The sequence below is a fragment of the Elgaria multicarinata genome, chromosome 7 (genome assembly GCF_023053635.1).
Source record: "Elgaria multicarinata webbii isolate HBS135686 ecotype San Diego chromosome 7, rElgMul1.1.pri, whole genome shotgun sequence".
Taxonomy (NCBI): Eukaryota; Metazoa; Chordata; class Lepidosauria; order Squamata; family Anguidae; genus Elgaria; species Elgaria multicarinata.
The window spans coordinates 63,162,219-63,406,011 of record NC_086177.1 but is presented as its reverse complement, the minus strand read 5'-3'; the positions used below and the strand labels follow the sequence as shown (position 1 = coordinate 63,406,011).

Genomic DNA, 243,793 nt, shown 5'->3' with positions numbered 1-243,793 from the left:
AGCATGCTGTACTGGTTAGAGCAGAGGTAGGCAACCTAGTGTCCTCCAGATGTTTTGGACTGCAACTTCTATAATTCCTGGCCACTGGCCATGCTGCTTAAGGCTTACAAAACTTGTAGTCCAAAACATCTGGAGGGTGCCAGGTTGCTTACCCCTGGGTTAGAGTATTTGACCAGAGCTGGGGAAATCTAGGTTAAAATCCTCACTTGACCTTGGAACTCCCTGGGTTAACTTTGTGCCAGCTGCATTTTCTCAGCCTAACCTACCTCACAGGGTTATTGTGAAGATAAAAATGGGGAGGGCCGCAGGATACAAATGTAGTAAATAATAAATATAGGATTGTGCTCTTAAAGCCTTAGTTTGAACCTGAGCTCTCTCGGGCTTTGCTTGGAATCTTTTTCTACCAGGAACTAATGAAGTGTGTGTGTAAGAAACAAGTGTGCTGTTGAGTATGCATAGAGTGACCACAGTCAGCAAGAAGGCAACAAACTCCCAGTATACAGTCAGGATTGAAGGTTCAATTGCCAATTTCCCTACAAAATACACATATATAGGGAAATCGGTAGAGCTTTCAACATTTTTGAGAAACCAGGGAAGGAATTATAGGGTTGTTGATATATATTCCTGGTCTTAAAATCCAATACTCTTATTGTGGCAGAGATTAGATGCATGTTTCACAGATTAGATGCATGAAGCATGATTCCCAATCACTCTGCATGATCCCAAAGGGCATAAATTTTCTGCTCTCAGCTCCTCACTGCCCTTGGAGGCTGCCTTTATGGCCAACCAGATGTGATCTGCCCCCTCCAACCCCGCATGCTGCTACTGATGCTACCACAGAGGACAAAATAGCATCCATGCTGTTTTCTTAATGGTATAGTAGATCCCCACTGCGATGCCCAGATTGTGTAACTCCCGGATGCTAATCCAGCCACACCTGAAACTATTTTTGTTCTGGCAATAATGGAGTGTCATTACATTTGGCTACTTTGATGCTGGTAATCCTATCTGCTCTTCCTGTCTGGCCTTGATTGATGTTTTTATTGTTTAAAAATTTCGCATTTTTTTTTGTTCTCAACATTAGCTTTCTTGGGTGTTATTGTTAAAAGAGAAAATTTGGATAGAAATGCTTTTATAAATACACATTGGGGAGGTTCAGACAACACAGTAAGCCATGGTTAGGCCACTAACCCTTTTGCAGCAAATGGGTAATGAGCATGTTTCAACTGTGGATATGTAGCCACCATAATTAGGAATGGTTCACATGACACTAAGCCATAATGTTTATCTCAAAATGCTTAACCACCGTAGTTTAGCATGTCATCTGAACAGAGTCACTGAATTATCTATGAGGAAGAATTCTCCTAAACTGGGGTGGGTGGGGGAATGAAACCCTAAGCCAGAATACACAACAAAAACTGAGACATGGGGAATTACTTTTAAAAATTCTTTTTTTAATGAAGAAATAATTCCATTCCAAAATATAGACACACAATTAAATAGTTTAATCACTTCAAAATATAACATGTCCCCAGTAGGTTTGAACACACGCGCACACACACACACACACACAAAACAATACTTAACAGCAATACAAAAAACCCCATACAATAATAGTTGTTTACAATACCAATGGATAATGTAAAATTTGTAGTGTGTGTCTGTCTGGACTGGTGTGAAATAACAGTAGTTAAAAACATCAGACAGTTAGTAGCCTCAAGATGTAACTCTTCATACATTTTTGGTTCGCAAGTAAAAATGCCCTCTCTTCTCAGGACACAGCGGAGTGCTTGTTGTTCAAGGCTCCTTGCACTGAATTGAACCAACCTAACTGTTGCAACCTGACGTTGCAGTATTTACAATATATATCTACAGCAATTCCAAGAAACTAATAAAAATGGGAGAAGATGATTAAAGTAAAGGCAGACATCTGTGCTAAATAATGGTGCAACATTTTTGTTTCATGCATATAAGAAAATACATATTATCACAACAAAGGCCACACACCTTTTAATGCAGTTTTAATTAACATTACTACTTACAGAGTATCTATCCTCCATCTTTTCTTCCAACATTCAAGAATCCTATTCATCTTCACATTCTGATTCCTGCCTCCTAACTACCTTTCCATTGACAATCCATAATGAGTTTTTGGCTGCAGTAGTTGGCCATACATAAAAGGCCAGTTCAACCATTTCTGTAACTTTAAAGTTCACAATCCACAATCCAAACCAAGATTAACAAACAAACAAGGACTGAGTGGGCTAAAACATAGGTCCAGTTGGACAAAACTTTCACCTAACCACTCTTACATGTGTGTATGTGTCTCTGGGAAATTGTGCCTTTCTGCGCCACCCACCAGGCATACCTTTTCCACCAGACATCCACAACTGTGCATGTTTGAATAGGACGCACACATAAAATCCAACTCCTGAATGCCTCAGCAGCAGAATTGACATCCCAAATAAAATCTGGGAATTGGTCATGTGACCTGGCCTTATATGTGCGGGGTTTTACGCATGTACACTTTCATTCAAACGTTATGCCTGCACATTGGTGTCTGGTAGCCCCAGGGGTTGAATGGCGGTGCACTTCTGCTTCCCTACTACATGTTGAAGATAAATCGGGGGAAAGCATTGCCCTTGCTGGGTTATTGCCCGCTTAACAGCTGCATGACATAGTAAAATTAGGTTTTGGTTTTGGAGAGGCAAATAAAAAAGTGCTTCATCTTTGAGTTCCAGAGTACAAGAGGCCACCTAGAGCTCTGCTTGGGGATTCTGTGCTGAAACCAGTGCTGAGAGTATGGTGATGGGGCTGTGAAGACAATCATAGTGCTATACAGATCTTGCAATGGTTAGACTCATGCATGGATCTTACATGCAATGCCGGTGTGTAAATAACGGTTGGTGTTAAAGCAACAAGGTTATCACTCCAACTGTAGTTATGTGGCTGAATTTGGATCATTCAGATATAGCTATGTTCTAGTCCATTTTGCCTCTCTTCAGGAGATACCTGGCTGGAGTCCTGAGGTGTCAGCAAGATTTGCCAATGTACTGTAGTAGTTTTAACTACTAGTAGGGGGTAACCAGTTCCTGAGAAAAAGGTGTAGGAGAGGTAAGCTGTCACAGGTTATGTATAGTGCCCACCATGTCAGGTTGATAGATATTACAGGAGTAAAGATCTGTTATTGCAAAGGTGGGATGGGGTGTGTGTGTCTCTATGTAAACATATTTTATTTTCTGCAGTTGTCTGAATTCTGTGATTTGACTACTTAGAGACAATGCTAAAATAAACACAAGGAGGAAGATGGCCAGTGGAAGCAATGATTTTGCGCATATGTGAAAAGTAGTAGTTATCATTTAAACTAAATAAGCCTTGTGTAATGCTTATCCCCTATAGAATCGGCAGGTAGATTAAGCTTCTAATTTGGATAAAACTGTATGCAAGCTCTTTGGGAGAAACACTGTTAATAACAGTATGTTTTCTAAGAAAGGATTTATAGGATTGACCCAGTTCTAAACTGATGCCTGATATTAGCATTGTTGCACCACATATGAAATACCTTGATACCTTAGTCATTTCTAGATTGCATACTTCTTTATTCCTAGCTAAAAGATAATTGATGTGAGCTGTTACTAGCTAATTCACTGCATAGCAAAGCTGGGAAAAATCATTGTAACGTTTTCCTCCTTTTATCCTGACGGAAGCAAAGGCCCATGATCTTTCTCCTCACTGTTGCAGTTGAAATAGGATGTTAAGAATTAATCCGAGGGACACCATTGTAATAATATAGTTTTTGTTGTTGTTTTTAATAAGGACACTCTTCCCCCTGTGCTTTTCATAGATAGCCAATATCCTCATTCAGCCCTGAAAGAAAGTCTCACTACACATTTCCAAGAATGCATGCAGAACATCTGGTGACTGGCTAAGGCAATGCACATTCAGAAATAAAAGGAAATAGTTGCAAGCGCACTTTTAAAGCCTGAACATTTAAAGCTGAAGGCCTCAACAAACAGGATATGAAGGATGATGTGAAAGAACACATGCTTACTAAAGTTCTAAAATAGCAATAAAACAATACTATGAAAGATTATACGTAACGTTAGTTTAGGGATTTTATGGCACCTGTGGTTTATAAACAGCTTTATAACATAGTTCACAGTTTTAAGAAGATCTGTGCTGATTTTAAAAACTAGATTCTATATTATTTGAATGTTGCCTTTGTATATGATATCTATTTGGAAAGAAAATATTTACACTAACTTCTATGGCTGATTTGTTAGATTATTTTGAAAGAAAACATTCCTAAGTTATGTAGTAGCCCTAAATCATAGAGATACTTCTTAGTGCATTTTGTACAAGTCTGGTTTTTGTTTTTTTGTGGTTTTTTTCTTTTTGCAGAAAGACTGTAAAACAAATTGCTATCTAGGGCTGCAATCCTGCACCTGGTCATGTGCAATTAAGTCCCACTGATCTCTAAGACATTTCAGCACATGCAACTGGATTCAGAATTGCAACCGTAGTCTAATACTTAGCTTTTGGACTATAAATATGTACACTCAGGAGTATATTTATTCAGTGTTAAATGCATCATTGTAGCTTTTAAAATTTCCTCTGTGGAAAAAAAACAATGTACAGTGTGTAGGAAAGTGTTCTAAAATCTCAAACTATTCAGAAATCAAACTCCTAATATAAACAGTATTAATATTGTCATTGTAAACTGAACAGGTTCAACATTATGTGCAAAGGGCTTGTGTTTTGTTAGTACTGCTGTTAATGGTAACAACAACAGCGTTTTTCAGCTTGTGTTCTTCACCAGTAATGAGCCATGTTACATAAGATGTAGCTGATATAAGTTAGCTTTAAATAAAAAAATCTTTTCTTTTTCTTCTTCAAAACAAACACCTACAAACTACAACTTGTAGAACAAAAGTACTGTGCTACAGTCTTCAGATCTAGTTGGTTAACTTATGTCAGAGATGCTGCACATGTTGCTTCACTTCTTCTATACAGTTGGCAGCCAGGCTAGCTCTATCATCAGTGTGAGTGCAGCTCTCCTCCTCCTCCTCCTCAGTTCTTATATCACTTTCGTTGTCCATTTGACTGCAGCTTTCCTGTCAAGAAATATTTAACAGAAATGTGTTGGCAGCCGCTGTCATAATGTACAGGGAGATATAGTCAAAGTTGTAGATTGCATGATTCATCTTAGTGGGAAAACAAAAAGATATCAGATCTACAGGAATTCCCTGATCCAGAGCCCTGCATGAAAATCATGGTGTGCACAGAGATCCTGAGCATTAACTTGTTTGTAGGTTATCACCCCACTCTTTGCATTTAGACAAATGGAATGTTCCTTCCAGTCTGGATAGCTGTGGCCAGACTTTCTCTGCTCAGGAGGGGCTGCAGCTAATGTACCAGCTTAAACTGGTAAGAATGTAAGAAAAGTCATGCTAGTTCAGACTAAGGTCCATCTAGTCCAGCATTCTGTTCACACAGGGGCCAACTAGCTGCTCACAGGAAACTCCGAACAGGACGTGAGTGAAACATTTCCCTCACCCATGTTCCCCAGCAACTGGTTACATAGGAAGAGTATCAGTAGCCTCAGACTATCAGTAACCTCTGATACTGCAGGTAGCATATAGCCATCAGGACTAGGAGTCATTGATAAGCCTTCTCCAGGAATTTGTCCAATCCACATTTAAAGCCATCCAAATTGGTGGCCATCCCTACATCTTGTGGTAGTGAATTCCATAGTTTAACTATGTGCTGTGTGAAGAAGTACTTCCTTTTATCTGTCCTGAATCTCCTATAAATCAGCTTCATGGGATGTCTCCAGGTTCTAGCGTTATGAGATTGGGGGGTGGGGGATGTCTCCCTATCCACTTTCTCCACATCATGCATAATTTTGTACATTTCTATCATGTCTCTCATGGTGAAAGCTGCTCATGCCTTGAAGGCCACTTGGGACTCCAGGGTTAATATAATATCACTCCCAGACTGTGAACTTTCAGAGGGAATGCAACCCTTTTCAGAACAAGTAGAATATCCTACTTTCAGGCTAGACAAACTTCCCACTAACAGTACCTTCATCTTGTCTGGCTTGATCTTAAATTTACTGGTTCTCATCCATTCCAAGTTAGAGTCATGCCAAACCCCTGGAGGCCCGCACTCAGTGGTTTCATGCAGATGTTTAACAGCATGGGGTGCAAATAGAGCTCTGCAGCACACTACAGCACAACTGCCACGGGGCTGAGCAATAGCCCGCAGTGGCATCTTCTGGAAATGATTGTCCAGGAAATGGAACGTTTCTGATCCTCACCTCAGAAAGCTGCTTTAGAAGGTTACAATGATTGATGTCTATAAAAAATTAACAGGACAACCTACCCCTGCTTTCTTTTAGCAAAGGTCATATATCAGGGGAATCAACATAAGTGCCATGCTGGATCAGACCAAGGGTCCATCTAGTCCAGCACTGTGTTCACACAGTGGCCAACCAGCTGTTGACCAGGGACCAACAAAGCAGGACATGGTGCAACAGCCCGCCCCCCATATTCCCTAGCAACTGGTGCACACAGGCTTACTGCCTTGGATACTGGAGGTAGAACATTGATAGTAGCCATTGATAGCCTTCTCCTCCAGCTGATCCTATGCCAAATCAAAGCCTGAAACTACTGAAGTGAATTCAGATAATCAATGTCGTTGAAGAATGCCTGGAGCAGCCAAGCAACCACCCTCTTAAACAGCTTGCTGAGGGACTTCTCTGTTCACTTGAGTAGAGAAGGCAGCTCTAGAAGTATATCCCTTTGCATGTATGGCCCTGCCCTTTCAAATGAATGTGGAAGTTCTATGGATATATCAGAGCTCCATGAGCACATTGGATTGTTGGATCAGGGTTTATGTGCATAAAACACATCTTAGAGAGTAGGAGTAGAACTACCCACCATGTTGAAACAGTAGATGCAGATTGCACAATGATGTGTTAGTGCAAATAACTCATTTAGGATATGCACATGACTGAAATTGGGGCCTGTCCAGCAACCCCAACCATTCCTAGGTTGAAGAGACAAATGTTTCCTTTTTATTTCACCTGGCTGACATTATTTTTTCCTCTTCTTTCTAGATTTAGGTTAGCATGCAACTAGCCCCTCTCTTGCAGTAATATGCTGAGATGTGATGCTGGTTATTGTGACGGCCATCTAGATGTGTCTCTACACCAGCTATGTTGTTCCAGGAAGGCTGCTTACATGTGTACATTTTTCCAAGCTGCTTTTGTTTGTTTTGGGCCATTTGTCTTTCTTTGGTATAACTATGCACAAAAAAATCAGTTCTACAAATACATCCTGTCTTCATTCTGTCAATGATTAAAATAAAGTGGACAAAACATGGTCTATTTCTGAAGTGGGGAAATAGCCATGCATGATTAATGTAAATAGGGAAACCTCAAAAGCTTCTAAAGGGCTATCTTGCATATTGATGTGTTACTAGCCAGATGTTTATCTGAAGAAGAGTACAAGCAGCAGTTTCTACTTCTCTTATATGCAGAGAGAATTACATTTTGCAGAGGAATACAAATATTACCTAATGATACGATTCAAAATGGTGTTGATTCAGCAATTTCAATTGCAATAGTTTCAACTAACCTAATTCCTGTTGACTTTAACAAGTTTCATTGTGACTGATTTTCTCCCGGTTCGGCTGCTCAACTGAATGTTAGGTTTTTAAAGCTAATTTTAAATTTCTAGAAACATCCATAACTCTGTTACACACTATAAGTGATAAAGTGAAATTCAATAAAGCTTTTAGAATAATCCTATCCTGGCATTAACACAGGAGTTATTTAAAACCAAACAGAATTTTTTTAAAAAAGAATCTAGCTGGTAAAAATCTGGCAACACTGTTTGCAAAAGTTTGTTTTCAAAAGTATAGCAAGCTGTACCTGGCGTATAACTCACGAAAGCACTTTGAAACAAATCAGAGTAGGTGCCAATTAGCTTGCACCCAAACTACATGTTTATAAACTGAAATCAGTGGAACCTAAATAAGAACAATTATTTTAGGTAGGTTTCCATATCATTCCTCTTAAGAGTGTTATTTAGGACAAATATAAAATGTATAGGAAGTGTACGTTGGTATACTAGGGCTACAATTTTATGTTATCAAGCCCACAAAGACAAGCCACTTTGCAAATCATACACTCAACTCAAGGCTGGTAGCTTTCTCAGTGCAGGTCAGTATGAACAAGTTCTGCCTGAACAATTACTGTAGAACTACAAAAGATTTACAATATATTGGTAGAGAAAAATTTGAACTGCACATCTTTCTGGAGTTAGGTTAGGGCATCATAGAGAAACAAAAGGTTTTTTTTAAAAAAATCTGTAATATGCAAAACCACCACAAGGATATAGTCAGCATCATGGCCTTTGATTTCTCTTAACTAGTAGATGATAAGCCCAATTGGAGCTGAACAAACTGAGAATGGTGGTTCATTGTGAATAATATTCCCTAGGTTAGCTAAACATCTTGTGTTAGTTACTCGATCATTCTCAGACATATAGTGAAAGTTCACTTTCTTAAGAATGGAGGAAATGTTATTGATACAATACTCTTACAGAGAGGAACAGTGGGCAATTTCACTTGTGCTAAAATAGTATGAAATAGTCAGGTTGGTGGGATTGCTATGTGCATTCTCTGTAACTTGAACTTGAACGAAAAGCAAGTTATAAGGGCTTTAAAAATGCAATGTACATGAAAATGAAAAACAATTTAATCAGAGAGATAACAAACTGCTTCTCTTGTGAGAAATGTGGCCGAGTGCATGAACTGAGCAGTTAATGTATGCACAAACTTATAATGTTGCATGCACATTTTAGATGGTACTTAAAATTACAAGATGCCAAAGTTTAGCTCAAATCATACTACTAGAGTAGAGGTTGGCAACTCTAGGTTCAATCTGATGTTTGAGGGGTACCGTAGGGTCTACAACTGCAAAGTTCCTCTCTACCTGCCTCCCTTCTGGATTTCTTGAAATAGATGAAGGGAGAGTTGGGAATATAAACATGAGTGAGAAGAGGAATCCTAACAGTTTTGAGAAAGTGAAGTGCCCAACCTCCTCTCACTCAAGTCTCGATGCCTTGTCACTTGCCTTCCCCAGCAAGAACAAGAGGGCAGACAGAAATACCAATTAGAACGTGCTAGGATGGAAGGATCCTTCCTTTTGGCTATGCACTCTGGTATATCTACTGTATCTTAGGTAACATGAAAAGGAAGAGAAAGAGATAAAAGATGTCTGGATTTGCCAGCAGTCCACTTTGGGCCTTTGGCCACTTTCCCTCATTCACACATGCACACATTCAATGTGGCCTGCTGGTAAAAAATAGTTGCTGGCAAGAACCTTAGACTAACATAATACTTACTTTGAGGGGAGAGCGATACAAGGATAGTTACTCATCCTTGCAAGCTGACCTGTGAATAAGAGAAGAAAGTAAAAACTGAAGATGTGAGCAGCCAAACCAGTGTAGCATTCCATAGACAACAGTGCACAAAAGATGTGAGAGAGCATTGGCATGCAATAAGAGAATAAAGAGGTTTCCATGCAAGAAGAAACTGTAAGACGGGCTGCTACTGCCAAGAAAAGCGGGAGGCGATAAGCATTAGATTTGCTTTTCTGAATTCAAATGTTATTTGCTAAGAACTCCAGAACTAGAGCAACTTTCTTCTATTTCTTGCTCCTAGGCCTTCACGTATTGCAACTGATAGTATCAAAGAAATATGACTTCTTTGACCGACATATTTCATTCAAGATCTGTTATCTGTTGTTAAAGGCAGCTTTGGCTACTGGGAGGTATAGAAATGTTAATAAAATAAATAAATAATGAATAATTTCCTGCCAATCTATCGGTCAGTTACAACATCATTTTTAGGCATGTGTACCTGGAACAAAACAATTATGCACATAGTATTACCTTCTTGGCCTCAGTAAATCTGCCCTGTTCAATGAGTATCTTTTACATATTGTGAAACAGAAAGTGCATTTTCATATTGTTAAAATTTCAACAACAAAAAGGGGGGACCCTATATCTAGTAATAAGACCTATATGTGGCATAACCTAATCATTTTTCCCATGCCAAAGAAGGTCATGCAGCCTGATACTGTGAATGTGTATTTTTAATGGGGCTTCTTCTCAACTAACTGTGGCACGGATTCCAGCCTTATGGTGCAATCCTGTCCTTGACTTATGCTGGGTGGATGAGGACAGGGTTGCTGCTAAATCTCATGCCACGAGCTAGGGCAGGCATGAGTTGCTGTCCTCTGAGCTCCTGGAGGCACTGTGCACTCCTCAAAGCAGTATGCTTATGAAGCGGGTTGATTGATGCTCTCGAGACATTTGTGCTATCATGACTGGTATCTTTCATGCATAGTTATGCCCAGAGGCGGTTGGTGGCTCCAATTTAAGCGGGGCTGTGAATCCACTCTGGGTCCCAGCTAGAACTCTAAAGGAGCCATCCAAGGTGCTGAAACCTTGGGGAGGTTCAGCACTTTGGAAAGCCCCTATAGATTTCTGCCTGGTTATGACTGATTAACAGCCCCAGTGAAAACAGAGCCAACAGCCTCCACTGGCCGTTGTCAGACTGATGTTATTAATATGTGGTGACAGAGTTGATGGGGACTCTGTGGGAGTGGCCACTGCTATAGTACCCCCTTTGTGCTGTTATAATTGTGCCTTCAACCATGTTGGGAGAGCATATGATTCCAAATAATTATGCTTTGGCATAGCAGCAGCCAATTTAGCTGGGCCACAGGACTGGATTGACCTTCCTTGTTTTTTGGTTGCATGATGGGTACTTGGCTTTTGAAATCAGCTCTTTGCTCCACTGAAAAGCACTGTGTTTGAGATGACATCGGGCAATATCAAAGTTGTACCTTTAGAGATGAAATCTTGATGGCTCATTCACACATGCAAATCATCACTTTATTCTACAGTGCCAAACATGCATGTATGAGCCAACCTCTACACAGATTGTGACTCAGTAAAAATGGTTGACAAAACACCTTGTTGACAGAGAATGTTACTAGCATTTGTGATGCACCAAGAAACAGCTTGGGAAGGTTAATGTCAGACTTATTATTTTTAGTACACAACATACTTCCTGATTACTCAACAAAAATGAATGTGTGAATCTCAGTATTATTTGGAATCTAAAGCCTCTTTACAATATAAAGAATGCACTTCTGATCCAATAAAAATAAAATCTACCACATAGTAATTTATTGGTTCTAATTTAACCTAGATAATTTTGTTGAGCTCATTTCATTTTTACCTGATAAGCGTCATCCTGCAGCTTTTGCTTCAAATACTCCTCCATCTTGAGCTCATTCTCTAGCTGGCGCACAGAATCATTTTCATAGTTCTCATCATCTGCTCTAACGTAAGGGTCTCCATCTTCTGTAACCCTAAAGGCAATTATTAATAAATAGCTTCCTAAAATAAAAACAAATGCTAAAATTCCCAAAAGTGCTTGGGATTTTGAAATACATGAATTTTGAAATGTAAGGTCAGTTTTGTGCTTTCTCTTTTAACTGCATATATTTTCCTTCAAAACTGAGGGTTTATATCTTTGTACCTTCCCTTACACACTTCATCTTTCAAATGGCTTTGATTACTTACATGGAGAGGAGATTTCCACCTGCAGTGTATTCTAGGATAATTGCTAGATAAATTACTAGACAACAGAGCCTAACTACATGGTTCAGCAATATCAAATGGAGGAGCCCTCCTTGAATAGTACCATGTCAGGCTGAAAGTTGGGGTTTGCATTTGTAAATGCTTCCCCATGTAAAAATAGTAATAATAATAAAAATACTTGCGTGTTGTAAACTAGCACATCATGAAAACAGATTCTTGCCTTGCACTTTCCTGATATGCTAGTAGGGAGATTTCTTTAACCAGAGGAACATAGAAATGTGACCTCCACAATGCAGGAAAGGACAAGTAATGTGGAGAACAATTCTATACATTGTGTTCCCATTAGATGGAAACGTTTGAACTCTGAGACTTTTGAGTATTCAGTGCCCTCCATGCTGTCAGCAGGGCAGGAGGAGTGATGGGAGTGATTTTCACTTCTCTTTCCCCCATTTTTCTTCTTTCTCCAGATGGGTCCCATAGCACATCTAGAGGAGCCATGGTGGCAGGGGCACTAATGGGACGGGAAAGACAATGGGATTTCTTGTGTCCTTTCCTCTCCTCTTCTCTCCCCACCCACCAGAACATCTCTTTTCTGGGCTCTACTAAGTCCTCTGAGGCCACTTTTGCAACCTCAAAAAGCAGCTGGCGTGGTTCTTTCCTTGGAGCAAGGGGAGGGGGAGGGATCAGTTCTTAGAGTCCCCCTCCTGATGTCATAGCAGTGTCTTTGGCTTTGGGAGAAAGACTCCAAGAAAACCTTTGGTCCCTTGGATGCTCTCAAGAGGCCTAGGAATGCTCTCTTAGCTGAACATGTAGATCAGCCTTCAGTGTCATCTCAGTACTATATCTGGGCTTCTGATTTTGGCAGTGTCCTGAAGAAAGGCAAGTACTAGTTTACTTAAAGCACACTCAACAGTGAGTACAGAAAACTAGCCATGTGGACTATGCAGCTGAAACTGATTCCAGTCCATTGCACAAGCCAGTAGAGACCAGGGGGCTGTGTAGACATGGGGAATGCCCTGTGGTGGCTGTGGACGACGCAGTGGTTAGACGATACAAGTGCAGGTTTACAGCCATCGTGGGGCTTCCCCGTGATACTGCGTTTTGGAAAAGTCAGGATTTACCCTGACTTTTTCAAAGGGAGCGATGTCAACATGGGTTAACCTGGGGATGGAGCCTGGTGGAAGGTAACCAGTGATTGGTCACTTTCCACCAAGAAAAGGGGGGGAGGCTCCTGCCCGCCCCCCAGATGGCTGCCCAGGACCCCCATGCTCCCCAGGAGAGGGAAAGCACAGGGTTGAAGAGGGAGGAGGCACCAACCTGGCACCATGAAGATAGCTCCCAGCAGAGGGAGAAGCAAAGGGATTAGAAGTAAAGAAACAGCACTTCTGGTCCCCAGCAGCAGCGCCATCCCTTGGCGCTTTGGGCATTAATAATACCATACAGAGGTCAGGATCCAAAGCGCTTTTTTAGCCATGCTTAATTGCAATGCACAGGGCAGCTTTCAAGGGAGGTTGTAGCTGGACAGGGAAGGGTTGACTCTCCCCTTCCCACATGCTGCAACATCCCCCCCTCTCCCGCCCAAAACCCTTCCCTGTATGGCAATTAAACTTAGGGGGAAAGTTCAATTGGTTTGGAAGGATCTGGCTTTGGGTGCAAATTAATTGAAGAATGTATTTTATTTGTGATGGTTTGGGTAAGAAATGAATTTGCTTGCTTTGTCTCCCGTGAATTTCAAATAAATTCGAAATAAACAAATTCCTAAATTTGCACATATAGGTATAAATTATCAGATGCAGATTTGTGTCTTATGGGCCTGAGCCCTGAATCTTTTAACTGCCTACCAATAAGCTCAAACTTCCCATTGGCATGCATAACTAAAATGATGCATGGTTCTTTGGATCCTGACCAAAGGCTTTTGACATTATTCCAATTATTGATTGGACCCTAGATTCACATGTAAACTCACAGCAACACCCAGATCTTCAGCAGAAATCAGTCCGTCTTTTTCTCAACCCAAGGAAATGAGAAATGTGTGTACATTTCCAATGTATCTATGGGAAATACTGCATTTCCTTTGGCTAGGATTAGCTATTACTAAATTAATCTTCCCCTAAAAGGACTTTGCCCTGAACACAAACTCCATTTCACCTTTGGTTTTCATCAATGCTGATTTTTCAAGGTAAAATCACTGCAATTCTTCTAACAAAGCCTTGTGAGATTTTTTAAATTGGACTTAAAAACAACCTTCATTGCTCTTCTTGGCCTAATATTTGATTAAGAGATTAATTTGATTACATGTACATACCACAATGGCTTAGCTTGTCTTATTAAAAACAAAAGGGAATACATAATATGTAGCCAGAAAGAAAAAAAGGATGAGAGAGAGCAAGAGTGTGTGGGGGAGTACCCACATATCACTACGAATGGTCCCAGTGGCAGCTGAACTATGAAGGTACCCTGGCTTCCGGGCATGGATCTGTGCAAGGAAAGCCTTTTCGGAAGTTGGTGATGGAACAAGGTCATCAAAATGAGTCCGACCAAATTCAGAATCCACATTGCTCTCCGTTTCACTTCCAACTTCTGTGGGAAGAAAAGCAATGATGGTACTATGGTTACATGAATTCTAGCATGTTTTCTCTCCTATTGCTAGCATGTTTTCTTTCCTATTTCTAGCACAGACCGAGTTGCTTAAATTGCTAAAAATACACCCGTTTGTACACAGTTTCAACTACAGAGTTAACTACTTCACTCCTGTACTATTCACACTTGCCCTTTATTAGGCGTATGCAAAGAAACAATTCTTTGGGTGCTAGGCGTGATGATTGACTGCAGCTAAAATCCCTAAGCTAAACAGGGATTATGCCATACTGATTCTGACCAAGAAGCAGGGTGTCCTCGTGGTGCCGTTTTGCCACTGCTTACTGGTAAAACCCTGCGGCATCGCAGCTGCTGGGTAAGGGCAGGAAATCCCCATGGCAGGAGGGAGAGCGGGTTTTTCAGAAGCCATCCGGCTCATCGAGCCCACCACATGCCCTTTGCCCGGCCTCCCCGTGCTTTTGGTGACCAATCAGTGGCCACGATTAGCCCCCTGGCATGAACCCGAAGCGAGGTCATGACCGCCATATGGAAGGATGGTGCTGACCTTGCAACAAATGGAAATGTTGTAGTAAGTCTGCGCCTTTTTAATGTGCAGCTTCAGGGAAATGCCCCGTGACGGTTGTGAGTTCGCTGCTGCATTGTATAACTGACACAGTGCCACCACGCAGCCACGCCAGGGTAAATGGGGCATATAGACAAGCCCCAAGGGATCAGCTGGGCTAGCCACAGTTGAAGCAATCGATTAGCCCTAACTATTCTTGTCCAAACCCCTGCACAACTTTTGATCTCTTTCATACAGAACTGCATCTTGCATTACCAGTGTAGCTCTAAGTCATGCAGCCTTGCTAAATGCACAAAAGATTATTGTTGCTGCTGCTGTGTGTGGGAAGCCTGTCAACACTGAGACCATCAGTTAAACACGGGGAGATCCCTGAGCACAGCAACAAGTGAATAACCTCTTCCTGCAGTCCAGTTACCTTGAATTGGGGCAACTGTTCTCGATATAATTTCAGTCTATTCCTCCTTAGGGAAGGCACTCTAAAGCCAAGGTGCCACTGCAAAGAAAGTCCCTCTCCTCTTTAATTACACACCACACTTGAATGGAAGGCACTTGGAGTAGGGACTTAGTGGAAGATTTTAAGACACTGGCTGGCTGGTATGGGAAAGTGCTATCTTTACATCTTAGAAAATGTTTTACAGAACATATATACATGCCTTTTTCTAGGATGCATTTTTAAAAAATCATTTTAAACTACGACAGCCTAATTGTGCTTTAAATCATCTGACCTGAGTTTAGCTCTTTCACCAGAGAAGACATAGTGTTGGTGATTGAATCTGCTGCTACCAGCAAGTCATTTCTTAAATTTCTTCTTGTACCTGAGAAAGAAGAGAAGAACTAAACATTTTCAGCAAAGAACACTTTATGTTTAGAGTGTTTCTTAAGCCATGCAAGACTAACAACCTAGGATGTAATTAAACTGCAGCGTAGCAAATAAAAAGGGATCTCAAATGGAGCTTTCATATGGATGTGGTTTCTGCTTTTCTACACTGCACAGCAACCACAGCTCAAAGCTGTGCAGTGTAGGAAAAGTGAAACCAGTGGAGGAGAACTCTGAGGTGAGGTGGGGGGAGAAAATTGCACTGCCCAGGACAGGTGGTGGTGGTGATGTCAGATTTCTGCCTCCCTACTTCCTTTTAAAAATTCACTCCCACTGACACAAATGGGAGGGGAACTAAATATGCCAACTCCAGGGCTGGGCACTTTTTCACCATTGTGAGGATGCGTGTGTTAGTAGGACAGGAGTGCTTTGGATTCTAAGGCCTCCCTGGATTTGCCCCTGACTTATTTATTTATTACATTTATATCCCGCCTTTTTTCCTCCAAGGAACCCAAGGCAGCATACATAACCTTCCTCCCCTTCATGTTATCCTCATAACAACAACCCCCTGAGGTAGGTTGGGTTGAGAATCTGTGACTGGCCCAAAGCCACCCAGTGGGTTTCCATGGCCAAGTGGGGATTAGAACCCGGATCTCCTGACTCCCAGTCCAACACTTTAGCCACTACACCACACTGGCTCTCTAACCCCTTTTCCCGCTACTGCTGGAACATTGAAGTTGGAAGAGTGACAGCAGCAGAGTTTCTCTTTATGCAACAAGGAGGTTTCTGGTGACAGACCTCCTTCTACACTTGCAGATGGGTGGAAAGCGAGGTCTGCAGTATCTTATGGCCCTTGTGACACCCTCCCAGGGACCATAAGATAGCAACCTTAATAAAGGTGCCACTAACCTAGAATAGCATGCATGTGGATTAGAACAATATAGAACAGCTAAGAGTGTAAGGCTGGAGGAGGAATTGGAGAAAAAATTATAAGACGACTTGATTGTAGGGAAATATGAAATGTCTGAATTCAGTGTCTGTGAACCGCCCAGAGAGCTCCGGCTATTGGGCGGTATAGAAATGTAATAAATAAATAAATAATTAGTGTCTAGTTCAAGGGAAATGGAAGAAGAAAATCCACGTCAAATCAGATGGATTAAGCTTGGGTGGATGCATAAACCAAGTTCTTGTTTTTAACTTACTAAGACATGGTAGTCCTTTTTTAGCAATTCATACAGAACTAGGTCATAGGAATTTTCTAGAACTTTAGGATGATAGCACTAAGATCATACAGGGAACCAAATGCTCTTAACTAAAGAACTACTTTGCTATAGGGACTCTGAGCAGTCAAGCAGTTGGTATGAGAAACGATCACCACACAATGGAGCTCAAAATGGCACATTATGAATGAATATAATTGCAATAGTCAAGGAATACAATGCAATCTTTCTGTACACTTGATTAATAAAGGATGTTGCGTCTCTTGCAGATAATTTAGAAAGCCTTGTTTTGTTAAGTTAGGGTGAGACCAACTCTTTCTCATCTGTTTTTCATTACAAAACAGCAAGGATCAATTATAATTTTCCACAATTGTTTCATTCCATCAAGTATCAACTCACTCATTCTTCTTGGCCTAAATGCAATCTTTTAATTACTTGGTTAAATGATAGAAGTTCCTTTGCAGATAACATGGTACGTACGTACCTGGAGAGGGAAGATGTTGCGGAACTGCAGAGCAATCCCCCCCATTCCCCCCTGCAACCAGGGCTGGGCAGAGGGAGGGGGGCAGTGAGGCCAGTTGGCATGGGCCTACAATTTTGAGGGGGCCTACTACGAGTCCCCCTGGTAGAGGCAAAGAGGGACCCTTTGGTAAAGATTTGTTAATTTATTAACATTGACAAGGCAAAGTTGCTTGATTTTTCTGTTGTTGATGCATTTGCCCAAAGAAAAGCACGTAAAGCATGTCTGAATGTGAAGAAGGGATGTCTTATATACATCTTGGATAAAAGTGCTTGCATTACCTTTTTTATAAATCATTCTAGTTCATATGTATTTAGAACCGATTAAAAAATACTTAACGGGCAGTTTGAAATGGGGCCTACATTTCCCATCTGGCCCGGGCCTATTACCAGCTTTGCCCGGCCCTGCCTGCAACAATACTTTTCTTCATCAACAGGAATTTTATTGACTATTCCTGAATATGACCTTGTTATTAGAGAGGCTGGTTTTTGCAACTTACCTTGTGCAAAAGCTTCCTGCACATCTCCTCCTACACCTGTCAGGGAGTCCTGAGGTGTGTGGGCTGGAGTTGAGCAGGCAGATGCAGATCGGATGGGCATAGGAATAGGCCGACTGATCGTGTGGCTGGGAGATGAGCGAGGGGAGCCTGCCCCTTGGGTCTGGAAAAAAAGGCAGGAGTGGTTAAGAGTGACTTACAAGAGAAGGCCCTTGAGCCCTGCCATCTCCAGTTATAGCTTTGCTGCACAAATCATCAGAAAATGCCCACATCATGCTGAACAGCAGGATCATCCTGATAGAAAGCAAATGCATCAGCCTGCTTGTTAGTTAATAGAGCCTGCCTGTTAGTTCACACACTAGTAAAACAGAGGAGATGAATCACATAAGGAGGGATAGGTGAAATAGCCAAAGGTTCTGAGGTTTAAACAGACATACTGATTTTTTTAAAGAAGAAAAGAATAGAATAATCAATATAATAAATCTTTTTCTCAAGAAAAAAGTTTACTGTACATAGAAATACGTGGGCTCTTCTTGGCTCTGTGAAATGCAATGGTGGATGACTTTGTATTTAAAAAGTCTGGAAAAGGAGAATAGAAAGAGAGAGGGGGATGGGGCAAGGAGTGGGGCAGAGATGGTTAGAAAATAATTGTAATTATATATACAACTGTAGTAATTCAAAAAGTGTAAGTAGGAACTTGTTTGTTTGTTTGTTTGAAAGTGAATTTCCCTCCTGCCTTTCCTTTGGAAGATTCATCATCCAACATGGCTTAGATGTAGGAAGCCATTCTTGGAATAAATGTCCAGATTGCCATGCAAATCCCAACCACTATAGGTTGGTGAAGCAGCATCTTTTGCTTTTCAAAGCTATCCAGACTTTTTTCCCCTATTCGAGAGGGTGGAGAGAGAAGAAAATTTAACCCTTATATTTCCAAACAAACTATTCTCACTGCAGGATACATCTACATTCAGGTACTTGGAATAGTAACCACAGCTGCAACTTACTTTAATGGAATGTTCCTACATATTTAGGTGCTGGCATTTATTTATTTATTGCATTTTTATAGAATAAAAATGTGCTGCAAGGCCCGTCCTTCCTAAATCAGCCCTGACAGGCTGGCCACACAGCAAGCCACCTCTGTACCTGGGGAATCTTTCAAAGCCAGTTTCTAGTCTAAACAACAAGTTCCTTTATATGTGTGACACCATCCCACATCTCTTCCCCATAGAATCATAGAGTTGGGGGGGGAGGGCTATAGGCCATCAAGTGAGCCAGGGTAGTGCAGTGGTTAGAGTGTTGGACTGGGATTCAGGTGATCCAGGTTCTATTCCCCACTCTGCTATGAAGCTCACTTGGCAACTTTGGGCCACTCACTGACTCTCAGCCCAAACTATTCACAGGGCTATTATGTGGATAAAATGGAGAGGAGGAGGATTCTTGGATTCTTCGCAAGAGGGGGAAAATGCGGGTAATAAATAAAAATCCATCCATCTGGTCCATCCCCCACTCCTTGATGCAGATTAGCATTGGTAATGTGTTCAAGGGAATGTGCAGTTTGGCCCTAAAATGCAGCGCAAACTAGTATTGTGGTGGTGGTGAGACAAATCCAAGTGTGAGTGCATGTAAACTTTTGTGTGAACTTAAGGGGGCTCTCTGAATCATGCCAAAATGTTTTAACATCAGTGACAACAGATGGTGTTGTTCCCCGCCTCGATACACAGGGAGAGGTGGGGAATAAATAAATTTATTGTTGTTGTTGTTGTTGTTGTTGTCTGGGGATCTGAAGTGCATTGCTATCAATATGCTGATAACATACAGCTCTATTTCTTCTTTTCAGCTAATATCAAGGAAAACTCTTCATGTTTCAATCCAGGTCTGAATGCAGCAATGGGCTGGATTGCTGCTAATACACTGAACTTATTCCAGAGAAAGAGACAGCTTCTGGATCTGGGATTTAGCCTATAGTACTCTTCTGAAAGAATTAAGTTTGCAATCCAAGGATGCTTCAGGATCTCAAGACCTCTGAGGTGGGAAGGCAAAAATATCTCCTATCTCATATAAGAGATTTCCCCATATTTCTAGTGAAGGTCTGAATCCTGTTAGACAGCAGCAAAACTTGGATCCACTTCAGTATTGCCACTATTACTGCTGGCAGCATAGTTCCAATGTGGATACTGGTAGGAGCAGAACTCCACTCCGTTCCTAGATTTGTAATCCTACTGTTTATAGTGGCTAGAATTTTGATGCTCACATAAAAACAAACATACACCATTTGTGGGGAGAAACAGAGGAGCTGCTTTGGGTCCTTTGTCCTGGAAGGATCTATTTGGCATTTTGAAGTCTAAACTAAGGAACATTGGTTTGGCAGAGCAGTTTAGTCAAGCTTATACTCCCGTTATGTTCAGAATAGACCAGTTCTTTTCCTGTGGCAGTGACCATCATGAAGTCAATGACATTTTTAATGGAAATTATATTTGCACCTCCTTGTTGATTTTATACATATGAACAATATCTCATAAGAACAAATCTTAGATTTACCCTGCAAAGATCTCCCATCCTCACTCAATGTAACACTTGAAACAAAATCTGGTTAGTTAGTCTCGTATGTGGCTCCCTCTGCTGGAGCCTAGGGTATCTCACAAAGAATTAACTGGCTAGTCTTCTTCTATATAGAATACCACCTTTATGTTCTGAAAAAGATTTTATTCTTAGGACTTTAGAAATGGAAAAAAAACCATAGTCCGGGGAATGGAGAGTTGCCTAGCTCATTAACTACAAAATATCTATGATACATTTGTAGAATTTTGTGCTTCCTGCAATTGTGCCAAGCTGAAACAAAGATTCACAAATCTTTTCGTCCCACAAAAAGTACTTCCGCTTTAATAATTTTTCACACTTTTTTTTTAAAAAAGTGCAGCCTTTTGTGAAAAGAGGGCAAGAAGGGATGCATCTTGGCAGATGCTCCTTTGTCCCATCCAATTTTGTGTAAGTGAGTAGTTGTGGCAGGACGTGGATATGGATGTGCAAGTGAATGTGAATCGTGTGAAGAAAAATGCAATATGGATACACAACATTGGCATTCAGATGCACAACCAAAATGGATGTCATTTATCTATACTGCATCACTCCACTAATACTGGGCTAGATGGATCCGTCTGTCTAGGTATAAGGTAGCTTCCTAAGTTCCTAAAATGGCAAAGTAGCAGAAACATGACTGCTGTGATATGGAGGTTGGATCCTAAAAGTTAATTGCCATTATGGGCTTAAATACAACAGCAGGGAAAGCAAAAACAGTACTTTCAACCATCTTAATATTTTGTATGCTTTTTAAAACAAACTGATTCTGCTTTTCCTAGTTTTTACAACTTCCTCCCAAAAAACAAAAATATACTATTTTTTTACACTTCCTTTTGTCCTATCAAGCACAATCAGGGATTTCTTACTTCAAATCAGTGTCTTTCCAGAGTTTAATAAAGGCAACTATCCATATTGATTGGGCAGCAATGGCTTAACTACAACTTTTTTCTTTGTCAGTGTGCACCTGCATCTCACTATGGCACACTGACTAATTGAACTGAAAAGCAAAACTCTGTAAAAATCCCTCACAACACATCTTGAGCAACTGAGAATGCTTACACTTTAATTATTCAAGCTGCAGCATGACTTAATACCTTTAGAAATGGACATGCAAATGCAACCTTAGACAGTGCCTATTTTAGCACAAAAATATACTTTTTTAAAAAAATAAAAACCATTGAATCATTAACCTGGATACATTCCAGAGAAGTGATGTTTAACCAACTTTCCAGATGCTTGAGAACAATAGATGAAAGGGGTTTCAAGGTCATTACACTGGGGAAAAAATTCAGCTCAGCTGCCTTTCTCACCATCTATCACTGCACTTTCAGAATAGAAGGGAGCTGCTCAGGTTCACACACTTCTATAATTTGCATTGCAAGTGTTAAAAAGTTACTACTCTTGTACCCAAGGTGCCTGTATATCACTCGTGAGCCATGGAGATCTGTTATATTTATGCTGACTTCTCAAGGAAACCATAACTCTTAATTAGCTGACTGGGGGAAGTACTGTAACTGCCCAGATAAAAGGTTAAAGGCGTGCAAGGTAATGTTATTTATTGGTCCAGAGCATGTACACGCATTTCAAGCAGATTTCAAACAGCACACACTTGGATAACAGGAGCAGACCTTAAGAGTTAGTGTGACATCTACAGGATAAATAACTTACTCCCTGCTTCAATTCTTCTTCCTAAAGAAAGATTGGACTATTGTGAGTTAAATGAACTGGAGTTTAAAGCTGAACGTAGATAACTGAAGATACAGAGGCGGCAAAAAACTGGTTTCTGTTGTCATTTACACTCTGTAGAACGAATCCCTTGAACTTAGCACACGGTGCTTCTGACCACCAATTGCTAGGTAGGTGGGTGGGTGGGTGCGTGGGACAATGGGGAAAAGCTGTTGACTTTATGTCTTGTTTGCAAAGTTCTAAAGCAGGAGTGGGCAACATTTTTTCTGTCAAAGGCCATATTGTCCTGGGGATAATGTATTGAGGGTCACATGCTAGTGCTTGATGGGACCAGAGCCAAAAAATGGGAGGAGCCACCTCATTTTTTTCTATCTCTTTTGGCCACCCCTTCTCTCTCTCCCCCTCTTCTTCCCCACCCAGACAGCTGTAAATGAAGGGACAGATTGGTCTTGTAAGAGGGAAGCACTGATTGACTGCAAACAGCTTTAGAAATTAGGCTAAGGGCTGCAGGTTACCCATACCTGCTTTAGATGCACCTGGCTAGCAACTTTTGGAAACAGTCTGCTAGACTAGATGGTCAGAACCAGAAGAGTTCTTCCATTTTATGCTCTTACTGTACATACAGAGCAATAGGAGTGGCTATATAGCACCATAACCAAGTTAAATGGTGTATAAACTCAACTTACAAAGGAAGTCTGCCTTGAATTTCTTAAAGCTCCTCATGTTCAAAGATACTATGAATATAGAAACCAAGAATCATGCTTTATTAGCCATTTTGCTATGATCAGCTACAATCCTATGCAAAGTCTACATCAAAGAAGGCACCTTGTTAGATATTTACCAGGATAAGAAGATAATTTTCACCCTGCGGGCAGGCACATCTGCATTAAGTCCAATGAGACTATGCCAGGTTTATACTAGGACTGAATTTTACATATTATCAAAATTCCAAATAACTGATATTTTCCCTGCCTCCTCCTTGATTACTCTGTGATCAAGGGCATGAATTTTTACACACTATAAAATGGAATATGATAAATAGCTGCTTTCATGACAATACCACTCCTTAGCACCTGAAAGAATAAGGAAGTAATTCATTATCTAGAGAAAGGGCCATTTGGATCCAGTCTCCATTACTGCTGCTGTTGTGGAAAGAATGGTCAAGATGCAAAGATGGTAAGAGTAACAAAACTACATGGTATTAATCTGAGGGAACAGAAACAATTAATTATTGAAGTAAACGAGGGCACATTTCCCACAACTATTATTTCGCTTTTGCTTAATATGAAGTTGGCGTATTTTACCTTGAGCAGTTTCATCAGGCCTTCTAATTGAACCATAAGTTCTCTCCGGCTTTCCTGAAGTGCTGACATCCTCTGTTCCAGCTCATCCTTCCTCTGTCTAAGAAATAAACATTTAAGATCAGAGCAGCTATCTGGCCATTTCACACCTTCCCAGGGCATAAACATGTCCTGGAAAGCCTGCATTTGAAATCAATACAAAGAGTAATCTACACATGGGTTGCATGTGATTTCTTAGATGGAAACATTGTTCGTGCAGTATATTGCCACAGTCCAAGCATAACTGGGGCAATAAAAATGTTTAGTTTGTTTTCTGGTACAATCATTCAAAATGGTTACAGTACTTAGCACACACATAATATATCTATAGTTCCAAGATCACTTGGCCAGAACTTATTCCAATAATTGATAAATGGCATCCAAAGTTTTTGGAAAGTCTGGATATTCATCCAGTCTGGATATTCATTCTTTTCTCCTATTGCAACTTATAAGTTGTTATTTTATTCATTTCCCTCCATTTTATTCATTCACTTTTCTTCATTGTAGTAGAGACTTACATATGTTGAGAATCTTAATTTTCATGTTTGCCTTTGTTTTTGCTATTTTGCAAAATGTTGTGCAAGAAATTAAAAACAGCCCTTTTAACTGTTATTTAGTGATTATTATTCCAAACACACACAAAGCCAGACAGATACTGCTTTTTCTGACAATGCAAATTAAAACAGAGGAAAGCTCTCAATTGACAAGGCTCCCTAAGGACATTCAATGTCAATAAATTTGAACTAAATGATTGTAAAAACAAACAACCCCAACAACCCTTAATCAAGTAGAAGTGTCAGTGCTACATAATCAGTGGGCATTTTTATAAAAGTAAAATAATATTGGCCTGTCAATTAAAGCAGTCTTCTAAGCAAGATTATACTCATTTTAGGCATCATATCCAAAAGGGTGTGTGCAATAGTAGTTTGACTACAATCATTTTCATGTTCTATTGTGCTCATTTTGCATGTTACTGCTAGATGTTTCTACTTTAAATACTAGATAGCTCTATTAGCAAATCAATAATGAAAAAAGCAACCATCAAATAATATTATGTTGGGATCTCAAATAATTAATTAGATTTGTAACCCCATCTATCCTAGAATGCTTAGCACAAACACACATACTTAGATAAAGAATAATGAATCTAGAAATATTTTGTATATTTCTGTAGGCGTAATGGAAAGTTAAAAATGCATCAACCCAGAGTCCAACTACTCAATTCTTTTCTGTTAACTTCCTATCGGGTTCACACAACACACTAACCCACCCAGTGTGGGTTGCTGTTGGATCACATGTTATCGTGTTGTCTGAACAGTATGTTTTCTGCAGGAAGGATTATTGTATAGTTTCAATACAGCACATTTTCTGCAGGGTTGCTCATTAACCTTGCAGTGTGGCTTGTTGACCACCTGGAACAACCCAAGAACAAATCATGGGTTCTCAAGGCGGCTTACTTGAGAAAAATAAACCACACTGCATGGTTACCAAGCCACCTTGTGGAAAAATCATGCTGCATTCACACAACACAATAACCCAAGGTTGTGTTAGCATGTTGTGTGAACCCAGACTTCTAATGACGCAAGCCATAGGGAAGCTTTTATGGCTGAAATAGTGGGTAGGCTGCAGCCCATAAACTAATTTAATGCGGCCCTCAGCATCATCTGGCTCTACAGCTGTTGCTTTTCCTCTCTAAACTGTCCATCTGGGAACAGCTTCCTCTTCTGTTTTGTGTATGTTTGTGGTGAAAAAGCTGTAGGGGCTTAGAATTAAATGAAACATAAAAAAGATGTGTAATTCTAAAAAAAACCAAAAAAACACCAACACCAAACAAAAGACACTTTGGAACATTTATTAGCAAAACATTATACACACATGCTTACCTCAGGAGTCGAAGTTCTGCCAGGAGAGTAGGATTCTGTGCTGCCTTCTCGGGGGTGGGTTGAGACGCCTGTTCATGTTCAAGACGCAGCCTGTGAATCTCTTGTAAGATTTCTCTTACAGAGGAAGAGAAAAAGAGGTCAGTGGTCTGCATAACAAAACTTTACAAACAGAGCATGCAGCTGGCAGCAATAATGTCAACCCAATTCAAGGGGTTTAAGGAGAAGATCCTGGATTGCAGAGGCCCTGTAGGAGCTTTACAGATGAAGGGAGGCTTCTTAGGCTCCCCTGCCAAAAGGAGCCTCCTCTCCTTCTTGAAACTTCAGGGGGAACTCACAAGCGGTCTCTGATGCAGTGCAAGGAGATGCTTTCAGACAAAAAATATCCCCCCCCAAAGTAGGAAAATAGGCAATCCAAATATTACAACTAGAAGGCAATGTGTTCCTGGGCAAGACCATGTGGATCTGCTTAATTTATATCTCTTGTTGCATCAAGTAATAGGGGACCAAGAAGCTATGGGCTCTATCCTTTTGAGTCTATATTTGGCTACACATGTATTTGAATAATTGCTGGCATTTAAGAATCATTGTGCTATAGTGGTCAGAGCTAGGACCTCCATTTGTTCATGAAGTTTACTGAGGTGACCTTGGGCCAGTCACTGGTCTCAGTTCCAAAGCATACACTACTTTAAAGACATCGCTATCAACCAATTTGATGGTTTTTTTTTCTTTTACTGCAGAGTAAGCACATGGGGACCGATGATGCATGGCAAATAACATAAATAAACAGCAGCCTCAGGGTATTGTAATAATCTATACAGAATCTATGGGTTCCCTGGTAGGTTCAGCTCCATTTTTGTCACCTCTGCCTTGATACCATCTGTCTTTGCATCTTGTTTCATCTAAATATATCCATTAGCCTGAGAATGTAGGTTACAATAAATTTGATCAGAAAACTCTTACCTGTTTTTATTTTCAAGTTCTTGAATAAGCTGTCGTTGTTGCTTATTTGCATCAATAGAGAATGAGATATCTGGAGCACCTCTCTGCTGTGGTTGCTGTTGTGGCTGCTGGAAGACAGGTTATTAAAAATGATGAGTAAATGCATACTGTTTAAAGAAGAATATGCATCTTTTGTCCTTTCTATAATCACACACTGTGAGGTTAGAAATCCCTGGGTTCAAATTTCACCTTAGCTAAGACCTCACTACCTACATTAGACAAGCCTCTCTCTTTTTGCCCCCATCTTCAATACAGAGGATAATAATATTCAATCTACACTACATTATTGTTGTAAGGGGTTCGTGAGAAAATGTATGTGAACTACTTTCAACAATAAAACTGTGCTAAATATATATGAACGGGTAATAAATACTTGTACATATTATAGTCCAGGGTCTCTACAGCATTTTTTGGTGAAAATTGGGGAGGGGTACTGTGGCGTTACACCCCACAAGTCAATTCCAAATGTATGTCTGCAGTTTGTAAGTCTGTGGTTTTTAGAATGTTGGCCTGAGTGGGCGGAGTTAGAATGTCTTGGGAGGGGGAGGAGTGATATATAAGGGAATGACTGAGGGGATTGTGAGTTCTTGTTCTTTTCAGAGGTTCTTTTGGAGAGAACCTTTTCAGGGAGACTTGTTAGGTACTCTTAGAGTCTGTAGTGCTCTCTGTGTTTATGGTACTTAAGTTCTGGGAAATTTGAGAGTCAGTGTAGTGAGTGGTGTCTTTAGAGTGTGGTGTGTGTTGGATCCTGGAATGGATCCTGGTTATGTTTCCAGGGATTTACTAATTGCTGAGGAGCTGGAGGAATCAGAAGACTCAGCAGAAACTTAAAGGTCAACGTTGCACCTGGACATTGATGTCATGATTGAATAATTGGTGACTTGATTGTTTCAATTAAGGGATTGCAAGCAGTTGCGTAATTGTACAGTTAGCCTATAAAAGGATTGTATTCCCATGTACATGTATCAGAGATCATTGTATCACTCCATGTATCAGAGCTGTTTGTCTGACCGTATGTAAGTATTTGTATTTGTGATTGCCATAACTAAATTATATTTTATATGCCAGTAAAGATTTCTTTAAACCTACTGAAAGTCTCTGTCTTAATCTGTATCTGTGCTGACTGTGCTGGAAACCGCTGCAAAAACTCTGTTATAAGATTATTGGCCAGAAGCCCAGTCTGGCAATAACTAAAATAAGGTTGTGAATATTAGAGCAACATATCCCAATAGTGTGCACGTAGTGGAAGTATATTAATCAATACTGATAATAAAGAAAGTTCAAGAGTGATTGTGTGAGAAAAAGGAAAGCGCAAATGTGAGAGTGACCGGATTGTATGAAAGATTTCAAAAATGTTTTTAAATGTTGTTATTTGAAACAAAGCTTATGAACTTTTAAAAATAAATTTTGATTGTTTGTTTTAAAACTACCACAAAAATCCCACGTGTCTGTTTGGCGTTTATCATCTTAAGTTTACACATTCAGCACCCACTCTGACAATCATTCACCTAAGCAGATATAACTCACAGCGCATTATTATATATATTAAAAATCCTTCTCCATTATAAACCCCTTTCTCCACATAGTTTGGAGGAAGGTGGGCTTTATCCCTTGCCTCAGACGTACCAAGTGGTGGTGCTTGGCTTGAGCAGGGAGTAGCCTTGGCCGGGTCTGGTGTTCAGAGCCTGTGTCGCCCCATAAGAAGTGGTGGCAGACGTGAGGTCTGGTGTTCAGAGCCTGTGTTGTGGCAGGTACCCCTTGGGAGGGCATGGGGGCAAACATACCCTTGGGCCCTCAGGAGTTGCCCTATCCTTATGTATAGGATTGTAGCCTTGCCAGGGAGTAAGCTCCACTGAGATCAATAGACCTACTTTTGAGTAGGGATGTAGGAGAATTTTTTTTCAATTTGCAAATCACCAGAACTTTTGCCTTATTCGCAATGTGAACATGAATGGGAGGGAGTTTTTTTTTTTTTTTTTTACAAAATGCTTGCACATTCCTGAACTTTTGATAGCATTTGAAAAAATAGTATTTTTAAAAAATGCCTGCACTTTTAAAATGAACATTTTAAAAAAGATACACATTTTCACCCTTTAGTCAATGGGGGGAAAGTGCACACTTTTAAAAAATGTGCACAGAAATTAGCATTTTTCCTATTTGAAATGCACACTTTTCTTGTTTGGAAGAAAAGAAAAACAGGTCACCAATGAAAATGGGGGTGAGTCAAACCAAGCTTTGAAGTGGAGTTTGGAGAATTTTGGCAAGCTCAAGCATCCCTGACTCTCTGATCCTTACTTCTAAGTAGACATGCTTAAGGTTGCGTTGTTAACTCGATAAGGGCAATATAATGGGAAACTGAAGGTGGGGGATCAATCCACATATATTGGAGGTATAAATGTGGTCTCCATAAGGAAAGCCTACCTTTGGGTGTCCACCAATAATACTTTTGGATGGAAAACTTAAGAGGTGGTGGGAGAAGAACCCAGGGCTAACAACCCAAATGACACAGTCACAGGAACAATCAGAAGACAGACAGAAAGGGGATCTTTGTGATTTCTCAATGATCTACTATGGCCTGGCCATGATGTACCCCATTCCTTCCTCCCAGCTCCAACCATGGAAACCAGACTTCCCAGACCAGTAAGGAAGGAGCTCTATATGGAATTGTAGTCCTCTGGAATATCAAGAAGTCCTAGCCCTGAATATGGATTTCCAGGGGAAATAAGTGAAAAGAGCATACACAGCGCTATCAAACAGAGTTAGTAGCAATTAATTGTCAGATTCATGCATGGCCTACATAAACTTAACCCCCTTTCATTCCATCCAGCCATACCTCCATCATACTGATTTAGTCTATTGACAGTATCTGCTAGTTATTCCCCCAGAAGGCCTTGTTATCAATCCCCCCCAACACCATCATATCATGATGGAACATTGCTTGGTTTATGACACCACTGGTAACCAAGGAGAAGTCAGGAAAACATTTGGCTGGTGGGATCCACCTCATCATTGTAACAGGTGCTCAAGAGCCAAAGCAATGAGCAAGACACAGTCCTGATGAGGTGCCATGATAGTTAACCCACTATGTGCTACCATCATGAAGACATCTGAGGTGAGTAACAAGGGAAGGCTCCCTATTTTTACAAACCAACCACAGAAATATGGCTGAACAACAGACCCAGACTTAATTGAACAGGATCACTTGGGGATTCAGCTTAACAGCATCACAGAGGAATGGGATATACCCCATGTGTATATCCCAAGGCCTCAGCAACCTGAAACTCATCCAACAAAATCTGATTAGCCTATGCTTTGGATGCATCCACTGGCTATGCTGTAGATGGCTATGGATTCAATTGATTTTTAACCCTCAAATAAGTCAAATGAGCATTTGGGGATTCCTTGATATCACCTTCCTGTCCTAGCTGGAGAAAGTCCTGCATTACTTGAAAAAGCTCTGCTGGTTGGTACTTAAGAGGTCACCAATAGTGGCAGAGATGTACTGCTTCTTCATCACCACCAGAGCAGGCTCTAAAATGAACTCTCACATGTGCTCACCATTGTCCCATCTCCTTTATCATTCCCAGGAAAACCAGAGAACTGAGCAGTCCAACCAATGGGAGCAATCACTTTGACTGCTCGTTTCGTCTCCATCAGTCACAGAACAATCAAGGCATTGACATGAGCACCAACCATACCAACCTGAAACTCTCAGGAATTCAGACTGGAATTCACAAATTACACCATTATCAAGGGTAGGACTGACCTGAGCTAGCCTAAGATTGTAACTAAGCTGCTTTCCTGTCACACCTTCCACTCCATCTATTTTTGCCCCTTGGGTTGGTGGTGTTCTGCTGACCACAATATTGCTACACTAGTATAAATGCACTACGCTAGCCAATATTTTATTCCACCTTCATGATGGAATTTAGCATATCCCAAGGAGAAGACCACAATGTCTGGGCTGGGCCATGGGCAGCAGTCTGGAGTGAGCCAGGAGTCGGTTCAGAGGTCAATATGGGAGTCAAAACCAAAGAGCAATTGGGATCAGAGGGGAAAACCAGAAGACAAGCCAAGGGTCAGGAGGAACAAAGAGCAAGACTAGAAACACAAGACACACCAGAGCTCAGGTAGACCTTGTTGCTTAAGCAAGGCTCAGCTGCAACAGGAAACCCTTTATACTCCTTCCTGCCCAGAACAATTAAACAGCTGGCAGAGTCACTTCAGGTCTGGAAGGTTCTTTTCAAGGCAGCTCCATGTGGACCCTGACACATTTACTGAGAGGCTATAGTTATGCTCTTCACCATATGGGGCAGTGGTCAGCTGTTCTCGAGTCACAGCCTCTTTCTACAGCAGAGGTATCTCTCTCACAACTGGGGACGGGGGGGCTTCCAGATGAGGCCTGTATAGTGTCATCATTCTGCCTCCTTCACAGAATTTTAGGTTGGGACAGGGCAACATCATCTTCCTCTTATAACCCTCCCATGTTTTACCACCACTTCTGTTTTTATTCTTACCTTGGAACATCCATTAAGGGAAAAAAACAGTAGGAGCCCTCTGTCTAGAGGTACCCTAGATGAGTCTTTCAGAGTCTTGAGGAGCATGATAATGCCCTCTTACACCTAGAAATTCTGCTGCACATAGTGAGGGCAGGGGAATAATATGTTTCATTAATTGGAAATCATGGTCTATTATTAGAGATGAGTGAACTCTCTTGAATTAACTTAGAAATTTGTCCTTCAAAAAAACAAAAGACTGTACGATCATTTTTTCAGCCAAACGGAGGTGTAGAAAAATACCCCCCTTACTATTATTATTATTATTTATTTATATAGCACCATCAATGTACATGGTGCTGTACAGCGTAAAACAGTAAATAGCAAGACCCTGCCACATAGGCTTACAATCCAGCCTGCAATATTTGCTGGGGGAGATTTCAAAGGCTGCAAGAGCAAAAACTGAAAGACGGGGAAGCCTGCTAACTCCTGAGTATCCTCTTGTTCTAAGGGTGCTCTGTGGTGGTTGGACTCCTTCTTTCAGTCCTTGCCCCTCCAGTGCTACCAAAACTGTCAGTCCAGTCACAGAGGGATTTGAAAATTGCACATGCTTACAGAGCTGTCAGTGTGTTCAATCTCTGGCTGACAAAGGCTGTGCTTGGCCAGGAGAGAGATCTCTCTCTCCTAGAGGTGCAAGCTACATTTCAGTTAGGGATCCTAGAAATTATTCTCTGGCTTGGATTTTAATCCAAAACATACAAAAAATAGCAAAAGCAATAAAATAAAGCAACAATATAATGAATAGAAATGGAGCATAATTAAAACATTTTAAAAATGAGAGTCAGCATACACAAAAAAACTAATCAAAGGCATTCCTGAATAAATATAGAAACAGCTGTAAGACCTTGAAATCATGAGAAGAGAAACGGCTAATTTGAAACTTGCTGTTTTCCCAATATTTATCTAATATGCTAGCAATATTCATGATAGGCTTTCAAATTTACTACCCTCATGACAGATCCGTGTTGCTTTTTTTGTCTGGTTTTAATGTTTCTGCTGTTTTTTGCAATTGGTTGTTTTTTATTTGATTGATTATTGTATTTATGAGAGATGTGAGCCACTTTAGGGTTCTATTGCAGAACCAAAAGGTGGAGTATAAATATTTAAATAAATAATTTATAAAAATATTTTACAAAGTGAGAATCCATGTGTTCTGGTGGGGATAATATCAGGGAGATGCCTACATTACAAAGTGAAACTGATTGGAAACTGGCGGAATTAGCTTGTCTTATCCAAAGGAACATTGGGAATTGTAGATCTGCAATTATTCTAATGATCCTCTCAAAAATACACTATTCCAATGTTCCTTGGGGCATGTTATAATAGGAGGCAGTTTATAGTGAAGGTGTATTCTTACAGTATTCTCACATTTAAATTGGGTTGTGCTTAAATCCATCTACTGTGAACCTAAATTGGTTAGAATGTCTATTCAATTTTTCTTATGCACTTATTACATAGGGAAGAATGCTTTTATGAATTAAGAATAAAAGATTATTAACAAACACATATTGAAACTAGAGATACCATACATAAATCAAAGATAACAAGATTCAATTGCTAAAGCCAAGCCCATGGTTATAGAAAACCCTAGGCACAGCTAACCTTAGCATGCTGGTGCTTAATTTGAATGACGCCATGTGGAGGATAATTACTGTTCGTAGGTCTTAATTATATCCAAAAGAAATTGTGTCAGGTTGGTCAATGAACTCTGGTTATGTAGCAAAGCACATGATTTGCCTCCCAAAGATATGTTGCTTGTCTTTTGCTTCATGCAACTTGTGTATTGTATCTCAAAACGAAGAGGCTCTCCAAGTTTAGAAATATGGCTTTGACTTACATGTTTTTATATGAAAGAGAACTAACTCACTGAGAACTTAATGTCAGAACTAGCTCTCAGGGTGGGAAATCCGGTACCTGCCCAGCCGGTACAGCTTGGGTGGGAAAACAGCCATTGCCGTGGGGAGGAGTGGAAGCCTTGTGTGTCCTACTCACATGTGCCACGTGAGGCTAGGGTGGGGCTGAGCCTATAAAGGCCAGCCCCACCAAGCATCGGCCTCCTTTGCTCCTTCCAGAATTGGTGGGGGTAGAGCAACTAAGCCAAGGCTTGGCACCCTCCACTGGCAGGGTGTGCGGGAATTTGCTATAGAAGAATAGGGACGGTGACAACTCTGGCACCTTTTGCATATCCGGAAGTCCTGCTCCTCGCAAGTTTTATGGCTCCAGCGTGCCAGGATGCCTTTGGAGATCCTCCTGCCTCATCTACTCAAGAGTTTTATGGCTCTGAGTAGGGGTGACGTGGGGCGGTTTCCCCACACTTTCAAAGTGTCGAATAAGAGAGGGGGTGAGTTTACCTGTCTCCTGGCTTAGGAGAGTGGCTCTTCCATGAAGTCAGGCAAGTGGCCTGAGATAAGGACAAATAGATTCCTGCACTTTCACATGCAGATCCAGGGAGGGGTTGACTCTCCCTTATTGTTTAAATAAAGAAGCCCTAGTTTACCCCAAGCTCTGGTGTCTATGTGTTTATTTCATGCTTCCTTCTCCACTCACAATGAACATTGTAGTGTTTTATAGGGAGTTTTTGTTTAAATTTTGGTTATGCTTTCTTGTTCAGAATATGCTAAGGTAAAGGAAACCACACTGGACTTATTTATGCCTTCCCCACACTTTTATCTAGTTTCTGCTTCACTGCTTTTTGTTCAGGGTACAGTACATATATAATCTACTGTTCTTCTATGTTGAGATTTTCATAGAAAAATAATCATTGTTGAAGAATAAAAATGTCAGCAATAGGCTAATGTAAATTATTTTATTCATTGTCTCCAAGATCATTAAGTGAAAGGCTCAGCATTCAGGCTTATGGTACCTTCAGTATTTTAGCAAAAGCCTGCAATAGACGCTCACTTATTTTCCTCTCTAAAGATAGAAACCAATCAACTTTAATACAGTATTACACAACAAAATCTTCTTAAAATACCTTCTCTTCTGATTACAAAGATGGAAGCCACAGGAACATATGTCTACAGGTGCATGGGTCCACTAATATCTACAACTATCTTTTATGACAACAACGTTATTGGAACCTAATTAACAGTACAATCCTATTCTTATTTACCTAGAAGTAAATTCCATTGACCTGGTTCACACAATCAAAATAAGCCACTGTGGCACAGTGACTTATTTAAATCGCAGTGCATGTTGTGCATGTTCAAGGCACAATTTCCATAATCATTGCCCCAGCACAGCTTGTCAAGTTGTCTGAGCCCAGGTGGCATGGCTTATTGGAGGGAGAAACAACCCTCAAATAACTCTACAACAGCCCATGGGTTATTGGAGGGTTGCCTCCTCCTCCAACAAGCCATGATGTTCAGGTTTGGGTGACAAGACAAGCTGCGCATGGGAGTGGTTATGGAAATTGCACCAGGCACATACCACAATTTAAATAAGCCACAGTGGGTTATTTTGATCATGCAAACTTCCCCATTGAACTCAATGGGACTTACTCCTGGGGATGTACAGAATTGTACCCATTGAACTCAATGGGACTTATTTCTAAGTAAATGTGCATAGTTCATTCAACAATCGATTCAGATAAACAGAAACGTTGGGCAATAAAAAAAGATTAACTGTAAACCCCTGTATAAACGTTAAGCAGTGCATAGATTACATACTATCGAAAAACAAAAGGTACAATCCAGAAAAAGTAAATGTGCAAAAAATGCTAAGTCTTTATTTCAGCTAAAGTTATGAACATATGCTTAACTCACTTACTGAAAACAGAATTGCTCTACTCTGGCTAACTCACACCCAAAAATTAAAGGAAAAATGGAATATGCAAGCTACTAAGAGCTAAAGAACCAGCCATTATGATCTGATGTTTCTGGTGAACTGCTGTGGGGTTGTGTGCATGAAGCTTTACAGAAGGTAAAGCTTGATGGAATTCCCTGCCTCTGGAGGTTAGTCAGGCACCAACTTTGTATTCCTTCTGGTGCATCCTTAAACCATCTTGGTTCCAGGAAGCCTTCCCTTAATGACCAGCCATGGTTTATTGTGCACTTTGTTTGTTTTAAAAATGGACTTTTAATGTGTTTTATTCTATTTCATTTTGTCCACTGCTCTGAAATTGTGAATGGGATGTGGTATATAAATATTGCAAATAAATAAATAAATGTGGGCAGAGCACTTTATGCACAGTGGAAATTCTCCATTGCGTGTGCAGAACATCCTCCAGTACTGAAGAACCCAATGTAAACTTGCTTGGATATATTGGATCCCTGCAGAGTTTTGGGTTGTGACCATTATTATTTACCACCTTAGTTGCTATGTCAAGATGTAACTTCTGCAATTACCTCCAGATTGGCGCTAATCTATCTCGAAGCATGGTTAGAGGTAGCTCATTAAATGTAAACAAGCTTGTCTCAGGGGAAAGTGGTAGCCTCTCTTTAGTGTGATAACATGTAACAGATTGGAACTATCAGAATTAATTTCCCTGAACTTGGCAAATAGTTTCATTTCAGCAAGTTAAAAAAAAGCAAAGCAAAACACCATCCCCCTAATTAAAACCACTTACTGATGAAGTAGTCTCTGCTGCCAGTCTTGCTGCATATCTGGCGATCAGCCTGTGCTCTTCATCTAGACGATTTGGACTGTCAAGCAAACTGTTGTGGTGCGAGGGCAAGGAAAAATGGAAGAACCATTAATATATAGGTTAAGAGGACAATGTTCCTTAACCTATATAGAGAAAAGATGACCAAAGGTGAGGGATGGGGGATGACATGATAGGGGTTAATAAAATTATGAATGGTGTGGAGAAAGTGTATAGAGAGACATTGTTCTCCCTTGTAACTCTGGAATTCAGGGTTGCTCAATTAAATCGATTGACAGTAGATTCAGGACAAGCAACATAAAGTAAAAATTCATACAAGGCATATTTAAATTGTGGAATTCAGTGCTGAAAGATATGGCAATGACCTCTGAGACAGGCAGTTTCAAAAGGCTATTGGAAAGTTTCATGGAGATGAGGCCTACCATTAGCAATAAAGCCTGCCAGCTACATGTAACCTCCATGTTCAGAGGAATTAGCTGCTGGTAGCCAAACAGTGGGAATTAGCTGCTGGTTGTATACAGGCCCTGCTGTGGGGCTTTCCAAAAGCATCTGGCTGGCTAATGCTGGAAATAGGATACCAGAGCCAAATCTGATTCAGTAGGGATTTTTGTAGGTTCTTCATAGGACTATTTTGCCACAGTTCCTAGACAAAAGGCCACTCGATAGAGAGGGCTCCAGGATCTGAGCCCTCTGTCTATCCTCTGCATCGTTCCCAAAAGCCTGGCAGAGCTGGAGGAGGACAGAAGCAAAAATGCCTCCTATTCCTCATTTCTTTACATTTTCAGCTAGACAAGCCTCTCAGGAGACGGAGAGGCTTTAAAATCCTGTGGATTCTGGCCTCTCCTCTCTGCTCCTTGCCTACCCCATCCCACCAGGCCCACAGCCAGTCTAAATGTTCTGGGGAGAGCTGCCAACACATAGTTGGGGAGTTTCATCTGGTTTGCAGGCCTTTTAAAGACAAAATTGTAAACTTTTAAAATTATTTGTTTGTAAATAAATTTAGGGGAGCAGGGAAATTCAGGAGTACAGAATTTGTTTTTTTGGGGGGGGGCAGGCATTGCCTGCCCAACTCTGGCTATGGGCTGGCACGGCACCCTCTTTTCATTCTCCCCAGCTTTCCCGAGGACACTGTTGCAACCCTGGAAGAGCAGACACCATGCTACTTTCCACAATGGCTGAGAGGGGGTGGAGTGGGTATCCACCATATACAGCATCTACAACCTTTGGAATGGGAATCCACCACATCCTACACTTCATTGGAAGTTCTCCTAGTGACCATAGGATTGATCTGCCTAACACTGTAGAGTTTATGTCGTATATGCAGTCTTATTTCCCTGTTTCAGAAAGTATATTTTTTCCTGGAAACTCTCAAAGTTTCACAACACATTTTTTTCCTATTTTTTCCCACCCAACTATCTTCCAGAATGGAGCACAAGGCACATTTGTTTATTCTTTTAAGGCACAATTCTGTGAATGTTTAGAGAGAAAAATGGCCTACAACTCCTAGCATGCTGGGACTTGTAGAACGTTTTTCTGTCTAAACATGTGCCCTTAAGCTATTCCCATTCCATATCACTATAAGGAGGAGTGCAAAAGAAAAAGATAGCCTTCCCTTGTAATAATGAATAGAAAGTTTAGTGTATTAGGTTTTAAATTATCTCACAGTCTTCCAGATAAAAGGTACCTATAATAAACTTTTGTAATACAAAAAATAATACATTAAATGTCAATAAATGGATGAAAAGATAGTTTATCGACCAAAATTCTTGGACTAGTTGACAGCCTTATTATTAGAATTGTTTTATTTACTAAACTATATTTGACTGCTACCCATTGGAGTGGCTTGCACAACAGATAGCATACCATAGGTTATTTAACCCTTGGTGAGGCTGTGGCACTTGTGGTTGCCCTTTTTCATATCCAACCTCATGTCACAGGAATCTGACAAGTGTGGGTTTTGTGAGGGGAAAGCAATCTTGCATAACCCTAGAATAGACCATGGTTTACCTGAGACCTGTTTAACCCATGGTCGTTGGGTTTGCATGACTTGACAACCACCAAGTGGGGGTTGATACATGCAAAGGGTCACCAGTGGATACTGGGGCTCATTGTGGGTTAACCACATCTATATCTCAATGGGCCTCTGCCAATTAAATAACTAATAGCACAGTCCTAGGAATGTTTACTCAGAAGTAAGTCCCAGTGAGTATAGTGATGCTTACTCCAAGCTAAGCCTGTATAGGATTGCAGCTTAGAGTTACAATTCTATGCACATTTGCTTGTAAGAGATCCTGGCCCTCCTCTGTGTGACTTAAAAGGTTGTCACACAGAGGAGGGCCAGGATCTCTTCTCGATCCTCCGAGAGTGCAGGACACGGAATAACGGGCTCAAGTTACAGGAAGCCAGATTCCAGCTGGACATCAGGAAAAACTTTCTGACTGATAGAGCAGTACGACAATGGAACCAGTTACCTAGGGAGGTTGTGGGCTCTCCCACACTAGAGGCATTCAAGAGGCAGCTGGATATCTATCTGTCAGGTATGCTTTAGGGTGGATTCCTGCATTGAGCAGGGGGTTGGATTCGATGGCCTTATAGGTCCCTTCCAACTCTACTATTCTATGATTCTATGAAATAAGCCCCATTGAACACAGTGGGACTTACACCAAAGTAAACTTATATTAGGGTGACCATATTTTGGAAACCAAAAAGGAGGACAACATGGTCGCCCCCAAGGGGGCGTGTCCAGTACCAAGGGGGCGTGCCCACCTGAACATAGCCTTGGTCACATGTCTGATTTTACAGCACACATTTAAGACAAATCTGTTCTATGTAACATCTTAATGTTAAAATCACTGAAATAAAGAACGTGAGAGATTCAATGTATCTGAAATTAACTTCACTCACTCCTACTTTTGTAGGTTTTGCTGTACTTTGAAGCTTTTGCTATACTCTCTGTGTTACATTCTCTCCTTCCCTCAAATATCTTTTCTGACTGTATCTTCACTCATTGCAAGCTGCTGCTGTTGTTAACAGGGTTTGCTACTGGCCCTAGATCTGTTTCAAATTTGGTATGGCTAAAGCTCTACCTAAAAGCTATCATGGTGCCAACTTTCAGCTCTTTATCTTTAAAAATGACAGTTTAAAAAATAATAATTTTAAAACCTCATTTTTTAAAAAAAATCCTAAAAAATCAATGGATGAACGGATCTGTTTCAAATTTGGTGTGGCTAAAGCTCTACCTAAATCCTATCATGGTACAAAGTTTCATCTCTTTATCTTTTAAAATGATGATTTTAAAAATAATAATTTTAAAACCTCAATTTTTAAAAAATTCCTAAAAAAAACAATGGATGAACGGATCTGTTTCAAATTTGGTGTGGCTAAAGCTCTACCTAAATCCTATCACAGTACAAAGTTTCATCTCTTTAACTTTAAAAATGACGATTTAAAAAATAATAATTTTAAAACCTCAATTTTTAAAAAATTCCTAAAAAATCAATAGATGAACGAATCTGTTTCAAATTTGGTGTGGCTAAAGCTCTACCTAAATCCTATCATGGTACAAAGTTTCATCTCTTTAACTTTAAAAATGACGATTTCAAAAATAATAATTTTAAAACCTCAATTTTTAAAAAAATTCCTAAAAAATCAATGGATAAACGGATCTATTTCAAATTTGGTATGACTAAAGTCCTTCATAAGAGCTACCATTGTGCCAAGTTTCATGTCTTTATCTTAAAAACCGACGGAGTTATAAGCATTTTTGTTAATTCCCAGTAGTGCTGCTCTTTGAAAAAAAATCTGGATTTCCCATCCCCTCCCGGATTTGCCAACCAAAACCCGGGCAAATCCTGGCAAATCTGGTCATATGGTCACCCTACATAGGATTGTGCTGCATAGCATTTGTTGATTAAACTACTGATTAAGGGCACAATCCTATGCCCATTTAGACAGGAAAAAATCCCACAACCAACATAGGCTTACTCCCTGCATGAATTAAAGTATGCAGACTAAGGCCAGATCTATACCAAGCAGGATATGACACTTTGAAAACAGTTTGAAAACTATATATAGAGTGTGTCCTAGGCCCCAACAGTTGTCACTACTGTTATAAACCATTTTAAATAGTAGTGTAGATCCTGTCTAAAATCAGTTATTAGCACTGCAATTCAATGCATATCTACTTAGAAGTAAGTCCCACTGAATTCAATGAAACTTACTTCCAGGTAAGTGTGTACAGGATTGCAAGCCCAACCATTCTTTAACATAAACAACTCCCATTTAAAATTGAAAGAGGTTGTAAAACCTAAGCATATGTTGTTATGAGATTTTCCTTAATGTACCGTAAGAAATATTTTGATGATGTTTTTGATTGCTCCAATGAGGATGGGGTGGAAATAGCCCAAAAGCATACTGTAAAACATAATATTTATTTATTTTATTTATTTATTAAATTTATATACCGCCCCATAGCCAAAGCTCTCTGGGCCAGTTGAAGAGTCATAGGAGATCATGCACATGCCAGAGACATTTGGAAAGGGACACTGTGTATTGATGCTTCTGTGCTAATGTTAGAAGCCTCTGAGCCAACTTGGAAGAGTTGGAGTACTTGGTTTTAAAGGGAAATGGAGAGAATCAGTGGGATATGGCCATCTCTGGATACAAACTCTATAGGATGGGCAGGGAAGGGCAGTACTAGGGGTGGTATTGCTCTGTACATCAAAGAGGGCATAGCGTCAAACATACGTGAACCCTCAAAGGGGGCAGACACCTCCATCGGGTCACTGTGGGTGAGAATACCAAGCCCCAATAGTAATTTAGTACTTGGGGACATGCTATCATCCCATGACCACCATGGTCAGGGTGAGCTTGAGATGGAGAAGGAAATCAGGGAGGCAAACAAAGGAGAAAGTGTTCTAGTAATGGGTGACTTCAATTCGCCTCACATACACCGGATAAATGTATGTATCAGGTCTGTGTACTTGCTGTAAATGACCTAGTCTTTTGACTGCTTCTGCCAAGCTATAGCATCACATTTTGTAATGACAAAGAGGTTAAATTTCTATACACCCCAAGCAATTATGCCTTAGAACAGCTGGGCATAGAATTGACCAGAAGGGAGGTGACCCTGGACTTAATCCTAAGTGGTGCCCAGGAACTAGTGCAAAAGTGAGTGTTGTTGAACTGATTGGAAACAATGACCATAGTGATATCAAATTTAATTCATATGGAATAGAAAATTACCAAGGAAGTCCAACACAGTCATATTTGAGTTCAAAAGAGGAAACGGGTGAAAACAAAGATGAAAGGGAAAGCCAAGAGGGTGAAATGTCTCCAGAACATTTTGGGGTTACTCCAAACCATAATAACAGAAGCTCAGCTAGAATATAAACATCAGGTCAGGAAAAGTAGTACAAAGTGCAAGTGGTCACCAGCACGGCTAATGAACAATGTCAGAGAAGCTATTAGAGATGAGAAGGCTTCCTTCAGGAAAACGGAATTCTTCCCCAAACGAAGAGAACAAAAAAGAACACAAACTTGTACAAAAGAAATGCAAACAGACAGTAAGGAATGTAAAAAAGGAGCATATTGCTAATAACATTAAGAGCTACAACAACAAAAAGATAGGTAAATACATTAGAAGCAGAAAACTGTCCAGAGAGGTGGTTGGACAGTTGAATAACAACTGAGTTAAAGAGTATTAAAGAAGGATAAGGAGAGTGTAGAAGAACTGAATGAATTGAATCTGTCTTCACTGAAGAAGATGTATGGCAAATACCCATGCCTAAACTGATATTTTAAGTAACGGACTATGAGGAATCGAGGCAAATAGTGGTGACAAGAGATGAAGCTTTAAACATTATTGGAAAACTGAAAATAAATCACCTGACCCAGATGGTATCCTATGTATGTATATATAATATGTCCCTAAAATCAGCTTCTGTACCAGAGGACTGGAACATGGCCAATGTAATACCAATTTTTAAAGAGGGACCAGGGAGGGGTGTGTGGAAATTACAGGCTGGTTAGCTTAATTGTTCCAGAAAAATCTGTGGGAAGTGTTACTAATGGAAAATATCAAGCATATAGAAGGCAAAATAATGGTGAAAAAGAATCAACATTGATTCTACAAAGGTATACCCTCACAGTAACTTTTTAATGTTTTTTGGAAGTAGATGCAGCACTTTCAAAAGGCTTTTTGACAAAGTCTCTTACCAAAGATTCCTGAGCAAACTTGTCAGTCATGGAATAAGAGGAGAGGGTCTTCTTACAGATAGGTAACTGGTTAAAAATCAGGATACAGAGTAGGAATAAATCGGCAATACTCGCATTGGAGGGATCTAAACAGTGCGGCCCTCCAAGGTTCTATCTTGTGACCAATGGGCTTTTAAAAAACTTTTTCATGAGTGATGCAAAAAAATCCTAACTTCATGTATACCCTGATGGAGTTTGAGCTGGTGGTGACTGACCAAGAAAGGGATCTTTGTGTTTAGCTTGCAGGAAACATCAACCCAGCACCCAGCTGCTGTAAAGAAGGCAAACTCTATGTTAGGAATCATTAGGAAAGAAATAAAAAATGAAATGGCCAGGAGCATAATGCCCTTATAGATGGAGAACAATTTGGGGGGAGGGGGAAATGGCCTCGCACCCGGCCCCTCACAGACTGTATGATGTCAGGGGTGTAGCTACACATACCCATCATCAGAAGCATGGCCACTTCATATGGTCCCCAGCCAAAGCACCAGCTGACGCTCCACCTGGCACTTTGGCCATGTACTTTGGCTTTGCTGTGTGGGGGCTTTCTCCCAGCTGGGAAAAGCTTGCATGAGGTGAAACTGCCCCAACTGAGACAGCTGGAGGAGTCATCCAGCCATTACTTTGGTCAGAGCTGTTTTGCCCACACCATGTCCTCCCCAATGGAAGAAGAGACAGGTGAAACCAACCAACCAAAGTATTGGGTGGAGGTTTTTAATGTAACCAAATTCTAGTCGAAACCACATTGCTTTTTAAATTATGCATCAGCACACATAATTTTGGCAAGGAAGAATAGGAGGGCCCCTGTAAATTACAAGACACTGTTTTAGAAATGGGAGATAAGACAACACTGGAAAGTCTGTATAGGAAAAACAGATTTAGATTGTCTTGGTACTGACTACCTTTTACTCCGCACTTAAGACCTGGTTCTTCCTTTAACAAAAGCCATGTGCTTAAGTGGTGTACGTATAAATGGAATATAGGTCTGAAGTGAACAAAAATGCAGTGAAAAATCTGACATATGACGAAAAGTGAAAATAATGAACTCTTTCAGGATGGGGAACCAGTGGTTTCCCATCCAGCTTGTGGCCCAACCCTCACCGTCACCAAGCCCATGACTCCTGGAGGCGAGAGGGGACAGGGATCCCTGCTGTTATCTCCAATCAGTGATAACAGAGGGGATTCTGTGATTCCCCTTAATACACTTCTTGCCCTCCCAATTGGGAGGGCAAACCCAAAGCTAGTTGTTTCACCCACCACATACCCTCCCCAATGAGGGAAGGTGCAGGACAGGCGAAGCCGCTCTGACCAAGATGCAGGGTGGAGGTTTCGAACTCTACTCAAAACCATAGGGTTGCAATATTTATTTATTTATTACATTTATATACTGCCCCCACAGCTAGAGCTCTCTAGGCGGTTTACAGAAATTCTAAAATTGAGATAGAAACGAGTATACAAAATTTTAAATTTTAAAATGCAGAACATATTTCTACATACTTTGTGCACATGGATACATTGTGACTCTTAAATTAAGGAGATGGGAACAGGATTCCCCACAATTGAACATTGTCTCTAGGTGCAATGTTTTGCTCCCACCCCCTTAAGAGTATATGGCAGTCACTCACGTATATGGGAGAAAGTGCAGTTTGCTCAAACATTCGGGTGAGGACTATACCTGCACCATGATTTCTGTCACCTCAGTGTCTCAATGGCTCCCACTGAATTGTGTGAGAAAGTAAAGGGCTATAACAGGGGATATGGTTGAAAAGGAGAAAAAATGTTTCCCGCTATCAAAATACAAATGGATTATATGGAAGAATCCTAACCATGGCTACTGCTATTGGGTTTGCGTCTTGCTGAAGGGCAAATATGCCATCAAAGGGCCATGGGCATCCTCTATGACCCTTGCAGCTAAAAAAAGCCATTAGATAGGGTGGGAAGTCAGAATCTTATGTATTGTCTACTGTAGGCAAAAGAAAAGGTGACAAATCCATCACTTGTTTGCTATCATGTCAACTGAAAATGTGAACTTACTCTTGAACATATTCATTGGGGTTGGAAATTATACAAAATTGTTCTCATATACTTGTATAATAAGGGCAACAACACTAGTTATTTCTCAGTTGATACATCTTCTGAGACTACCAAAGGGTGCTAATTCATTCAAAAGCAATTCAGATGGCTCAAGGAAATTAGTCATATCACAATCGACTGGGAAAGAAACATACACCCACACTCCAGTAAACACAAGTCACTCTGATTTGAAGGAAAATTACTTCCCATCCCCAAATGCCCAAAATAAACACAAGCAGTGAAGAGTGTACTTCATTTCTGAAAGTTGTATGAGAAAAAAACTTTATGAAATATCTTGGAACCCCCACATCTCAATCTAGACTATTCAAATAACTTGATGCTTTGAATTAATTTATGTTCCTCATGCAGTCACATTGCAGTGCTGCCCTCTGGGAAAAAGCACTTCTGTTTATCTGAAATTATCTGAAACAGTGTTTATCCAACCAGTTGTCAACTTTTCAACTGGTGACTGCAGCTGTGTCTTTTCACAGCAGTCCGATGTAGCAAGATTAGCAAGTGATGTTATCTCTCTGCTATGAAAAGCTTCAACTGCTGATTTCTGTACATCATCAGGCTCTTGTTAAACATAGAAACAGAAGCCAAACCCATTTCCCTCCAGTCAGCTGGCAACCCTATATTATCTAAATGTGTTTGATGCCCCTGAGACCATTCAGATGAGGCCATACAGAAGCCTGGTTCACATGTAATGACAACCCAGAAGCCTGGTCTGCCTGATCATAGTGTAGTTAACAAGCCCTGCCACACGTGCCGATCAGATTTCCCTACTTATCCTCACTGGCACAGCTTGCTGTGTCATCTGAACCAGGAGGTGTGGCTTGTTTGAGGGAGCAACATCTGTCAAATAACCCAGGGGTTGTTGTAGAGTTATTGGAAGTTTCTTTCCCCCTCCAACAAGCCATGCTACCCAGGTTTGGATGACACAACAATCCACAACTTGGGTGACGATTATAGAAATTGCACTTGGATGTGCTATGATTTAAACAAGCCACGGTGGCTTATTTTGATCATGTGAATCAAGTCAATGGGGCTTTAAAAGGATTATACTGTTAGTTAGGTTCTAAATAGGTTGTTGTAAAAAAGATAGTTGCAGATAACAGTTTAGATGATACGGCAAACCATGTTGACAAGGGTAATAAGGGTAATCTGGGCAGCATGCACAGCGAGGGAGATAAGCCACCTTATCTTATTTCCCTCACTGTGATTGTTCAAACTGAGCAAGACTATGAGTTGAATTATGGGTCTTTGTTAAATGAGAACCCTGCAGTATGATTTAACTATGGGGTGTCAACCAGGAACAAATTAGGAAAAGAATACATGGTTTATTGTTGGATTGTGAACTCTGAGATTTTTGTGGTTAACAACCCATAGTTAAATCATACTATAGGGTTCACATGTAACAACAACCCATGATTCAACAACCCACAATTCAACAACAATGCATACTCAACCCATACTCTGTGTTGTCATTACATGTGGACCAGAACTATTAGAGTTCAGAACATTTTGGCAAAGTTTTGTTAAGTTCTGTGAAGATCTTCTGTTTTGCATTGTTGGGCCATTGTTTTTTGTTCAGTAACATCTCTTTAGCACTATCAAGGCATTCTTTCCCCCCTTTTAATAGGGACAAATACTAGGGGATCATATCAATCTTTTGATGTTTTGTACAGTACCACATTGAGTAGTAATAATCTGTACTTTGAATAAAGCTGTAGCTTTAATTCAGCCTTTTTCTGGTAACCATCTAAGGAAGCATTTCCCAAAATGTCTCTAGGCTGTATGCTCCTTTACTTAGTTGTTCTTACAGTTAAGAAACGTTACTATAATTGGTCACCTAAATTTGTCTTCTTGAAATTTCAAATCCACTGATTCTGTTTCTAACATCACCGGACACAGTAAAGAGTGGTTCTGTTTTCTCATGGACTGCAAGTGGTATATATTAGACCATTATCAGCTGTATGAGTACTCTCTGGTCAGAAAGCAGCCATCCTTTATTTATTTATTTAAATTTCATTTCTGTACCCACCCACCCCCAATAGCCAAAGATCTCTGCGCAGTTAAGAACAATTCAAATATTAAATGCATAACCACTGACAATAGTAGTCATATAAGGACAAAATCAACAGTGATATTATAAAAATTACATAATATGCAGGTTCAACGGATCGTTTTATATTGGCTAAGCTTTAAGTATTCAAAACCACGACTTTCTTCTCATTATGTAATACATGGTTGACTGTTAGCCGTTAGCTAATTTTGTCCATCAAAGTTAAGAAGGCAGTTTGTGTGAATGACTGATGCTCTTTTTAATCAAAGGTGTTAAGTCTGCAATCTTCAAATGTCAGTAATCAGATGTATTCTACCGAACACTGCTTTAATTATTTGCATCATCAAGGATTTTATTGTTCATTTACCCATCCAACCTTCAGAAGCATTACATGAAAGGCTTGAAGCGGCATATGGTTTCTTCTCTCTGCTGAACATGTGGACTCAAGTTTTAACTATGTATATCAGTGCAAGCTTGTCAGTATAAATGGAAAGGAACTCACCAGAACTTGACTGATAACAGGAACAATTGGCAGGTAAAGGGCTACAGCTAGCAGGATCATAGACAGAGTACTCTGAGAAGGATACTCCCATGATGGATAAAAAAAGGCCTGCTATATGAGAACTCTCTGTTCAGAAAGCACCCATCAATGAAATATCTACTAATTGAAAATGGTATCCTATGTGTCACACAATAAGGAGCTTGCTAGGAATATTTGTGATAGAAGCTGAGGCCTCTTCTAACGATAACATTTGAGAAAGTGTGCCTCACAAAATCCAATACTGAGTTTCAGCCCAGTCCTGTTCCTGTATGTTAAATCCATAACGAATGTGATGTCCAACTTTCATTATGCTGCAGGGCACTGTAGGGTGGACTACAGCATGTTTTCAACTAACCTTTAATCAACTAGTTTTGAGCGCCATCCTAGGCAATGTTATGCAGTAGCTGCAAAGCAAGCAAATGAAAGCCCACCAACCCTTTTAACCATTGCCTTTCCTCACTTTCAAAATGATTCTAGCAAATGTGTGAATCTGTACATTCTGTCCTATGCATTTCCTTCAAAGGTAAAGCAAGTGTGGTCAAGTCGACAGGATGCTGGACCTAAGAGATCTGGGCTCAAATCTCTGCTCAGACACGAAGCTATTAGATGCCTTGTGCAAATAATTATCTCTGTTCCACAAAGTTATTCTAAAGATGAACAACATAAAGGCTGGAAAGCAATCTGCACGTTAAAAGCACAATATAAACGATTATTAGTAACAATCACCTCCAGAACAATCCTAAAATTGCAATAATTCCATTTAAGTACTGCATTTGTATTTAATGCTGCTTGTTCAACAAGGGTTTCAATTGTCTGCTTAGAAGTCACTTCCATGTAAGGAAGAGTGTAGGTTATCATGTACATCAGCAACATATAGTTTACGCACACTGGGGAGCAGTGGTTGTTTGTGCCTTCTCAATATGCACAGCTGATGTGAAATAATGTGCCTATGATAACTGGATGTTTCACAAAAGAATTTACTTCTGTTCAGAATATTCACGACATGAAACAACTCTATGCTGGCTCATGGTTTTTTTGGCCCAATTTGTCAGTTACCAGGATACGTGGTCAGATTGTGTATAATATCTGTAAATACACTAATGGCTGCCTTTTAAAGACTTAAGATAAATCAATGTGCATAGTCATTATTCTAAGCAAGGCAGCTGTTTGTAATATTTAACACTGCTGCTGAAATCAATGAGGGAATGGTATAGCTGTACTTCTACACAATTATTTAGAGCAGCAGTGTCAAAAACAAAAATAGCTGTAATGATAGCTAACCTCCAATAGGAGAAAAGACCTTAAAAAGAAGCTGAAATCAAATGGAATAAGGACCAGCCCTGTCAATTTAGTTTCTGCTCCATTCTTTAGAAATTGCATTCTGCTATGACCTGGATTCACCAGGCTAATGTCCCTCCTCTAAAGACCCCCACCAAGGTGCCCGGCCTGCACTAACCGTGAGGGGTTGTTCTGGAGCATGTTGACATACAACCCAATGAGAACATGTTCATCAGCCAGCCTGTCTGCAACATCGAGGCTATACTGTAACCTGAAACAGGGTTGGGGGGAAAAGGGTGTAGTCCGGACAGACAAAGAGAAATAAACAGAGAAAGCAGGAGCAAGTAAGAGTGTGAAATGGGAATTTATCAAATGATCAGTCAAAAGTTCTTCAAAAAACAAGTGCTGAAATTGTTATCAATTCCAACCAACCAAGGTAGAACTCAGAGTTATTAAGAAAGCTGGCATGTAAGGCAAGTATCAGCTTGCTGGAGTATACAAAGCACCTACAAAGATCTAAAGAAGCAGAGATGCTCAAGGGCCATGCAGGATCTGGCATTGGATTAGTGCTATAATAAAGCATAAAAGATAACAGCTTTCAGACGTTGCTAATTTTAGCTGAAATCCTTAGCAACTTACGTAGAAATAAATGCAATTGATGTCAATTGGATGATTTAGAGCTGATTTACACATACCAAAAAAAATCACGTTACATAGTTCCTAAGAATTCAAAATTTCAAACAGCATGTAGAGGACTGCATGTCAGAATGCTTGCCCCCGTGAAATATTATTTGCATATAGCAATCTAGAGCATCAGGGAGAAGGTTAGGCTTGAATGCTTTCACTGATGTACTAGATTTTCATAGTTGAGGAGATTTTGATGTGATTCCCCAAGTGAAGACAGAAACAGTACAGTCATAGGAACTGTGTACCATATAAGTTATAAACATGTATAGATTGTTTTTTGGGGCTGAAGTGCAAAATTGAATGATGAATACACAATCTGCATAAAATGTAGAATTACCTGTATCTTAAGATGTTGTATCAAGACAGGTTTTGAAATATTACTGTATTTTATATGTCTATGTTTAAAAAGGGCAACTAAAATGATTAAGGCTGGAGCATCTCCCCTATGAGAGAAGGTTATATCAGCTGGGATTGTATAGCTTGGAGAAGAGGAGGCTGACAGGAGACATCATAGAGATGTACAAAATTATGCATGGTATGGTGAATATGGATAGGGAGACATTTTTCTCCCTCTCTCAAAATACTAGAACCCAGGGTCATCCCATGAAGCTGATGGGAGATCCAGGAAAAATAAAAGGAAGTGCTTCTTCACACAGCACATTTTTAAATTATGGAACTCACTAGATCACAAGATGTAGTGATTGCCACCAATCTGGATGGCTTTAAAAGGGGGTTGGATAAATCCCTGGAGGCAAAGGCTATCAATGGCTACTAGCCCTGATGGTTGTGTGCTATCTCCAGTATTCGAGGCAGTAAGCCTGTGTGCACCAGTTGCTGGGGTACATGGGTGGGAGGGTGCTGTTGCACCATGTCCTGCTTGTTCATCCCTGGCCGATGCCTGGTTGGCCACTGTGTGAACAGAGTACTGGACTAGATGGACCCTTGGTCTCATCCAGCCTGGCACTTCTTATGTTCTTATGTAATCCAACCGGCAAATCACGGGGAAATTAAAAATCTCCACTTAATACATTTTGTGGAATGCACAGCACATTGCAAAAAGGCATTGGCTTTAGTTGTGTTAGTGCAAGCTGTCGATGCACCTTTGTAAACTTACCCTTTGCCTTTCAAAAAAGCTGGAGCAGCCCTAGCCAGCAATTTGTTCTGTTCTACTTCATTATTCTTGTAAGGGGAGCTAGTTAATGAGATAGGACAACTAAGAAGACAGCAAACAGTGATGGCTATAATCCTCTGAAACTTATTCACTAACTCTGAAACATATGTAAATAATAACGCAATGTCTATTCCTGTCTATTCAGAAGTAAGTCACATTGAGCTCAATGAGACTTACTTCCATGTAAGTCTTTATAGGGCTGCAGCCTTAAAGAACAGATTATTCTAAAATCTAAAGCACTATAAAAGTTAAAATGAACTCATGTGTTTTTGTTTCCAACACAGCATGATGATTTTTTGACAAGTTTATAAAAATTCTATAGTTTTACTTCTTTAATTTTTTTTTTAAAAAAAACTTTTAGGAGGCTGATAACACAATGAGCTTCAACCAAAATGGTTGCTGAAAAACTATTTAATTTCATATTGAGTTTCTAAGATGTAAGCTGGATACTGTATGGGTATGAGGCTTAATACTTTAGAAACATTTTCTAGTGCAGTATTTCTGAGGCTGTGGGAAGGGATTCAGTTAAGAATGGGTTCTTCTCTTTGCCACTCTAGAAATATTTTTTCCAATACAGATATACTCCAAGAAAATGTCTATATGTAACTGAACAAACATTTAGTAAAGACATCTGATTTAGAAATATTCTCATATAGTTCTAAGTTATAATTATTCTTTGCTATATTCTTTTAGTTTTAAATGTTTAAATAAATAAAAAAGCACAATAACTTGCATTTGATTTAGTTTTGAGAAAAAGAAATGTAATTCAAAGGGGTTTTTTGTTTATCGGTCTGAAACATGCACAAAAGCTTTCTTCCTTGCTCCAGTTGTCCTTTCCATAGCAATCTTTTAATGGCAGCTACTAGAAAAAAAATGCATATTAAAGCCAAAAGGAATGTGGCTGTGTGCTATACAAAAGAATGGACAGTCCCATTTACAATATACCATAAGAAGTGATTAAGTTGTTGTGGTATAATGAAAACAAACCTTTAAGGATGTAAAAGCTAATAGCCTAATCTACAATCCAGTTAGTCCTAAATACTAGGATTGAAATCTACTTAGTCACACTGAAGGATCTGAGCCTAATATAGCATGCTAATTTGAAAGCAGGCTCTCATGAAATCAGTGATATCTACTTCAACAATTGGGAATGATCCAAAATTGTATGGGGCTCCAATGTGCAAATGGAGCTCTACATGTGCAGGAGATTCTTTGTTCTCTTTTATAATGCAAATGTTGTGTGCACATTTGTTATGTGCTCACAATGTTATGTGCTCACAATGGCATTGTCTAAGGGCTCATCTACACCAAGCCAGATATTCCACTATGAAAGCAGCATATAAAAGGCAGGAGCCACTCCAAGCAGGATATAGAGGTTTGAAAGTGGTATATGGTATGTGTCAAAGGGCCCCAATAGTGGTCAGTGCACTTCAATACCGCTATAAAGCGGTAGTGTGGCCCCTGCCTTTTATATACCGCTTTCATAGTGGAATATCCTACTTGGTGTAGATGAGCCCTGTGTCTCAGAAGAAAATAAAGCACCATTTCACATGCAAATTGGTGTCCCCGTATGTGCATCTGGTTCACAGATCATGTTGAATATGTCGAGAAATAGGGAGTAAATCATCGTACATGTTCATTAGACTACCAGGGTACAAGTTCCAAAATAAATACTATTGTTTTAGGTCCATTTCTTTTTTGTGCGCTATCAATTAATTTTTGTGTGTGCTATCAATAGAGCCAACTCCTGTAATGGAATTAAAATGATCAAGTAGTAGAGACAGGTAGACCCACACAGTGCTACTGCAGAAAAGTTTCAGCAGATTAGGATTTTTTATCTGGCTATCTGCAGACTATCCTTTTAGAGTCTAAACAGTTTTGACAATCTCCAGTTACACCAATTAACTTAATAGTGTCTCATCTGTTCTATATACTTTTGCATTATGGTTGGTCTCACCACACACACATGGAACTATGATGCTAATGTGGGTTTTTAATGTTATTGTACAATACAGGTGCAGGAGTCCCTGAATAAGAAAGATGCCTCCAAAAATACAACAGCGGATTCTCTCCATTCAATTCCAGTGTGGTTCTACTTTAGCCAAAACCAAATTCACCACCAAATATTTTACATAGCAAAATTCAGTAGTATCTCTACTATATAAGGATATGATGAGTATACTAGTCTCTAGATCCTAACTTTTATGGCTTCGTTGTTAGATTTTGAATGGCAAAAGAATCTGTGTGTGTATATGTCCTTTACCATGGATATCTTTGGATAACATAATGCTGTATTAATTTCCTACCATGTAATAGAAGAAAAGTGCAAATGGAGGCATTATGCAATTCATATAGAAAATCAAAATAATGCGGCATTGATTGGGGAAAGGGAGCATTCAACTCTTATGAAGGGGGGGGGGAATTATCACCTGCTGGAGACTTCTCAAATTGCCAGTTATCTTGCCTTGTTACAAATAATTGTGCTAGTATTGTATCAGTGAAATCACATATATACCAAGAGAAATGGCTTTCACATACTCAGATACTAATGGAAGGCAATCATTAAGAATTAAAGAGAAATGTGGTTTCAATCTAGGCTTAATTAAGCAAGGAGTAATGCTATAAAGTTGCCAACAGGAACAGAATAAGAAATCTACTGTCCCAAAGGTCCGCTGTCCAAGGTCCTGAAGTACTCATCAACTCTTTTGTCAACAAGAATAATCTATCATTATGTTCACAGATATGCATCATACATTTGATCCAAAAGGCTGATTAAACTTAACACAAAATACTTATGCTCTAATTAAAACAGGATTAGATTAGCCCATAGAGGATAGGTTTATCAATGGCTATTACAACAATGCACATGTTCATAGACACTATACCACTCAATAACAGTTGCTGGGGTGTGTGATATTGCTTTCATGCCCCATATATGGGCTTTCCAAATGCAGTGGTTGGCCACAAAGTAAAACAGGAAGTTGGTGTAGATGGACCCTTGGTCACAGGACTCTTTTGATGTTTTTTTATGTTACGAGTGTTGAATATCTTTAAGCCCAAGGGTCAAATTCCATTTTAGAGAAGCTCTCAGGGGGCACATTCCAGTGGTGGGAGGGACTGAAGGCAAAAGGGGTAGGGCTCTAAATACCAGCATATTTTATCTTAAAGCTATTCTTTAATCCTCACACACTGTTATTTGGATCCTATCCATAATATACTAACAAAAGTGAAAGCAGAATATTCCTTCATTTGGAAGATACAGTTTTTTTCCAATATCCATGCTAACAAAAGAATGTTTTATACCTTTCTCAATACAGTTAATGGACACAAGTATGCAACAAAACAAAAAAGAAGACAAGGAAAGGAAAGCTGTTCCCAAGGGTCAGAGGAGTCCTTCCAAAGCGGAAAAAGGTGGGAACTGAAAATTGCCAATCCTTGCTGTGTGCATGGTGCTTTTTGTGTGCCTATGGGCTTGTTGGGATCCTGGTTTACACACACATGGCATAATATTTTAGTTTTTGTTGCCCAAATATAAAAAATATAATGTCCTCTGCAGATAAATGAGTAAACTGTTGGCCAACTAAAGCAAGGAGCGTGACATTTATCTTTTTCTGAAATAGATATAACAAGGGTAATAACTACCTGGATAATTTAGAGCACCCTGTCCAACTTTGCTTGTTTCCAAACATTTTGTTTCTTAACTTCATAGTTGCTTCTACCCAGAAAAAGGAATTGAAGCTTTTTTAAAACTCTGTTCCAGAATGATAACCTAGTTTTAATATAGGGCATTTGAGTATGGCACCAAGTATTCAAAATCTGGGTATTTTTTTTACAAGAAATGCAGAAATTATGTAAATTTCAAAATTTCTGCGTCAATGCCACAAATATCATGAACATTCCTATTACTTCTAATTTAACCTTTCCGTCTCTTTTTTTCTACATAAAATGTCATTCTCTAACAAATGCTTTTTAGATCAAATGTACTCTAACCGAGTCCAGGTGCTTCATTTTCAGTATTGGCACTTATGTTTCTATTCAAGATTGTATCTATTCACATATAACCAAAAAAGCCCATTAAACATTTAACTTACACATGTATATTTAGTGTTCTTGATCTATTTTAAAATCAAATTACAGTGCAATATGCATCATAGTCCTTCACAAATGTACATGAGTGATAAAAGATGTTCTGGTTGTCACTTATGAAAATTCTATCTCTTGACTGGTTTACAACACAATCCTATACATTTCTGCTCAAAAGTTCAATGGGGCTTACTCCCAGGCAAGTGAGTATAGGATTGGAGCCTTAATTTACTTTAATGAAATATATGAAAAATCTGATTCAACATAGGTGTGATTTACACATATAGTATCTCATGATTAAACCCAAAAGGGATGTGATTACAACACTATTGCAATTGCACATCTGAGTATAGTTGTTACTGTGTTGGATCAGACTAACAAGTCCACCTAATCCAATATCTTTTATCCAACAGTGGCTAGCCAGATGCTTCTGGGAAACCCACAAGTATGGTATGCAGAATTTGCAGTTCATCCTTTAATGTCACCTTTCAAATAGGGACAAGTGCAAGCCCCAGGATATTTTTATGGAGGGCATTCAAGCATCACCACTGCATGTATGAACCAATCCTACATGCTGGGAATTCCATGGAGAAAAGAATTACAGAAAGTAAAGCAGCAGAGCAAAACAGATTTCATCAAACTGGATGGAAAATTATTGTCAAAAAAGAGTACTGATCCCCCGCTCCCCAAATATAATGAAGCATGCTTGCTTAATGTTATCTACAGTGGACTAACAACAGGATATGCAGTGTGCAATGAACTCCTGATATTTAAAGTGCTTCATTTACACAAGTATTTTATACTAATTGCAAGACTATAAGTACTGCAGTATAAGTGATGTCACTACATTATTTTACTATCCCCTTCCTAAGTCAGGGTTAGAAAAAAGAGAATGTATGTTAGAAAATCAAGGAACACAGAGGTCTGTTTTATTAATGTCAATGATGTTTGCTCAGATAAATATCAGGTTTTTATTTATTTGATTGATTTATTTGATTTATTTATCTCCTTAAAAATAGCAATTTTTAGGGGAAATAGCAGCTAGTGTGTATGTGGGTACACATGCATGATTTTCAGCAGACCAACGGTTTGAGAGGAAAGGGTTAAGCCATTCTCCCTCCATGGTCCTAATCACAGAAACATAGAATTGTGGAATAGTAGAGTTGGAAGTGGGCTGGATTGAAGCCCCTGTAACAGTTTTTTTTATGAAGAAAAAGACACAAGATGCCAAGCACAAGATTGAAAATGGAGATGTTGTTCACAATGGCACCAAATGACTTCAGATTTTTATGAATCTGATCAACAGATTCCACAACAGACCAGTTTCCCCCCTGCCGGTGGATTCCACAGACTTGTGGACCATTTTTTTAACCTTTGGGAATTTTGCACAAATTTCTTCGAAAAAGAATATGCAAAAAAAACCTGGCTAAAAATGTGCATTTTCTCCCATACGTTAAGGTGTGAAAATGTTTATTTTGGGTGAACACAAATGCAAATTTGTGCAGATGCAGATTTGCACAAATTCAGAAACTAAAAATAAAAATAATTCCGTCGATGGGTGGACAAAAGAATGAAATGTGCCTGACATTCCAGAAAACACAGATGGAACGGATTTTACACAATCTGTACACTCCTAATTCTAACATTAAAAGTAACAGCTAGTTTAACCCTCAGTAGCCCTTTAAGTGTCAGTTTGCTGTTAAGTGTCAATCAGTTGTTTTATGTGTGCTGAGTAAACCTCATCTACATTTGGACCTCTGGGGCAGAATCTGATGGGCTGCTTACACCCTAGCTGATTCTCTTACGCCTTGCAAGTTCCCATCTGCAACCAGTGCCCACCACCTGCAGGACAGAGATGTAGCACTTTGGGGAGCAATTCAAGATGAGCGAGAATGCTCATTTCTGGAACAGATCAGGTCAGCAGAGCTTGCATAAGGGAACTCCGCTGACCCATCCCGATCTAGAAACAAGTGTTTCTACTGGGGCTTCCTTTGGGAAACATTAAATCTCTGATGTGAAAGCAGTGAGTCCCATTTGTGCAATGGAATTGGCAGGACCCAGAATCTGTGAGGCACAAGAGAATCGTCTGGGGCATAAATGTCCCATTGGATTCTGCCCCTGCATCCCCCTGTGGATTGCCATGCCTCTGTCAGAAACAACTATTTACATGTTTCAGTGCAAAGCTCCCATTTGGATAATATTGCCTGTTCTGTGTTATGAGGGAAGTGCACTAAAATTAAAATTCATGGGTCAGTAGGCCTAAGAGTAAAACAGTTTCAGATGCTGGTTGTGCATTTAAATACCTATCTTGTGCAAAATGTAAAATAAAAGAGGGAAGATCCAAGCACAGCATGAAATTCATTTGAAATCTCATTAAAACCATGAACTCCACTACCTTTAGGAAAAAAAACCCAATAAAAAAGAATTACCTCCCCCACAAAAAAAACACCCATCATTAGTAATTCTATGGAATGACTAATATATTAATGTGCTGCTGTTAGTGTACAAGCTACAGAACTACATCAATTAGTGGTTTACGCTCTTATACTGACCGTGAATTGTTGTGAAGCTGATTAACATACAGCTTTATAACAGAATGCTCATCAGCCACAGGATTGGCTACATTTATACTCTCAAGTAACCTAAATAATTCAAACAATGAAACCTAATTAACAGTTTGTGCAAATGGAAACATACATAGGGATATGTTTGGAGTGCATTCAGTTCACACCCACTGCAGAGAGAATATTGCCTTTACTCACAAAACATTTAAAAAAATGTGATTCAGGTTAATAAAGTCTGGATGTAATAATGATTACACCAATTTGCAAGTTACTTCACTGAGATGTCACTGGGAGAGTGAAACAAACATAACATTAAAAAAATGTAAACAGGTGACCTCCGTAAGCCATCACACTACAGGACAACAGTTGACACTGGACACTGCATAGCAAAACTTTGCTGCCAAAACAAAAAATGTGTTGATCTCGGTTGATAATTCTCAACATATGTTTAAAAGACATAGTTAGATAAGCAAATAAGACCCACTGCACATTAACTATGGCTGTTTTCCCCTTTTTAAGTAGTAAGTCTTTTGTGCGAAATGAGTGTAACACACACAATCAATGATACAGTTTTGTGCAAATAGTGTAGTTCTGGGCATGGTAACTGCTTCACAGAAATGGCTCACAACATTCTTTGCAAAAGAATTTTAAATGTATGCTATTTACATCTGCATCATCCCTAAGAATTTATGCTGGAGGCAAAAGTCAAGAAATAAGCCCTGATGAGGGATAAAGGTGGTTGTATTTTTTTATGTTTTCACAGAATACAGAACTAAATTTCAAAATTCCATACTACAAAATGTAATGATGGACAGTAGCATACATGGCTTTCAAATTTAGTTAGTGGAAGATACGTCTATCAGTGGCTACTTGCCATTTTAGCTAAATTGAACCTGCATCTTCAAAGGTTGTGTATGCCTGAATACTAGATGCTGGGGGGAAACAGAGAACTATTGCCTTCATGCTTGTAAACTCTCCAGAAGGATTCAGCTGGTAACTGCTGGACTAGCTACAATTTAGGCCCTTTTTATGTTTGCATGAGTGCTTAAGAATGGGCTGTTGTACTTTAGCATCAAAACTAATTTAACTAAGTAGCTTCAAAGTAACGTGAAGTGACACTATCTCAATTCTATACTCCAACTCTACTTAACTATCCACACATTTCCTTTCATATGGGCACATATTTTAGCATGCCCTCATCTGCTTCTTGGTGTTTAAATATCTACTGTCTGTTCCTAGTGAAACTTTCCAATGATGCTATGGGTTGCATCCTGACATACTGCATACTGTGGACATGCTTCTCAAACTATTCCAACTATTAGCCCCCTATTACCTCAGCTGATCTAGCTTAATTCTGATAATCTGATTTGGGTGGTGTATTTAAATATGCATTTTAAAATATATGTTCTCTTAAGATATGCATGTTAAACATATTTTGATATATTTTTTGAACTGAGAACTGTAACTGCAACACTCAGAAAAGGGAGAAATCAAATGGATAGCTACATTCCAGTCTGCACATTAGTCTGGGAACTGTGGATCAGACCAATTTGTACTGGGATTTGCCATGTTTGAATTAATCAAGGATCCCTAGTTCTGGGTCATTAGAAGATTTTTAAAAAAAATATGCACCTAAACAAGCAAATGTAAGGCCCAAACATAATGTTCCTCGTACAACAATTCATGCTTTGAGTGGAAACAAGCAATGACCTTAAGCCCTCCTCCTTCCTCCTCTTGTGCACCTGCCTTAAGTTCCATGATGGAAGAAAAGTGGGATATAAATGTAATAAATAAATAAATGTTGTTTTTTCCTTTAAATAATGAAAAAGATCAATCCAAAAAAAGTTCTAGAACATTTTATGCAGTTTTCTAGTATTATTTTCATTATGACATTTGAGATTAAAATATAAAATAAAAACAGGTATTGAAGTGCTCTGTCTGAAAAGAAATCAGGAGGAATACTCACCTTCTGTTTGTGAAAGGGCTTCCTGAGGGAACAGAGTGGGAGAACAATGTGTCATTCATGCTGGTGACTGGTCTGGGAGGCCTTGAAAGAAGACACAGTGACTAAGAATATGTGGCTTGTATGCAATATAATATCAAATTCAGAATTTCAACACATACAAATATGACCAGTCTACTGCAGAATCTTGTTTTTGTACTCTACCACTACATTTTAAAAAAAGCCAAATCTCAATTTTACATGAAGTAACAGGACTGATTGTTAGAAAGAAATCCTTTTTATGTATTGATGTATCCCAGGTGCAATTTGCTTGACCCATTTTCTTGCTTCAGTAAAATATTTTGACTGTGCTGTGTCTTCACAAAGTGCACAGCAATTCTTAATAATATAGAATGAATACAGAATTCTTTTAATCACCTTCATAGTGTTTGTACAGATCGCTGTGTTGGTCTAACATTCTCCAATTGTTTTAAAGGAGTACTGTCTTCTTTTTGAAAAACCAAATCTCAATTTCAAATGGTTCAGTTTCTATTGAAACAACGAACTTGCCAGGGCCAATTCAGATGACCATGTGGTGGTCCCTTTAAACCCCAAACAGTCTGAAAGGTGCTGTATATGGAGCCTTTCATATGTAACAGGCCATGACGCAGGACCTTAAATTTTCACTGTGTCACAGCAAATGATCCCTTAAGATTGCAATCCTATATATTTACCTTGAAGTAAGTCCCACTGATCTCTGTGGGACTTACGCCACAGTACATGTACATAGGATTGCACTGTTAGTAAGTTTGCCATGTTGAAAATCAGAGAATCCACTTGGTGAAGGACTCACACAAACAATTCCACATTGAGAGTATTCACACCATTTGGATTTCAGGCAGCCATTACATGGATGCTAGATAATATGAATCATCATCCCACCAAGGACTACAAATGGAAAGGACCTAACATAAACCATTTTACTGTACTGAATAAGCACATTGATTATGTATGCTTCTCTTGAGCAGTGAGTTTTTCTTCTAGCTTTAAGATGTTTGTCTTCAAGATAGTTCTTCAGGTAGCAGCAAAGGGAAAATAATAATATGCAAGTATCTTAGATGACTAAGAGACATGCAACAAGAGTTTTGTGAAAAATTTAGCCTTCATTTGTATTCTTTAAAAGAGTGCTGTTCAGTAAGAAGTATTTACGTTATGAGTTGTAGTACATTTCTTATGACAGTGAGGAACTTTGGATCCTTTCATATAAAGACATCCACATGCACAGCATGGCGGGAAACCATCCATTTTGTTGATAGGCAACTGCTTTGCTTTGTTAGGCTAATTAAGCTTAGAGGATAGCTCTTAGCATTCACACACCCTTCAGGTGTGAAAAAGTGTCTATTTACTGAATAAAGCTTTGCGGATTGCATAGCAGACCTCTTTATTGTCTCATATCTCGGCGGGAGGGCTTGGAATCACAAATGCAGCTTGCATGTATAAACACATTGCCGTATACAGTGCAGCTCTGCCAAATGTGCAAAAGCCAGCTGCGGGAAGGAAAAGTTAGCTACCACACCTTCCTGTCTGTGAATAGGAAATGCCAGCAGGAACTAAGAATCTCTTGCAATTCTTGAGAAAGCTTGTCACATTTCTTTCGGTGTCTCATACTACATGTCTGAGAGTTTGCCACACATGTGCTTGCTCTCCCTTTGTTCTGGAGGAGGACCTCAGCCAACAGCAAACTGTTCAGAATGTTGTGGGTTCTGCTCTAACACTGCTTCTGATTGACTCTAGCAAATCTCACCAGAGCTGGACACTACAATATAGATCAGGGTGGGCAACTTGTGGCCCTCCAGATGTTTTGACCTACAACTTCCATCATGCTTCACCATTGGCTAGGGCTGATGGAAGTTGTAGGCCTAAACATCTGGAGGGCCTCAAGTTGCCTACTCCTGATGTAGATACAGAGAAATAAGTTTGCATAAACATCCTCAACCACAATATAGCTACAATATTCTCCTCATGGTAATGGGCTTGTATTTCAGACAAGCACCACCCCATCCTGTTCAAATCTCTTTTCTTTATGCTTGGCCCCTGTATTTTGAATAGTTAGGTAGTGTAGAGTTCCCAATTTGAATCTGGATCCTCCTCTCCCTGTCCTCTAGGTATTCTCTTGTGCCCTTGAGAGGTGTTGGACTGCAACCCAGGATCCTGGCTGGGAATGATGGGTGTTGCAGCCCAACACTCCTGGAGGGCACCAGGTTGGGGGAAGGCTGTTCTAGAGACTTCAGAGGAAGGCTGAAGGAAGGGAAAAACCATGAAAAATGAAATCAGTACATATAACATACATTCAATGAATCTTATGAGATTTCCAACCAACTCTGATGGCGTTCTTATGATCAATTATCTAATAATTATAAATTTTGTTTCCCCATCTCAAAACTATATTAAAGGATAATACTTTACTTACCAAGTATCTCTTTTGCAGCCAAAAATGAAATAAAAAAGTTATTAATTAAGATGAAATCTTTTATATTTTTTAAAAAGTGCCAAAAGTAGGGTAGGATTTTTTTTTATCTATTGTAGTTAATATTCTGATCTTACAGGTGAACAGTCAGTAGATCAGTGCTGCCAAGTAGCCCTGTTGTGGGTCAGCATCACTGTTCATGCATGTAGAAGTATTCAACTCTACTTCCATAAGATCAGAACAGTTATTGTATTTTGTTATAATTGCTAGTTGATCCTTACATCAAGAAAACGTAATGGTAACCAATTTAGGGGTTGCTAGTAATTTTTGCAATGCTACCATTAATAGTATTCACCTTCTTCAAATTCAGATGGTATAACACAGAATTTGAAACATACATATGCAGTTTGATAATTGGCTTTAAATAGCTGGGTATTTAACAAATGATGCCTCTTTTCTAATGCTGGATTTAAATATGAAGCCTTCAATATTTGTTACAAAATATTTAGAAACTGGAGGTTGATGCATGAATGTGAAAAAGTTCCAGGCAGGATTCTTTCCTAGCCCTACCTGGAGAAGCCAGGGATTGAACCTGGGACCTTGTGCATGTAAAGCAAGTGCTCTACCACTGAGCCATGGCTCTTCCCCATGAGGCCTTAGGGATGTTCCTTGAACAGCCCTTTCCCCATTGTTCCTACAGCAAGCAGCCTTTCATTTTCTACGGAGTTATGCTGTACAGTGAACTGCAATGGAAACCAGGTGAGTTTCAACAGCAATTTGTGAAATGGCATGGAAGTCTGTTGTACAAAGAAAAAAAAATAAGCTCACACCCACCCCGACTAAATGTGCACAAGTCCTTGGCTGTGAGTAAGGCAGCATCTTGAGTTCCAGCCATAATATATGACATAATAAACATAAATGAAGATGTTAACATTTAAAATACTTCTGTTGGCTATCAATTAAAACTGTTATAGAAAATATACTTTAAAAGCTGCAGTTCTCAGATAACCAATTAGTAATTAATAAAATCTGAAGAGCACTTTGGAGTGTCACTGACAACTATAGTATTTAAAGCATAATCTAGCTCTGGACCTAAAAGGAATTACTGTGTGTTCCAATAGGAAAATAACAAGCCAGAAGTTCACTGAAAGTGTTAATATCAGCATGCAAGGTGTTAAATATAAGAACACAGTTTACCAGGGGAATTCATTTCCAAACCAGAGAGGTAATTATTCTCTTAGGGTTTGCACTATCATATTACATTCATGTAAAACAGGGAGTTAAAATTATGTAGATTGTGAAATTCCATTTAATAAATGTTGTAAGCAACGTCTGGACATAATATTTACTACTTTGCAGCCACTTGCACTGGTAGGGGCATTTAAACTGGATAAACACCATGTTTAAATCAGTGCATATGTAGGCATAGCTCTACAAAAGATTTTTGTCCTTGCTAAAAGTGACTGCTGCAGGGGAAAGAGGACTCTGTCTACTGTTAAAAGTGGTTATAAATACCCCTTTGCTTGGATGCTTGCCTAGAGCTGTTTTTCATCATACAGTTTATCTTCCATTACTTTAAGAATAAAACCCACTCTAGTAAGAAGATATTCTCAAAGACTTCATGTAGCATATCTGTTCCACTTTGCTAATTTATGTCAGTTGCATTGTATACGATGCTTTTTCCACAACTTGGGCATTTTCATTTCTGTATCATTACATTCAAATTTGCTTTCAATTTCTCTAAAACAAAAAGAGAAAATAAACTAGCAAATAGTTATACGGCCATTCCTAGGCACATGGAGTTGCGCTTAAGGAGGGAGCAACTGCCCAAGTGTTAAAAAGACCAGATTCCTGATCTGATAAAAATACAATAAGTAATGCTTAATTTCCTTTCCCTGCAAGCGGCGGATTCAGTAAATCCCATGGGTGGGCAGGTGGGTGAAACAGCTCACCAGGTTCAGGGAAAGTGGGAGGGGAAGGGGTCAAGTTAGAGGGGAGTCCTATGGACGCCTGGTTGGACTTGCACATGGAAAACTGCAACAGCCAATTCACTTCAGATTTGGAACTGAGGAGCCCCAAGCTGAACTGGGGCTGATTCAGAAGCTCTGAATCAGCCTCCAAGGTGAATCATGAGGGCTGTGCACAGCCCTACTATTGGGTATTTGATGATTTTTACTGGAAGGTCATAAGGTCAGGGATAAAGACCTACTATACGTGAAAGAGTGCCTGAACTCAATCACAAAATTTGAATGAGTATACTATGGCTCTCAGATATAAACTATAGCAGCTGTATACAATAACTATGCTGGCCGGGAATGGAGGGTGAGAGTTGCAGTTCAACTCATCTGGAGAGAACCAGGTTGGGAAAGGCTGAACTATTCACAAAATTGTTTGCTTCTGAGTTCAGCTGTCTACCTCACTTGTTCCTTATCAACTTTTCAATGGCTTGCTTCTGCTTTAGCAGTGAACTCTTTATTTTGTTTTGTTTCACTTCTAAGAACACAGATGAACTGAGGTTCAGCATTTTGCCGTGTAAATTTAAATCCAAATTGGAATTCTCAAGTAAGATGCTATTTTGAAAAGCACTCTTTGTTAAAGTTAAACAAATAGCACACTTTATATTTTCAACATAGATTCTGCTAAAATTTTCATCATAGACTTTCTATTTATTGCTGCAATATGTTGATCAGCCTCATAACAACAGCTTATTTCTTTAGACTGATCTTAGTAAACATAGCAAAGTATTTAATATCTGTGTGTAATTTTTCATGTCAAAGCAGGCTAAGTGACTTCCAACAGTACAGCTGGCCATGGAGAGTCATTATATTCCTTGCACTTACATCACACATGCAACAGTGACAAGTGTAAACACAAAATGATCAGCCACGTGTAGAAAAAGTCTTAATGTTAGGTAAATGAAACACAGAACATAAAAATAAATCTCTGGAAGAAGATCTGAACTACTTTAAGCCATTTACTTCATGTGAGAAGTGGTCACTGAAGAAAACCCATTCAGCCTCCCCTAACCTGCGGTCTTCCTGATAAGTTGGGTTACAAAAAAAGTTACCTGCACACAGAAAAGTAGGCTGTATCTAATACTGCTGCTGCACCTCTGATCATTCTGCTGCACCCAACTGCTAATGTTTCCTAAAGCAACCCTGGAAAGATTCATTTTGGAATGGATAAGGTCATTTGAGCTGCCTCCTGTGAGTTCTGCTGACCTGCCCCATGCCAGAAATGAGGTTCCTGTTTCTTTCCAGTTGCTTCAGGAATCACAAGTTTCATTCTTGTACTAGCAGTGGGTCCTGCTAGCATGGGAACAACATTGGATACTGCACAGTGCATATTAAGTGAGAAATTTTCTAGCCAAGTCTTTACTCTGATAAGCTAGTTTTCTATGTGAAAAAAAATGTTTTGTATGGAAATGCATTCAGTCCGAAGTGGTACACAACCAGAATTACCTGAAACTCTTTAGTTGATAAAAGGTGTTTTTTTAAACACCTAGGATTCCCCTTCCCCCTCTAATGTCCCAAAATACCTGGGCTTCTTACTTTTAGTTCTGAATAGGTTCTCCTTGGACCAGAAAAATCCCAAGCTAATCTAAGGACTTGGAAAGCTGTCACCTGTTTCTGCCAGCCTCTCCCACCCCACAAAACCACCCCTACCACCTCTTTGCCCAGATAAAATGACAGGGCAGGTGGACTATGATAGCTAGGAATCCCTCGACCAATTGGATTTTGAAAATATTTGGGGTTTGTAACTGTAACTTTTGCCTCTCCTTTTGGGGTGGGTTTTTGAGTCCACAAAGTTCTTCTCCAAACTCAAGAATTTTGTTGGCACCTCTAGTTCTGAATCTATATGGAGACCACTTTGGCAAGTCTGGAGAACCCCTTTAATGTGGGACCACATTCTTGATTGTAGATCAGCTTCTTCACTGTCTGGTTCCTGATAATCATCAGCAAAATAATGTGGAACATTCTATAAATGGTAATAGCAGCTCCCTGCTCCACTACGTATGCCTTGTCAGCCTTCCCCAACCTAGTGCCCTGCAGCTGGCCAATAGTCAGGGATGGTGGGAGTTGTAGTCCAAAACATCTGAAGGATACGAGGTTATGGAACGCTGCCTGAAGGCATTTCCAGACACCAGATTCTGTACAGTCTATATCTCCACGCAGAAATGAAATAGCTTTTACTGAACTCAGATTCCCATAAACATAAGAGCTCACTCACTCCTTGAGAGCCTTCTTTATACAATCTACCTAAAGGCCAAGGTGATCTCTCTCAAACCACCCTCTCTGCAATAAACTCTGCATCTGTTCTGGAAACTAAGACTCTATTCAAGTTAACACGTAGCTAAGTTAGATAGATTTTTGGGTTTTATTCTGAATTCTATATATGTGGTTGTTGCGTCCCCTTGTTTTGCCACCCCCTGCCCCTATAAACTTCTTTTTATACTTGGGTATTTGGTTGCATTGTTTTTAAAAGGGGATTATCATAAAACATGTCCCGATGTGAAGAACCGGACATTTGCCTTTTTAAGATTTAGCATTTTATAATTCATAACCTTAATCCTGCATGAAAGCACTGCTTTTGTATGAACTGAAGCATATCTTTTAGTCAATCTAAATGTAAAGATAGCCAGAGTGGTTAGATGAATAATTTGAAAATTAGGTCCATGTTGGATAAATAAAGTTTGAGCTGGAGGGAGGGGTTAAGGCTAAAATCCTATACACATTTGCCTGGGAGTATATCCAACTGAACTCAATGGGATTTACTTATGAGTAGATGTGTATAGGATCGCACTGTTAACCTAACCTGCTTTGCTTTTTATATATTTAACAGTTTCATTGGTCAAAACAGAGCTAACTCAAATTAAGCTCTTGTCTTCCGTTAAATTTAGGACTTCCTAAACTAAATTTAGAGTAATTATTCTAGAATGTGAGACTATTTACTTGTTTTAAAACATTGTTTAAAATTTAATTTAGCTTCCGCGTGTTCCCCTTGACTTTTCAGTACTATAAAGGTGAGCTATGCATGGGTAAATTCACACCACAACTGGAGAGTTGAATAAGTAGGATTATTTCTTGAAAACTCCCATAAAGCAGTTGATAGATAATCATGAAGCGGTCTTCCATTTGCCCTCAAACAAGGATAAATAGCAGGCCATGTTGAACAAAGGCTGTTACCTTCAGAGCACACAGATACTTACACAATATGAGCCAAGTTTAGAGGTTTTTCAGGCTGGTCAGGGAACATTGGGTGCAAAGGTTCACGGCTGGAAGCACAGCTTAAAGACTTGCTAAGTGCATTAGTTAGCTTCTTAGCAGGTGATTTCTGGGAGGAACAAGGAAGGTAAAGATAATTTGGACAGGTAAGGTTTAAACTGTTACTACCACAAAACCATGGGAAAACAAGCAGTGCTCTACCAGTTATTGACACACTTTCCACCCACAAGGCTCACTGTATCACCTCCTGAGTTGCATCTTCTTAAATCTGTTAAATATCTTTAAACAGGGATTAACCTCACAGAGTCAGGAGAGATCCTGCATTTAAATATATGCAAAATCTCTCAGCTCATCTTTCACCTCTCCCCATAGCAAGAGAATAGGGTGGAAAGAAATCCAAAATCCACTACCCATGTATCCGTCATTGTAATAATCCCAGTAAAATTACAACAATAGTAACAACAACAATTTAATGAGAAAGTCAGATCTGAGAGCTAGCAAAAAATCCATGTCCATCACGGAAGTGTTAGGAACAGATGTGTGCACATGTGTTTTATTTAGTGGTCTGTGAATTGGCTTTCATTCAGACCCCCTATATCCTTTACACAGTCTGACATCCATGTCCAAGATGTGAGAGTTTAGAGGCCATTACTAGAATCAGAACTTCCATGGTCCCTTACCCACTGAGTGAGTTACCTAACTGGCATTGCTCAATTCACATTGCTATTCCATGTGAATCATACATCAGAGGCAACAACTTTCATATGTAATACTGTTGATACTAAAATAGTTTCATTTGCATTCAGTGTCCTTATTGCACTTCACTCCTTTCTAATAATGCAGCTGAGATCATCTCATGTTGTGAATCCCAGAGGCAAAGAGGCTCCATCTTGAAAATCTACTCTCTCACACAGCCTAATCTGCAATCTAATTAATTAATGCAGTTTTTGGACATCTGTTTGAAAGCAAGTCTAACTGATTTTATGGAATTTGTTGCTAGGAATATGACTGACATCATATATGAGCTTAAATCCAATGAATTTAGATTAACTTAGTTGTGGCTTGAGCTGGCCATACACTGGATCACTGATATAATTTGATTTCCTTGTGGAAATAAGGACAAGCTCATCTATGTTTCAGATGAGCAGAAAACAGATTTCATAGTGTTAAATATTACTTCACAGAGATTATGAGAACTATTCAGAAACACTTAAGAAACTATAGTGATGGAATATTGTTGAATATATAGCATGTCTACATTTCTATTGACATTATACAAACATTTTTAACAAAGGAGCTAAAGGGCAAATCAGTATCTTTCATAGGTTTTTTTTTAGATCTAGTTTCCATTTATACGACACAGTTCTTTTTAGATATAGATCTACTATCACATCAAGCAGAGAATATGAGAAAAAAGCCAACATATTTGACTATGTCCTACAAAAATGAACAACTTACTGTGGATTAGTTTTATATTCCAAGACCCGCCTGCAGCTGTCCTGACATCCAGTACAGTATTAACATGTTGGACTGCTCAAATCCACATTGAGGATAGCCACACTGTTCAGTTCTTTCCATTTTTCATCTCAGAACTGACTGGGAACAGGGACCACATTTGGGCCTTCTCCATTATAGAGACGCTTAGCTAACTGGCAAAGTTAGTTTCCTATATGTGGTTTTAAGGGAAACGATTCGGTCAGTTCCAATTCCCATCCTTGGGGTTTTCTCTCTCTGACTGGTGGAGTTCAAACAGTCTGCAGCAATTCATGAACCTTCCCTTACCCATGACGTGTATTCTTTCATTTGGTGCTGGTTGCTATGGGAACCACTGGCATGTCCCCTCCAGAAGCAATCTTGACAGAGCTGGTAATTGTGACACTGCTGGCATCGATAGCGGAATCCCATCATGCTCTCACTATGACAGTAGGAACACTCAACAGGGTGGAAGACTACAGGAGTGATAAATTTACAAACAAAACAAAGGAAATAATGAGTACAGCATTAAAACTGCAGCCGCTAACAGGTCTTGGAAACATCCCTTTGTGTGGGGTCATTTTCACATCGAACGTTACTTTTAAAGAGTCTGAAATATAAATGTAAAAGCTTCACAATTTTCTCCCAAGGCAAAGAGGCATCTGCTACTTGTAAGAGAAAACCTCTGGTAGTGTGGTAATATTTTGGGAGAGGTGCAAAATTATTAGAATTACACCATTTCTAACTTGCAGCCTGATCCTATATAGAGGTAGGCATGCCTAAGTTCATTGTAATCACACTGCAGGCTCAGAAAAAGATTGCACTTTGAAAAGTCAGAATCACAGCAATGGGGTTAGGAGTGAATAAGCCGCTCTTCTTTTTCAGTGACATTTTATTGAAAAAGATAGTTACTGTGACCAACATTGTAATTCTAGTTGTCACTCACACTTTAACTACATACCATTCTCAACATTTGCCAATCGATGCAGAAGTGGTAACCAGACCAGACACTGTGGTGGAGGATCAGACATAAGAGTATCCAAGAAAGCATTCAGTGTGACTTTTTTCTGTTTATATGAACAAAGTAGAAACAATTCAGCATGATAAGTTAGAAACAGGGAGTTTACTTTCCTCAGGGGAAGAAAACACGTGCATGTGGGTGAAAAAACAAAACAGACAAATTATATCTGAAACCTTCAGCTTATGAAAGATACCGCTTATATGAATTTAGCTATAAGAATTACATTTACATTGGGTTTTACAGATTGGTGATATTTTTTGGGGGAAGAATGAAATCCAGCAGTCCAGCAGACAAATCATGCTTCTGATTCAACTATGCTGAGCAGCCATAGCTCAATGGTAAATCACATGTTTTGTGTTTACAAGGGATCTCAGCTAGCATAGCTACAAATGACTACTGTGTTATCTGGAAAGCTATTGCCAGTTAGGAGCAGACAGTTTTAGACTAGCAGCACCAAGGGTCTGATTGAATATAAGGCAGCTTTAATGTTCACATAGGTTTACAAACCCAACAACAAAAAAGTAACCTAGCCTACCAGAATAAAACATCTAGTAACTAAGCTTCTATTATGTCATCACAACACTACGAACTGTCTCTCAGCGTATCATGGCAACATCCTCCCTCCCTCCCTCAACAACTGAGTTGAATGGCCCTTGGCAGAGCACCCTCTCTGACCTACTTTGCACTTGTGGGGTGTATTATTTGGGAAGGAGAGAGCCCAAGAAGAGCTGCTGCTTTGTCCTAATAAGGCTTCCCTCTCCATGGCTGAAAAAGGAGTTTTGGAGGTATGCTATTTTATTTCCCTGTGTAAGGAGATCTCTGCATGCTCATATAAGGACGAATGGCAGATGCTGAAATCAGGGCATAAGGCAGGTGGCTAAAAAGGTAGAGAATTTAGGGCAGAGGTTCTGAGTTCTAAATGCTTGAGAAACACAAGCCCAGAGTATTGGTCACCTCTATAAAGATGCCTCTCAGAATCTGATAATGTGTCAGAGGTCCCATATGCCTTGATATCTAAATTCTTCAACATCATAACCCATATTTATGTAAGAGAAACGGGAAATTGAGGGTAAAATTCAGCATAAGTCCTTCTTAAGATAGAACCATTAAAATGAATGGAAGTTAACTTAGTCATGATTAACTTAATTTCCATTCATATCAGTGGGTCTACTTATGTTGGAATCTACCGTACTTTGGTTTCATATGGCTAGACTAGATATGATGTAGAAGCAGTTTCTCCCTTCTTCTTCTTTTTTTTTAATTAAAAAGTTATTATTGTTATTGTATTATTGTAGCTGCACTGAGATGACAATTTGTCAGAGCAACAGCAAGAATAGCAGCAAAGAGGGGTAGGAGAGCTTAATTTTTTCCTCACTACAATTTTTTTCTTCTGGGAATCACCCTCCCAGAGCTGTTTTTCTCACCCTCAGGGAAAAAGATACAAGAATCTTTTCTGCTGCTCTGATCAAATTTGCAGCCAACTCATAGATCCATTTTTATTAAACAAACAAACAAACACTGGGAGACTGTTTACACATCTCGCCTGGCTCTTAAAATAAAGCCAATACGAATGAATGCAAGTTCACTTCTGGTTTGCAATTACAAAAGTACCCAGTATTCAATTTAAAAATAAATTAAAATGCCATCAAATGTTGGCGCTAAATATCATTATGGGAAGGATGAAAAGACCGTGTTGAATGATGCCTCTTTATCTACCTGTTGAGAAAAACAGGATTTTGCTGACTGTTCTGTGTAACCAAAAGAAGGACCTTCAAAGACCGCAGTGGGCAGTTTAAGGACTTCTCGCAGAAACATGTCATATCTTCCATAAACCATTACACCGCTGGTGTCTGAAATCATTGAGAAAATATCTGATGGAATAAAAAAGAAAAAGAAAAATGGGGAAAATTGAAATAATTTTATTTAGTATAAATCAGAAGTTTGAAATCTAACAGAGATTGAGCTGAACTGAAATAATGACTATATTTATTTATTTATTTATAGCATTTTTATACCGCCCAATAGCCGAAGCTCCCTGGGCGGTTCACAAAAATTTAAACCATTCAAAGTATAATATAGATATTGGGTGATATCCAATTTAACTCTAACTTAAGTGCCATTCATTTTAATGGGTCTACTCTAAGTAGGATTAACATTGGATACAACTCAATCTTTCAGAGTTGGGTGATACTAAAAGTAGTTAGCAAGCATTCAACTTCCCCAGAAATCTTTAGGCAGGATGTTAAACAAACAAACAAACAAACAGGGACAGCAGAAGTTAGGAGTTCCTTGGACATGGCGAAAAAGTCCAGGTCTGCTCATTTTAATAGTTCCAAGGGAGAGCACCCCATGTTTTTTTTCCTTTTAGTAGCGTTTGGTGCAACCCTAAATCTATTTTCCACCAAGTAATGTCTAACCTAATAAAGGGTTCAATCCTATGCTCACTTACTAGGCGTATGTCCCATTGAAGTCAGTGAGACTTACTTCTGAGTAGACATGAATAGGACTGCAGTATCACTCTGCATAGTTCTTTCACTCTTGGCTTTTTGCTGCATACCCTGGAATATATTTTAGTTCCCCACCCCACCTTCTATTCTTTAACATCCAACTTTAAGAAGAATTCTGGGGAATGTAAAAGCTACCCAGCTCACTAGTCTGTGATATTTAGTAAGTCCTAATAAAGGTAATATTCTACTGTTCCATTTGGATTCTTTTTCTAACGGAGCAACATCTGTCCAACTGCATTTTTATTTTATTTTTCTATAAAAACTTTTACATTGAATGTACCTTTCATTGTAGTCCAACCCATCACAGACAAAAAGAATGCAAATGGAAGACAACTTTAAGATTCTGTGCTAACCTAACCCGATGCTCGGTAGTTTTCTGGGCTGTCATTCTTTTCTAGTTATAAATCAGAAGATAGTAATTTAGCCTGACAAAATGGATCCAAGGCACAAAATGTGAACTTCTTGCCCTGGAGCAACTTTCTGCTTCAAATGTAGATCTGGGAACTAGTATTTATATATAATTGTTATTTTTGTGGAAAAATGCTTCATGCATTATGTAGGATGATTGTACATCTGACATTTAAGTTGTGTTTGTTCCTCTCCTGGGCTATTTGTTTGCATTTGTGAATCTGGTTATTATAATAAATATTGCTTATAACTGTGGCTACAAGAGGCTTTACTTGACTAATCTATCTATTAAATCTGTATATTTCCCAAAGGTTTTGCTAACTGCTTTCCTCCTTTTGCCTTCTTACTTAGAGAAAGAGCACTCCTATAAAACTTTTAAATGTGCAAAACGAACAAAAAAACAGAAGCAAAATGGGAACATGCTTTCAGTATCGTGAAAACATTAGCTCTTCTTGGAGTAGGATCTAGTTGCCAATGAAGTGGTGCTACATTGCATTAGCAGAAGGATATTTCTACTCTCTCAATCTTATGCACAGCTACATGGGTTCAGTCAATGTTTGGGCCTTTAACCCTGCAAAACAAAAGGGAGCTACACCTTTGTTAGGGCAGAACACTTTGGGCCAAAACGTGTTCCATTTTCACATTCCTGTTCTGCAATATTATTAAAAAACAAGTGAGGAAAAAATGATAAATTATGCTTTGTGCTGGGCACTCAATGCATTTGAGAGCCCAGAAGAGGATCTTTTTCATACCAGAACTCTGTAAAGAAATCACACAGTTCGGCCTCCAGATAGGCAGATATCAACAACAATGAGAATTTTCTCTTGAGGCACTGTACAAACCATGAATGGGCTTCTGCAAGTAGGTGCCTGCTGATTTTGATTCTGTTTGCTATTATCAAAATCAAATGCAGGTTTTATTTCCTATTGACAGCAATCATTAATAAAATACATAAAAGGGTGCAAAAAGACTTACATCTTAATTTATCCATGATCTTTCCACCACAAAGTGTTGCCAAGGCCATTTTGACAGCAAACACAGAAATTTTTCCATGTCCTTCTCTACACAGTAAGAAAAAACACATCAGTAAGGCTATGTTTTGCACTGTTTTTGAATAATAATAGTATAAACATTCTTAAAACCTTTGCAACTACAAAAGATTTTTTTTAAAACAACAACAACACATCAGCCCCCCTAAAATATCTATAGAATTCTAAGTATTGAGTTGGAAGGGATCCTTCTGCGGAAGGTTTCAGATCCAGTGCAGGAATCCTGTTGGCCAGATGTGCTAGGAAGTGATCTACTCAGTTTCTTGGCAAAGTTACTTGTCTCTGAACCTTATTAGTCAGTCTTCTGTGAAATGGGTGTTGGAGCAGAAAACTGTGGCTTCAAAAGAGTGATTTTGTGTTTGCCTCCTGGGAAATGGGTGCTTTGTGATTGGCCAGGCTCACAATGGCAGCCATTTTGTGAATGGGCACCCCTGCTGTAACATACTTTTAAACACAAGTAAGTCAGTGGAAGAATGCCTGCTCTCCCACCCAACCCAACCCATAGAACCTGCTAAGAGTTTCCCCAAACTATAGGAGTTTTCACTAAGGGCCTTTGAGGGCACAACCCTTTCAAAATTTAGATAGAAAAAAAGTCATACAATTCCCTGATTGCACTTTAAAGTATGTATTTACAAAACAAACACATATCTGGAGTAAAGGCATCTGGGAGGGTGAACTAGAGTAGAGAAGCTAAGGATGAAGTTCTAATGTATCAGTAATATTAACTTTTATACATTTATGGACCTTTTAATGTAAATTCTTAGTGTCTCTTATTTTAATTCTGTATTAAAACTAACTTTTACATATTTGTAGGCACCTTTTAATGAAAACCTTTTTAGTATCTTTTTGAATTTTACTTCTTTGTATTGTAAACTTTTTGTGTGCTTACCTATGCATTTGTAAAGTTGATATGATCATGATGGTTGAAACAACAAATAGACAAACTACTGTAGGTGAGAAAATAATTCCCCTGCCCTTTCCCCACTCCAAATCACATCCCCGCACATACACTACTTTTCCTTCTTCTTTTTTTTAATGGGGTCGATCACTGTAAACCATGTTTACATGTAACATGCAATTAGACCCTTAAGCTCAGCAAGTTGCAGAATGGAAGGAAAGAGTTCCAGCTCCCCCAGCTTCATTTACTTTATACCAGTAGCAATATGGGACAATATTTTGCACTGGCTTTTATAGCGACATCTTTTACCCCCTCATCTTTACAGATCAAGGTATTTATAGTACTAACATTTTTTATGAAAATGTTATTACGTGGCAAATAGAAATGACCATTGTTTGAAGCCAAAGGAAAAAAATATATTTTAAAATGTGTGTGTCACACCCACCCACCCACACACCAATAGTACCTACAATAAGATTAATAACACTTTTATCAAATACTGTGAACAGCAGATAAATAAGCTTCATTCCTTACATCCCAAAGCTGCCTTTTTCCATAGTTGCATACGTCTGAGAAGAGAAGGTATGAAAGGAATATTTTCCATGTTTGTTTAATGTTGCAGTTTGATTTGATAGGTATAGACACTGCATTTCATCTTAGTAATTTATATTCATACATCTGTATCAAGACTCGGTGTAAATTCAATTTCCCCATGAAAATATATATTGACATGGCTTACAACTGGATGAAATAAATGGGGACCATGGCATTGAGATGCCCCTAAGGTCTGGCAATTATCAAAGCAGCTCTGTTGTACAACGAGGCTCCTCTCTATTAATAGTTCAACATTTTCATGAGTAAAACACTGCTGCTTAAGACCAAGTATTTTGTCTTGTAGCAGCTGCAAATAAAGATGTTCAGTTCAGGGATCTTTGATGTGAAACTATAAAAGAAAAATAAATCTTAACAGACACAAAATAAATGAAGAAATCAACTACATTACTTGTAGAGAGGGAGGGGGGAAATCTGATTTACATCTTATTCAATGAGTCTCCAGAGTAATCTACAAACACCCAAAGATGCAACAGTGCCATCTGACAGCCATACAGTTGTGGTTATACAGTCAACAATCACATAAAAGTGTAAGAGTCATGCTAGATTAGACCAAAGGCCTATATAGTACAGCATTCTGTTCGCACAGTAGCCAACCAGAGACCTCTGGGATGCCCACAAGCAGGACATGAGGGCATTAGCACCCTCCTACTTGCGTTCCCAGCAACTGGTATTCCGAGAGACATATTGCCACTGATACTGGAGGTACTACATAGCCAATGTTGTCATGAATAGTGATTAATGGTAGCTTTAACCTCCATCTGCCCATATTCAGATGGGTAGAAGACTACTCAACAGCCTCACCTTTCATGATGTGGCTACAATGACTTGAACAATCATAAAATATTTGCAGAAAACATATTCTTATTATTTGAGCAAAGGACAGCACTTCTTTGTTCCTAATGAATTGTACATGGATGTCATGAGTACATCAGAAGGACTTAAGAAATAGATAGGATGAAGTTCCAAGCATCCTCTTGTAATTTTCATTCCCTTCTCAAAAGTGAGAAGAAGTAGGTAACTACCCTTTGCTCTGCTGTCTCTAACCCATATGAAACATTAACAGAGAACCTGAGGCCACATGGAACTCCATCCTGCCTTCAAATGTTAGTAGTACTAATTTGTATTAAATTAGCTAATGACCATCATGAAACAGAATCCATAGAATGGGATGGGAACCATCTGCATGTTTTTAAAAATTCTTATCAAAGTCAAAACCTTGAACTCCCAATTTTAACAAAACCTTATCTAGATAATCTTTTTCAAACCAAACTGCATTATTCTCTGTATGGGCAGAAGATTTTTTTAATAACAAATGGAGTATATGCTGTTTTGCTTTTATGTATATTTTGTTTAATTATGCTGTTATTTTAAGAAAAAGCAGACCTATAGAAACATGGCAGCTTTTTATACTTTCTTTGCAAGAATGCATTCTGATCCATAGTAAGTTGCTGTTATACTTTTTCATTCTAGTAATATATTCTGGCAAAACTATTTGGAATCAAGCTCAGTTATTTCACTGCGAGTGGATCATGCATGCAATCAACACAGGAAGGAGGTGTTTTCTTTTTAACGGCACCAATCCAGTGGCTAATCCACGCTGCAAAGATGTTGTGAATAGCAGCAAAGAAGGGTGAGTGTGGCAACCATTTCTGGGCTTGCAAAAGCAAAACTTTCATAGCAAAAATGTTCCTTTGTAAATAAATAAAAATATAAATAAAGGCATGACTTGAGAACAGAAATGCTGAACTGTTCTATTTACAGAACAATGTAGAATATATTTTGGTCTGGTTTTCCAAATGATGAGTAACAAATACATGCTTATCTGCACTTGTAATTGCTGTGATTGCTGATGAAAATTTGAGCAATGAGTCATGCCAGGAAATCAAACCAAATGTGATTCAAAGAAAATGCCTTCACATGCACCTCTTAGTGGTATGCAATATTTAGGCTGCACAAAAGAAAAACTCCAGACTTTACTGGAAACCTCACATTTTGTTAAAATAAATAATTTAATTACATGAGAATCCATTCTGCATATTTTGTTCTGCTTACAAGAGTGAATATTTTTGAGAAGAGTGGAGGACAGGAAGAGGGGCAATGGAGGTAAAGGACAAAGGAAGAGAACTTGAAGACTGGGGGCTCATCTACACCAAGCAGGATATTCCACTTTGAAAGCGGTATAGAAAAGCTAGGAGCCACACTACTGCTTTATAGCAGTATTGAAGTGTACTGACAACTGTTGGGGCCCATGACACATCCCATATACAGCTTTCATACTGCTTTCATACTGCTATATCCTGCTTGGTGTAGATGTGTCATGGGCCCCAGTTGTCAGTGCACTTCAGTACCACTATAAAGCAGTAGTGTAGCTCCTGAAGTGCAGTTGAATACCTCCATAAAGTAATAGTGTGGCTCCTGCCTGGGATTACTTCACCAGTAAATTAAAGAGAACAGGGAACAGCCTTTGGAAAGGACAGGAAACCAAAGACCACCATAAAGAGTTCTTTAATATGTTTTTGGTTTTTGAGCATTCCCAAATGTATTTCAAACAAGTTGCCTCAACTATGAGGGCTATTTGTATATTTAAAAGATTTCTATCATGTCTTTTCACAAAATATTTGAATATGTCTTTGCTACTCAGTTTACATTCTCATTGGGACTGCTCACTCTTCCCAATGGTAAAACTGCCTGCTGCTACTAATTTGCTCACGATCAACTGGGGATGATGTAATCAACATGATGATGTCACAATCTCATATAGCCAATCAGATCTGGTGTCAGAAAGCCAATTCAGGGGTGAGAGCAATGGTGCTTGTCCTCACTGTGAAACATTTCTGCCATCATCCCAATTAACTTAGCCAGGGCTGACTTTTAATATTTTGCTGTGCCTGGTAAAAACACTAAGAGACATTCTGTCTACCTTTATCTCCTGGGACTCTTCATCCATTCCATCTGCCCCTATTGTTTGTTGAATGTGAAGTTTGGGACATCTATTGAATCTCACATTTAGGACTTCTGTTTATACATCTCTGAGACCAATTACAAATTCCAAGCATTTTGTCTAAACGGTTGGGACTTCTGATGTATGGTTTGCAAAATTAAAGCAATTGCTATTATTGAACAACCTGTGTTTTTTGGATATGCTCTAAGTTCCACACTTCTGTCCAACTACCCAGCTAGCAAAAATATATAGAATAGTCACTGAGCACACTCTGTGCTGTATTCATATATTTCACCCCATTGTGTACAAAAGCAATACTTTTTCATTTCTTCCTCAGTGGCATGTGTTTTGTGTTCAATTTTAAAGCCTTCTGATACTGAACTCTGGAAACAAAATGTATATTATGAACGATCTCATTTTCACAGCTATATTTTGTGGGAAGTAGAGTGACTTACTGGCAGAGGGCCCCAAAGCACATGTCTGGGCATTTGCAATTAAGTCTCATTCCTGTTCTTGTTAGAGTCACAAATTCAGGGTCAACATACATAACAAGCTTCTCTCCTGTTGTGCAGCCTTTTCAAAAATCCGGAAGGCCACAGTTTCACAGCCTTCTGACAATTTCTCCTTGGAGAGGGTAGGAGAGATGGTTGGATGGAGCCACACGGTGCCTCTGCTGCTTTGTCATGTGGAACTGTTGCCTTCCTCTCCACCCCAGCTGTTACCATGGTGACTAAGCTTTACTAGTTGATCTGTCTTGGTATTGTGTACCTTTCAGAGCTAGAAGTCCATCAAGTGTGCATTGGTGAGGAGGGCAAGAGAGGGTGGGCAGGCAAGTGGGGGCAGAACAAAACTTATTTTAATTATTATTTAATAGTGTGGATTTCCAGCCGGTGCACCTCTAAAATATAAACCGGTAATGGATAATTTGTACCTGTCAAAGCAAAAAGCTGATCCCAGTCAATCCAGTTTCTAAGTTCAGGCTATTCAGATGCTTTTAAGAATGGCAACAACATGCAGATGGATCCTGTGCTCAATTACCATAATTTGCGTATCTACACAGAATACTCATCTATAACACTACATTAGGGATGTCCCATTAAAGTAAATTCACATCTGCTTTTTTTTTACCCAAGAGTTGCAATGCAAGGCTTCAGGCAATGGTAACAGCATGGATTCTCTTGCCATTTCCCCACTGGAATCTTACCGTTTGCTATATTAACAGAAAAAAGGGTGAAAATTGCTCACAGCTGCAAAAGCTTGCAGCAAAAAGAGTTTCTGCTAAACAATAAGCCACTAACCTCATGCCACTACCACAGAATAAACAGTACTGCAGATGTTTCCAATAGCAATAACATCCAAATAATGGAATAATTTTGTATTTTGAAGTGTCTGCTTATACACACGTGTGGCTAAAAATTTCTCTATGGTCTTTTAAGTAAAGTCAGTTCCGTGTGTGTGTGTGTGTGTGTGCGTGTGTGTGTGTGTGTGTCATTTTCTGGATCCAAATCACTTCCAAGCAGATCCCTGCTACATTTTGAGTTTCCCCAAAGGTGGATCTTTGTGGAGAAGTTTCTTGAAGAGCAATGTAGAGTGGGAAATTTGTGGGGAGGAAAAGGGTTAAGCATCACGTCTGACTGCCACTTCTACAATCCAAGTTGCTTTTCTGATTTTAAAAAGGGCTATCAGAATAAGATTACATGTGCATGTAACTTCTAAGCTTATACTCACAATTGAGAAAGTCCTGAAATATGCAAGTTTGGTTGTATAAGGCTACGGTCAATATTTTACTCAATCTGTAATGCTTTTCTATGGTAATGTTAATAGCAACAGCATTAGTGGTTATTAAAGGCAAACTTACGGATCAAAAGCTGCCAGCAAGAAGTTGAGCAGTAAGCTGATGGATTGCTCTACATTGATCTGGTGGGTTGTTGGCATGCGTTTGTTGAGTTGGTAGAAAACGGTGGACAGTACAGCTTCAAGTCGAGCCACATTCAGCTCTATGTTCGGATCCAAGTTGTTCAATGAATTTTCCCGCAGTGCTTCTATTACATTCCAAATATCCACTAGGTGCACTATGTATAATGCAAAAACAACCATCAGATAAATGCCCACAAAAGAGATGCAAAATAATTCCCACCCAAGCAATAGCATTTTCGCACAATATAGAAAGGTACAGAAGATTAGGTGCCAAAGTGTTATTTATTTATTTATTTATTACATTTTTATACTGCCCATCAGCCAAAGCTCTCTAGGCAGTGCACAATTATTGAAGTTGTAATTAATAAAGGCCAGAGATATTCTATAAAATCAATCCAAAAAGAGGCTATTCAGTTTTAGAGCTTAATGTAGTCTTTTCACTTGACAGTTAAACACTGCCTAGTCCTGTTCCAGCACTGATTGCCTCTGCCCCATTTGCCATTTAAAGCCCATGAACTCATCCATTTAAACTCCTTTGACATGTAGCAAACTCAAATTCTAAGACATCTGGTAATTCAGGACTGCACTGCCCTTTGGGTCTTCTAGATGGTTATTGGGATCCTGTTTTTCTCCCCAAAGCACCTTGTATCATATTCGGCACGGTAGCCACAGCAGTTTGATGAAACGGCTCTTTCTCCTTGCCAGGGACCTTTCTACTAGGAAAGATCAGCACAAGGGCGCACCAGGTTTCCTTTGACCCAAGCAAGCCATTAGTTGCTAGGATATCATACTATGGTGTCATTCATAGCTTTACCTCCTTTCCACACTTACTAATATGTCACAAGGGCTCTTAAAGTGGCAGGTAGCTAGCAGTGTGGGGGGCATGACGGCTGTTGCTTATCTATGCTGAGTTTGGGGTCCTGGCCTTTATGAAAATAAAGCAGTTTAGATATTGTGCCATCCTTAGTATCCCTAAGCTTGGACCGATGAGGTGCAATACCAAGAGGGATTTTTTAAAAGTCCCTTAAAAGAATCTAAAATTCCCTTTTCTATTATTTCAATTTTATTGCATAACCTCTTCAAGCCCATATCAGTTACTTCCTATATTAACTCTTTGCAGGAGGTTCAATGGGGCCAAGGCAGTGCTAGCAGACTGTGGAACATGGAGAGGGGAAATTAGAATTGAACCAAAACGTTTCCCTCTTCTTCCCTGAGCTCAACCTTGCTTGCAGGTTATGAAGCAAAAACATCCCTTTTAAGCATTTTTTAGAAGGCCTTGTGAACCGGGGCTGAAACGTTTGCTCCACTTACTGGCGACAGCAACTGTGCTCCCATTAACACTGGGCACATTTTTTCCCTTTCCTTTTTTAGTCCACTAGATATCATAGTCCAGGCAGGAAGCCCTACCCTCACTCTGATTTGGCTTCGTGATAATGCCACATAGCCAATGAGATTGGGTTAGGTGATGATAGACCAACCCAAAATAGAGGAAGAGGAATTCTTCCCGCCCTCATTCTACTGTTCTGTGGCACTCAGTAGCAGTTTGGTGTGGGGATGTGGTATCTACACCACCACAAAGACTATGGAAAGGATGGCAAACAGGTGGCAGAGGGAGCTTTCAATAAACATTTTACACCCCCCACAACACTCCAAGACAAGGAACTGGCCTGCATGCATTAAGCACTCTAAAAGCTTCAAGGACACATCTATTTGTGTGTGTGGAGTACACTGGAGAGTGCTACAGAAACCATAAACATTTATTTGAATATCTCAGAAGCTGGGAACCAGTCAGAGAAACTGCAGGAGCATTAAAAGACAAAACGATAAAAAGGGTACACAAGAAAGACAGGCAAATAGCAGAAAAGCTAAATTAATTTTTACATCAATCTTCGCTGCAGAAGATTAATATGTCTTCTTCTTCCTTAGGAATGCTAAGAAAGGGGCTTCCATGCCATGACCCACACAGACACTAAATTTAATAATATAACAGTCTCATTTCAGGCCAAGATGTTTGAGAGAGAGAGAGAGAGAGAGAGAGAGAGAGAGAGAGAGAGCTACCCATGCCTGATCTTTTCAAGGAATAAAGCTGAAGAGGTGTCTAACAGAGGTGACAACAAATAAATGTTGTAATAATTCACAAATTTAAAAGTAATAAGTCATTAGGGCCAGGTGGCATCCAGTCAAGATTTCTTAAATAGTTTTTGGCTAAAAATATGTAAGATCACTAAAATTGGTCTCCTGATCAGATATTTGGGAGATTGCCAATGTTTAAGGGGATCCAGGAAAGTATAAACCTGTCATCCTAACTTTAGCTCACAACAAATTGATGGAAAAGATTTTAAAAGTGCAACTGCCAAAATGAAAACAACAACACACCAGCAAACCTTGCTGGAGAAATATTGAAAGTTTAAACTATATTTAAGCAGAAATAGCTTGGGATTTCATGTGAAAGGAGAAAACTTGCATATTTTCAAGTGCCTACCAGAGATAATGAATTCTTTATCACTTCTTGAGAATGAGGTAATAAAAATTAGAGAAAGATAGCATTACTAACCACTAGATGGCAGTGTGCATATTTTAATAAGCGGCACATATATGTGCGCTTATATATAAACCATATATAAACCATAAATTAACCTGGTAATTTTTGTGAACCGCCCAGAGAGCTTCGGCTATTGGGTGGTATAAAAATGTAATAAATAAATAAATAAATAAATAAATAAATCAGATTAACACAAACCAAGATTTATGGATTTTTACTTTTCCCTTAAGAAATAAATGTTATATATCTGCATTAATGTCTCAGTAGTTCATTTTCTCAGCAATACTAAACAAGGATGTAAGAAATGAAAGAAGAAAAAATATTTCATTGAAAGTGATGATGATGGAAATTGGACTCTCAAATGATAGGCATGCATTTATCCCATTTCTTATTGTGTTACTACATCAGGCACAATATAGTCTCAGCTAGTGAAGGGTGAGCTGTGAAATGGATGTTGTTGTTGTTTATTCGTTCAGTCGCTTCCGACTCTTCGTGACTTCATGGACCAGCCCACGCCAGAGCTTTCTGTCGGCCGTTGCCACCCCTAGCTCCCCCAAGGTCAAGTCTGTCACCTCCAGAATATCACCCATCCATCTTGCCCTTGGTCGGCCCCTCTTCCTTTTGCCTTCCACTTTCCCTAGCATCAGCCTCTTCTCCAGGGTATCCTGTCTTCTCATTATGTGGCCAAAGTACTTCAGTTTTGCCTTTAATGCCATCCCCTCAAGTGAGCAGTCTGGCTTTATTTCCTGGAGTATGGACTGGTTTGATCTTCTTGCAGTCCACGGCACTCTCAGAATTTTCCTCCAACACCACAGTTCAAAAGCATCTATCTTCCTTCGCTCAGCTTTCCTTATGGTCCAGCTCTCGCAGCCATAGGTTACTACGGGGAATACCATTGCTTTAACTATGCGGACCTTTGTTGTCAGTGTGGTGTCTCTGCTCTTAACTATTTTATCAAGGTTTGTCATTGCTCTCCTCCCAAGAAGTAAACGGCTTCTGATTTCCTGGCTGCAGTCAGCGTCTGCAGTAATCTTTGCGCCCAGAAATACAAAGTCTGTCACTGCCAGTTATCAATCAAGCTGGTTGCCATAATCTTGATTTTTTTGAGGTTTAACTGCAACCCAGCTTTTACACTTTCTTCTTTCACCTTCGTCATAAGGCTCCTCCTCGCTTTCAGCCATCAAAGTGGTGTCATCTGCATATCTGAGATTGTTAATGTTTCTTCCTGCGATTTTAACTCCAGCCTTGGATTCGTCAAGCCCAGCACGTCGCATGATGCGTTCTGCATACAAGTTGAATAGATAAGGTGAGAGTATACAACCCTGTCGTACTCCTTTCCCAATCTTAAACCAGTCCGTTGTTCCGTGGTCTGTTCTTACCGTTGCTACTTGTTCGTTATACAGATTCCTCAGGAGGCAGACAAGATGACTTGGTATCCCCATACCACCAAGAACTTGCCACAGTTTGTTATGATCCACACAGTCAAAGGCTTTAGAATAGTCAATGAAACAGAAATAGATGTTTTTCTGGAACTCCCTGGCTTTCTCCATTATCCAGTGGATATTGGCAATTTGGTCTCTAGTTCCTCTGCCTTTTCTAAACCCAGCTTGTACATCTGGCAATTCTCGCTCCATGAATTGCTGGAGTCTACCTTGCAGGATCTTGAGCATTACCTTACTGGCATGTGAAATAAGTGCCACTGTCCGATAGTTTGAACATTCTTTAGTGTTTCCCTTTTTTGGTATGGGGATATAAGTTGATTTTTTCCAGTCTGATGGCCATTCTTGTGTTTTCCAAATTTGCTGGCATATGGCATGCATCACCTTGACAGCATCATCTTGCAATATTTTAAACAATTCAGCTGGGATACCGTCATCTCCTGCTGCCTTGTTATTAGCAATGCTTCTTAAGGCCCATTCAACCTCACTCTTCAGGATGTCTGGCTCTAACTCACTGACCACACCGTCTGAGCTATCCCCAATATTATTATCCTTCCTATACAGATCTTCCGTATATTCTTGCCACCTTTTCTTGATCTCTTCTGTTTCTGTTAGGTCCTTGCCATCTTTGTTTTTGATGATACCCATTTTTGCCTGGAATTTACCTCCGATGTTTCTAATTTTCTGGAAGAGGTCTCTTGTCCTTCCTATTCTATTGTCTTCTTCCACTTCTGCGCATTGCTTGTTTAAAAATAATTCCTTATCTCTTCTGGCTAACCTCTGGAATAGTCCCCGGGTAAAACTCATCTGATCTATAAGCTTGCTAGGTATCCTAGGGCAATTAACTATCATTACCCATAGGGTCCCCAACATGGTGCTCATAGCATCTATATGTCCAAAGATAACTACACTGGTGCCCACCTGGATCCCTGTTTCTCCAGCTTAAAAATACATATAAAATTATTTAATTGTGTTTTTTTTAAAAAACTTTGAAGCTGGCATGCTGTAACGTGAAGTGTCGGCCTCCAGCACCATGTTTATTTCCAGAAATGCCTCTGGTTCCCTTATGACAATGAAATAAAAATACAGAGTGGCTGCAGACCGTTTTGAAGCATGCCAACCTATCCAGAAAAAAAGGTAAACTGGAGGATAGCAGGGGACATCCTGCTGGGGGCTGGGGGAAGAGAACAGGAAGTGTTTTGCTTATACTGTGAATAATTTGAAAGAGAAAACTGTGGATTCAAAAGAGTGGTTTTGTGTTTTGGAACTCAAACCCCACTCCAATTTTGTGACCAGTGACAGCCATTTTGTGTGAATGGGCAAGCTCTCCATGGCAGCCATTTTGTGAGAGCTAAATATTAATTCATAGGAAAGACACAAATATTTAGCACCAAGATAACATACAAAAATGAAATGAAGGGTGAAGAGTGCTTATCTGAACTGAAGCTGTTAACTGGCAAAATAATTTTCACAAACCAACCAGTAAAATAACTAGGGTAATCATATGAAAAGGAGGACAGGGCTCCTGTATCTTTATCAGTTGCATAAAAAAGGGAACTTCAGCAGGTGTCATTTGTATATATGGAGAACCTGGTGAAATTCCCTCTTCATCACAACAATTAAAGTGCAGGAGCTATACTAGAGTGACCAGATTTAAAAGAGGGCAGGGCACCTGCAGCTTTAACTGTTGTGATGAAGAGGGAATTTCACCAGGTTCTCCATATATACAAATGATACCTGCTGAAATTCCCTTTTTAATACAACTGTTAAAGATACAGGAGCCCTGTCCTCCTTTTCATATGGTCACCCTAAAATAACAAAAGTGAACTTCAGAGTTGGACCAACGACGGATGGTTGCTGTTGTTTTGCTACTGAATCACTCCTGGATTGCCCCAGATCCTATGCCCAATCCTCAAGATTCCACCAGGCTCTAATCTCTGAACCTGTCTGGAGTTGGCAGTAATTCTGAAATCAAAAGCTGACACATCTTTTGGGAGGCAGAAATAAAATGTAAGATGCCTGTGGCTAGTGGAAACAAAACAGCACAGTACATTATTAATAACATACATATGTTGATCAGTCAAACCTGACCAATATATATGCAAGACGTACAACAGCCTCCCCCAACCCACCCAGAAGAATGCTTTTAAATTATTTTTATAGCATTAGTATGAGGAAGCACAATTTCCCTAAGTGGAATCTTTTAAGCCTGCAATCCTAAGCAAATATGCCTCATTTTCTTCTGAGTAAGGATTGTGGTCATGGAGAGCAAACACTGTGAAGAAACACAGTGTTTTATCTGTTTATCTTGTTTATGATTTGTAATGTTTATATTCTGGAAGTAAACTCTGAGTGAGGTTGAAATGGAACCAAGTAGGACAGAAGACATGGCTTTGCTGCTCTGTATTGGGTATGACTGTTATGGCTGCCTTAGTTACAGATGCTACAGGAGGAAGGCTTCAAGATGACAATTTGAAAATGTCTAGTGGGGCAAGCTGCTTTTGTTTGCATATGGGACCAGGCAGAAAATAAAATAGAAATGGATTGATCAAGGGGTCAAGAAATTGGATAGGTGGTTAGAACTAATGATTAGTTAATAAAAGAAGAGCAGTAGGTGAGAGCCTTAATAGGACAAGGAGAGAATAAAAGCTCAGTCAGTGGGTTATTTGGTTGTCAGCTGGAAGGAGACCAGACCTGAAGGCTGCAGAGCTGAAAAAGGAGCCAGCCTTCCAGTCTGTATCAACCCTGCTGGAATAAGACCCGAAAACCAGAGTTGATGGCAGAGGAGGGCAGGAACTTATGCTGTAAGGTTGTGCTGAAGCTTCCAGCAGACACCAGAGCCCAACACTAGAAGGCCTCAAGCAGAGGTCCAACGAGAAAGAGAACTTCAGCAATTAGTCATTGACACATCAGAAAAATCCTAGAAACCAGAAGCAGCAGAAAGAGCTTAAAGTAGAGAAAGACTACTGTACAGCATCTGTTCTTGGTTGTGAGTGATTTGCTGGGGTGAAGGTTAGCAGAACGTAGTTTGAGGAAAATGATATTGAGAGCTTATTTCGCTGGGGAAATCTCGCTTACATATTAGGAACAGTAACAGAGAGAGCAATCCTATGATTCCTGAGCAAGCATCCCAGGGACCATAGCATTGTTCAGATACGCTCTTCCAAGATGGGGGACAGTGCTCCAACCTCAGAAAGGGGAGTTGGAGATTCAACCCCCTGACCCCTTTCAGCCGGCACAGAAAGAACCTCACCACTGAGGTCAGAGAAGTGACCTTGGAAGAGGCAGAAAGGGAGTATTCCACTGGGTGGGGAGGGGAGGAGACCGGAGTGGACAGGATACGATCTATCTGTGGCAGCCTTCTTCCCTTCCTGTTTGAAGTGTCCTTGCTAGACGGACTGAAAAGCAGGTCTAGCGAAATCTGCAGGGCAGGGGAACAGGGAGGCGAAGATTGCCTCCACTGCTTCTCCTGTCCTGCACTGACTGGGAAGCCTCTGAATTTGGGGGCTTCAGATCACCAAGAGCTCAATCAATAGGATTGCATTTTAAGCATATTTTAACTTTAAAATTGTACATTGAAAAGTAAAGCTTATTTCTTTAGATAAATAATACCTTTTTAAAATTCTTAATTTTGTTCATCATATATGTGCAGATTTATCTGCCTTTATTTGCAGCTGAAAAAAAAGAAAAGATTATCTCAGCTTAAATTCAATTTATGTTGTATCTTCCCTAGCTTATATATGTGCCATATATTTTAATTTTTATATCTTAATTTACTATTCTAAATATTTTAGTCCATATATCTTAATCTATTATATCATATATCACAACCTGTATATTTTAATTTAGCATATTATATTTTATCTTGGTGATTTTAAATTAATTATTTCAGTCCACATACTGTAATTAAATTAGATTTAATGTTAAACCTGACTATTTTGGTATGTCTTTGTTCCTTGAATGGGTCTGTGGTAGTATAATCAACTTTGAATGATGGTTCGTCTTATAAACTTGTGCTTCATGGTGGTATTTATCCCATACCTGTGCCATAAAAAGCAAGGTATTTTCTATAAGGTACAGTGGATTTATTTAGGTAGCAGTGCTCAAATGTTTTATTGTTAATGCACCATCCCTCCTGTGAGGTCAGTCTCAGAAATTTCTTAAATACTGTGGTGGAGAGTTCCATAGACTCACGCCTCAAAGGTTTGAAAAGGGAACATAGGTAGGATAGTCATGTTGTTCCTTTACACATACTTACTTGAAAGTAAAAAATCTTTAAAATCAATTAGATTTTCATATAAACATGATTAGGATTGGGCTGTTAGGGACTCTTAAGATTTACAATGTTTATTTGACTATCACATACTGTATTTCTTCGATTCTAAGACACACTTTTCCCCCCATATAAACCTCTCTAAAAACAGGGTGCGTCTTAGAATCACGGGTGTGTTTATTATTTCTTAGAATCAAAGCTTTTTTCCTGTTGGTGATACTGAAATTAGTGTGCGTCTTACAATCGATGGCGTCTTAGAATCGAAGAAATAGGGTAATATGCATTTGAGTTTATACCATTTCTAGTTATTTGGATATGTTCCTTTAAGTCAGGTTCATTTTCTGTACTGATACTTAACTCATCCCCATTCTCTAATACTAAAATCTAGTTTTTATTGCCACAGTAACTTCTCAGCAAAATTGCACGCTGCATCATCAAATGCACGGGATGATAATAGCAGGCTATAGAAAAGAGGAACAGCTTAAGTTAACATAAAAATATCTTAGCCATCAGCAATTATAGGAAAGAATATAAATTAGAAAATGAAAAATAAATGGGATTTGGGTAAAATATTATGGACATACTGACATTTATATATTTATAGTCTGCTGGAGCACAGCAGCAGCAGCAATTTTAGATAACGTTCCCAGAACCCCTAGGTGGAGTAAGAGTCTGCATTCCTGAGCATTTGTCTGAAGTTTTTTTAAAAAAATCTTGCAAGATCTGAAGACGATTTGCAAACTAAAGACAAAGATGGTTCCGTAAAAGAAAGGAAAATGTTGAACAGGAATGCTGAGGATCTTCAGTGCCTATGACACTCAAACCAGGTATCATAAAGCATTCATATGGATACATTCCTATTAACATGTATTAGTAGAATGTAAATCCCCTTTTGTCTATACCAGGAATTATATGGTAGCACTACAATGAGAGAATCCTCCAAATCAATTAATCTAATTCTTGCACTTTGCATTACTATTTTAACACGGGGCTGAAAAAAATTCAAAATACTTCGGAATTTGCCCCAAATGTTCTGCACACATAGGTGCCCCACCACAATTCCTGGGATTAATGGTCCTTTATTTTGGCTGTCAGTTTTTATCTGATTTTGTAAAAAATGCAGCTAAATGAGACATTTGCAGTACAATGCTATGCAGGTCTACTTGGAAATAAGGCTGAGTAGGCATGCATTTTTGAGGCTTCAATCCTATGTACACTTACCTGGATATAAGTCCCATTGAAATGAATGGGTCTTACTTCTGAGTATACATGCATAGGATCACCCTGCTCATATGGAATTTTTTTAATAAGTACAGACTGTACAGCCGCACTGGAACCTCACTTTGGCATCCTAATTTGATGCTAGTTTTTTGAGGGTTTTTTTTTCCTGCTGCAAGCTTGATGATATAATAGCCACTGATGTGAGGTTGGCCCAGAGTGTGATGTATTTAAAAATATCTGAAGTGAGTACATCTTTAGCAGCACTTGCATTTAATTTACAGATGTGAATTATTGTGCATTAGACAGAGAGGGCTGTACGGTTAACATAAAGCGACAGGCAGAAGAGAAAGAGGCCCAGAGGCATGTTAAGAAATTGGAGCTGACTAGCCTACATGCCTTTGAGGTCTGACTATTTGAACTGAGCAGAAGGATGAGGAAGAGAAGGATTAGAGTTGGGGCAAGCATGGAAGGCTGCCCTCATGGTCACTATAGCGCTATTCCATCCCCTGTGAAAACAGCTGTATTGTGCTGGAGATGAGACAGCGCAAAAGAAAACAGAAGAGAAAAACAACACTGAAACCCCCAAGGTGCCAAATTAAAAACCATCAGGGATGTGAACTCCCGGTTTGTCTGCTCTAATTAAACCCCATATTAGAATCATCAGCCTGGCTTTACATTCAAGGCTTTCAACTGCCAACTGCTTATTCTGATCTAGGGAAATTAGCAGCCTTTGCTTTTTCTACAAGCCAGCCCTGCAGAATAATCACACTAACATTGAGTAAAGCCCACCAAGGATGCAAGTAGTTTTCCAGCTGTACAGTAATGTTTAACTGCATAATGGAGTTTTGATTATGGTATGTTGTTATGTTTGGCCTCTGCTACTGTAGTCCAGAAAAGGGAAACTTGAGTTTTCATCCTACTGTTAATAATTTAAACAAATGAAAAATTTCAGATTGAGGAAGACTGAACAATATTTCCAGAAATCCAGAATTCTGACAATCATGCAGTGCTTCCAACTATCACAGTTGGCATTTAGTGCTCCCAATTTTGGACTCCGTTCTGTGGTTCATGCTTGTAACTATCTCACTACCTAAAGTAGGGGATTCTCAGAATTGTCTACTAAAGCTTCAACACATAATCATTTATGACATCTATTTCCTTGTTTCCTTGACTTCTTCATCCATTGAAGTGGAGAGATTCATTACTAAGTTCAAATGGTGCTATATAAATAATAATAATAATAATGATAATAATAATAAAATTACTATGTTTGTTTGGACTGTGTACTTTCTAGACCTCAGAATCCAACAATATTCTTATCCCCATGCCAATTATCTTATGCCCTGCCAATTCTGTTGTGCACGTGGGACTCACCGATTGCTGAATGGTAATTTAGTGCTTCCGGGGCAGCCCAAGACAAGCAGAAATGCTCATTTGTGGAAGGAGGCAGTTTGGCAGAGTTCTTCCAATCTGTCTCTTTCCCGAAATGAGCATTTCTACTTGTTTCAGGGCTTCCTTTAGGAAGTGCTAGATCTTACTTGTGAAAACAGTGGGTCCCGCTTGTGCAACAGAATTGGTGGGACCCACTGCTTGTCAGGGTGGGAAGGAATTCACAGGGGTGTAAGCACCCTGTTGGATTCTGCTATTATTATTATTATTATTATTATTATTATTATTATTATTATTATTATTATTTATTTATTTATATAGCACCATCAATGTACATGGTGCTGTACAGATAACACAGTAAATAGCAAGACCCTGCCGCATAGGCTTACAATCTAATAAGTTGTAGTAAACAATAAAGAGGGAAGGAGAATGCAAACAGGCACAGGGAAGTGTAAACAGGCACCGGGTAGGGAGAAGCTAACAGTATAGAGTCAGAACAAACTCAATATTTGAAGGCTATAGGGAAAAGAAAAGTTTTTAGCTGAGTTTTAAAAGCAGTGATTGAGTTTGTAGTTCTCAAGTGTTCTGGAAGAGCGTTCCAGGCATAAGGGGCAGCAGAAGAAAAAGGACGAAGCCGAGTAAGGGAAGTGGAGGTCCTTGGGCAGGCGAGAAGCATGGCATCAGAGGAGCGGAGAGCACGAGCGGGGCGATAGTGTGAGATGAGAGAGGAGAGATAGGCAGGAGCTAGACAGTGAAGAGCTTTGAAGGTCAGCAGGAGAAGTTTATATTGGATTCTGGAGTGAATTGGAAGCCAATGAAGAGATTTCAGAAGTGGAGTGACATGGTCAGAGCGGCGGGCCAAGAAGATGATCTTAGCGGCAGAGTGGTGGACAGAGACCAGCGGACTGATGTGAGACGAAGGAAGGCCAGAGAGAAGAAGGTTGCAGTAGTCCAACCGAGAGATAACCAGTGCGTGAACGAGAGTCTTGGCAGAAGAGACAGACAAAAATGGTCGAATCCTGGCAATATTATACAGGAAGAAACGACAGGATTTAGCTACTGCCTCGATGTGAGGAGTAAAGGAGAGCGAGGAGTCAAATATAAAGCCAAGACTACGAGCTTCCTTGACCGGAGTAAGCGTGACATCGTTGACAGTAAGAGAGAATGAGAGGTGAGGAGAAGGTTTAGGAGGAAAAACAAGCAATTCAGTCTTTGCCATGTTAAGTTTCAAACGACGATGAAGCAGCCAGGCTGAGATATCTGAAAGACATGCCGAGATACGATCGTGAACATCAGGAGAAAGTTCCGGAGATGAGAGATATAATTGTGTATCGTCGGCATACAGGTGATATTGGAGGCTGTGAGATTGAATAAGCTTACCCAAGGGCAGCATGTATAGAGAGAACAACAACGGGCCAAGCACCGAGCCTTGCGGAACCCCAACTGAAAGGGGAAAAGAGGAGGACGAGCTGCCGTTAGCCGACACGCTGAAAGAGCGACCCTCTAGATAGGAGGCGAACCAGTTATAGACAGAGCCACAGAGTCCAAGGTCATGGACTCATGCTTTTCTTGTTATATTTATATATATGGAGTAGCTGACATAGTGTGAGGGACTTATTTATCAGTGTATAATGCCGTAAGTGTACATGATGCTTTACAGAATTTCATGGGCATAGGCAAAAAACAGAAAGCTCCCTGCTCTCAAGAGCCCTATAATCTAAAATAGAAAATGGGGGAAATAACAGATGAAGAGGGAGAGAAAGGAAACGTGGGACAGACAAGGTAAACAGGGAATGAATACATTTACTTAGAATTTGTGTATATTTGAGAATGAGTATTAAAGAAATCCAAAGGCCTTGAGGAACAGGTGAGTTCTGAGGAAGGTTTTGAAGGAACTTATATAAAACTATGGTAGTGTAAGGCAAATTACTCGAGATCTAGCAGACTGATTTTTCTCATTTTTGTTTTAAAATGAAGCTTGAGCATTGTAGACATGCAGAAAATTTTTAAACTTCAAAAAGTTCAAAGCTTGAGCTTTGGGCAGCTCAGGAAAGGAGAGCACAGGGATTATGGGAAGAAGAGGAAAATTTGGTGCATTCTTTTTCACACAACCCCCCTCCTTCCCCTTTGCCTCATAGGAAATGTAGTTCCTCAGTGGTCAACACTGACTGTTCTGAATACACAGAGTATAGGGGTGGAACGGCTGCTCCTTCTCCCTTCCTGTGCGGTGCAAGATGGGAATTGTACTCCCTTCTCTTCATAAGGGAAATGGCCAAACATATTTTCATCCTCTCAGCACCTGTGTCAATAGGGATTTACACTAGTATATATAAGGAAGAGATGCCACTATGTACATTTTAAAGGAGGGAATTCCATGCATGGCACCAGCAATGGGGAATGGCACAAGAAAAGAGACCTTTGAGTGGTTGAGTGTGGTAGAATTAGAGCTACAAAGATCACAGGATGGATATTTTTTTTGGGGGGGTTAAAAGGGTCAGAAAATAGCAGGGAGCTTTAAAAGGTAAGGACAAGTAGTTTTTATTATTATTGACATTATTATCATAACTTTCGTTTAAGTTGCTCAGGGTGATATACATTCCCCACTACCACCCAATTTTGCCCTCATAACCACGCTGTGGTGTAGGTTAGGCTGAAAGATGAACTGGCACAAAGTCATGAAGTGAGCTTCATTTCTTAAGGAGGATTTGAACTCAGGTCACCCAGATCCTAGTGCAACACTCAAACCACTACACTAGCTTTCAGTTTGCATTGGAAAGAGATGTGGTGGTGAGGATAATAGCAGGAGAGATAGTGAAGGAACAGGATTAGGGGGATGTGAAGGATGAGTAAAGCAGGGTGCCCATCTCATGAAGAGATTCTGGAGAGGAGAAAGGGATTGAGAAAGGTGGAGGAGCGATGTAAAGAGGAAGGATAGGGTGAGGTAAAGAGGTATCAGGGCAAGTAATTTCAATTTTGCCACTGATGAAGGAGGTAAAGAAATAGAAAATGAAGAGAAAGGAGGCAAAAGAACAGGCATAAGTAAATCATCAAAGGTCAAGGAAAGACAATGGAATTGTTAGCATGGGTGTGGAGCACAGGGATGTAGTAATGTTGCTTTATCAAATAAGTAACAGATGAGAAAGACAGTATTAATTTATAGTCAGCTAGATATTTTGGTTTACTCCAAAGGCACTAAGCAACCCCAGAACAAAGAAATAATTAACGGAGGAAGTAAATCAGTGCTTAGAATCAGTAGGGGAGACAATTCTGTGGAACAATAGGGCAAATAAATAAACAGTTGAGGTTAGATAGGACATGAAGGTGGAAACTGTGGAGTCCATGGAGTGAGCAGAACTGATGGGGGCAACAAGAAGAGACAATACTTCTGAAACAGTCATTGCATCAATAGACAGGTCACGGAAGGAGCGAGAGATGGGGAAACATGGAAAGTTTGCAGTGATGAAAGCAAAAAAAAAAAAAGGTGGTGGAAGAGCAAAGAGTGCTAATACAGAATAATTCAAACAAGACACAAAATGAAGAGTGGTCATGGCTGTGAATTGGAGTGTCAGGGCTCATCTACACCAAGCAGGATATAGCACTATGAAAGCGGTATGAATGTGGTATATAAAAGGCAGGAGCCACACTACTGCTTTAAGTGCACTGACAACTCTTGGGTCCCATTGACACATACCATATACCACTTTCATACCACTATATCCTGCTTGGTGTGGCTCCTGCCTTTCTAATTACAGACCACAGGAGGTTATTAGGGGAAAGAGATTTCGTGATCTATAAGGAAGCAGAGAATACCAAGGGTAGGCGACCTGGTGCCTGTGTCTCCTTTCAGCCCCAGCCATCATGGCCAATGATCAGGGATTATGAGAGCTATAGTCCAAACACCTAGAGGGCACCAGGTGACCTACCCACTTTGACATTCTGTGCATTTGTCCTCAATATGCTGAAATCCTCTCCCAGAATCTTGAAGAAATGAATGGAGAACAAGTTGTGATCCAACCTGTGTTCATAAAAGAAGTCAGTCTAGTAAAAGGGAGCAGCTAAGGCACTTTGTGTCATATTATTGTCTGGTGAGAACAAAATGCCCTGAAACAATGGAATTCAACCAAAACATTACTGCTTCTTAATACTCAGGTTTGCAAATGTAAAGCCTATTACAAGCAATTGAGCTTATATGCATAACCAGGACAAAGAACTCTACACATAACCCTTACCATGTGATCTGCTGCATTGGCAAGTAAGTTTGTAAAATCCAGTCTACTGCACCAGAGCAACATCACAACAAGGGGATGCAAGACAAACCAGGACAGTGAGCTAGTATATCAATAGAGCTCTGATCACTAGGTGTAGCATAACTGTACAATGCAAAGTTATGCAGCATGAACAACAGTTGGTGCAGAGACATGGCTTTTTAAAGCCACAAGGGACTGGACTGGAAATAACTCAATAGTGTACTATCATGAAGGCCTTTTATCAATCCCACAGGCATCTTACATGCTTGATACATAGTTTCAATCTGTTATAATAGGATTGCTACTGATATGCTTCATAGCAGGGCACCGCTGTGCCTTTTGCCTCCTATGAAATGCTATACTTGACATAAACCAATATGCAATAGATCATGCACTGAAAGGAAAGCCTAAGTGGGTTCCAGATATAGCAGCTTTGCTGAAGAGAATAGGCTTCACCTAGGGAAGGACAAACATGTGATTTTAGTCATCACCAAGAATCTCCAAACACCAACTTGAAACACATTTCAACTTGTTCCCTGCATTCAGTTGCTCCCTCTTTTTGTTTCATTTGAACAGATAAAGTGCACAAAAAGTGCATAAAGTCCTTCTTGAATGGGAAAAATGCACATTTTTTAAAAAGCGCACCAAAAATGTGCACTTTCCCTCCATAGACTAAAGTGTGAAAATGCACATTTTTTCCCCAAGGGTGAATGCAAGCTCAGGAATTGGCAAGCATTTTTGGAGAACATGCTGTCCTGCTCTCATTCAAATTTGGGGCTGCAAACGGGACATGTTTGCATGATTTGCGAGCATGAACAAAATTCTTGCACATCCCTAGCTTCACCTTTCTTTGTATCCTCCGTTCAATAATGCTATCTACGCTGGAGACAGAAGACCACTGGATTCAGGCCTCCAGTGTGCCAATACTAAACAGTGAGGCATAGGATGTGCACTGCAGGGAGATGCAGGTTGCTTACCTGTAACTGTAGTTCTTCGAGTGGTCATCTGTGCATTCACACTCAATGGGGGGCTCTGCGCCTGTGTGGAGCCTCGATCGGAATTTTAATAGCTAAGAATTATTTGGGTGGGAACTCCTCCCCCACCGTCATGCATATATATCCGCGTTCCCACCCAATCCCTCAGTTCCTCGAGACTGAAGTCGATCCGGGACCTTGGGATGACCATACCTCGGTACCGTCAGGTAAGCTGACACCGAAGTGGGGATGGCGGGGGGTGGGTAGTGTGAATGCGCAGGTGACCACTCGAAGAACTACAGTTACAGGTAAGCAACCTGCATTTCTTCTTCGTGGTCTCTGTGCATCACACTTAATGGGGCGATTAGCGAGCTCACTTACCGGAGGCGGGTAAGGTGTCACTGTAGTATGGATGCCAGGATAGCCCTTCTGAATCGAGACAAGGAATTGGCATGGACATCTAGCTTGTAGTGCTGGATGAACGTCGACTGACGTCCAGGTGGCTGCTCTACACAGGTCCGAAAGGGGAATTCCCCTGGCGAAGGCTGTGGAAGTTGCTACTCCCCTAGTAGGTGGGATACACCTGTAGGGGGATTCTTGCGCATGGTGCGGTATGCCAGTTGGATTGTTTGTCGAATCCAAGCTGCTAGCCTTTGTTTGGAAACTGTGACACCTCTGTTAGGCTGTCCGTAACAGACAAAAAGCCTTGGAGTAGATCGAAAGGGTTGGGTTTGATTTTTGTAGAATGCGAGAGCCCTTCTGACATCTAATGAGTGGAGTCTTCTTTCTAGGTCAGATTTCAGATTCGAGAAGAAAGCTGGAAGGGAGATCGGTTCGTTGACATGGAAATAGGATGCTACTTTAGGGAGGAATGAGATGTCTGGACGGAGTGAAACAGATTCCTTATGGAAAACCAGGTAAGGATGGTCTGCTCTAAGGGCCGAAAGTTCACTGACTCTTCTAGCAGAAGTAATGGCCACAAGGAATGCGACTTTCCAAGAGAGAAGTTGCAGGTTACATGTAGCCATAGGTTCAAAGGGCTTAGCCATGAGTGCCTTTAGCACCAGTGGAAGGTCCCATGATGGAGCCTGGAGCTTGAGAAGTGGTGCAAGGTTGTTTAGGCCTCTAGGGAAGGCTCTTGCCATTGTGTGACAGAACGTGGTGTACCCTTCAAAGGCCGAAAGTTTGATATGGCTGCGAGGTAGACTCTAATAGAGGAGGGTTTGAGTCCTTTATCGAACAGGTTCGCTAGAAATTGAAGTACTTCGGATACGGGACCGTTATGTGGGTCGAGCCCGTTGTCGGTTGCATACCCAAGGAATGCTGCCCACTTGGAGGAGTAAGAGCATCTGGTGGATGGCCTTTTAGACGCGTCCAGTATCTTTTGGACCTGGTCTAAAATTTGGGGGTGCGTTAAGGCTGATAGATTCTCCAAGCCGTGAGCTTTAGGGTCTGTAAGTCCGGGTGGTGTACTTTGCCTGAGCTGTGTGATATCAGGTCATGGTGTAGGGGAAGGTGGAGATATTGCCCCTGTGAGAGTCGCAGCAGTGCGTGGAACCACGTCTGTCGTGGCCACCACAGCGCTATAAGGATTGCATCTGTCTGTTCGCTGGAGATTTTGGCGATTGTTCTCGTCAACAGTGGGAACGGTGGAAATAGGTAGAACAGGGTTCCTGACCAATGGATGGCAAATGCGTCTCCTAGAGATGCTTCGCCTCCTCCTCTGGAGCAGAAGGCTGGGCAGGCTGCATTCTGTGGGGATGCAAAAAGGTCCACCGTGGGCTGTCCCCAATTGTGGAAAATGGCCCGACAGATGCGAGGTGCCAGTTCCCATTCGTGGGATGTCCTGTCGGAGCGACTCAACATGTCTGCTAGTGTGTTGGAGACGCCTACGATGTGCACAGCTGTAAGGTGGATGTTCCTGGGCATCATCCATGCAAATATTTGGATTGTGAGGTTGACAAGATGGGGGGAGTGCATGCCCCCTTGCTTGTTCAGGTGCCACAAAACAGATGTGTTGTCCGTGAGAATTTGGACGTGATGGTTCGCAATGTCTGGTTCGAATGCGACTAAGGCTTTCCATACCACCAAGAGTTCCAGCATGTTGATATGGTGGTGCCTCTCTGATGATGACCATAAACCTTGGGCTCGGAGGGGTCCGCAGTGTGCTCCCCATCCCTTTAGAGATGCATCTGTTATTATGGACTTGGAGTGTGGAGGTGGCTGAAATGGTGTACCTTGAGTTAGGTTGTTGAGATCCATCCACCATAGCAGGGATAACGCTATCTTGGGTGGAATGCGTACTCAAATGCGACGGCCGTCGGATTCAAAATTGAAGACCTCTGCCAGCCAGAGTTGCAGAGGTCTCATCTTGAGTCTGGCCCATTCCACAACTGCAACCGTAGCTGCCATGTGGCCGAGTAGTTTTTGGAGGGAGTGTGCTGTGGTGCTCCTTTTGTTGAACAAGGAGGTGGCCATCGTAACGAGTTTTAGGGCTCTGTTTCGAGGGAGGGAGGCTCTGCTGACATGGGCATCTAGCCTGGCCCCCGATGAACTGGATTGTCTGGGATGGCTGTAGGTTGGATTTTCCGATGTTGATACACAGGCCTAGTGTGTCGAGGAGGTGTAGGGTACAGAGTACTGTAGTGAAGCAGCGGGAGAAGAACCCACTGGAAGATTGGTCGGTGGTGACCCACTCTATGGTTCCTTTCTGAAGGAGAATAGAGGTCTCTGCCAAAAGTGTTTGGTTTGGGGGTGTTGTTTTTACGAACCCCAGCGGTGGAAGGGAAAGGAATGATGTGGTAGCCATGTGCTAGCTTACGACCCTCTTGGTCGACAGGCGAGGTGTGGTGCTTGTGGGCTTTCCTCTGCGCCGATTCCACAATGATGGAGTTTGGGCACAGGTGTGAGGAGAGAAAGGTTAAGTCCTTTTCCTGCACTCAGTACAATGATTCGAGGCACTTAGATGTTGGGGGCATTGTGGAGGTTGTGCTCCATGCCTGGTGAACAGTCTGTAGTAGTTTAGGTAAGAACGGGATGGAGACTGGGAGGCTGGAGTCGGTATAGATCGCATCATATATGGGATCTCTTACTTGCTCGACTTGTTGTTGGGCCTCGATACCGAGGCTTTGTGCCATTCGGAGGACTTGGTCGGAAAATATGCCAAGGTCTTCCGAAGGAGAAGTTCCGCATTTAGGAACTACCATGTCCTCTGGGGAGGGCATGGATGGAGCAGGCAACGGTACTGAGGAAGAGTCAGATTCGTAATCTTCAGGCGAATCAGGCGAAGCATGTCTGGTGACTGGTAGCGAAGCCAGTTGAGTATCTGGCGGTGGGAGTGGAAGTGGTTGGATTCGAAACGTAGAGCGGTGCTCGGTGCGGGGAATACTCAGAGACACTCCCCTTGGTGATGCCGGGGGCGGTGGTGTTGGTTGACGGGACCGTGATCGAGGGGATACGGACTCGTAGTACATGTCGCAGTAGCGTGGTTGCTCCAGGTGGTCTCTCCAGTAGTCAAGATAGTATCTACTGGGTGGTTGGTAGTATTCGTAGAATCGGTCCCAGTCTCTGTGAGGCGATCTGGAGTGGGTATGGTGACTCCAGTGCTCTGGATGCGGGAGTGGTTCTCTTCCTCTGTCCCTAGAGAGGGAGTGAGAGGGTGAGCGACTGCTGGTATCGTGGCTATGGATCGGTGGCGAAGGTCGGCGGTGTCGAGGAGAGACGGCATCAATTGGCTGATTCGGTGGAATCGGTCAGTCTGGAAATAGGTCTCTGGACCGATCGTCCTGGGCAGGAGGCCGTGTTGACGACAAAAACTCCCTAATTTCTCCCTCTGACACTGTTGATATTGGTTCGATGACCAATGGCAGCAGAGGAGACCTCACCAGTACTCAAATAGGGGAATCGAGTAGAGGGGAAAGTGGTGGCGTTGTTACCAGAGGAGGAAGATGTTTAGTGTCTCCTTCCTCTTTTTCGGCGGAGCTTCTTTAGTCTTGGGCCTCTTAGCTTTCTTAGTGAGCTTTTTTGCTGCCGTTTGGGTTATGGAACCCCCTGAGGTCAGAAGAGTTGCAGGAGGGTTCTGTGAAGAGAAAGCAGATGGCTGCTCGACAGATGCCATTTTGGGTAAAAGGATGGGGTCCACCGCTTGAAGCGCCTTTTGCCAGAGAAGTGCCTTCAATCTATCGGCTCTATTTTTTCGAGCCTGTCTAGAAAAAGTCATACAATGCCTGCAGGACTCAACAACGTGGGTTTCTCCCAGGCACAGGAGGGTGTGCTCGTCTGATGGCGGCAGCTTACTGCCACATTGGACGCATTTAGTAAAAGGGGCCTTTAAGGCCATGCGCCTGAAGGATGCTAACGACTAAAATAGGGTCAAATTAATCCCCCCCTTTTTTTAGGAAGACGATGATAAGAACAAGAAAAAATGAAGAGAAACGAAGAAAAAATGAAGAACGAAGAAAGGCGGAGAGGATTTCTCATCAGTAGGTAAGTAACTCAAATCCCGACGAGGCAATGCTGACGGCGGTCGAAGAGGAACTGAGGGATTGAGCGGGAATGCGTCCGATCGAGGCTCCACGCAGGCGCAGAGCCCCCTCATTAAGTGTGATGCACAGAGACCACGAAGAAGAACTTTTGTTATCAGAAGTTCCACTTTAGAAACAAAGAAAAAGAGCCCCTTCTTCAGCTAATCCCCAAGGACATATCTGCCAGTTCTGTGCAGTGATCATAATTGGGATCAACTTACCATGTATATGAAAAATAAAAATTATTTAAAATATTACTTAAAACCTGCAAAACAATTGTATACTGCTTATAATTTAGGAAGCATGTAGCATTCTTAGAGATGGCTTATATAATGAGATATTTACAGAGAAAAACCTGCTAATTTACCATTTTAATGATGGAAATTTTGGACGCAAAAATTAATATCTATCATTATTGTAAAAGCTTAAAATAAGTTCCATCCAGCTGCAAAAGATAATCTTAGAAGTAAAATGAACAAATCTAATAGTGTTAAGAAACAGAACTTGCAGGGTGGGAGTGGAGCGAGAACTTCTTTAAATTTTATGGTACATCTCATAATATTGATAAGGGAAAAGTACTTTTCAGAAGATGCACTTTAAAAAAACTCCGCCCTCTCCTACCACCATCTGCATGCAAACATTTAAACTTTTAAGTCTAATTAGCAATAGTGGGATATCACGCTCTTCTGGCAAGCCAGGTGTTCTTATTAGCATCTCCTCAATGTGTATTAAAATAAATTCCAATTTGCATTTGAACTGGGGAACAAACACAACTCCACAGTGGAAGATTAATGATAGTAATTCAAATTAACCACTGGCACACTTACAGTTGCATTTCTTCTGTACGAATCTAAGCTTGCATGCTGTTCTGTAGGTAGATAAACGAATGCGATCCAGATCTTGAGCCCCTAATGGTAGAGAAGTAAATATACGTTATCGTAGACATAGTTGCAATTTGTGCAAGTACTCCACACACAGATGAGAGAACATAAAGAAGTGTTCAAGGTTGTCTTTTCTAAATAGGGAGAATGGGAAGAAAACAAAATTAAAATAGCTTAGCAAATGGAAAGGATAAGCTTTCTATATGTACCACACCAAAAAACATCTGATCAAACTACAGGCTAAAAAACCAAAATGGCTGAACTCCAATACCATGGGAAACAGTTTAAATTTAATATTTAACTAAACAGTGTGCAGTAATATCCTCAGCTAATGGGTCATTTCAGAATATGATATTAGGGATGTATCCCACATTGCACTGCTGGAAGGGAGCTTGTAGAATGACTTCCTTTCCTTGGCAGCACCCAGAGCCTCACAAAAACCTTTTTCTGAATGGGTAGGGGAACCCTCCTGAATTTTGCATTTCTTAGTTCTGAGACAGCACAGAGTTCTGTGCCTCTTTCAGCAAAAAGACAGGGACTCAGGTGAAGTGTAAGGAGCAACTGCTACTAGTGCTGGCTGAGTTAGGCACCTCTGCTGCACATCTCTCACTGTTCACATCCTCCCAGCACTGGCAAAGTTTCTGGCTTTCCACACATCTGTGTCCTCTTACTGTTATCTCTGATCTATGATTGGAGATAACAGTGGGGATCCCTTGAATGAAAAAGGACATTTATTAACCAATGAAATGACAGCATTTGACTAGTCAATTGACCAGCAAATAAACTGTTTTCATATATTGTTCCTTAAATAAGAACAAAACAAGACCTAAAGTGCTCCAAATTAATGGGGACTGCATCTCTGTCCCCCTTTCACTCCAAGGGCAATCAGTAGAGGTATAAGAGGCAACATTGCACACACTTATGTGCCCGTTATCTCATAAAATTGGGAAGTGGGGTACTAGATTGCCGTGGTTTCACTCCTATTTGGCTGGCTGTCTTCAAAAGGTGGTGCTTGGAAAATATTGCTCTGCCCTGTGAATATTCCACCATGAGATTCTGTAGGGGTTGGTTTTGCCTCCCATGCTATTTAACATCTACAAGAAATTGTTGAGGGTGGTCATCTGGAGTTTTGAAGTGCATTACCATCAGTATGTTAATAACACAAGTTCTATTTCTCCTTTTCATCTTCTTCGGGTGAGGCCATGCTAGATGGAGGGAGACATTTATCAACCCCTAGACCCACCCAGTCAACCCCCCTCGGCTTGCTTTTATAAGCCAGGAGGGACAGGGATCGAGAGGGCAAGTGGTTGGTCACATTGCTGCAAGTGCCTTGTCCACATCATCAGGCCACAAGAACTGGAACTGATATCACAAAATCAGGCTGATGGTGGCATCAGGCACCTCAACTGGAGCTGCAGTAACATCAATGTCAAGCTCGCTGTGGAGATAAATGATTTTGTCCTCAAAGTGTGAGGCAAAAAGATCAAAGTGGGTCCTCGACGGGGCCAGGGCTCCATTTGCTGGGGAGGGTGTTAGCAGCCCCCAGACCACCTAGAAGAGCTCTGCTGGACGGCTACTTGAGGATGCAATGGAGGCAGCAAAGTAAGCCTTCTTTGCTGCCCGCACCATCACACAATAGGCACGATTATGCGCTCTAGAGCATGCTTGGTCATCTTCACCGAGTCTTATGCCATTTGCGCTCTAGCCAACATTCAGCCTGTTTCATTGTTTGCAGCTCCTTAGTATACCAAGGAGCAGAACGGGCTCTGCAGGACTGGAGAGGGCACTCAGGTGCAATCAAGTTGATGGCCTTCCGCATCTCACCATTCCACAGTGAGGCTAGGGCGTTGGCTGGATCACCAGCTCTCTCTACTGGAAAGTCCCCAAGAGCATTCAGGAATCCGTTGGATTCCATTAGTCTCCTGGGGCGGACCATCTGAATGGGTCCCCTACCCTTGTAGTAACACTGTAAGTTCAAATCTCACCAGGAAATAGTCTGATCATGACAATGGGGTTACTTGGACACCCCCCCAATCTTCAGACTATCCATCTCACAGCTTGGACCAAAAACCAAATCAAGGGTATGCCCTGCTTCATGTGTTGGCAGGGTGACAAAGTGAGATAGCACCATGGTTGTCATGGAGGCCATGAAGTCCTGAGCTGGAGCTCCAGAATCAGCCTCAGCATGAAAGTTGAAGTTGCCCAGAACCACTGTCCTGGGTTCCTCCAGGATGGTGTAAAAATATGAATTGAAAGTCTTGTCAAAGGATCTGAAAAGTAAATATTATTTGTAAAGTGAAAACGTCATCTTTGGTTTAGCATTATGATTAGGTCACAGAGAGTGCATAGTAATGGGCCTGAAATCTGAATCTTCCGTGACAGGAAAGAAAAGAACCAGCATTATTATTTTGCTGCCCCAGTGCTGCTCATGATAAAAGTATAACTTTTCTTCTTCCCCTCCCCAATCTGCCAAGTACTCTTGACTAGATTGTGTTACCAATTGTCTAGGGATGTGTGTACAGGTAAAACACAAGTTCTCCAAATTCTACTCAAAGCTTGTTCAGGCTTGCGTCTGCATAAGCATATTTTTGTGCAAATTTTTCCAAATGTACACATCCATTGTGCACATCTTTGAAATGTATGCATTCTTCTCCTATTGATTAAAGCATGTTCATGTACATTCTTCAAGAATACATATTTCTCATGCACATTTTTCAAACTTATGCATGCTGTCGAATCGAAGTACATTCCAAGCTTGAAAGTGTACAGATTGCATTTGAGTCCATGTTCAGTTTGGGAGGTGTGAACTGGGTAAATCCTGAACAAAAATGAACTGAAACTAATTTCTCATAAATCTCTATGCTTGAATAACAAGCATATGTTCCAGGCAAATGCTACCCTAAACTATTTAATGTCTCATCCTAAGTCATTTTCATTTTTCCAAAAGACGGATTTATTCTTAAAAGACTTCTTCCCTTCATTGGTCAAGTTGCAGCCCAGCTGTTTCTCTCATGTTATATGACTAACATTGCACAATACTCACATTGTCCTGTTCTTTTTTTAAAATATTTCTATTAATATCAGGTTATGTTTGCTACGATCCTGTGCTTGTATTATTTAATCTCAAAAGACTCTTATTAAATGCATTTTAAAGCAGAGGTTCTTGATTGTGTTTTGGTGGTGGACTTCTTTTCAAATAGGATAATCATTACGGACATTTTGCCCCATCATTTCACTCAGACAGCAATAGTGTAATTACATTGTCGCCTTGCTAATGGTACATACACAAGATCACATCTCTTTGCTCAATATTAATTAGACCTTGGGCAATAAGGGATAAATAATTTGCATTATTGATCTTCAGTATGCACCCAAAGGGTCAGCCCATCAGGATTATGAGTCCCAGAAGAGAGCACCCTTTAAAAATGGCACAGAAATGCTATAAAGAAGAGTGAAAGCCTCTCTTTTTTTTTAAAAAAAAAAAAGGTGGCAGGACAAAAACTGAGGAGGAAAATGGTGACTAGAATTTGCAATCAAGCTCCTTGGAAGTGGGACCCTGTTTTGGGGTTGGGGGAGCAGATAATATTGATTGGTTAATACTATAACTATTATTTTGTTTTTAAAGTGTTTTATATATAACAATGGTAAGAACTTTTCTAGACACCAACTCCCACACTGTTAGCACACTGATTGATTTCTCTACCAAATTCCAGAATTTGTTCTCTAAGATGGAACTCTTAGGCATTCCTCATGTCCTTAGGCATGTAATTAGCTAACTAATTAGGCAAGGAAAAACTTGATAGTAGCTGTAAGAGAATATTTAGTTTGGCCCCAGCTGAGAGTAAATCTGACAAGCCATTTCAACCCAATTACTTTTGTTTAACAACCCCTTGACAGGATTGAACTCCTCAGCAGGAAAATAAGGTGAAGAGGGGGCAGAAGTTGTGAATTCAAAGATATTCTACACATTGGTGTTCCCAGAATTGTTTGCACAGTCACCTCTGGAAAAAGTTGCTGCATAGAAGGGAGAAAGCTATCTTGCTGTGCCTCTGTAAGGATCAGAGCCACTGACGACTGACAAAGAAGTATTTTTCTTTCTTGCACATAAAGGGAATAGAGAAGGTGTTTAGCACCTCTATTGAACAGATGCTACTTCTGCCCCATTTACCAAGTAAACAGAAACAAACAGACAGAAAAAGTTGAGGTAGTTTTTTCTTCGCAATATTTTGTGATACTTAAGGGAGATTTATGCAGGTGGTCATTGATTATCAGCAGATTTCAGTCTGAGAACCACTGCTTTAAAGAGCTGCTGTGATTATTTGTTGCCATTGTGTTAAAATAAGACTTCACAAATATGATATTTTGTATCCCTCTTGCTTACTTGCAGGGACAATCAAGACATTTTGCTGTCTGTGGTGAAGGACAAGATGTTCCCTGCATACACGTTCCTCCTACACTAGCTGAGTGACCTGGCCACTGAACGTTACTTCAACACAGGTAATGGGACAGCATTCTCCAGGACACACACAGCCCTGCTGTCCACTTGCTCACTGCTCTGTGTAGTGCCTGTTTGTTACCTGTTGAAACAAATGCTGCATCGTGGCAACAGCATGCATCACATCAGCAGAACAACATATGCACACATCCGATACCTGATGTACTGCATGGCCTGGGTTGGCTGCGTTTCTGCCTGCTCATTCAATCAGAATCCTTTCCCAACTGAGCTATCTATAACATGTTGGGAAAAGGCAAGCAGGTAAGATAGCCAGCTCAGGCCAGTAACATGCAAGCATTGCTGCCACCAAGATGTCTGCAACAGCCAGGGGGTGCAGGAAGACGCTAAGGAGAAATGGATGTGGTAAGGGGACATTGCAGCCATGCCTCCCAAACATTTGCCTAATGGCCCAGTTGATTTGCCACTCAGTTGTGTGACTGAATAGGAAACCTGCAATAAAAGGCTTTGTGGGCATGTGTCCCACTATGGCTGAATCAGGCTCAATGCTAGAACAAACTATGGGGCAACCCAAAAGGCAAGACAACAAGGCAAGAGCTCCAGCTATTGGGTGGTATACAAATGTAATAAATAAATAAATAAATAAATAAAGTAGGCAAATGGTCTTGCCCAAGAGTTCCAGCCCAGTATGGGATCAGGTAAAGGCAGAAGCAGTCCAGATAAAGGTCAAAGAACAGTTCAACAATGAGTTACTATACTCAGTCCAGAAGCAGAGTCAAACAGGTGTCCTTCTCCATGAGCCCCTGCCAAAGGAAGTGAAGCAGGTGGCTACTAGGAGGAGGGCTTTCTCCGCTGTGGCACCCCAGTTGTGGAATGAGCTCCCCAGAGAGGTCTGCCTGGCACCTACACTGTACTCCTTTCGTCGCCAGCTGAAGACCTTTTTATTCTCTCAGTATTTTAACACTTAATTTTAACTTAAATTTAAATTTTACTGTTTTAACGCTGTATTTTAATCTTATATCAATTTTGCTGCGTGGTTTTATCCAGGTTGTGCTTTTTATACTGTATTTTGTATTTGTGCTTTTAACCTGTTGGTTGTTTTATTATGGTTTTAATTTTTGTGAACCGCCCAGACAGCTTCGGCTATTGGGTGGTATAAAAATGTAATAAATAAAATAAATTTTTTAAAAATTCACACAGAAAGTCAATTACAAGGCACAGGAATTGATAAACAATGTTCCAGCACTGGCTAGGCTAAAACTGAATGTTTATATAGCCAGAGTTTTCTAAGCCCCACTCAGGGTTCAGCTGCAGTGTGTTACAGACCCTTTGGCAAAAATCCTATTTGGGGAGGAGGGAGGAGCTCCCATGGAATCCTCCTTTGTAATCAAGCACTCCTTCTCAGAGGATCCCTATTGGCCTGTGTCTTAGCACTCTCGAGGGCTAGGTAGTTCCCAGCCTCAGAGGTGGAACTCTTCTCCTCCTGCAGTAATAGAACTGCAGTGATCTACTCTGAGGACCCAGGCTCCCACAGATCTACTTGTATTTCTGTAAGAAGGAAAAGGTAGCATTACTCTGTGAAGTGACTGATCTACTGGCTTTGGATACAAACTAGGTTACCTAACAATCTGTGGCTTCACTTTTCTCCTAATATGAGCTACTTTCAGACACTTAGTTTTGACTTGAAAGAGCTGTATATAAATCCCACAAATTGGCTTCAATTGCTCATTTGTGAAATGGAAATAATAATGTTCAACTTCACATGTCTGATAAAAAAACATGATTGCAAAATCTGAAAAATCCTTTCTGCGGTAAAATTATAATGCTTCGCATATTTAGTTAAAATTAAGTTACAGAGAAATCAACAGAGCTTTCCAAATATGTATATTTAAGAGCAGGGATCAGGGTAGGAAACTAAACATGTGCAGTTGCAAGCTAAATTATATTAACATCAATTTAAGACTGTTTAAATCTGAGGTATAAAACTGAGAAAAATTGATATTGGTACCAGACAATATTAATCACAGAAAACATTTTTATTCAAGACATTGTTAAAAATATTTAAATTAAGAATCTAAAAACTGAGATATTTTGGTGTAGTCAGGATGATTTCAGGATAGTGTTACGTAGTGATAGATAGTGATTTTGACTGTTCAAGCAATATCTTTAAATTATTATAGATAAATTTGCCTTGGATAACTTATCAGTAATTGATATGGTAGAAAAACTAGCTTTTAAGTGACCCACAGAGCTACAAAAAGACATCAGGTCAATTATGTATACGTTTTTGCAGTTTGCCGCACACTAAAAGCACTTTTAAACTCCTGTATTGTACAGCAAGCTGCCTGTGGCCCAGGGCACAAATCCATGCAATATTTACTAAAGTTATATTCTGTCTTGTTGGTCTCTTGCAAGAAAGCATTCATCTGCCAGAAAAACTAAAAAATTGCACAACACTTACGCATTTCTGCAAACAGCTGCCTCCTTTCTGCCATGGTAGTTCCTCTTTTCCCACAGTCTTCAATCATTCTACGGGACAAAAAACATTAAGCATATTTTTACTATCATTCGTAAGCTGAACACAATTGCAAAAATCTTTAAAATGTTCCAGTGTACTGTTATATGTCCAAAGAGGACTGAGAAGATATCTGCAAACAATTAATGATTTAGATTTTTGTCCTTAAGCATCTAATTTCTTCTATCATTGTCTTTTTAAAAATAATAATAATATTGTTTATTTCTGTTTGAAAGTATCGTGCAAACCCTTTAAATATAATTCTGTCATTTTGCTCATGGTGGAGTTTATTTTAAAATGGAGTGTCAAACCCCTACCCCCCTTTTTTTTTACAGTGAAGCCAGATCTACACCAAGCAGGATATGACACTTTGAAAACGTTTTGAAAACTGTATAGGGAGTGTGTCCTGGGCCTCAACAGTTGTCACTACTGTTATAAACCATTTTAAAACAGTAGTGTAGATCCTGCCTCAGTCAGTATAAAGTTCTAAATTTGTTATCTTTACAAGTCTTTTTTTTAACCATAGATTTATATTAATTTTTCACAGGCATGATTTCTGCATTATAAAAACGTGCAAAACTCTGAAAACTGCATGCGTCTGAAACGGAACAAGTTTCCTTGCTGTAGCTGTTGTACCAAAAACCATTGGACAGAAATGATTATGTTGACATTTCGCAGTCACATGGAAACGTAAGGAAATATTGTTTCCTTAACATTTGCATCTGGCTTCAGCTTTCAGGGTTGTCTTATCCAGGAAAAATCCATGTGAGATCCAGTTTGAACCTATCATTTTCATCTGCTTTCCAGATGCACACCTGTGCATAGATAGCATGTTCAATGCTAGGGGTATGCACACTTAATTGTTATGCATAGTGGATGATTCACCACTTGTTTTAGTGAAGCAATTTCTCTTGACCTGGAAATGGCTGGTGAAGAGGAGGTTAAGTTACTGAGTGGGGTGAAACCATATTTGCAAAGTTACCAACTTCAGCAATCCTTGAAGTTAATAGCTGAAATGCAGAAAGGTTATAGCAGAGCTTTCCTTGCCTTAATGGATTTACAGCTGCATTGTGACTCCCTCACTGCATTTCATCTAACAAAACATTTCTCTAGCAGCAGGTCTTTCTCAGCTATACATTCATGCATTTCAGCACTAATCTTTGGCAATATCATAAAATTGTTTCCGGCTCTTTCCTAAGGCTACTTATAATTGCAGTGCACTTATAGTATCTGTTTGTACTTCCTCTACATGAGCTACATATGGTTTTAGAGAAAAAAGAGCTGTTAATTCACACCCAAGTGTGATAATTCAATAACTGTCTCTTCAGGTTTTGCCTTGTTTTTCAAACATTTGCATTACAAAAATCAAATTTCATCTTGATGATTCATTTTTGCTATCAAAATGTTCTCTTACTATAGAGGACATTCTTCCTTTTTAAAGTTGGTACTGAAAATACTGTTTTGACCTAACTCTGATGTTGGTAATAACAGCTACATTTTTTTATTTCGCTGTAAACAACAGCCCAACCAGATGTGATGCAAGAGATCCATGATCAAATCTCTTATTACTTTTTAAATTGTTTTTACTTTAAAGCAGCTGGAGGGGCATTTTTACTGAAGCAGTGGTGTTGGGAGGGGGTGCAGAGAGAATAATAGGAATTGTTTAATTCTTCTCTCACACCAAATACCCAATCTGAATTATCTCCCAAACTGCTATTACTCCTCTAGGGGGGAAAAAACACTACTAAGTTCCTCACCATGTCTGCATCCCCCATCTAGCATGGTTAGTAGCAGTTTTGGAGGTCAATGTAGAACATAAGAATGAGGGAAGGGAGGAGTAAGTCCCCCTACTCTGATCAAAGTCAGAGCCCACAACTGCTGCTTTAAAGGGGGGGAGGTGCATCACTGGACCAGAATTAACAACATGGTAATAGAACATCCAAAATTGGATTCATGGAGGTGGGGGAGATCAGGCTACTCACTGAAAGTGAGAGCAAGTGATGAACACTCCTGAAAAATCTCATGTTGGATTAAAAATAGATTCAAATGGCTTATTTTGGTGTAGTTTGCTTATTTATGTAGTTTGGTGTAATTTGCTTATTTATTTATTAATAAAAGAATAGCATTTCAACTGTGAAAGCACATCATCATAAAAAACAAACAATCCTCAACAACATGAAGAAACTAAAACAAATTCTAAGAGCTTCACAAAGAAAGCTTTATTAAATACACTCCAGAATTATAGCTAAGCAAGTCTCAGCCTAGCTACTACCTGGATAGGAGATGACCGAGGATTCATTGATGCTGCTCCTGATGTTGGAAAAAGGACATGAAACAAATGTAGCAGAGAGAAATCCCATTGTAAAGCATTAATGGGATGTCTCAACATCTCTAGAAATGCTCTAGAAGTAGCTGATGGAATCTCTGAAGGTGAAACAGCCTCCTTCTGCTGTTGTCTTCCATTGTAAGTCTCCTTTCTTATATAATATGGTAGTGTAAGGCTTATTACTAGAGATCTACCAGAATGATTTTGTTTGCTTTGTTTTTTTAAACAAACTAAAGCTTGAGCACTACACACATGCAGAAAATTCTGAAACTTTGAAGAAGTTCAAAGCTCGAGCTCTGGACACCTTGGGAAGATAGACGGATGAGGCAAATGGGAAGTCAATGCATACCTCCCACACTGTACATGTAATGTAATATGTGACACAGTGTGTGTATGCACGTGTAATAATGCTTACTCCTGTGAGCTCTTAGAGTGCTTGGCCAATGAAAGGACAGGCACAGAATGTTGGGAAAGGAGCTGAAGAAAAGTCAGTTGGTGATACTTAAGAGTAAGGGAAGCTGAGAAGAAAAAGCTGAAAGGACACCAGAGGGAGAAGAGACTGGCCAGATCTACACCAAGCAGGATATAGCACTATGAAAGTGGTATATGGTATGTGTCAATAGGCCCCAACAGTCGTTAGTGCACTTCAGTATGGTAGTGTGGCTCCTGCCTCTTATATATATACTGCTTTCATACCGCTTTCATAGTGCTATATTCTGCTTGGTGTAAATCTGGCTAGAGAAATCTTGCATCATGTGGCGACATGGAATTTGCACTACTAACTCTCCAATAGCTTATTGATATGGGTAATTGCTAATAATTCCCTCTAATAGCAAATTCAGATGGATGAGTGCCAAAATGGAGCCACTGAGAAACAAGAGCGAAGTATCAGCATGAGATATGCAAAAATACAAAAACAAAAATTGTAAAGGGGCAAAGGAGGCAAACTGGGCCATTCAGTGTCCTCCAGGAGCCACAGTTGAAAAAGAAAAGTGGAGTCTCCATTGGTAAAGAAAACTGGAAAACTAGGGGTGGGAATGAAAAAGTGAATTGGCCTTTACAACTTATAGTAACTCAGGGGAGTGCATAGCTAGCTGGCTGGAAACCTGAATATACTACCATATTACAAATGAAGTGATATTTAAGGGCATTTCAGATCTTTATAAGAAGCTATGCACAGTTCTTCCTTACTTCTAAATTGTTAACATTATGTAATGCACAGCTATTTTTTGTCGTTTATATAATATGCCCTGCTTTCTGTGTATTTCCAAATGTAAGTGTCAACATCAATTTCCCCTTCATTTGAGTAAGGAATGCCAAAAGTCCTGTTCACTGAGATGCATTTAGAAATATAATGAACTCTAAAGAATAATAGAATTGTGTTCTTCTAATTCTTTTCTTTCTACCCTGAAAGCAGATCTGGTAAAAATGGCACAAAATTTAACACATAACATCTTCCTTTTTTCCTGCATGCACTGCCAATTGGAAGTGTTGTGTTTATGCAATGTGTTCAGTATAATAGGAAAAGCACATATGATAGCAGCTCAGGGTTCTGTTATCTCCCTCGCCTCAGGGCTCATTTCATTTCATTTCATTTGACTAGGTCAGAAGAATGACATCTACTAAGCCAAACTGTAGTGAATGAAGCTCCAGGGACAGAAAGCAAGAAGTTCTGGAAGAGAAGTATCATGGAGACAAAAGCCTTTTCCTCCAGACAATGTATATTGACTTCTACTTTCACTGGTGTTGCTTATTTGGCTGGGCACTGCTACAAGGCAGGCTGCAGTATTTCACATGAAATTAAGCTCCTACTTAGTCAAAAGGATCTCTTGACCTGCCTAGTGGTGACATGATTAAAACCAAATTTACTTTAAAATAAGCTATCAGTGACAGAATTTGGTTGGGTAGGCTTGCTAGCCTTGTACAGTTTGATAGTTCTAGATTGCGACATATTAGAATATTCCAATGATATTTCTTCAGCTATGGCACCACTTCTTATTTTCTCCTTCCATACATTCTCCATCATCAAGAGGATGACTAAAATGTAAATTGCGGTCTAAATTAGACTGACCATTTATGTCCGAAAAGGAGAAAATACACCATAAAAGCCTGCAACAGGATATCTATGCTGGACAGCACTGGGCTGTTGTAAATTGCTCTGTTCCACAAATAGCTCCTTCCAGCCTAAAACATGGAAACAATGAGCTGTACTTGCTTTGGAATTTGCATTAGCGGAAATTTATTATTTTTTTCAATTTGCTTTTTCAAATGTTTCACCCTGATCTTACTTAATCAGGGCTGGACCAGGAGCACTTCTCTTTGCTATTATCTTTTGGGAGTTGGAGTTGGGGGAAGGGTGGTATACATACTTGTCCCCAGCTACATTAAATTCTTTCCTTTCTCAATAGATATCTATGGGTAGCTTTCATTTATTTATTCAAAATATTTTTAGGCTGGCTTTAAGAGTATAACCTTTGCAAAGAAGTATATACAATGAAATTGGATACAAAGACATACATCAAAAGTTAATAAAAGCCAGGGTAATTAATTTTTTAAAAACCCAGTCTGGAAAATACTAAAATTCAATACATAAAAGCATCTAAAACCCACCAACAGTCCAAATAAATACAACTCAAGAAAAGCTAAAGGAAAAAATGAGGCTTCAGGGCTTTCCTAAGGAAGAGGCCTGACTAGACCCCAGATCAGGGGTCCTCAACCTCTTTTGGTTGGTGGCACATTTGGACATTTGAGTGTCATGGGTGCTGACCCAGAATGGCTGCCATGGGGCACCTTGCCCATTTATAACATGGCTACTATGTTGCACATGGCTGGTCACAAAACACTTATTTCCTAGAAGCTAAACTGGTGAGACTAATAAAAAAAAGTAGCTTGTGCATGAACTTAAGTACAAAACAGAGGTGGTGCCTGAACTCCAAAACACAAAAGCACTCTCTTTGGATCCAAATAAAGATGGCACTGGAAAATAGCACTTTGCCTTGTAGCATGCCAGCAAAGAGAAAGAGAGAGAGAGAGAGAGAGAGAATTAGATAAAAATCAGAAGGGGCAAGGGGCTTGGTGTGCACCAGGAGAGCTGTGCATGGGCATACTGGTGCCCAGTGGCACTATGTTGGAGACCCTAGCCCCAAATGGTAATCCTTCTCAAAAGTGAGTGTCTACTGCAGAAAAGATCCTTTCCCTCATACCTGCCAATGTAACTGCTCCCAAAGGCAGGCAAGTGAGCCTGGGCAGGCTCTTGGGCAGGTGAAGGTGGCCCTTCAGGTAACTTGGTTACCTGAAGGACCAGGTAATTAGGACCAGTAAGTAACAGGTAATTGAATGCTTTAAAGTTCAAAAACATCACTTTAGATCACTGGCAGGCAACCAATGCAGCTGGCAAAACAGACATATCTCTTGAACCAACCACCAAGCCCCCAACAGTAGTCAGGCACACACATTCTGCACCTGCTGAGGTTTCCAAATTGTCCAAACTGGATATCACTAGTGCATGTGTAACTGAGGCAAGGTAAGACCTCTCCAGGAAGGGCTGCACTCGGCATATCAGTCCATGCTAGTAAAAGGTACTCCTGGCCACCAATGTCACCTGAGCTTCCCCAGCTAGTGTTGAGTTCAGGAGAATTCTCAAAATGCTCACTTGATCATTTAGGAGTGCAACTCCATCCAAGACCAGTTATAACATTCCATCTAGTGCAGCTAATTTCTCTACCCACAACATCTCCATCTTCCCTGGATTAAGTCTTGAATTGTTTGCCTAAATCCATTCCAAAACCATCTGTAAACTCTTGTTTAAAGGTTCTACAGCCTTCCTGGGATTAGTAGATAGAAATGCAAGATAGAATTGTGTATCATTCACATAATGAGGATATTTCAACCCAAACCTCCAGATGACTTCCCCCAGCAGTTTAATGCAGATACTAAAAAGTATGGGGGACAGGAAGGAACCTTGGGGCATTTCATAGGACAAATGCCATGGGGTGGAACATAAGTTCCCAGCACAACCTTCTGAGATTGCTCCTCCAGGAAGTACCAGAACCACCATAACATCACAACTAGCTCAAACTAGTTAAACTATCCAGAGGGATACCTTGGTTCATGGTATTGGAAACCATTGAGGAGAACCAACAGGGCTGCATCTCTCAGTCTGCCAACATTCCATTCCATTGTGAGGTGGCTTAGATAGAGGCTGTGGAGCGGAGAGATGGGGAGGACTCTTTCCTCATCTCTCCAACTTGAAATCCTTTCAGTTGCTGTATTCCTATTATCCTGATATGCCCTGTCTGACATGGCAAGCTAGGCACATTCCAACCAGGCCATGTACCCGACTTATCTCTTTGATTGTGTGCCTAGAAGATTGTTAATTGCAATTAAGATAACAGTAAGTGCTATACAATGTTGACAATATATCCCCTCCCATCATTGGCGTATAATGAATTAGTCACCTGGGGGCACCGGGGGTAACAAGAAAATAAGCAAATTTAGGTACCAACTCTTACATAATGAAGCTACATAGAAGCACACAAGAAATGGACATTATTATTATTATTTATTTATATAGCACCATCAGTGTACATGGTGCTGTACAGAGTAAAACAGTAAATAGCAAGACCCTGCCGCATAGGCTTACATTCTAATAAATTAAAGATGAGCAGGATCACACCACCTGCCCCCCAGCTCAATTCCAGTTTCTCCTTCATGCATTGAGTCTACATATTTGTTGTATGAAAATGGCTGGAGCACTAATGAAATGGCAACTACAGGAGGCATTTCTGGGAGGGAGGAACCGAATGGTTGTTTGACCAGCCAGGCCAACGGAAAGGGACTCCCATCTTACTTGTTGTTCTGATGTAAACAAGCATAATGGAAATGCATGTATTCCCAGCTTGCAGTGACTATGCCCATGGAACTCATAGCACTGTTATGTTGACTGCTGAAGAAACTCACATTTTGAAAGAAGGATGTGGGAGCTATGTAGTTCAAGCGTACTTTAAAAAGTAAAACAGTTTAATTTAAAATGATTATTAGCATTAAACAGGGTTGGACTCGATGGCCTTATAGGCCCCTTCCAACTCTACTATTCTATGATTCTAGTTGTCGTCGTCGTCATCATCATCATTGAAATGACCACCAAGTTTCAACTTCTCTGTCTTCTCTAGTTTAGGCTAGCCTAAAGAATTGTTGTAAATTGTCCAGAGAGCTTCAGCTATGGTGGCAGTATAGAAATGTAATAAATAATGAGAAAGAGAGAGAGAGAGAACAATGAACAGAACTTTCAGAAGCCGAAATTAATACAGGGCTACTGATGTGTAATTTAGTACTAATAAAAGTAAATGCTCTATATAGAATTTTGCTGGAACACAGATACAACCCAAAGAAATTGAGGTGTGAATACAAAATATGTTTTATCTCTTTCTCCTTCTCATCTACCTATGTGGTTACTACATTAAGTTAAACTTTAATGATTTCAGCCTATAATATTCTTTCAGTCTAGAATATTCTATCATATTAACTGAATAACTTTGCTTTATGCTCATCACAAGATGCTTGTTTACGTTCCTCGCATATTCTCCAACAGAGTATTAATATAAATTCCTTCGTTATCAAACGGTCCTTGATGCAAACCTATGCTGCTTTTGCTGCAGGGCAAATACAGCTTTTTCAGTATCTATTTGATAAAAGAAAAGAAAAAACCATATCACCATAGATCAGTTATTTAATTTGTTGTTGGTGATTAATATAGTTGAAGATTTATTAGAGAGAATGTGCTAGTAAAATCTAATCTGGAACATGTTTGGCATCATATTTCACCAAATGTAACAAAATACCAAAAGGATTAAGAACATAAGGAAGTAAGAAGATCTGCTGGATCAGATGAAAGGAGTCTCTGGTCAGGCATTTTGTTCGCACAGTGGCCAACCAGATATCTACTGGAATCCCCAAAACAAGAAACAAGTGCAATAGTATTCTCCTGCTCATGTTCCCAAGCAGCTAGTTTATACAGAAGAATAGTGCCTCCATTACTGGAGGTAAATTATATTCATTTTATTCATTTATTTATTAGATTTATATAGTCCAATTAAGAGTGGTGAATTTATGATTATTTGTAATCCCAAATTTGGAATAGAACCTTTTGCTTTCTTGAAGCAAAGTGAGTCTCTTTAGCACCTTCACTCACAAATGGGTTGCTCAAGACTGGGAAGTCAGACTTAGAAGGGTTCTTATATAAAGCCAGCAGGGCCCATATTGGCATCCTGATTCTTCTGGGCTGTAGTCCCCCTTCCTGCCACTGTCAAGGGTGGCACTGTGGAGCAGCATTACTTGAAATTTAGCCCTTTCTCTAGGGAGTCTTAGGTTAGAGCCTGTGCTCTGAAGTGGCCTTTGGCAACTCTTGTTCCGCAAATACGGGAACGAATGTGACCTGCATAAAGTGACAGTGTAGATTTATAAGATGAGGCTTTGCATATTAAAGTGCCATACTAATTATTACTAAATTTTTTAAAAGCAGCTAAAATGATGGAAAGCTAAATGAACTCTACTGGAGACTTTTTGTTTCTACATTTTCAAAACTGGGAGTCAGTGTATTATTTTTACTCTAATTAAGATTTGACATATTATTTATTATTTAGCATTATTTTCACAATAGCACAAAGGGCAGAATGATATACAGTGTTATTATGCAGAAAATTTATTTTTACAGAGACACCATGCAAAAATATTGCATATAACGCTCATATCTGATGGTGCTTGTACACGGACAAAAACAGAATGCACTGCTAGATACTCATCCTACTCTTCTTTAATGCACTCACCTGCTGAGGTCATACTGAAGAACTATCATTACTGTAGGAAGTACAAAGTGCACTCAAGGGGGAACATTCGTAATAAACTAATAATTATATCTTATATATTAGGTTGTTCCCCCATTCCTGCCTCATATGACACAGTGGTTCTTTTGCTGCAGAAGGATTTCTGTTCCATATGTATTCTCCCATGTTCCTGAAATGGAGGGATATGTTGAAAAACTATTAGTGTCCCAGACTTGCCTTTCAGGTGGTGGGGGAAGCATGCAGAGAAAAAATGACTGTGGAAGTCTATGGCCTCAGCTAGACCTACCAGTCTAGCAGGACAGAAGGGTGAAGATCCCACGATATTTTTATCATGAGATCTCCCCCTCTATTCACACGCAGCATGCGATGACCTCAGATGGAGAGGCGTGGCGCCTGCCATTTCCCCCCCTGTAAACCGCCCAGAGAGCCCTGGCTATGGGAGCGGTATATAAGTGTAATAAATAAATAAATAATAAATAAATTAAAGAGACAGGAGCGCATGAGTGCTTGTGCACAAAAGGTAAGTCCTTTTTAAAAAATAACATATTTTCCCCGCTCCCCCCACCCCACCCCCAATGGGCGCAGAGCTCCTGAGGTGCTCTGCACCCCATGCACGGGTCCCGGCTCCTTGCGAGGAACCACAAGGAGCCGGGACAAACTGCAACACCTGGCCACACGTTCCGCGGTTTCAGGCTCAGCCCGAGACCATGGAAAATCCGGGCCTAAAGTGGAGGGCGAGATCCTGGGGCAAGGGAGGGATCATCCCTCCCTGGTCCCGGGATCCCTTGTGCATCATGTGGACGCACAGGGATGATCCTGGGGATAAAGCCCCATCTAGCTAAGGCCTATGAAAAAAAAGCTCATAATACAACTAGCAGTGTTTTGTTTTATCCTGAAAATGAAATTATTGGTTGTGTGAAGTGTATTAGATGTAGGCAACTTTTTTCTAGGGGCATATCACAGCAAAACCATCCCAAAGGAGCACAAGCAATGGTATGTTCCCAGTGGGCATTAAAGGATGCTTAATAATTTGTGTGAGGACCCCCTCCATACCTTATTACAATATAAATTCATGAACAAGCAAATCAGTGACAAACTTTTAGATCCCTCTTTAGTGGTATGTTACTTGAAGCTGCAAAGGTATATGTTCTGGGCATGTATTTATAACCTGGCATGGACCACCATGTGTATGGAAAATACTGTGGAATTTGGTGCATTAAATGGATCATCCAAAACCATCCTTTCTTGTTCAGTGTTAATGGTTACTAGTAAATGGACCTGGCTTCACATGGGTTCGATACAGTGAAAATTTCAAACAATTTTACACAGCTGATGGAGTTGGACACATTCTGCCAGCCCCAATGTCATGCCTTTTCTGGAGGAGGATTCATCTGATGAAGAAGAGGAGGGGGACAGCCAGTACAACGGGTCCCAGCCAGAGCCAGGTGAGGAACTGGAAGCTACAACTGCCCCTGGAAGAGCAACCTGGCCCCTCCAGTGCCATTCCTGAACTCGCCCAAATGCAGGAATCAGAGCCTGGCATCATTCATCTATCTGAATGGTGTAGGCTCAGACGCGAGCAGCAAAAGTACAAAAGGAAGCCACAGTGTGGGGCCTCCCTTAAAAGCGACGCACTGACTTAATTAGCCAGCTGTGCTGTTTAATGATCAGCTATATATCAGCACAGCCAAAGCAAGCTCTTTTCTGCAAAAACAGCAACTTAATTTCTGTGTTTCGTCTTGTTATTCTGGACCTTACTGATTCCTAGATGATGACCCACGTGGACCACTCTCTCAGACACTTCCTGAGAGCCCTTGACGCTTGGTACACCTGACTCCTGTGAACTGAACTCTGGACTGCTTTGACCTCGCCTCTGCCTTCTCCTGCTAACCATACTTGTAATCTAGTGACTGGCCTGGTTTCTCTCTTTGTTATTCCTGGGACTATCTGAGCCTTGACCAGAGCACTTGCTGGCCTTGAAGCAGGACACTAACTGAGTGAAGCCATGCCTCCTGTCATCCATAGGCATAGTCCCTGCCATGGTGGACCCCTATAGCCCCAAGATAGGGTCTGGCCATTCCATTTCCCTGAAGGGGAATTGCACCATAGCATGAAGGAGGTGCAAGCGTATAAATCTGTTCTTTGACCTACTAATCTGGCCTGGCTTTAAACTGGATGGACTGCAAAGATGTGTACTGGTTAGGGAAGTCTGCCTTTAGTGGCTGAAGATGTTACTGCAGGCTTCAACCACATGGACCCATTTAAATTAATTAAAGTATTTTGAAAACAAAGTTTTCAAAACTTTGAGGTGCACATCCCTAGGGTTCCCTTAGTATGCATGCCAAATTTCAGGTGTCTAGGCTTCAGTCTTGGTGGTATGGCACTGATGGACAGTTGGCTAGACGGACACATATACATACTCTTTTATTATTATAGATGATAGGTCACAAAAGATTAGGGGGAACACTTATCCCTAAACATCCTGTTTTCTCAGGATGATGAACCGGATATTTATAAAACAAATCCTCAGCTAACATAACATTATAAAGTCCCAACATTGCTAAAGTATTTTACATCATTTGAGAATCTGTCTGGAAGCTCTCAGTTGTCTGAAGCTGTTAAAGTTGCATTTGAACACCTAAATGCATTATCAGTCTCTCATTCTGGGTATATATACTTCTCACCTCCCATGCTGCCTTGATTTTCTTTCTTTCTTCTGAACCTCTCATGTTGTCCCTTTTAACGTCTCTCTTCTTCCTTGCCACACCCAGTTGTGCTGTGTCAAATCAGTCTACTCTCTGGCCGCTTTCACTTGACAACTTGCTTTGTGGTTAAAGGACAAAGGAGCACCACACAGAACTGAACTAGACTCTAGATAACATGCCCTGATCAGTTCTTTTTATTGCTGAATGTGCCCTGCAGGCTGCAAACTAAAACTGACCAAAGAGGTAGTGAACTCACAGTTTGCAGGTGCTGTGAACAAACAGTTCCAACATATAGTTGAAAGATGCCAGCAAGAAGATAACCCACAGTCACAGCAGCAGGTAACACCACTGTAGGAAGTCTATGAAGATGCTGCCATTTGACCAATCATCACGTTGTAGTTTTCATGGGCAGATACTTATTTATTTCTAGCCTTTGTTGCCTTTCCTTGTCCCAAGATGGCATACAATATTAAGCACAAAACCAATATAAACAATACAAATACAACACAGGAATATGACACAACTATAGTAGCAATTTAGCACTTTTGGACAACAGCAGATCATAGCCTATGAAGCTTTGTAGAGAGAGGTTGCATCTAAGGCAATCAGATAACCTGCCTCTAAATGTAAAGCCAGCATTCTGCAAGAGGAGATCTTATTCTGGCGCTTGTAAAAGAGCATGCAAATACATTCGGCTGCTGTAAATATTACCAGAACACATGGTAAATCGAGAAACCGAGAGACATAGTGCACATTTTGCATTTCCTCTACGGATGAAGATAGTTGTCAAAATATTCTGTGGCCTCCAAAAGCTCCAGATTAAGGCAGAAGTGATATCGAAGTCCTAGGGGCAAATTAATTCTGCAGTTGTAAACTGCAGCTGAGCTCGCTACACATGGGGCACCTCTTGCCTTTATTCCCTTCACCTTCTGTAGCATCAATGTGATGTTGTCAGAGAAGCAGCTGCAGGGAAGTGTTTCTTCTGCGGAGGAACACATCGCTATAACTATTTCTCCTTTTGTGTAAGCCAAAGGAAATTTGAAGAGGAATGTGGACAAGGACAGGAGATCTTGACACCAACAAGTATGGCTCAATTGATTCTAGTTGCATGCAGCTTCCCTTGACAGGAAGAGACATTCATCCAGCCCATATTTATTATTTTGAGCTTTTAAGCAAATAGGACTGAAGACTCTCAAATTGTCACTAAAATGCTTGAAATACAGCATTCTGGATACCAGGCAAACTATTACTGTTTGAAGGGTGTGTGTGTTGTTTCTTATTCACTTACCCAGCCCGAGCATAAAATGGGAGTTTTCTATGTAGACGTTGCGTAGTTATAGTACAGGCATATGGAAGTTATTCAACCCTTCAACAAATTTGGGGCACTGAAGTTTAGTGGGTGATTGACAATTCAAGTGTTTGTTAACCCACAGCTTTATTTCCACATGTTGGTCATGTCTACCTGCAACATACAAAACATAACCGGGTGGTGTCGTGTTTCTCAGAAAACTCTTGCTTTCAATGGTAAGCAAATGAGGAGGCTTGCTAAGCAATCTACAAAGCTTTTATTAAGCAACAAACATCTCTTCTACCTGAAGAGAGTCTAATCTCTTGGAAACTTTCCCTTGGGCAAAACTATGCAAACTAAGCAAGACAATTGTCTGCTCAAGAAGAATAGGAAGCCTCTTCCCAAACGCCTGTAACTTCAGAGAGCCTGGTGCGGAGGAAGGTTCTGGCACAATCCTAGTTGGACCGACTTTCTCACGCCTTCCTTCCACTCCATGCGTTTGAGCTTCCGGCAGACCCTAGCATCAGCTAGCTTGTCAGGGCGCTCTCTTCTGGAAGAAAGCTCACTTCCCACTGAGTGTGTAGGATTTGGCCTTGAGGAGATAAGCTCTGGAGAGGGCTGACTCCCAGCTGGGGTATCACCCGTGAGAGCTTCTTCCTCCACTGGTATAGGCTGGCTGGTGTCTGGTTCCTCCTCCTCTATTTCCGAATCTGATTCTGAAACACCTTCTCCCAAAACAGGGGCAGTGGGGTTAGACATGATGGGTGGGCAGACATCTAGATGCTTTGACCTGGTTTTCACAGGACTTCTCATTGCAGTGGCAGCTGCTATTTTGAATATTCGAGCCACGGTGGCGGCACGCTGTACCTTATCATTACATATGAACCTGAGAAGGGTAGATTGTTGGGGTGTTAACAAGCCACCCAGAACCCAGGTTTTAATGTAACAACACGCTGCAGTGCTCCCCCCTCCCACAGCCCACCATGGCTCCAATATTCAAAATAGTGCCTTCTGCCACAACAAAAAGCCCCATGGGAAAATTCACCCGTAGTAGCTTCTTGTTATGTGTGAAGCCACCCTTTGTTTCACTTCCCAACAATGCATTCAGTGCAGTGTTTGGTGAAGGTGTGAATAGGCCTTCTATATAAAAAACCACAACGGCAATGAGCCATTCATAGAGCCAATTTGAAGTGGAGAAAAATCTCTTCAATTTTCTTATCAAAAATGGTCTTCTGAAAGTGCCCTCATGTTACCTCACACCTGCAGTATATTTCAGCAATGGCAAAGGGTTCATAACAACCAAGAATAAAGTGGCTTGCATTACAGAGCTTGGAGCTATGGTAAACTCCAAAAGAGGTTGCTCCTGATACACTGCTTGTAACAGGTTTTTACTGTTCTTGTGTATATCATCTTCGGCATTAGTAAGAGGACAATTTACAACCTACAATGACCTGCTTCACTTTCATGAGAAGTAAGTGTAGGCTTGCTTTGTACTTTCTGAAACTAGAAAAGGTATGAAAAGAAATTACCATATTCTAGGATGACAAGATGAGGGTATGACAAGACACAACCAAATTAAACCAGTTTTCAATGACGCTTTAAAGGAGCAAATGCTTAACAGAAATGGAGTTCTGAAGAAAGATTATAAAATGTCTTTTTTATATGACCCAACTATTCCCTAAATTTCTTTTTTGCATATCAGACTATTAGCATTATCCCAGGGTTCTTCCATTCCTACACTTATCCTTCTGCCAAAGTTGTGTAAAAATACTAACAGCAAAGAATAACCTAAATTCAACAAATGACACTCTCAAAACCAAATCTCAACCAAAGGATGAGGAATACCTGAAGGAAGGTAAAAAAAATGTCAGCCCTGCAACCAACAATGACAATAAAATCCTTACCAGCTTTGATACAGAGTAATCAGCTGAAAGCCAATGTGTTTCTCTGCAAAAGTGGTGGTATTCCCAACTGATTTCTAGTTGGGAAACTGAAATTATCACCCAAAGCCTCACAGCATCATGAGGCTTCTCCCCATCTGGCCTGTCCACTCAGTGTGGCGTTGTGGTTAGAGTGTTGGACTGGGAGTCAGGAGATCCAGGTTCTAGTCCCCACTCAGCCATGGAAACTCACTGGGTGACTTTGGTCCAGTCACAGACTCGTCCCAACCTATCTCACAGAGCTGTTGTGAGGATAAAATGGAAAGTAGGTGGATTATTTAATGCCACTTTGGGTTCCTTGAAGGAAAAAAAGCAGGATATAAATGCAATATATAAATATAAATAAATGCAATAAATAAATAATCAAACTCGGTTAACTAAAAACTGAAGAAAAAGCTTCTGATCTCATCTTTGTCCCCCAAAACTCCAGCGTGATTTTCAGTGGTGCAGTGGGAGAAGGAGATATAAAAGAAACTTGTGCAGTGTTCTGCTTGTGCAACCATTGGATCCAATCCATTTGTTGCTCAATTCTGGAAATTTCTTATGAGGTTTCCCAAAATGCGAAAATTTATCAGAGGCACTACAATTACCAAAAAAAATGTGTTCAGGAATGAGAGGGATAACGGGCCTAAGAACATGCGTAGGATGGTGCAGCAATGGTTATTTTAGAATGCTTTTTATAAGTATCTTTTTATGTTTAAAATTCATTGATTTATAATTTGTATACTGAATGTTTTATAAGGACATAAATTTGGGGAACATGTTATAAAACTAACCAATCAACCATTACAATTGTAGATTTTCTTATACCACACATTCTATTTGAAATGTAGAAACATATTTAAATATGCCTTGCTGACAGACATTTTCCCTTTACTTTTGTTTCTTGATGCATTGTTTTAAGCTACTACAGCAATCTGTCAGCTTAAATATGACACTTCCATACAATTTTATGTGCACATGCCCTATAATCTGAAAATAACTATAAAAATGTGCACATTCCCCATTTAAATTGGAAAATAGCACCTTTTTGAACATGAAATGTATAATCTACAAGAAGCTGTTTAATTTAAAATACTGCCAAATACAAATACTTCTTTTTGCAATACAACCCCTCCAACTGGATGATGTATAAGAGCATAACTGTAGATGAATACTTGACTTCCACAACCATGTCCAATCTCATATAGATCATGAGTTTTAGTGATTTCCTTTGCACTTTACATTACATTTACAACCAAAGAGGGTTGTGTGTATGTTGTCTGTGACAGAGAGATAAGCTGATTCAGTTATATATACTAGATCTATTAATTCTTTAATAGTGACATCTAGAGTTAGGATGTTTAATACTTCCATTATAAGACCATAGGGTTCTCTATGAGAATTGCATTTGAACTTTAGGTTGCTTTTAAAAAATCTATTAACCCCCCACCCCAAATAATGAATGATATAATTACAAAATTTGGTAGTGTAGATGCTTTACAATATTAAATTATGCTGGAATATTGTTTATAAGACAGCAAACTGGAATAGTATGACTGCCATAAGGTCTATGAGAAGACAAAATGAGGTATTGGAAGAAATATTTGCTACAGTTCGTCAAGTTTCATTTAAGGACATCAAATTCATATAATAGTGGCGGAATAAGACCTTAATAAATATAAGGATATGCAATCACTTTTATTCTTGTACTTTCCTGAGATTTTCAGTGAAAATATTTTGCAAAATAACAGATCTGTTCACCCTCCTATAACAGCTGTGGCATAGTCACTCCAGGGAGATTTCATGCATCATTATGTCAGCTCATTTTTCTATATCTTTAGTCACGTCTGATAACATGGGATTGGAAATTATAGGCTGTTTTACAAAGAGAGGAAATTAACTGAATGGCCTTGATGTAGTCATTTGGGTTACTCATTTCAATAAATGTTATCTGTCTCTTAGCTGCGCTGAATTCTGAAGACAAACAGTATTAATAAATTTACAAAATGAAAAAGCCCACCCTGATTTTGAATATCATTCTCTCTTTAAACAGAGAACTAGGAATGATGGCTATATTCCTTGAATGAAAACAACTGAAAAAAGGGGATATTTACTACACTAAGCAGCAGCCAATTGTGTTTTCAAGTTTGATGAAATTGCTCAAACTACAGGCAATTTTTTTCTAGAACTTTCCCCCTACACACACTTGCTAAGAAGTTTTGCTGTTTTTAAGAATGCACCAATCCCTAGGCTGGTGACTAAAATGAGTACGATTATTAAGGAAATAGATATAATAGGAAGCACATTTCCTCAGCAATGCAATATTCACCCAGGGAAAAAACCTCTAATATAAAAATAAAATGTCCAACTTTCTTCATGGAGATTGGGGCTCAGGAATAATGTGAGGTACACAAGCTATAACATTCATTGAGGCTAAATAATTCTAAACACAGCCCCACTGCATGTCCTAAAATTAAACTGGCGATAAAGCAGCCTCAACAGAATGCTCTCCGTTCCTTGGACCTACCTATAAGCACACGTCTCTCATCTTTCATTCTAATAGGAATATTCTGCACCTTTAGCCCTTAGCACTGGAGAAATGGATTTTTTCCCTTTTTTCCCGAACAGCTGGGATGGCAGCCATATAGAGAGATGGTTCCTGACCATCAGAGTATAAAATCTAATTATGTCATCGTGAATTCCAAGAAAGACAGACATAAGGAAACTGCAAAAGAGCAAGCTACTAATAAGCAAGTTGTTGTTTTTTAGTCAGCTTTTTATACTGGGAAAATGGGGATCATCAGAAGAATATTTTATAGTACGCACATTACTGGGCAATCACAGATGTCCGTGGTTCCTATTCATGACGACGTTTACCTCCCATGCATCTCCCACTCTTTCTGGCCTTCTTCCCATGACAAAAAAAGACCCCAGTAAGTTCGATTTATTTTTAGAAATTGAACGTGCCGCGATCTCCTGCTGTGTGCAGGAGAAGTGGTGCGATAAAAACGCCCACTGAATGGGCCACATGGTCGTTGTTTACTTCCTCTTTCTTCTCAGTTGAGAAAGAGGAAGTATTGTGTAACAGAAGCAGGGGCAGAGAAACGATGGTAGGGAACCATGATTTCCCCCAGTCTGATGAAGCTCAATATCTCAAACTATTTCTCGCTTAAGGAAGATTGCAAATGTCCAAAGAAACTATTTCTTTTCATTTGTAAACTCATAGCAGTTTGATATCCCAAATTAGAAATTAACACAATGTAATTGAAATAAACTATTCCCAGGTAATATTTCAGTTTCTACTAAGCTTTAAAGAATAGCATTTATTCTCTTATATTACTGTTCAAATTATTAAAAACCTAACAATGTCCCAGTCAAAATGAAAAGTATTGTTAGAATGTTCTTTGTTCTAAGGAGACACATCCATTTGTTAGACATCACCAAAATATTTGAGGTTTTACAGGAGGCAGGTGTTTGAGCAAATAATTCTTTTATTTAATCTTAGTTTTAATCTTAATTTTAGAATTTCTGTAAACCGCCCAGAGAGCCCTGGCTATGGGAGCAGTATATAAGTGCAATAAATAAATAAATAAATAAATAAATTTTAAAAAGGTTTGCTTTGCTTCCCTCCTATCAGAATTATATCCGAAATATTCTTGTTTTTCCAATTTAACTTTCCTTAAGATATTCTCAATTCTACCACGGCTGTGAAAAGGAGCTTTAGTGTCTAATTCTAGACTGAAATCCTGTACAAAAATGTATGTGACTGAAGGATGCTGTTTAATAAGTTTTCAGATTTCACTTTCCTACATAAATATGCCTTAAGTACTGTTCCTACTGACAAAAATGGACGTTGAGTTTGCTTCACATTTCTGAAAATGTGAGACCAATCATCCTTTCTGAGCCTGATACAAACTTGTTGACTGGGTTCAGATGTCATGATAATCCATGATGGGTTAAATAAACCACAATGGCTTATTTAACACATCGTGTCATCTGTCAGATGTTTTTTAATCCATGATGGCTTATTTGAATGTCAGTGGCATTCTGCTTTATTATTCCTTGTTACCAAAGAAGCAGTCATTATCCTTGAAGGTTCCTAAATTAAATAATAGGCTGGATGAGCACGAACAAGCTGAGATTAAATCCAGAAAAGACAAAGGTGCTATTGTTCAATAGAAAGCCTGACTCGGGAACTGGGATTCAGTCTGCTTTGGAAGGGGTCACTCTCCCCCTGAAAAATCAGGTTATAACTTGGGAGTGTTCCTGGATCCTATGGTTGTCCCTTGATTTTGAGATCACTGCAGTGACAGAGAGTGCATTTGCAGAACTATGTCTATGTCTTTGTTGGTTGGTTGTTTTATTGTGCTTTTCATGGTTTTAATTTTTGTGAACAGCCCAGAGAGCTTTGGCTATTGGGTGGTATAAAAATGTAATAAATAAATAATAATAATTAAATAACCCATTCAGATAAACCATAGGTTACCATGTTGTGTGGTGGTCACAGTGGGTTATTTTGGTTGCCTACAGAGCCGCTTGGCAAGAGAGATCAAAAGCACTGCTGCTGCTCTTCTTTGCTCTCACAGCCCACCCCCACCCTAACCTTTCCCAGGGTGGTGCGTTCTGCAACCTCCCCAAGTGTCAAACAGTGTCTTGGTCATGCTGCAAGTTCATTTGAATAATCTCTCTCCTTCTTTTCTTCACAGATTCACCATTCTTCCTTTTACTAATAATATTATTGTAGAAGATTACTTAGTTCCGCCCTTGCCTTTGGCTATTTTTTACTCCCCTATGGGGTTTTCCTTGCTTTCGCACTAACTATGGCAAGGGCAAACCAGGTATTGCTTTCTAGCCATGACTAATACCTCAGTTTGAAGCTGTTATACAAGGCAGAATTTAGAGGCAACCCTGGTTTGCTCTAATGCAATTTAAACACAATGTAAATTCAGGGGCACTGAGGGCACTGAGGGCAGCAAAAAAACAATACTTTGCTGCCACTATTAAATCTTCAATTTGCCGCCCAGCGGAGCTTTTTAGAGTTGTCCGGGGGCTATTACATGCTGGTCCCAAGGACACGGTAGAATCATCTGAGGCCCGCTGTAATGAATTTGCTAGGCACTTCCAGAATAAAACCATTTGCATCCGCCAGGACATAGCAGGTGAATCTAGTGAGGTGTCCAGAGTACAGTCTTGTCCTGTAATCTTGGATGAGTTTCAGTTGGTACAGCTCGAGGATGTGGACAAGGTGCTTGGACAGGTCCGCGCAACCACCTCTGTACTGGATCCTTGCCCCTCTTGGCTAATAAAAGCTAGTAGGGATGGAACAGCCGGCTGGGCCAAGGAGGTGATTAATGCCTCTCTACGAGAGGGAGTGGTCCCAGACCGTCTGAAAGAGGCGGTAGTGAGACCACTCCTGAAGAAAACTTCCTTGGACCCGGAAAATCTTAGTAACTACAGGCCGGTAGCAAATGTTCCATTCCTGGGCAAGGTCCTTGAGCGGGTGGTGGCGGGCCAGCTCCAGACACTCTTGGATGAGACTGATTATCTGGATCCATTTCAGTCGGGTTTCAGGCCCGGCTTTGGCACGGAAACAGCCTTGGTCGCCCTGTATGATGACCTATGTCGGGAGAAGGACAGGGGGAGTGTGACTTTGTTGATTCTCCTTGATCTCTCAGCGGCTTTCGATACCATCGACCATGGTATCCTTCTGGAACGTCTGGCTGAGTTGGGAGTGGGGGGCACTGCATTGCAGTGGTTCCGCTCCTACTTAGCGGGACGGCTCCAGAAGGTGGTGCTTGGGGGACATTGCTCGGCCCCGTGGACTCTTCAGTATGGAGTTCCGCAGGGATCGGTCTTGTCCCCCATGCTGTTTAACATGTACATGAAACCGTTGGGTGCGGTCATCCGGAGTTTTGGAGTGCGCTGTCATCAGTACGCTGACGACACGCAGCTCTACTGCTCCTTTTCATCCTCATCAGGTGTGGCTGTGGATGTGCTGAACCGGTGCTTGGCTGCGACAATGGACTGGATGAGGGCTAATAAACTGAGGCTCAATCCAGACAAGACTGAGATGCTGCTGGTGGGTGGTTCCTCTGATCGGATGGGGGGTGTTCAACCGGTTCTGGATGGGGTTGCACTCCCCCTGAAGGAGCAGGTTCGTAGCTTGGGGGTTCTCCTAGAACCATCTTTGTCACTTGAGGCTCAGGTGGCCTCGGTGGCACGGAGTGCTTTCTACCAACTTCGGTTGGTGGCCCAGCTACGCCCCTATCTGGACAGGGATAACCTAGCTTCAGTTGTCCATACTCTGGTAACTTCCAAATTAGATTACTGCAATGCCCTCTACATGGGGCTGCCTTTGAAGACGGTCCGGAAGCTGCAGCTTGTGCAAAATGCGGCGGCCAGATTGATAGCTGGAACAGGGAGGTTTGAGCATGTAACACCGATTCTGGCCTGCTTGCATTGGCTGCCTATATGTTTCTGAGCCAAATTCAAGGTGCTGGTCTTAACCTATAAAGCCCTACATGGCTTGGGACCACAATACCTGATGGAACGCCTCTCCCGACATGAACCTACCCGTACACTGCGCTCAACATCTAAGGTCCTCCTCCGAGTGCCTACTCCAAGGGAAGCTCGGAGGATGGCAACAAGGGAGAGGGCCTTTTCAGTGGTGGCCCCCCGACTGTGGAATGATCTCCCCGATGAGGCTCGCCTGGCGCCAACATTGTTATCTTTTCGGCGCCAGGTCAAGACTTTTCTCTTCTCCCAGGCATTTTTAACAGCATTTTAACTGCATTTAACAACGTTAAGTTTGTTTTTAATGGACCCCACAATTGTTGTTTTTAAATGGATACTGTTGTTTTTATACTGTTTTTATGTGTGTGTGTGTGTGTGTGTTTTTAAATTGTATACTTTTAATGTTTACTATTTTTAAATGTTGTAAACCACCCAGAGAGCTTCGGCTGTGGGGCGGTATATAAATGTAATTAAATAAATAAAAATAAATAAATAAATAAAACTATGTTTTTTGCAAACTATAGATGATACGTGCAAACTATATGTAGGTTGAAATAAAACTTCATTTAAGTCTGAAGAAATGAGTCCTTAGCCATGAAAACTTAGAATTAAGTACCAAGGTTGTTCCTTGTAATATCAGTGCTACTCAGTTCTGTGTAAACACAAGAAAAGCATCAAGCAGGGAAATATATATTGGCACAATAGGGAAATGAGATAACCTGCATATTCTTCAAGCAGTCTATGTATATTAATTATCAAAATGATGCTTGAAATTATTTTCGTTATAGTGGTAGATTAGAAGCATCAATTAAACTTAGAAGGCATTTTATAGTCCTACAGTCCCAGCTTCACCCAAAGAGTTTACAACTTCGCTTAAAATATGAGTAATTAATTAGTAGAACTTTAATGGTAGAAGACATAATTAATTATAGAAAATTAGTCCTATTGCATTTTCCTGAATTTAGTCAAATTAACAGAGCTTTAAATCCCCAGTTGGGGATGATGTGCAACACCCAAAAGGACTTGGCCGGTGCTGGGAACAGTGGGCACTCTTCCCAACACCAGCTGAGTCTCTGGCTTCATGCAATGCATGGCATCCCTATGGGGGTGGTGCATGAACAGACTCAATCAGTGTTGGGAAGCTTCTCCCAGCGCCGGCTGGATCCCTAAATTGCCTGCATGCCCATTGTAATCTCTGATCACAGACTGGAGACAGCAAGAATCCCTCCAAGGGGAGAGGCTGGGAGACCACCCCCAGAGGAATCTGTGGCGTTCCCGCCCCTATCCTGGTGAGAATTCTCACTACAAGTAGGAACCACCTTTTCTTTCACACACTTGGCTTCACTGCCACCAGGATCTTTAAGGCACGCCCTATCCTTTACTCAGTCCTCTATCTGTGCAGATGCACAGACTTTACTTGTAACTTTGTACTTTTCCCTTTATGACCTCCCTCTTAAGTAGCCAAAAGCAGAAGCGTAGGATTATATAAACAATGAAAGCTTTATTAATTCCAATAATAAGTTGTTGAATAATAAACAAGTAACTCTTAAATGGCTCTATCAATATTGGTTCTTTCATCCACAATACTCCAATCACTCTCAAACAATCCCTACACAAGTGCTACAGACTTCTCTCTCTCTCTCTCTCTCTCTGTTCTCACTTCTAAAATCCTAACTCTGATCTAAACTCAATCTTGTCTCTAATCGCTGTCTCTCACAGCACAGCACACAGATGATATAGCACCCACACACTTCACCCCCTCCTTCTCACTCTCTCAGCCAATCAGCTCACACATGCAAATCCACCATTCTCACCCTAGAGATACTTACCAAACCATAGATCTATAGGAGGAATACACAGTTATAAACATAGACACAGACTGTACAGACATGTAATGTCGCAGAGTCCAAGGAAGCTTCATGGGTCAGATGGAGAACTTTCTCAGAGCAGATTAGGATCACAGGTTGGAGGTTCTCCATTCTGCCATAAAAGGTCTTTGCATTCGAAAAGCTACTTTATCCAGGTTGGCCAAGTTAGGCTCACAGGCTATGGTATATAGCCATTAGAAATCCATTTATGGGCAATTACTGGAAAAAAGATGTCCCCTCTGTGAACACAAACAGGGGCTGTTCACACAACATGACAGCACACTGTGGGTTATTTAACTCATGGTGAGGATGTGGTGTGTGCAGGCATATGTGGCCACCATTATAAATACGCAACTCCCGCTTGAGGGTTGTCATGTCATGTGATCACAACGAGCGCATGTTATGCAACAGTTAAACATATACCAAACCAGCCTCACATAACCCATGGGTTGCATAACCCTAGCGTAACCACGCTTGCTTCGCACAACACAATGGGTGGGGATGGCTATGCAACTTGGCACCCTCACCTAATCCAACAATAGACTATGGGTTATGTGAGGCTTGTTTAACCCTCACAGCACACATGGCCCCAGGTCTGCACAACACAAGAAGCCACAGCCAGGTGTCAAATATTCAAAATGGCTGTCTGCACACCCTGGCACTCATGTGCATGCGTGGATATGTGCTTTTTTAGAGCATGAACCCATAGAGAAAAGCTTTAATAGGCCTTAGTATGGCCTGCAATGTACTCTGTAATGTTTGAAATGGCTTTGTGCTTTATCAGAGCATGAACATATGGAGGAAAGCTGTAATTGGCCTTAGCATTCTGTGAGATGTAAATATGGTAGAAAGAGGGTGTGTTCCCACATCAAATATTACTGGGTACAACAGAGATACATGTGATAATGTACTTACTAAATTTGTAATGTGTGAATGACCATTTCTCTCTCTAATTGAATGCATCACAGACACTTTTTTCTTTTGTTGCTATATTGCTAATTTCTCTCTTTCTTAATATAATGGATATGCTTCTTGGAAAACCAAGCTAGAGGAGGGACAAATTCTGAGCACCTGTGATAAGGGTAACAATCCTTCTAATTTGGGAACAGGGTATCTTAATCTTCAATTTCTAAATTGGTCTCCCCTTTGAAATGCTAAGGAAGGGTATTGCAGAGTGAGGTCATTCATCGAAGTTCAGGGGACATATTTCAATACTACTTTCAAAATACTAGAAGTTAACCTATTTCCTAAGAAACAAGTAACAGTAGCTGTCACACACACCATCAAGGTTCAAACACATTCATGCAAAATATATAAATTTGTCTCCACAAATTGACTGCATATTGCGGTTTTAACTGTTACATGAGAAATAAAACTATGATGTAGAGGGAGGATTTTGGTGAAAAGTGTGGCTTAAGGAATCTTTAAGTCTCCCACCCCACACCCTGCCATGCCCTTCAGCTTCCACATTAGCATTACAAGGGAATCACAGAGTTGCTTCATTATTTAATAATATTTATTATGGCAACCAAACCAAAAACAATGCACTATTTAGCGTTTTTACTGCTAATGCTGGATGGCTCTTGCCTTTTATTTTTATTGCTTTTGTGTTATCTGTGTTAACTTTTATTTTATTATTGTAAGTAGCTTTGGGGGGCATTTTGCTCCAAAAGTGGCATAGAAATTTTGATATAAACAAATAAATATTTTAAATTGCATTTAAGAATACTGAAGGTTCATAGGACAATTGAGCAACTTGTATTAGACACATTAAGGGTGCAATCCTATGTACGTTTCATCAGAAAAAAAGAGTCCTACATTCCCCATGCTGGATGGAAAATGTTGGGAGTTGTAGGCCTTTTTTCCCTGCCGAAATTGGCATAGTATTGTGCTTTAAAGGTTATTCTCTCTAATAGCAAACTTGAGTGGTTGAATGGCAATCAGTTCAGAAGGAAAACCGGTATATTCTAAAAACTTAAGTATATGCAGAAGCATATAGGTTTTTAAGTTAAAAGAAGATTAAAAAACAAACAAACAGAACAGCTTGAGGAGGACCTGTAAGCTTCCAGGAGTTAGGGAATGTTGATGGCAAGTTAAGCCTTTAGATATAAGAAAAATTACAGGTCTAGAAATTGAGGTTTTAGGTCCACATTGAAAGTGAAGACAAAAACTCTTGTCTTTGTATCTACTTTTTATTTGGGAAGAGATATACTCTAGTTTAAATATAGCTATGGCAATCCTAGATTTCTTTATTACTTTCTACAATCAGATCTTACATCAGCCCGTAGAGAAGAGGAAAGAAGGGTATTGAAATCAGATGTCCGTGAGACCATGAGTCTATGGTTGAGAGTGACTGAGGCACAGAATGTTACGGGGGAGGCAAAGAAAAATGGAAGGCAGGACGTAAGAGGGAATTAACATGTTCAAGTAGGGCGACCATATGAAAAGGAGGACAGGGCTCCTGTATCTTTAACAGTTGCATAGAAAAGGAAATTTCAGCAGATGTAATTTGTATATATGGAGAACCTGGTGAAATTTCCTCTTCACCACAACAGTTAAAGCTACAGGACCTATACTAGAGTGACCAGATTTAAAAGAGGACAGGGCACCTGCAGCTTTACCTGTTGTGATGAAGAGGGAATTTCACCAGCTTCCCCATATATACAAATGACACCTGCTGAAATTTCCTTTTCAATACAACTGTTAAAGATAGAGAAGCCCTGTCCTCCTTTTCATATGGTCACCCTAGCTCAAGTCCCTAACAGCTTGTAGAGGTTAGGGGTGGGGTGGGGGTATATTTGTCATGATGTTTTTAAAACTCTCTTGTTCTTGCACTATGCAGGGATATTTTAGGAAAAAGGAAAGGGAAAAGGATACATTTATCTGAGATCCCAATGATATAAGGCAGGATACAAATGTCTAAATAAACAAATAAATAAATATTTTCCATTTCCCATTCACCACTGTATATAGCAAGGAACTGTTCAGGTACAGGACTGCTAGCTAGTCCCAAACCAGCACTATAACTAGTACTGTATAGCACAGCAGGGGAAAGCCTCATAGGAGGTGGAGAGGGGAAAAATTATTTTTCTCCACCACTCTTCCTCCTCCTGAAACTCTCTCTCCCCCAACTCTCTCCATCTTGAACAGTACTGTAAGGCTCCTGTTCCTAGCTGATTGAAGGCCTGAAGAGAAGCAGTTTTTGGGAGCTGGGATACAATCATAGCACATTAAAGCTCTGGCGTGGGCTGGTCCATGAAGTCAGGAAGAGTCGGAAGCGACTGAACAAATAAACAACAACCACTTGTTTAACTACTGTTATCAAAGACCATTTCTGTGTGTAGGTTCTGCTCTCCAACATGTTGATGTCACCATCCTCCATATATTCCAAGCTTATCGGCTCTTTCAACTAAAGTAAGTTTGCAAAAAGTCTGTGGGTGGACAGTGCAGATACTTCATTGTACTTGAATAATAGATCTGATTAAACCATTTAACCCAATGCCATTAACATTTTATATTTGCCTGACCTAGGATGAATGGTTAAAAGTGAAAGTATTTTACATTATACTTCATTACACTTTTCTTTACATCACTGTATCTCACCAGTGCAGTGAGACTGGGTTGTGGATGCTCAGTTCAATTCAGGTTTATGACAAAAACATACATTAAGGACAAAAACAACAAGACTAGCTAATGCAAGCCATAGAACGTATTGCTAATATTACAAACCCTAGTAAATATATTCAAGATACTAGTGAACACATTAATACATTTTGGATGCACTATAAATATAGCCACGACAAAAGAGTTATCCACAGGGCACCCATTATTATTAGCAAGTAAAAAAACTTTTTTTTAAAAATAGACCTAAAAGTCTTCTACCCACACACCTATCCAGCCCAAAGAAAGATCTTCCCCCAGACACTAACAGACACAAACAGAGCAATAAAAAAATTATGTGACGAATCTCCAGCTGTTCCACAACCACAAATACACACTTTACATCCCTTGGTATCTTTCCTCAAGAACTACAGAAGGCATTTATTTAAAACTAAGAAGGGTAAGGCTTCACTCCTATGCACACTTACTTGGAAGTAAGCCCCATTAAAAAGAATGAGATTTACTTCTGAATACACATGTGTAGGGTTATGCTGTAAATTTGAACTATGTGGTTCTTAACTGGTGATGTCAGAAAGAAAGTATTCAAACTAATATTGGTACTTACTCTGTACAGCACCATGTACACTGATGGTGCTATATAAATAAATAATAATAATAATAATTTCAAGGGGAAATCTTGGAATTTGCCCTTGAGGACAAAGTCTTTCTGATCATAAACATCTCTTATGCTTTTGAATTCAAGTTTTATGAAGACTGCCCTGGAACTTGAAAAATACTACTTTGAGAAACTATAGGAGGAGGTTCTGCCAATCTTTCCAGCCATGTTATTCCAAACAAATTAACAAAATGTACTACTCTGTAAACTTATTTTTGGAAGTCTACCATCAGTATCCAGACCTAACAGTTAAACAAATGTACCTGGACACTCAGTTTCACGGACAATAAGCCACTCTCAGAAATACTGCAAGTATGGACCCAGAAGTCCTAAGAATGGTGTGCAAAATATTATTCTCAAGTGTCTCAAGATCTACAGACTCACAAAACCTCCAAACATCTACTCCGTGAAGAATTTGCAAGTGCAATTTTAATTCCAGAATTTAGGGTGGATTCCTGCATTGAGCAGGGGGTTGGACTCGATGGCCTTGTAGGCCCCTTCCAACTCTGCTATTCTATGATTCTATGATTCTAATTGCGAAGTTGAATTTCTCCTAATGTTTTCCAAAAACTTTAAACACCTAGTGATACTTCTTGCAGTTTCAGTTTAGTAGGTGAAAAATGGTTGATAGTATGTATAGCATATGAATCAAATTGCCAATTATGAATTGTTGATTTATAACTGAAAACTTACTGTAGATTTTTCATGGAAAATACTCACTGAATTCTGTTACAAAGGACTTAAAAATTAGAGCAATGTATGAAGACCAATGTAAGAACAATGTAATAAAGGAAAAACCAGTTTCCTTTAAGTGCAAATACAATATTATTAATTAAATGGTTAAATAAGAAAGAGGCTAAGGCCTCATTTTACAGCCCCGTCACAGAGATGATATTGGTCAGCTAGCCAAATTGGGAAGATATAACTTTAGGGCAGATATTAAGACTAGAGAGGTTTAATCAACAAAATTAAGCAACTACCCATGTTGGTAGGAAGAAGTTTTTCCCAAAGTATCTCATGATCACTATTATAAAAAGTAGCCTTATGATCTATAAAAGTCACATATATGCCATGTGGCAAACTTCTAAATAATACAGGCCAATACAAAGCAATTATCTAGTGTAGAACATCTGGGCCTAAAGCCAGCCTGCTTTTCAACAAAAAATCTTATTTTCAGTTGCTCACTTCTCAAGATTACACAATAAATATAATTTGGCCACTCAGTCTAAAAGACTTAGTTGATAATTTGAGATAATACTTTTGTTGCCCTTCTTGTAAACCATGGGAGATGGTGCTAATTAAACTGATAAAACCAAGAAGTTTAGAAATGACTGGCATCCCCCAATTTGGATCATGTTTAACAAGTCCCCAAAGGATGTCATCCTCTTCTTGGGGCAACAGATATGAATTCTTCTACTGCTACACCAGTAATGGATGACCATAGGTCTGCATTGGGGGAAGGCAAGTTGCAATGTATGCAGAAAACCCACCTTTAAAAAGTAGAAGAAAAACAGCCAAAAAACAAACAAACAAAAAACCTTATTTGCAAAGGACAAATTCCTACAAATGTTAGAAGTGAAGCTTTTATTTGGTCCAGAAACATGGCAAGAGTTTTGAACCACTGTGCAATAAGAGCTAGAATGTCAAAAAGCATGAACTACCTGGAAAATATAGCAAAAGTTATAACAACAAAAGTGCTGGTTGTCGTGATTTGGATTTGAAGTCTTCTATCACATAAAACTGCAGCATCATTACTTCCTTTTGTGATGCTTATAAACTTCATAAGACCAAATACATACATTTTCAAAAACTAAAAAGAGAAATTATGAAGGAAGCCCTGCTTTTTCACCATGGAAAAGAAAAAGATGAGTTAGAAACAATCAGCGTTTAGCTTACCTGAGCATGCTGCTTAAAACAGTAACACAGCACTAATTCTGCTCTTTGTGAACAAAGTACGTAAGACATAAACCATTTGACCATACACATTTCTACACAAGGAACTCTAAAGTAACCTTTAACTTTAGTGCTCATTCTCCCTCTTGTGCTCAGCGCAGAGCAATCTAATATACCTTATCATGTGGTGTGTTGCTATAGCAACAATGAATCCAGCTACTGCAATACAAAAGACTGACAAAAACTTGTTTTTTCTCCTTCCGCCCACCTAGTTAGAGTCGGGATGTTTTCCTAATGGTTATGCAGCATACCTAATCCAAAACCACTACAATACCTAGAGATCCGGATTAAAATATGCAGCAGAATGTAAAAAACAAACTGGAAATTAAATTTCTTTTAGTCCCCACATATTAATGAAAGCTAATTACATACAATTGCCATTCATTTCTTAAAATTACTATAAGGGATCCAAAGAAAATACCATCAAGGGAAACAAACTAACCTTAACAAAGAATCTTCCACATATTTACCCTTATTCCAATTTTACCAAAACATAAACAGAGAGGAATGAACCACAGAAAAGATGATGGTGAGCAAGCCAAACACTACAAATGAAGGTCCCAAACCCCCAAAATTAAACTAAAAAACAAACATGGTGGACATTTTCTCTCAACTCAACAATCCAAATTTGCACGGAAAGCAAGAACTTTCTACAGAGACTCCCCAAGTTAACATACTATTTGAGATGGGATGACCACGGCTGGGCCCTCCATCTCAAATAGCCCTTATGTAGTTACACAAATTCAAAATAAATAAAATAACATAGGGAAATCTCTTTGACAAATGCAGATGATGAGCACTAATGCTAAATTTCTGCATAGTTATGCACATTAAGGCCACTGTGTGCTTATCATTTTGAATTGGTCCTCATATTCAAAACACTGAGGATGGAGAGGAAAATCAGTGGGAAATGGGGAGTTGTCCTTTTGCAAATGGACTAGCAGGATAAACGCGTGTCATGGGGCACCTGGCAAATTAGTTTGCAATCAGTCAGAGAAAGCACACCAATTTTAATATTGTACCCAACATTTATGGGATGAGATCATCCCACTGAAAATTCAAATGTGTACTTAATATGCCCTTATCTATTTTTAATAGCACCACCCAAGATTTCAACATGTGTACATTTCAGAGAATAAAAGACTTTCCCAGATAATGAAGTTTCCCCAAATCAGACCAGGAAAAGGTTGTAAGAACAACAAGCTGGACATTAACATATTTAAATGAATCCAGACTCTCTTGTCATAAATTTATTCACTAATCTTTTGATTAGGATGGTCAATAGACTTTCACACACACGCTGCAAGCAAACAAAGTGCATTTCCCACTGAAGTTAAGATTAGTTTTATTGCCTTTCATGTCTACATTTAATGGGATAAAAAAATATGAAAAATTAATGATATTTAGAAAGCTTAACAAAATAGTAAAAGGAGGTCAACTGTGTCAACAGGGAAAAATGTAAAATGTTCTGCATAGCAGAATTTCTTGTGTTTTGAAATATCTTGTGTTTTGAAAATACTTTGAATTCTAGGACAACACAAAAACTTCCATATTCTGCAGATGAAGGTGCAATGTGGCTATTCATGACAGCAGCAAAGCTGCAAATGTAGCACCTGCTAGCTCTTTACAGATGGTCTGATAAGAGAAAGATGAATAGAGCTACCCTTTGAATTATTTATGCCTGTTTTGATATGCAAGGAGTAAAGGTAGACTTAGGTGTCATTCATAAGTAAGGACTTGGTGAGTTCCCAAGACTATATTTTAGCAAGCCAAAATAATCTAAATCTAAATAATTCATCCTAGTTCATGACAGGTTACACTTTCTGGAATCATTGCCCTTTTAAAAGGTGGGAAATCTCACTATAACCTCTCTCTATCTTTCACTACCCTTAAAACTGAGATGTTAAAATGTATACAGTAACACTCTTACAGACGGCATTTGCTTTGAGATGCAAAATACAGCAATATTAAGAAAATAATGCTTTGCCTTCTGGATGTTAGAATGTCTCAAGAAGAATGTTATGATTAACTATGATTTCATTGTACTTGGGAGCTTGCACATTTTATTTTTTTCCAGCACTGGAACCAACATGAAACAATAATAACAATTTTTGTTTTATTGTGTAAAGCACAGTGGGTTCCTGATCATAAAGTTATGTACCAATATCACAATTAACAATCTCTATTTGGGATTGGGCATTTTGCTGTCATGTGGCTCTGTGAGACTATCTTGCACACTGAGGCCTGGTTCAGACAACACACTAAACCTGCTGCTTAACCACAAAATGGTTAAGGGCCCATTAACCATTTTGTAGTTAATCAGCATGGTTTAGCATGTTGTCTGAACCAGGCCAGTGTGTTATTTGTTTGCTTTAGAACAGACGTTGTAACTTCTGGCCCACGAGTTGAATCCGGCCTGCCAGAGCTCTCCCATCAACCTGCCACAGTCCCTCTCTGAAGGCCTTCCCCTTGGGAAAGGCAAGGGGGGGGCAGGCCAAGGCAACTCCCAACAGATCAGATTACTCTTTTCCAGAGCATTGGGAGTGGGAAAAGATTGCAGGGAACGGAGGTTTACCCTTTCCACAATCTGCCCTCCACACACTACTTGGAAAACAGCTGAGCAGTGGAAAAGAGGAATCTACTTTACTAACCCTATGAGTTGTTGAAGCAGAGGGTTGGTTTTTCAGCCCAATTGGCTTCCATCCTGGCTGCAGAGAAAAAGAAGCCACTTTCCCCACAACTAGTTTGGGAGCTTATTTGGCTGGTGAAGCAAGGCCCGAGCACTCTGCTTTGCCAGCTCAATTGACTATGTGTGAATGTGGCATGTATGTATCAGAATAAGTGTGTGAGTGACTGAGTGGCTCCACCCACTTTTCACTTTGGCCCTGTCAAACCCCATCAGGTTACCCATGAGAGAAGGTATCTCTCCACCCGCTTTAAAATTCCAAAGAGATCATATGGTAGCCATTGTCAGAGGAACAGGTGGAGGTATGTAAAGAAATAGTAGCCCATCCAGCATGAAGAACAAATGGTCACACTCTTTATTGAGTCCAGTCACACCCATCTTGTGTTAAGTCGCTTGCCCAGAAATGGCAATGGCAGGAAGAATGGTAAGAATGGCCTAGAAATTTAGGCTGACTGGCAGCAGATGGCAGCAGTAGCAGCATTTGGGCCACTTAGCTCATGGGGGGCTCACTGGCCAGCCTTTATCTCAGTCTGACCAGGTCCTGGCAGTGGATAAGAGCCAGGAGGAGAGATGTATTAGTGGGGGAGAATTAGAGTGAATGTGTGATGGATAGATGGGGGGGGGAGAGCAGTATATGTGTGGGATTAATGGATCAATGGAGCAGAGGAAGAACAATGCAAGCATATGCATGATGGATGGATTGGGGGAGAACAGGAGAGTATGTCTGTGTGTGATCAATGGATGGTATAGTTTTGTAATGTCTGTGTGAGTAAACATACTTAAGAGGAGGGCGCAAGTGTCAAAATAACTAGTGACAGTAGCTATCATAGTCCCATATTTATTTATAGCCTCTTCCATTTATATCCTGTAAATAATGTTTCTTTGAAAATACCAGCATAATGAATTTATTTCTGAATCAGAACCAGAATCTGAAAAATCTATAACCTCTAATTCTGAACTGTGTGCTTCAGAAAATGGAACATGAAATGAAAAAACTTCTCAACTGGTTCAAGTACAATACCTTCCTTGATTATATGTATTTGTATACAAAAGATGGAGGAATCTGAATCAACAGAAATACAAAGTAAGAGCTTAAGGCTTCTTTACCTTATTACCATGTTCAACAGACTCTCTAGTTTGGACCCAATACCTGGAGATGCTGTATGTTCTGAAGTTTTTGAAAGTATTTTACCACTGTGAAGTCCTAAAATTTTTAGTCCTTGAGCATTTGCTCTTATTGCTCATGGATCTTTACATCACTGGACTCTTCCCTACTACCAGAGGGGCATGTGTGTCTTTTAATGGTTGGCAACTATGTGACATCACCAGGCCCTGCATTTGAGTCTTAGGGCAATGTTCTACAATGACTGGACTGTGAAATCAGTCCAGATGGGTGACTGCAAAGCTGTTGTTGCCATATTGGGCAATTATTGCAGGTTGGGAGTCCAAAGTGGATCTCAGGTCTGAACCAGTTGAAGTCCACTATCTTAGGGAATGGGATGCTGCCAACTTTGCAAAACTGCTTACTTCTGAAGTACAGGTATATTTTAGTGATGGCATGGCCTAAATAAAGTTTTCAGAATCCTAAGAGCATAAGAAGAATCCTGCTGGATCAGTCCAAAGGCCCATCTAGTCCATAATTCTGTTTCCACAGTGGGTGGCAAACCAAGCATCTATAGGAGTGCAATAGCACCCTCTTCCTTGTGTCTCCTAGCAATTGATATACAGTGGCACACTGCCTCTGATACTGGCCACGTTCAGAAGACACCTTAAACCACGGCTTTAACCATGGTGGTTAAACCAGAAAGCCAGGCCATATTCAGAAGACACTTTAAACCCATGGTTTTAACCATGGTGAATAAGGTTTTCCGGCTTAACCACCGTGGTTAAAGCCATGGTTTATGATGTCTTCCGAACACAACCCAGCTTTCTGGCTTAACCACCAAGGTTAAAGCCGTGGTTTAAGGTGTCTTCTGAATGGGGTCACTGTAGATAATATATAGTCATCATGACTGGTAGCTGTTGATAGCCTTATTCTCTTTTAATTTGTCTAATCCTCTTTTACAGCTATCCAAGTTGGTGGCCCATCACTACATACTGTGGTAGCAAATTCCAAAGTATATCTAAGTGCTATGTGAAGAAGTATTTCCTTTTCATATGGTCTACATTTTATGGAGTCTTAAGAACTACTTATTTTTGCAAAAAAATCTTCATCACTTATTTTAGTTGCCAGAATATATCTTCTACAAATCAGCTTCTTGACAAATATTTACATATTTGCTGTATTTAAATAAAGCCAGGTATTATTATTACAGCTTAACACCTGGGGTAATTCCCTTATTTAATTTATAATTTTATCAACCCTCTCTGGCAAAAAGCACAATATGAGGAAAGCAAAGGATGTTATTAATCACTCTATGTGTATAGGTTAAAGTACATTAGAAACATATTTTATAGTCCCAAATGCAAATGTGACAAGAACTACATTGAGTATGCTTCCCGTATCCAATAATTATCCATTCCTTATTGGCACGCAGTACTGCCTACAGTGCCAAGTTAGATTAATCTGATTTTTGAAGACATTCAATATTTTCCATTAGTTTTATTATGCTTTATATCTGGGCCTGCTGCAAGAAAAGCATTCAGTTCCATTAAAAAAAAAAGTGGAACTAGCCAAAATGCTCACTCATCACAGAGGATGGATTAGGGTGATGACCAAACAAGATTTTTTTTTTTTTGGTTAAGATATGGTTTCCATTTTTGACATTTGTTAAAAAAAGAAAGAAAATGACTTCAGACTTTCAGTCATGCAGAGTTCATTTTGGAGAGATGTAATGTCTTAAGATTTGAATATAAACCTTGTGTATTATACACTAGATATAAACCTTATATCTAGTATATAATAAGCACTTGTACTCTAAGGGTACAATCCTATGGATGTTTAGACAGAAAAAAGTCCTAGAACTCCCAGAATTCCCCATCCATCTGGGCGGGCTGCAGAATTCTGGGAGATGTAGGATATTTTCCTGCCTAAACATTATTTATTTATTTATTTAATTAATTTATTACACTTATATACCACTCCCATAGCCAGAGCTCTCTGGGCGGTTTACAGAAATTCTAAAATTGAGGTAAAAACAAGTATACAACATCCATAGGATTGTGCCTTAAAGTATTGTTTAAAGTTTCATTTATTTGTTTAATGGCAAAATAATAATAAAAAACATTTTTGTTTTGTTTTTAAAAAATGATAGCATGAAGTGACCTCTAATCTTAAAACAAAATATTGGAAGGTAACCAACATTTTAGCAAGTGTTTTAACATAAATCTGAAGGACCTGCATTGTTCTCTATTAACACCACTCAAGATGCAATTGCTAATGCAGAGTGAAGGTGGCCAAAGGTGACTCTGCTGCATGTCCAGTTTAAGTGGCGCCTGCCACTTGAGCCTCCTTTCTATACTTCCCTGTTGAGTAATAGCGTGACCTGATGCACGATGATTCACGAAGAGTGATGAATGATTCTGGTTATCAAGTGAGCTCGCCCAGAGTTTCAGCAAATTCAAAAACGAACTTGTAAAGGAAGGCTGCATTTTCTAAGGAGAACCACAATAACACTGATTTTAAAAAATTAAATATGATACTTGAAGACAGGTCATTCCATTCCATATAAATATTCTACTCAGAGGACAGTATTCAATACTGTTGTTGCACCTCTGAAGGTTCCGTTATGCTCATGGGACTCTCTGCAAACATGACAGAAATTAGTGCTTCCTAAAGGAATCCAGAAAATGAATGGGAATGCTCGTTAGCAGAATGAGACAGGTCACTGGAACGCTCTTCTGTGAGCTCCGCTGACCTGCGGCATTCCAGTAACAAGTGTTTCCTCTCATTTCTGACTGACATGCACAGTGGACAGTGGGGGAAGGGTTCCCACCTAAAAAACCTCAGCTATAGAAGTTTCCCGAAACGAGGCTCTGTGCAGGCACAGGGCCCATATGTGTGGTGCACAGACACTACTAGATTCCATTGTGCTAGAGGTATGTCCTGCTAATGTAAGAGCAGTATTGGATACTGCCCAGATCCGTGCCCTATTTTTTTAGGGCACAAATTCTCCCCAAAAGTGATCTTACTGATATTTTATATTCCTTACTTGAACTGAAAACACCTTGTTTTGCACAAAGCTAATCAACTCTAAACAGGCAGAGAAAGCATAGAGGAAGAAAAAAAACAAGTCATGAATTAGCATTCCAAATGTTCCTTACTTTTAAAATTTAAGCTATTGGAATGCAGCAGACACTCTCTTCATAAATATCTTTTGGAAATATGCATTTTAAATTATTTAATAAATGTAAAATCTATTTTTGTACAATGCCAAAAGGAGAGACATAATGAAATATGTGAGCCACTACTGGTCAATGATTAAAATGTGCTCTCATTACTGTGCCCCTTTGCTATTAGCAGGGGAAATGAGAATAAGATGGTGATGGAGGCATCATGATGAATGTAATAATCTTCCTTGCAAAAAAGATTTGTGGAAAGTCAAACTACAGAGACTGGGATAATCACAATGGTTGTGAACCACCCAAAGTTAAGAATGCTTAAATCCTGCCTATTATAATAGGAAAGTTAATCATAAAAAAAATATTACGTTCAGTGGGGTTTAAACATGCTTAACTTTGGCTGGATCATACCCATTATAGAACAAAGTGAAAATTCCTGTATTCTTCTGAGGTTACTCATTTTTATAAATTACACCCACACACATCGAATTCCTTTATTGAAAACAATGGTGCTTAGATAACTGTTTCACCAAAGACGGTCAAACCAAGTGACTATAGGAAAATGTCATGAAATTTTCACCTTATGGTGACATTTCCCTGTAAACAATTATGCAAATTCACCCAAACTCATAAGCAATTTCATGCCGAGGATTCATTTTAATTCTAGATCAATGGCAAAATCATATGCCAGCTCTGAATATAAAACTATTAATTCTTTCGGGAGCTTTACAACCATGAATGACTTCTGTGATAATTAGCATACAACTATCTGAAAACAGGAGCCTGTAAAATTGATCATAGTTTGTTTTGTTTTTTAAATAGCTCGCTTGAAAGGAGCTCCAAAGCTTAATTACCCATATTTCTAGGAGGCTGTCTCTGACACTGAGCTACCCATTTATACCAAAAAATTCAATATACTGTTCATCCAACTTCAGCTTCCAAGTAAACGTATCTTACAGTGCCTCTTTATTTCTACAAGATGGGGGGGGGGAATCACAATTACCAGATAATATTTACAATAAGCAATTCTTACAGCTGTTTCAATCAACAGGATCATCAATTTATTTGGAACAAACATTTTCCTAGAAACCTATACCATTTTAATCATTGGATTTGCTTTAGCTAGACATTCATTGTGGTTTTGCCTTTACACCCAAAGGAATGTACGAGTAAAGCAATAAAGTCATACAGTTGTGAAACACAGACAATTAAAACAGCTTAATTTTAACTAGAAAGGGACACAAAAAGAGCTTAGATGTTGAGACACTAATGAAGCATTTCCTTGTCAGATATGACAGAATCCTGGCATCCCTGCACATTTTGCATTTCTTTCTTCTGCAGTGGTCATTAGGAAATCGGCTCCATTTCTGAAAATATGCAGATCAGAAAGCATCACAGCGCCAAACAACCATGACTAACAGGAGTATGACGGATCATTCAACTGTGGTGAAAAGATGCTTAATGAAACAGATCAAGAACCTTGCCTTTAAAGATGAAGGCTGTGCAGGAAGTAGTAATGCCCTAAATATGCATCAGATAAAGGAATATTTTACATAGGAGTTAGTGGCAAGGAAGCAGTACTTCCAGATGCATTTAACTCTACAGCAGTGCCAGGGCTAATATCTTTGAGACACTATACCATTTTATAAATCTGATTATACAACTTCAACCATGGTATTTTTATACGTAAGCTACAACTGCTCAATTATAATTAGTCAAAAATACTTTTAAATTTTGCAAATTTTGGGGTTAGAACATAAGAAGAGCCATGCTGGGTGAGACCAAGGATCCATCTAGGCAAACATTCTGTTCACACAGTGGCCAACCAGCTGCCCACAGGAAAGTCACAAGCAGGACATGACAACAGTACCATACTGCTCATGTTTCCCAACAAATGGCATTCAGAAGCATACTGCCTCTTCTGATAATGGAAGCCATCAGGACGAATGGCCACCGATAGCCTTATCCTCCATGAATTTGTCTAACTCCCCTTTATAGTCATCCAAATTGGTGGCCATCACTACATCTTGTGTTTTGAACCATAAGGCCTTAAGAGTTTGGGCTACTATAGCTTCTCCCCTTTACGCTGGCACAAACTCTGACACAGACTAAGAATGCCCTCTTGAATTGATCATCTCTGTGCAGCACTGTAGAGACCCATCCCCAGTGGTCATGCCACAACTGCCTATCCACTCTGATAATGGGTGTGCTAGAACTCTAAATGAATTAGATGGATGGCTAACTTTTACATTCTCCTAAGCAAGTAGCACATTCTTCTCAATTAGAAGCTTGCCCAAGCCACCACTCAAACTGCAATGCAACACATGTGACTGAATTGGGAATACTGAAAAGTTCAGTGTTCAACATGCTGCATTAAATTACTACCAACACTGTTGTACCATCATACAATCACCATAAAGGGCTGCAGCTCAGGGGAAGACCCATGGTGCACATACAAAAGGTCCCAGGTTTCTGGCATCCCCAGGTATGTCAGGAAAAGATTTCTGTCTGACACCCTGGAGAGCCACTGCCAGACAGGGGAGACAATACTGAGCTAGATGGACCAATGATTTGACTTTGTATAAGGCAGCTTCCTATGTTCTACACATTCTGGGCGTGGAATAGGAAAGGAATAAAGAAAAACAGCGCATGACCAGATAAACCATGCATGTAAATGCAGATTTAGAACAGCATAGCCAGCAATGCCACAGTATCATAGAAAACCCTACTTGCTATTCACAGAAGCACTGTAGGGAAGATGTTTTGCACTCAAAATACAGATAGGCTAAAGCAGGTTTTACACTGACACTTAACTTAGTGCAGTTGCCACCAAGCAAGTTCCTTCTTTAACCAAAGGAAGGCTGGGCTTTAATAGCTCAGAAGATTTCATGGCTAGGAGTAGAACTGACATTCTCTTAAATTAGTCTGGGCTGCAAACGTTTCTCTCAAGCAGCACAATGGTAATATGCTTTACTAGTAACAGGGGACTTTTGGAGTGCAAAGCACTAAGTAACTCAAGGCAAAGCAATGAATTATATAAACAAAGCTACCATATGTCTGAATCTCTGTCCTGTTTTCCCCAAATATATGAAAACAAAACAAAAACTAAAAGGCAATGTCAATAAAAGTGTCCTTGCTTGTATTTTGAAGGCTAAAAAGACAGAGTGAAGAAGCTTACAATTATGAAATCTATTGTTATCAACAAAGCTTAGAAACAGGGATTTAGGATTAAAAAAAAACACCCTGCACAAAGTTCAGTACACAAGGCCTGAACATACCCTTGTTAGCAAAACTCCCCATTATAGAAGTAAGAAAACTTTCTAGATCTCAGAATCCTATGGGTGATGGCTAAGTAGAAAACCTCTTTGTAATCTTCCCATTATAATCTACAATTAATATGCAGACCTTTTATTCATTTATTTTATTTATTTAGGGACGAACCCTCAACAAAACTACATATACAAAATGAATGAAACAATGGTACATTAGTATGTCTATAGTAGACAGAGCAAGCAGATGTATGAGAAAACTGCTTTAGGTAGGAAGTTTAGTTGGAAATAAGGGATTCTATCTAATGGATTGTATCTAGTATCAAAGGCAGTAAGCCTATATACACCAGTTGCTGGGGGACATGGGTGGGAGGGTGCTGTTGCACCTGTGTTCTGCTTGGGGGGTCTTGGTTGACAGCTAGTTGGCCATTGTGTGAATAGATGGACGCTTGGTCTGATCCTGCATATCTCTTCTTCTGTTCGCATGTGTCCAATGTTAGTCTAAGTGGGACTAACAATAGATACAACACATTGTAGGGTAGATTTTATTTCCACAATTAATCCAGAAAATTTAAAAATATCGGACAATATGGCGAAAACAGTTGTTGATTGATTCTCTATTGAACTAGCTGGTTCTGGAATTTCACAACTTTTTAATTGGGGGACAGGTTCGCATTGAAAAGAATGCTGACATTTAAAATGGTTACAATCTTGCTAATCCAAAGCAACCTGTTTCTACAGCTCCCTTACCTGGTGTGTAACTTTTAGCTGCTTGGTTTTGCATCCTAAATCATTTTAGATTGACATGAATAGGTCAATGCAATGTAGAGATAATCTCTCTGAAAGCTTCAAATGACAGCATTATTTAAATAAACAAAGCGGCAATCCTACACACACTTATCTTGGAGTAAATCCCATTGAACTCAATGGGACTTACTTCTGAGTAGACACGCACAGAATTGTGCTGTAATTGTTAACGTGTATACTTATACAAGGAGCATGTAGGGTGACTAAAAGACACCATCAGTAAACTGAATACCGAATAGTTCATATGCCATCTACTAGTACTTTCAACAGTTTTTCACTAAGCTAGTATATAAATAAAGAAGAATAGAGAATAACAGCCAGTATTATATCTTGGCTCAGATTTTATTGTTGATTGTCAAAACATAAGCGACCAAAAATAAAGTAGAGCATCATCTATCAAACCTAGCTCCTATTTTCTTTTCTGCTGCCCACTCATTCCCTAGAAGAGCTTTCTAACGTCTTGTTCCTTGACACAAAGGGGCAAAGACAGTTATGAAGATACACTGCTAATAGAAATCAGGAAGAAATCTATGGCTTTCACAGGTCCTCATGCAAAGCTGATAAGGTGCACTCTAGTAATTGAGCAATAAATCAGGTGAGCCACAAGGCAGAACTTCCCTCCTTTCCTTATGCACCCTAAATACAAATGAAAATACATCAAGCCTTGTTGTTAATGGTGCTTAACCTTTAACCCATGAAAAATAGAAAGACGAGTACCACCCAGTGGTGAAATAGTGATCAAATCTAACTTTAGCTAAATAGGGTCTAAAAACAGGGCACTTCTTTTTCCAAACGACAGCAGAATTCAAAGGCAGATTTGCTATTTACAACATGTAAAATAGCATATAACTCATGGATGGAATGTAAGGATTTTACACATGGCTCATTCTGGGATGATGTTAGAACACTTTATTATCTATAACTGGGTCATTCACATTTTATCCCATGTTTATATCCCTCAGAACATACTCTGCAAATTAAATCCTTATATTAAAGAGGACAGAAGTGCAAAAGGGCAATTTGTAATTGGTCTATTCCCCTTTATCAAAACTGCTACCATGTTTTCATGAGTAACTTTAAACAGATATTTAATCAGATAAGTAGTGGAGTGTCCATGTAAGGTATTCAGGGAGAAATAGAAATGAGATCGGAGCTTTTCTACAAAATGGAGTGTTCATAGAATCATAGAATAGTAGAGTTGGAAGGGGCCTATAAGGCCATTGAGTCCAACTCCCTGCTTAATGCAGGAATCCACCTTAAAGCATACCTGACAGATGGTTGTCCAGCTGCCTTTTGAATGCCTCTAGTCTGGGAGAGCCCACGACCTCCCTAGGTAATTGGTTCCATTGTTGTAACATATCTCTCCTTACTACACCAAGGGATGCACTATCTTTGTGCCTGCACACACTCCCCATTACCACCTCCTCCACCTGGGTGTTCCACAACTGAAGACTTAATGGGTCAACTACACATAGTTTCCTATGGCATCTGAACCTGGAAAATGTAGTTACCTGGTTTGGAAGAAAGTAAGATCTGAAATCACAGTTCAAAGTTGGGTTTCTGATCCTGCTTTATGCTGAACGTGATAACTATAGTTTCCTGGTTTTGATATAACAGGAAACTGTAGTGAATTAACCCAAGAATTCTTCAGTTGTGAGTGCCAAGAAGGGAGGGGAGAAGGGATGGTGCAAGAACAGAGCTTGAGGACACAAGGCTACCTTGGCTTAATAAACAGAGATACATTATATATCTGAACCAGCCCAGTGTGTGAGTTGTGTTCCCTATTTTTGAGATTCTTTTGTAAGATTTAAAAGACGAGCTGGTGCATTTGGTGTGTGCTGTGCACTGGGAGCACGGAGAAGTTCCCTTGACAAATATTACAGTCAAATCACAAAAACAGAAACAGTAAGTTATGCTTAATAACCTGTTTTGAGCACAAGTTGCAATGTGCAACCCCGCCCCCCGCCCTCTGCTTCATGTTTTCAGATACAGGTATAACAAACCTAATTCTAGATTGCATGTATGTCACAGTTGTGGATAAGTACCCGGCAAATGTTGATATATCCCAGAAGAGTTGGAAAATGGAGCAGGAGACACATAGGAGGCTGACAACACCATCAGAATGAATGAGTGGCCAGTCATGAGCGTGCTAGAAAATGCTCGTTTAAAGAAGCCCTTTGTCCAGAAGGCTAGAGTGCAGAATCACAGACACAACCAAAGGAACATATGCAGCTGCTTTATACCATAAGACCATCAATCCAGTGGTATCCACCCTACTCTGGCAGTGGCTCTCCAAAGCCTCAGGCAAGGATCTTTCCCAGCTCTGGTACCTGCAGACAAAGCCCTGCCTCTTAGGTAAGACATTTCCATTATCAAATGCTGCGCTTTTCAAATGAACCAATGTTGATATTTGTAAGCCCTTCTTCATCGCTTCAGCAGTGATGGAGACAAGAGCATTGACCCGAATGAATGACCAGAGTCTCAAAATATTCATTTGTCATCTCTCCATAGAGCATAGTCCATTCTGGGAACTGCTGCACAGAGATTATAGCATCATAAAAATAATACTTGCATATTTGTTAACTGTCAGTAGCTGCATGTAACGTCTTTTCTCATTTTGGCCACCGAACTGCTATAACCTGGCTTTCTCATGCAAGCTTTCAGTAGTGCAGAAAAGTACCCCCTTTTTAGCAAATTAAGAAGGGGGGCTGAAAACATCAGAGTATCTGGAAAATAATGCCAGTAAACAAGATGAGTTTGCAGAAATCTTCCACCTCATCCTCCCAAGCATTGCTCTCCCACCACATGAAACATATGTACAGTCACTGCAACCCGAGGTAAAAAAGTGACTTTGGGACATACCTATGGAACCATTATGCCAATCTCGATTGTTGTCTCTGACATCTTTGCTCCTTCCCTTAAGTGAGTTGATTGCTAGGCATGAAAAAAGTCTAGAATCAAAGTGGTGACGTCACAAAAGCCTTGTTGTTCCTCTGAAGCAGGGAAAGACAATCCTATTCTCCTCCTATGCAGTTCCTGCAGGGAGGTAAAGCATTTGAAAGGCTCTCATGAAAACTTGCTGATTCTCTAAATATAGTTCTCTACTTTCAAGATGATATTTCACCTTGCCTGTACCAGGAACGTGGTTTAGGAATACGACATAGCCAGACCTGCAAATGCGTCCAGAGACATCTGTGAGCTGAAGCAGACATTATTTTAAATCTGGGCCCAACAGCTTCATCTTTTGTTCATTTTTTACTTTAGAGTAAGCACAGGGGGCACCTGTCCAGGTGCCCCCTGTTTCCTCACTAGGGACCCAGTCCAAATTGGGTCCCTGAGCTACACTAGAGTCAAAATGAAAAAAGGTGTAGCTGCTAGACACAGATTTAAAGTAATGTCTGTTTCAGCCCTGAAACATCTTTAAAGAGGTAAATCCTCTTACTTATTTGACAGTGTCTTTAGTCCTCTGTGCACACATATAAATGTTTTAAGAAGAGTGAGGGATTAAGAAAGAACCCTGCCCCCCCCCTCAAGTCCAATTTGGTTCTGATCTCTTGCTTTCCTCTTGAATGTATGGTTCCTGGCAGTCTGGCTGGCTTGGATCATCTGGAGTAATTTGCAGTGAAGGGATTTCTTTTTTCTTCTGCAATGTGCCTGCGATTTCTGTGGCATGCTGTGGTCTGATCTGTCTAGCTTGAGCTGCACAATCGGTCAGCCTTCCCTTTATGATAGGCTTGCCTTTTGCCCCTTTCTAATTCTATGATCATCAAGAGACACTTATTACTACTTTTACAATGGCCATAATCTTAAATGATGGGAAACCTGTCATAGAAATGTTCAGTTACACTGATAAGAATCCCACACACACTCATACAAAGAGGTATTTTAATTGACGCAATCTACACAACATATTGGGGCTCAGCTACTGCTACATATTGGAGCCTGACAGACAAGTGTGGTGCTGAGAATCGTTCCCCTTCTCTTTGTCTAATGAGGGCTGAAAATAATTGGTATGAATTCTTGCATAAACTGCACACAGACATGAACTATAAATTATTCATGGCCTATAATATAATTATTTACTGTCCTTGTGTATAGAAAGCCATGTGTATTACAGCAGCATAGCTCTCCTCACCATAAATTCCAAAATGGAAGAGACAGTTCCATGGATATTATTTTAACTGCTTAACAAGCACCGAGGGATTTGCAAGTTCCTCGTCTCAGTTGCCCTAAACTGGACAAATCTATGGATGGCAGATGGATAACAGATCCATAAAATGCTCAAGCCCCCAGCATCCAGAACTATCATTCACCCCATACTGATGACTGAGATGGGAAATCTAATCCAGGGGCACAGCTGGAACAGAAACATATTTCCTTATTTCAGAGAAGGTTGATACATTGCCCCATTTTTACCTGAAATACATGAGTGTAGTTCAGTGGCAAAGAGAGGAAACCAGAGACTCTTAACTGCATGCAGTACTTCTGTAAAATTCAAGACAAGTCTGAGTACCAACGTAGTCTATAGATTTAGTTTGAGTTACAGGTTCAAGGCCCGCCACAGCAATGGGTATACTATGTAGACTTAAGTAGGCTGACCATATGCCCAGATTTGCCCGGACATATCCAGAAATTCCACCCCCAAGTGGGATCTGGGGGGAGATTTCAAATCCTTCCCAAAAGTCCGGAAAAATGGCTGGATGTGTCCTCCGGAGGTGCGCAGATTGGCTACGCCATTTGCGTAGCCGCTACGCAAATGGTGTAGGTGCTATGTCATTAGCCATGTTTCTCGCCTGCCCAAGGGCCTCTACTTCCCTTGCTCGGCTTCGTCCATTCTCTTCTGCTGCCCCTCACGCCTGGAACGCTCTTCCAGAACATTTGAGAACTACAAGTTCAACCGCAGCTTTTAAAGCTCAACTAAAAACTTTTCTTTTTCCTAAAGCTTTTAAAACTTGATGTTGTGCAGACTTCTACTGTTACTTTCTACTGTTAGTTTTACCCTATCCTGTGCCTGCTTACCCTACCCTGTACCTGTTTGCATTCTCTTCCCTCCTTATTGTTTTACTATGATTTTATTAGATTGTAAGCCTATGCGGCAGGGTCTTGCTATTTACTATTTTACTCTGTACAGCACCATGTACACTGATGGTGCTATATAAATAAATAATAATAATAATAATAATAATAATAATAATAATAATAATAATAATAGCGTAGCTGATCTGAGCAGTTCCTGGAGAAATAGAAGACATGCACACATGCGCACCCTCCCCACCTCACACAAATTGAAAGGGGTTGTGGGTATTGGGAGAAGCATGGGGCACATGTGTGCTCCAAGAAGAATGTCTGGCCAGCTGCCATGTCAGTTCAGAGGAAGACCGGCCGCAGCAGCCACCCACCTGCAGCGGCATGAAGGGCTCCAGAGCTCCAGTTCATTTCTATGGGTTAACATGAGATGAGATGGCATGAAAGAGGTGGAGTCAGCAGGAAGGGGCTTCCCTGCAGCTTCATCTTGGTTCCCAGTTGAATTCAGGACACTCCACATGGCAAGATTCACAAGTCTGGACATAACTTTTGTGAACCGCCCAGAGAGCTTCGGCTGTGGGGTGATATATAAATGTAATAAATAAATGTTGAGGGGATAGATCCCTCCTTAAGGTAGGGATGAGGAGAGGACGACCCCCTGAAAACTGTTCTTGTCTGGGATCTGATTTGTGTCATTTTTGTATCTTGGATTTTATTTGGGGTGGGAGGAGGAAGAGACCTAGAGTTTGTTTGTTTCTTTCTTTCTTTCTTTCAGTCTCTACTTTTGTGCTGCACAAACTAACAGGACTGCTGATATTTCTTTCTTTCATTAAGAACATTGGGGTAGATGGGTACTTGTCCCTGGCAGAGTACTGGACCAGATGCTCTTGAAGTGCTTTCCTTTTTTGGGGGCTGTTTTTATGTCATGGGGATGGCACGTGTCTAGAGCCCACAGGTGCAGGATGATTACACATCACCTCTCAAGCCACTTTAAATACTTTTAGACTTTGTCATCTGGATTAAAATTATAACAATGTTAAAGTCTGTGTTGTCTTGTGTGGCTCTAGAACAGATTACACACATAACAGAGCCATGGCAAAATAGAGAATGCAACAGTTTACTGGTACCATGATATTTTTAATCTATTTTAGTGATTATGAATTTTGGATCTTACAACTTAACACCTCTTAGGTGCTGAACTTGTTTTTAGGGTGGGTTAAGAAAGACGTAAAGATGGATTTTTCTTCATTTTTTCAATGTATGTTCAAACCAGAGATCGTAATCTAACACTGACTGTAAATAGTTACAAATAAATAACTTCCTAAATATTGGAATAATAGAAATACAGCAGGAGGTTGTGATCTTATTGAGGTGCCACCTCTTGACTTGGCTGTTGTTGTTGGCTTGAGAGATTAATATCCGCTAGTGTTGTAAGAAAAAGCAGAGTTTGGTCTTGTTTGCTTGTGTTGAAGCTTTCTGAGCTATTCGGTTTTCAGCTGTAGAATGGTAATGCCTACTCTTGAATACATTCAAGGCTTAATTTACAAAATTGCTTGGTCTTTTAAGAGCATTTGTTGTGATCATTTTCTTTTTATATCATATGATTATAATAATGTTATCAACTCAGTACCACTCACCTACTTACTTACTTTTGAAGCAAGGATTTATTTTATTTTATTGCCTTTAGCATAAATCTCTGCCGGCCCATAAGCCCATTTAATTGTTTCTCATAGCCATTCCTATCAGCCTCCTCCCAACCTGGTGCCCTCCAGATGTGTTGGACTGAAGCTCCCATAATTCCCAGCCAGCATGCTGGTTGGGAATTCTGGGAGGTGTAGTCCAATTCACCTGGAGGGCACCAGGTTGAAGAAGGCTGCTGTAGAAGTAGTGAAGCTGGCTAGAGATATACTGTAGGTGTTTCTGAGTTATAATGATTTAAAGAGAGCCAGTGTGGTGCAAGTGGCTAAAGTGTTGGATTGGAAGATCCGGGTTCTAGTCCCCATTCAGCCATGGAAACCCACTGGGTGACTTTGGGCCAGTCACAGACTCTCAGTCCAACCTACCTTACAGGGTTGTTTTTGTGAGGATAAAATGGAGTAGAGGTAGATTATGTATGCTACTTTGGGTTCTTTGGAGGAAAAAAGGCAGAATATAAATGCAATAACAATAAATAGTCACAAGTGGCAAGAAAGTAGGTCTTTGAGGTTGGTCTTTTCTCTCTTCTCGCCATCCTCCCTAAATTGTGCATGTTTATCTGTGGAAAGTAGTTGCTAGATGATGATGATGAACACAACACAACAGCCCTTTAAGGTAGGCCAATTGCACTAAGAGATTTTATTCTGTTTCTAAGGAATTTCTAAGGCTGGGCATGTTGAAGTGGGGCCTTGAGGGCGGCCATATTGTCCTCCTTTTGGTTTCCAAAATATGGTCACCCTACCTTAGGTATGTCAGATTCAGAATATTGGCTCAGGTCCTGCTGAGAACTTTTGAAAATGAAAGTCCTCACTTTTGTGGGAGGGGCTTGGATTGAGCAAAGATTCCTTGAATGGAAATGGGATCAGGGAGGCAATCTTGTATAAGAATATGGTAGTGTGAAGCTTATTACTAGAGATCTACTAGACTGATTTAGCTCATTTTTGTTTTAAACTTGAGCAGCGTAGACGTGCAGAACATTCTGAAACTTCGACAACATTCAAAGTTTTGGGCAGATTGGGAAGGGAGAAGGGAGAGGGATGAGGCAAAGGGGAGGTTAATGCATATGCTCCACACTGCATGTAATGTATTATGACACAGTGTGTATACGCACATGTAATAATGCTCATTCCCTATGAGCTCTTAGAGTGCTGGGCCAATGAAAGGACAGGCACAGACTGTAGGGGAAAGGGGCTGAAGAAAAGTCAGTTGGTGATAGAGGAGGAGGAAGACAAGATGAGGAGAAACATCTTAAAGTACATCGGAGGGAGAAAAGAGAGAACAACCTTAAATCATGTGTTTTCAACTTTACTGAATGCTTCAGCTCTGTTGAATTTCTGCCTGTTATGAACCTGTGGCACTTATAGAAGCCCTCTGAGAATAAAAGGTGAGAATTTTACTTTTTGTAGTGCAACTTCAGCTGCACACATTAGGAAATCCTGCAATATTTCAGAAGAATTGGGATATCCAGGGATTTTTTTTTTAGAATGGGATTACCAGTGGAAGGCATGTAAGACATCCTGGAGGTTGATGACATTGTGTAATGGACACGCAAACTTCCGTGAGTGGCCAATCATGAATGTGCAATAAATCGCTCATGTATAGACAATCATGATAGCTAACATTCCAGTTCCCTAAGAAATAACCTCCCATATTCTATGGTTTAAACAATACTGCTCCGGTATATCAGATTTCAGAGAGGAATCATGCACTCCGTCTGAGCCGCTAAGAGATAACGAAAAAACATCTTTGATTGTATCACCAATATTTTTCAAGGAAGCATAAAAAGACACTGGCATATAATACAACACATCCCAGGTTGCAAAGAAAAAACACTGGTTTCTTTTAAAAGAACCAAGAATATTCAAAATTTTCTGATAAAGAGTGAATTTAAGGAGCACAACAGAAGTTTACCCAATGTGTTATCAGGTGCTTCCATGCCCAGGGGACATCACCCATGTGGACACTGCAGTTACTGCAGGTACACTTCCAAAGTCACAGAATTTGAAAATCCTTCCAACCATCAGACATACATTTTGGAACACTAGTTTCCGTAGTCTGTGCTATCCAGTGTAAGTGCCCTAAACTTTATGTAGGAAAAACAAAGTCCTCTAAAAAATGTGGATAGGGGACCATGTGAGTAACATTATGAACCACATGCCAGGTGCCCCTCTAGTAAGCCATTTCGTAGAACAGCAATATTCTCCTATAGATTTAAAATCTGGAGCATTGGATAAGCTTAATGCAAAAGATGACACATATCTATTAAGAAGAGAAGTGGAATGGATTTTGAGAATAAAACTCTTTCCCAATGTAGTTTAAATGAAGATCTAGAATTTTTAGTACTTCTATGACTTAATGATTTATAGACACTCCCTAGCTACAACAGCACAGTCCAATTATGAGAACTTGACTCAATTACACTAACAGGGAAACACCTGATAGTGCCAAGGGGAAAAAATGGGCCAAAAGTAAAAGATAGAATTTAACAAAGTCTGTAAAGTTTTTATAGGAGACAATTTTTTTGCTGTAAAAACTCTACAGACTTTTCTCTAGTAAGAAAGAATTTATTTGTTATTTCCTAGCATAACAGTGTATTTTAAAAGGGGTTTAAACAATATTACATGTATTTAAGCCCTTGTGGCATTGTGTTGTATTAACTTATTTTGAAAAAGTGTTTCAATATTATATGTAGTCCCATTTGTAACTTTTATTATTGTTAATGTTACATCCCCCTGAAGAAGGCCTCAAAACAAGGGACAGGCTAAAACACATCAGGCTTTTTTGTTAATAAATGTATGCTTGCATCCTGAGAAGTTGTTTCTCTTCTTGGTGTACCTACTTTGGATGCTCCCTTCCCTCCACTTTTTTTCCTCAACCCCAAACCCCACCTCTTGTCCTGAAGCCACCCCATGTGTGGCTGGTTTCTCGATGCAGAGAGAAATGGAATTCCAAATAGCGGCTCTTCACATGTAACGGTGGCAAATTGTGGGTGCTAGGCATGTTCTGCAGCCTTTTTGAATATTCAACCCCTGATTGGGCCAATCGAGGGTTGTGACACGATGTCCAACCCCAGACACTTCATGTTAATCAAGGGTTAAACACTCCACAGTTAACCTAAGTACTGATTGCCACTGTTACATGTGAATCAGGTCATAGAGAGGTACACTATGCATAGAAAAAGGGACTAAAAGAACAAAACATATTTAAAATAAAATCTAAAGTTGGTTATAAAAACAGTCAACCATATGCTAGTGCTTTTTTCTTTTCTTTTTGCATATTTGCAGCTATAAATGCAAAGGAGATCACCTTTTCTGTTACATTTTCTCTCACCACTGGCTGGCAGAAGTTCAATTTTTTACTTATTAAACCAAGTTGTCATCGTATTTAGTTTCCAATTCTTTAAATAGTGGCTATTGGAATACATAATAAAGCAGTAAGTCATTCTATCTGAGCCCAGTCAACTGTATCTAAAAAGGAACCCACAATGGTCTACCTTGTAGTGTTGTAAGGGTTAACAAGATAAGGACTGAGAAGTGGGAAGTTCCAGAGTTCAAGATAGCCAGGCTGGAGGAGATGGTTGTCCCTAAACTACATGGAACGAAATGCTTTGCTCAGGATAATTCTTGCTGTTAATGTATTGTTAGTGCACTGTGTTCTGAAATCTTAGCTCATGGTGGTGGTGAGATTGTAAAGCTCTTTGAAAATTAAATCACTACCTAAATTGTTAACAACAATAACCGTCACAAACATAATGGAATTATCAAATGGAAAGAAGACTCTTAAATTCTCTTTGATGCTGTTCAGACAATACAGTAAGCCACGGTGGTTAAGTATTTTGAACTAAACATAATGGCTGAGTGTGTTGTGTGAACCGTGATTTAGTGTATCGTGCTATTTACCGTGTTATCTGTACAGCACCATGTACATTGATGGTGCTATATAAATAAATAAATAATAATAATAATAATAATAATAATAATAATAATAATAATAATAGTGTGAACCATTCCTAACCACAGTGGCTACATAACCACACTTTAAACATGCTCACTAACCATTTGCTGCAAAAGGGTTAGCAGCCTAACTATGGCTTAGTGTGTAGTCTGAACAAGCCTATTGGCTTCATGGAGTGTTAGTGAACTGATAGAATGGTGTAACAAAGGCCACCCATTAAAACAGATGGGGCTATAATGGTGTGAAAGAAAGGACAGTTATTCAAACAATAAAGAACATCTAGTAATCCTATATGGAAGTTAGGTTTGACACATTGGAGCAGTTTTGATTGAATGGCCTCTGCATAATAGCATTTTTAAGGTTTGAAAAGACAGATTATCATAGCCTTTTTGATGGAGTTGGGGCAGGAGAATCACTTGTTCTAGAAATGTGATTTCTACATCCTTTCCCCTTCCTCATATTTGATTATGCAAAGGAGGTAGAAGTGTTGATTTTGCAAATGATAAATCAAGACATTTCCTTGCTCTTGGGCCTTGTACATTCTTCACATTGTTTGCATAGCTATGTGCACTGACACTTCATTGCACATGACCTTTAATGTACAATATTGTGACTCAACATGTTTAATATATAGGAAAATAGAGCAGGGAGTTACCACCTTGCTATTCGGTGTTGATCTCACAGGTTTTTATTTGATTTTACATTGCCTCAGCTAAGAAAAACCCTACACAAATTTCCTGAAAAGTGACTGTCCTCCAAAACTGCTCCTCTCTCCTGCCCTTTCCTAGATGCTGCACCCTGAAATAACCTGACAGGCTGAAAAACAATTGCTCTTCCAAGCACAATGCTTCATTATGTATGTTGTTTGGAAAACACGTTCCAGAGCTCCAAGTATGTCAGCAAATGTGGGAGAAAAGAATGTTGATGGTGTTATAAGGTCAGCTTTTCAGAGGATGTGGGCAGCATTTGCTGGCATGCTGCCAAACAATCACCATAGCAAACATGGCTACTCATAGGCAATGTTTTAGCTGCATTGACAATACTAAGGGCTCATCTACACCAAGCAGGATACTGCACTATAAAAGTGGTATATAAAAGGCAGGAGCCACACCAAGCAGGATATAGTGGTATGAAAGCGGTCTATGGTATGTGTCAATGGGCCCCAACAGTTGTCAGTGCACTTCAATACCACCATAAAGCAGTAGTGTGGCTCCTGCCTTTTATATACCGCTTTCGTAGTGGAATATCCTGCTTGGTGTAGATGTGCCCTAAGTCTCCAACAAAGTCTGAAGATAGGGATTACACACTCTGTCTCGGAACCCACACACACCCTTTACTAAAAGCACACAGCATAATTCAAACTAAAGAAACCACGAGGATTACACACACACACACACACACACACACACACAGAGAGAGAGAGAGAGAGAGAGAGAGAGAGAGAGAGATCAACCTTAAATCTCAGTACTTGTGCTTACGTATGGTGCTGTAGTAGTAAATTTGGAAGTGCAGTCGCTCCTCATGACAATCCCCACAGCAGAGGTAAAAAATGCAGGCAGCTATATTGATCCATAGCAACAAACCAGTTCTTGCAGCTTTTATCTCTACCAGGAGCAAGTGTTTTATAAAGCTATTAGCAGGGTCTGGATGACCAGTGGAGAAAACAAACTACCGTAGCTGCTTTTTCATGCCCTCTATTTTTCTAATTACCTTCGCCGCAGCACAGGTTGTCGTGTCGATCAAACCCAGTGTCAATCAAACCACCCCACAATGCATGGCTTGTTGTAGCAGTTTTGCTCGTACCTTCGATAGCTTCTTTAGAGTTCTGACTGATCTGCCTGAAACCCAGAGTGGATTCACCACGCACTGACATTGGAGCCATCAGCCTCCATGGCTTCCAACTCTATGATCTTATGGATATTTGATAGCCCAAGCTTCTTTGACTTCAGCTATTAGGGAACCTCATTAAAGTTGGCATGTATTTCTTGGTTGGCATCTATTTCGTTCTTTCCTGAGTAGAATCCAAATAAACATACTTCAGCTTTCTCTTGAGAGTAGAAAAATGTGAGAAACTCCCCTTTCTGTTAAAGCGGCCCTAGCAAGTTACCTGCTCCTACAAACAAACGCAAAGCATCTTGGCACCACACTGTAATTATAGGTGAAGTACAGGCTGGCAGATGAGAGAGGAGAGATATAATCCATTCAGCTGCACTGTTTTAATTCCCAACACAACAAATAGGAATGTGGGAAGCTACCTTATATTGAGTCAGACCATGGGTCCACCTAGTCCAGTACTGTCAACACTAACTGGCAGCAGCTCTCTAGGGTTTCAGGCCAAAATTCTTCGGGCCCTACCTGAAGATAAGGGATTGAATTTGGGGGTCTTCTGCATGTAAAGGACATGCCCCCTCCCCAAATTATTTACATCTATTGGATTTTTACCACCCATTACACTTATAAATACCCTATAAGCTTGTAGGCCTTTCTGTATAACTTTTATCCTCTTGTTCTGCCCTTAATTGCAACTCAGTTGCCGAAATACGAATCCTTCCGTTACCAATAAGTAAATGCTAATGTCTCAAAAGAGAAGCAAGGTCAGATCATACAACAGAACTTGCAACAAAGAGGTGTTTCTTGCTATTCTGGTAAATATATTTAGACTCGGATGAAACAAGGTAACCATGCTGACACACAGCGCAGGCAGACCTGCTGCAAACTCTCCTGCTTTGATCATGAAACACTGTTGAAGCTCATCTCCCTCCCTGTCTGAAATCTGATCTCCCAACTTTGTATTCCTCCCGGTCAGTTTCACCATCACTGACGTTTCCTAAACAATGCTATTGAAAATTAAAGCATAAGAACTCAACCAGATGAATCAAAGCATATCATTTTGCAAAGCACCTCAGCACTTGGGTCAGCTAATTAGCTTGTATTGTGTAAAACAACTCATATCTCACCCTGTTTGGAAATTAGGACATTGGGCTGCACACAGCTCTATCAGTTTTGGCTTGTTGAGTTTAAGAATTCTGGGGAAGAACTTGCACTGCTAGATTAAGGCAGATCTGTTCTCAAGATCTCCCCTGCTTTGTTCAATCCAAGCTGCTAAATAGCTTAGATCTAACTAAACATTTTCAACCAATAGCTTAACATTTTCAACCAAGAATTAATAAGGGCTTGGGCCTACTAATGAACAAGGCAATAGGCATCATCAAAACACACTTACTTTGAATGTGCATTTAGGAATATGATCCACATGAATGAAAATTTTAATATATTTACTTATTTTACTATTACCATAGCTTAAATCCTTGAAACGGGATGCTACATAAATGTCTCATTTGGACTTTCAAAAACTGAGAGAAATTAGCACTTTAGTTTATCATGCTAAACTAAAGTGCTAATGTTTACAGATAGTAAAAATTAGTAGTGGTGATGTGGAAATGGGTACTGTCCCTAGGGAAGTAGCAGCTTCCAGCAGTCTAGGGCAGTAGCAAGGGATTGTTTTGTCCTCTTCAGGTCCAAGACTGCCAGAAGGTCTGAAAATTGGAAAGAAGCAACACTGTTGCTACCCTTTTCAGATACTTTTGCTAAATTACAGTCAGTGTATCCCTTTCTCCTCTTCTCCCCTCCACCATTTCCCCCCAAACTGTGCTTCTGTTTTTCTTTCTACCACAGTCTGATTAAAGTCTTAATAGTACTGGAAACTATTGGAACAGTACACATTGTTGCAGGAACCAGTACAATTTTAAGAAAATAGATGGAATTATAGTAACTTGTTGAGTAAGAACAAGGCATTAGCAGGAATTTGTCCCCAAAGAAAAAAATGATATTTACACAAAGTAGAATTACTGTTTGCTTCCCTTAAATGGTAGAGGAGTATCACTCTATTCCTGAAGGTGTGTAATTGATATTTTAATACTATGTTTTATATACATGCCCTTGTCCTATGAAATGTGTAAGCTGTGTGATTCTTACCCAGAGCTTCTATGAAACCTTTATCCTCACAACACCTGAAATCTTCAATGCACATTCCTAAAGAAGATACAAAAGTCTGAACATAAACTTCCTGTTTTGATCTGTAGAGGATTTATTGCTCAGAAAGATCAAAAACTGCTGATTTTGCTCCACTTTCACCCTTTGGTTGAAACACCTTTTAGATAATACATTTTTACAAGTAAACAAAACACTTGATACTAGCTTAGAAGACCTCGCACTTTGGCAGAGGCCCTGTGCTTTTAACTGCTTCATGACAGGCAATCATTCAGCATATGCAGCCTCTCTCATGATTGCATCCTGCTTCCAGGAAAAGTTGCACCATCTGAATTTCTGCCTGTATTGCAGCTGTCCAAAAGCCTCTATCAGGAAAAGAGGTGGCACTTTCTAACTTGTCCTGATGATCTGGACTTTGGTTCATTGACAATTCCACACATATTTCTTCTGGATTACTTAACTCTGTATTCACAGACACTCAGATAGATAGCATCCCTGAAAAGGATGCACTGAATGAATGGGAGGGGGACATCCACTCTTTTAACACTTTGAATGTAAAAATGGTTACAGTGAAGTTATTCCATGTTCGGTAGTGGTCCTGCCTGCTGCATTAGACACCAGGGCTTAATTTTTGTTGTGTGTATTTTGAAAAAGAATACAACTGCACTACCTCTGAAGAGGAAATAATATTGTTGGTTATTAATTTAAATTGAAAGCCCCAATTCAGCTTTTACAGTTAGACAAGGGTGGCTTTTCCTGCCCATTGCCCATGGAAATGGAGGAAGTCTTAGCTGGAGTCTCAGCAAGACCATCTCTTCCACATCATCGTCATCACTTAAGGGCCAAATTGCGTGTGAAGTTAAATGCATCTTTGCATCTAATGTAATTAAATTAAAATTGTAACTTCAACAGCTGATGGCAGGGCAGGGGAAACTAAGAATTAATGGGATCAGACAGGCCATGGAGGGGAAATTTAACTCTTTCCTCCCTTGTTGTGGCCCAAAGAAAAACCCTCTTTTGAAGCTGGCATTTGCTTTCAGAGTACCTCTTCTGAAGCTAGTACTCCCCAAACCATCAACTGTTGCAATTACAATTTTAAAGAACTTGCACACTAAATGCAAAGATACATTTAACATCACAATTTGACCCAAAACGTCTTGTTGAAACGCAAAGTATAGTTGCAACACATGCTTAGTTTTAAGGATTATTAGGGAGGGAGGTCTACTTGAAAACTTTGAAATATACCATGAATAGGGCAAATAGTGATCCACACCTTGCATTTGTTGCTGCCAGGCTCTAAACAATAAATTCAGTTTTTTGTGAAACTGATACAATCATCATTTTTTTTAAAAAAACAAAACTTTGAACCATAAGAGACCCAGAAAGTAGGGCAGCTTGTTTGGACAATGAAGTGCTTTTGTATTTACTGCTTAGAATAAATTCATCATGGAACAGTCCAAAGTAAGATTTTGGCAGACTAGTACTATGAAGTGTTGAGGCCAGATACAGTTTATATCCATATTAGGCTATGGAACAAGTTCAGAGCTGGATTCAACAGCTCCCCTGTTTGTAACTTTTTAGAAGTGAGTGATAGCATACATGCCCAATACACGGTGCTCTCATGGAAACATCTACTACCAGCAGTACCACCAGGTACTTAATAAATAAAACAACGTACCTAAAATGAAATCAGAATGAAAACTAAATCTATGAAGAGAGTGGAAATATTAACAAACTTGTTTTGGTGGCTAACCACTATGGAGGCTTAAAAAGGACAAATTTAGCTTGATATTTAGCTTGTCCTTTTTTAAGCCTCCCCTTTTTTTGCTAACATGAGATTTGGGGGCATGGGGGCGGCAGCAGAACTGCAGTCCATGGGGCATTCCAGAAGGTGAACAATGGCCTCCAGACACACACACCCTGCAAAGTTGCCCATACACAAACATCCATATAAAGAATATATATACCGTAGTATAGAAACACCCAGTTTAAACAGACTAAAGATGGGCCATAAAAAGGTGATATTAAAGTACTTTCCTGGGACTAACAGAGCAATCCTAATTTCCTCTGATAGCCACCTGAGGGTTAGGATGTGGCAGAGGTTCCCCCTCCATCTATGGTGACGTTCCAGGGGTGATGGTGGGAGCAGGGCAGGGGCAGTTTTTGATCTGTTGGATCCAACGCTCTTCTGTTTCTTGCAGAGGAGGTGGACTGAGCCCCTCAGCTATGCCAGCATGGATCAGGCATAGCTATCCCCACACCCCACTCATTGGTTGCAATGAGGGGAAATTCTGAATAAATAGGTTCTACCATGCCAAAAAGCTGAGTAAAGTCACCTCCACCTTCCTTAGCCAACATGAATGTGAGGATCCACCATTTCATCCCCTCTCACTGAACCACTTATGATTTGCACTATAAGCCTGAAATCCTAAGTACACTTGCTAGGAATAAGTGCCATTGAAGAGAGCTATATTCAAGTAAACATGCTAAGGATCAGATTCCACAATAGATTTGACTCACATAACCAGTTTCAGCTAGACTTTTTATTTAGTTGTGTTATGAAGTGAATTGTACATTTTTCTTTTCTTTTAAATGGCTAACAACAACAGACAAACGAGCTACTTGGCAAATTCTCAGACCAAAAGATACCATGAACAAATGGCTAGAAAAAGGACGGTGAGCAGGAAAGCACCGTAATGTGCTTAAATCCAGTCCATGATGACTCAGAAATCCATTATATGCATGAAGCTCCTTCCTGAATGAGGATTCTTTCTCCTTTATCACCTATTAAAGCCATCTTGCAGTTCTCCTGCTTATAGATTTTCTGGTACACAGATTTCCAGAGAGAATTTGCCATATTACCAAACTTACTGAATCACTGAAAGACCAATCTCAAGTTAAGAGGTATTTCGGCAAAATATATTATTTATTAGCATGCACATTCAAATTATATCATATCCTTTGGGAGAAAGGAATATTAGATGTTTCAACTTGAAATACAACATCAGCAAGTAAAGCACACTGAATATGCAAATTTAAATTTCTGCTCCTGGACTGGGAAGGTAAAACTATGTGAGCTATGGAGATCATTTCTCCACAACTTGATGTTTGTGTAGCACAAAATAATTTTTGCAACTTTGTTTTTTCTGTTTTCCAGCTTGCCCAGGAGTGATATTGGATCCCTATGTAAATGCAATGCATAAATATACATGAATTGTACATCCATCCATGAACTCTGGAGGACAAATTCAGAGACCTTGAAGTACATGCACTGCCAGAGCTAGCTCCAGGTCTAGTTATTCGGTAGACTTATGAATCACCCTTCAGCATAAAGCTCCCAGGGCAGCAAAGTCTGAAAATAATAAAAGCAAATACAATAAAATTCAAACATAAAATCAATAAAAGTTGCAGAAGGATCAGCCATTACCAGAAAATACACAAACAACAGAAGTCATAAATACACCATGAAAACTAATTATGCAATATGCTGAGATGTCTGATCACATAAAAATGCCTTAGTCTAGTACCAAAACATCATCAGTGTTGGTGCTGATGAGGTTCTGCGGGAAGGGGACTGCAAATATATGATGACGCTCCTGACAAAGCCCTCCCTTTAGTAATCACTTGCCTAACTTCACATGACAGCAGGACTTTGGAAGAGAGTGTCTTGAAATTAAGAGCATAAGCTTTGGGAAGACTCGTGTGGTAGACGGGGCAGGCCTTCAGTTAGCCAAGTCCCAAGCTTTCTAAGTCACAGATGAGAAACCTCCATATTGTGGGCTGAATTTGGCCTCCCGGGCCTCCCCATGTAGACCCCAAAGGCCTCAGGTGAAACCTCTCCATGAAGGCTTGTCCCCCTCAGGGAAGGGAGAAAGGGTGGGAGGGCAGCTTCTCAAGGCTGCAGCTCAGTCAACTTCACTTCCTGCTTGCCTATCCCCGATCAGTTCCAGGAAGGCCAGGGATGAGCTGAGCTGCCTCCCAACTCTCACCCTGAGGAACCATTCCTCGAAGTGCTGGCTCAGGGCTTTGCCTGCTTGTCACCAAGGCCATGGGTGGGCAAAACTGATTAGCCAGCAGCTCCATCAGACACTGGATTGGGCCCTTTCCATTTACTGGTGCAATCTTGTGAGGATCAGAGGGGCCCAATTTTCATACTGTGTTGTCTGTACCAAAATGGAGGTGAAAATGCACCCCCAGCTGATCTGCATGGATCAGCTGATGGCAAGGTGGACTGGGAAGTGTGTTTCGGAGAATAGGGTATGTGTGTGTGAGAGAGTGAGGCCTTAGCTAGACCTAAGGTTTATCTCGGGATCATCCTGGGGTCATCCCTGTAAATGACAGACAGGGGATTCTGGAAGCAGGCAGGGATGATCCCAGGATGACCCCGGGATAAACCTTAGGTCTAGCTAAGGCCTGAGAGAGAGAGAGTGAGTGTGGCCCTAGATGTCCTGGTCCCCAACATCCTCAGGCTAATTTAGCCTTGGGTCAAAAATGACTCCCCACCCCTGGTCTAAGATTTTATAAGTAACATCCACATATTGAATTGTGCCCAGAAATGGACTGACAACCAGCGTCACTGTTTCTGTACTGGTGAGATACATTCCCTATAGCTAGTCCTGACTGATAACCTAGCAACTGCATTTTGTACTAAGTGAAGCTTCTGAGAAGTCTTCAAAGGCAGCCTCATGTGCAATACATTGCAACAGTCCACTGTAGAGGTTCTGAAAAGTCAGGGATGACTGTGGCCAACCAATCTCTAGCGTTAGGAGGCCCAGGTCAAGAGACCTTTCAGTGACTATCATCTCTAAGTGCTGCACCTCCACTCATGATGGCAGTAGCTCTGCAACTTTCTCCCCCATCTCCTTGAGAAGGCAGGTGGTAGCTGCTGCTTGCCACCACCATTGCTGTCCCAATTGTTTGCTTGGTGAGCTAAGAGTAGCAGACACTGTGCAGAAAGAGGGTGCAGCTGGCTCCTAGCTGCCATCACTACTAGTTCAGTTGTCTGCCTGGGCAGGCAAGTGATAAGCATTGGCAAGGAGCAGCAGAAACTGCATGCTTCATTTCTCTGGTTGACAGCTGCTCCTAGCATCCACATAGAACTTGGCTCACCCATATGAGTGGATGGGTGTGGGATTGGCAGCAGCAAGAAGCAGCTGCCACAGCCATTTCAAAGGCAAGTGCACACAACTTGCCCCTTTCAGCTATCTGGATGCAGAAAGGGAGGAAGAGGAACAGTCCAGCACAGCACCAAATACCTAATTCCTCAAGAAAGGGCCAATCGCAGGGCACCACATAGAATAGCTGCCCTATGTCCCCTACCTCTGGGCTACTGCAAGCAGCAATCCCACCATTATCCAGAAAAGGAAGGTAAATGGTGGCAGCAGTTTTGGGGATCTGCCCAGAGAACTTCTGCTATGGGGTGGAAAAGAAATATAATAAAAGAAAATGAATTGAAATCATGGCAAGGTGGGCCCTCGCCTCCCAGAACACTGAGACAGAGGCATATATGCCTGATGATGCTGAACCTGTCTACTGTAAATAATCAAGATAGTAAACTGCCCAATCCTTGTAATCATCCTCAAAATCAGATTTTTCACATGGGGAAAAAGAGATACAGAAACCTGCAGTGGACCATCAAGCATATGGACCAGTGAAAGCCAATTTTTCATAGGCGGCAGTCTGGGGCTTAAGAAACTGGGACACCTATGTGACATCATTATTTTCTGGACAGACGAAAATGTAGTGCCAGGTTAGCCATGCCGCATTTTGATCTGCCCATGCCACATCCAGATCAGCCATGGCCATAGAAAATGATGGCCTAACACACTGCATGGAGATCTATCCCTCCCCACCACACAGACACACGTAGACCCCTGAAGCCTGGGTCACTTCAATCCAGATTAGTGCTTTGGGCACAACACACCTTAAGGGCCTTGAAGGTCTTAGTGATTGGTTGCCCACCAATCTCTTCTAAAGTAGAAGATGACAGGGTGCCAAAGTGAGCTTGGAAGGCTTACTAACTGGTTGAAGGACTCTGTGCTCATCTGAGTACCCTTGAACACAAGAATCAAACACAGAGGACTTCCCGGATCTTAACGATTGCTCCACAGCAAACAACCCTGGCAAGGTCTGGCCACTCAGGACCCCTTGCAATTACTCACGCAGCAGGGAGGCTCACAAACAAAAAACACCTCAGCAAAAGCCCAATTAAATATGTTTCAAGCAAACCGTACATTACAAGTGAAGACCCGGTGAAGATAACACAATGTAATTAAAAAAGGAGTGATTTTTGGAATAAACCAATAAGCAAGGTCTCTGACAAAGCAGAAACGGAAGGCTACTTACACAGTTTGAAAGCAATTGCACTAGGCTCTCCTCTTCAGAGAGGCAGAACTACAAGTCAGAAGGAATTCACTTTGGGTTTCTAACGGGAGGGAACATTGTGGTGAGACACAAAGCCTTATGAAAACATGTACTGTAATCTGGAAACAATTGAGGCTTCAATCACTCACAGTGGAATGCTTACAATCATGTAAGACTAAGACAGAAAATGCTCTGTATTCAGCGGCAGGATTTCATGGTGAATAATTCTATGGATTTAGAAAGCCAATCTGTAATGGATTCTGCAAATCCTGCTGCCAGCAAGATTCTTTCTGGAATATGATCAAGCTGTGTGATGGCATTTTCTTGCTCAAGGCTTTCTGCAGGTTTTTAAAACACGCAAAGAAGAATTAATCTCTCATTATATTAAAAGGATGCGAGGAGGGGGGCAGAATTACAAATCTCAAAACCATTAATAGGTTATCCAGCTTAAGTTCAAACGGAACGGTTCCATCTCCCCATGTCAGACCATGGCCCCAAACCAGCTGTAGTTGCAGGCAACTAGTCATGCGTAACTAATACGCACCCGCCACCCTCTCCGATACGTATGGGGATCTCCTTTGCTGGATTAGAGCAAATATATGCTTCAACATTTAATTAATGTTAGAAACCTCCAGAGCAACCTGACAGATACGGCCCTTTTTTGTAAAATACTTAGGGTTGTATCCAGACTTAGTCATACTTAGGGTAGATCCACAGAAATCAATGATTAACTTAAGTCCAATGGATGAGTCTACTCTAAATATGACTAAGCCTGGGTCCAACCTAAAGTGTTTAACTTTTCCGTTATAAACCTATGGCTGTTTTACAGGATGAGCATGTCTAAGAATAACTGAAGCTTTACAGCCTTGTACAAGGACAAAATGGTAAAATATGTATAAGAATAAGGTAGTGTAAGGCTTCTTACTCAAGATATACCATGCTGATTTTGATCATTTTTGTTTTAAATTAGAACTTGAGCAGTATAGATGTGCAGAAAAATTTTGAAAGTTCAAAGAAGTTCACAGCTTGAGCTTTAATAGCAGTTAATTTCCGCTGTGCCAAACAGGCAGGGCAGCCCCTCCACCAGTGGGTTGGTGGACAGACTTGCTTGGCCAGTGGGTGTGAAGGTGAGCCCCAAGCACAGCCAGGTAGTTAGGCCATCACCACCAGCAAGAAGGGGGAAGGGGACAAAAGCCGCTAATCAGCTTGCACAATGGAGAGGCCGGGGCTGCGCTGTATGCACATTTCGGGGGGTGTTCACTATGCATGAGCCACATTTGCATTATACATGAGCTCTTCTGTGGTGAGGGAACTGAGGGGCAAAAAAGCAGGAAAGGAGCAGGACCACTAGCACCCATGGCGACATGGGCTTCACACTAGTATATAAAAGGGGATGATTCCTTCTTTGTCACTATGTTCATGTTCCTTTATCAAGTGCTGTTCCACCTACTGAATGGCACAGTGTATATGTTAATGATTCTACATGATTTGGGATAAATGCTGGCGGCCCCAATCTACTATCAGATTTGATGCTTTTGATGGTTATCATGAACTGAGGTTGTACCTGGTTGTAATTGATAACATAAACTTCATTTCCAATCTTCATTACATAGACTTGCATAGACCATCATTGGGTGTAGCACACCCTCTTCTCTAGTCTTCTGCTTAAAGTCACCTCGGTGGAGCCCCAGCACAAGCAATTCAAATGACTGCCAAAATTCCAGCTAAGGTCTCCCATGGCTGCTCTTAAAGTGATGAACAAGATGGCAGTTTGTTGTTGCCTGCTTTTTGTTCTGAAGAGTGGGATGCAAGAAATAACGACTGTAAGGAGGCTGAGAGGGAGCTCACTGGTGGGCCAGCATCTCTGCAGGAGGCTGAGTAGCGGAGCCTGGATGACTGTCCCTTGCAATGATTAATAAAACAAACACTCATTTTAAAAACAACTCTAGGGCTCCACAAAATCTAAGCTGTCTCTGTCCCCTCTACCATGAAATACATAATTCTCTATATTATTTAAATCATGCAAATACAGGTTGTCTACAAAAGCCTTATCAATTCCATTGCCAACCCAATTAGAAGCATTTCCTTCTGTGCAGTTGATAATCCATTCAATCAGGGGTGAAAGCCAGAATTTATTTACGTAATAACTGGTTTCAATAAATGAGCATACATCTCAACACTTCCTCATGTCCTCATGATGTATTACTTGCAAAGGTATGCTGTGGATACTGTGGATCACCTCACTTTCAAGCATATGGAGTTTCTGCCTTGAACTGGGTCTTTAGGTTTATGTCCAATTGAGCCACGGAATGGCATATGGCAGCCTCAGCATGGGAAGTGTAGGATCATCAAGTCCAGGAATGACCCTGCCCACCCAGGATGGCTACTGTATTCTCCTGGAAAGGAAGCAGTATAAGAGGGCTTCCTGTTCCATTTAAGCCTTGCTCAAATAGCCAGGTCTTCCTGAGCTCTGGTGTCCTCCTGTATTAAAGTCCTGACCTGCTCTCCAGTCCTGATTACTGGCTTGTTCCATGGTGCCTCATCCTCATCTACTGCCTCTCCTCAGACCACTGCCCTTAACCCAGTCCTGACACCAAGCACAGAGAGGGAAGTAGGGGATTGTCCTTGACATTTGCTTTGTTTCAGAGACACAGTATGAAGGGAAGGGCAGAGTTTGTGCAATCATACCTTTTGGGGTGGACACCAAGGCCAGCCAAAATTTGTGGTCCCTTCGTCTCTTTGCATGTGTATTATCACAGGATTCCCATTTGCAATGAACCTGTGCAGTATCCAACATGGGACCGTTCACAAGGCACCTTAAACTATGACTTTAACCATGGTGAATAAGGCTTTTTGCCTGACTCACCGAGGTTAAAACCGTGGTTTAAGGTGTCTTCTGAACATGGCCACTGCCTTTGTGCTAGCAAGACTGACTGCTACCACTTCATAATTCACCCAGAAACTACCCTGAATTAGCACTTCTAGTTAGCAGTCTAGTTAGCAGACTAGTTAGCAGAGCTCACAGAACGGAGTTCCATGGACTTCTCCCATCTTGATAGTGCTAGTTTGAGCTATTTCCTGAGTTGTACTATGAAGTGTTAGCTTCCCATTCTGCTAGTGGTGATTTCTAGTAGTACCACATGACTGGCACTGGTGGATTGCCAGCATTGGAGAGTTGATGAAAGTCTGTTGAATATAATGTTATCAGTAAGTGTAATTACTATTTATTTAGTTACCTTCAATTAAGGTAGGAGAGTCTCTAGGGATTTTCTTATAATATTGGCAATTATTTGAAAATAACAACACACACACACACACACACACACACACACACACACATACTATTCTACAGGTAATCATTTTTCTCCACATGCCTTGCTTCAAATGCAAAGCAGGCCTTATTAGAATGGCTCATTCCCAGGAGAATTTTTACAGGGTTGATAAGCTTGGATATATACGGAACTTGTGAAATCAAATCTAAAAAGAGGGGAGGAATTATATGTAATCTAATCACAAGAGCAGATGTAAAATGGTTTTGATACTCTGGATAAATATATCTTTCTCTTGTACAGTGAGGTTCTTTCCCTGTGTCAGGAGTCTAGAGGTTCTTGTAAAGCATATGCCACACACTAAATCTTGATATTATTTTTGACAATTTTTGAACCTGGAAACAATACTACACAACGTATAGAAAGTGAGCATACTATGTTCTGGTAATGAGAAACCACATTTCGTCCCAAACTGGAATGCAAGTTAGTGGGTTAAAATTAAAATTATCCATATATATATATATATATATATATATATACCTTACCTATCTCACAAGGGTACTGTAAAGCTTATCTAAATCATTTCTGCAAAGCACTTTGAAATCCTTGGATGAAACTTGTTTTGAATGGGAGGCATTATTGCTATATTAAATCATGATACAACTGTCATTCTTGAATGGCAGCATATGAAGAATGACTGGCAGATGCATATTTATTACTACTCTGTTCTAAGTATGTGGTGGTGGTGGTGGTGGTAGTTGCTGTGGTTTTTGTTTTTGTTACCCTTCCCCAATCTCTACGGCAGTGGTGCCGGGGGGAGGGGGAAGAGGGCTGAACTTGAGGGGAAGCAGACATGTTTTTAGATAATAAAGAAAAAGACCAAAGCATCTATGTGAATGCCACCTGACTGCTTCAGTTTTCTTTGATATAAATTTAAAATATACTCCACATGTATTTAGTAAGCATGAAGTAGCCACATCCACATTCTCTCAAGGTCATGCATGGAACGGCCCCACCATTTAGTCACTTACACACTTACTGGAGGGATCATCTTAGCGGTACAGCCCAGGAGTAGCGAGAAAGAAATTTGAGATGGAGGCTTATATTAGAGACAAGAAAGAAGATACTTTTAAATAAGCACGTGCGATACTATTTTTGAGCAGGAAGGAACACAGGACACAGGTTACTTACAAATAAGCATCTGAAGCAGGGAAAGAACAAAGCTAGTCTACACACACACACACACACACACACACAGAGAGAGAGAGAGAGAGAGAGAGAGAGAGAGAGAGAGAGAGAGAGAGAATATGCATTTACAGAGCTGAGCAATCTCCAGTATTAGGTATTCAAGCACCATTAGGGCTATCTCACAAAGCAAATCTGGATTTGCCACTATGTGGACATTCAATAGGAACCTGCGGCTAGTAAAAGCATCCCAGAGAGAGTAGCTGTATATGTGTATTTACAAACACAAATTAGTTTGCATTCACATGTTTAGGGATACACTGGAAACAACTTATGTGTGAAGTGGCAAGGCATGATGGTTTTATCCAAGCTCAAATGTTCCCCCCACAGCTTCTTGCAAACAAGGGCATTGTATCTAAACCCAGAAGTTCCATTTTTAGCTGTCTTCACTAATAATCACCGTTAGATTATTTGTCGTGAACCTGTCTGATCTTTGTTTACAAATACTGTAGTCGTCGTCACCACATCATTTGATAATGAAATCCATAAGTTGATTATGTGTTTGTTGAGTGAAGAACAACCTCTTCTCCTTAGCATCTTTCCTTTGAGCTATCCTAGGTCCACTATTAATTAACTTCTAGAGGTGTTTATAGTTTTCTTTCTAAATGAGGAAATGCAGGATGTAAACATCTTGATCTTACTCAATAATCATAGTTATATAGGCAGCTGATTGAACATGTGTATATGAGTTTTGGGAATTCTTAGATAAACATGTGGTCCTATAGCTTTTTGCCATGTTAAATTAATATGAAGTGACATTTCATTGCTAAGGGCTCAAATTTTGCTGACCTTCCATTCTGCCTTGCAAAAATAAATGAACAGGATTGCCAAGATGGATTCTATATTTTAATGATATTTCAGGAAAAGAATTTAATTTTTAAAAGTGCAAAAGGTTGCGTTAATTGCCACCATTCTGGATCAACAAGCGGAAAGGTACATCAGAAATTCAAAATTCCAATATTAAATTCTAAGTACTAAGAACCAGGGAGTAATAATTTTTATGGCTATATTAACAACTTTTACATAATTTATTTAGGGACAATACTGAATAAAAAATTGTTAAGATGGATACATATTCAAAGGCTCTGATGGGGTTTCAACTTTTCGCTTCCTCAACTTTACTTTGAGAAACAATGAGAATCTGCCATATCCGTCTTTCTCTGAAATTAACTCAATGAACTGGGCTCATTAATTATTCAGATGCTGGTTTCAGTGATCTTGCACCATTTGTACTGTGATAGAATACACTGTACAGGAAGTGACATAATCTTTTCCAGATACTCTAGTTACCGGGAAAGAATTTTATGCAGTTTGCTATCCTATGCACACTTTCCTAGGAGTAAGCTTCTGAACGCAAGAGGATTTGCTTCTGAGTAAACATGCATAGAATTGGGCTGTCATTTAAATAAAATATTTCTATCCCTTCTTTTGACTGCAGTGTCCAGGGAGGCTTCGAGACTCAGTACCTTTCACTGAGGCAAGGTCTGCCAGAGCCAAAAATCAGATTAGAGTTTATCAGTGAAGGTTTATTCACATGTGCTGCATTTGGAGCCAAGATAAAGACAACACGGTCCATAGGACAATTGGGATATTTAGTAAGACACACTTCTCAGCTTTAAACCTCAGCAAGGAAACAGTACCATGCGCAGAAAGAAACCTTCCTCTCAGCAGGCAGAGCTACGGAAATTTTTTAGAACTGCATTTAAAAAAAGAAGAAGTTTGAATACATTTATTTTGTTCACCATCAATATTAGACATCCTGGAAAGATAAACAGGTGCAGGAAGCAAAAAGCTGAACCCCCACCAAAGCCTAGAGCAGCCTTCTCCAACTGGGTGTCCTCCAGATGTGTTGAATTACAGCTTCCAACATCCCCCACCAGCACAGTTGGCTGGGGATTCTGGGAGGTGTAGTTCAACACATCTGGAGGGTATCAGGTTGGAGAAGATTGTTCTAGAGTGATTGTTTCCTTCACTTTAGGTTTGTACTCCTAAAAGGAAAATGAGTGTTTGAAAAGTGGCATTTGATGTTCCCTTTTCTTTCCTCAGTTGACATGCCTGAGATGGGACCTTCTAAAGCAAGGGAGGCCGGCTGACATAATGTGTAGTGCAGTGAAGTGGGGGCAATAATCCACGTGAAAGGAAAACCCTCATCCCTACATTCAAATCAGCATTATCGCCACTGTACTCAAAACTGTTTTCTCCTTCTATATCCCAGCAGCCTTCATCCAAGATGCTCTGCCACTTGGGGAATAGGGGGGCAGAGTTGGAAGGCAATGCTAAATAGCACGTGTGCTCTTGTTATTTCACAAATACAAGCAAGTGGCAATTCTGAACCAGTTGGCACCAGAGATGGCAGCGGGTAGTTTGGTTCCTGCTCCTGTAAGCAGGAGCTGCACTGGGTGGATTTTCAAAATTTATTTTTTTGCATTAGGTAAGGGGGGTGGGTGGAAATCTGGATTCATCTGCTAGAGGTTCCCCTCCTCCTCTGCACAGCCGCTTAGAAACCCTGCATGGCCCAAAGCAATCTACAGGGCCTGCCTTGTGCCTGATTTACATCTGTAATAATATTTCCATATGGAAGGATATTAATTAACCTCTTACATGCACTGACCTGGATCTTCGCAGCTGCCATTCTGCACTGTCTAACATTCTTAACATAGCAACCAACTCAGATCAGCAGAGGTGCCTAACAAGCTCGCAATGCATACTGGGAAAAGGGCCCTCATAGGTGCTGCAAAGGCTTGCAAAGTGGAGAGAAGGATAACAAGCTTGGAATGGGTCCATTCAGCAACTGTACAGTGCTAATTAATATTTGGGATTGTGAAACATAAATCAGACATGCTTTGAAGCATAAGACAGTCACTTAATAGGCACTGCCACAGGCATTGTTTGGCCATTGTACAGCTCATATGCTGGCAGCTGCATTCAGGAGAACTGAAGGGCATTGTTACCGTTCCTGGAAAGTCCCCCCCCCTCACCGTTCCATTCAGACCTTCACCCCTTGTCATTTAGTTACATTCAAATATGGCGGGAATAATGCAAGAATAAAAAACCCCGTAACAGCTGTAACCTAAAAGGAGCACAGCTCGTTGAACTGGGAAGGACCCTTCCCTAAGGCCTTCGAACATCGCTGCCAGTCAGAGAAGACAGCACTGGGCTGGATAGAATGAATAATACAACAACAACAACAACAACAACAACAACAAAGAACCTCTGCAGTGGGCCTTCTCTGTGGTGGCACTCACCCTCTGAAGGACGTTCCTTCGTGCGGTACAGGAGGCAGAAAACATAATATCTGTTAAACAACTCCTGAAGACATACCTTTTTGCATAGGCTTTCCCTGGTCTTTAATGTAGCTAGTTTTATATTGCCTTTTAAACTTTTAATGTTTTAAATTTATACTTGTATTTTATGGTTTTTAATTGTACACTGCTCAAAAAGCTTCTAAAAATGTAGTAAATAAATAAATAACAAACACAACAACAACTTGGAAAAGCCTGCCATGTCTGTCTAGAGAAACAGCCAAGAGTGATAAAAGTTGTTGTTGTTGTTATTATACATTTCTATACCACCCCAAAGCCAAAGCTCTTTGGGCAGTTTACAAAAGACTAAAACATTAAAAACCATATACAAAATTTAAAACCATAAAAATATGCAACAGACAATAAACACAAAGACAACATACATCTAAAAACAACCTTGGGCAATCAGCCAAACCCAAAAATCAGATCCAGGATGTATTAAAATCTCATCACATGCGGCTAGATGCCTGGGAAAAGAGAAAAGTCTTGAGCTGGTGCCGGAAAGAGAGCAATGTTGGCACCAGGCAGGCCTCATCGGGGAGATCATTCCATAATTGGGGGGCCACACCAAGAAGGCCTTCTTCCTTGTTGTCATCTTCCGAGCCTCCCTCAGTCAATGGATATCATGTGACATCATTGGGTTTGAAGGGCATGGTAGTGTGTCAACAATTTTCAGTACCGTTGTTGTTTTCTTAAGCTTAAAAAAAGTAAGGGAAGTACATCCTATTGTCTTAAAAATGTATTCCAATTAAAAAAATCTATATAACATTTACACCACATTAAGTGTGCTTTAATTTTCCTCTACAAATATTTCATTTCAAATACTTGTGGTGTATGGAGATTAAAAATTAACATGGGGTACTTATTTAAAGCTTTGTTGCTTCCTAAATATAAGTAGAATAAACATGCTTAATTAGGATGTCTCTAGGGCAGGGGTGGGCAACCTGTGGCCCTCCAGGTGTTTTGGCCAAAAGCTCCCATCAGTTCCCACCAGCATAGCCAATTATGAGGGAAGATAGAAGTTGTAGGCCAAAACATCAGGACTGGGACCAGAGAGACATGGGTTCTATTCCCCACTCAGCCATGAAACTCACTGGGTGCCTTTGGACCAGGCACTGACTCACAGCCTAACCTACCTCACAGGCTAGTTGTGAAGATAAAATGAAGAAAAGTAGGATCATGTAAGCAGCCTTGGGTTCCTTGCAAGAGGAAAAAAGGTGGGATACAAATCTAAAAAATAAATAAAATAATGCAAACTGAATTTTTCTCATGCAAATTAGCCTAATTTGCATTGGGAAAAAATCCAATTCAAAATTTTCCAGAAAACCCAAATCACTGGCTGCAAATGATACTCATGCCCCCGCCTCCACTACATGCTTGTTCCATTTCAGGCTGTGAGTTCTGATGCGCTATGTGATGTGACTTGGATTGCAGGGTTCTGCTATGGATCAGGTATAGATCTAAAGCCAGGGTCAGGTTGGGTCAGGTTTCTGAGAAAGAAAGGCAGAAAGAGATCAGCACCATGGAAAGCTCCAAGTGGTGCTGGGGCTGGAAGCTAGACAGGACTGTCTGTATGCTGTGCCAAGAAAGATCAAAGCAAGGCTGAGGTTTAAATAGAAGTGTTGCTGGACTTAGGCTGGTCATCTCCGCCTCCATGCTGATTGAGGTTTTTTCTCTTAAAGGGCTTGGCCTGTTTTAGTAACCTAAGGCTGCGACAAGATGGGTGTGGTGGTCGCATGCTAGTTTCCTCATGGCCTGAGCCCTAGAGAAGGGAAAATCAAAGAGGGCATTGCCCACCTCTGACTTTGGTGTCATCATATCAACCTGTACTCAGTCCAACATGAGTTCCTATGATTATATAAGATAAGATATGCAGAACAAGGAGATTCAGGGGTCCTTCAAACTTCCCTCTCTGGCTTATCTTGGCATAGCGCCTTAGGATTTGGAGCAAGAAGTCATTACAGTGCTGATGACACTCAGCTCTATTTCTCATTTTCATCAGAATTAGGTTAAGCATTAGAAGTCCTGAATCACTATCTGTGATCAGTAATAGACTGAATGAGGGCCAATAAACGAAAGCTCAATCAAGACTGAAATTCTGATGGTAAGTGGCTCGACTTGTCCTGGAAGGGGTTGCACTTCCACCTAAAATATCAATTTTGGGGGGTCTTTTAGATCTGGCCCTTTCTTTGGACGCCTATCACATTAAGTTGGTGCATCACCTGCAAACCAACCTGGACAAAGGTAGCCTGGCCACTGCTATTCATTTTCTAAGAACTTCTAAATTAGACTAGTGCAATGCTTTGTATGTTGGGCCACCTTTGAATGCTTCTTGGAAACTTCCACTGTTTTAAATTCTGCTGTGAAACTTCTGACCACCTCATATAAGTTCTTAAGTGTTCTACAGGCTATCAGTCCATTTTCAACTATAACCCAAAGTGTTGGTTTAACCTATAAATTTCTATATTTCTGGGGACCAGAGTAGCTTAACTAATACTTCCACTTGAACCTGACTGGAATCTGAGATAATCATTTGAAACCCTTCCTCAGCTTCTCTGCCTTTTGTGTTAAGGCTTTTTAGTGGTGGCACACTGTTATGGAACTTTCTCTCCAGGGAGACACACTTGGTACCACTTCGTGATTCAGTATTCACTTCAAAGTGTTTACAACTGACTCGCTTAGGCTCGCAGTACCTTAAGACACAGGACAAAAGGTTCACTTCCTTGAATTAAGTTGTGATAAATAATATTTTCGATCCTGCACCCAAACGTCCTCCTAAAATTGTTAGGAAAGCCAATCTCCTTGTGTGCAGTTGCATTAAACTTGCTGAGGAAATCAATTTTGCTGTAATGGGAAAGGACACATTATCTTCAGTGTTTTAAGTAGGTCAGTGCAAATATATTGTAGTGAGGATTAAACTGTTTCCCCCTGTATCCTCTTCCCAGTAGTGGTGACTTCAAATCATCCTGATTTAATTATGCTTCCCATGTCAATAGTAATGAAATTATATGGTTATTAACAGCTGATACACTGGTGGTTCTGATTTCTGTCTTCTGATATTTTAGTCCTATGGTCTCAAGCATGTGTAGGTCTCAAGCTTATAAAAGAATGTATTCATCTATTTCTCTGTAAAAATGACCAAACTGCTCCTTCATCTGCATGGAATCCTGGGGCAGTATACATAAAATATTACAACAATAAAAATCAAATCAATACAGTAGAACTGAGAGGCATAACTATTAAATCAGCAAACTAAACAATCAACTTAAAATGCTTGGGCATATAAAAATGTTTGAGCACTGAAAAGAATACAAAGTTGCTTCTAGTCATCATACCTCGACAGTATTCCAAAGCTGAAGCCTATGTGGGGCCCATGTAGCAGCAGATAGGAATGCACAGCTAGAAAGGCCCTTCATTTTGTAAATGTATAATGGACCTCCCTGTGATAGAATTCAGAGATATAATAAATATCTAAGTATAACCTACTTTAGCAAATTAAGCACATAACTCGATATATCAAATACATTCCGCAATTTACAATGAAGTATTACAGAAATTACCAAGAGTAGATGTCAGAATAATTACCCATGCGTGGGAAAACTACATTTCCCAGTGCACTGGGCACCTAAGTTACTGTTGTAGCAGAACCGTATGCTAGAGGAGAGATGAAGTGAGAGACATCCCTGTCTTCTTCTCTGTTGCAGCCAGAGCACCAAAAAGATGTGCAGGTGGGAGAGGAGTGTGAAGGTAGAAAGACTGATTATGAATCACTGAAGTTTGTGTTCTGAGGGAAAAATACTAATTTGGAGCTAAACCAGATAATGAAAAGCTATCCGCAGTATTCTCTCCAAAAGAGGAAGAGTCATTATCGCTTCCTGATTGTCTCTTAAGTTAGTTAGGCCCAAACTGATTTAAATGTATTTTCCTTTTCAGTTTTTCATTTTAAAATATTTCTATACTACCTTCCATGTACAACATTTCCAAGTGTGTACAACAATAAAACTACAAAAGAAATATAAATTACAGCTAAAACAAAGCACAGCTATATAGTAACTAAAAATCGTAACAACTGGCATCATAAATCAGTAAATGTCAAGGAAAATAAAAAGATTTTCAACATGACAATGCATTTTTATCCATGACAATACTGTTGTGCCTCAGCCTGGGATAGAGTGGGAAGGAGGAACAGCTGAGCCTGGGAGTGTGTGGGGAGTGGCCCTTCACAGGAACAGGCAGAAGACAGCGCAGGCCAACACAGCTGACAGCAATTCCTAATCACCACCATCCCAATATAAGACATGCCAGAAGCCCTGCTCAGTGCTGGAAGCAATTGCTGTACTTCCGTGCCTTTGCCCTTGTTCCTTGCATACGAGCTCCTGAACCTTGCCTGAACTTAACCTGATCTTGGACTGGACTCTGACTACTCTTTGGTGCATTCCTGAACCCAGTGTTGTTCGACCCGGTTTTTGACGGATACTTTTGACTTTCGACCTTGGACTGTTTATTGACATTTCCAGCCTGCTTATCTCACTAACACTGGTGATTTGTGACAAATACATTCAGATGTATGTCTGATACACATCTATGGACTTTTTGAGGATTATTTTCATTGGTTCCCAAACCGTTTCTAGGCCCAAAGCAAAGTGCTGATGTAAACACCCTTTATAGCTTGGGGCCACAATAACTGAAGGAACGCCTCTTCCTGTATACCTACCTGAACCATGAGATTGTCATTACAGGCTCTATCCCGAGTGCCCTCACATGGTGAGGTATGGCAGGTGGATATTTGGGAGCAAGCCCCCTAGTTTAGAATACCTTTCCCAAAAAAAAGCGCTACATGGAACTACATCATTTACTTTTTGGTGCCAGGCAAAGACTCTTTTGCTCATCTTTATATTTCTGCTATGTTGTGATTTTAAGTAGTTTATCTATGTGCTATTTTTAGAACTTCTTGGTGTGATGCCTGTGGCTTTAGCCTCTGCTGCTTTTAATCAATTGCTGCTTTTAATTGGTTGTTTTATTATGATGCTTTTGATTTGATTTATATAGATTTTTTATTTTATTTGTGTTTTTACTGGATGTCACTCTGAGAGCAATTCGCAGTTAAGGCAGCAAATAAATCTAATAAATAAATAAATAAATAAATAACTGAGTTCCCAATCATATATATATATGTCTGCAATTCAAGGATGCCTCATGCTTACCCCTATAGATTATTATTTCAACATCAAAATGCTCTGAGTGTAGTCAGAATCCAACAGGATGCTTATGCCCCTACTGATTCTCCCCCCACGCCTCTGATTCCCTTCCACAAGCAGTGGGTCCTGCCAATTCTGTAGCACAAGCCGGACCCATTGATTAGGCAAGGGAGGTTTAGCGCTTTCTAAAGGAAATAGCAGAAATATTGGTTTCTGGAAGGAGGCAGGTCAGCAAAGCTCCCTTATGTGAGCTCCGCCAACTTGCCTCCTTCCAGATATGGGCAGATATACTAGCTTCAGTTTGCCCTGGAAGCTCTAAATCACCATTACACAGTGGTGGGGGCCACTTGCAAAACACAATTGGTGGGGCGTAAGACAATCGGCAAGGGTGTAAACACCCTGTTGGATTCTGCCCTGTATCTAGAATTAACCAGAGGGTGTCAGAGGGTCACTTAACTCTAACAGTACCATCTTACTGCTGGTCCTAATGGAGGGACTTATGAAACCCCTTGCTTAGAGCTGACAATGTATATTCAAACAGTTCTCTTACATGTAGTGTCCAGAGGTATAAGACTATATGGGGACTAGTACCTGGTAGAGTCATTTCTTGAAATTAGGTACTAACCTTACAGCTGGCAAGGTGACAAGGCAATCTACTGAACTATATTCAGAGGAGGTTATTTTCAAGATAAATATATGCCCAAATATTCTATATTTCTTTTCAAAGTGAAATTGTGTGTTATGTGGAATTTTATGTTGGGAGTTTAAATCATTAAAATGTGGAACTCTTCCTGTTGTAGATGGACCAAAACCACAGGGGTCCTTCTCCATGAGCCCCTGCCAAAGGAAGTGAGGCAGGTGGCTACTAGGAGGAGGGCTTTCTCTGCTGTGGCACCCCAGCTGTGGAACGAGCCCCCCAGAGAGGTCCGCCTGGCGCCTACACTGTATTCCTTCCGTCGCCAGCTGAAGACCTTTTTATTTTCTCAGTATTTTAACACCTATTAACTTAAATTTAAACTTTGCTGTTTTAGTTCCATATTTTAACCTATATCAATTTTTGCTGTGTGGTTTTATCCTGGTTGTGCTTTTTATATTGTATTTTGTATTTGTGTTTTTAGATCGTTGGTTGTTTTTATGCTCTTCATGATTTTAATTTTTGTGAACTGCCCAGAGAGCTTCAGCTATTGGGCAGTATAAAAATGTAATAAATAAATAAATATTGTATTATCGTGGTGAATTTATCTTTAGAAAGTTACCTGAATGCTGACTTGTGCTAGAAGCCATACTTGTACAGATTTAACAAAGGAATGAGCAGCATAACAAGACTTAGAAATGACAGTGCCACTATGTTTCATTTCCATAGATTTCACTTTTGTAAGTAGTTCTATAAACTTTTCCTTTCCCTGTTTTTTCTTTACTGTATACATGGCAATGCTGAACACAAACTTAACATTAATCTGCAGCAGAGTACAACACAAAAGGGCAGGATTAATGACCTGTGAAATAGGTACAGTCAGTGCTGGTTAATTTATGCCTGGCTTAGACCAAAGTTCCCAGATATAACACTGGCCAGCTGTGTAACTGGTAAATGCTCTTAAGAGTGAAGAAAGCAAAATATATCCAGAGTGTATTTCCATATTAGGGGGAGGGGAAAAGTTGGCCAATAGAAGTTATCCTTGCTTACTGTGTGTATCATTTTCTTAAGAGACACACTGTTCCAATAAAAATGGCTGCTAAAGGTTCCTTCACATGTTTGGTTAATGGAAGAGTTATTCTTGGATTCCTAGCAATTTGCAGAAAAACTGGACTTACAGCAGAGTTGTCAAACCTGTTTCAGCCCAAGGGCTGGATTCAATTTCAAAGAAGCTCTCAGAGGTCCAGGGGGTTGGGGGCAAAGGGGAGCAGACCAAGGGCAAAATAGGTATGGCCAAAATAACCAAAATACCAGCATATTTTAGCTCTTACTGCCAGTAACTAAACCTTAGGAGAGACATGGCAACCTTTTAGCATGAAAAAACCCTGCACAAAAGCTGGGAAAGAAAGAGGTGTGGTCTTCTAGGAAGCCCCAGTGGGCCAAACTGGGACCACATGTGGCTGGATTTGACCCACAGGCCTGAGGTTCAAGACCCCTGCCTTATAGTCTTCCCTCATTTGCAGTTATAACATTAACACATTAATATTGAGACGGACCATACTTCAGTAGTAGACCCCAGGTTCAATTCCTAGCACCTCCAGTTAAAAAAGGATCAGGTAGCTGGTGATGTGAAAGGCAAGTGCCAGAGTCTCCGCAAGGTCGCTAAAATAACACTATTTGACATTATAAATTGAAGATGCAGGAGCCCAGATCTGGACTGGGTCCACAGCAGCAGGGGTGGGTCAGTTAAAGCCTCCTTACCTTCTCATGATAGGGATCCAGATTGTGGGCCCTGTGTTTTTACACTAGAATAAAAAACAAAAGACATAGCTGATTGCTCCATCTTTAATGTTTGTTTTGGCTCTCAGAATAGACAGTGCTGAGCTAGATGGAGAATAATCTGACCTGGTATAAACATGCTTCCTATTCTCATCATCAACAACTTTATTATGGTCACTGACCAGACTTCACACATACAAAAGAGTAGCGCGAAGTTACGAACAGATTTCAGAAGTATGCAGCAGAATCAATTCTGGAGTGACCTCATTCTATTCTAAGGAAATGGATATATCCTTACTTAGTATACACATATTGAAATCTAACATGTGAACAAGACCTGTGCAGCAAATCCATACACAGGACACACATTAAAAGGAATGATAAGGCTTTACTGCAGTTAACTTTCTGTTTCTCAACCACAAATAATTCACTTACAATAACAGATGTTAGGGGCAGCCATAATGATATAGATTGTGTACATCCAGCGACTTTCAAACTTTCTGCTTTCAAGGAACACATTTTGTGTCAATTTGTCTATGAGGTACCATTCCACATTGCAGAGGATTCTGAGATATGTTCTATGATTTACACTCCATGAAACATGCTGGCCAGGTCAGTTGGGTCTCACTGCTATCCAGCATGAACAGAGTGTGTGCTCTAGAACAAATCCTATGTATTTCAGTTGTAGTAAATAATCAATCTTCCTGGAAAGACTGTATACTCATTAATGAACTTCACACCGAGGATCCCCTTGCAAGCTTCCAAAGAACTATGGCTTAAATCCAACATTATGACTACACTCTTTTACTCATGCAAAGGTTTTCTCCTTGCTATCCTTCTCTCTGTAGTCCCCAGCTTGCCTTCAAAATCTCCTCTGGAGGGTCCCCCAACCCTCCAGGGCACATTTGTAGGTTGCACAGGATCTGCAGAAGAGAGAGGAAAACTGTTCCTCTAGTGGTTTCCGTTCTGTTAATGGGTAGTGAGGGTTAGATACAACCCCATGGGTTTTCCAGAACATTTATCTGGTCCATTTATAAAACAATGGAGGAGAGCACCACGGAATTAAAAGAGTAGTGGCACAGATTAATATTCATGTTGGTCAGTGCACTATGTTTGCATTTCAAGTGAAAGGTGAAACCGAAGAACCCATGAAGTATAATTGCTTTATAATTGCATTTCAGTCACATTTTGTTTTGTTTTTGCCAAACAATTTTAGTACTATGGATGTTCAGTACAGAAGCTTTGTCAAAGGAAATTTTCAAGGGAAAAAGAGATGTTGTACTTTTAATGAACACAGTATTTGGATGTGAAGAACTACACCAAGCAGGCCCTGGTTAGGCCTCATCTAGAGTATTGCGTCCAGTTCTGGGCTCCACAATTCAAGAAGGACGCAGACAAGCTGGAGCGTGTTCAGAGGAGGGCAACCAGGATGATCAGGGGTCTGGAAACAAAGCCCTATGAAGAGAGACTGAAAGAACTGGGCATGTTTAGCCTGGAGAAGAGAAGATTGAGGGGAGTCATGATAGCACTCTTCAAATACTTAAAAGGTTGTCACACAGAGGAGGGCCAGGATCTCTTCTCGATCCTCCCAGAGTGCAGGACACGGAATAACGGGCTCAAGTTAAAGGAAGCCAGATTCCAGCTGGACATCAGGAAAAACTTCCTGACTGTTAGAGCAGTGCGACAATAGAATCAGTTACCTAGGGAGGTGGTGGGCTCTCCCACACTAGAGGCCTTTAAGAGGCAGCTGGACAAGCATCTGTCGGGGATGCTTTAGGGTGGATTCCTGCATTGAGCAGGGGGTTGGACTCGATGGTCTTGTAGGCCCCTTCCAACTCTGCTATTCTATGATTCTATGATAGCACTATGAAAGTGGTATAAAAGTGGTATCTAAGAGGCAGGAGCCACACCAAGCAGAATATAACACTATGAAAGCAGTATGAAAGGGGTATATGGTATGTGTCAATGGGCCCAACAGTTGTCCGTGCGCTTCAATACCACTATAAAGCAAGTAGTGTGGCTCCTGCTTCTTACATACCACTTTCATAGTGCTATATCCTACTTGGTGTAGATCTGGCCGATGTTGCATACTGTTATCCAGCAATAGATCTAAATTCATTTATACAATTTAGCGTTATTATCCTGGGCTTATATGTAATTAAAACAGGCACACTTGCTCTAGTGTTTTTTAACAAGGTCACAGAAGCAGGCACTAGCAATCTAAGGTACATAAATCAGAAATCAAACAGAGTTCACATCCCCTGACTTTACTGAACATTTCTGCTAACGTATTACCTTTTGACCAATACATAGCAGAACATTTCTTACCTTCCATGACAGTCATTCAGAGTACTTTGTATCCTTGAACAAACTCCAAATATGAAATGCTTTAGCTAGTATACTAACATGGTACTCACAACTTAGATACTTTTGCTTAAACTGACCAATCCTCAAAGAAGTGGGCCTGCCCTACCAACCAAGTGGTCTGGACTTGTCACCTACTTTGGGACTTCTGAAGCTATTATAATACTATGATTACAGATCTCTGGACACTAGCATTATAAACAGATGCTGGCAATAGTGTTTCCAGTACAAAGTACATTGTTGGAACTACATAAAATACTAATTTTAGTAGCAACACAAGACTAAGGAGTTGAGAACTAAGTCAACTAGTTATAATGTCCACATTCTTCCCCTGCATTTTTAAAATGTATTATTGTAAATTAGTTCTATTTCCTCTCAGTCATGATTACTGGGGGAGTGGGACATAGACAGCATACATTCAATTTTGTTATTTATATTCCCTGCCCTCCCCCCAAATTATCTTGAGCACTCTAACATATGGAATTAGTTAACAAGGAAAAAGGGACAAATTGTCAGGTGCAGCGTTTTTCTGTCAAATAAAGGAAACAGGTTTCAATTACAGCCAAGTGTTGCTCTTTATATTTCTGAGCCAAAGTTTCCCTTGTGGTATTAAACAACTCTCCAAAATATAAACCAGAAGATCAGGAATTTTATATCTCCATAAAAATCACTTGGTCCCCCTACTACTACAAGAATCTTTTTTATAGTTAGAATTTCAGGAAGTCAACAGTATAAGTTGAAAGCTGGAAATATTTTTACACGATAATAAAATTTGCAAGCTGCAAGTGACTAAATACAAGACCGACATTTTACAAGTTCAAATAAAGTAACCCACAGCCTATACAACACACCTCTCTCTTTTTGGCAAGGAAGCAAGTATGCCCAGGCTCTTTACTCATTGACATTAAAAACAGTTTTTAATATTTCCATAAAATCCCCCTCCGCAAAGGAGAGAATATAATCCTTCTATTCGTTTCATGCAATAGTAGTATTGTCTTTCATGGCATATTTGCATGAGTAACTGAGCATAGAATTACAGTTCAAATGAGGATCAGAACATTTTTCAGAAACTAAGGAGACATATCTGATAAATGACCACTCGCCTATTTTTGACCAATCAGAATATCAAGTACAGTCTGTACTCTCTTATGTTTTAACAATCCTAGTTTAGACAAATGTTACTGTGCTTTTTTAAAAAATGGAACATAAATGTATATAGTACGGAAAAAAACAGCCCACAGTAAAAGACATACATGGCCAAGTAAGGGAGCTAATTTGAAAAAAAGCAAACCATGTTTCACAGTAATAAAATCTGTGTTGTGCTCCCAAAATACACATAGCAGAGAGACAGAGAAACAGAGCCAAGAACAGAATGGGATCACAAGAAGCACTATGACGGCCCTGCTACTAGACCATAAAAACACACACAACCACCTTGATTTCAACTTTGTCACTGCAGAATTGCTTTGAACTCTACAAGGGAAGTAGATCGAGCATATTATTAGGGAAGAATAAATCTGGCAAGAATGAAAAGGCTCTTTTAAACTACGGTGTCAGGATCATGAAAGAAAAAGACATTTTAAACATGCCACAACAAGTAAAGTTGTATAATGCCAACTCACCGAGGCATGCATTCCAAACCGCTCATAAAGGGCAACGAAGGAGCATTTCCTATAAGTATGCCTCCGCGCACCGCTTAGATCAAAGGAAACTGAACACGTATGGTAAAAGCAACAAGGAGTTCAAATAAAGCCAGCTACTCACCCTGCAGTATGCACCATGGTCTTCTCACGCACCCCTAATAATTCCAGTACACTAAGAGTGCTTTTATTGTCTGAAGAAACAAGAACTGAGTCCTGGAGGAGGCAAAAGGGAAGCTCCGAAACCAGAAAACTGTGAGAGACTGAATTTAAACCCTTGCCCAAGATGCTGTATACTCTGTGTGTCTATCTTTAACTTGTAAATGATTTGGTTTCACATTCCACTGAAGTCCTGCTGGCAGATGCATTTGCAAAGCTTACCAATCCCAAGCTCTCAGATGCACTCTCCCTTTCTCTCTTCTCCTCTCTCCCACCCCTTGTCACTCCACCCCCACCCCCTGCATTCTCCCGCCTTTGGAGAGACCCACAGAGCTGCTGCTTTTTTCCTTTTCCCTTTTACCTGTCTCTGCAAGATGAAAGGAAAGGCTTTCACTGATCCTTGCTATGTGGGCATGGATGGAAATTGAAGAAGTTCTCTTGCCATGTCTCCCATTCAGACATCCTCATGGTTTTGCAGCCACGAATAAACTAGCTTCCAAACTTGGCTGCCCGGGAAAGGAATGTTCTGCAAGTGACATTCCTCAGAGCCTGCAGCAACAGAGCACAGGAGCTATTCTGCCTTGAAGAAATGCATAATACTGTAGGTTTACATCATAGAGTACATATGCATTCCTAGACCTGAATGAAATGAACAACATCCACTAAATTTCATGACTGAATAATCACACCGGCAAGATAAATATTTCTATCTGGGCCTCAAGCCGCTTTGTGGGGGCACTTTGCTTTGGGAAGAGGAGTATAAACACATAAATAGAAAAATGAGCACGTCTAACCATAATTAAACATCATATTTCAATGAAACTTATTTCTGGGAAAGCGTGCTTAGGACTGTAGTCATAATAACATGAGCAACTGTATTGTGGAAGCAGACCAAGGTGCATCTAGTCCAGCACAGTGATGCAGTTAGCTAATTTTAGACCCCGGATTTAGTGTTCTTCTGTGAGTCCCTCTCTTTAGAGGGTAGTGTGCACTGCTACACTTACTTAAAAATGTGGCAAGCCGGCCCAGCTGCACTTGGGACCCTCCTGAACATTCTGTTGAGTGGGACCTTGGGTGGCCACTTATGCATTGCCAAAAAAGGACACAGATTTGTATAAATTTGTCATATGTTAATTTATATGTATAGATTCAAATTTACAAATAATTGCTATAATTTAAATAAAAATACATTACTACTTAAGTGACTAAGGGCACAATCCTAAGGTCCCTAGACATTGTTTGGGGGGCATAGGATACTGAGGATTCCTCCCGCTCCTCTGAGGTGAGAAACAGAGCTGCTACCTTGGAAGAGGGAGTTACAGATGTGACTCCCTCCCACTCACTGCTGGCACGGAAAGAACCATGCCGGCTGCCCTCTGAAGTTAGAAAATTGACCTTGGAAAGAGGGAAAAGGGGGCGTTCGGGTGGGCAGGGAGGGGAGAAGACCAGAGAGGCCAAGATACAAGTTATCTTGAGCCTCTTTCAGCCAATCTAGTGAAATATGCAGGGCTGTCCCACCTTGCATTGGAAGATTGGAAGCCTCCGAATTCAGGCTTCTGAACATTGGGGATGCAATCGATAGGATTGCACCCCTAGTCTGCTGCCAACAGTTGATAGACGACTTCATTTCTACTTCTTCTGGTTCTTGAACTGGATACTCCTTCAGACAGAGCGTACCAACAAACAGAGAACTGTTCTCTGATAACTAGGACGCGTGGGGCAGTATCCAATTGGGTATGAAAACTAAAGTAAATGACATTCCACTACAGTAAGGTATCTCTAGTGCACCACCAATAGAACTGTCATGACGGGATACCCCTGAAAACAAATTGCACTAGCTAATACTATTGGTGTTGCACCGGAGGTAACTTAAGCTAGCACAACATGATTTACATTATTGCTAGCATCCAACTGGATACTGCCCACGGCCAGCCTAATAAGGCCTTGGACTTCTGCCCCATGATCCTGCTGTGACAACATAGGCCCAGCATTCTCTCCCCAACAGTGTCCAACCAGATGCCACTGGTAAGCTCAATAGCAGCAGGGCTTTGTGCCAATTACTCCCTGTTATTTGCCTACCAACATAAGTAATCAGAGACATATTGTTTCCATTTTACTAATGTTGTTACCCAATTGCAGAATAAACCTTCATTGATTAATGGTATCAATTAATCAGTTGCTGGCTGCCACTCAGGCTGCAGATTATGAATGAAAACAAAACAGCAATCAAAGGCAAGTGGGTGGGAAGTGGGCAGGGCACCAGGAAAAGGGCAAAGCAACTCCCAGACGCAGCGTGGAGTGGATTGGGACCCCTAGTGGAGTGGATAATTCCAGCAGGCCAGAGGTTCTGCACCCCTGAACTAATGGATAGTCACATGCATACGTATGCCTATTTTAAATCTGTATATAGATTTTTAAATTTGAAAAAAATGCTTTGTTTTTATTTGAGGTTTGCATGAGTCACAGCAGGCATCATCTCAGAAGAGGCATTAAGAGTGTGTGTGTGTGAGTGAGTGAGTGAGAGAGAGAGAGCCAGCGCTGTACTGACTGGGGCATGCTGGGAATTGTAGGCCTTTTTCTATATAAACACGTACATGATTGCACCTTCTCTTACTTAAATAACCAATTACATTACACTGACTATATGTGATGGTCCTAACTTTTAGCTATTACAGGTAATTGCTATGAGTAGATGTATCCATCATGAATTTGTTGATCCTTCTTAAAGCTATCTAAACCAATTCCCCCCAAATCTCACAGTAATTTACCTTTGGGCACCTAACTGTTGAAAGAGCGTAAGCTTTACGGTTATCTATTCTTCTCCTAGAACTTAAAAATATATATTAATGGGATTTAGAAAACAGGCTGATGCAGAAATATTAGGGCAAGATGCCAAGCAGAGTTCCAGGAAAGAGGTAGCTGAAAGCTGATACTCTTGCCAGATCTAATATTAGTTAATGACTGAGTCTGCCTATCTGGGGGTGCAGAAAGCAGACAGGGAGACATTTTCACCTTCTCTCATAATACTAGAACCTGGGGTTATCCTATGAAGCTGAAAGGTGAGAAATTCAGAATGGAGAAAAAGAAGCATCTCTTCAGACAGCACATATTTATTTATTTATTACATTTCTTTATTTATTACATAGTCAAACTGAAGAATTTGCTATCAGAAGATGTAGTGATGACCAACAACTTGGATGGCTTTAAAAGGGGATTAGACAATTTTCTGGAGCATAAGGCTATCAATGGCTACTAGTCATGGTATCCTCCTGTATTGACTCTGTGGGATGGGTGTTGTAGGCACTCTGTTACAGCGGTTCCAGTTCTACCTGGAGGGTTGATTTCAGAGAATAACTTTGGGTGACCATTTTTGGCCCCTTAGCAATTGAGCTACAGGGTTCTCAAGGAATACCACCTTGTCCCCAACGTTGTTTAACATCTATGTGAAGCCGCTGGGAGCAGTCATTAGGGTATTTGGAGCACAGTGCCATCAATATGCTGTTCACACACAGCTCTATCTCCCTGTGACATCTGAATCAAGAGAGGCTGTGCAAGTCCTGGACCAGTGCCTAAACTCAGAAATGGGCTGGATGAGGGCCAATAAATTAAAGCTGAATCCTGTCAAGATGGAAGCCCTGTGGGTGAGTAGTGCAAAAGTCCAGGGCCAGATCTACAACAAGCAGGATATAACACTATGAAAGCAGTTTGAAAACGGTATATGGGATGTGTCATGGACCCCAATAGTTGTCAATGCACTTCAATACCATTATAAAGCAGTAGATCCAGCCCTAGAGATAGGGTCATTGCCTGTTCTGGATGGGGTTGCACTCCCTCTGAAAGATCAGGTTTGGGGGTACTCCTAGATCCATCATTGTTGCTCATGGTACAAGTGGCCATGGTGGCTTGGATGTCTTCTACCAGCTTCAGCTGACTCGCCAGTTATGGCCTCTCCTGGTCAGAGATAACTTGACCACAGTGGTACAGGTGCTAGTAACCTCAAGACTGGATTACTGCAATGTGTTTTATGTGGGACTGCCCTTGAGGCTGCTCTTGAAGCTATAGCTAGTGCAGAATGCAGCAGCTTAGCTGTTGTCAGGAGCTGCTCCTTTTCAGCTGAGGGAACTGCACTGGCTGCCTATTCTCGACGGGGCCTGGTTTAAGGTTTTAGTACAAAGCCCTAAATAACTTGGGACCAGGATACCTGAGAGAGCACCTTCTACCTTACCAACCTGCCCAGTCACTGAAGTCATCATTGAGCATGCTCCTGGTGGTTCCACATGGACCTATGGCCCAACTGGAGTCCACCCAGAGAAGAGCCTTCAGTGTTGTGTCCTCTTTTCTTTGGGACTCCCTGCCCCGGGAGGTCAGGCAAGTGATAACACTGTATTCCTTCTGGTGGTGCCTCCTGAAAACAGTCTTATTCCAGGAAGCTTCCTTAATTGACCAGTCATATTTTTACTGGTATTTTATTGGTACTCTGTTTTAAAAAGAACAATTTTAATATGGTTTTCTAAGCTTTTTATCTTTTAGATGTTTTACCCTTATGTTCACTGCTCCAGAATCTGTCTTAGATGTAGAGTAGTATAGAAATGTTGTAAATAAATAAATAAAATAAATTGGGCAGTATCCAATACAGCTGCTGCTCTTCCACCTGTTCCATTGCGTCTAGTACAACAGGAACTAGCACTTTTTGAAACAACCTGAGAGTGAGAATGGTCAGTGGAGCAGCCTTCTGCAAGCTTTGCTGACCTATCCTGTTCTTTTCCGATTGCTTCAGGAACCGTCAGCTTCCTGTTGCGCTAGCAGGATGTCCTGCTAGCACATGGGTAGCACTATATACTGTCCATGATGTCTAGATACTACCTCCACTATCAGAGACACTATGCCTCAATACCAGTTGCTACAGGACATGAACAGGAGGATGCTCTTGCTTTGGGCTTCCCACAGGCATCTGGCTGGCCATTGTGGAAACAGAATGCTGGACTTGGTAGCTCTAGTCAGGTTTGATCCAGTATGGCTCTTATGTTCTTATCTCAAACCCAGAACCACTGATGAAGGATGCAATCCAGTACACACTTATCCGAGAGTAAGACTAAGGGATTCAATGGTGCTTGCTTCAGAGTAGACATGCATAGGGTTGCACAATAATAATAATAATAATAATAATAATAATAATAATAATAATAATAATTTATTACCTGCTTCTCCCTCTGGATCGAGGCAGGGAACAACACCAATATGTAAGTCACAGTATGGAATGGGGTCATACACAAACAAGTGAGTTTTCAAGTTATCAAGTGAGTTTTCACTTTGCTGTCAGATCAAAACAAGAAGAAAGGAACAAAGTGGAAGCTGGATCTAATTCTCAATGCTTCTGAGCAACTGCATATCCAGCTTTGATATGGAATTTGATCTTGAAGTAAACAGCAGTTCTGACCGCCAGTTTCAAGATCTATGTCAAAGCAGAAAGTCCATAAAAAACAAGAGATCATCTTACTAGATAGTAGAATATCTAGGAAAATCCCTTTACTATATTATCCGCCTAGAGTTTTATATCACTGTCTTGACTACAACTGCACCACTTGTCTGAAGGGTTGCTAGATGAAACATTTGTAAAAGGCAGCAGTGTTGGTGGTTTACCACTAGGAAACCATTTGCTACCACTGCAGGAAGGTGAAGGTGAAAGGGGAATTCCTACTCTTATTGGTAACTGTTGGGAAGTAGCAGTAGTGGAAGTAATGAGCAGGACATCTTCACTACCACCATGCAAGCATGTGGTTGTTAATTGGCTAGCACCTTGCACACACAGGATTGCTAACTAGCCGGCTACCTTTGGGATGGACTGCTGATATCTGTGAAGGTGATTAACCAGTCAGTGGCCCTGTTCGGAAGACAAACCACTGTGGTTTTAAGGTGTCTTCTGAACAGGGCCAGTGCATATTTGCATGGTACTGACTGAAGCAGTCCCTCCATCTATTACATGTCCAAAATGTCTGGTGCCAACAGCAATAACTCCTCTTCCTCCCACAGTAACTAGTGTTTCCCACTAGCCACTGCAGGGCTAGTGGGAATTAGTGAACTAATTAACTCAGACCCTGCTGATAAATGATAATGATAAATGATAATTCACCCTGCTGATAAATGATAAGAGATAACATGGAATTCTGTGAAGGTCTGTGGAGGATTGAAATAGCCATGAAGCAAGATTTTGAAACAAATGACATCCACTACAATGACTTTGCCTGTCGTCAATTTTACCTACTCGCACCCAGGCACCTTGATATAAGTTTCAAATATTTAGAAAACTTGAATGTTCACACATCTATACACAATCACCACTAAGAAAGTTATAACCAAGTACTATGCATGTTTAATGAAAAATAACTCTTGCTAAGTTCAACAGGGCTCCCTCCTAAGTTTATAGGATTGGAATTTGACATGGAAAGCTTAGAGGACATGCCTGTCAGTAAGCTAGACAAGAACTTAGTTCTCCCTCTTAAACAGCAGTAACAGTAACATGAAACACCTGACTCTGCCCAGACAGAACTAAGACCCATTGTGATGCTGTGTTTAGAGTGTTGCACTAAGACAGGGGAGTTCTGGGTTCTAATCCCATTTGGCCATGAAGCTCTCTGGGTGACTTTGGGCCAGTCACTTTAGGCCAGTCTCTGTCTAACCTACCTCAAAGTGTTGTTGTGAGGATAAAATGGACAGAAGGAGGATCACGTATGTTACCTTGGATTCCTTGGAGGTAAGGTAGGATGTAAATATAATAAACAAATAAAAAGTCTAGAGCCACCTAGTGACTAAACCATATAATGACATTATCCTCACAGTCTGTGAAACCTGCCCCAAGCCTCGCCTCTTTCCTAGGCAACTAGGAACCTATTCTGGCTTCTGAATAGGAGCACAGTTATTTATTTATTACATTTTTATACTGCCTAGGGTGACCATATGAAAAGGAGGACAGGGTTCCTGTAACTTTAACAGTTGTATTGAAAACAGAATTTCAGCAGGTGTCATTTGTATATATGGGGAACCTGGTGAAATTTCCTATTCATCACACTAGTTAAAGCTGCAGGTGCCCTGCCCTCTTTTTAAATGGTCACTGTAGTATAGCTCCTGCAGCTTTAAGTGTGGTGCTGAAGAGGGAATTTAACCAGGTTCCCCATTTATACCAATGACACCTGCTGAAATTCCCTTTTCTATGCAACTGTTAAAGATACAGGAGCCCTGTGCTCCTTTTTATATGGTCACCCTAATACCGCCCAATAGCCAAAGCTTTCTGGGTGGTTCACAAAAATTAAAACCATGAAAAGCATACAGCAGTGGCCTCTCCCTCCTCATGTGACTGGAGGCTTCCAACCAGTACACTTCACACAGCAATTTTCACTTTTTATATCTTTTATTCAGCCTTACCTCACCCACGTCATTCTGAAGGTCACCTGATGTGGGGTCATTTGAGGCTCTGGTTTTCCACTGACCACTTGCTAACTCCTGCAGGTACATGTGACTGCATCACAGAGCCTTAGGCTGCCATCTGTGTATACAGAAGCAAGGCCTACTGAATACAGCGGGTCTTACTTTTGAACAAACATGGTGAGGATCAGGCTAGAAGCATGCTAGAACCGCACTAACAACCGTTCTGAGGCCAGCACAATCCTCTAACATGCCCGTAATAAATATCTGACAAGTTTTAATTTTTAAAAGATCAAATGCATGACCAAATATGGATTTTCTTATTGCACACATTTCAGTAAGTGATGGAAGAACAAGTACTAAGACCGGATGTAAAGCATATGAATTATTGAACACTTCCAGCAGAAGCCTGGAAAAATATCAGTTTACAGTCACACCAAGGCATACAAGAAGGATAACATGGCAAAACATTTGTATTTTACAGGCGCTCCAGGGGGCTGGCCAGTTCTACAAAATAAAGCCTTTCCTGAGAGTAGTTGTTAACAGCATTTACAACTAAACCAGTTCTACGCATGGGTCAGCTACAGATACACACAGGAGCAGACTGTGTTTGCAACCAGTTTAGTTCAGACAAAGCGAACGGCTCTTTTTGCTGCTCCACTCTGCAGCGGAGGCTTTGAAACATTTTGAACACCAAGGCTAGGGGACTAACTACCTGGGTACTAAAAATTCCAGTGTACTCACAGTACTTCATAGTAACAAGGAAAACTACTCAATATATTGCAACTGAGTCCATAATGGAGAGGGCCCATACTTTATAAGTAACTAATAAATGTCACCAATTTGTTGCTAATTCTACTTCTTCACAAAGACTCTGTTATTCAACAGAGACTCCAGCTCCTCTGGCAAAAAACACACACAAAACCTTTTCTCCTAACAAGGCCTGAAGAGAAACTATCTAACGATTTAAGGTTTGTATATTAGTAGGGAAGGAAATGCTTCTTTTCGGACCTAGTAACTATTCCCTTCCATGTCAGTTCTTATTTCTGCAAATGTGTAAAAACTTACACTTTGTTAGTGATGGTGTGTGATAAGGTTTGATTAAAAAAAAAAAAGTATCTCCACTGCTATTTTCCCTGGAAATCTCATACATACTAAACTTGTAATTTAGAGACTGCCACAGTTTATTTGTGTTCCATTCCCTGGAAGGACTTTCACTGATATACAATTATTAAAGGCCTCAACTAGATAGTAACAAGACCTTCCCTTTCTTTCCATTCTCATTTCCCTTTGTTTGCTGTCTTCATACATTGGAAGCTTTCAGTGGGAACCTGTCTTATTATACAGCACCTAGTGCAATTTTAGAAATAATAATAATAATAATAATAATAATAATAATAATAATAATAATAATAATAATTCCAGAAAGGCTTTAAGCACCAGTCTTTGTTGCCTTCAGTACTTATTGAATTCAAACTGAACTTGGAACTGGATTTTTCTGTGAATTAAAAGTAAAAGACAAAAACCTCCAACAATCACCAGTGAGGTAATTCTGCTAGAGTGTTTCAGGCTTAGTATTTTGTGTGATATACAGTGGGTACATTAGTTTATTTCTGAATGTATAGCTTGGTTTTTTTTTAGTTGGTCCTTACCTCAGCTCACAAAATAAAATCATGCCGCAAATCATAACATCAGATTATAATTAAAAGCAATAATCTTTTAATTATAATTAAAAATACACAAAAACCACACACCTAATACACAAAATGCACAAAAAATACACAAAAAATACACCAAAACCACACACCTAATCTACGCCAAGCAGGATATTGCAGTATGAAAGTGGTATATAAAAGGCAGGAGCCACACTACCGCTTTATAGCAGTATTGAAGTGTTGGGACCCATTGACACATACCATATACTGCTTTCATAGTGCTATATCCTGCTTGGTGTGGCTCCTGCCTATTATATACTGCTTTCATACCACTTCCATAGTGCTAGATCCTGATTGGTGTAGATCAGGCCACAGTCAGCCCAGCCCAGAGAATGGTCTGAAAGGAGATGCCACAGTCCTACTGTTGGCCCTGCACACTGCCTGGTTGGAAGACAACTTGGGAATCATAAATAAATTACTCTGAGCTCCTCCAAGAAAAAATACGGAATACTAGTGGAAAGCCTAGGGACCACACCAATCAAGAACTTTATAACTTCACCCCAACAAGAACATGAAATGCCTGACTCCACCCAGATACAACTAAGTCCAGTGCCATTGAGTGAATAAATCATATAAGAACACTGTCTACACTGTGTAATAAACAAGGAATGAAATCACAACAGTTCTACTTTTAAGGCAGCCAAAGAGTCCCAAAAGCCTAGCATAGCTCTCACAAACCAACAAAGATGGAAGCTATATCTCAACAACAGACAGAAAATTCCAAACTAAGGGCTGATTCTCACTTTACTTTTTTTGTCCAGAGTACAAAATATCCACACGTATCACTCTTTTCCCAGCCATTGCTTCAAAAAACCAGGCTCACAATATGCCTTTTTCTATATGTGTACATCATTTATCCTGTAGTTACATTTTGTATACAGACTCAAGTACAAAGAAAGGATTGGCCATAAGATTCTGGGAACTCTCAACACTGGGGTGTGAAAAGAGCCTTGATAGTCCTAATAGGTAATTTGCTGAACAATTTCCTCCAGCTAACAACTCAGGTCTAACCTTGAAAAGAGGATCACAGGAGCAAATCCATTGCTTGACCAAAAGAAGATCATTTTGACTCCTCTGCAATTCCAAATCAGCATCAAGGTTGTGACAGGTGTTATGGTGTGAACTCACACTCTCTTTGTTGTGCAGGCCTCCCCAAGACATTTTGCTGTCTGGGGGCACAATCCTATGCATGTTTAGACAGAAAAAACCCCTACAACTCCCAGCATTCCCAGACATGTTGGCTGGGGAATGCTGGGAGCTGTAGGGCTTCATTTCTGTCTAAACATGCATAGGATTGCACCCTGAGCCAGAAGAGCAAACGCTGCCCCCCACCCCCACCCTAAGTCAGGGTTCATAGTATCCAAGGCTGGCCATCTTATTTTCCACTTGAGACAAAAAATAAAATAAAAAATGCCACAAACACCTCTCCCTGGGAATAAAAATATAATTCTAATAAACTAAGGTTGCAATCATATACCCACTTATCTGGATGAAATCCCCATTAATCTCAATAGGACTTACTTCTGAGTAGAAATGTATAGGATTGCATTATAAATAATTACAAATTTGCTCATCCAAAATCAGCTGCCTGAGGCAGCCGCCTTGCTATGCCTAACGGTAGGGCCCAGCCCAAGCTCATGTGGCTAAACATTTAGCCCTAATAAGGAGGTAGCACTGCCTGAATAATCAATCTCCTCCTGTGCATAGTAGAATTATTTTATAACCTAATAATTCATAAGAATGATTCAAGGAAGTGTATCATGCATGCAACTTCAAATTATATGGCACTAATTCTAACTCCTCAACAGGACAAACATTCACATTTCCACCAAATGTTCATTTACTGTCTGTGTTCTTTCAGTGAGCTCAAGCAAAATATTTGGACAACTCATTACTATTCATAGATTTAACAGCCTTCTTCCTTAAAGTGACAAATCACCCTCTGATTTCATGCCCAAAATTACTATTGCACATTTGAATCTTCACTTTACAAATAGGGCACATACTAAAAATTACTTTAATGTGGACTATGCTGAAGGTCTAGCCAGTGTAGACTACTTACAGCATGCACTTTAATCATCGTTTTCACTAAAAGCTACCAGAGAAGGCAAGAGGTGTTAAAATTTCCCACTTATTAAATGGGCCAGTTCAGACATACAAAGTATGATGGAGACAGGGGACTTAACTGAGACAATCAGGAACGCAGTATTGGCTCCATCCTATAATATATTATTGCTTTATACTACAGTATTTTGTGTTAAATTAAGTTTATATGGATTGAATTTGGAATAGAAACTTGGGGTTTCACCTGAAATTAATGGCATCTTGATATGTCTTTTAAGTTAGGGCTAAATAAATGATCTTTGGGGAAAAGCAAACCCACCCACCCCACCCGGGTTTGTTTTATTATGCTCTCTCAGATCAAGTGTGATGGAACTCACCCTAGAAGCTACTTGTTCAGAAACTACAGATTTATAGGAACTAGAGAACCAAATGAAAAGGGATATAAACTAGGGAAGTAATATTAGGTATCTTTATATTTAAAGCTGTACCTCCCTTTTGCTGACATGTTGGCGCTGAATGTGGAAGTTAACCACATGGTGCAGCCAATGCAATAAAAAATCTTTTCCTTTTGTTTGGAAATCTTTTTATAACAGGCAGCTTATTAAAGATAATGATCTCATTTTAAGAGAAAGATGGATGTTATGATTAGTTGCCTTGCTGTTGTTTTTAATGCCTATGAAGCCATCCAAGCACAGTTGCTTACAGCAACAGACTGACAAGTTATATAATGTAGTCAGTAAATACTTCACATTCTGTGGTTTGTTGCAGACTTCAAAAGGAACAAAACCCATGCTTCACAGCAATGCTATACTGGATTAAAGAAAACATTTTTTTAAAAAAACAACTGCAAGAAAAAAGGGAAACAATGGTTTATTAAGGAGGACAGAGGCCTCAGCTAGACCTACCTGGTCAAGTGCGACGGAGGGGTGAAGATCTCGCAATACTTTTATTGCGAGATCTCCCCCTCTGTTTACACGCAGCGTGCAATGCCCTCAGAGGGAGAGGACGTTGCACGCACCATTTTTTTTGTTAAAGAAGAAGAGTGCACGGACGCTCATGCGCAAAAGGTACATTTTTTATTTTAAATAATTTTTCCTGCTCCCCCCACCCCAGTGGCAGGTTTACTTGTGCTCGGGTCCAAGCTCCTCATGAGTAACTGTGAGGAGCCGGGGGGAACCATGACGCCTGCATGCACGTTCCGCACAGGCTCAAAGGCTAGGGCAAGATCTCGGGGCAAGGGAGGGATCATCTCTCCCTGCTGCCGGGATCCCCTGTGCATCATGTGGACGCACAGGGACAATCCTGGGGATTGCCCCAGGATATCGCCCCTTCTAGCTATGGCCAGAATCAGTGCTAGTCTTAGCATGCTGTCAATAAACATACTACAGAATTACTGAAGGGTTAAAAATAATAACAGCCATTAACTACTCAAAGCAAATGGCATGCAAAGTTTTATACTCTTTACAGAAGACTTTGTATGTTAAAAGGGAGGCAGTGCAGCTCCAGTTTGGGATTCCTTTCTAATTTGATAATACTGATTTTGTAAGAACTGTGATTGCATTTTGAAAAAGTGTTTAACATACCATAATTTCTGAGGTTGTTTACATGAACAATACAACCAAGATGTAAGTACTATATAAAAGAAGGCATGCATGTGTTGCATCGCTTTTTATTGGTGTACCAAGAAATAAACATACAGTTGGGTACTGGGCCAACAACATTAAGGGAAAGTATGCTTGGGCACCTGCCACGGGCCCACACCCCAGCGGGGGCCAACTTACAGAATGCTCTTCCTCTTCACCACTGCAACTGACTTGTTCATCTGCCTCTCATGCTGGCCCACACAACGGTGATGCTGAGAAGAAGGAGCAGCAGATGTCACTGCCTAGTTGCTCACTGGCTTTCTGCCTGCCAAGCAAGCAAGTGGGAGCATGGGCGGGAAAGAGGATGAGGATCAATAGTGGCTGGTAACCATGGTAGTGAGAAGGAAGACTCACAGAGAGAGGGTGGACCCACTGAGGGCCCACAAAAACCTGGAGCTGGCACTGTTTGGATGTTTTCATATTTCTAGCAAGAAAACTTTGGCAGTTTGGACCAATTTAACTCAAGCTTCAGCTTGACACAGCTCTATGTTGTATAGAACAGATCTTATTCTATGTGTTGAAGGTTTTTAGGGCCATCTAGGCCAGATGTTTTTAAGAATGTTTGCTGTTTTATTACTGTGTCAGTTTTTATTCAGTTTTTATTCTACGTGGCCTAGAAATATTTTAACTAATTAAAAGAGTTTTTGTGGTAAGAAAGAAGGCAAAAGAAGTAGTGGAAAAAGATAGGAGGGTTACAAATGGAAGACAGGCATCATCTGGACTCCACGAAGAAAGCAGGACACAATAAAAGCCTCATTTAGAAGCACCTTTTTACCAGGAGCGGTTTATCACTGGTGGAGGGAATTGGGATGGTATACATGATCTGGATGATATATACATTCCTAACACCCCTCTTAGAAAGGGAAGATGATTATGGATGTCAGCCAAATAATGCATGGGCCTGTTTTTTGTTTTGTTTTTTAGTCAGTGGCAGGTATACTTGTTCCTGGGGTGTGGACTTACTCCCCTATGGGCAGCCTCCAATGGAGCACTTTCCTGCACCCTGCAGATTCCCCACCACAAGTGGCCCCCACTGCTTATGCAAGGGGGATTTAGCACTTCTGGGGAAGGCCTGGAACCAGGAGAAACACTCATTTTTTGGAAGGAGGCAGGTTGACAGAGCTCTTATGAGGGAGGGGAATCAGAGGGGCAGAAGGCAATCAATGGGGGCATAACACCTTGTTGAATTCTACCCTATGTATTTTTGTAATACGGAATACACAAATATTATGAGCCTGATTTGTGATTAGCCAAAAAGGCTTCAGGAACAGGAATGCAGCAACAGAACAAGGGGAAGAGTGTCATCACATGGGGGAAAATTGCATTTCCTTACCTTTGTTTCTCTGCACTTCCTCATTCTTCCCGAGGAAATAAACAAAGGCCACATGGCTCATTCAGAGGCTGTTTTTATTGTGCTGTTTTTTCTGCACACAGGAGGAGATCGCAGCACATTCCATTTTAAAAACAAAGGGATTAAAAGGGGTCTATTAAACTACAGAAAAACGAGCAGAAGGCACGTGGGAGGCGGACATCATTGTCTAAAGGACGCATGCAACTCTGTAAGTGGGCAGTAGCAAGCGAGCGATAAAACGCTCATCTGATGAACCTCTATAGCTCAATGGTAGAGCACTTGCTTTGCATGCAAAAGGTCCCAGGTTCAATTTCTATGCATCTCCAGGTAGGGCTAGGAAAGAATTCTGCCTGAAACTCTAGAGCACCACTGCCAGTCAATGTCGACAATACTGCCTCAGTATAAGGCAGCTTCCCAAGTTTCTACGGTCAGGAAAGATTTCTGCCTGGGAACCAGGGCAGATACTGCCAGTCACTTCAGACAAAACTGAGCTAGATGGACCAGTGGTCTGATACAGTATGAGATCACTCCCTGCATTCCTAGGTGAGCAGGTGTAGGGGTGCTTTTGACTTGTGAGGTTTTGAGGCAAACATAAGGGGACGTGACGGTCACCTGATCGCCTTAAACCAAGTTGAGGTTGCACTTAAGGCTGGAATATGAAATTCTTCAGAGACTATCACAACTGCAAATACTACATATGCTTACTAAGAAGTAGGCCCGACTGAGTTCAGGGGGGCTTCCTCCAAGGTAAATATGCATTAAATTGCAGCCCCAAGCCTTTTTCATTATGTTTTTAAAGCTTTTGATAAAATGCATCCAGTTATTTTAGCATTACTTATTTATTGGTTTGGGGTCCCCCTTTCATAGATGCAATTAAATTGTTATTTTTATAATCTACACCTACATACCTCATCTACTCAAAGGACAAATCTACATATACTGATTTCCTATACTTTACTTCCATGAAAATAACCTAAAACACCACAGGTCTGGTTTCTCTCTCTCTCTCTTTCTCTCTCTCTCTCTCTGTGTGTGTGTGTCTGTCTGTCTGTTTTAAATGTTGGCTTTGAGTCCTGTGTAGCTAATTCAAGGCACTGTGGTACTACAATATAAACTATTAGAGTTTTGTCCCAGGGTTTTGTGACCTAACACCGAATACCTTAGAGTTATAACATTAAAGACACATAGGACAGATCTATTCAAGTTGTGGTTTTTTACAGAAGGGAAAAGTCTGTCCACTTATACTCAGAACCACATGATGGTGAGGATATGGCAGGGAAATCACCTTAAGCCTCTGAAATTATCTTTAACTGTTGCATAGAAAAGGGAATTTCAGCAGGTGTCATTTGTGTATATGGAGAACCTGGTGAAATTCCCTCTTCATCACAACAGTTAAAGGTGCAGGAGCTATACTAGAGTGACCAGATTTAACAGAGGGCAGGGCACCTGCAGCTTTAACTGTTGTGATGAAGAGGAAATTTTACCAGGTTCTCCATATATACAAATGACACCTGCAGAAATTCCCTTTTCTATGCAACTGTTAAAGATACAGGAGCCCTGTCCTCCTTTTCATATGGTCACCCTAGTTTAAAAATAAATAAACAGAAGAGCTAAAACAAGACTTTGGTTTCTGAGGTAGGTTGCAGAACCAAAGTTGTAAAGATTTCTGCATCTGTTGTTATACAAAAATGGGTTCCCAAAGAGAAGAAACTGAATAATAGCGCAGAAGAAATGCTGGCTGTCCCTAATTCACCAATTGCAACTAGGTCTGCCTCATCAGTACCAAAGCTGAGTCTTCCTTCTCATGAGTAGACCTTTGCTCCTGAGTAGACCCTCATGTGTAAGATCCCTGATCTATGGGCAGAGGTAGGAGAGTGCGGGGTCATGGGTGGGCTTGCAACAGGGTGATGTTTGCCCTGTCCTGGATGGGGTTGCACTCTCCCTAAAGGATCAGGTCCGTAGTTTGGGGGTGCTCTTGGATCCAGAACTGTCACTTGAGGCACAGGTGAACTCATTGGCAAAGAGTACCTTTTATCAGCTTAGGGTGATATACCAACTACGCCCTTATCTGGACAGGGATAGCTTAGCTACAGTTATCCATGCTCTGATAACCGCTCGTTTGGATTACTGCAATGCGTTATACATGGGGCTGCCTTTGAAAATGGTCCGGAAACTTCAACTGGTACAAAACAGGGCAGCCCACCTACTAACAGGGACTAGCCGGCGAGATCACATTACGTCAGTCCTTTTACAACTTCATTGGCTGCCAGTCCAGGTCCGGGCCGATTCAAAGTGCTGGTATTGACATTCAAAGCCCTAAATGGTTTGGGGCCAGGTTATTTGAAAGAACGCCTCCTCTCATATGTACCTGCCCAGACCTTAAGATCATCTACAGGGGCCCTTCTCCGTGAGCCCCTGCCAAAGGAAGTGAGGCAGATGGCTACTAGGAGGAGGGCTTTCTATGCTGCGGCACCCCGGCTGTGGAATGAGCTCCCCAGAGAGGTCCATCTGGCACCTTCACTGTACTTTTTTCATCGCCAGCTGAAGACCTTTTTATTCTCTCAGTATTTTAACACTTAATTTTAACTTAAATTTAAATTTTACTGTTCTAACTCTGTATTTTAATCTTATATAAATTTTGCTGCATGGTTTTATCCTGGTTGTGTTTTTTATACTGTGTTTTGTATCTGTGTTTTTAACCTGTTGGTTGTTTTAATTTTTGGTTTTAATTTTTGTGAATCGCCCAGAGAGCTTCGGCTATTGGGCGGTATAAAAATGTAATAAATAAAATAATAAATAAATTAAAGGGGTTCTTGGAGGCCTTGGGTGAGACATCCCTGCCACAGGACCCCTCAGGTTGCCTCAGGTGTACTCTAGGAGAGGGTGGTGCTGGGAAATCACATTCCTTCTCCTCTGAAGAGGTGTCCCCCGGGCTTGGGTTAGCCAGGAACCTGACAGGCATAGCCTTAGCTATGATTTTGAAAGGTGATGAAAATGAGAAGATTAACAGCAAAACTGACAAAATTCCAAATTCAGTCTGTTCACCAAACTGATAGCTAGCCATATTACAGCATATAAAATAATGGTTCTTCATTACAAAATGTCCTCAGTAATAGCATCTTAAAAATTAATTACTGAAAAGTTTCATTATGCACGAAATGAATTTTTGCATAACCAGTGAAGTACAACAGGGTCTAACCTAATATACACAGCGATATATCAAGACTGTAAACAATTTTTTAAAAATATTTGTAACATTTTCTGTTTAAGGCTTTTCACTGAGCATTCAAAGTCAGCTCTTTTTGGAGCAAAACAGACAAATCCATCACTGAGACAGAATGTTTATGTGATCTCATCTGGTGTGACAGCAGACCTACTGTACCACCTGTTTGAACTCCAGTGCATAAGATTTTCAATGGCAGTGACAAGTACTGGGAATGTCAGATAAACAGTCCTAGATATAAAGATGTATGTAGCCAGCATCCCTAAGTAAAACCACAAAATGTCAGGGCCACTGCAGAATGCCCTTTTAATAAAATAAAGTGTCAGGCTGTCAATCTCAGATGGCACAATTAGCATTCTCCCTGACTACTTCATAGGGACATAAGGGGATAGCAGTGAAATATAAAATAGTGATCAAATCACTCCTCTAACAGCAAAATAATAATAATAATAATAATAATAATAATAATAATTCATATATTTTGCTTATAAATGGTTTTTATATGAACTTTAGCAACTTCACACATCTAGTTCTCAACTAAAGGTTGCAAAGTGCTTGCTAGCATTACACATTTTGTAGCTCTTCCTTCCTTCCACTCCTGTCCCTGCCCCATCATCCTCTTCCCTCCTAGCCTAACTTATCTTCCCCCTTCCCACTCTCATTCTTAGGTTACAATTAGAACTATTAAAGGCATAACCCTACGCATATTTAAACAGAAAAAAAGTCCTACAACTTCCAGCATCCTCCAATTAACATATTTGGGAATGCTGGGAGTTGTAGGGCTTTTTTTCTGTCTAAACATGCATACGATTGTGCCCTAAATTGTTTACTGCACATTTGTATTTTTAGCATGAAAAAGGAGATTAAAAAACCCAGTAAAATATAAATAAATTATTTCTAGAGCACAGAATTCTCAGGAGTCAGCCAAAATGCTCTTTATTGCATTAAATAGTCAGCAGTTATCACCAGTATTAATCCAAACATCTTCATTGTTTTAGGTGCATTTAAAACAGAAACATGTTATAGTTAAAATTCTGACATTTTAAATAAGGGTTTGATTTAGAGCTAAAATTACCAGCATCGTTTAATACTTGCAGATAAGTCTTAAATAATAATTTGCCTGGATGGATATTCAGAACCAGATTTGGAGCCCAATGTTGCACTTAGGCCTCAGCTAGACCTATGGGTCTAGCGCGACGGAAGGATGAGGATCTTGGGATATTTTTATCACGAGATCTCCCCCTCTGTTTACATGCGGCGCAAGACGGCCTCGGACGAACAGGACGTCGCGCCTTCCATTTTTAAAACAACAACAACAACAGAAGGAGCACACAAGTGCTCATTATTATTATTTATTTATTTATTTATATAGCACCATCAATGTACATGGTGCTGTACAGAGTAAAACAGTAAATAGCAAGACCCTGCTGCATAGGCTTACATTCTAATAAAACCATGATAAAACAATAAGGAGGGGAAGAGAAAGCAAACAGGCACAGGGTAGGGTAAACAGGCACTGGGTAGGGTAAAACTAACAGTATAAAGTCAGAACAAAATCAAGTTTTAAAAGCTTTAGGAAAAAGAAAAGTTTTTAGCTGAGCTTTAAAAGCTGCGGTTGAGCTTGTGGTTCTCAAATGTTCTGGAAGAGCGTTCCAGGCATAAGGGGCAGCAGAAGAAAATGGACGAAGCTGAGCAAGGGAAGTAGAGGCCCTTGGGCAGGCGAGAAACATGGCATCAGAGGAGCGAAGAGCACAAGCGGGGCAATAGTGTGAGATGAGAGAGGAGAGAGAGGAAGGAGCTAGACAGTGAAAAGCTTTGTAGGTCAACAGGAGAAGTTTATATTGGATTCTGAAGTGAATTGGAAGCCAATGAAGAGATTTCAGAAGTGGAGTTACATGGTCAGAGCGGCGAGCCAAGAAGATGATCTTAGCAGCAGAGTGGTGAACAGAAACCAACGGACTGATGTGAGAAGAAGGAAGGCCAGTGAGAAGAAGGTTGCAGTAGTCCAACCGAGAAATAACCAATGCATGAACAAGAGTCTTGGCAGAAGAGACAGACAAAAATGATCGAATCCTGGCAATATTATACAGGAAAAAACGACAGGATTTAGCTACTGCCTCAATATGAAGAATAAAGGAGAGCGAGGAATCAAATATAAAGCCAAGACTACGAGCTTCCTTGACTGGAGTAAGCGTAACATCATTGACAGTAAGAGAGAATGAGAGATGAGGAGAAGGTTTAGGAGGAAAAACAAGCAATTCAGTCTTTGCCATATTAAGTTTCAAACGACGATGAAGCAACCAAGCTGAGATATCTGAAAGACATGCCGAGATACGATTGTGAACATCTGGAGAAAGATCCGGAGATGAAAGATATAATTGTGTATCATCGGCATACAGATGATATTGGAGGCCATGAGATTGAATAAGATTACCCAAGGGCAACATGTATAAAGAAAACAACAACGGACCAAGCACCGAGCCTTGGGGAACCCCTACTGAAAGGGGAAAAGAAGAAGATGAGCTGCCATTAGCCAACACGCTGAAAGAGCGACCCGCTAGATAGGAGGCAAACCAGTTATAGCTCAAAGGTAAGTTTTTTTTTTAAAAAAAGAAATTAATTTCCATGCTCCTCCCCATCCTTGAGGAGCTCTGCGCCCCATGCGTGATTCCCAGCTCCTCACGAGTAACCGCGAGGAGCTGGGACAAACCGTGATGGTGGGCCACATTTTCTGCAGTCTCAAGATCATCCCGAGACTGCAGAAAAAATGTGTGTAAAGAATAGGGTGATATCCCAGGGAAAGGGAGGGATTATCACTCCCTGCTCCCAGGATCCCCTGTGCATCATGTGGGCGCACAGAGACGATCCCAGGACAATCCCCAGGATATCACCCCGTCTAGCTATGGCCTTAATTAGTTCCTCTGAGGAATGGGTGTTATCCGTTCACTGATATGAGATCAAGTACTGAATCTTCCTCTGGTGATCTTTTTCCCCCAGGTCAGGGACAATGCAGGTTTTGCCTATTTGTTTCATAGAGGGGAGGTGGGACAGAACTAGGGGTACTTGAGGATTTCACTCCATCTGCATTTTTAAGCAAACCATTCTGATTTGCTTGTCACAGACTAAAACACAGATGGGGATGCAATTAACCTTCAGATTCCACGTGTCTCCGAATGTTGCAATACAGTTAGTTCTCGGCTCCAAAGAGGTACTAAAATGCGTGGGGTTTTGTTTTTTTTAGGATAAAATGCTAACAAAATGCATCCTTTAGGATAAAATGTGAATTTAACTATATAAGTTTATATTTTTGTGCAGTTTTTTTTAATTAATTCACAGATTGATGCAGAAACAGTATGAAATTGATTTATGAATATGAAACTGATGCAGTCTTGAATTAGAGTGATCCACCCATCTCTGGCTACAATGTTCTGCCCCACCTGTAGGTTCTGAGCCATTTTCACAAGCAGCCTCATGGCAGTTGCCATTCAGGTATCCAAAATCATTGAAGGACATCATTCCAGGTAGCTCTCCTCCAGGAAGGGGCAGATCTCCCTATCAGTGGTGAAAAGACAGCACCACTGACCACCTATTTCTCAAGGAGCAAGAGATATTAAAACAGGCGTAATAATGAGAAATCCATCTATTTTGAATAAAACTCAGGAAGAGGCATCTGCTGACCTTTCCATTCTGATCTTACTGGGATAATTCAACAGCACAAAGTAACTTGTATTCACAAACACAATTCTAAGAATTCATATAAAAGTTTAGTTACACGTGTAATGGCACCATTGTGTTTTAGCCATTCATGCCAATTCTTTCCCTCTCTTCATAGTTTGATCAAACCATAGATTGCTATAAAACAAAAAATAAAAACCATATTCAACCAGTTTTGTGCAAGATAAATTGGCTACCAGTTTACTTTTGGGCTCAGTTTCAGATGTTGTCCTCTACTGTACTAACAGTAGTCTACAGCTCTTTCCAGGAAATTTATTTAAGTGTGTCTACTGTAAGAATTATTAAGAATTATTTCTATGTAATCATCTTTTTGTGACCTTTTCCCATAATACTTTACAGCTAAAAACATGAACAGTAGCAACAAAGCTTTTATTTGCACCTTATCTATTGCTGTAAAAAGACATTTCAATGTGGTTATCAACCTCCTATGCCAGGAAATAAAAACATATATGTTTTTGAAAGAAAATAAAGAAGGTATTCTAGATTTATCTCCTTCCTATGCTTAAGAAAAACTTACTCTGTTGTGTTGCCTTTCTATTTCAAACAAAGAGGCATTGAAAATGCCATACATGATTTTCCTGCTTTTCTAGGCTGTACAAAAGGTACCAAAACACAAGAATTGACTTAGTTTGCAGAGTGGCCAGAGCATTACAACAGACCTTGTAACACAAGGGACCACACACCTAATTATGCCAACTATTTGCCCTGGAAATATCTAAATGTTTGGAGCAAAGTGGTTCACCAGTTCCTAAATAATTCTTTGATGTTACAAAACACATATATTAAACTGGAATGTGCAATGAATGTTAGACTATAGTTGTTCAGAAAGCGAGAAGAATTTATAACAGAATAGCGAACAGTGCAATCCTTTACAGCTCTACTCAAAATTAATCCTCACTGAGTTCAATGGAAAATCGCTTTTCCTTATGGCCACTTCTCCACCCACACATTTGTCCCTCATTATTTCCTCATTCTCAAGGGAAAGGAAAGAGGAAGTAAACAACGTGTTTGTGGCTAGAAGGGGCAGGAGGCGCACGGGAGGCAGACAACGTCGTGAGAGGGACCCACAAAAACCTGTGCCTAGCAATGATCATGCAATAAGCGCTCGTGTGATGGGTTTAACATGAGTTTAAGAAACCTGTCAGTCAATACTTCTTCCCCTGGAATAAAGTCCACTTCAAATAGAAGGAGCTAACATCATATATGGCAACCTTCCCCAACCTTGTGCCCTCCAGATGTTTTGGACTACAACTCCCAGCACTCTTGACCATTGGCCATGCTGGCTGGAACTAATGGGAGCTGAAGTCCAAAACATCTGTAGGTCATCTGTTGGACGAGGCGGATGTACGGTAATTACATATACCTGCTTCTATGCAATTAAAAAAAATGCAAAACACCCAAAGAGTCTTTTTGTCCTGTTGGGGATGGGCTATAGCTCAGTAGCAGGACAGATGTTTTGCATGTGGAAGGACCCAGGTTTATTCCTTGGTATCTCTAGTTAAGAGGGACGGACAGCAAGTGATGGAAAAGACCTCTGCCTGAAACTCTGGAGGTCATCTGCCATTCAGAGTAGGCAATACTGGGCTATATGGACAAAGCTCTGTCTCAGGTTCAGTTCTGGCTTAGGACAAATTACCACTTTATCCATTGTAGCTTACCAATTGGAAGTTACCTACCTAAATAAAATCAGATTCTATAATAGTGCAATATGATGCTGGAAAGGGACTCAAACTGCATATCCTTGAAGAGCTCTTTATATAACGTTGCTTTTACATTGTACTGGTTGTTTCGTCAGATTGCATAGCAATATATTCTACTTTTCCCTCTTCCTCTGCTCTTTCTTAAATCAGGTACGGCTCCTGTAGAGTCAGCATATTACCCTTTGACTCCAGAAATATTTCCTAAAGGCTTCTTTACCAACACAACTATATGGGATTCCTAGTGCTACTTTTAACAAACTTAGGAGGCACAATTGTGTCATAACTCATAGACAAGACTTTTGAAACCACTCTATGTCATCCTCATTCTGCTTCTATGGATATAAGTGGGAGAAGTGCAAAGGGAATTCTTCATGAAGGGCCAGAGGGTTCAGAACCTTGCATTGCTCCATTAGTGTTCTGACTGGTTCTGACTGAAATCCAGAACAGATTCACAGCCCCACTAACAGAATCACCAGCCTCCACACTGCAGTGCAAGCCTATACATGCCTACCTATAACGAATCCTGACAGAGTTCAATGGAACTCTCCCAGGTAAATGTGTACAGGATCGCAGCCTGAGTCTCCAATACCAGGGTTAGAGAACTTGTGGCCCTCCAGATGTTGCTGGACTCCACCTCCTATCAGCCCCAGTCAGTATGGACAATGGTCTGGGATGAAAGGATGTTGGAGTTCCCTACCCCTTCTCTAGTAGGAACAGGGCGCTGTCCATTTGCGGCTACAAGTGTTCTGACTGGAGATGCTTAATTGGATTGTATTACACCAGCCTTCCCCAACGGGGTACCTTCCAGATGTTTTGGATTACAGCTCCCATCATTCCATGTTGGCTGATATTGATGCAGCTGGAATCCAGTAACATTGGGAACCACACGTTCCTGACCCCCTGCTTTACTAACTTCACTAACTACCCATCTGCTTCCAATTCCAGGTACTAATTTTGACCTTCAAAGCCCTACATGGCCTGGGACCGCAAACGCCTCTCTCCATATGAGCTTGCCTGATTACTCTGCTCCACATTGGAGCACACATATTAGCTGACATTTCTGAAACTATTTCAACACAGCTGAACGGATTCTACTTTGGATTGTATTTGCAAACTGAAGTATTGTGGAAAAATGCAATGCTATGGAGAGAATTTTAAAGGATGATCATGTCTAAAATTATTAACAGCTATGAGGGCAAGTATGTCTGACATGGGACAACAAGACTGCTGTGGAACTGGGGTGGGGGGACTCCCATAAAGGATGTGCAGACAATGCTCCAAAGCTGACAGTTTAGAATTTGGCAGCAATTGCATATGAATAAAATGAACAATTGCCCTGAAATGAACAGTAAAAATCTTATTCTCTTAGAACAGTCTCCTGGGAGAAGAGTTGAAAGCCTCATCATCTTGAATTTTTAAAAATTAGAATAGCATACAAAGAAACATGCACATCCAAAGGGTACAGTCAGTACAACAGTGAACAAACAATGTAATGCAGTCAGACCTATGTAGCAAATACATTATAAACTCCTTTCCATCTTGAATAAGTATGATTCATTTTGACTGATGCTGTCATCTTGGTGCAGGGGTGATCATTCAGACAGATAGAATAACATACAGTATTATCTGGTAATGGATGAAGAACCTATTGAATTAAGATCTCATGGACTAAGCAAAGGGGCATCTGTTAGTTCTAAGTTTTAAATTGTCATTTTGATGATGAAACAGCTGTTCCCCCTCTTCCCCATCCCAAATATACCACTCTTAAACTGTAACTTCATTGGTCCCAGGATCTTGCAGAAGTGGCTATGAAGACACATCTTAAAACATCACCAGGCATCATGCAGATGTGCTAGAATGGGAGAAAACTGTGGGCTCATCTACACCAAGCAGGATATTCCACTATGAAAGCAGTATGAAAGTGGTATATAAAAGGCACGAGCCACACTATTGAAGTGCACTGCAGGATCTACACTACTGCTTTATAGTGGTACTGAAGTGCACTGAAAACTGTTGGGGCCCATGACACATCTACACCAAACAGAATATAACACTATGAAAGCAGTATGTGGTATGTGTCAATGGGCCCCAACAGTGGTCAGTGCACTTCAATACCGCTATAAAGCAGTAGTGTGGCTCCTGCCTTTTATGTACTGCTTTCATACTACTTTCATAGTGGAATATACTGCTTGGTGTTGATGAGCCCTGTTAGGTTTCCTGGTCCTTCACACAAGCACACATTCTGGCACTGACACTGGACACCCAAATCAGTGAGACTTCTTTATTGCAGAAAATCTCACTGCAAAAGTTTCATGGTTACACACTTCAGAAACCATATAGCTGATGGTCAGTAACTATAGGCTTTAAAAAATTCCAGAACAGTCAAAGGATAATCACTACAACCATGACAGAGATCCTCATTCCTCGTTGCCATCTCCACAGTTCTGAACACAAGGGAAGGCTCAATCCATGCATGGGTTCTAAACCCAGACAAGGAATGGGAATGATTTCTGGAATGATCTCTCAGGCAATCAAATGGGCAAATTCATGAACAGCTTAAACCAAACCACACCCATAGAGAGTTAGTCCAACTATGAATCTCTTGCTGGTAACTCCAAGCTACCTGGTCAAGGCCTATCAAGACTAAGGAAAGAGTAAAATCACACTTGCAAGGAGTCTCGTGCCACTGCTTTCACACTGACATCTCCATGCCACATGGGTCCAGGCAGAAGAAAGTCCAAACATCATATATCAAACCCAGTCTGCTGGTACACTGAGCTGACAACAAAGAAAGACACACAAACGCAAGTTTCAAGTACTTTTTATGGCATGTCCTTAGCAATCCAAAATTGCAAGTAGGAGAGTCCATGTGCAGAGTGTACAGGAGGGGGAGAAACTAAATGGCTAAAATTCCAGGGACCCTTAAATACTCAGGCACATACCGTACATCTCAAATAGCCTCAGTTTCGCCCAAGTGTCGTAGGTGCAGGTGCGCTTGAGGATGCAAAACAGAATGTTTGCATTCATCCAGATTACACTTAGAACTTGAAACATCTACTCAAACTTTAAAATTAAATGCATTTTATTAAAGAAAAGACAAAGTTCAACACAATCACAAACCTTTTGCCCAAGCAAAGCAAAATAACATACTTACAAATCTTGTATCTATATACTCACAAATTCTGCACTACTCATACGGACTCGCAAAAGGGATCTTTTTCTGCAAAGGGACTTCCATCTCTCTCAGGCAAAACCAAGGAGTCACTGAGGCCTACATGCTAGGCTCAGACAACATTCTAGATCTCATGCCTGAGGAAAAGGAAAGGCATCTTCCTCCTTCTCTGTTCAGACTTAAAAAACCTTCGCAAAGTCAGAGACCTGCCTCCTAATACATATTAGTTTCTTTTAAAATATCTAAGTCCATTGGTCCACATCATCAGTTTAGACCATCCTCTTCCCAGAATGTGTCATCCTTTCTGATGTATTTGTTTGTCACTAAACTGGACATTTCTTCTGCTTTTCATGGGTCTCTTCTAGACATGGGGATTTTATAAACTACAATTCTACCTTTCTATAACCCTTGACCAGTCACCTAGTTCTCTTATAAGGAACAAGACAGATGGAACAAGTGCAGGACAATTATAAGTGATATCAAATCATATTTCCCTAACCCAAGTAACAACCCTCTATTCCTTAAAGCTCCCCATATCCCAAGCATCTAAAACTCTGTGTATTGATTCCCTACATGCCCTATTACTTCTCCACCCATGCTCTAAAAAACCCCATAACCCCTTCTATGCCCCCAAAGCCTCTTTCCCCATGCTATGCTTACAAGCTCTTACAACCTCCTTTTACACATACTCAGTAAAATTGCAAGCTAAGAAAACTCTTTTAAGAGTGCCTCAAGAGCCCCAGATGATGATGGATCCAAACAGAGAGGGCTTTGGGCAATGCAGACGAGATGTTCCTAGCAAAGGCTCCTTGCCTTTGCATCAGCTTAAAAGGGAAGGCGTGATGGTAAGACACCTCCTCCGAACCACTCGACAGACAAGGGCTTTTGGCCTTTCAGCAAGGCCCCTGTTGAAACAGGATGTTGCTGCTCAGCCCTCCACGAAGATGCTTCAACCTGGGTGACTCTTCTGCAAACTTCTCCCCAATTCTGTTCTCATAGAGAGCTTCTTCTTTCCAAGGCTGAAACCAGCAGGTGGATGGGGAATAGGGTGACTCCCCCAGCTCAGCTCTGAGAACATTGACAGAGATAAGCTCACACAGATCCTGACATTCCACAGGTTGAAATAGGCCCAGACTCTTCCAGACTACTTCTAATTAAATCTTAGCTATAAACTTCAAGGCCCACTGCAGTGCTGAAACTGATCCCTGACAGAAACAACCTTGTCCAACATGTTGCTACTTACAGCAACCTTTCTGGGAAGCCTGCATGCAATACATATGGCCAGTAACTTCTTGGAGGCAATACTTATTGCTGTCATGGGAAGAAGAGAGCAGGGTGGGGGTGAAGTGAAGTGGATATGTTGTTCTTTGACGTGACATATCATTCTGTGTTTGTTTTTCCAGCTACCGCTATCTTTCCCTGGATCTTCTTCAGTCTTACTGCCCACATGTACTGCCATATGACCTATAGAAAAGAACTGTTTAGTTAACGTATGCAGTTGAAAAGTATTTTATACAGCTCAAAGGAATATTTTAATCACTCTTTCATCAATAAGATGCTTGCTTTTTGAAAAAAGCAAAGCAATTAACTTCAAAGTAGTATCTTAAGCCAATACACACATAATGAGGCCAAACAACTTTGCATTTCTTTAGTTTCCATGGTATGTCCTTATTAATTGCAATTTGGCATCAGTGGCTGATGACAGAGTTTACTTGTGGATGAGCAAGAATTTTAAAGAAAGCTAGATTAACATTCTCAAAATGTGTTGGTTCACACAATTTAGGCCCGAATGACATGTGAGGTTAAAATGTGTATTTGTATCTAGGTATAGGCCTTTAAAAAAACACATAGGAAGGCACTTCACACAATCACTACAATCTACAATATTTGAAGGTTGTTTTGCCCTCCAACCACTCCTGTACTCCATGGTTTGTAAACCATGGCAAACCCCACCTGGGGCTGAATATTCAAAATGGCCACTGGCATGTGCTGAAACCCACCATTGCTTAAATAAGCCATGGTGGGCTGGAGTGATCACGTGAACCCAGTCGGTGTGTGGGTGTGAGGGAGGGAAAGACAGGGATCAGAGCAAGCATGGAGAGGGGATTTAAACCTTTCCTCTCCAGTAGCAGTCCTGAGGAAAATTCCCTTTCTGAAACTGATATTTGCTTTTGGGACAAATCCCTGATAAGCACAATTTATTATCCGGCACCACTAGTAGATGCAATTTGCATTAAAAAAAACACCTGCAGATTAAATGCAATGACACACTTCTTAACCTTACATGTAGATTGGTCCTGAACATTGTGACTCTGCCTTGGTTTCACTCAGTGTGCAATCCTAGACCCCCAATATTAATAGGTAGAGGGGTTTAGGATGGTGTGCTGGTGGTTCTCTTCTGGCCTCCACTGGTAGAAAGGAGCACCATTGGGAGCGGGGGACCATGACAGAGGCTGCTACCTTGCTTGGGCAGGTGGAAAGCTGCTACCACTGGTTCTTCCACTGGCAGTAGCAGGGCATTCTGAGGGTGGGGTACAAAGGATTTAGCTTTGGATCTGCTGGAACTGAAGAATTTCCATTGCCACAGATGGGCCCAATCTGGATCTATGAGCTAAATTCTTCCTTCCTTGCTATCAATTGGGAGGAGGGTGTTGGATTGTAGAAATAAGAACCTGCCAGACTGAAACTGCCGTGAAACTGCCCCCCTTCTGCATTGGCCAGCAGGGCTTGGGTACAGTGGAAAACCCACACCTTCACTCCTCTCTAGCCCTTTTTGGAATTGCTTAGTTAATTTACTTTAGTTAGTTGCATGCATGTATTTATCTTCTCTTTTCATTACATTGGTTCCTTTTCCTTACTCTTATTTTTTTAAATAAGAGCTGCAAAACTACTAATCAAATTGTGGTTATTAATTTTCAGCTAATGAATAGCTTTCTGAGTTCAAAAAATCCTGTTTAGAAATAAAGCAAGTGCTAAGTGATGCTAATTGCAATGCTTACTATGGTCTGGTATCAGAAGAAAGAACTTGGGAAAAGTTAGTCTACTGAAGATATGGGGGGGGGAACATACAGATTAGTCTAGTTAATTATTATCCTCCCGCTCAAATTACGGAGGTCACTTCACTACAATTGCCTCTTTCAGGAAGTTGCAATCACCTCTTTCAGGAAGGTTTAGTTTTCTTTTATAATAACATCAAGTCTAGATGGGAATCAAGATCCACCTTGGTTTAAATTGGCCGTCCTCAGAACAGCACTTTCAGTAAAGAGAATCAATGTTGAATTGATTCAGCATGAGTGCTCACTCAATTATTTGGGCTCCCATAATTCTTAAGATCATTACATTTTGACCCTGTTTTGTCATTTCTTTCAGTGCATTCTAAATAAGCTATATCAAAAGCAAACAAATGGGATATTTATGCATACCCTATTTTAATAAAGCAATAATCTATAAAGTATCTGCATCTCTTTTCTGGTTTTCTAATTTAATCAGCATTTAATCAACTCATTTTCATGTATGAAGAGCACACAGCTCCAGGATTCTATGTCCACACTGAGGTTCACAAGCAGCTCCTATCCTTTGTGTTCAGGCTTCCCAGTTCCTTACAACAGTGGAGAAAGTTCCATCATGCTCACATAACAACTTCCTGATTGACACGTTCATGCAAAATCAGAAGTGCCCCAGTTAGATGTTGGAAGCATCAGGGACAGGGGAGGAAATTATAATCCCAGGTCCTTACACAGATTCTTTTCTTCTCTTTCTCTCTCTCTCTCTGGGCATGTCTACACCACAAGGGTGTAAGGGGAGGATTGTGGACTTACCGGCTTCCACGATCCTCCCTGGGTGTCTTGATGGCAGCACAATGTCCCAGAAAGATGTTGCAGCTGCCATTATTTAAAAACGACAATGAGAGGACTGCAAAAGGTAAAAAACAAACACACACACACACCGACCCTGCTCCCCACTCCTGATGGGCACAGACTGCTGCCATGCAGCTCCATTCCCATTTCAAGTGTCCCCCTACTCACGGGGAGGACGGGACAACCCAGGAGCAGCGGCCACACGGCCCATGCTCCGTGGGATGGTCCAGGGACTGCGGAAAAGTCAGGTTTTCCATGGTTCCTGTTATCCCGGGGTAAGTCCTTGCTCATCCCGGGTTGCCCCCGGGATCCCCTGTGCATCATGTGGATGCACCAGGACGATCTAAGGACTACCCCGGGATATAGGCATGGGGTAGACATGCCCCCCCTTCTTTTTATGCAGTAAGCAGAAGACCTGAGACTCAGCAAGGTGAACAGAAAGTAGTCAGTCCATATTGCATTCTCCCATATGGAACTGAACAGGTTTTAAGATCTTTTAGGTAGCTTCTTCTTTCATTCTATCACCACTGGAAGTGTGTGTGGTATAGATGTTAGACAGGGCCTTCTCAGTGGCTGCTCCCAGGTTCTGGAGGAACTCTCTGCTGAGAGAGGCTAGATTAGCCTCCTCTCTGAGGTTTGATGGCCAGCAAGCAAAGACATTTTTATTTGGCAGATTTTTGTCATATAAGATGGCCTGTTTTTAATTGGTTGCATGCCATTTATTTCTTTTATTGTGTTTTTTTAATTCTGTTTTAGATTTTTATGTTTTAATGAAGATTTTGTTTCTAATCTGTATTTTATGGTTAGCTGCTTTGAGAGCCATTTTCTGGCAGAAAGGTGGGATATAAAATAAATCAATAATAAAGATACATGGAAGACAGCCAAGACCAAATTAGGTGAGACACTAGGAATGTTGTGATTGGTCTGCCATGGATTGATTGCTTCAGATTAAAGCATTTGTTTGGGGATGGAAACAGATCAGGGCAACAGTGTTCCTTTACACCTGCATAATTTTCATGATCTATATCACCCCTTCCTCCCTGAAAGTGCTGTTTGTTCCATTCGTGGGAGACATAAAGCACTGGGGTGTTCAAGAGGCAGCTGGACAACCATCTGTCAGGTATGCTTTAAGGTGGATTCCTGCACTGAGCAGGGGATTGGCCTCAGTGGCCTTATAGGCCCCTTCCAACTCTACTATTCTATGATTCTATGATTGTAACCAGTGGTACTTCCTTCAGAATAAACATGCATAGGATCAGACTGCAAAATATTTGCATAACTGAGGTTCTACTCTAGTCACTTGCCAAGGATTATGATAAATCTCCACATAAGGTCTTCAAATTGTGCAACCAGGTAAGCACAACTGTAGGATACACAGCTGGTTAACTGGATAAAAAGAGAAGGAGTCACAGCAAATGTGTTCTTATTCTTGGTAAGCTTACGCTGTTGGCTCAGGATTCAGCTTTCGATATGTCATATATGTTTAGGCTGCTGCAGCAATAAGATTCCCTTGTTATGCTGAGTGTGTGTTTTCTTGATTGTAATAAATTTATACGGTGTTTTTGCTTTGAATTTGTCTCTACAAATTGACTGCGGAATGCAGTATGTTTCAAAGGCACAGACTAAGAATAATTTTAGCATCTGCCTTGCTAAGTTCAACAATGTCCCATTAATTATTTGGAGCACAACTTATTGGTTAAAATGGCTGTGTCCTTTTGTCGTGACTGTCAGTTAAACCCATCAAAAGGCTTAATCCCACAACAAATCAAGGAAGTCCTCTGAAGTCAAGCAACAACTCAGCTCCCATCACACTGAAAGAAATAATAAGGCCTCCAAACAGTACAAGCCTTCATCTTAAGTCAAATTGGTCTAAATGCAAATGCAAACAGCAGTCATAACATGATGTTCACAGCACATATCAGAAATTAATGGAACACTATTTACAACAGAAGCAAATATGTAGCAGGGTGTCATAAGATCAAGAGTGATATTTGCAAAAATATTTTTGTATTTAGAACTAATTGGTGCAAGTATATTAAATTCATGTACAACAGCCACAACAGTTGCTAGCCAGATCTCCATGAAACAAATCTCTCTCTCTATAACAATAACAGTTTTATTTAGGAATTTACAGGGACATCCCCTGGGCAAGCCCACTGCAATGACTTAAGACTTATATAGTTCCACAAACACCTATGTGATCTCAGGGTTGCATCACTAGCAATTCATGGTCAGCTAAAGTGAAGGCCAGCAATCTTACTGAATTTCCCAGTGGTGCCATGAACAATCATAATGTTTAGCATTTATATTGCACCTGAGAGGATTCAAAGCACGTTACATACACAACCTTGCTATAATCATTACAATAATCCTGTAAATTAGGTCAGTATTATTTGCAGATAATGTTACTGAGGGAGAGACTTTTGCCTAAAGCAACCCTGTGATTCCATGGTAGATGTGAGATTTGGATGGGGACTTCCTAATTTGCAGCTTAGTTTCTCGGCCACAACATTACACCAGCTCTGTCAGAGCTCAGCTGGGTTCAAACCAGAAGCTGGCTCTGTAGTGCCCCTTGTGGGGAGTCACTCAAAGCTGCTAAGAATTTTTCTAGGAATGAGTGAATCTATGAATTTTGGCTGTGCCGAATTTCTCATTTCCCTGACTGCAAGTTTGTTTCCACTCACATTTGTATTCATTTGGGAGCGCAGCAAAATTCATAGAAAAAAAGTCCACATAAAAATGAGTACTAATTTTTGTGCACACTTTCCCTAATATATTCATTTTTGTACACACTTTTCCTCGCGTGCACACTTTTTGCAACTTTTCTAACAAAATAGATTTTTGTGCATGATTTCCTTGAAGATATTCATGTTTGTGTGCACTTCTTAATATATGCATTTTGTATGCATTTTGGAATTGTGAACTGGTTCATAACATTCTAAAAAGGGCAGATTTTTGTGCACAAAACCATTCTAATTCGCATATAGGTTTACCAGGCCAGAATTTGGTGAGTTTGTACAAAAAATCAGATCTGATAAATTTCTCTTACATCCCTATATTTTTCTCCTAGATCCCAGCATGTTTCCACTCCCACTCCTACACAGGCCATTGGATCCTTCCTCCTGGCCTGGGTATTATTATTTGTAGGGCATGTTGACTCTGGCATTGATGTGGCTTTCTAATCTTGCCCTAAGTGTTACTCCTGATCAGCCAGCATGATGTTCTGTTTGACTCTTTCCTCCCCAGCTGGCAAGCTTCCAGAACACTCGATTGACCTTCTGCCATGCTCATTTCAGACCAATCTCAAACTACTGACCCCCAAGCTGTAATTTATTCTGCCCCAAGATTGACCATCTGAAGATCCGGCCCATTACTCTGTCCATTTCTTCTCCCAATCCTGCTAAGATGATCCACACTTCACCGGCCATGTGCTAGCATGGAAGTATTGTGCCAAATTATTGTGTTAAATATGGAACAACCCATCCTTGTTGCCTCAAATTGCTTCTTTCAAAGTATCTTTAAAACAAGGTAGCAGACCTCTGTTACACACATTTTTGCATGCAACATGAAATTATTAGCCCCTTAGGATCATAATACTTTTTTGATGGTTGACAAATGGCCATTCCACCTGCATCATATGACAAAGGTATACACACATGCAGCCTTTAATACTTCATGAGGGAGAAGCATCCATTTATTTCTACTAAGACCTGGAACTTTTGATTCTGCATTTGGTTCAAACTCAGCTATATGGTCACTTGGCATAAGTAATGCCATTTAGGGGCTTTGATAGGCCTCACAAATTTCACTATGGTGAGTTGCAGAACATATATTTAAATGAATGACATTTTTCATCTTGATGTCTTACTGTTGCATCAAGAGTTAATGGATAAGAGTTAATGGACTGCAAAGCTTTCTTATACTTTTACTACCTCAGCTGCGCATAATAACAAAACCCAAGAAGAATAGTAGCCATTTCATGGCATTGCATATTCATAATTCAAAAAACTATCTCGGATCTTATTTTTCAAAGGTCACCCTCTCAGTTCAGAGAGCAGCCTTTATTCTTTAAGTAAAAACTCTCTAGATTATTAATATGCAGACATATATGCCTAAAATGCCATGCATTCGTGGCCTGTTGGCTGTCTTCATTTATGTCCTTCTGTTTGGATGGCACCCTGCCCAGTAACAAGTTGGTGGAGCCATTTTACTGAGGCATCACTGCCAAAACATGATGGACTTTGATGGGAAGCCAACATCCATCTTCCTGTCATGCTCCATGTTGCATGGTCACACGTTGACACTCACAGGCCATGTAATAACTATTTCAAAGATAAAAGAAATGTTGATAAGCACATCTGACTATGACAAACTTGTGCTTCATTTCGGGGTCCACACTGGAAAACATTTTAGCAACAAAATAACGAACTACCACCACAAAATCTTACAACCAATAAAGTAGCATTCCTCAAAGGAGAATGTTCCATGCCAGAGAAACAATGAAAGAGAAAAATCGAAATAAGTGGTTATCAGGTGAGGACATTATGTACAAATGATTTAGGCACACAATTTTCTACCTAATTCTTCTGTGCACAGAAACACTCCAGAAGTTGCCTCAGGAAGGAAGGAATATGTATGAGACATCACAAAATGTATTTCCAAATATGTCAAATTATAGAAATAATACACAAGAATATTCCATCTGTGAAAATTGAGGAGTGTAATAATCCCTGTTCAAAGGCTTATTATGTGCTGATGGACAGCACATGGACATGGCACATGGATATATATTAGAGCTGAGCTGAAAGTTCATAATCAAACTTTTTTGGCTTGAAATGGGGGTGGGGGCTTTGGGAGAGGTGAAAGGTTCCTCTTCTTTGCTGACTCTTCATGTATCACTTTGCTACCTCTTTGTGGTCCTAGCAGCAGTAGCAATCATACAGGGTAACATCTCTTATTTGTTTTTTATCCCAAGACAGCACAGTAAGTGTATGAAGGATTGCCTTCAATCAGATTTGGCTTCAAACATAGCCAAATCTCATTATGTCAACATGAAGCCAAATCAGAGTGAGAGCAATTCTTCCCACCCTCACTCTGGTGTCTTCTGAGTAAAAACAGGAGAAAGAAATGATACCCAATAGCAGCAGCAGGGAGTGTGATTGCTTTCACAGTAAGAAAGGCAAAGAGAGGCAAATACTTCTGTCTCTGTTTTCCTGATTTCCTCAAAAAGCAGGGAGCAGGGGGGCTGTTTACCACCTGTAAACAGGGTGGCGATGGGAGAACATCTCAACTCAGCCCTAATGTATTTTCAAAATGTTTATATTTTAAATTTGATATTGATAATTCCATAAATTTTAACATGATAAGAGTGATAAATTCACATCCCAAGAACCGCCACCAGCAAAGATAGGTTAGGCGCTGCAATTTGATTTGCACAGTTCATCACTACTCTCAGGCTCTGCTCTTATACCCATTTAAACCATTGTAATCAAATATATTTACTTCAGAGTAGACACATATAAGATCACACCAATACTTATTTTATCCCATAAGGTAGTGATCATTATACGGCACAAGGAATGATCGTAACATGCCAACTTTACTTTAGTTTGGGGTGAAAATGAAGTGGTGTTCTATAGTTTCTTTTGTTGTTTGAATTTTTTGTACAAAGCAGAAAACATCAACTTGTTTATTTTCTAACTGTGTCCTCTTTTCTCTCTCCAGCGACAACTGAGGCAGAGCAAACAATTTCTCTCCTGCCCCAAGAGAATCCATCCTTTCACAGTGTAAATAACAATAAAAACGTATCTTCAGTTCATTCTACATTTGGCTTGGTTCAAGCTTCTGCAGGCACTCCCTGATTAATGGCTCCAAAAAGCCCAGTTACTTTCAGCTCAGTTATTCATAAATGTGTAAGGTGTGCTAGAGGTTCGCTTTTCCCCAAGACAGATCCCAAGTGATGGTAGTTACTTTTTCCTAGTTGAAATTGAGATGACCAAATGTTCCTCTTTAGAGCATTTCACCAGTTATTCTCCTAAGCACCACAAAAGGGGAGAGAAAACACACTACAACCAAGGATGGCATTTGCAGTCATGGAGTTCCAGGCTTTTCAGATGTATATTAGGGCAATGAGCTGTTTGACTCCTTGGTGTCACCATGCTATCCTGCTTCCCTAAGCCTTAAATTTATGTAGCACCCTAAGAAAATAAAGAGAAGAGATCCCTTCCCTCCAAATGAGAACTTCATATTTTAATTGCCATGAACAAACTCAAAAGTTTAAATCTTGAATGTCCTTATAGCAATAAAAATTAGAATGAAGTCTAGTCCACACTTTAATGAGAGATGCAAGACCTTGATTGAAACCATGGTTCAGCCCCAGAACATAATGAGTTCTGATAAAGGTACATCTAAGTATGTGCACATACCTCTAAGTATGTGCAGAGTGTATTTCCTCCAGGGTTTTCATGTTAGAGGATGTCATAACCCAAGCAGACTCCAGCACCAGGAACTTTTAACTTGAGGGTTAAGGCAAGGGTTACAAGTGAACCTGCCTCATTTTGACTAAAACTTGAAAGCATGACTTGTGTGGCTCCACATTGATGTTACTTGTGACACCTAGTAGGAGATGCAGCATCAGTATCCATGCAAACAGCCTTTGTGACTCTCTTGATTGTTGCCTGGACAGCTGTTGCCAGTCAATGTTGACAATACTGGTCTAGATGGACCCACGGTCTCAGTATAAGGCAGCTTCATATGTCCCTATGTTCTCTTGTCTCCATCCTGTGACCACAGGTATAACTGTGAATGTGAAGATACCTAGGATTGCATCCACAATCTTGTAGCTTTAGCATCTACTCAGATGAATGAAGACTTTGGCCCTAATGTTGTGGCATAGGGAACAGATTTGCTTGTAGACCTTTTGAAAATCCCAATGTAATGCTAAAAGGTCCCCCCACCCTCCAGTTTTCCCATCATGTCAGGAGCAACCCTTATTATGTGACTCTTAAGTTACAGATCATTTTCTAGAAACTGCTCTCACATCACATTTTAATTGCTGTTACTATTTTTGACAACAAAGCCAAGCCAGAATTTGCCGGCATGAAGAGGAAAGAGATCCAATGCATTTGTTTGCTGAATATTTGTTTTTAAACCTTGGGAGAGGAGTCCAAGGCCATACCAAGCCAAGAATTCCCACAGTGCTGCTGTGGAATTCCCCTCCAGCTCCCACTTCATCATCACTCTACACGCTAGGAGATTATCTTTCCGTTTCACAGGAATATTTAGATAGCTTTGGGCAACTCTCTGGGAGTGGATTTCACTGGACTGAAACTAAAATTATACACTTGCTCAGTAAGGAATGGCTGCTGTGGTAAATATAATAAACTAACTCTTCAAAACGTTTTCCTTTATGGGATGGTTTTTGGGTGGAGGCTCAGGTCTTCTGCCAGCTCGTGAGTTCTCTTTGTATGGCTTCTGAGGGCCAAAACAGAGATTGCTTTAAATGTGTGTCTAGCAGCTATGTCTCTCCCCTTTTTTCTTTTTACTCCAGAGTAGTTGCAGGGGCCTTGATCTGGATTGGGACCCTAGAGCAGGGAGCTATGAGGACTTTCAAAATCTGGACTGTGGTGTGGTGGGTGGGGCTCCACCTACTCTACAGTAAAATGAAAAGAAGCCATACCTGCTAGATACACATTTAAAGTAATGTCTGTTTTGGCCATGAAGAATGGAAGACACACAAGAGGATTCTTCTCTTTCAGATTTCAATGTTCAAATGGCTACATGGGAATCATTTATGAGAGAGGCAGAAATAAAGTTAAATGTCACACCTGGTTCTAGTTGGGAGTCTTAAGGGACAAATAGGCCAGTAATAAAATACAGTTCATCATTCACATTTGCAGCCTACTATCCATCAGTGGAATGCTGATGTCCACAGAAGGCTATGTGCCATGTGGATGGCAACCCTGGTTGGCTCTCTAGTATCAACTGGGAAATAAAAGGCTAGTACCACATTAGGGTGACCATATGAAAAGGAGGACAGGGCTCCTGTATCTTTAACAGTTGTATTGAAAAGGGAATTTCAGCAGGTGTCATTTGTATATATGGAGAACCTGGTGAAATTCCCTCTTCATCACATCAGTTAAAGCTGCAGAAGCTATACTAGACTGACTAGATACAAAAGAGGGCAGGGCACCTGCAACTTTAACTGGTGTGATGAAGAGGAAATTTCACCAGGTTCTCCATATATACAAATGACACCTGCTGAAATTTCCTCTTCATCACACCAGTTAAAGTTGCAGGAGCCCTTTCCTCCTTTTCATATGGTCTCCCTAATGTGGTACTACCCTTTTATTTCCCAGTTGATACTAGAGAGCCAACCAGGGTTGCCATCCAACTAGAATTCAACTGGTCAATCCTATTTGGGGGTGTCTACCCTCTGTGTCTTTAACAACTGCATGAGATACAAAAATGAAGGAGGTGAAACTTGGCCTAGCATGGTCATGGGAAAAGATACATCTGGTAAATTTCTGTGTGCAAAGAGCTGTTAAAACACAACAAGGGCAAATAAAAGCTGGCAACACTTCATTTATTATGGATACTCCCCCTTATGCAGTTACTGCTAAAGGGTTCAATCCAGATTTACACCGAATCACTGAATATCCCTCCTCCTTCCTTCTCATGGCAGCTCCTCCAAACCCCTGTAAATGCTACACAGAAAGTCAGGAGACCCTATTGAATGGGGTGAGCTATGGTGCAAATGTCCCTAAAAATCAGACAGAGGGACCATCCATAAACAGTCCTTCCTCTCACGGAAGGCAGATCCTGCATACAACCTATAGCTACTTATAGAGGTGGGAAAATGCCATTAATAAGTGGCTGTGCATATGTTATCCACACCCCACTTGTAGCATGCAAATGCTTTTGGTTGTTGAAATATGCTCCCCTGCAGTACTATAGGTGCATGTATGCTAATAACTACTTTAATGTCAGTGTCTGTATCCTTCTTATGACTATTTTATAAATGGATTCATATATGGACTGATGCTAGTCATCCTAGAGCAGCCTTCCCCAACCTGGTACCCTTTAGATGTTTTGGACTCCAACGCCTATCAGTCCCAGCCAGCATGACTAATGGCCAGGAAAGCTGAGAGTTGTAGTCCAAAACACCTGGTGGGACCCAGGTTGGGTTAGGCTGCCCTAGAGTCTTCATGGATGTTATAACTGTTTACTAGTTGAGGTTAAAAGACTATCAGTGCACAGCAAGAGAGGACATAGAAGCAATGAAGTAGCATGCAAACGGCTAAGAGCTAAGGTCAAAGGGCCAAGACATAAGAAGGTAACTTATACTGAGTAAGACCATTGGTTCATCTAGCCCAGTTTTGTCAACACTGACTTGGCAGTGGCTCTCCAGAGTTCCAAGCAGAGTTCTTTCCTAGTCCTACTTTGAGATGTCAGATATTGAACCAGGGACCTTCTGCACTGAAAGCATGTGCTCTACCACTGCGCTACAGTTCTCCTGTAGCTTTACAGTCACATTGCATTAACATGGCATCAGAGGACTGGAATGGATCAGTAGCAAAACCTACAGTGGTTGAACTAAACACACAAAAGCTGGGGAACTGTTTTTTCAACCATTACACTATGCATTTTGAGCAAAGGGACCAGCACATGTGTGGCAAATGACTAAGGGCAAGGACCCATTGGGATGCACATGCGACTCTTGAATTGCAGGGCTCTGGGACCTTATCAGTCGAAAGTCATGCCTTCTCACTCTTTTTTCTTGAATTTTCACACTCAAAAAACTTCTACCATAGCCTACGCACTAGAAAAACTCCCCACGGACATGTGCTTAACCTCCATCCAAGAAGCCCATAAAAAGCTTAGTTGTGCATGAAGTCTAGCTAATCTGCTAGCAAAATACCATAGGTATCTATGCACAAAATTTAGAGCAGATCAGACAAGGGGAAGCTTAGCTATGGCCCAAAACCTGTATTTTTGCACCTTTGGGAAAAACACGCAAAATGGTGTTCCAAACCATAATTATGACTGGCCCAACAGGTTCACCCACAATCAGAGTCACACAGTCCAACCTGCTGTTCTGAAGCAGAGTTCTCGATTAGGGCTGACTAGGGTTGCCACCATTTTTGGTGCTCCTGCACCTTTAACCACCACACACACACAAATGTAGGTAGTAAAGTTTTCCCAACTATTGATCTACATGCTAGAAAAATGTTCATCTGTGTAATTTCTGTCCCTTGTGCAATAAACAAAGACAATAAACATTGGCCAATAAAAGTAGTGGCAACCCTAGCCTCCATACATGAGTGTCCTGCAGAATAATGTAAATGTTCCACAATACAACGTACAAGTTGGAGAGAATAAAACACACATTGTGAAGGCACAGCAGAACATGTCTAGTGTCGGACCTCTAATTTTCAATAGAACAGACATGTAAAGAGTCCTGGCACATTTGATAGCAAGATAAGAAGTTTTAGGCGCCATCTATATTTAGAGACAGATGAATGTACATCAACCCCCACCAGCCACCCAACCCTGCTCATGGTGTGTGGTGAGCCACTGGCTATTCTCATGAGTGGATTAGTGCTATTGCACTTGTGTCTTCCTTGTGGGTTTCTCAGCCACTGTGTGAACAGAATGCAGGGTTAGATGGACCCTTAGTCTGATTCTGCATGGCTCTTCTTATGTTTTTATGTTGTCTTGGTATAACTTGCCCCTCAGCTAGCACCTCTCGTACAATCAGAAAACACGGAGATGCAGGAAGATGTTGAGCTACAGGAATGCTCCTTTGGTAGTATTCCAGTGCCATTGTGTAGGGTCAACTGCAGACTTCAACCATGCTGTAGTATAGTATGGTGGAGGACCCCGGCCCTGCTCCAAGAGTAAGAAGAAAGGAGGTAGCTACTAACTATCATAACAACAGAGGTATGACTTAAACCGTTACAGTCTGAGGGAGGCACTACTTGATGCACATGATGTTGGGGGCAAAGCTACTCAACATGACCCAGTTCCTTGCTTGTGTGTTGTGGCTAGCACTGTAAATAATACCTGAACAGGGTGTTACCCTTCCCAGTAACTAGTAACAGCTTTGCTTCTCATTCCATTCAGCAGTGCATGATGGGAGCTTACCTACATTCTGGAGTTCATAGCCAAAGGGAATCTCTTTCTACACAGTGCATACTTTCCCTTTATGGGAAACACTGCCAGTCTATTGAGTGAGGCTAATAATGTTTAGCCATGTTGCAGTGAGGAGGAATAGTAGACATCTGTATGGTAGGGATGTGCAGGAGTAATAGTCCGAGGCATGGACTCACCATCCCTGACAAGTTGCCCTTCATTTGCCTACCTGCGTAGGGTATTTTGTCCTTGCGGTCCCAATTGCAAGAGTCGCATATTTAAGGTTCCAGGGGAGTGGGGGAGGCATTATATCTTGAGACTTGAGGCAGGGTACTTATAAGGGTTCTGAGAAGACATGTGTTAACAATATACCCATGCTACTTAGTTGTTCTTCCTGGCTGTTTGTTGTGTGTGCACATTGCTTCTTATCACCGGAGTTACGATCACCAAAGCTCACATGTATGCTATACTCTGAATTCTGTTGACAAGGGTACAGAATGTTGGAGTCCCATGCTGAGCACCTCCAACAGGAGGGCCAAAGTAGTCGTGATGTTAAATGTATCTTCTCATTTAACATGCAAGGGTTTTAAAAAATCAAAAGGCATCAGCTGGGCAGGGCACGAATAATTATCAGGATTGCAGAAGGCCTAGAGGGCCTTCTCCTCATCTGCAGTATGGCGGAAAATCCTCCCTCTGAAGACAACTGGGGCAGGGAGGAGGAGGTTCTGCAATGACCATCTGAAGCTGGTATTTGCTTTGGGGGCAATCCCTCATTGACAGCAATGGGGGATTTCCTTCCAATGGTAAAAGCACCCCCCCCTCTGAAGGTGCTATTAACATTGGGCGGAAATCTCCCACTGGGGAAATTTTCCTAGTGTTTTGCACCATTGTCCTGGTTTTTTGCACCATTTTTCACCATTCTAAAAGGTTGAAATGCTTCACCTAAGGCTTAGGCCACAGCTAGACCTAAGGTTTATCCTGGGATCATCCAGGGTTCGCCCCTGCCTGAACACTGGATCCCCTGTGTGTCACCTAGATGAACAGGTTTGACCCCTGGATGATCCAGGGATAAACCTTAGGTCTAGCTATGGCCTAAGTTACCAACAATAAAAGCTTGAAGTTAAAATATGTGGGTGGGTGTTTTTTGTTTTGTTTTTTGTATTTAGGCCCTACCCATTTTGCCCTTGGCTCCCCATTGCTTTCGGCCAGACACACCCCTGGAGTGCAGCCCCTGAGAGCTTCTCTGAAATTGACTTTTGCCCTCAGGCTGAAAGAGGTTGGTTTGACACTGGTTCTTTAAAGTCTGGACTGTATAGGTTGTTCTTTGGGGAAGGCTAATAAATGAGGGTAGCGCCTTTTGGTTCCTCACAACCCTATATCCCCTGGGAGGATCATGATGAATGTAATATATAATTTTAGATACAAAAAACTTGAATCAATGCTCAAGTGTGCCTATTTTATGCTGAAATGACTCCAGTAATGGAACTGGCGACCCAAGTCCATGATTCTCTGCTAGATGATAAAATCATGATCATACACATGGCATCCTGCGCAGTTAGTCATGAGCCTGCTATAATGAACGGTTAAGTCTCATGTCACAATTAATTGCCATGCAAAATTCCACAAACACATATATTTTGCAGCTATGCTGAGTGGGTGGGAACCTACATAATTAATAAAAAGCACAGGCATTCCAAACATAGTTATTAGGATTTACCATGCTATGCTTGGCGGTAGAGTTAAGCAGCTGATTGTTAATAACGAGTGTGCAAGCTATGCTTACACCACAAAATTACGAGCGTAAGAGTTTAATCAGCTGAAACAAGATGTTATTCCAGAACAAATTCAGCTCTGAAGTTGAAGTTTGTTCCTTCTCAAGAAGAAAACTATTGAAATGAAATGAGAGAAAATAAGTAGCATAGATTTATAATGTGATTCATTTTAAAGGAGGAATATAGTGGTTTTATTGGTTTCTGTGTAGACTTCCTCCTTCACGAGGTACAGACACTAATTTTATTTTATGCTCAACAAAAGAAAAACAAGAGAGGGCTCTGATTTCATGCAATGTTCCTTGCATTAATCTTTTAATGTAGACTTTAGGGCCACTCTATCTATTACACTTTTTAACTGTATCCCTACAAATGTAAAAAGTTAATACAATAAATGTGTGTTGGCAAACACATGTATCATTTATTCCCAATATTTATATACCGCCTTCCTGTTCAACTTATCCAGGCAGACAACAATAAAACATTCCATATAAGTGTACATTCCAGCTAAAACAAAGTACAACTATATAACAAATCAGCGGCCCATAAACTAAAAATCATAGCAACAGGCAACATAAATCATTAAATGCCAAGGAGAAGAAAAACATTTTCAACATGCGCTTAAACTGCATCAAAGTAGGTGTGTATTTTATTCCTGGGGGCAGAGTATTCCAGAGAGTAGATGCCACCATGGAAAAAGCCCTCTTTCTGGTTGTGGGACGTGGCACAAACAGGAAGTCCTCTAATGATTATTGCAATGGCTGGGCAGATCTATATGGCAAAATATGTTTTCTCAGGTAACTCAGTCCCTTGTTCTATAAGGCCTTATTAGGTTAACACCAAAATCTTAAACTTGGTCAGGTAGCAAATTGGCAGCCAAATTTGGCAGCTTCCTGTTGAATGTTTACCCAATGACAAACACAGATCCACCTCCATGGATTGTGTAGTTTCAAACTAAGCTGTAACGCTTGGAATAAGTGTACTGTTCCAGTAACAGATAAAATCCTAGTGAAATGGGTGTGAATTATTTTTTTTAATGATGAACCATTCAAAAGATGGTTATTAACTAGAATTTACTACTGCTTCATTGTTTTGTTCCAATTTCTGGTTTCAGTGTTATTGGCTGTAGGTGTAGTGGTAGTTTTTATGCTGTTTATTTCTATTGTGACTGACATTGTAAGCTATCTTGAATACTCTTGCAGAAAATCAAAGTACACATTAATACTACTACAATACTAACAACGACATCATGGAAGGATAGTTAGGGGTTGCAATGATATAATACTTACATAGGAGTAAACACCATTGAACTTAATGGGATTTACTTCTGAGTAAACATGCACAGGAACAAATTGTTAATTGAGTAAACACATTGTTGAACAAATACCCCCATTTTAAGTACCCAAGGAAGAGTGGGAAAATCTTTCTTTCAAATCATTTATTACCCTGTTGAACCTCTTTTTCAACAGTGTGATGTCCATATCACACTGTGATATGGAATAGAACTGTGGTTTTATTCTTGGTTTGTTATTGAACCGTTTTATCCAAATCTTTTATAATCATCCATGTATTGATTTTGTCATTTCCACACCCAAAGTAATATATTCAAGTGATCTAAATATGCAAATGACTGAATATGCACAAAGAGGACCAGATTGGGTTGCCACCACGTTGATTCTCTGGCCTTAGCTAGACCTAAGGTTTATCCCAGGATCGTCCCAGGGTCATCCCTGTTCATGTAAATGACACACAGGATACCCCGGGAGCAGGCAGGGACGACGCCAGGATGAACCTTAGGTCTAGCTAAGGCCTCTGTCTCTAATAGTTGCATAACAGGAAGTAACTGAACAGGTACAGGCTTCCCCATCACTAACTATCTAAACCTCTAGACACTTTGAGGCAGAAGATGCACTGAATCAACAGGCATAATAACCAGTCATGCAAACATTTTGGTGACCCTTCTGCTACTGATTATTGCCACTTCAAATTGGCTGCTAGTAGAACCTGTTTGGCCAGTTCACTGGTAGTGTTTCTTAACCAGCTGCTGTAATGGCACCAAATCTCTACATAAGAAATTACTTCTTCTGCAGGCATCTCTATATAACAAACTTATATCAGTGGTACACCAGCTTAACTGTAATAGCTTCCCCCAAAGAATTCTGAGAATTATAATTTGATACAAGTGCAGAAATTATTTGTCAGAGATCACAAGCCCAACTCTCCACTTACCCAACATGAAAGTTTCCAGAATTCTTTAAGGAAACGGGGTGACTATTAAAGTATTTAAACCTATAGTCCTTTGAGATACTTCCTGTTCAACCTCCTGAGTTGGCACTATCGTGAGTGAAAAAGCCAGCATTCAGAAGCATCTTTAGAAAACACATGTAAACCCTAGAACCAGGCAATGTGTATATTGTAAAACACATTTAACAAAGTAGCTTTATATCACTGATTAACTTGTAAGTGCTTCCTGAGAAAAATATGTACTTTAAAAGGGTAAATATATACACAAATACAGTGACAAGTGCAATGAAGTACAAGGTTTCTGTGCCTTAAAACACCTTCAAAACAGGAATTAAAACTTGCCATGCCACAGTGATGCAGGAGTAAGAAACACTGCACATACTATCATTCCCTCTTCTATACAACATGTCCTTTATTACATCTAGACATCCTGCGTACAAAACAAGAGTTTAGTCCATGTAACACTCACTGTTCATATATGCAACATACTGCGAAGGGTTAATTGAATTCGTATTTTTCTTGAACTCTTTTTAAATAGAACAAGATGTATTCATTTACATCTTATCAATAATTATAAGCCACAAACAAAGAATAAAGAACCTTATTTAAATATAACCTATTTGCATACATTACTTTCAGTGCATTTACTGTGAATATTGGATATGTGTGGGAATTTGCAACGGACGTCCACAGTCCTAAGAGATGGTAATGGCTGGAATATTGTTAAGCTAGGAATATGTCATTTGACATAGATGAAAAGAGTATATGTCACTGGAGAATCAAGAGATTTCCCAATTATATTCTGGAACCAGTTCATCTATCACAGAAAACGTTTGAGGTGTTTCCCCCCGAATGATAACACTAATAAATACTGAGGCCAAATTATTGTGGGAATATCACCAATGACTGTAGAATAGGGCATTGAACAATCCCACCAATGGATTTCTGGAGCAAAAAGCTTGGAAACAAATAATTTTTATTTGAATTCACCTTTGAGTATAACTACTGTGGATATCATAAACTTTCAAGGTATCAGATGAAGTAAGACCTTATATTTGAAAGCTTGTGTATTTTTTTTTAAAAAAAACAGCCTTTAAGGCACGACAGATCTCTGTACTATTTTCCTGCAACACACTATAGTAGCTATTTTCCATATATTTCTACCTCTGCTTCAATCCCACTAATAAACAGCATGCTGGGTTTCACAAATGCAATAGATCCTTTACTGGGTTTGCCCAATATTATTAGTAATGTGATATGCCCAGACTTTGGCTAAAACTTTCAAAATCTAACTGAAGGTGTTAAAAGTTTAAGGCTGGGATCCTATACACTTACTACACAGTAAACTCCACTGGATACAGTGTGACTTACTTCTGAGTAAACATACACAGTATTGTGCTGTACATGTCTTAGAGCTGCAGATTTAAAAAAACAGATTGCAAAAATGTTTTGCATGCTCTTACTAACAAGAAAAATGCAGCAACTATAGACAAGAATATCAGCTTGTTTGGCTCTTATCAAAGAAAACCACAGCATTGTTTTTAGTCTTGCTTTTTCAGAAATCTTTCAAAACTTCCTTGGTCACGTTTGGGATTCAGGATTTATTCGGTGACATTTATTCTCCTGAGGGACTTTAAACACCGCATAAAATGTCATAAATGGTAGTTAAAGGGTTCATAATACATATTTACGAAGTGCTTCATAGCACCTTTAGTAATATTTAAAGAACAGTTTTGTATTGTACATATTGTACTATTTCTGGGGAAAGCAGACCTATTGTACTATTTCTGAGAAAACCTGCAGCAGCTCAAATAACCATTCGAAGCTGCTGAAGTTTGTGAATGGGCAAGCAAGTGAGCAAAGGACACAGACAGGAACAAGGCATTGTCAAAGACACTTCATTCTTTATGCCGCTATTTTTGTAATTGAAAGTGAAGCTGGAGCTTCCTACCAAGTTACCACAGTGGAAGTATTTGTATTAAATCACTAGCAGAGCTAATAAACACTGCTGCAAGTACGAAAGGCAAAGGCGATACAATCCACAATATTAACATTCACAAGCTGCCGTCTGCACACACTGTGTTTATTTAAGTCTCTGAGCAAGAATGTACTATAATTATATCAAACTCATAAAATGGAATATACTGCAGGTATAAAATCTCAGTCTTGAATACAGCGAGCCGCTCCTATTAGGCTCTCCCACACGCACGCAAACCAGCTTCCCAAAGACTGAAGTGTAGCAAAAGTCAGAGAGATGATGTCATCACAGGCCTGTATATAGGATTGCCTGCGCTCCTCATCACACACACACACACACACACACACACACACACAGACTCCCTCTCCGCACTTCAATGCATACCTTGGCTAGCTTTGTAATGAAATGGATGATGCCAGCAAGGATCCTTGACGCTGCCAAAAAGAGAGCATTCAATGCCAGACCTGCTCACCTCAAGTTATCACCACTCCAATCTCCCCTCCTCCATTTAAATCCTACAGGGTTTGACCCCACTATTCCCCCCCCCCCCCTTTAACAGAGGGCAAACTCTGGCTTCGCTCTTTCATACATCGTTGGAAAGAGGAATCAACAACAAGAAACCAAATAAAGGTAGTTTTCAGCTTCCTCCTCCCCGGTGTGTGTTTTTCTCTCTCACACACACAAATCAGGACACAGAGCTTTGTATCTCTAAATTGGCAACAGGCTGAATTGCCCCCTCACCCCTTCCCCAAGTGTATCTCCTACCCCCCCCCCCCAAGCCATTTCCACTGGCACTGCAGTACATTGCAACACTTGATGCTGATTTTGGATGAGAAATATCCGTCTTTTCTTCCCTCCCCCCCCCACTCCTCCCCCACTCCGAATTACACACTCTTTGCAGTAGAAAGAGCCATCCATAATGGAGACTTCAGCATCCTTGGCAAAGCCTTTGACTGGTAAGCGGAGTAAAAGGATAAAAAGGAGGGGGAAATGAGGGACCAGATGAGTGAAGGAATGAATGGATTGCTACCTCCAGAAAAGCTCTGTGGGTTGCTGGCTTCTCCTGCTCCTGCCGCTCTTGCTGCTGCTGCTGCTGTCACAGCGGATCAGCTGATATTTACCTGTGAGGTAATGCACACTCTGTAAGGTCACCATGCACCCACTGAAACACAGTGCAAAGCAGGAGGGGCGCACAGAGATGGAACTGCTTGCTGCTGCTGCTGCTGCTTACCGCTCTGAAGAGAGGAAGATGCACCGCGCACAGGCTGCTGCTGCTGTTGCTGCTGCAGCTCCTGGCACATGCTGCAGGTGTCACAGCTGAAACTGCCCTGCTTCAGAATGTACCCATTTTGCTTCTGCACATGCCCAGAGCCCCTCGTGCAGCCCGAATGAGCATGTGCCAAGCCTGTGCGCATGCCCGGCGGAGAAGTGAAGCCTCCGTGAAGCCGTTGCCCTCACCTAGCCCTTTGCCCTGAATTTCGCGGGGGTTCCATTCACTTTGCCCAAAAAGCATCCTAGCGATGCGGAGGAAGCGGAGGGGCGGAGGGAGGAGGAGCTGAGAGGGAGGATGGCTGAGCAAAAGGATGACGTATTCCAAAAGCGGAGGAGCAGAGCAGGGGGAGGCGAGTTAGCCAAGGGGATTCGCCGAGGGTGGGGGCTGGTGGGGAGCCTGAGAGTTTGGACGGGATGCGCAGAGGCGAGGCGGGGGTGGGGTGGCGGCTGTGCAAAGGGAAGGGGCCTATCGTGGGCAGATGTAGGTGCCGGGGTCAGATGTGGGGTGCGGGAGATAGGTGCGCGAGTGGGGCTGGGCTGGGCTGGGCTGCAAAGCGAAGGGAGAGGAAAGGTTGGATGAGGACGGAGGTTGGTGCGGGGAGTCGCACAGAGGAAGGAGGGGGAGAAGACCGATCGGGGGTGGAGGTGAGCGAGCGAAAAGCTGTTGGCCCTGGGGAGCGAAGCCAAGGAAAGACGGCGGGGAGGAGGCTAGCAAGGCACGGCTGATCAGGGGAAGGAGGACGCATGGGTCAAAGCGGTCCCAGGCTTCCGAGGCGGGCGAGGGACACCCCTAACGCCGCACATCTCGAGCCCGGGCCGCGTGTCGGCAACGACACGAATCTACCCAGGGGACTGCCTGGCGGGGGAGGAATTGTTGCTCCGTGCGCGGTGATGTCACTCTGTTTCCGCTCGAAGAGGACTCGGAGGGAGGGATGGGCTTTGTTCCCAGGGCTCTCCGGCCGCTGGGAAGCCGAAATACCGGTTCCCGAAGTACTGGGAAAGTGCTCTGCCTCGACTGGGTGGGTGTCGAGCCGCCGCCACTCGCTTCTCGTTCCCTTTTCCGACGGATCCATGATCGCAGTCGGCTCTTTGGTTCCCCCCCCCCCTCTCCTCCTCGCAGCGCGCCCTCAGTCGCGCTCGCTCGCCCGCCTTCCCCAAAAAGATTGAAGTGTGTGTTTCCCACTCGCCCCTTACGGTAGCCCGTTAACCCATTCTTTCCTCTGAACAGACGTCATGCAGGACTGAATTGATCTTGTTTATGCTGATAGACGGCAAACAAATTGAAGTGGGGGAGGAGGAGGGGAAAGAAAAACAGAAACGTCTCACACTGCCATTGTTGTGTTATGCGGGAGGCACCTCTTGACTACAGCTGTACAGTCTCCAAGACAAGAGAAACTCCAGGACCTACTTTTCCACAGCTGAGTGCAAGCCATCCCTGTGAGAACAGTGTGCGTGCCCACTGATTTGCAAGCTTGGAAGCTTGATTGTTGATAATGCTGAAAAGAAAGCGTGCTAGTTTACAGGCAATCTAGGTTTGCCATCTGTAAATGAGGGAAATAAATTCATGCTGTAGCCCATTTTCACAAGTGACACTGAAAACCAGGTTTTGCAATTCTCATGTCCATAATTTGAATGGAAAACCTACATTGGCTTCCATAGACAGCCTGTTGTTCTTGTACAGATATGCCTTTATTTACTAACGATTCACATTTTACCTCCCATACTTATCTCTTTTCTCTTTGTCTTCATTAAGCCTCATTGTTCAAATATATGGATGGTAAGCTTTCCTCGGAGCATTAAAGTACAATGCACCCAATGGTGTTTACAGTGCCAAAGTCCACATTTATTGTCCCAGCATGCACACAAATGCTAATCCAACATGTATATTACCATCATTCCAAGTAACACATAAATGAAAAACAGGCTGGATTGCAGTGTGATATAACCTTTAGATACATGGCAAGAAACAACTAGAAACATGCTCCTCTGAGAAGCATTTATATATGTGGTGAAGAGCATCCATGCATTCAAAACAAAACACCACTTTATAGAACTTGACATGGTAAGCATCCATCTGGACGCAGCCTCAAATGAAACTTGTTATTGTTTAAGCTCTATTCAAACATTTGGAAACTGAATAATTAACACTTGGTGTGGGGAACACACAAAATTGTGATCATAATTCCTGCTTTTGACCCCAGTGTGTTGATCTGAAGGTCTGAATAGAGCCTACACACGCATACATAAGCTCTATTCAAACCTTTGGATCAACACATGAAAGTGAATGAGGACAGAGGGTTGGATCCATATTAAACTGGATCAACTGCACAGATCCTTCTGCCCACTCCTTTCACAGCAGCCTATCTAGCCCCCTGAAAATGCTACACAACTTGGTTCACAGGTTATGACAACAGAGAGTATGGTTTGTCATTGAATCATGAGTTGTTATATGCAAACCCTGCACTATGGTTTAACTATGGGCTGTTAACAACAAACAGCCCAGAGTTCACAACCCTACAACAAAGCATGGGTTCTCTTCCTGGCTTGTTCATGGTTAAGAACCCATAGTTACATTACAGTGCAACATTTGCACATAATAACTACCCATGATTCAACAACAAACCATACTCAACCCATAGTCTGTGTTGTCATTACATGTGAACTAGTAGGCCATTGAGTCAGAAGACCCTCAAAAATCAGGCAGAAGGACCTTCTGTGAGAGGAGCTCTTCCTTTCATGGAAGGCAGATTGTGGATCAAACCTAGACTGTCAGTTTCTGCTTTCTCCCCATATGTTGGTTAACAATGGTTCATGAATGTCTGAATAGGGTATATTCAGAAATGTGAAATCAAGTTAAAGCTCCTGAGGGTGGTAGGTGTTAATAAATAGTGAAAATCCAATCTAAACATTCAGGGACTCAAAGCAGATCATTTTAAAACTTAACAATGTATAGTCCCCCCTCCCCCAAATACTAACAAGTTCACCCCTAGAAAGTATTTGATAAATTGGCAACATGCTACCTGGTTTACATCCTGATACAAAACAAGAATTATTTCTGTTTCAGGGTCCCCATCCTACAAAGCATCTTTTTTTGTAAGCCCTGTGTACTTCTGGGCGCTGTTTCATTTCTAAATAGAAAGGCGTTGGAACTCCAGCCTGTCAGAAAGGTGTCTCCTCTGATCTGGATATCATATCCCCTAAGATGTGTGAGGCAGCTCCAATGGTGGTTATTTAGTGGTGAAGGAAATATATTCAAGAGTTCATCTGATGTCATCATTATTTCTTTACATCTTTTGTGACTGAGCACTGAAATCAGGTTCTGGACAACCATCTGTCAGGTATGCTTTAGGGTGGATTCCTGCATTGAGCAGGGGGTTGGACTCGATGGCCTTATAGGTCCCTTCCAACCCTACTATTCTATGATACTATGATTAAGCCTTGGTGATCCCGAATTCAAACTAAGGCCTTAGCTAGACCTAAGGTTTATCCTAGGATCGTCCCAAGGTCGTCCCTGCCTGCTCCCGGGATCCCTGTGTGTCATTCACATGAACAGGGATGACCCTGGGATGACCCCGGGATAAACCTTAGGACTAGCTAAGGCCTAAGAGAGGAAGGGTGTGTGGAGGCGAGAGGGACAACAATGATCAAGATTAAGTAATGCGGGTTTAGGCCACTAAAATCAGATTCCAGTGTTATTTAACTGGGCGGGGGGAGCATTTCCAGGCCTGTAGCCAGAAATGTTTTGTCAAGGGGACCTTAGGGGGAAGGAAATCATTATAGAAGAGACAGAAAATAATAGTGGTGGCTTAATAACCCCTCCCTGGCCCACCACTTTCCATAGCCACTGATTGTTTTGTGGTCTCCTGGCATTTGTGCATTCCCCCACCCACCCACTCTAAAAGCTTGAAACGCATCATGTAATGCTTAGTTTCTGAACTTTAAGCTAAAATAAGCTGGTATATTTTGATCTGCTCTTTTGCCTTCTGCCCCTGAGAGTTTTTCTACTATGGAATCTAGGTCTGAGGCTGAAAGAGGTCAAAATCCCTTTTTAAAATGAAAGCTGAACCTTCGAGAAGGGGGTCTGGAAAATTCCTGAGGGACACACAGCCCTCCAGATCTCTCTGACATTTTGGGGGAATGTGTTTACTGGTGTTTCAGTGCCATGTTACCTTTAAATGTGTTGCCAGTTATTACTGGAAATAAGGTGTTCTGACATACAGAATGCATTTGTATGCCCAGTGAGAACTACTGCACATTTTTAAAAAAATACTCATAGAGATATTAACTGCCATTTTTTTCTTGGTAGATGCTTTAACAGTTCCATAATAGGCAGGAATTCAAAAGGTGTGGTGAGCAGCACCTGTTGAATTTCTGCCTTTCAGAACACAGAGCCCCTGTTAGGAGAAAAGAAGAAGATGGCAGCCCTACTTGGAGATCAAGCCAATGAGTCCTAGGTGTTTTACATTTAAATGTTTGAAATGGAACATTAGAAGTGTTTGCTCTCATAACTTGTTTGATGCTCCAGGCAAACAGTGCTTTGTAGAGGATATTGCCAATTCAAAGTTGAATGCAAAATCGGGGAATTAGATTCTCAGGGAGTGTAAGCCCATACAGTTCCATCAATTTCAATCAAGCCTTCTACAGCAGCAGAGGATTCCTTTTGAAATGCTTCTAGCAATAAGCACATAGAAAACTACAGTGATGAGAAAAAGAAGAAGAAAAAGAAACATGTAAAACTTCCCTCCCAGTCTCTCTTGTGGTTAATTGTTTTATGCAGCAGTCTATTTTTGAATCATAAGAGCTCAAAAATATACTTTAAAGTTCTTTGCTTCCATGCAGCTGTGATAATGCAGCACTGAGGGAAAAGGGAGACCCGGTGGGGAGCTGATAAGGGCCCTGCCTTGACGACACTGGGTTGCAGCTGCGATTAAGAAAACCCTGTGATTTCTCTGCTATGGGGTGGTGGCAGCTAATCCCAATCCAGAGGGAGGGTGCGAGCTCTCCAGCAGCCTCTGCCCAGGCAGATGGTGACCAAGCAGGGGTTGCCATGCACTCAGGAACACCTCTGCCACAACGCTGGAGCAAGTTTAGATGGCGGATGCATTGTACTCGTCTTGCTCCAGCGAAAAAGTTATGTTAAGTCCCTGACTTTTTAAATTTGCAGCTTTGCGGGAAAGCCCTAATGCAGTGCCGCTACGCTGTACTGGGGGCTTTCAAAGCATATAGGCTGCCCCAAGGTTGCTAGTTCTTTCCTTACAGTGACCTTTTGTCCAAAACAGCTTCAGGGCAAACAGGAAGTCAGTAGGTTTTTTAGTTGCTCAAGGCAATGATTCCCCCAGAGTCATCTACTGAGTCTAAAACTGAACCAGGATTTGGACCCACAACTCCCAAGCTTGAGAATCCAATAAAGTGCAAACCTTACAATGTTTTCCATTAAACTCTATCAGCCTTCTCCAACCTGGTGCCCTCCAGATGTGTTGGACTACAGATCCTATAACTCCCAGCCATATAGGATTATAGGAGTTGTAGTCCAACACATCTGGATGGCTGAATTATATTGTCCATACTGGTGGAAGGCCACTGCCATAGTAATTGATGTTGGCACATGGACAGAGCCAGATTGATATGCTTTGCAAACCCAGACCCAGCTGTGGTATAATTTTTTGGGATTTGCTGCCTATGGTATGATAAGCTACGACTCATAAAACATTGTGTTGAAGCTTTAGTTGTACAATCACACTGCCTCATTCATGGAATTTTACTGGGTGTCCAGATGTCACCATCTTAAATTTGTAATCCACCCATTGTTTCCCACCACTTCTTCCATCTTTTTTCTTACCAGAAAAGGATAGTTGCACAATGCCTTTTGAATCTTAGTGCTAGGAGATCTCTGTCTGGAATCATGCATAATATGCTTTGCTGCTGCATTGGACCTGAGTATACAGTGGAAATGGCACCTAATTTCATACTTACCTGTTTCAGAATATCAATTCATCCCACTCATAAAACTGTTGGACCAAGTAATCTGAGCAAGTGCATCTCCCTCCCTAGCACCTAGAACATTGCCCTGATAGTATTCAGGCATCACAGAGCCTGAGAAACCTGGAGTTTGGGAGCACCAGTGATGGACATCAGGTATCCTGGAAGCTAGATGGCTGAGGGTTCCTTGCATCTGGACATTTTCTACAGAATGGCTTGTTAACCATGCAGTGTGGCTTGTTAACCACTTTGAACAACCCAACAAAAAATTGTATGTGCTTAGGGTGGCCACACTGCATGGTCAACAAGTCATCCTATGGAAAACAGCCCATTTCCCCCCATTCTCCTTGTTTATCCTAAGGGGCAGCAGTAGCTGCTGATGCACATTGCCACTGTTCTGCTTAGTAAAGTTGCTGGAGTTCATAATTATCTTGTTTGGAATATGCATCATGCAGCTTATAATGTTTGGCAGCTGTATTATGAATTGAATACTATTTCCCTCCAAAAGTTCCTGTCCAACTTGGAATGTAATTCAAAATGAAATTATGATCACACATACTCAGCATTCAGCTGATCAGGTGCCTAAAGCCAGTGGTTTTGTAGGTTGTATTTTATGCCTCCTCGACCCAATCAGAGAGGCAGGCAAGAAATATATGATGATGATGATGATGATGTATGCTCACAAATTCTTTAATGTTAAACCCTTTATTCTTATTGGAACTCTTGTTGATTGCTGGAAACTGTGAACTGTAAAGCCAGACGCTCTGTAAGGGCAAACAAAGAATCTATTTTATGTGAATACTCTAACTCATAATGAAGTTCTTTTAGATGGCTGTGAACCATGTGACCAGACCAAGTGGGCATGTAGCCTTTTATTTGATGAATATATTTTCTGTCTGTATCAATTCTTGCAAGTGTTTCATGTAACTGTTGTTCCACATCCAAGATCTAAAAGCATGCCATGTTCCCAGAACTGGCTCATATTTCAATAATTAAAACTGGTTGATT

The 243,793-nt window shown here is 40.6% G+C and overlaps 1 protein-coding gene and 1 non-coding gene across 8 annotated transcripts; both read right to left on the bottom strand.

The window, feature by feature from the left end:
* Positions 1 to 3,733: 3,733 nt before the first annotated feature.
* On the bottom strand, positions 3,734 to 236,693 carry DTNA (dystrobrevin alpha). 7 transcript variants are annotated; one of them, XM_063130691.1, is made up of 24 exons: positions 236,565 to 236,693; positions 107,125 to 107,192; positions 100,157 to 100,237; positions 78,663 to 78,876; positions 72,277 to 72,362; positions 70,103 to 70,257; positions 68,327 to 68,432; positions 67,675 to 67,841; positions 65,877 to 66,001; positions 58,225 to 58,305; positions 56,247 to 56,336; positions 49,555 to 49,632; positions 47,932 to 48,024; positions 35,506 to 35,593; positions 26,344 to 26,450; positions 25,384 to 25,497; positions 23,465 to 23,561; positions 22,143 to 22,163; positions 17,901 to 18,060; positions 15,570 to 15,659; positions 14,096 to 14,264; positions 11,320 to 11,452; positions 9,414 to 9,462; positions 3,734 to 5,114 (listed from the first exon to the last, which is right to left on the bottom strand). In XM_063130691.1, the coding sequence occupies exons 1-23, from the start codon at positions 236,687 to 236,689 to the stop codon at positions 9,445 to 9,447; spliced, it is 2,466 nt and encodes an 821-aa protein (XP_062986761.1). In that variant the 5' UTR covers positions 236,690 to 236,693; the 3' UTR covers positions 3,734 to 5,114; positions 9,414 to 9,444. The 7 variants fall into 7 exon arrangements, with proteins under 7 accessions (XP_062986761.1, XP_062986757.1, XP_062986758.1 ...); XM_063130687.1 differs by lacking the exons at positions 56,247 to 56,336; positions 236,565 to 236,693 and adding exons at positions 188,497 to 188,588; positions 188,893 to 189,044; XM_063130688.1 differs by lacking the exons at positions 56,247 to 56,336; positions 236,565 to 236,693 and adding an exon at positions 188,893 to 189,045.
* Positions 61,239 to 61,315, bottom strand: TRNAV-UAC (transfer RNA valine (anticodon UAC)). The gene has a single exon. It is a non-coding gene; the product is annotated as a tRNA-Val (tRNA).
* Positions 236,694 to 243,793: the final 7,100 nt, after the last annotated feature.

Coding starts and splice junctions, on each gene's coding strand:
- DTNA (XM_063130691.1), bottom strand. CDS start 236,689: ATGGTGACCTTACAGAGTGTGCATTACCTCACAGGTAAATATCAGCTG. Junction 25,498..26,343: donor GAACTTGAAAATAAAAACAG/GTAAGAGTTTTC, acceptor TTCCTCTGTAAG/AGAAATCTTACAAGAGATTC. Junction 18,061..22,142: donor AAGAAGAATTGAAGCAGGGA/GTAAGTTATTTA, acceptor CTTTTTTTCCAG/ACCCAAGGGGCAGGCTCCCC.